The sequence below is a fragment of the Onychostruthus taczanowskii genome, unplaced genomic scaffold, assembly GCF_017590055.1.
Source record: "Onychostruthus taczanowskii isolate IOZ18803 unplaced genomic scaffold, ASM1759005v1 scaffold9, whole genome shotgun sequence".
Taxonomy (NCBI): Eukaryota; Metazoa; Chordata; class Aves; order Passeriformes; family Passeridae; genus Onychostruthus; species Onychostruthus taczanowskii.
Window position 1 is genome coordinate 9,808,496 of NW_024506993.1, and position 285,157 is coordinate 10,093,652.

A 285,157-nucleotide genomic window follows, 5' to 3' on the forward strand; every position below is an offset into this window, starting at 1 on the left:
GAAATGTTAAAATATGGTTTTCTAAAGCTGTGCAAGCTCAGGTTCATCAACTGGTTCAAGGTTATATGTCTCCATGGTGCAGGTGAGAAAAAACCCAAGTTGGAGCATAGAGCCTCTCTTCTGCTGCCTCTGAGCCATAATGCACTGATGAACAGCCCCATCTTTCTCCCTGTCTCTTTCCCAGCAGGGCTCAGTGAAAAATACCATCTTCTCTTTCCTGGCCTTGTCTTTCTCACATCTGTGAACACCACAAATGATACCTTTGGAAATACAAGCTAGTTCTATTCCAGAAACATGTCCTTTTCCTGTCCTTTTCCTGATGACAGTTCACTTGGGGCTGTCAGTGATGTCCTGCTGTGTAGTTTGTGCAGGTGGGAGGCTTGGCCAAGTCACACACACAGAACACACCCTTGCCTGAGAAGGGAAGGCACTTGACAGTGTTTATAAGAGTACCTGATTTTGGCCCTGAGTACCAAACACCCAGGACCTGAATTTGAATGGACTAACCCCAGAGAAAGCTCAGTATTAAACTCAGCTGTGCTCCCCATAAATCACTGACCTCAGGTCCTCCAGCAGGTCAGACCAGGTGTCCATATAATGGTAACAGGTGGTTCCAAGATGAATTACCTTTCTCTTTAAATACACATCTTCCAGTAAGAAGCTACACCACATTACAAAACACTAGAACATAATTAACATCCCAGCAGTTGGTTCTGAATGTGGAACTTACACAGGGAGGAACTTACAGGGAGGTTAAAAACCTGTCACAAACACCAGGCAAATTCCCATGCTTCCATTGTCCTGCAGATCACTTTGCTTCCAGCCTTAATTCCTTCCTCTTATTCCCATCCACCCACTCAGGAGTCTCAAAGGCTGTGTGACAGGGGCACAGAACTGCAGAAACAGCCTTTTACTACCATAAAATATCTTTTTCTCATCTGAGTAATTTAACATATCTTCCACCTAAAGCAATTTCAGGATGCTACACAAGTGGACATGTACAAGATAATAAAGGTATTTTTTATTAAACCTGCAAGCACAGCATTTACCAGGTGGGACATGAACAATCATCAGACAACACCAAAAACCTTTATTTGTTTTCTAGAGAAGGACCTTCTAAGTGCCAGAAGCAGGGCAGGTAGTTATCCAAGTTTGCCAGGTCAGTTTTTAGCATGAGCTGCTCCCATTTTTCTTCTTCTCCCCTGTTCAGTGTGTCTGCCCCTCCTGGCAAGCAGCAGCCTTGAGAGGAAAGTTACTGTGCCCAGAAAGGGCTTGGCACTGCACTAATGTACTTTGACAGTGTGTTTTCTTCCCTGGCACCCAGCCACACACAAATCCCCTCTCTGAGTCACTCCCAGTGAGAAAACCAACACCGGCATTCTGCTCTGTTGAAATGGTAAGGCTGAGAGAGCAAATATAAAAGGAGCTGCCCATCAGAAGGGGCTGGGGATGAGCTGGTGTCTGAAAGCATCAGAGGCAAGGGGAGGGAATTCCTATAAGTGCAGCATAATGCTGATAAGGGGGGAAGAAAAAGAGTAGTGAAGGAAGCTGAAAAACTACCATTTGGCAGAGCAGATGATGCACACTCCCATCAGTGACTTAAGGCAAAGTCAGGCCTCCCAGGCTGGACTCTCACTTTCTGCTTTTCTTCTTATTTTAATTGCCATAACATTTCTTGCAGTTATCCAGGCCAATTTTGTCCTGCTCTGTACAAATATGGCAGATGCCATCTTGGCAAGTACCAGGGTTGAAACAGGGACCAGCAAAGCAATAAAAGCAGGATTCTCTGCAGCTTGAGGTGGGAAGCCAGGCCAGCAGCTGGGAGTTATAACAGACCAATATCCTCTGCAGATTGGGCACAGATGTGGACATGTAACCACAGGCCAGGGTGTTACACAAACACATCATGTGGACAAACTGTGCCTCAAATGCTTACAGCCTAAACTGGTAACAGGCAGAGGAAGAACAAGACAAGCAGAAGACTGCAGTGAGGGTGAGAAATGAGTGTCTAATTTTCTTGAGAGTGAGATCAGAGCATGGAAGTTAATCTGGATATTACTAGAGAAGAGTCAGTCACCAACCTGCACACCTTCAAACAGATTCTTTGTGTTTGCATCTGCAGAATCCAGAAATGGAGAGGAACTTTAGAGGGCATTTTCTCAGTAATTTAGCTCCCCTCAGGCTCTTTGCCAGAGTTACTGAAGTGGTCAGTTACTTTACACAGGAATGAACCAGGTGGAGAATAAGCCAGAGGCTTGCTTGGCTGAAGGTAACATGTCTTCTGCCTTGGAAAAAAAAGCAGAACAAATGTCAGCAGGGCTCCATTCAAGCACTCCAGTGACTAAGTCCTCTTGGAAACATTTAGACACAGCTTCTTATACTTGTCTCTGAAGGTAAAAATACTGCAGGGCATACAAGTCATAGGTCACTGTGTGAAGACATCTAATTTTGAGCCAGGTACTCATAACAGGAGCATCCTAGGCGTGCTTGGGACCATTTACAGAACCAGCAGCTGGCTGTTCCCTCCTAGCCTTTCCTCACAGCATAGGCATAAAAAGCAGATATAGAACCATGTAACTGATTACAGTCCTGCATATTTTAAAGTGATCCTCTGCTCCAGGCTGCTAAAAGCTAATTTGAAGAGCAGATTTTTTGTGTTTAAAGCCCTCCCTGACCAGGCAGTAGTTAAAGAACAGAGTTATTGCATGAGACATTGCCACAATATTACAGCCTTGCAAAGAGAAAAGGCAGATGAACTAATCTATTTCCATAATTGCACAGCATTTGTTCTGTAGACCAAACAATACACAATCCATACATCAACCTTATGCAATCTCCTACACAATAAACCAGGATGCCCACAGGATCAAGTATAACTTGGCGGGTTTAGGCAGATACTCCAGTCCACACAACTCTGAGAAGCAGCAATCAATGGAATAAATAAAAATATGAGCAGGCATCAAATTACTTCAAATACAAAGGAATAGCACAGGAGACTAAACCTTTATTATGTGGCAGCCACCGTGAAATGGGATGTATAAATAAAACCAAGTGAAAGTGGAAATTACATGCAAGGCAGAAACCCTATAGAGCTCAGCATCTCCCAGGATCTCATACTGAGCATTGGTGATACAACCACCATATCTCTGGAGGCTGTTTCCAGCCTCATCGTGCCTCCTGTCAGTGTTTCATGACAAGAGCATCTCCCCCTGTGCACACTCATGCTTGTGCTGAAAGGCACCAATGTGCAGCACCCACTCACACAGGCCCTCACAACCAGTTTGTTAACACTTGCACCCACAGAGTATTTTAGAAGGGGAATGAAGCAGAGAAAGCCAACACTCACCCAATCAGGATCAACCAAAGCTCCTCGGCCTATAGAAACAGTGTGAGAGGAAAGCATACTTCTGATGCATAGTATGAGGCTTCACAGCACTTCAGGTTATAGTAAGAGCCTTCTACACTCAAGCTACATAAGAGTCATCAGTTGCTCCTAGAGGCAGTCAGGGTGCAGAAAGATGGAACTGTATCCAAATCTTATGGCTGAGGACCCTCATGAGTATGGATGTTTCCTTGGCTTCCCCCACTTCTCCCAGAATACACAGACCAGCTTTCACCACTCTCTATGATTGCTCTGGGATAAAACTTGTACTTTTTCCAAAATATGGCTTCATAGCTGTACATATACACGTACAGGTAGAGCTGCCCACGAGTGCCTAAACCTGTGTGCACAGAAACACCACCTGAGTCATGACAGTGCTTCTCCAAGCACAAACCATAGGCTAAGATGCATGTGTAGCTGAGAAGAATCAGCACAGACATGATTTTATTTTCACCACCTGAGGATCTCATGCTAAATGCCTCTTTGAGCTCACTTAAAAGAAGCTGAAGAGACAAGTTACACCTCCCAGGGAAAAGCACATGCTTGTTTAAAGATGGAGCAAGCTCCTCCTCATTCTAACAGCAGAACCAGATGCTGTACTGACATCACTACCCTTGAACTTACCCTTGTCTGAGTCATCTATGAGATGCCTGAAGCTGACAGGTTGTTAAAAATCATTGCCCATGGATTATATTCAGAGAGAGCTTTAAAATATTTTCTAATTATTTTTGCTTCCACTCCACCAAACACTGTTAATCAAGAACTATTTCCAAAACACACTGTATTGTAGCAGTGCTACACTCCACAGGAGAGGCACCAGTTGGGTTGGAGATCTTCCAGCTCCAACTGTCAGATGACCAAGGTGTTCTCATTCTTAGAATAAGGTGCTCTTTATGGGCAGGGAATTTACTTTTTTTTTTCTCCTTTATTTGTTCAAAATGCAGAGGAGAATGCTTGGCTGTGGGGAAATCAAACTTCCTGGCTGGATTTTGCATTTTGATGACCATCCACTACCAGTGATATCAGTAATACTTTTCTTCACTTATTCCTTGCTTCATTTCCCAGGCTGTTATTTCTTCATGTTGCACATAAAGACCTGGCCTCTGCTCTCCCCATGTGGTTGTGACAACATGCAACATCCAACCCCTTCCTGTGGGTGCAGCAGGAGAAAACTGGAAGGAATTTTGCAGCTCCAAACCCCAGCTTTAAGTCTTGCACTTGTTTTTGGACTTGACTAGCTCTGTGTCATACATAGCAGTTTGTTTGCAGAGACTTCACACTACTCCTGATTTTCCTCTATTTTGCATTCCTATTTTCTTTACATCCAAAGCTCAGTATGGGAAAATGTGAATTCAACACAGAACAAATCTTAGTGCTTCAAACACTGTTACTTGAAAGTACCACAGCAAGAGCAAAAACCAGAACAGCTTCTAAAGAGGAATAAAAAAGAAAACCCTACAAAGAAAAAATTTCAGATTGGTCTAGCAAGTGACCCTTTTCACTGTGGAAGGCTTCACAGATTCAAAATACTTTTCACAATCCTCCTGATTTAGAATTGGTAAAACATGAAGTTACCCCTGTTTCAGTGGTTTGAAGTTTCATCCTGAAAAATGTTGGGGAAAGAAGCTTCACCGTACACTAGTAGCTTACATTAGAATTGCTATCAATGTGTAGACACAGTATGTAAATATATAGATAACAAGTACTCAAAGTAATTTCAGTAAAAATGGCACAAGATTAATTTATTCCAGGATGCTCTAAAAATTAGTCAGTTTTAAAATAGTTTATTTTCAAAGAGTGCAAACTGTTTTTACCAAAATAAAATCTTTAATTTAATCTTTCACCAGAAGATTTGAAAATTTATATTAAGAATTTGAAAACCCCACCCCAAACAAAAAGACCCACAGCAAGCAAACAAAAAAAACCCCAAATCAAATCTTGATCCTGAAGATCCTGAACTGTTCCTATCTGGAGTGTTTGTTCAATTTTACAAATACATTTATTTATTCAAAGAGTGTTTTCACACTGGCTCTCCTCCCAGGCATGTTTAAACAAGCAGCAGCACATGGTGCCAGGACACAACAGAAACGTGTTCTATAGACAAGTAAACACAATACCCAATGGCTTTAGCTGCCCACACCACGAAGGGATTTTGAGCAAGTCACTTCAAATTATGTTTCAGTCTCTGGACACAAAGCAGAGTTGGTTTAGAGCTCTTTGGCTATGTTTTGGGTTGTGGTTCTTTTATTGCTTTGGTTTTTAAGCCATTGGCTGGCCCACACTCCCCAAAGATGTGGGCTATTCACTCTGTTCCAGCTTAAAGACTCAAACTGGACTTGATTTCAGCAAGAAGTGCGTGGTCTGTAACGTGGTTATAACGTAGCCTGGAAACACAGTGAGCCATCTGTACCACACACGCCTTGTGTGCGCTGTGGCTGCAGGCAGGACTGGCCACCAGCCAGCCAGTCAGCACAGGCTGGTTTTGATGGGCCCTCGTGGAGCACACGTGGCCGGGCAGCCGCCTCACGGCGCACGAAGTGGGAACCGCAGCCCTCGGGATGTCGGTCGGTCCAGTCCCACTGCAGCCAGGTTAAAAAAAGAAAACTCAGAAAGGAAAATGGCATCTTTTCCTGAGAGCTGAAGTTAGTCCTCACCACCAGTCTGCTGGCAGTGGCTGGAGCGACAGCCCAGCTCCTCCAGTGCGGAGCTGGAGCCAGCCGCAGGAAGAGGCCGCCCCCGCGCAGGCCCGGGCCGCTGCTCCCACTGCCATGGCTCTCCATCCCCGGGACACTGCTGCAGTAATTTTCCTGTTGTGCAGGCAGGAGAGAGGAGAGCGACCCACACGTGGCTCCACAGAGATCACAGTCTCGTCAGCAAGAGCTTAAAATACCAGCGAGCTGGCACCGTTTCAGAGCTATGGCCTCCCGCCTTGCCCTTTCCTCCACAAACACCCTCCCTGAGTCACGGATTAGCAGTGGATCCATCCATAAACTGTTCCTGGAAGACCAGCACATCTTGACCTGGGACCAGATATTTCCCCCATCACTGACATTTCTCATTGCTTTTGTTAACATTAGAACAATCCTTTCAAAAATTCTTTTCTTAAAAAATGGATTCCAAGTCTTGAGATGATTCTGCCAGAGTCCACCAGCACCCCAGAGGAAACCAAGCAGAGCCGCTATAGTGAGTTACCTGCACGGAACACGACTGTGGCTCTCTCAGCAGAACCCTGGAGACTGCATCAACCCACCAGCCCAGCTGGTGAACTGGCCCTGCCTTACCACAGCTGTGATTCTGGACTGCCCAAGGCTGGAAGCCTCAGCAGCTGCTGCTGAATTCCCTCTAGAACAGCCATTTCAATCTCAGCTCCATGTGGAGCACGCTGGCAAGGAAGGAAGTGAAGGTGTAACAACCTGGAACTAGCCCTCAGCACAGCAACCTGGTGTGGCAGCACCACAGCAGGACACCTCCCTACTGCTTCTGTCAAAAATTTTTGCTACCAGGCAGTGCCTGTATTCCAAATAGGAAACAAATAAAAATACTAATAAATAATATAAACTAAAAAAGCCAAACAAAAATAAATAAATGCCAAATTTAAAAAAGCCTTCTCCAAACCTGGAGAACCTTCACTCCCCCGCCTTTCATTCTTTTCTCTGTGCTCATGTCTGCCTCTCACTGGAATATTTACTGTTTTGACGTCAACTTGCACCAAGAGCCAGGAGGCATCTGACAGCATTTTGTCAGTGACAGACAGCACAGCCTTTTTCTCTGGTCCCCATTTAGTGAAAAACAATTCTTTACGTGAGGCAAACCACCACAAGCTCAGCATTTAGAGCCTAAGTGTCACATTAGTTGGGAACATTAGGATCTTCTGCTGTGTAAGATTTTGGCACCTCCTCACTTTTATGGTTCAGAACTGTTGACATGATAAAATAAAACCCCAAACTGAGGTTCAAGATGTTTATTATGGTGAGGAAGAGAATTGTATGGTGTGGGAAATTTCCAACACAAATAATTATGACCATTATTTTGAGGCATGACCACACTGTTCCATATTTGCAGTCTGGGCGTGGGTAGATTTTGTTTCAGGGCAGCACATCCATCACACCCCACTGCTCTGTGCACAGCGTGACTCTGAGGGGACTCACGTTAAGTGTACTGGATTTGGAGCCCTGTGGCAGGTCACAAGTGTCACTGGAAATAACATGATAGAGGAAGAAGTAATAGAGCACCACAACAGAGCTTTTAAAGAGCTGGGCAATCACTGAAGGAGGACAGAGATGACTGGAAAATAAGAAGCCACTGAAGGACAGTGTTTCAGTGGGCTTTCCCTGCACCCCCTCAAGCACCAAAACATACTATGATTATTTCAAAAGGTACACTACCACTAATAGTCATGCTATGGACAAAACCAGCAATATATTTGCCTCCTTCCTAAGGTGTTTGCATTTCATTAGATGACACTTTTTTGATGAACTGGCTTTTTATCATGGATCTAGAACTACTCTAGAGTGTTTTGTTAACTAATATTTGCTGCACAGAGAGGTTTATTACTGAAGGGTTGTTCATAAGTGCCTAATCTTAAAATGAAAAGGAAGTGGATTATATTTTTTATGAGAGTTAAAAATATTATTAGAGCTTGGAAGTTCAAAACAAGTTGTATTAAGAGTGGTTTGCATAGGAGCTTCAGGTATTTACTTTAGGGCCCACAGTTTTTCAGTGTGGCACTTTTATTCCAGCCAATAAATAGGAAAACAAGGTATCTGAGGCCTAACTAACCTTCTACATGTCTCTAAAGGCAAGTAATGAACTGACATGAAATGCCAGATTTGATGTCTCTTGTAAATAGTCCCATTTAAGCTCCTCTCCCAAGTCTAGAAAATCTTGCCCCCATCTGCCTAAAAGTACAAAACTCGATCAGGTTTAATGGTGCCCCTCACAGTAGCAGAATTGCACAGTATTCAAGTTTGCAAAACCTTTTACTGAAGTGTTTCAATTCCACCTGACAATGACCACAGCTGGGCAAAGAGCCAAGTCTTCAGTCCAGCACAAAACTGAGAAATCAAGGAAATGCCATTTTCCATTGACTCCAAACATGTTATTAAAAAGTATAAATTGTTTAATGTCTTTTTGAAGTGAAAAATTTCTCCAACACCTCCAAAAGTTCTCTCTTCAGGTTATTTAACCATATCAAAATCTTGCTGGATTTTTTTTCTTAGGGGTAATTTTGGTGGAAATGGGAATGAATAGCAGAAAGGAGATGCTGTTTGTTATTAATTCTAAATTTAGACCAAGTCATCACTGAATTTCAAAAATGTCAAGCTGTTTCAGCATTTCTGTAATATTATATTCTGAAAACACTGAAGCAGAACATTTACACTTTTTAAAGTAATGGCTCCTTTCAGCAAAAACAATTTGTAAACAACAGCCTGAAAATTTCGGACACAAGGAATGGAAGAGTTGAACAGAAACCTTCCTGTTCCTTGGAAGACTGCCTGTACCCTTGCACCCCCAAAACTCCCACAAACCAATCAACCAACCAATCCCCACCAGAAAAAACCCAAACATCATAATTTAAGCATATGACTACACATATATGTACAAAATAGCACATAACTGCTACAAATTTGAAGCCTAAGGACTTCTAAAATAAAGCTATATGTGAATCCAATTGATTAGGATTAAAATCCAAGCATGTCATCTCAGTACAGGCATTCCCAGAGAATTATTGCATCCATGGCATCATTTGGGAAAATAAATATCATCCCAATGAAGGACAAAGCAGTGTAGTCTCTTCCCATGAGTTTCATGCAAATAAAAACAGGAAACAAATCTTTCACACATTGCCCATTTGAAAGCCTCTATTTGCATTATGAAAACAATCACGTTCTGCATGCAAAAATACTCCCAAGTTTTTGTCATCCATCATCTTTCTTCTTCTACAATTACAACGACCAAACCAACAACTTCCCAACCCTCAGCTTTGCAGTTCTTTGCAATAGAAACACCTGGATCAAAGGTTGAAACAGATCATAAACATCATTTACTCCATCCAGTTATCAGAACATTTTAAATTTCATTAGTGGTCCATATTGCCTCTTCCCACCTACTCACAAGTCCTGGAAGCTCCCTGTGCAGGTGAGGTGTGTAGCTGCACTAAGTCTGCATTGTACTGCTCTCTGCAGGAGAAGGAATGCTTCCAAGCTAAGGACATGGTGGAAATGGATGAGTTATGGAGCCTGTGGGGAGTCTCCCCCTTTCACCACCACATACCTTGAACAAACCAACCTGGGCATTTAAATGGTTGTGAAGCAAACCTCTGCTTTGCACCTCTAACTGGGGGCCACCACTCCACTGCCCCCCAAAATAAAAGCAAGTGGTCCCACCTGTGTCTGGACACCTAAGCTTCATACTGACTTTGCTCCAGGTATTTTACCTATTTCACTCCCAAGAAAGCACGTGCAGAGACATCAACCAAGCCACCTGCCTACACCTCATGGTCCAGCAAACGTGACACTCCCAGGGCAGCAACAGAGGAGCCTGAGCACTCCTTTCTACAGAAATAACAACAGCAAAGGAAGCAACTCTAACCTTCTGCCACGCCATCCTGCCAGCAAATCTCAAATTTAACCTTCAAGGTTTCCCCCATCCCTGTCCACACTGCTGAGGCTGCCAAACAGGGTGCAGTTAGTGTCACTTGGGATGGCAGGATCTGCACGGCTGACATATGACCCTTTGGAAACTGGACTGTACCCAACATTTCTATTTCCCCAGGCCATTAAACAGCTGACAGAGTGCTGACCTATAATTCCTCCTGTCCCATCCCATGCAAATTCTGAGCTGGTGACAGAACATGGAAGGCTCTAGGTACTCGCAGTCATCCAGGCATCTAGAACAAGGAGCTGTCTAATCCACAGGCTGCCTGTGCAATGGTCAAAAGGATTTTGCAGCCAAAGATAAACACACCTCTCCAGTTTCCAGCCAGCTATAGCTTCTGAGGCAGGCAATTTTCTCTTCTGCTTTATACAAGGAAGGAACTGGTTGTTCTTCAGGAGAGGTGTCAGGCCCACCTGCCACCACCTACCAAAAACAGATCGGTCACCTTCAGCTCTGGCAGGAATCTCTTCTTCTATCAACAGTGTGTTAAATGGCTTTCAATCCCTTGCATATGAGCCTGGCATGGGAAATTCTTTCAGGCTGGGTGGTAGCATCATTTTAATGTTGATATTTGCAAATATAAAGAACACTAAATCTGCATTTACTTAGCAGTGATAAAATGTCTTTCAGATCCCAGGTTTCAGCAGCAATTTTTTCCCCAGAAAAAATAATGTAGAAATGGAGAACTGAAAATGCAACATCTTAAGTAAGAGATTCTCTTAATCTCCTTTTTTTTAATTAACTTTTTCATATTCAGTCCTTCTCCCTCTTTTCATTACTGTGTATTTTCATCTTCCCCCTTCCTTCCATATCCACCCTTTATTATATATACATATGATATGTTTGTGTTAAGGAAGACTATGATACTTTATCTGCATGTTGGATGGCAAGGCCCACTCTCAGAGTGCACATTAAGAGTGAAACTTGTTAAAAAAGGTTTTAAAATTGCCTCATAACCTCTCCCTTCAAACCACTTCTAATTCTGCCCTATTCCCTTTACTTTTCCTCTCTTGTCTGCTGTACACAACAGGTCTTCCCCATGTGGGTGGATACAGCAATAGCTAAGACAGATGGGAGATGAAAGCCTGTTACCTGTTTTTTATTTATGTCCTGTGAAACCCCTGTAAAAGACCATGTGGTGTTACACAAGAGATCCTGTAAACACGGTGAGGGCCAGTTGCTTTTTACAGCACAGAAAATTCCCATTTCTTGGAACAGACAGATCAGCTTGGAAGGAAGTCAACCCTCACCTCAAGGTCTTTCTCCCTCTTTAGGGCTCATCAGAAACACCAGCTAAGCCAGAAGGCGCTGCCCAGGAGTCAGGAGAGCCAAACAAACAGATCAGGGTAAGGCACAGCCTCAGCTGCAGTCATGTTTCCATTTCTCGCCTGGCCAGGCACCCGGAGGTGGGGTCGTGTTGTCAGACCAGTATTTCCCCAGCTGCCAGGCTCGGCAGTCTGGAGATTTCTGCTAGAGAGGCACAGCTGGGACTGGCAAGCAGCACTTGTCCCAGGGTTAATATATGTCTGTGTGCCTTCCCTGACAGACTTGGGAAGCCAAGGAGAGAAAACCTGAGAACTGTTCCAGAATTAGATCAGATGGCCCTGAGCCATCTTCCCAGCCCTGGGCACCAAGAGAACTGGGGGAGAGACTCAGATATAAATTTCACACTGGTGGGCAGGTCCAGCACCAGCAAGCGTGAAGAGAAAAATTCATTTGCACCTCTGCTCCCCTTCCCAGCTCACCTCTCACACCATCTGAATATATTTTTTCTGCTTTGTTTTCCCTCCTGTACTCAGCAGTGCTCTGACTTTCCTCCCCCCAGCTCCCCATATGCAGTTCAGCTCCAAGCTGTCACTCAAAAGGTTGACATTTCTGAAAGATGTCCAGATACTTCAGCTATTTCTATTCTGCCTGACATAAGGTGAAAATCTGAGTCAGCTGGCTGTGCTCTGTCAGGTTTTTTGCAGCCAGCGTCCTGCCTCTCAAAAACACCCACCTAATTTTGGAAACGCCAGTCTTAACTTTGGTGCTCCTGATGAGAAGCAGAAAAACACACTCAGCTTAATCCCAGCTGCAGAAAAGGATCCAGAGAAAGAAAGATGCCTGAATATATATATATATATATAAACCACCAAAACTTGCTCCTGTTCACTTACAAACAGTTTATGTAGGTTTTTATGGGAGGAAGACATAAGCCTCTTGCCAAAAATATTGTCTGGGCATAATTATTCCTCTCTCCTCCTCCCTCTGCCAAGCCAACCTCCCTCTGAATCAGGCCATAAGGAAGGAATAGAGCCAGACAGGACTTCTACACATTTTGGCTCAACATACTGCAAGTGTAAGCTGTCAGGCAGCACTGTAAGTAACAGAAATGTGTTACTGAGTAGTATGGGAATATTAATAAGCAAAAGATGGACTTTAACTTCTGTCACTAAGCACCCTTCAGAACCACTAAAAGAATAGAAAGGGAAGAAGAGAAGAAAACAAACTAATCTGCTGTTCAGGGCAGTACTCAGTCATTCTAGAGGGAGCAAATTTAGCCCAGGCCAAAAGTTTCAGCATGACAGTGGCCATTTGAAGTGACTAGTAAGTCTGAGACTTGCAAAATTGGTTTAACTCTGCTCCCAGCATCATCAAAAGCAAACTACAGACAGGTTTCAATGAAAAGTGAAATAAATAAAAGAAAGCATTTTTGAAAAGCTAAATTTTATGTTCTAACTCCAAAAGCAATACAAAAACTACCCCAATCCCAAACCTCAGCTCATCCTATTTCCATGCCACAGGATTAGCTCTACCTTTGTCATGCCTTGTCAGCATTTCTCCAATTGGCATTACAATTTTGCAGTTCTGAAGGCTCTGTACACTCCTAAACCATCTGTCCCAGGACTTCACTGCCTTAAAATCCTATCAAAACCTGCTTCTTCAGCAGCATAAATCCACTCCTTCTTTACAGTTTGTCGCAAAACACAGTTTGGTCCCTTTCTTTTGGCAGGGTTTTCAATAGAAAAGCTTTTTTAATATCTGAAAGCTGACAAGGCTGGGGTCACTTAGCACTAAAACAATGTGCACCAATGCTATGATATCACATTCATATCACCTAGAAAACAGCAATGAATTCAAACTTGAAGAGTGAACCACAACACCTCTGATACTTATGGGTAAAACTGCTGTAAGGTGCAGTAGCCAGAAACAACTTTTGGAGGCCTCACTATGACCACCCCCCCCACGCCCCCAGATTCTTGGCAATTAGTCTTTTGTACTTACTATTAACAAAGAGTCAGCTACCAACCATGAGATAACTTTAACTATTAAAAAGCCATAGTAAATTCTCAGTATCACTCACCCTTCCCAACACAGCCACCTCTCCTCATTTAGCGGTGTGTCTGATGTCAATCCAAGCCTCCAAATGAAAAACTCTCAGCCTTGAGAGGGGAAATAGAGGCAGGGCCTCTGGAAGCTGCGCCTCATACGGGTAACGAGGCTGCCAAGGCACCTCTCTGCTGGGCTGGGCAGGTGTGCTCTGGGCTTTCCTCACAAATCCTGTGATGGATGTGAGGACTCTTCATCCCCAGCTGCGGGGCTTTGTGGTTTACAACTACAGTTGAAACCAGAAGAAGCCTGTGTACTATTTCCAGCTTGGTTGAGGAATTTCTGGTGAAAAAGTGAAAAATATATCTTCTCTTGGAAACCCTTGAGTTTAAACCTGAAGCAGTTGTGAACTACAATTCAGAATTATGTTGTGGTTGTCTTTTTCTAATTAGTACTATCACCTGCCTGTTATTGGCATATCAAACAGATGTTGCCTGTCATCAAAAGTGCCTTCTGCCTTGTTTCATTAAGGCAGGCAAGACAGCCTACCAGGTATTAGCTAGGGAAAAATCAGGAAGAAACTCAGGCCTATGGTCTAAGCACAGTGTTGGGGATGAAGCTCTGCTATGCTCTTTACTGAACTGCTGTGCTCTTCATTTGGATACCACTGAGAAAATCAGTTAGTGTCTCTGGACCTTGTGCTCTGGAATATCATCTCCATTTTGACCATAAAGCAATTGTCCCCAGTGATCCATCCCTGCAGGGGGGACCATGTTTGCACAGTGCTTTTTAAACCTATGTTTTCAAGAATTATCTGCTGGCACCCGAGTCAGAAGCTGTAAGTCATTCTACACCCTCCAACTAAGAAATTGGATTCTACTGACATGCCTGGGAATGTTCTCTCTGGCTTGAAACTGTTCTTATTTAGGTATTGTAAGTGTGTCCTGTAGCCAGTATTGTTTTGTGGCCAACACTATTGCTATAGCTCTATAAATCTGCAGACACTCTGCAGCAGGAGTGTAGTGCCAAAAAACTGCAGAGTTCTCTGCTCTGCTTCCAGTTTGGGAACGCCTGCTGGAGCAATACAGCTAGGCAGATGTGGCATCCTGAACACCTGATAAAACCTGGTAACTGGAGAGGGATTTCTGCATGTCTCTCAACTGAAATGGCTGTCTTCTGCTCAAATGTTACAGCACATTAATGAAAAATGAACAGGAGATGTTGCATATTAGTACTTCTAGGACCTATACCCAAAGAGGTATAGTTGGCAGTCACTGGAGGTGTCTGTGTCTTCTCAGTCTTCCTTTCCTCCCCTGCCAAATCAGCTCCCAGGCTTACTTCCTTTGTAGCATGGAGGGGGTAGCAGCCTGCTGGGGGACTGCTTACTGCAGGAAAACCAGCCCCTTCACAGAGCAGAACAAAGAGAACATCAGTCCAAGCTGATGGGGCCGTAGGGGCTTCGCAGTGCTGCAAAACCCACCTTCCCATCTGTGCAGCAACTGCAGGAGAGAGCTGGGAACCCCGGGGATGCTCTCCCTTGGCACCCTCCCAGGTTCTCAGCTGGCTGCTCTGCTCTGCTTGGTGAATGAGGGAAACTCTGGCTTCAGATGCTATTCTGCCTCTTTCCAAAACCCCGCAGTCTGGCAGGAAGGGAGGTGCTTTAGCTGGGGGAACTCAAATTTATTCAGTACAGTTCAGCCTGCTGCAGAGGACAGCTCTTGTAGAGCAGGTGGCAGCATTACAGTGACAGCACTACCTGCAATAGCACTGCAGCAATAATTAGCATTATGCTAAAGGCATAACATGGCCTCTCCTAGGCCTGTCTGCTCCACTAACCACTGCTCCCACCCACAGCAGCTGCATCTCCATCCCACCACCTGCTGCAGGCCAGGTGAGTGAGTTTGTGCCAGTCTAACCCCCAACCATTCCATCCCCAGCAGAGCCTCTGCCAGGCAGGACAGCATTCCTCCCAGGTCAGGTACTAAAGGATAGTGCCAGTCCTGTCCATGGAGCTCCTACCTGCCTCAGAAGATGGAAGGGGAAGAGGGTGGAGAGTTGCCAGATCTGTACTGACACCAACTCTGTGTGTCATGTGCTGTGGCCATGGGATTTTGCCCTTGGGCTGGCTCTTAAATTACTGCTCAGTGGGAGTGGGCTACTGTCTGGCCTTGCAGCTCACAGCACAGGAGGGGAGCTGAAGAGAGCGGCTGTTCCACTGCTGAGATGGGGACAGTGGGTTGTTATTAGTTATGTTGTGGTGCTGCCTAATATGTTCTGGGTGCATTCCAAAGGCAGAGAGAAACAGGGGCCCTGCCCTGGAGAGCCATGTATAATTGAAAGAGCAGTCAATGCATTATCCAAGCTGCGGGCTCTCCAAACAAACCATCCCTCCCATTCAGAGGATTGTTTGAGGCTGAAGGGAGTGCTGGGGATCATGCAGACCACCCCAACTACTGTCATGGACTGGGATTTATTTCATCTTCCCAGAGCAATGGCTGGAAGCTTAGAAGAGATTCCACAGTGTCCCCTGAGAGTTTGCTCCAATTGCTGTAACTCTTCTTGGAATGATGAGGTTTTTTCCTAATATTTATACTAAACGTTCCCTGCTGCAGCCTCAAGCCATAACAGCATTTTCTGTCATTTTACTAATGAGAGTGTTTGATGTGTGCTCTTCCTCAGAACATCCCTTAATATATCTGAGCACAGCCAGCCTGTCTCCTCCATGGTACGAGCTATTTCCTCAGAGGCCACAGCACTTTCGTGGGTCAGTGCACCGCTCCAGCCAGCTTGCCCGTCTTCATCTCAGCTGGTACAAATGAACGCTAAACACAGAATCTTCCTCTGACTTTCTTAATAAATTCCACATGGCCAATGCTCTCCCTGCCTCCAGCATTCAGGCCCTCTGAGCTCTTTGCACCCCATCATTTAGGAACCTTCACAGTGAGGGACTCTCGAGTAATTGGGGTCTTTTGTTACTGAGGCAGAGAGATAACTGGAGGTCCCCAAGGTGCTCTAGAAAAGCAGTGTGAAACTCAGACTGCACCCAGGAGTTCTGTGGGGGACCTTGAAGCCCCACTCCCTCCATTCTGCTGCACACATTTCTCTGCAGAAGGATGAAGAAACGGACTGTGATGTCCTGTTCACATAAACCTGGATAGCCAAACTCTTAAATAAACTCAGAAGCAGATGAGTGAGATTATTCATGAACTGGGGAAATGTATTTTCTCTCCATTTCTCCTTGTCTCTCATAGATAAAAGGTAAAAGCATTCATGTTGTGGTCTCAGCAGTGAAAAGCAAATTAATTATGTATTGCAAGTCTTCCTGGGGAAAGCCATTCAGAATAATTTTCTAATCTCTGGTGCCCCAGTTTAGCCCCTGGAAAGGACCTCAATTTCTGGGATCATGATGCAGCTATGCAAGAACTTTCCTTGGTGTCATTGCACCCAGAATCCTGATCCCCTCTGAAAATGTTGGTCATCATTAGCAAAGAACTGGTTAAAGGGTGCAGCAGCTGCCTGGTTCTTCTGCTCTGGATACAGCTACCTATCTGGGGTTTCACCAGGAGTAATGAACAGCTAAGACTAGATGGATGAAACCAAGGCTGCACTTGCTGGTGATTTTATCTTGATAGATATAAATCAATAAGAAAAGGGGAGAAAAAAAAAGGAGAAACAATAGAATCCAAGACAAAATATCTGTAAAGAAAGATGTTTTGCAGAGTTTTTCATGAGGTTTCAGGCAGCCTTCCTTAATCCTGACCCAGAGAATTCATTAATTCTAGAAGGACAGACTTATGTTGCATAATGTTATTTTCTCTGAATTTTCGCATGGACTTCATTGATGGCCTTGCCACAGCATTTAGTATTCATACTAAAAAGCATTTGCTTCTGTTAGTTTTACCTGGCCTTTCTTGGGGTCCTGAATCACACCCTAGACAAGCTTATAGTCGATCAGGAATAATCAGTGACTTTAAATGACCATTAGGCTTAAGCACTTAGGAAGAGCAGTCAGTTAATAATCAAGATCTAGAGGACATTCCTCGGTTTATTTCCAGGGCCTGCTTTGAAATTCCCCATGCATTAAGGGCTTGCAGAGTAGCGTAATGATTAGAGAAGCATAATTCAAACCTAATGATTAGAGAAGCATATCATCACAAAGCCTGGTATTTCTTCCCAGCTTAGAATGTGCCCATGTAAACATTGTGTGTTGCACTCGCCTGAGCACCTGAGCTGAATCCTGTTCTTGCTGTGCTGTCCTCCAGGCACAGGAGCAGGTTCATACATCACAGGGCTGCTGGCAGCTTTTGCCAGCTGCTGTGCACATCACCATTTGTGAGCTAAAAACTAAGTGTTTACATCATGCAAGGTTTCACGAAGAAAACCAGACCTCAGCTCATCATCCCAAACCACTGGCTTCTCCTGCAGGAGACTGGAAGCCTCTAAGGGGGGACAGCAAACTATTTTGTGACCAACAACAATGGTAACCATGGCCATCATGATGACACTGATCAAGAGACAAGTGGAAGAGGTAGCTGTGGGCACTGACAGAATATCCACTCTGAGGACAGGGAGATGAGGAGCTGCACTGCCCGTGGAGCCTTGCAGGGACCATATGTGCTGTGCCATGGCAGGATTCCCGAAATACCAAGGCAAATCAGACAGGCTGTGCAGTCAGCACAGCCAGCAGAGCCAACACAAGCCTTCCACTTTGGAAGAGGAAAGGATGCTGGAGTTTGGGTAGCCCCAGGGCCAAGAGGTTGCAGCTGCCTCACTGATTTTGCTCTGGGTTAAGGCTGACAACTGCAAAAACATTCCCTGACCTTGCTGTTCTTTGCAGGCTTTGTCATTCAAAGCCAGCATTTGGCTGGACTCAGAGGAAATCACAGACTCACTCTTTCAAACGTGGGGAGAAAAATGAAAAGCCACAACTAAAACAGCTGCTTCCTTCAGCCTCCCTGACCCCTCGGGTGGAGACCAAAGCAAGCTGCTTCCCCTGTTCTCCTCACTGGCTCAGAGGACAGTCCTCCTACATGCTATGCACTCTTAGAAAGGGAGGAGCTCCTGAGGGACCTCAGGTGAAGTTGGTGGAAATCCAAAAAAATATCTTAAAATCTTAAAAGCGAGATTTTAGCAAAATCTTAAAAGTGACATTTCAGTGAGATTTCAATTTTATGCTGTACTAGAATGAAATGAGGTGTGTAAATCTTCCCTGAAAAATGAATTTATCCTTTGCTGAGACCCCATCCCAGGTGAGTGTCTTCACAGCTGGGCAGAGCCCCACGGCGCCGGAGCCCTTCCAAATCAGGCTGCAGTGCTATTCTTTCAGTTCCTGCAAGGAAGATGTCCCAGGGTTTCAAAGCAGGGAGTGCCACCCCTCTGTGGTGTGCAATGCTGGGGGCTCTCCTCTCCTTGCCTCCTCTCCTCTCCTTGCAAAAGAGAAACTTTCCCAACAGCGTGTTAGCTGAAACTCCCCTGGGAGAGCTGGTGGAGAACATTGACAAACACTTAATTTGTGACTGGGCACAGATGGAAAATGAGCACTGAGATGTTCTGATGGGAGCATGTTTAGAAAGAGCTTAGGGTATCTCAGGTATCTTCAGATCAAACGAGAAAGGGAGGTTTAACTGCTTCCTTAGGTGACCCCTCACTGAGGGCAGTGGGTTCAGAAGTAAGCCTTCAGTTCACTGAAATTCTTATTCAACTGCTTAGATCCTGACTGGGTTATTTGAGAGCATGCAAACAAGTTGAAATAGGACAGGAATGAAACCCAAATTCCCTGTGTCCCAGGGTTCTGTTTACCAGACTGTCACTCCTCGCAGACACAGCGCATGTGACTCATCTGCAGCGTCAGGAGAGAACCAACACACCCCCGTAAATGAAGGAATGTTTCCAGACCTACTGTGACCTAAAGTTCCTCAGGATTTCAGCCTCCCTAGGAGGGGAAGGCAAGGCAAGGACAGACAATATGGACAACTGTGCAGGAACATTCCTCATTTATCACAGAGAATCCTTCCGTAAAATTATCAAATGTGCCAGAGACAGATGATTCACTCCTGAACAGTCACTCCAGGACTGGCCTTTTCTGTCAGAAGCCTGAAAACTTCTCTAATTCCTGGGCTAAACAGATATTTTCAGTAGGATATAACAATACCACTGATCAGTTCATGCCCTTCCATTTCTGTGCTGAAGTTGATCTTCAACTTAAATAGGTTTTAACACCCTGGTTCTGTGTGCCCTGTATCCCATCTTAACCTCATATTCTTAGGCAACTGACAACTTCCCTTCAATCTTTTTAAACATTATTATCTCTCACCTTCCCTCTTGCCTGCTCTCTTTCAATTTTTTTTCACTTTTGTCATAATCTCAAATTTCTTAAGCTCTGTTAAAAATTCCCCATCATGACCTTATACCTTTATTATTTCACTGAAGTTTAGACAGATGTGATCCATCACATCTCCTTTGTCCAGATCTTATCAAAGAAAACCGTTAAGTTAGTCAGACATGGTTTATCCTTTATCAACACTTGTTGTTTATCTCATGTTTCCATTTCTTCCTTGTGTTTAATTATTGTTTCTTTCAATAATTGTTCTGATAGATCTGTATGCTACAGCAGTTACAGTGATCAGTTTGTAATTTTCCAGATGGCTTCCTCCCTCCATCTTAAGTATGTTTTCTTTTCTCTAACCATACAGCACTACCTTTAACTTGATGAATTAGTAAAATATCTTTTAAGAAACTCACAGTTTCATCTGCCAGGTCTCCCAGATTTAGAGGGTGAAGATGTTTTAGTTCCCTGCACAAATCAGTCAAACAGCTCGTGTTTTCTTTCCCATTGGCCACCCTGCAATTTTTCCACATTCAGTATCATTAAAAGGTATCTATTACAAGTTTGGGTCATCCCTGGACTCCTTAAAGAAAAAAAATTGGGGTACCCCCACCATTTTCTGCATCAGATCATTGTTACTGTGTCTGCAAATCTGACTTGTCTCCCCTTCTCCTCCCTTGTATTTTCTCCTCTCTGCTTTTAAAATAAAAAGTAGGAAAAAACTCTCTGTATCTCCAATAAACTTCCTTTGCTGTCTGTTTGTTCATATGTGCTTTGGTCACCTGACAGCATTTGTGTCGAGAGTGGAGTAACTCCCAGAGCAAGCAGGAAAAACTGATTCTGATTATCCATTCCAACAGGAAAGAAATGTTCTGGCTGCTGACAATGCCTCCCTGGAACACTTCTGGACTGTCCCTAGAGAGTTCATTTTTAGCTCTATAAGTTGAAACCAGTGTTATATTAGATAACTATTTCATTTCAGCTCTATGTGTAACAACGTGCAGAAAGGGTCCTGAAGTGAGACATGCAGATCATACAGATACAATCTGCACAAGGTCAATTTCCATGTTTTAATTCCAGCTCCAGGATCTTTGAGAACACCCTGTCCCTTTCCCTACTAAGAGGCCTTACTACTGAGTGGCCTTCACTCATTTCAGATGGGTTTGTTGCCAGATGTCTCCACAGGCAAGACTGCTTTCTAACCTCATTCTCATAATAAATATGAACAACACTTTCACAATACCTTTCAGCATGGGAATTCAAAGTGTTTTAAATATGTTGAGCATTTTAACAGCAATGAAGAACAAATTTTGTAAATTATGGTTTAACCTTGTAAGAGCAGATGAAAATTAACACTGGGAAGAGTACAAATATAAGGGGATAGCTTTGGGTTTCTGATGGATGAAAACCTACATCAGATCTTTGAACAAACCTTACCTTCAACAGCCTTTTCCAAGCTCATGGTGCTGATACAGAGATCCCGTCAGTCAGAAAAGATGTTTCCTGGAGAGCAGTTTATTAAAAAAGGGGCTCTCTGCAGCTGCTGAACAGCTCATCTCCTCCAAAACAAGGGAATGTATCCCCTTTGGGTTCTGCTAGAGGAGTTTCATTGCTTTCCTGCTACACTTTGCTTACTGTACAGTGAACCCATTAGGCTGAAGTTTGCTCCCAAGCTACACCCCAGATTTTCAGGGAAGACAGAGTCTAGGAGTTCATCTGGCATAAGAGTGTTCTTGCTCTCTGCCAGGCTTTTCCCAGGTAACAATTCTGTCAGAACTGCTGCCCTGCTACCAGAGGGATCTGGCTCTGCGTTCACCTGCCCTCAACATCCTTCACTAGTGAAGGCCTGGCTTCTTCAAATCTTCCTCATCCCAAAGATGTGATGTGTTCCTAGAACATCCTGCAGAGGAAAGACTTCATTCCCAGCAAGGTGTGATGGCTCAAATTGACCAGATAATTTCTCTCTATTGGAGGACAATGTGTGAATGAGGAGTAACCCAACACCCATTATTCAAGAAGCTTTTCACTCTGATCCAAAACTTTGGAAACCCTGCAAGTTATTTTTTGGTCACCACAGCATTTGGCGTCAATGAACTGCCTCTCCTGCAGAAGGGAAGAAGTTTGGAGCCCTAACCAAAGCTGTAAGCTGCAGGACACCCAAATCTGCTTGGGCTCTCCGATGTGCAGGTGGACCAGGGAAGCTCTGGGAGCCCCAGCTCAGCACAGCAGAGCTGCAGACCCTCAGGATCTGCTGGCTTTCTGCCAGTCATAGTAGTGACAGGTCCAGTGGAATTTCCCCTGTATTTCAGAGGGAATTTATTCATTTAGACGAAGCAGAGGTTGTTTGTTTTCAGTTAATCATTGCTTTCCAACAAAGAAAATGTCTTGTCAGAGAATTCCCAGCAAATTCACTTTCTAAATTTCAGCAGAGAAGCTCAAAACCAGCTCGGATGCCCTCTCCCACCTCTGCTCACAAAGCTCTTGGCAACCTTTGCCCCTTGAAGGTCCCCTTGGGGCACACAGGCCTTGCTGCAGTCCAGCAGCACTGGAGAACACAGAACCCATGGAGAGGAGACAGTCTTTGAAACTGGGTTGTGGTTTAGCTTCTCTAGCTCATTCCCTTATCCTTTTTTTTTTCTTTTTTTTTTTTTTTCTTTTTCCTGCAGCATTTATCTCTGCCTTAAAATATCATTTTCTCTTCTATCTCCCTCCAGAAGCACAGTGGCATGGCTGGTCTACTCTTTTCTGAGATAGTGAATTGGCTGGGGACCTCAAAAGTCAGAGAGTGTTGGCAGCTGCCGCAATTTTTTCACAAGTTTCTAAAATCTGGTTTTCATACAGCTCCAGCAACCAGACCAATGTGATAAATACAAATTTTCACTTTCTTTTGCTTTCGATCCTACATGATAGCAGAAAAAAGATGTGATGATTGAATGGCAAAAATGGAAAAAATAAAAAAGAGAGAACTCCAGGTCCTGAGGCTGCTAAGAAGTCTAAAGAAGTGGGGTTTGCAAATGTCTCAAATGCAAGAATTTCATACAGTTTTTGCAAATAAACAGATGCTGAGTGGTAGGGACACTTAGTTCTCTCTAAGGGGAAGCTGTGGGAGGGTTCAAACCATATTAGACACAGGTGAAAATCCACCAGACTCCATTAGTTCTTGTGCTTTTGGAAACACTTCTTTTCCATGTCAGTATTTTGAACTCAGTTTTCCCATAGCAAGGAAGGCAGATTTTCAATGTTTTAAACAGTCAGCAATAGAGATGGTGAGAGTTTGCTTTTTTCCCTCAATAGCAGATTGAAGTATTCTTTAATAAGAAAAGATTTTTGTTGAGCTCAACAAAGACACTTAAAAAATGGAGATATTATTGCAGTTAGGAAATATAAACTGAATATAAGTCAATTCGTCTCCTGAGGGTCATGGTTTTCTCTTTTTTTTGTGAAATATAAGGTAAGCAGAGCATAAATCATGAGTATATACTTTAAAGTTTCTAAAAAATATATAAAAAACTCACTGTGGCTTGACTCCATAAAGAAGAAAAGGTTAAAAAGTGTTCAGAGTTTTTTCCTTTAACACCACCCTATGGAAAATCACACCAGCTCTGTAGCACTTGTCAGAGCAGACGCCTTGCTTTAAGCCAGGCAAAGACTTGGTGCTGTGTATTTTGCCCTTTGAGTGTGGGAAAACACCACAGGGGGAAAAAGTGTTAGTGCTTTCCATTTCTTGCATTAATACTCTCAGCCTGCAGAGTTATCATTATCATTCAAAAAAAATTATAACAACCCCAGCCATCTGCTTAAAAAGTCCAGGCTGGTCATAAATCCACTGGATCCCATAGATTTAAAAAAGAGGGAAATGCTTTGAAACAATTGCAAATTATGCAATGCCAGCCCCCTCCCTGGGAGTGCTGAAACCTTTAATCACCTAAGGAGGGGGAGATGCACCGAGGCCTGGGAGCCCTGTGTCAATATTATTGCTCTTACATAACATCCTGCTTTATTTGCTGATTGAATGGGCTTCTTTTTTTTTTTCCTCTTTTTTTTTGGTTTTAACTGAAGTTGTCTCTCAGATGCCAAAAAAGCTTATTGGTGAACTGCAACCTCTTCAGAAAAAAAGCAAACCTCACCCACAAGCAAAACCAAAACAGCATGACAGATTGAGATTTGCTATCTAAAACCAAACAATCATTAACAACAAATAATCCAGCAAAGAAGGTACAGTAAGCACTGGGCACCTTCCAGACACAGAAAATTAGGGCCAGCCTAGCAGGACAGAGAGACAGAGCTCCCCCTCTCCCCAAACTTGAATTACCCACTACATATTTTCTTTACCCTCCTGCAGGGAAAATGTTTTATTGATAAGGCCTCTCCTAGGTTTGTGATTACCCCCAGGGCTGAGTGAGATCTGAAGCTGGTTGGTTTGACATCATGTCTAGACAGTCCCTTTCCTTGGCAAACACTCAGCGTACCTGAGAACAGACCAGTGAGTCCAAAAATGTGCAAAACTGGGCAGGAGGAACCTTTAGGGACACGCTGGACGCACTGAGGAGGCTGCACAGAGCCGCTGGGAGGTGTGTGTAGCACGAGGAGTCCTCCTGCACGGGGGCACTGGCACCTCTGCCCTCTCCTCTCTGGGTGCACAGCTGTGCCCAGCTGGCATCATCCGGGCAGTGTCCATGGTTCCTGCAAGCAGCACAGCCATGCACACAGCAGCAGAGCTGCCCCTGGTGCCCACACACCAGGAGTCCCCGTGGGCACCACCCGTGTCCCCACAGAGGTGACTTGGCAGGGTGCCTCACACGTGATGTGCCATACCTGGCACCTCCAGCTCTCTGTCCTGGGCCTGCTGCAGGGCTGCCTGAGCTGCTGGGGAAATCCCTCTGGAGGTTACAGCCTGGTGCTTTAAGGAAAACAAGCTCAGAACCAGTTTTCCTTAAAACACAGCAGCTCTGGATCACCTTCCCAAAGCTGGGAGGAGAAGGAACTATATCTGCCTCTCAGTGAAGGCTCCAGTCCCTCTTCCAGCCCCCTGGGTTTTGTGATACACACATGTGGGGGCTCTCTCACAGTGAGTGAGAGAGCAAACACCACATTTGTACATGAAAACAGATCTGTGCCTTGCCCTGACTTCTTCCAGGGTTACTGCATGCACAGGGATGAGTGCTTCCTCCATCACGCTGGCACACAGATCTCTCTTCAATCTCTGTTCCCCTGTATGAAAGGAGAAGGTGGAGACCTCGAGTTTCCTCCAGGACAGCCAGGCACCATGATTGCCCTTGCCATCTTTTAGGCTCACATGATAAAGCTGCTGCCTGCAGACCTAGCCCATGCCAACTGAATTGTTGTCTGGGCCAACCAACACCCACGGGGACCAATCCCTTTTGTGCTCTCCCTCTTTGAACTGAGTAGAAATCATCTCTGTGAAAACCCCTGGTATTTTTAGGCCAGAGCTGAGCTGCCTGAATGGCTGGTGGCTGGTTGCCTGCCTGCCCCTTGGGAGCGGGGCGTGCAGAAGGCAGGGAGGAAAAGGCACGGCCATGCCGTGGTGTTTTGAAGCTGTCCTCAGCTGCCTGGGTGCCACAGAGAGCCTATAGGCAACTTATTCCACCAGTAACATAGACCTGAAGAATCTCTATGGAAGGGAGGAATTCAAAGGTTGCTAAGAGCCACCTTTGCTTAAAAGTGGGGATGGAAGACCTGCGAAGAACCTCCCTCTGGTCCTGGTTAGCAGCTGGCTGCCTCAGCTGAGCATCGCAGGAAAACGTGATAATTGTCCTGCTCTGTGCTTCCCAAACCTGCCAAGTGTGGCTGATGCCCACTGTGAGCAAATCCCACCCTCATTATGTGCTCCCCATCCTGGTCGGTGCCCGGCTCTGGCTCTGGAGCGCGCAGCGCAGCCCCTGCCGTGCCCTCGCCCCTGGGCCGGTTTGTCATCGCCAGCATTTGTTTGGGAATGTTTGTTGGGAAGCACATGGTGGCAGGGTCAGTGGATGTTGTTGAGGTTTTTTTCCGCTTGCGCCTGGGGGCCAGAGAGCTTTGTGTGTTTCTCAGTATGTTAAACTCAATTAAAAAAAAAAAATAAAAAAACCCAACATCGGGATAACTTAAAGCAGATGTGAACACAAGCCTGAGACCCTTCTGAGCACAAACACAGCCATTTCATTGCAATTCCAAACGGCTCTTCTGGCAAGCCTCCCCCCCATGTCCTACATTCTTTCATTCCAAGGAAGACAAACAATTCAGACTGGAGCAGCAAGGCACGTTTTTCAAATAAACAGGTTCCCTCAAACAGTTTTTGCCTTTGTGTCACCCCAATACCACATTCCTTGCTTAAATGACCTTCTGGGATGATCTAAATGACAATTTGTGTCACACCTTCTATTTAAATGGTTCGAAGCACCGCACCCAGCCCACGTGAGCCTCTCACATGGAGGTGTTGTCCCCTTCATATGCCAACACAGTATCTTCATGACCTGAAGTTGCAGAATCTGTGGCATTTTTGGATGCTAAAACTAGAAATCCTGTGGAACCTCTGGAAGAGGAACATCCCTGGAATGCGAAGGGCACTACTTGCTGGTGACTGGGGATCCTTTGAAAAGAAGGTTGCCTGGTCATTTCTGCTCAAAACCACCAAGTCTGTGGCTTTAAACAAATAAACCATATTTTACCTTACAGGTCTTTCAATGGCTCAGTCAGAGGGAGATTTTTGGACAGAAGCAGTCTAGAGCACGTTACCTGATTCCCTTGTTACCTTAATTCCATCTCTCATTTCTCCCTGTGTCCCTCAGACCAGCAGCTGCCTTGTCCAGAGTCACTCATCCCCTCCTTCTGGTTTCTAGGTTTCATGCTTACTTCACCAGCTGCTTTTGAGTCTGGCCACGACCTCTGTGACTAATTCCTGGACTCTGCTCCAGCTCTGCTCATGAGTTCTCTTCAGCTCCACGTTGCTCCACCGGTCTTTTGGTAAGTAAAAGCAAGGCCAAGTCTGGGAGAATTTTAGTATTCCAAAGTTTTGGTTCATTATATGTTTTCCATATTCTCCTCTGTGAGAAAGAGCAGAGGCTGTCTCTGGAGAACCTCAGGAGAGGCAGTTCCAAAATGTGCACCTGGGATCCTGTTTCTCCTGGACCTTCCCCATACAAAGAAACAAAACTGAGGCAGACTCATCTATAGCCTTCTACCCACAGAAAGCAGACAGCCAGTACTGCCAATTTCCATTTCAAATCAAGATGGTTTGGAGATATCCTGGGCTGCTGTGTGTGGTCAGTTTGAAGAATTTTTTAAACCCTTGAGTCAAATGGCTTGTATACTAATTAAAACTGATTGTAAATATTACATAATAGATGTAATAACATAATAGCAGGTAGAAAATAATGAATAAAAGATAATAAAATTGATTATTTCTCACAGAATAAATAGAGAGGGATTTAAAAAAAAAGGAATGCCTTTTGCAATGTGAGGATAGCCCAATGGCTTGAGAACCAACAACACTTTCTCTCCAGCTACAACAGCTTCATCCCAAGTCTCAAAGCTGGATTCCTTAATAAGACACAGACACTGATGTGATGATCAGTGCAATGGCAGCAAAGTGACTCCAGTGGTAGAGGTGAAGCAAGAGAAGTGAGATGGCCTTCACAGCCCAGCCCTAACAGGAGGTACAGCTGAGAACAGAAATATCTACTCCAGCCTCCTAATAGGATTTTCATATTCCTCATGAGCTTAACATGGGAAAATATGTACAAAAATAAATCGATCATTACAAATCAGGATGATGAAAAATCTTTAAATCTCCCAAATCCTTCTAAATCCCTTTACTGGCTTCTGTATTTCTCACAGTAAGTTCCTTCAGTTAATTCTGCCACTGAGTTAAGGTACCCAGAGGAGAAATAAAAAAGCTGCGCTTGAAAAAAGTTTTTCTTTGACTGCTGGACTTTGCAGGACCTGACAAACCAAGGGACAAGCACTCCATATCAAGGACAGCTGCATAAACTTCCTGAGCACAAGAAATTAATCATAATAAAAGGCTTTTAAATTTTTTTTAATACAGTTAGGTACCAAAGATAAAAGGGTTATTTCCCAGAATCGTTCCTGTTTGGCACGGATCCTGATTGCTTAGATGAAGAAATTTTATTATTGAGCTTTTCATAACCTCTAACCTCAAAATCTGGGGAATGCCTTACATGGAAAATACAGAACACAGTAAAATTGCAAGCGTTTCTGGCTTTTGTGTTCCCTCACACCAATATTCCTTCCTGCTCTTCAGCAGCTCACCCCAGGGCCATGCAGGCAGCAGAGTCTGAAGGCTGCTCCCAAGCCAACTCTTGGCTAATAGAAATAACTCTGAAAGTTGGGTGGGACTGAACCAAGCAAAGTAAAACACTCTTTAAGCCTACCCAGATTTGCCTCTACTTGTATAAGATTGTGAATTGAGTGCTTAAGGATTTCAGGCTTCTCCTGTATTGATTGATGTTTCAGATATTCCTGCTTCCAGTGCTCCAAAGCTGCCTTGCTGCCAATATTGATTAAGTGTTCTCTGTGTGGTTCTGCAACACAAACCCCTTCTGCTGCATGGATGGATGAGAGCTCAGTGCCTCTTGTCTGGAGCCAGCTCCACCCTGGGACCTGGGAAGGGCAGCCTGACCCCGGGTAGGGCAGTGTCCACTCACCCACCAGGCTCCCACTGAGGCTGGTGCAGGAGGCAGGAGAAGGAGGAGAAATTCTCTCCTGCTGCCAAAATGCAGCATGAGCACAAACACTGCAGTCACTTTACACCTTTGTTCACCCTGGAATTTCAAGCAGCAGGGAAATGGAACTGAGATTGAGGCAGGAGGGGTCCTGCCCTGTGCTGGCTGGGGCAGCACAGCTGGAATGTCATCAGCTGACGTGGGAGGGCTCGTGGCAGCAGCTGCTCCTGAGGCAGGAAGGTCAGGAAGCTCCTCCGTCCCCATCTGCCAGAGCTGTGTCCAGTCCCAAGCTGTCACTGCATTAGAATTATTTCATGACATACCAGCACTGCCTCTGCCTCCACACTCATCCCATTGCCTATACAGGCAGAAAATAAATTTTAGGGACACACTTGTTCTGTGATGGCCTTTAGCATCAAAAACAAAGATAAAGCTATTAAGTGCAAGAGGGGAAGCTGATATTTGGGGATGGAGGAAGACTTGAAACTCAGTTCTACAGGGCATTCCCTCAGAGGAACAGCCCCTTTGAAATTATCATGCAAATCTGGAGGCTTTTCAGCAATTTCAGCTAAATCCTTCAGGCTTGTGTGCACAGAGAAGTTAATTTGGTTTCAAGCAGTATGGATTAAAAGCAGAACAGTTATTCCTGATTAATTCCCTCTGTGATCACTTCTATTTTGGAACAAAAATGCCTGACTCTGAACCAACCCAACTCATCCCCAGCCTGGTTTAGGTACATTAGGAGTCAGGCAGTCTTTTCCAGACAATTGGTTGGGAACAGTCAGGAACTGCTTCACAGACAGAAAAACCTTTACTAGGTCAGGAAAAACAACTTAAAATATGGAATATTTCCTAGATGAGACTCGGATATCATTTACATCATTAACAAGTTCAGGATAATTATTTTCTCTTCCGTGAGCCAACTTCTGATCTAACCCACACTAAGAACTTCACCCAGTGGTCAAAACTTTAGAGGAAGTTTTTCCAAGAATTGGAGGAAAATAATGTTATCAGACCTCCAGCAATGCTTCCAGGGGAGTCTGTCAAGGGTGACAGAACTGACCCTTTATTTCCATGCAACTAGTTGAAAAATTGTCAGTTGGAAAGAAAGTTTTATCGGAGGGAAAGCATTGAAGGTCTTGAGCTGCTTGTAATTTACTTTTTTAGCTAGAATTTTGTTTAATCTGTTACAACAAGCAGCGAAATGAAAACAGTGAGAAATCCAAACATTTCCCCAGTCAGGAAACTAAAAGTGCAGAGGGACCTTGACCACTGAAGAGTGGCTGGAAGGAACATTAGAGCACAGCAGAGAAGAACTAAAACTAGAGGTAAGGAATTAACAAATGACCTGTGGGGTCAGGGGATGCTCTGGGGCCTTCCACTGACAATATCTAGATACAGAACCCTGAGCTGCAGTGAAAGCATTGCCCCCACTCCTGCCTTCTGCTCAGGAGCGATGCCTGCACTGGCTATGTTCAAATTTGTGTTTCTATAAATCATCAATTCTGCCCTGCAGAATTCAGACACCTCCAAAAGGGAGCATGGCAGCTCTGTGGGTGCTTCTGGCAACACTGCAGGGCAGGCTGAGAGACAAAGTCAAGGACAATTATCTGAGATGGAATATCTGGTCCTGTTGCAACTCATTCAGACAAACTCCAGCAAAACATCTCCCTCCTCCTACCCTGCAGGCAGAACTTTCACCTACCAAATTCACATCCCACTCTCACCACAGACTCTTTCCCAAAACCATGTCTTGCCCAAGCTGATCTCAGAGAGGCTAGTCCTGAAAACTACCTTTATAAATCTCAGTGTAGTGGATGAAGAAATGAGGAATTAATTACTTGACTAAATTAAGCGAGCAATAATAAGGGAATCTTAAAAAGCTGGAAGTGTTAGTCCAAAGCACCTTTCAAGTTTCTGCTGTCACTCTCAGCCTGGCTTGCTGCTGTGTCCTACAAGACTCAGGGATTGTTAATAATCTACATCAATTTACAGTCTCTCAGGTCAGGAAAATTAGAATAAGAGGTGGATCAAGTAATATGAAAAATAAAATTAGGATATTTGGGCAGTAGAATAATATCCTATTTTTCTATCCTATTCTCTGACCATATTAACATTATTCCCATTGGTCACTGTTATTTACTGCTTGTGAAGCTCAGCAGAGAACACAGAACAGGGCAGGAGGGGGCTGGTCACCAGGCCAGCAAGTGGACAGAGCTGCCAAGCTATAAATATGCTGATGTATTTTTACACTTGTTGTTGCAAAGTCAGGATGGTCGTTGTGATGCTGGAACATTGCTGGGGCTGTTTTCTAATTATAATTAGATTCTGTTACTTTTCCAGTGTCATTATCAGAGACACAGTCATGTGTGCTTGCTTTTAAATGCTGTTGGCCCTGCTAATTATTCTGGGCACAAGGGAACTCTCCAGGCAGAAGGGAAATAATTCCAGTCCCAGGAGCGCCTCCTTCAGATGGTGAGTACCACCCTGACACCATCAGCCCACAGCAGGGACACACTGCAGGATGCTGTGCTGATTTTTGGATGCCAATTTCAGTGAGCACCTCCCCAACAGCACACCTCAGGGGGTGCTGGCAGCCTCTCTGCAGGTGCTCTTTCCTTGCCCTCACCTGCTGGTGCCCTCATGTCTGCAGGCTCTTTTGCACCTGTGAATTCAAAGGCAGGATTTGAAAGCTAATGTACTGAAACATTTCCAGAATCCAAAAATAATTGACACCTGTCAGTATAAAATGACTTGCTGAAGCAGCCACGCTTACACATCTGTGCCTTACCCGAGCATCTGATGCTGAAAGGATTTTTCATTTTTTCTTGGAGCACCACTGGTCTGCATCTCACAAGTTCTGCCACGGGGACCTTCCCAAAGAAACTGTGAGGAGCTGTGCCCAGGAAAAACAGAACCCTGGACTTTGTGGGTGTAGCTGATGTGCAGAAAGATTCCAGCTGAAAGCATTAGAGGACTTACTGGAGCAGCTCCTCATCTACAAATCCACTGGAAAGTGGAATTAAATGATGGGACTTAACAGCTTGGGAGAACCACACTGTCTCTGCTTAATCTTCCTATTAGGATAACACAGCCAGGACAAGGGCAGGAAACAGCCTACCACACTGATACAACACTTCAGGAGTATTTTTTTTCTGGAATTCTATGCTACCAATGATATTCCTGATGTTAAGCAAATAGTTGGAAGAAATTTGAGATGGTTCTGTGCAAATGTTTGAATGCTCCCAGAAGCTTTGGCCATTCAGCCCCAGGCACTGCTCTGCCTGTTCAGGTTTATTGATGCTCAGTGTGCACTTCAGCTCCCTGATACCGAGCATGGAGATTCCAGATTCTGCATCTTACACCATTCCAGGGTGTGTCCCATGCTGTGGAGTGGCCTTTGACATAAAAATCCTGGTCCATCAGACCCTGCAAACTTCCCTGTATTCCTTGGCATGTATTTTTAGGCCATATGCACTCCCTTAGGTTTGTGTCTGAATGAACTGCTGGAGCTTCTGAGGGGAAAAGCTTTCAAGATCATCAATGGTACTGCTTTTATCAGCTGTAGATGCTTCTTGACACGTTCTTTCTGTGTCAGAGGAAAAACTGATTGACCTGACTCTTGCACTCAAAATTCCACAGTAACTATTTATGGTTTTCCCTAATTACACTGCCCTTATGCCCAGAAAACAAGATGTTAGTGCCCAGTGTATGTCTTCCTTTGCTCAGCATCAAGCCCTAAGTTCTACTTTCCTTTTTATCAATAGCTCTTCCCCTTCCTGATAATGATTATTTTCAAACATTTGTAGATTGTTTTAAGTCACCCTTTAATCACCTTGTGCAGCCAGGGCACATATACTTAGCTCCATTAATCTTACTTTATTTAGCTGCCATACTGCAGGGCAAGATGCTCCCATTAAATAACCCTTCACCTTCCTGGCTCTGCAGGAATATTAATTACTCTCACTCCCAGGGGGACTGTCACCTCTGCAGCCCAGGGTGCTCCAGAGGCATGTGCAGGGGAGGATGATGGAGGAGAGCATTTCACCCCACTTTACAGCTTGAAAATGTAGGGAGACCATACAAAAGAATCCTTTTTTGCTTTTAGAAATACTATATACATCCTTTAAAGCAGGAAAGTTAATTAGCCTGGCTGCTCTGAAAGTTTTCTCCTGGGAAAAAAAAAAAACTTCCACTCCTTCAGTGATCAGAACTTTTTAATCCTGGTGCCAGACACATTTCTCTGAATTAATATTGGTGGAATGAAAATGCTTTCTTCTCTGCTTCAGCCTTCTCTCCCAGGATAAATCTTTTTGGAATTTGCTTTACATATTGTGCTTTTGAATGTTCTTTTAAATGTTAAAAAATGACTGTGTGAGAATGTCGCCTTCTCATTAACAAAATTTACTACATATTTTCCTCCATTGTTACCAGTACAGCTCCAGCAGTGTTAACAATGGGAACCCTAGAGCAAATGGTCTGGCACCAGCACTTGTCATCCAACTATGGCTGGTCAAAAATGTGTTTGAAAAGTGGCCTTGTGTTTTTTTCTAAGCGTGCTTGTTTTCAGTAAGCACTTCCAAATGATTTTTAAAAATAAATAAATAAATAAATTTCAATGTTTAGTCATAATTTAATCAGATAGATATTGAAGGGTTTCTGGCTTTTTTGAGGAAACCCATGGTTGTGAATAAAGGAAATTATTGTGTCCCACTACCTGCCTTTTTCTTGGCTGGGGGGAGGAAGTTAGTGAAAAGAAAACAACAGGATGATGAATAAACAGAAGCAGGTTTTTTAAAATTCAAAATCACTAACAAAATGGGAAAAAATCATAAACCTTCTGATGCTTTAAAAATTCATTCTAGTGTATATTCCTTCTCTTTTTATCACAGAGGAGTGTCAGTGTAATATGGCCCATCATGACAACAGTGAGTGACCAAGTTTTCAAGTTTGCAAGAAGCTTTCAACACTAAGGTAAGGAGACCTCAGCTAAATTCAGCAAAGGCACAAAATATTTTAAGGTATTTCTAGCACTGGTGGAAGAAGTGTAGCAGCAAAGCTCTCTGGTGAAAGCTCTGCAGGCAGCCAGAATGGTCCCCTCTGATATTAAAACTTAGCAATCTACAAAAGCTGTTTCCATTCATTGGAAACTACTGATACTTTTTTTTCCTTTTGCAAATACTTAATTTCCTTTGTTACCAGAAATCTCTGCTGTAACTAAAACACAGCAAAGCACATGCTCTGAAATCCCTCAGCTGTGCTTTCCTATAGCCATGGAAACAGAATTTTGCATGTCCATGGCAGGGCAAGGTGGATTTGTCAGGGTTTTTCCTTTTCCTTGCCACCTTTCACAAAGTCTATTTGCTTGTTGTGGATATGCAAATCAAGATCCTGGACTGAGATATTTTGTATTTCAACCCAGACCAAGGTCACACCTGGGCATGACTGACACCTGCCTGGCCTTCCTCAGTGAATTGGTTTTTATACTCTTCTCATAATGAATTTAAGTCACCAGCTGTTAATACTTCTGCAAACCTACTGCTTCCTCCTGGTGTTAGGTGAGGATTCAGAGGACCCAGTTAATACTCACAGCTCGATCCAATTTAAGAGCAGGATTTTGAGCTCAGTTAGGTTCCTTACTGGCTGCTTCTGAACCCGAGCTGGGACTAAACTGTGTGAGAACCTTCCATTGGGTCAGACAGAAATAAACCAAGATATGTCACTACACCTGAACAAAAGCTCTGCTCCACTGCTAATTTAGTGCTCTGCCTTCCCAGTGGTCCTGTGGAGATGCCTGCAGTTGTATAAGAACATACTCATTCACAATACAGCCCCTTTTTCTTTTTTCCTTTTTTTTTTTTTTTTTTTTTTTTTTTTTATGCACTCGCAAAGTGATGTTATTAATAGTTTGTGATCTACAGTGCTTTTCATCTGAGGATCTCTCACAAAGCATTTTAGGAGACTGAATCAATTTTCAAAACACTCCTATGTAATACTATCCCAATTTTACTGGAAGCAGTACTAAGGCAGTGGGAGGCAATTTTCCCAAGGGTTCATTGGTAGTGTCAGAAATAGAGCCCTGGAGTTGGACTCCAAATATAGCTGACATTCTCATCCCATGGCTGAAAACTGGATGCAGGAGTCCCCACTTTACCACTGAACATTCCTTCTGCCTTATGCTTCCCAAAGGCTGCCTGTTGCCATGGCAACTGCAGTTCGGATCTCTGGACCAGATTTGCCTCTGTTACATCAATGCAAATCATGAGCAAATTCATTGAAAGTGATGGAGCTACCCCAGATTTCCATGGTCAAGGGAGGATACAGAGCAGATTTAGTCCCTCTGAATTTGATATAAGAAGGTGGTGATCTCTTGAGAGGGGGAAAAAGATTCTTTGATCATTGCAGGGCGAGAAAGGATGAAGAATAGCTTACAGCAAAGGTATAAAAAGAAAATCTGAGAACTTTACTTTGGGGTGACCTGACATTCTCAGATCTACTTCTGACCATTACCAAAGGAAGGCTTTATTGTTCCCAAAGGAATGTTCTGCTTCCCCCTTGCACTGTGCAAAGGCCATATTCATGCTTTTACTGTGAGAATAAGGGATGGTGGAGAATGGAGTCAAAGAATCTACAGAAGGGTTGTGGACAAGACCAGCTTGTGTTGCTGTTTGCAGGACAGGATGAGGAAGCTGACAACAAGTCCTCAGGTTGCCTCCCTGTGGCCTCTTCCTGGAGGGGAAGGGAATCCTGATGGAATGGGAACCCAAATAAACAATTCCTTCAGTGTCTGCCACAGCACGGTGAGGACCTGACCTGCTGCTCACCGGGGAAATAGAAGAAATGTGGGATGCAAGACATGAAACAGGGAAAGCTCTTCTAGGAATAGTAACGAGTATCTCAGAGCTGCCTCGTTTCCTGCAGCACCTCAGCTCTCTAGAGCAGAGGGCAAAACTGAGGCTGGCACTGCCAGTGTCCCCTCCAGTCACACACAGCCTTTGTGCAGTGAGAACTCGAGGCTGGCACAGGGAGGAAGAGTATGGTAAAGTACAGAAATGGGGCATCTCACAGGCTTGGAAGTTGGTTGGTCACCCTGCACTTGGGCTAATGCACAAATTCTAATTTGAGATAAACTTCTCCTATGATCCTAGAAAGCAAACCGTCCTATCCTGTGTCCAAAGCTGTGTCCAAAGCTGAGCAGGCAGCTGCTGCTTTATACAGTTCACAAAGACACTGGAAATACCCTCCCATGAAGCTCAGTCTGTCACACGAGCAGGGGCTATGCTGTTACTCTTGCTGCATTTCAAACACTTCAATCTACAGTTATTTAACTTCATGAATTAATATTCAGCCTTTCCAAGCTGCCAGTCACGAACATTACACTGTCCCTGACTGCTCAAGATAAACCCTTTGGATCAGGTAGCTTCAGTACTCAAAGGAGGTGTTACCACCATGGCAAAACTGATGCACATTTTTTAAGTGGAACTCCTGAAAATCAAAACAGGAGCTGGGAAGTCTGTGTGCAGCAAGGTCTGGCACCATCTGCTGTTCCTTATGGCAAAAATCCTGCCGAGTTTTAAGAGCTGTTTCTGCATTTGTGCTGCAAAAAGACTTGTCCTGCTCTGGGGACGAGGGGCACGTGGCAGTGACACTGAACGGGAGTGGGACTCAGCACCCAGTCTGGAGAACCACAGACACGTTCCAGAGGTCACTGCAGATTGATCCCTGCACATATCCAAGAGCAAAGACTGGCTTTGGAAAGCAGAGCTTTGGACATCCCAGAGCTGCACCAGGGACGTGCTTGGTCAGCCAGGCCATGCTTTGGGTGCGTTTCATAACACTCAGGGTCTCTTGCCAAACAAATGTTATTTGTTTTTGCCCACCTCAAAAGAAGAGGTCAATGCTCTGATGCAGTACCTCATCACATGGTGACATTTGTATTTGTCCTATAATTTTACCAAAAGCCTGACCTGATCTCAAGCTTTTTAAGGAATCCCATGAACATGAGGTTCAGGCTAAGGGACCAAGGTGAGCACTTTCCACATCTGCTACTGGAAAGAGCAACCAAGGAAAAAATGACTGGAGATAATGCAGAAATTAAGTTTCTAAATTGTGAACATTTCCAGTTTCTTGGGAATACATGAATCCACTTTTTTTTTTTTTTTTTTTTTTTTTTTTTTTTTTTGTTTTGTTTTGTTTTTAGCAATTTTCTAGTTCAACCCAAATGATCGGGTAAAAAGCTTGAAAATACAACATAAAATTGAGCTGTCATAAGAGTAATAAAAATTTTTGCTCTTAAAAACAAATTTATGATTTTTATGTTCACTTCATTAGTTTTTTGAAGGCACAACATATAAGATTTAAGTATTTGATGTTAGTTAACAGTACAGTGCCATTACTGTGAGACAGCAATATCTATCCTTGTATTTAAGGGCGAAAACTGACTTCTCCCTTTAAGTTAAACCACTCTAATCTCCCACACAATTCCCTTGAAGATTTATACTCACACAATGGAGACTCTCCACTGACTCAGGAAGTCTTGCAACTATACAGGTTTGCCATAATTTGAAAGGACAACATGTTTACAAGGAAAGGCAAAAAATATCAAGATTTGAATTTGCTGATCATTGTTAAAAGCTCAGAAATTAGACAGTCATATTTTACACTTACACTTTGTAAGTAAATGCTTGAAAAAGGACTTTGCTCCTAAAAATGGGATTATTTCTAGGTCTGATGGAAACATCAAAAAATTGTATTTCCACTTCCAGGTGATCCAAACAAGCCCATCTTCTCAGAGATCTTGGAAGAGGAATATTTGAGGATTATTGTCACAAAAGTTTACAGAATGAGCTTCTGCTCCACACACAGATTTTCACAGACATAGCTCTGCTGTGCTCCCTAGGCAGTAGCTCAGACATGGTGTTTGTTCTGTGTCTAAGAATGGCAGCAAACATTCTTCAGATCTATGTTTTACCAGCACTTTTTGCACCTAAATTACAGAATTTCCTTATTTTTTCCTCTCAGGCATCTCTGAGCTCAGCCCTACACCAGGACACCTCACTGGGCATCGTGTCCCATTCCTCATGGCTGCCTGTGGAAGCTGGGAAACACTGCAGCCACATCAATTCTTTGGACTGAAGTTGTAAAAAACAGCTTTTCAAGGTCAGAAAATATCAGAAGACTGAGTGATGATCCCTCTGTGAGAAGGCCTGATACTAGTGACTTTGCCAACACTGCTTGTTTTTGCTGACTTTGCCCTGATTTTTTCAGGCACTGCTCAATGCCTTTTTACTGACTATCTAGCTCTGTTCCGAGGGGCACAAGTCAGTTATGGTAACATTCAGAACACAAAAGGATGGAAGCTGAACACTCTGTGTCAGCTAAATATATATATATATATATATACTGACTCAATGCCTTTACTGACACACGTATATATACAGTTGGGTTTGCATAAATGAGCTTTAACCGTAAAAGTCAAGAGTGCACCCCTCATTGGGGTAAGTCCCTGATTGCCTCTCCTCAGTAATGAGACAGATCAACAAAACAAAAACATCCACAGACAAACCAGGGGCTGATTACATGGTTGTGCCAAAACTGGAGAGCCATACAAAGGGAGTAGCAGCAGTAACAGCAAATTATCTCAGCTGCTACATGAAAATAGAAAAAAAAGTGTTTGGCTTTCATGTTCTCTAGCATGGCTTTCACTTGCTTGAGTTGGTAATTTGCCCATTTTGCACGGGTTTTTGTCCTTGTGTACTCAAACTTCATTTTTCCCCATGGTCAAAACCCATCCTGTCCTCATTCTATGGTTCCCCAAATACAAATTTCACCATGTGAAATGGGGACCAAGGTGCAAACTGCAGCTTCGTGCAGCACAGCTCTGCCCTGCCCCTCCACCATGCGATGGGGAACCATGCAGAGACCTCTGAGCTGGCTGAGACTGGGCAGGGCAAGGGTAGAGCCAAGGCAGACATTATCCCAACATGCCACTAACCTCCTCAAAGAGAGTCTATTGTAGTGAAAAATCAGATTTCGGTGAATTAAAGTCAGTCTAACATGGGTGCTTAAAGGGAGGAGGAGGAGGCTGCTGAATTCCTGGTGAATTTCCAGTGAGACCAAAGTTTTCTCACATAAGAAACCAGGGTATAAACCTTTCCTCAGAGAGGGCCAGGTGGGTAAGCTGTTTTACACTCCCAGTAGAGACCAGTTGCTAAAAGCTGTAAAACCAGTAAGAAATTCACAACCCCATTCCACAAGCATTTAGTCTTCTTAAGTAAATTAAATAAATAAAATTCATAATAAATTAAAATAATAAAACAGCTAAATAAATGGCCAAAAAATGGGGAGGTAAAATCTCAGTGATCAAAATTATATCAAAACATGAAGCTGCTAAAGAAGGAGCAGCACTCACTGCTGGTCACAGCTGAGTCCTCCCCACGCTCTTCCCCTGGTGCAGAGCCTGACCTACTTGATGCATGTTCCTGCACTAAGGCCCCAGCACTAAGTATCTTACACCCCTCAAATCGCATTCCAGACTTATAATTGCAGAGCAGCTGTCAGCCTGAGCCCTGCCACAGCACCTCCCCATCTGTTCAGCCCATCTAGCATTACAGCAGGGGACAGCACGGAGCCTGAAACGTTATCGGATGTGGAGCCGGGACCGCTGCACTCGCCGCCCTCGGCTGCAGGGGATCACTTGCACTTTTCCACCCTCTTGGAGTGCTTCAGGCTTCACCAGAGTAGTGGGCAGAGGCTGATCAGAAGAGGGGAGAAGGGACGCTGCAAAAGGATCAAATTCTGCAATGTGACTCTGGCAGCTGAGTCAAAAAGACAGACATCCTTGGCTTCGCCGGGAGGAGATGTTTGACTTCTGGCAGGGCTGAGAATCATTTGAGAGCCCCTTAGAGGAAAACCTGATACCTTGCCTTTCCCCAAAGCCTCCCCCTCCACATCTCTCAGTATTAACTCATTCTGTAGTAGCTGATTTTACATAATCTTAAATCATCTGTCCTGAAATGTAAACCTGGAGGTACACATTTCCAAACTTGTGTGCCATTGCTTAGTGTGCTGATGGGGGAGTACCTGTCTCTGAATCAAACTACATAGCTCTTGTCCTATAGCCTTTTCCAACAGTCCCAGCAAAACTCCAGTTGAAAACTGATCACTTTTCATTCTCAAGAAAACTATGGAAATACAGAGGAAGGACTCAGATATTTGACTCTGGCTTTGCACTAATTCAGTTTCAGGGAAATATGCTGTATTTTGTACAGGAACTGCAAGTGCTTTGGCTTGCTGTGTTGCTAACACAGACCTTGATGTGTACACAATCCACATCTCCTGGCTTTCAGGAGTTTTAGATCCTCCCTAACCCCAAGTCCTAAGGCACTGCAAGTGGCCAGCAGGTGTTAAGATGCAAGGAACAAAGCATGGTGCCATTTCCCTCCCTCTGAAAGTGAAGAAACTCTTGCCCTCTCAGTGCCAGCCATGCTGAGTAAGGGTGCAGGCAGCTCTGTGCTGAGTTCCAGTGGACCTTGTGCTGACAGATGTCTGTGCTCAGGGCTGCTGGGGTCACTTCCCCTGTCCTGCCTTCCCAGCTGGGAAGCCTCCTTTAACCCTGCTGCTTAGGCCTCCAAGTGGTCCAAGATCCCCAGTTGCTCTTAGGCAAAGAAAAACGTTCCCTGATGATCTGCCCAAGGAATTTCTGCAGGCTGGGACCTATCCAGGAGAGACCCAAACCCATAACACAAGCAGCCTCTCACTGACTGGAGCTCCCCATCCCACTCAGCAGAGCCAGGTCCTGCTGTGGCACCAGTGCCCCCTGTGCTTGCCCTGGTCCCTGTGGGGTCACAGTTGCCCCAGCAGCTGTGCCCTGGTACTTGTGCCCTCTGTGTGCACATGTGTGTGTGTGTGCTGGTGGCTGTGAGTGCCAGGCTCCCACATGGCAGCAGACTGGAGGCAGAAGCCAGCGTCTCACAAACGCATTTCCTGGCAGAGCACGCATGGGGGAAGGGACAAGAGCTCTTTGTCAGCCCACACGGTTTCACCCAGTCCCAGCCTGGAGAAGCCAAACCCCTTAAAGGCACAAGACTGTGTGTGCTGCCGGCAGCAGCTCTGCCCTACGTGCCCTGGAGCAGCTGGCACGAAGGCAGCTGTGAGCTCAGCAGCTGGGCAGAAGGGATGGTGACGCACAGCGCTTTATCTGGAGATCTGCTTTATCATTTGCTGCTTTGACCTCTGAGCCTTTGGGTTCTGAGGGGCAGAACCTGGGCTCTGGGCATGCCCTCCCTGCACAGTCCTATCGATGCTGGCATAGTCACTGTGATGGTTCACACCAAGACTGTGCACCAGGTGCAAACAAGCCACGAGCTGACCAAGTGCACTATCCCTCAAATTCCTGCTATGGATCAGTTTGGAGCCACATGGCGAGAGATATCAGCCAGGATTTTCCATCTGGGGCAAAGCAAACCTTTTCTACAATTTCCCTGCAGCACTATGCCAAAGGTGCAGCTTGGTATGCTCATCATTCTGGTATGTGTTTCCTCCCTATTCACACATGGGCATATTCAAAGCTTTTGCAACCTATCCAGAAAAAAATAACCACCACAGTAAGAGGATATTGCCTCCTGAAACCCCTAAGTTAAGAAAGGCCAACACTTCCTGACTTCTGACTCAAGAGATCTCTAATCTCAGACTGCTGGAAGGCTGGAGGCCATACCAGCCAAAGGATCACTCTGTGCTTCATCTCATCTTCTGTCTTCACCAGCGGCTGCTCTGTATCCTAAAGACAGGATACACAGCAACAGGGTTTCTAGCCTGGCCCAGAAAGTCTCTTCTTATAACGAATAAAAGGATATATTTTACTGCCTGAACAGCTGCTGGATCCACACATGCCTCCCTAGTTCAAAGTGGCAATAAGGAGTGGAGCTGGAAGGGCAACATGTCCTTTACTCCAGATCTCCAGCCAAGTCCACAGGCACAGGTTCCGCTCACAGACAAGCAGGAATGCTCATGTGGACACTCAGGATTTCAAAGCATTTGGGCACTCACACAAGTAGCAACGTGTGTGAAATCTGCAGCATGAGATGGGGTTTGCTGGCACGTGGGAACTGATGTCCCCAGAACATGCTTAGTCTGATGTCCCCATGCTTAGCTCAAGGACTGGCACTTCCAACACAAAGGTTCTGAAAAAATTCCCTGATACCAGGTGCTGGAGAAGGAGAGAGGAAAGCACAATCTGCATTACAAATCACAAGCAGGACGGTCACATTTGGTGATATCCAGAGGACCACATCAGTCCACCATAAATAATTCAGCTCCTTTTCTGATAACTCCTCAGGGACCAGCCTTTGTTCTGAACATCTCAGTCTAACACAGATCCTATGCGTATTTTCTTATTGTGCATTCACTCCACTCCATAAAGGCACATGTAGTCCTCTCACATGAAAAATATTACTGGGGAGAAGGCAGTTTGGAATTCTCACGTATCAACAAGTCATGACACAGCCCAGTCTCCAACCGCCTGTACTTGGCTGGCTAACACACAAATAAGAAAAATCTTTCTGTCTTCTACAATGGGTTTTTAGCTCATCTTAACCATCTGTTTGATTTCTTTTTCCCATAGTAACAAGTCCTTTTTGGAAAATTCCAAGGGTGTCTATCTAACCACTCCTTATAAGGCATTACCACCTTAATATCAGAAATGGCATCTTTCCTATGGACTAGAATAGTAGTTTTCACTGATATAAAACACAATTTTTAACTGCTCCCTTGACAGAAAAGCTTAAACTGCAGTTTTATAATGAATTCTGGAAGCTGAAATTAGATCACTCGTTTAATAAACATCAAGAGGAACCAACCTATGCCAGAGCAAGATTTCACTATGTTTTATTTTTAATATAATAAATATATATTTTCTTTCTAACACCCAGAAAAGAAAGGCTAGAAAAAGAAGTCTGGAACTGACCTACTTTCATTGCCAAATCAGCCTGTTATTGAGCCAAAAGTATTCTATCAAACTTCTTATTGTTCTTAGCAAAGACATGCCATTTCTATGAATTCAGAATGATTTGGGAAAAGCAGCCTCTCATTTTGTGACCTGAAAAATTTTATACAAGTCTTTCAAACAGTTCCAGAGCACACAAACTTAGGAAACTGCCCCTGTGAGACAATTTCTATAATCTCCTTGATCTTTCCCACTTCTGAAAGTGATAGTGGTTACAGCTGCAGAATAGAAGCTTGCCAAATGTCAGGCTTTTATCTACGCCTCCTTAATATTTGATAGTTTTTCTAATCCCCAGCTTCTAAATTCATGTGATAAACCCAGAAATTCTGCTTTGGTAAAATAGCAAGAAAATATTTTACCTCTCCTTATCACAAAGTGCAGCTTTAAGTTATGAACTCTGGAGGGTAGAACACCAGACAACAAATAAAAATAAGTAAAAACTCTTTATTATTTTCAAAATGTAAATGCAAACCTCACAATAGTCTGGAGCCCCATGCGTGATGCCGTGAGTGCTGGGAGTTGAATGAATTAAGCTCATTCCCAAACATCTCATTGAGAAACAGGTTGGTTTTGCACAGTTTGAATTACTTTGTTTCTCAATTCAAGAGTTCACAGGCAGGAGCTGCTTTTCCGGCGAGGTGATGGGGTTTGGAGGAGCAGTTTTTGGGCAGGAGTGTCCTTCTTGCTGCTGCCTGAGAATGCACACGCTGTGCCCAAAGCCCTCCCTGTCACCTACCCCTTGCCTTTCATGCCAAGTTTGATCCTCAGCCTGGGATTATGTATTTCCATTTACTGATGTCAACTGCTAAGTGAGTCATGGGAGGATCTGAATAGCAACCACATGAGAGATCTTCTCAAGAAAGGAGGGAGCACTCAGGACAGTCCCCTCATGGCTGGGAGGAGGAGGAGGCTGCCCCCAGGCATCATGACACCCAGACAAAGATGGGGTGAAGGGAATGGAATGGGAGGGGATTGTTAGTGAAGGTTTCCATCTCCCCAGAAAACAGAGCCTCTGCAAAACCTGGCCTTGACTCTGACCTGAAAGAGAGGCACATCCACAACTCGATGTGATATCTCACAAAGATCAGAAGCTCTGAAAATTTGTAACAATTTTAAAAGAGCAGACATAATAATTTTTGCAAAGCCATCACAACCTGCAGTGTTTCTTGACTGTCTTGCATACAATTTCTCTTTTTTAGGGGAAAATTTTCACTTCCCCTCCCCATGTCTAAGAAGACAGCAAACATTTGATTGTTTCACTGCACAGATCCCCTTTCAGGATCCTCTTCCATCTTGATTAAATCCTAAATGTTTTGCTGGAACAAAGAATGTGCCTAGCAACCTTTGCCTGTCTCTTCAGAAGTTTGTTTTGCAGACAATCTCCTTTCACACTTGCACAGATAACAGAAAAAAGCTTAAATGTACCTGGACTTTACTGCAAGAGAAGCAGAAGGAAAGAAGAGTGTTGTCAGATGACGAATGTACAAATGCATGCAGCTTCAGGACACTGTCTTTACAAGAACTTTTTTTTTTTTAATTGCCATTTAAGTCAGCCTACACAGAGCACAGACCCTTTTAAAATCCCAGCAGGAACTTAAAAAAGAAAATTAAACTGTGTTTGTTGAGACCAGGTCCCAGCTTCACAGACTGCTGAAGCAAAGTTGTGCTCTTTGTAGGCTGTCAGATGCAGAAGACAACAAATCCAGATGTTTAGGATTTACCACAAGCATGGGTCAAAACAGTAGAAATCAGAACTGTTCCAATTTATTAGGATACCTACCAATTCTAACATAACATATTCAGACCAAGAGTGCAGCATAAAATGCATTTCTGATAGCCAGATCTTTTCTCAAGTGCTTTAGCAATGAGAAGAAAACACTCCTCTCCCCTCACAATTTAGGCTACAGATGGAATACAGAAATTTCTGCAGATCTGCTTCTGTGGGCAGCAGACACAGCTGGACATTTTGTTTCAGCTCACTATTCCTATTTCTGTGCCAGAGCATGTCTAAAGCACCATTTTGCATTAAATTTTTCAGGTTACAGTATTTCCACAAATGAGTGCACGGCTCAGAGGGAGCCCTGAAGAACTGTTAAGAACAAACTCTTGTTAATGCCAAAAGCCTGCACCAGGGACCTGAAGAAATATGGAGATTCTGAAGCTGCACAGAGCTACAACAAAAGCCCCTTTTTCAGGCATGTGTGTGCAAATGCTCCTTTTGCCTTTTGAAGGGCACACGAGCCCAGGTGTCCCAGCCCAGCCAGGGCAGCTGAGCCCACCCCAGCTCAGCCTGCCACACACCCACACTCACTGGAAAACAAGTCACAGCCCCAGGCTCCCACCAGCACCTTCCAGTGGGTGTCTCATGGCAAAGAATAACATTCTGTTTCTCCAGGCTAATTGCACACTTGTGCTCCCCAAAAAGAGCAGCCGGGGGACAGCTCCATCATGTTGACTGCTTTACACTTCTTTTTTTTCCCTCCTTTTTTTCTCTAAATACATCATTTACTCTGTTTGAGGGAGCCTACTGAGTGGGTATCTGTAATAAGCTCCTTCTGGGAGTGGCTGGACTGGTACAGGCTCAATGCAAAGGCAGCCCCTGCTCCCCTCAGCCTGGCTTTGGCTGTGCTGGTGGCACCCACCCGTCCTTCCTCCTCCTCCCTGCACTGCCTGAACGTTCTCTGAACATTCTGTGCTGCTGCTGCCCAGGATGTCACCATGAATAAGTACAACTGTCAGATTAAATCACTGCCTGGGTGGGATCTGCTGAGCCTACAACACACATTCCGGGCACCTAAGTCACGCCAGGGAACCTGTCCAAGAGAGAGACCTAACTGGAGCTGCTGCACATGGCAGATCAGCTTTGGAGCCACAGGATGGAATATGTTCTGCCCTGTGTCAAGAGGGCTACAGGGGGTGGAAGGGGAGGAACACAGACTCCTTTTGCTGTGAATGCATTTGCAGAATAACTGTATTGAAGTCCCTGGAGGTTCAGAGCAGGAGATGAAGTGATAGCTGCTGCTGATGAAGCAGAACTTCTGTGTGCTGGGAGCTCAGTTGAGCCTGTGGGCCCTAAGCAGAGGTGGTCAGAGGGATGGCAAAGGTTTATCGCTGCCACCCAACATCCAGAAAGGGCCAGGCTTTATCTAGGAGCCTCTCCTGATGGCAGTCCCCACAGCAAGTCCCAGCTGCTCAGGATAAAGGCCTGAATTACTTCACCCCACCAAAGTCCTCCCAGATGCTGGCACTGTGGTGCTGCATCCATGCATTGTCCACCCTCGCCTGGGCTCAGGGCATATCCTTCCAAGCTCTCCTTCCATGGGTTACTGGTGGCACACTGCACAGAAAGCACTCACTGGCACAATCCTCTCAGCAAGCAGAGGTATCAATCTCCTTTCCTAATAGCTTCTGGAAGGTCTGGCCCAACTTGTCTGCGCACCTCTGTCTCCCCCATGACTCCATTTCACCAGTGGTTCACCAGAACTCTACTCCACATGGCTCATCCAGACCTTGGGGGAAAAACATGGAGTGGTAAACAAATGTAGTTGTCAGGAAGATAAAGGAAGAGAAATAATGTATGGACAATCTCCCTCTCACTTGCAGGTTTCTTTCATGTGGAAATATGAGCAAACTTATTCTGTGCCTGTAGTGTCAGCCACAACTCTGTCACCACCAATTCTACGTGTGCTAATGCCTTTAACATTTTGTGTTGATCACTTTTCCTCCCACTTTAAATATTTTTCCTGTCACCAAGGATTTTTGAAAACCATGCTGTTTGGAAACTGGCTTTCTTACATACATTTGCCACCTGCCTGTGAGTGGAATGCTAATTTTTGATGAATATTTACTGCTGTGCTGTAGTTCAGCATGGGGAAAGAGGAGCCCTGCTTGCCCTTGCTTTGACCTTTGGTGACTGTGGCACCAGGACAAAGATCTATCTCTGAGTGGCTTCATTCATGGCTGATTGTTTAATTAGGAAAAGTGGCACAGTTTAAACAAACTTCCCTTGAACGTGCTCACTGAATGAATAGTATTGACAATAACACTTTATTATAATATTGTGTCTTTCACCCAATGCCTTGACAATGTTTCACAAGGAGGGGAAATTTTATTTATACTTATGTGTGGGAAAAGTGAAGTATAAAAAGGTGAAACTTCTGCAGAAGACATTGGTAGGGACAAGGGAGCAGAACCCATTGGGAAACTCTGACAGTGTTTGGCTCTGACTACTACAGCTGACAAACACTAAATGGGTGCCCCTAGACCTAACCTCACAGTGTGCTGCTTTCTTAAAAGAATCTCAACACCACCACTGTTCTCTTCCTGTCACTGAAATAAAGAGTACAAACAGTACTGTGGCTCTGTCTGTAGCCTAATCAAAACTGTGAGGTCCTTAATTAGGCCAACTGAAAGGCTGACAGACCTTTGTCTGATCACAGGAATGACCTTCCCACCATGAAGCTGCTTTATGGTCCCCAAAAGCCACCCAAGAACCTGTGTGCTTCCAGGACTGAGCTGCTGATCCCCATGGCAGTTAGTGCCTCTTGGAGGTGAGGAGCGATGTGTACCCCCACATTTTAGCCACGCTTCCCTGCTTTCTCTGGGTCTGGCTCAGCAGCAATAGAGACTTGCCTTGGACGTGTTGAACAGGCACATGGTGGGGCTCTGTGGGCTGAGCCAAGCCAAGCACTGTGGTGCTTCTGAGTGAAGGAAGGAAGGGAAGAAGCTGATCAGGAATATGCAGAGAAGAGGGCAACAAGAAAATAAAGCTCTAAACAACGTAGGAAGATAAAACTGAGATTAAAAGGAAGGAGAACTACAGGCACAAAGAGAAACTGGACACAGATGGCCACATCGGCACTAGGCACATCCCTGGGCTTTGCCAAGGCATCAGAATGAAGATCCAATTAAAATGAAAGGCAGAAGACTGGTGCCTTCAGCAGAGCACCGCTCCCTCCCTGTGAGATCACTCAACACACGCCTGATGCTGTCACTGACCCGGCATTGTCCCGGCAAAGCCGTTCTCCGGGACACCCTGCGGAGGAGCAGTGATTTGTAACACGCTGGGGGGTGAAAGGAAAATGATGGGGCAGGGAAATATTGGGCCTCACAGTGGGAGGCATGAGTAACAACCAGACAACCCAAAGCATCCGACCTCAAAGAGCTGCGCACAGGGGACACTGGGTCTGCAATTTTTGCTAGGCTTACAGAAAGGAATGTAAGCTTAATTTGTGGCAGTGGGAAGCCACTGGGGATTCAGGGAAATTAGTAAAAAGAGGTGTTGCTGCGCTACTTTATAGGAACTTGACATGATGTTCAAATGCTGTCTGTTGGGAGCCTGGATTACTTTATTATTATTTTTAATAACTCCAGAGGGCTTTCTTTTGCAAAGGAACTCAAGCTGAGATGGTGGGTTTGTATGTTCACTATTCATTTGGAGGGAGAATTGTTTGATGGATGCTGGAGTTTATGTTTCTTTTGCAATGAGAATTGTTGGAATGTTTTGTGGCCCAGATCTGTGTTCTCATTTTCACCACGCAGTTATGTAAGAGTCCGAAATAATAAAATAATTCTGGCTTTTTAAAGGAAAGAAATGGCTGCATGTGCTCCCAGTGTGATGGCCTGTGTGTGGCATCCAGTGAACAGCACAAGTCTGATCTGTAGGGTCCATTGTGATGGGTCCCTGACATCCATCAAGATTCTTTGTTCTACCGCTGGGAAATGAGAAGGAATCTGTGTTTCAGAAGCACAAAAGATACCGGATTTGTCTATGTGCTATAGAATGCACAGATGTGAGTTGGGATCAAAGTGTGTATCTCTGATGCTCTTATGTGTGCACTGTGGGGGAAAGAGAAATGGGACATTTCAGCACCGAGAAGATCTGGTAATTTCTGCTGTTCACCTGATTTCCTGTGTGTGCAACCATTGGGGTTTTCAATCCAAGGATAATTCCTTTTACAGAGGAATGGACATAATGTCATTTAAATTGAACAGAAATGTTAGCTTGTCATCTAGTCCAAAGTACTTCATCAAGCACAACACAACTGATTTCTCTGTCTCCCACTACTCCTGAGATGCAGCTCTCTGGTCAAGTTCTGATGTCCTGATAGGCTGATTCCATAGTGCTCCTTGGCAGTATGATACACAGCTAAAGTACACTACATAAAATTCTACCTTTTGCTTAAATTACCTTGCTACAGCCCAAGCTGATTTACTTCTGCTCCCTCTTCTCTGGCTAACAAGAATATCTGATGCTTCGTTTCCTTCTCTCAGCTGTAATAGAAGGTTGCATAAACTGTTTCCCAATATACTGTGTTGTAACATGATGGGCTGGGTATTAAAATCAAGAGCAATAAACAATTTAAGATAAGTGATTAAATTAGTGCACTGCAAAGACTGGGAAACCAAGCAAGAGAGACTCAGGAATTCCAAAGGAACTATATTATGGTTCTGCCCTTCTTTGAATGCGAATTCAGAGTGACTCCATTAATTACAAGGAAATCTCTGGTGAAGATTTGCCAGGCTGAGAAACGGAATTGCAGTCTACACTGTTGTTAAAAATACAGATTTTTTTAAAATTTTTTTTAATGAAGCTGTGTTTCTTCAACAAGTTTCTACCCACTGCAGTTGGTCTGCTACTCAGTTAAGCTGAATGAGTGTAAGTACATCCATGTAACAGAGATCTACCCATCTACAGCAGGGATTTGGGAAATAATTTTATTAAGTCTCTAGAGTTTCTCTGTGTAGAATGACCCTTTGTGTAAATGAAGCTCAGTGGCTCATAGTACATGAGAGGAAAGTCTCCCAGGGTTTTCACACGCAGTATCCACCAAATGCATCCCTAAGGAGAGCAGATTTGCTGCTGCTTTTCCATACAGAAGAAGCAAAAATCAGCTCAAAGCTGATCAAAGCTAGAATAAGCTGTGGCTGCTCCAAGATTTTGGGAAGATTCATCCAAAACCAAGACATCTACAATAGTAAGGGGTTCTGCTTTCATGTTGCTTCCAACCATGCTGTGACCATCCTCAAGATCCTTTGCCAGCATGGCTGTGAGGAAATGCAAAAGATAAGATTTCCTTTGCCCTTCTAAGAGAAAGTTTGAAAGCCCAGGGAGCTCTGCTGGAAGATAATGTGACACAGGCTGTCCCTGTTCTCCAAAGGATTAAGATTAATAATAGGCAGATGATTAATTCAAACAACGATAAAAAATTCCACTGGATTGTTACAAGATTTTATAAATTGCCTTTTCCTCCTTTACAATCTAGAAAATCTGAACAGATCCATTCTCAGAAGCAATTAAGATCACAATCTGGTCCCTATCTTCAGGTTTCATCAGTTTGATTTCCAAATCTATTTGAACACAAATACTAGGAAACCTGAAAGAGAAGCTGTTATATTGTAAATCAATCAGCTACCCTGTAAGACAGGAACTGAAGCCTCTGCTTTTATTAGTAGAAAGGACTGAGTCATTTGCCATGACTACGTGCTTCTGGATATGATTTACTGCTTCTGCAGTTCATTACAGAAAAAAGAACCACAAACCAGTGCCCAGAGCCTTCCTTAAATTTCCTATCAGCATATCCTGGGAACTAGAGATGGACACAAACTGATTTTTGTATCTGAATATCCCTCTGATGTTAATCCCCTCCTTATATTTGCTGCACACATCTGCCTGAGCCACAAGAGAAAGGCAGGAGACAGGTTGTGACACAGACCTGAAGAGAGGGGCAAATTGGCTCAGAAGTGTTGATTTCTTCCTTTCAAACAGCTCTTTCTGGACCCTCTCACAGCAACTCCTTATCTTTGCTGTGGACATTTAGAAGAAGGAACATCACATTTGCCCAGAATATGGCTAATTGTTTTCAGAAATTCATGACACATGGGAAGTAGTTGAGGTCTCTCTCTGGAATGACAGGGGAAAGAACTGGAGAAAAAATTAATTGCCATGAAGAAGATTGCATCAATCAGAGAGACCAACCATGGTTTGGTGAATACAGTGGGACCACACAGAGCTGTAATTTCAGAAAAGGTTCTACTTTGTCTAGCAAGCCAGTAATGCTTTAGATCATTGTTCTATTAGTAACTATTTTCTTCATATTAGCACAACAATTACTACATTTTCCAGCAGCTTCTTACAGTTGTATCATGGAAACTATTGCTTATAAATTATATAAGTATGGCTTATCATATTCTCAAAACATATAACTGAATCAGGCAATCATTCACACCTCCTCTTCCCACCTATCTGTGGCATTTGTTGGATGCTGGTGACCCTGGCAATTAAAAGCTGTTTCTATATACATAACACATAGGAAACACAGAAGCATGTTCGAGTTGTGTCATCATAACCTCATCTGCTGAAGATATTACTTAATGCTATATTCCGAGAATTTGTGCTTACGGGACTCAAGGTGAATCATTTGCCTGGAAAATGTCCTTCTTTTCTTAAAATGGGAATCTTGTTTTGGTACACTCTTACGCTGAGATAGTTTGGCTGGAACTGTGAAATTTAGATTTGAATGCAAACCCCAACTACATTATAAGCTGTTGAAATCCCAAGGTTAATAGACAGACAGGATGGCTTGAGCTCAAATTTCCCTAAACTGTGATTATGTTTGGACACAGGGAGAGTTAACAGACTTGTGTAATAAGAGCAGGAGTTGTTGAAACAAATCTGGATTGAGCATGCCCCGCTGGGCCTGCTACAGCTGTACCTGTACAAGAGAGCAAGAGAAAACAGTTTCCTGACATGGTGCTAGCTCCTGTGCCCCTGTATGGGACTGTTTCAGGCTGAGCTTTGCAGAGCAAAACAGATCAGTCACTGCCCAAGAGCTCAGGTGAGAATCCTTGGGAGTGGTGCTTGCGCTCCTCACCACGGTGGCAGAGCTTGGGAGTGGGCAGCCAGGGGAGAAAAAGCAAAAGGCAGTGTGCAGTGCTGTCCTGCTCCTCAGCCATCCCAGAGGCCCAGTGAGATCACCAAGAACTAAAAAACTGCTCACTTCCTTTGGGAGCTGAAGCTGAGCCTCCATTTCTTAAGGAACAGGAAAGGCTGGGTATCTTTGCTGCCTCAAATGGAAGCTCACTGATGCTGATGATCTGTTCTGTGGCTATTGTTTGAGCCTTCAACAAATAATTTTCTCATCATAATCTAATGACCTTATTCGACCTCACAGAGTGGTACTGAAATTCATTTCCCATAGAATCTCACACCCAAACAGTATTGTTACAGGCCTCTGTGGACTTGCACTGAAATTACTTTTCCATGTAAAGGGACATTGTTCCTTCTCCCTGCAGACTTGAAACAATTTTCTTGTTACATCTCACATATCATAGTGCTGTGGATGTCCATAGGCCACCTATCTTCAGAATAGCTTTCCACAGAATTTCACATTTAAAATGCTATAATCAATAACCTTAGTCTAGCACAATGTAGTTCCCCTCTAAAATTACACATTCAAACAGCATCACTTCTGTTCCCTCCAGACTTGAATTTACAATCCATTTCCCACCCTAACAACATTGCAAAGGAGATGTTTTAGTTGGTGTTACATTAATGTTGCAGGCAATTTACACTCCTGTGACAAGAAATTGACATTCAGAAGCTTGTGCCCTATACAAGTGCCTGTCCAAATGGGCAAAACATTCCCATTAGAGAGCAACATTCCAAATGATATGGCACGTAGCTTACACAATAGAGCTGCAACAACCTCACTGATAATGTAGTAATGTCAGGCTGTTAACTCCAAATGATCTCATTTTTATCATGCTAGAATTTGCCTTCTTTTTTTGTGTTGTTATTCTTTCAGCTTTCTCAAATCCTTTCCCGCACTATGAAGCCTTTGGTCCCTCATTCTTCTCCCTCCTGTGCTGTTTACAACTTTTGCTTTCTCAGACTACGGTTTTCCATTTCTCTGCTGGAATGTAATTTTAAAGACACTTGCTGATGGCCTTCTCATTTGCCTCTCTGGCCTCTTGCCTTTCAAAAGGAAGGCTCAAAGTCACAGCCTATCCTATAGTACAATCAATTCTCACCTGTCAAAACTTATCACATGGGTTAGAAATCAGGAACTCTCAGATTTGTTTGCACACTTTGTGTTTGTTTCTTCCTCCTTTTCAATCTGCTGTTACCTGAGCCATTGAGGAGATTCAATTTCTACACTTTTCTCTGCAAACTAGGGCCTAGAAACTTTATTTTTATGGCAGTCAAATGACAGAAATCACATGAGTTGGGGGCTGTGGCTTTAAAAGCGTTCAATATCTTGAGAAGTGCAGCCTGAATATGTCATGAGAAGTGGCTATGCAGAGACCATAACAGGCATGGTTAGGAAGTTTCCATCTGTTTCAAACCCAAAGAGCACATCAAGCATTGGGCTGGCTCCAGAATTGCTACCTCTTATCTACAATTCCGTGAATCCCTGGACGTAATAATCCTGTACTAGGAAAAAAGCCTCTGATTCCTGGAGAGCAGAAAGCAGCAGAACGGCTGAAGACCTGAAATATATGTCAGAGAGGTGAAAAGTCTGATAAAACCTGCTCTTCTTCCCTAAAATCAACAGATTTGTCTTGAAGTGAACGAGAGAACAATTTCCCTTGGCTGCACTATCTGACATGGATTTCAGTATGTTAACCCTGCCCTCAAGGCTGATATTCTCTGGAGTTCATTTGGGCAGAAAAGCTTCCCCTTGACTCAGCTGTGCAGTGACCACTGCAGGGGTTCCTGTGTGGAGCACACGTCCTGTGAGCGCTGGGAGCTGCACAGCAATTCCACAAGGGCTGTGCCAGCTCCTGCGGGGGTGTTTGGTGCCCTCTCAAACCCTTCCTGAGGTGCCATCACATCCATGGCACTGAAGGGACAGGGGGACATCAAGGCCCTGGCTGATGGCAGGGGCTGTTTGCTGGCCAGTGGCTCCAGAGGGCAATGACACATTTTGCCAGTGAGTTTCATTGCCGACCAGAGGTCCTGCTCAGGGTCAGGGTCTCAGTGTAGCTGGCACTCTACAAAGTGAGTAGAGCAAAGCCATTGCCTCCAAGAGCCTACTCTGTAAAAAAACAAGCTGTAAAAGCCAGGGCTAGGGGCCAAGAGAAGGAAAAAAAGCAATGAGCAGAGAGCTCCACCTGCTCAGTGTTCTGTGTGCTCACAAGGACAGGGAAAACACAAACTCAGGCCTTGTTTTCTGCCTGAGTCAGACCTTGGACTCGTCCCTGGGTCATCCAACTTAAATATTCCAACTGTTATTTTTTCTCATCAATTTCTGACCCAGTCTTTCTATTTGAGAATTTCTACTTTGTATAACTAAATTAAAGCAAATTGAGCCAAAACTATGACAGCATGTGTGTACATGTGAGAGCACCTATTGACAGCCTGGCAGAAAAAAGCTGAAGTCTTTCATAGTGATTTGATTTGAATTCTACTTCAGTCCTCTTGCAGGTGACTTCTGCAGCACTTTTGCTACCAGCAAAGTCCTGACTCCCACACATGATCCAGCTGATTCTTGATAAACTAGAATTTTAGGAAGAAAAGTGTTTGTCAGAAAGCTCCTGAGGCACCCCTTGATGGTAAGCCTGCAGGAGCAGACAGTTTAGCTACTGTCCACCTTAATGGCTCAGAGTCATCTCATCTTATCTCCAAATGCTGCTCAGCTCAGCATCATTAGTTGGTTGATTTCTCTTAGCAAGAGTTCAGCTCAGGCTTGGATTTTGATAAAACAAGGCAGGTCTTATTTTTAAAAGCAAGATAATCAGTGTAATACATCTGGTGGGAGAAAAACTTTTGCATTCGGAGACAAGAGTTAAAGTTTTCCAAATCCAATAGATGTGCTTTAGTAACCTTTTGTTACAGCCTGACCTATGCATTGAATGCAGCAGCTGGACCCTTTGATTTGCCCTTTCTTCCTTCAGGCATTCAATTTTTCTCTTGGCACAAAGTGCACCTTAGGCAATTCTAAAATATCACAGCACTGCAGTGAGCTCTTCAAGATGTACACATGAATGCCTGGTCCCTTCACTGAGATCCCAGCTCATATAATGACCTTCCCAAAAACTCATGCTGATCACACACATAGGAGGGAGAAGTCCTAAATATAATGTTATGCAGATGAACATATTAGCTAAGAGTATCTGAAATTATTCTATGAGAAGCCCTAGGGAGCATAAATTAACAGGAGAAGCAGAGCATGTGAAAATACCCCTCTCAATGCCATTTTGTGCTGAGTATTCAGAAACCACACACAAACTGCATATAAACTTGGTAAGTGCTTCAAGGGGCACAATCACCATAAATCTGGGCCAACACTCCAGTCTATTCAAAATGATTTTTTAAAGTACTCTTCTGTTGATGATGTCTTTGTTTTATTTCATCCGGCCATTCTGGACTGGCTTTGTTTTCCTTTTGTTTACAGAGAGCCTCTCAAAGCCATAAGTCTCTGAAAGTCATCAGAATCATTATTTCTGTGGAGACACAGCTCAGATGTGGACAGGCTGAGTACACAAGTGTATACAAGCTGCAAGTGATGCTCGTGTAGCCCTCAGCAGCTGCAGGACTCAGTCCTTGCCCTTGCACTCCTGGAAAACTTCCCAGGTTTAGACCCTGGTCCTCACTGATTAAAATGGGTTCTAGGTTGGCTATATTGCTGCCTTCCCTTTCCACCTAGAAAGGTGTATAATTTATTTGTTCTTGAAATGAGACAAACAAACTCCTCAAAGCCAATCCAAAGCAGATTGAAATCAACAAAACCAAAACTTGTATTTTAAGTAGCTAAATACTACTTTCAAACCTTCCCAGCAGTGTGTTTCCAGGTGACATTGTACTGTGGCTACAGTTTAGGATTAAATCAGACATAGAGAGAACATGACATAATACAGCACAGTGTCAAGGGTCCAGCCCCAAATTCTGCTGCTGATGGCTTTGGAGAGGATATTAGAAAGCATGAGAGTGACAAGCCATATATAGGGAATGAATCACGATTTCAAGGTTGTTTATGGCCATGAAGAAAATGAAACATTAAAAGTGTCCCATGGACTGCACTCAAAAATCAGTTTTGAGGAAGAAAATATAGCATTTGTCTATTTTAAAAATAAGAGTATGTATATCTTGGGCTGCCCCTATATGTACTTAACTCTAGCATCTGCAAGGTCTGCCACTCAAGAGATGAGTCTCTCTGTCACAGAGGAAGAACTTTGGCTCTTTCTTTTCCTCCTTATTAAGGAGGATCCTTCTGGTATTTTTAATAAAAAGAAAAAAGATCATTACTTTATGGAAAATGTAGAAATGAATGAGGAAAGTTACGTATTTCAGTTGTGTAAGTCCTTCCCACTGGTGGATGAATGGTTGAATTTAAATATGAAATACTTTTTCTGATATCAAACATACAAAATTTGGACTGCAAAGAGGTCGTACCCACCAGCAGCTTGCTGGCAGCTCAAATGTTGAGTCTTATGCCCCATCAAATGGAGCAGCCTAGGAGACATAACATATATTTAAGAACATGTGGATGCTTCAGAACAGGGACAAGTGAAGAAGATAAGAGGGCAGAGTCTCTTACAAATAGATGAATATGGTCCAGAACATATCCAGTAAAACCATGTGCTGTCTCTCCCACCCAAAGAGAACAAACATTGGTGCAGAGCTGCAATAAAATCACAAGTATTTTAGAGGATCTGGCACTGTCCCTGCAATACCCTGTGTACTGAGGCAACAGAAGAAACTGTGAGGAAAATGAGGGCTGTATCTGGAGGCATCAGAGAGCAATTTGAACAGATACTTGTGGAAGCAAATGATTCCCAGGACTGATTGCCCCTCGTTGGGATTGCTCCCATTGTACTCTGGGAGAATAGAATTGGCCCTGAATGCTTTGCACCACTGAAAAGGAGATGTAATCTCCTCTAGCACGAAATGCAGCCTTCGGGCTTTCTTACTGACCAACTGTGACCCAGCACAGTCAAATGGAAAAGGGACTGAAGAAGGGTCAGGAACCCTCCATTTCACCCACCTGTGAGTGAAAAGTCATTCCAGGTATGATCTGTGTGAGGGAAATCTTTTGAACAGGAACATTTTTAGAGGGACATTCTTGATTCTTATTTAACCTATGAAGTCCTGAAAACTGCACTGATTTTTTTTTTAATCACTAATTCCCTAGATTGAAATAATCATCATTGCTGTGTGGTGAAAAGAAGCTGGATAAACCCTTTGAGGCAATACACTTAAAATACAGGAGTCATGAACCAAATGTCTGGGGAGTACAACTCAGGGACAAAGATAGTGTTTGAAGTCAATATTTTGTTAAGAACACACGAAATTGGCAGGTAGAGACAAAAAAGGCACCATTTGTAGAGTTTAAATCAGTTTAAAGCAATGTTTACATGGAATCTTCCTGCCAACTGCTGGCAAACAGTGTTGAAAACAGACATTTATTTTGGAGAATACTCCTGTTACTCCCTGAAATCATTCTCCAGTGCAAAGCCCCTGTTGTTCACTGCTACTATCTAAAAATATTAAAAAAAAAAAAAAAAAGAAGGAAAAAGAAAATTGGCTGCTCACAGGGAAAACCAGGAGGTATTCTATTCCATATTGGCTTGTCCTTATTATTGAACTCTTACAGCAATCATAAATTGAACTGTGAAGAAGGCTTTGTGCTGTCTAAGGATTAATCTGAGCCACGAAATAAATTCCTATACTCATTTCCACAAATTTTGAGCTTGTCAGAGAAAAGTTTGTTTGATTTCAAATATGCACTGAAATAGTCCTAAATTTCAGATCTGAGTTTGAAAAGAAGTGTGAATTTTCTTTAAATCTGAAGAAAAGTTTGACTTGGACCTATATTTATGTCCAGAAATCAGTTGAGGGGGAAGGTCCCTTTCTGACAAACCCCTTTGCAAGACGAAGCTACATTTTAATCAAACAGAGCTCCTGCCTCTAATTCATGTTTCCTTGCAGTTGTTCTGGGAATTATATCTGAAAATCCAATCTCAGAACTCATCATCACCTACACAAACACACCCTCAAAATTAAGATAGGCTCAGCTTTCAATAACCCTTACCCACATTGCCACTGCTGATATCCTCAGCACCACATTAGTGCTATTTAAGACTGGAGAGTGATATTTTCTGTTTCTGTAGAAAACACTGCACAGGTAAGAGCAGCGCCAGTTACCTCACTCCCCTAATATCTCTACTGATTTTGATCTCGATTGGATTGCTCTAATTGACGAATATATTCCTATTATCCTGGGAAAATGCGTTACTATGCCATTTATTCCATGAGTTTTACTACAGACACTGTTGCCAACAATACAATACACACAAACAGTGCCTTTGCAGGTGCATTCAAAGTTCAGACTAGTAATGAATTACACCTATGAATGAGAATTAAGTAGAACATTCCTTTCTAAGTACTTAGAGGTTGGCAATCCAGGCTTCTTTAGTAACGAAGATATTAAGCCTGAAGGATTTGGCACTAAAATGGAATTTCTTTCTGGGACAGAGATGATTTTACTGAAACATTTGATAATTGTAGTTACTATAAGCAAGGGTAGAATCAATTATTACAAAGGTTGCTTGACACTTCCCATTCATTATAAAATCCTCTTTTCAATTGCTGCAAACATTGCCAGCCTTTAGCTAGGCAGTCTGAAATTTTCCATGCTGAGTCTCTTAGGCCGATTTATTTATCTAAAGGAAAATTTTAGCCACAACAGTCAGTCTTTATCAAGAACTAAACTGGATAAGAATACATCATTTTGGCCATATTTAAAAAAAGAAAATGATCTGGAAATCCATATTCTTCAGAAAAGATCCTGAAGGAGAAGAGAGTTTTTGTCATTGTGTCTTGTGCCGTTCTTGTCAAACTCAGAAATTGTGTTGCATGGACTTCAATCAATATTTCTTGAAGTTGAAAATATCTTCAGTTCTATTGTGAAAACCCAATATCTGTTTCCACTGACAGAGGAACAAATCTCTTTGTTCCTATGCAGCACCTACATGGGACGTATATGCCAGCATACTTAAACCCCTAAACTGAGCCTGCAGAATTCAGGACTGTGTTGGTGACCCTGATTTTCTTTTCCCTGCACACTCATTCCCATCCCGTCCTGGCATCAAAAGGCAGGGGAAGATCCTCAGCTGCCCTGTGTTTCCAGTGACCGCCTCACTGTTGAGCCTGTAGCCCTGGTGGGGAAATGTCCTGACACAGGAGGTAAAAAGCCCAAGACAAGTAGAAAGGGAAAGAAAGTGGCTGAAACTCTTTAAAGACGCAAGAAGTGGAAGGTAATCAAAAACTGAGTACAGGGCTGTTGAGGATGAGTGTGGATGGAGGGAGGGGAAAGAAGGCAAAACAGCTTCTGGGACTGGGAGCCTGGAAATGCACTGTGTGGGATTTAAGGGCAACTGGCAGATGTGGAAGTCATTTACATTGGGACTGGGAGCCTGGAAATACAGAGTGGGATTTAAGGGCAACTGGCAGATGTGGAAGTCATTTACACGGAGTGAGTTCAGCCCAGGGAGGATGGTGTCCTTCAGGTGCCTCTCAGGCTGATGGGGAAAGCACTTGTGCCACCAGGCTGCTGGTCATGGTGACCAAATTAAGCTCCCAGTTTGAATTGCCTTCTGGAGAAGCATTTCTCACAGGGAAAGGAACCTTCAGAGGGAAAGTTGGATTGTAAATGAGAAGCTTTTTGTAAATGAAAGGGATGAGAAGATTCACTGCCAGGTTTCAGCTAGAGAGAGCGGTTTGGGAATTCATTTGGGAGTAGAGAAATTCAGTTTCTCCTCCTTATCAGTCAAGCTGTCTCCTACAGATGTGTGAGTGCAGCTCCTGCAGGACTGGATTTCACCTAGCCCTCCACCACAGTGTTTTTGTGTGTTGCTAAGCAAATGCATTAATCCACATTTCCACAGCTTGTCAGTTGTCCTCTTAGGGATCCAACAGGAGACCCTAGAGTCTGATCTGCAAAACTGTTGAATATTCACAGCTAGAACTGAAATTGGTAGGAACTATTCTTTAAATATATAAAATATTCTGTGATGCCATGAAGTCAGAGAAAAAAGTACTCAAATCCCAGACAATCAAAAACCTTGGACAATGTTTTCTCTTCATCTTCATATCTCTATTTTCCATCTGTCCAAATAGAGGTTCAGTATCCCCTCGTTTCATTGAGGCATTGTAAAAATAGATTATTTCATGTCTGTAAAGCACACAGATACAATAACAATGACTGCTGAAGAAAAACTCCCAAGGAAATTAAGAATTCTGTATTCAGAACAGGCTTTGAATGGTGTGCAGTAAATAAGCCATGGGGTACACACTGAACAATGAAGATAAAAGAAAATATTATATAGCTGCTCATTAAGTGAGCAATATCCATCCTGCACTTTAAAGAGAGCAGAGATTTAATAGTATGTGAGCCTGTGATTAAAGACAATGCCCTAATGCATATGACACAAAGGCTCTAGTGAATTTGTAGCAACAGCTTAAGTTCTTGCATTCCCCTAGTTTTGAGTGTTTGTCTTGACCACTTTCTGAGAATGCCAAATACTCTTAATTTAGCTCCCCACAAAAAAGGGATGTAGATCAATAAATATTAGAATGGGGGGTGGGTTCCAGAACTGGCTCAACACAAAGTCCAAGGGTGTCTGGATTCAGTTCATATTAGAGGAGAAAGCTGACCACAGCTTTTTATCTGGATCCAGATGTCCTCAAATTTCAAGACTGAACAAGACTTGATTCTGCTTTGGCATCCTCTGTTCTGATTTGTCCTCCCTGAGATGGGAGAGTTCCTCTTCGTCACCTTGGCCTCCAGAAATGCTGCAGTACTGATCCTGACATTAAATTTAACTTATTCTCAGTAGATATAGAGAGGGTCTTGTTTAGCAACATCATTACAAGAGTGTAAGGTTTTTTAGCTCTTCCTGAGCAGCTTGGGTAATGCAGGACGAAACGTGCATGGTTCACTGTGAGGCTACAAAGGACAGGACAGAGGAGCTACCACATCAGGGGCACAGGGCATCCCAGCAGGGTCAGGATGGAGCAGGAGTGGATGCAGCCTTGCTGGAACTGGAAATCTCGGAAGCCTTGTAGGCATTCCCATGCCACACCTCCTGGAGCTCTCCAGCCACATTGAAAAGGAGGAAACCCAGAAAAAAAAGGAGTAAGAGTGTCTGTGCCACCTGGAAAGGGACAGGAGAACCTTAAAAATGTATTCTGGGCTTTGGCTTCAGAAGCTAAGTGCCATAAGCCGCCATCCAACTGCCCACAGGGAATATTGGAAAAGCACAGGCTCAGAGAAATCAGAGCATGCACATAGAAGGTCTCATTTCCAAGGCAGACAAATCCTCCAGCTGCACCTGCTGCTACAACCTGCAGCACCACCTTAAAATTTGCTTCAGCTCTACCACATGAAGCTGAGACAAACAAGACACCATGTGCCATTTCACATGACAAAGCATTTATATTTGTCCTGTCCTCCAGGCTGCTGCCTTCTGAACTTACAGGTACACAAAGAGCAGAACCCACACTCAGGTCATTGTGCACCTGCAGTTACAGAGAGGTCAGAAAGTTCTCATTTCAGACACAGAGTCACACCATCCTACTCATACATGCTCCTGAAAGACTGCTTTTGGAGTCTTTACTCTTAAAAACTTAAACAAAATGTAAAGCAGCTGTAAAATTCTCTTTTGTACAATAATTTATCCCAAACATCTTGAAAAGAATCTGTCAACAGGAATGGTCAGTTGCAACACTATAATAAAGAACTTTAGTTTGTGGTGGCTGAAAGCACTTGCTTTTATCCAGTATGGACTTGTCAACAGTCAGGAAATTATATGGATGTTTGCTCTTAAGTCCTGAGAGAGAGGTTAAAAGTTCCTGATCCACTCCTCTTGTTTTATTCACTATTACATAAAACTTTCACTGTCTGTCCAAAAATGATAGAAACAGCACATCAGAGGACAAAAATATTGACATAACTGTAAAAAAAAAAAAAAAACAAAAAAACAAAAAAACAAAAAAAAACCAAAAATCAATTTTAATCTATTATTCTTGCCACTGGATTGGCAGCCAGAATGTTCAGTATTCCAATCCTGGCTACTGAATCCCATTTCCCAAACGAGAACATGGGCAGTACTGCTTTCTAATCCCTGGGGTGCCACATCTGCTTAAAAGCTAATTCCTGTTCCCAGGAAGAAAATTTCTATGTTTTCAAAACTACAGACAGCTCCCGCTGCTCTCTGGAGCCCGAGGGAGCAATAATGACATTCCAGATGTGCACAGGGGTGCCAGGGGTCACAGAGCCCTGCACCCTGACTGCTGCAGGTACACAGCAAAGGTGGCACTCCAGCCTCATCACAGAGGCATTCCCAGGGGGATGTGGGATCTGAATCCCGTCTGCAATCCCACATCAACCAGCCAACACTCCTGCAGCATTTCTCAGCGTCTTTTCCCTCTCAGTTTTGGCTGTGCGGTGACAGAGCAAACCCAGCCGGGCACCTGTTCAGGGTCCTGTTCTGGCTCCGCGTCCGGCGCTGCTCCCAAGGCTTTTCCCGGCTCTCCTGGTACAACACCGGCATCTAGTGGAGACCAGCCCGGAGCAGCCGGCCAGGGACCCGCACATGAGCGGTGGGAAGTAGTCAGCCACCTCTGGCTGAGCATCAACTTGCTTCTTCTCACTTTTAAACTGCTGCTACTGTCCAGCAGGAATCCTGTGCTGTTCATTCTTTCTCGTTCTCGTCCTCCCCAGGAAAGCCATTCTGAAAAAGGTGCTAGAAAGAAACATGTTTACTGCTGCCTTACTGGGAGGTTCTTCAAAGCAAGTGCTAGAGGTCTGTGACTCAACATGTTGGAGCACAAACACTTTCCAGTGCTGGAATTTGGTACATTATGAGCAGGCAGTTAGCAGGCTTTGCTGGGCAGAGCAGTCCTGTTCAGACAAACTCTGCGGAAATAAAACCTGATTTTGTGTGAAGATCATAAAATGGCCTGGGTTGGAGGTGACCTTAAAGATCATCCAGTCCTACCCCTGCCACGGGCAGGGACACCTTTCACTGTCCCAGGTTGCTCCAAGCCCTGTCCAGCCTGGCCTTGGGCACTTCCAGGGATCCAGGGGCAGCCACAGCTTCCCTGGGCACCCTGTGCCAGCATCTCACCACCCTCACAGAGAATAATTTCTTTCAAGATCTAATCTAAACCTACTCTCTGTTGGTTTGGAGCTATTCTCCCTTGCTGGGGACCCCAGAGCAGGATGTAGCACTGCAGGGGGGTCTCACCAGAGCAGTGGGGCAGAATCACCTCCCTCAGTCAATGTGAGACCAGTGGAACATTTTGAAAGCCTTAAGCAGATCTGCCTTCTCCCCAGATGGCAAAAAGGAATATTAGCACCCACTCAGAGGTGGTGAAATGCTGCTGCTTGGATCCCACCCCAGCTTCTTTAGATTTGCTGTTTAATAACACATTCAAGTTTGTTTCTTCAGCTTTCTGTTTTGAGTAGCCCACTTGAAAAAATTTCATTACCCACCTTCAGATTGCTCATTTTCCCCAACCCAGCTGAACATAATAAAGAATTTGGTGCTTTCTACATTTGAGGGATTTGTGTGCTGGACTTCATGGGGGCAAACCTGAAATACAGAAGCAATGCATGTCAGCACCCAGCAGTGACTCATCAATTTGCTAAAAATGTGGCACTATTAACAGAATGGGTCTGACTCCTTCCTTCTGTGTAGCTATAGTGAACAGAGCTATAGCTAGGTTACAGACCTCAGTATACAAACATTGTGACTTGGTAAAATTAACCATCCAGGTTTGTCTCAAGTGAAGAGAAAACCTCATATCATATCCCTTGTTTCAGTTACAAAGTTTCTTTCTCTCTAAATACAAAATCTATTTTTTCAAATGCCAGTTTTATTGCACTGATTCTTCAAGTCAGTTTAGAGCAGAGGATATTTCAGAAGTAACATCACAAAAATACAACTTGCTCTCAGAATTTAGGTTTCTCCTGTAGGCTTTACATAGCTTTTTTGAACAATGGAAGCTCAAGAGGATTTTGTGTTCTTCCCTTCCCTGCTTTTACCCCAGGGAAGGCAGCATTGCTAATAAAACCCACAAAGATCAGCCCTAAAAATAAATATCTTCTGTTGGTCTAGACAGCTCTGGCTCTTGAAAGAATTTGATCTGGGTGGTAATTACACTTCACTTTCGATCCATATATGAATTCAGTACGGGCAAGATATGTCAAACTTTTATCTTTCTATCCTCCCCTGATCCATCCATCAGCATTTACAAAACATTTGTCATAGCAGAAACAGTGCTGGAGATTGAAGCCCTTTGTTCATTCACACAGCAAACAGCACAGACAACAAAAGTGGAAGCTTCTTCTTTACATCACCCTGCCATCATTCTTGCACCATGACCAGACAGAACAGGTTTAAGGGTGAGAAAAGCATCCCTTTTATTCATCAGCTTATGTTACAAATTTGCGTGTCCTTAAGGTCTCTCAGGGAAGGCAGAATGTACATACAAATATCTAATGAAAGAGCTCATCTCCCTCTCAGTGCTGAGCTTCCATTCCATGCCCAGACCACTGGCTATTGCATTACTGATGAGTAGTGGGCTGGGAGGTATCAATTTTACAAGAGAATGCTTGTCTGATGATAACAACACCAAAATCTGGTGAGCACTCTGTTTAGACACAAGAAAGAGAAAGCAAACCCTTTTACCATCCATCTCCATGCTGTTCCAGACACTGTCTCTGTGTTTACCTTCTGGCCTCAAAGAATTAGCAGAGCAGCTCACTTGGTGGTGAACAGATTTCTGTTCTTTCACTTCTGTTCTTTCAGCTGATGGCCTTTAGAAAGTTCTGTCCTCAGGCTCCCAGATCTTGGTGCAAAAATAGGTGAACAATGACTAATCAAGCATCAGGGACTGGAAAGGTATTTTTGTGATGAGTGGATTTCCCATCTGGAGCACAATCGTTCTCCTAAGTCCACTTCACTAGCTTCTAACTTGCCAGTTGCCAGATGATAAGGGGTTTTTTGATACTTAAATAATTCTTTTCATTTTCTCATTGTTTCTGTAGCTATTTCCACCACCTCTGTTTTAAAAACAATTGAAAATGGGAAAAACCAATCTAAGTCTAAATGCCTGCCTTTGCCTCTCTACAAAACCAGATTCTTCTCTTTCATGGTAAAGATCTTCATTAATTTCACTTCAAGGAAAGAATTTAAAGGGAGGAATAGTATTACTCATTTGCCTGCTGTGCTTGGCAGGCAGTGACATGTACAAAGCAAAGCCACAGGTCCTGTTATTGCCTTCAAGTTAAAGGAAAAGAGAGACAGAAACAAAGGCATTGCTGTTTCACAGAAAGAGAAATGAGTAATGGATATTTTGTGGGTCACACTAACCTGTATGGACACTTCTGAGTAATTCCTTGAATCCTGAGGTCTTCAGGAGGTCACTTGCTTCATAAACATCCATTTACAGTAAACTTAGAAAACATATAGCTCTGGATAAAGTGGTTCTCAATTCTCCTTCTACATTCTGTTGAAAATTTTTTGCAATCATGTCAGGATCACTTGTCTAGTTTCAGGTTCAGTGGTGGGGCTTTATACCAATATCAGGCATTACAGATTAAAAAAACATGTCTGAAGTTGTTTGATAAAGTGAAGAGAATGTCTCCAGTCTTCAAGAAAACATATCTTTGTGCAAAAGCTGAACTTGAGAATGCCCACTGTTTTCAGTGAAGCTGTGACAATTCCTACCAGCAACCCCTTACATTTAATTTCCAGCTCTGTTTTGATGCTCCTTGCTGAACTCAAGACAGACTGAAGACAGAAACCTGGTGAGTGTCTTAGCAGAGCACCTAACACAATGGAATCCCAATCTCAGTTTGGGCTTTCAAGCACTACCAAAATATGCACAAGAACAATTAACAAAAAGTAATCATGTTTAGAGGCCTTCTGACTAAACCTGAATACCACAGCTGTCTAGATGAGAGTGACAGCCCACAGACCATATCTGACCTATGGGATGAACCTGTCCCAGTCCCAGATGATTTTGCACCATACATTTGCCAATATATTCATCTGGAAACTGTGATAGTGCAAGAAAAGAAAAGGGCAAGGAGATGCAGCCAAGCCTGCCTGTGACTGTAAACCTGATCCTTGATGCAGGGTTTAGAAGCCTTCCAGAAGTGGCCAGAAGCTAAACATTGTGTACTCAGGTAATCCTAATTCTGGTTCACAATTTCTTCACTTGTACCTTAAATAAATCATTTAACAGCCAGACTTCAACTTTGCACATCAAAACTGCTTATTGACAAAGCATTAAGGAGAGAGCTGGAAGGGAGATGTGAAGGTCACTCAGCATTCATTTGCTGCTGAGGCTGAGCAATCTCCAAGCGATCCATGACTGCAGTGAATGAATCTCCAGTCCCTCTGAAGGTTTGGGGTTGGTTCAGGGGGGCAGAATGCTGTGTGCAGAATTGATGGCAGCTACAAACCAGCCCTTCTCGAGAATTCAGCCCTAGACATGCTGAGACAGGGGTGAGGGAGTTTAGGAAGGGCTGTGTGGCAATGAACACAATACAAGGAGGATACTAATGCTATGAGCCACAGCATTAGAGTCTGAAATCAAAAGTTTCCAAGAACCTGTAACATGTGAGAATGTAAGAACAATCACACTGAGCCAGCTGACAGCTCCCTTTAGCCCAGGGCATTGTTTTCAACATAAGGTAAAGAATATAAGAAACAAGGTGTGTGTAGAGCAATTCTTCCCCAGGGACAGCCTCCTACTCTCTAGCAATCAACAGTTTATCACAGAGAGATCACACCAGAACTATTGAATTTAACAGTCACAAACACACCAACCCTCCATAGATTATCCTAATCCCATTTTTAACCTTCATTGACTTCTGAGCTGCATAACATCTCATGGCAGCAAATTTCTAAATGTACCTAGGAGTTGCACAAAAATGTGCTTCTGCGTTATCAGCTGTAAACACAAAACTGGTTGGTGCCATGCAGCTACTGGCCAGAGCAATGCTCATTTCAGCACAAAGTACTAGACTTCATTAACGTCCTGGGTAATTATGACACTTTAGAGTGCTTTTAAATAACAATGTTTTAATGCAGCCTTGGAAGGAGAAAAAAAAAAAAAGGTATTTTCAGGAGCAGGCAATGTTGGGTATCATCCAAAGTTCCTCCTCTAGCAATGCTCCCTACCCACTGTCTAGACCAAGAATATTCAGATAAGAATCTGAATCCTGATCACTACACTGGAATCTTAGGCATGTAGACCATCATATATCCCTAGCCAGAACACTTCTCTCTGTGCTACATGCCACTGCTCTGAGAGCAACAGCACAGTCTGCTGCAAAAAGTTATATTAAAATCCTGTAACAGATGGAGGGGGAAAAGCCTCCTTTGCCTTCTGCACACAACTGCCTCAATCCCTCCCCACCAGAACTGTTATGTCTCAAAGACAAAAGCCAAAAATGGCTGCACAAGCTGTGTTCACTTCTGTGGCTGCCTGCAGCAACCCAGAGGATAAACAGCAGCCATTTCAGCTGAAGAATTAGGAAAACCATCTAAATGCATTTCTCATTGGTGGCATTTCCAGGGGAGTGCAGAGCAGCGCAGGATGAAACAAAGAAAAGCAAAACCTTCTGCAAACAGAGATTTCAGCATCTGCATAGCTTGCAGGAATATTTCACATTCAGCATCTATCTTTGAAGGTGAAACTTTCTATACTGGTCACTGAGGGAACAATTACATGGAAATAAATTGACACCGTTAACTCAACAGGGTCTGAAGCATATGGGAACAAGTCAGTGGACTTTTTTCTTCCAGAAATAAGCTACTTCTATCATGGAAATAATCTTAATGTTTGCTGACACTGTAATTGAGAATTAAAGCTGCAGGAAAATGTGAGGTTTGCTAAAACACAATAGATATATTTTCCCCATACAATATATGGCACCAAAATATGCAGTATTCTGGGGAGGATAATTAATCAGTGTTCTCTTGCTAAAGTTCTTTCAATGGTCTATGATTGTCTGTGTTGGGGGAGACTATTGAGTTTTAACAGGGAACAAGATCAGGCACCATGGGGAATACTTACATGAATAAAGATTGCATGATCAAGATTTTTGATCTGGGAATTGCTATTCTGTAATCATCTGTAAAGCACCAGGAGTGCCCCTGGCACTGCATATATAATAATAAACTATTAACAATAAATCATGTAATTAAATCGTCACTTCCAACATTCTTTTCATAATTCTTGCCTCAGATTGAAGTTCCCACATCAGACATGTTAGGTCCTCATAATATTATTAAAGCTCCTACACTTCAGCTTTTAAAATTCCCCTAGGGATCTATTGTTTCTTTGTTTAATGTGTTTATGAGCCAAAGGCCCCATTAAATACAATAGGGAAACTCCCAGACCTTTAAAAACTTTGCCACCAGAGACATTTCTTAGGAAACAGGACCATTTTTGTCATTCCATCGTGTAACTATTGGAAAGTCTATTGATCAGAGAAGTTCTAGGAGAAAAACAAAAAAATATTCCACTTTCATGGATCATCAGGTCATTAAGGCCACAAAGCTATACAAGGCAGAACTGTTATATGCAGACATTTCCCCTCCTCCATAGCATCTGATCATTCACACAATCCCATATGAAGAATATTTTCAGTTATGATTGCTCTTTGTGCCTCATTGCCTTTGTAGATGCTGTCTGTAAAGATAAGAGCAAGCCCACTTGTATTTCCTTGGTCTGGAAGGTGAGGAGATGGGCACACACTTATGTTCCTCTAAACCCACACTGTACATTGTCCTCTACAGATTTAAACAGAACATTTGGTCTGAGACAGGATATGCTGCCAAAACCAGTGGAAATTTTGATGATCAAACACCGACTTTTAAAACTGAATGCCCGTCTACCTTCAACAGGACTTAAATATGGAAAGAGGTCTGTAGACAACAGGAGAGAAGGATGAAGCTACTATCAATGTGCTGAAAAAGCTGGAGTTTACTAGAAATATACTTCATGGGCTGAACCCTTGTTGAAAATTATTTGACACTGTAATCCAGTGTGTGTTATGGTTTATTTTAGAGGGGTTATTTTATGCAGCTGTGAGATTCTCCTCAATTGCTTGCCACATTTCTCTAAAAGGTAAAACTCACTCAGAATTTATTTAAGTCTCTGAAGAGAAGCCACAGAGGATAAACTGGGGTGCTCTGATTTATCAATCCCAATTCAAAGAAGGCACAAACCTAAGCGGGGAGTTCACACTTGTGTAAAAATACACCCAAGGGATATGCAGAGTTCCTGTGTAACAACCTAAGTCTAAAGTGAAAAATGCCTGGCAACACCATGCCAGTGAAGATGGCTCATCTGTAGTTGAGTTGACAGTTTCTCAACATAAAAGAGCTTAGAATGAGTTTAGTGTGAGCCATGGCTGAAATGGAAATTCCTTTCGCCTTGACTAATGCATTTTAAGTGACTCCCACTTAGGGTCAGAAAATTACAAGTTCTGTTTTGTTAAACAGTTAAAAAAACCAAACATTATCTGCATTAGGCTGGAAAGTTCTACATTCCAGTGAACACGAGAGGGATGGTGAACATAGCCTGTGGCCAAACACAGCCCACGCAGAGCTTCACACTGTTGAAGCTTTCATCTTCAGCACCCCAAGGTACAGCCCACAGAGGCTGCAGGATCCCAACAGGCAGTGCTCCATCCTGCTCCATTCCACATGCCAGGACCTGCATCTCCCATGAGTACACTGTCACAGCACAACTGAAGAGGCTTGCAGCTCGCTGTGCAAGCCTTCAGGAGGTGGGGGGCTTCACTTGGACTTCAAGAGGGTGAGACCAAGGTGCAAGTTCTGTGACCAGCCTAGCTCCCACAGGGCTGCTTCTTATTTAGAGTTACTAATGAATAGTGAACGTACTCACCCATGGGTTTGGTGATTCCTGATAAACTGCATTCTCATGTAATCTATGTCCTGTTGCAGTAAGGCAGAAAAATTATAAAGATAGGCCTCATAAAATCAAGCCTGGTCTCCTGGAATCAATGGCTGGCCTTGTCAGGCTAGCCCTTTGCAAGTTCCCAGGTGAAAGCAATCCTGGTGTGAGCAGTTCGTTAGCATAACAAGCTATTCCTGGGTGAAAAACAACCAGCACCTGTATAAACCGTTTTTACACCATTAGAGAAATGAAAACTGCCCTTCACAAACAACTTTTCCTGCATGTACACACCAGGGGTTTGAGTGACCAATCAATACAGGGCAACAACTTGTTACTGACCAATAAATTAATTGGCAAGAAAGCTACTAACCAATTGGAGTCACACAGGAAGTCTGTAAAACTGTATAAAAATGAGTTATGAATAAAGAGGCGGCTTTTTTCCACCATGAAGAAAATGGAGCCCAGTGTGATTTATTCCCATGTCTCCCATGCTAATATTTACAAGTCACTAAACAAGGCAAACCAAGTGTGTTTTGGAGCATGTCCCTCCTACGTCTCCAAATTCGTATGGAAATTGAGTATCTGCTTGTTTGTGAAGATATCTGAAGGAATATGATTGTGCAAAAATTCACATAATCAAGAGAATTTTCATGGCAGATAATTTATATCTCACAACTCGGTGTTAAATAAGGAGGAGTGCTAGAAAAATGAAGCTTGGATAAATGAAGCTGCAGCTCTATCTCTGTAATACCTTTACAGGACTTCATGGTATAACTGTAATGAAGAGATCTGGTATCATAATCTACTTTCCCAGATTACCAGTGGAAAGTTATAACTGTGATTAATACACATATGGTATCTTACCAATAAGAAGTGTTGCAGACAAGTTCTCCATACACCTGTGAAATGGCTACAAAGGAGGTTTGCATGCCAAGAGTTCCAGTCGAGTCAGATGAGTGCCTAGAGTAGCTCCAAAGCTACTGGTACAAAAACCCTTCTAGAGGTAACAGTTGTGTTCATGACATCTGAGTTATTTAGCTGTGGTAACAGAATAAGAAAGGATAAGAAGAAAGAATAAGAAATTTGTGATTTCTCATTCCCAAATCTTGGACCAAATCTGAGGATCACACCTTGTTTGTTAGCCTAGTATTCTATTCTGTCCTTTGAGTTACCTTTTGTTGAGTTGAACTTGAGTTGGTCTGATCAACCATCAGCTCTCTCTTTAGAGAAAGAGATTAGAGATGGAGTTATTCAGGATTGATCCTTTTTTTTTGTGGGTTTTGTTGGTTATTTTAAGTCTCACACTCAAAAATGTATTTTCATCTTTTTAGTATTAAACCCACATGTAAACTGATACTCTACTATCATTAATCTCTTTTGTTTGCTTTATGTATAGAAGAAAACTATATTTTGTCCTGTAGATTCAGTTAAATTCCTCCTTCAATGCCTTCAGTATTGGAGGTTCCAGCTTTCTCCATTTTAGCAGTGGAAACAATGATCCCTGTACTCGTGGCCAGGCAGCATTCCTGGGTTTGAGAGACCCTTTACAGAGGACAGGGGTGTACCCTGTTTGCACTTCTGCCATGGGCTCAGCATGCAACCTTGGAAAATATGTTTAACTGTAATATCCTGCTTTCTTTTCTTCAGATGAAAGAAATTAGACAATAATTTATAGCCTCCTTTTAAAATGCTCTCAGATTTATGAATGAAGCAATCCTCCTTCCCTTGCTGCTGCATTCCTGCAACGGCTTTCTGTTGGAAACAAAGGATGTCGTGATAGAAGGGTGACTAATAAGCAGCCTAACACCAGAACGAATCTAGTACCAGGACAGCATGACCTGCAGTAATTCTGCTCCTCTTAGACACACACCCAGGATTAGCAGTCACCCTACACAAGTCCCTCAACATCAGAGCAGTAAAAAAAAAGGAAAAAAAAAAAAGATAAGATAAAACCTCTTGTCCCAAGCTTACAGCTCAAAGGACACAAAATACTAAGTTCATTCCTAACTTATAGAGCATTTATTTGGAGGAAACTCTGGGAAGGAATTCTATGGAAATTAACCCTTGCTTCTCTGGATGCTATTACTACATACAGAGCTTCCATAATTTTCAAAAAATTTCCTAGTCCTTAGAAGTAGAACCTGCCCTGATTAGTTTTTCACATAACCATCCAACCCATAAATGCTGGAGCCAGGCTGGAGGGAACAGTTATGCAACAGAGCCCATGAAAGAGAAAAAACTGCTTGAGGCCAATTGGCTGCTTACATCATATATTTTCATGCTCTGTTTACAACCTCTCTGTGTAGGCATCTCACAATTCTGCTGTATAAATTGTGGGTGAATATCTCTTGATAAAGTAAGAAAAAAACAAACAAACAGCTTATTGAATGTTCACATCAAATTTCAGCTCAACAGTCTTTTAAGTGTCACATGTTGAATGAAGGGTTTGCTTCACTCATAGGCTGAGCATGATGAGTGGGGATAGGTTCCATATAACTCCTGGGAATTATTTTTTGATACCACAAATCACACCACATTCAGTTCTTCTTAGCTTTTTGTATGTATTCCTGCTTGGTCAAGAACCAGCAGATTTGTGTAGGAAGTGTGATGATGGGACTGTTTCTCTGTGCAGCTGAGCCAGGTGAAGAACATTTTTCCTTGTTTTTCAGAGCTGTGTATCAAGGCTGGCAGCAGAGTCAGATGGAGAAATGTCCATTGGGGAAGCTTCACCCCAGCTATGTCAGAACCCTTGACAAGAATGAAACCTTTTACCCTGTTTGTAGGACAACAGTACTAAAAAAAAATACAGAGGAAAACAAAAGTAATGGAAATTTAAAGTGAACTTCATGTTCAGTACCTGAAACATGACATGTAAAGTATTTCTCCTTAACTCATGAGACTGCACACGAGAGAGGGGAAAAAAAATCATTGTATGGACATCACAGTGCCTCAAGAAAGCAAAAATAGCACCAGCAGCTGGATTTAGGATTGAGTACAGAGGGCAGAAATCTTGTGTTACCCACAGGATATTGCAAACCTGGAAGCTGCAAGCAAACAGCACTGCTGGGTTTAGGCTGGTTTTCAGGGAATGAATGCAGGGCAAGTAAGATATAAAGGCTTAACATTTAAGCATTAAAATAGTCTCCATTACATTAGAAAATCTCCACTGAGATTAGAGCCTGTGCTTTATAGATAGGACCACATAAATTCAGAAACAGTTCTGAATATTTGAATTACACCCACAGGCAGCAATAACAATCTGAAGGTTTGGTATAAGAAAGTTGCTGAGAATTGTGTTCAATTTAACTACAGTGTATCCTCCTGGGCTGCAGTGGAGCTTTGGATCTCTTGCCTTTTATAAGCAGCACGTCAGTCAACAAGAATTTAGCTTGGAGGAATGCATAACAAATGTAGAACAAATCAAATTAGCTCTCAGATGTTATCTGTTGATATCTCATTTCTTCCTCAGACTTCTAACCACTGGAACACATCTGGGCAGTTGGGGGAGGCAACTGTTTTACTAAAAAGTACTAAAAATAGGTGCTAAAGAACAAATTACAACATGCTGCATTGCCATACCACCTCCAGCACAGGATGAACCAGGAACAGTTACCTGCTGGAAAAAGAGAATTCAGTCTAGTTAACATGTCACCTTTACAGCATAAAAAGGCAACTTAATAATTGCAATTATGTGCTAAGGATGAGTGACAAAGTCATCTGTTGAAGCAGCTATTTAAAGAAATCAAGATTTGGAGCACCATTTCCTCGTTTCAAAATTTCCCTGCCACTGAAATTTGAAGGCTCCTGAAGAATTAAATAATGCATTCCATGAAGAAAACTAAAAGCTTTATCCTTAATATCCTACATACTTTAACATAAATTTAGAGCAGAATTCTTTCCTTTTTTTTAAATGGAAATAGTTTGCTTACCTGAAAGTTCTTGTGATGGCCAAAGAATAGACTGGGAAAGGAATTATATGAATTGCTGGGTCAAAGTTTTACACAGCATTTCACCCTGATCAGCATTCAGTGACGAGCTGCAGTGACACACACACCTGATGCCATGATGTGCATTACACTGGAGGTTTTACTGCCCAACAATTTAGTGGATTCAAGAAGAGCAAATGAAAATTTACTGTAGGAGAAGTGCCACAACTGTGAATTCTGTTAGGTAGCAATTAGAATACGAATCGCATAACAAACTGTGCTATTGATAGCAAAGGCTTTTGCAGCTTCCCTTACCCACAGAGATGGTAACTTTTCTGTGCCATAGCTGAGTGCTGTGAGAAAGGAACAGGAGTAAGTCACCTGCAGCACTAAGGCTTCTTTTAGAGGCTAAAATTGATCCACTATTGCAGAAGAGTTTAGGAAATTCAGGCTTTGACTTGTCAGTTTAAAGCTCCTGGTGAAAGTTCCTTGCTCAAATCACCCACAAACAGGCTAGAGGACTACAACATCTACTGCAGGCACTGACATGGGGTTTGGGTGACATGAACCAACAGACTGAGACCCAAGACCACCATATTTAGCCAGCCCAGGTGTGTAAAACATAAGCCCTTATTAGAAAATTAATAACTGGTTCTAAAAGCAATTTTCATGACTAAAACCAACGAGAATGTCGCAAAATATGCCTACATTTGAATATCCTGATGCCTTCCATGTGCACTTTGAGGAAGCAAATATCCATGTTTACCATGTGCCACCCAGAGGAAAACTTTGCTAAAACCCCTCTTTGTGGTCAGTCATTACCCAGCTCTTCCTAAGGTTTGTGCAGTGCATTCTGCAACTGCCTGTCCACCCAGCCAGACAGCGAGCACGCCTGCCTCGTCCCCTGCTGGTGCAGGCAATCACATCATGCACTGATCAAATGCCATTGTACAACTCAATAGGCTTTTTGGATTAAGTTTCCAAAATTTGGGAGTGGGCCTTTCTTCCATTCAAACTAATTTGGGCAACAATGAAAAAATTCACTCATGAACAAGGTTTCTGACTACATCTTTTTCCGTCAGTGGTTCATGTTTTCCGCTCCAACCCACATCATCTATTCTCTTCCTTCCACCCATTCTTCCCCCCAAAAAAGGCTGGCTTGGACACTGTGCTTCAATTTTCTGCAGAACTTTCTATTTTTCTTTCCCATTCTTTTTGTTTAGCATATGAAAGGAGCTTCCTGTTTAGAAACATGGGAGTCCTACACCCTCAGTAATGATGTATTCAGCCCATCAGTGATCTTGGCATGAATGCCTTAAAACCTTAATAAGTCTGAAGGGATTTTCTGTACATGCCATCATCATCATCAGTTCAAAAAACAATGCACAGCATTTGTCATCTTGCACTGAATCAGCTCCCTTCCCAGTCTGTTGGTTCTAGTAAGGAAAATCTACTAAGAAAGCTTACTAGTTTCCTTAAGTATTTCAGATGATAGATTTCCAATGAAATCTACAGAACAGAAACAGAAGCACCAAGAGGAGAAAGTGCTGTTGCAGAATTCCCAACATGATCAATACTGTCCTGCTTTTCCAGCCCTGAATCTCTGTAGCAGCCTGCCAATGCTCACACTGCTCAAGGCTTATTATAACTGTATTGTCCAAATCCTGGGCTTGTCCTGTGTGAGGGAATAGGAACGAAACATGTAATGTAATCCCTGTTCAGCTTAAAAAGAACCAAACAAAACACATCTCCCCACACCCTACCTGGCCTAGAAGAAAATTATATCTTGTTCAAATATGTAGGATGGATTCAAAATATGAGTCAAAAAAAGGCAGCAGCAGCAATGACTTGAAATAAACTGAAATATTTGTCTCTTCAGGAGTTCAGTGTACAGAAGCACCTAAGTGCAGGCTGCTCCCCTCTGCTGAATTGGAACAGCAGTGGAGTTCTCCAGTGAAGGCAGGGGACAGCACGTGAATCAGTGGGTGCAGCAGCAGCAGCCTTGTGAACCAACACAAGGGCAGCTCTTCCCCAAGCAGGGCTCAGCAGCACAGTGGTCAACCTCAGTTTATTCTACATGGTGCAGTTCTTTAGCTAATTCTTCCCTGAGAGAAGCTGCCAGCCTGGCGCTCGTGCATCTTAACCTCTGACAAAGCAAGGCACATACACTGCTTCACTTTAACTCTTGTGGGGACTTGCTCTGTGCCTACATAAACATCAAAACATATTTTGATTTTTACTTCTGGGTGAGCAGCAGAGTTAATTTAAAACTGTCGGCAAGTGTCATCCTAATTAAAAACAAATGACTAATTGTACAAGTACAGGGCCTGTTGACACAGGCTACAAATATCAAAGCCAACAAATCTTGAATTTGAGGAAAAGCAGCACCATCTAGTGCCCTACAGTAGTCAGATCCAAAAATCAATTTCACAAGCCCACAGAGAAATTTCAAGATAGCAAACACTCACAAAAACAGTAGGACACCAGAGGTTTAACTCTACCAGCACTTCTGATAAAGGGAATGGTGTAGTAATAGTCTTGTTAAAAAAGAGCTCCCAAGAGTGAGATGTTTTCAGGAAGAATAGAAATTCTTTAAAGACAAACTAAGAAATTATTCTGCCATCTATAAAAAAGATGCAGTCCAAAGGCTAAAACTTACCAGAAGGCTACTAGTGTCGATAAAATGTTGGTAGAAAGAAAAAGCCAAACTTCAAGAAGTACAATAACAAAAAGTTCTAGCAGACTGAAAACATAAGACAATGTGAAAAGGCCTGAGATTTGAGAAGCCTTGAGAAAATATTAAAGGAAAATGAACAAATTCTTTTTCAAACTCTTCAGAAATAGCTATCTTGAGAAATGGTAAATAAAGCAAACATATGATCAAAAAGGAGGAAGAACAAGATGAAAGAGACCAGACTGCAAGAAACTTGTCAAATGTTTTGGGCTTTGGTGTGTTTAGGATTTTTAAAATTTTTTTTGGGGGATTTATTGTTTGGGGTTTTTTTTTTTTTTTGGGGAGTTCGCTTCAAGAAGTACAATAACATTAAAAGTTCTAGCAGAATGAAAACATAAGACAATGTGAAAAGGCCTTGAGATTTGAGAAGGCCTTGAGAAAATATTAAAGGAAAATTAACAAATTCTTTTTCAAACTCTTCAGAAATAGCTATCTTGAGAAATGGTAAATAAAGCAAACATATGATCAAAAAGGAGGAAGAACAAGATGAAAGAGACCAGACTGCAAGAAACTTGTCAAATGTTTTGGGCTTTGGTGTGTTTAGGATTTTTAAAATTTTATTTGGGGGATTTATTGTTTGGGGTTTTTTTTTTTTTTGGGGAGTTCATTTGGGGGGTTTATTGTTTGGGTTTTTTTTTTTTTTTGGGGAGTTCATTTAGGGTGATGTACTTTTGTTGTTGTTTTCTTGTTTTGTTGGGGGCTTGTTTGTTTGGGAGGGGATGCTTGTTTTTTTGTATTTTTTTTTAATCCACATTCATCATGGAGAGGCTCAGATTGGCTCCTGCTTCAGACAGCTCATGTCAAATCAGAGGATCAAGGATGCTACTGGCCACTTCAGTGACACAAAACAATAACAGTTCTTTACAAGCAAACAGTAAATACCCAAGAAATCAATTAGACAATAATTGATTGCCAACCACCATGATCTCTCACTTATAAAAAAGCAGGTAACAAATGAGACAATTTTTAATGAGATTTCCAGGGATTTATGAAGGTGATCTGACTTTTCCAATTGTGCTGATACCCCTGAGATATAGAAATATTGTACATACAGATAACTGTGTTATGCTGGCAAATACAGCTCAAGTAAAGGGTACGTGGGACTCACATCCATTGTCATTCTCAGATTCTGTAAGTGTTATTAACAGATATGAATTTAAAATTTATCAAGGTAAAAATTCCTGATTTGCCAGCATTTTGAGCATGTCAGTCCTCCAATACAAAAATCCAAGTACAAAAACGAATGGAGAAAAAAAATCATTGGCAGACCTTGCATTCCCTCACCACTGTCTCTAGTTATAATCTTCAAGTTATGAAGATTTTTAACGGTAGCAGAAAGTGCCAGAGCAAGCTGCTTTTGCTAACCCTACAGAGAACCTAAATAAATAAGTTTAAATCAAAAGTCAAGTTTCATAGGAAGTACAGACCTACATCTCTCATATGATTCTAAAACATAATTATAGCAGAAGTGTCCTTTTTTCACTCATGAAGGCAAGTAAACTGCAAACAAAGTGGGCAGGAGAAAGTATGTATTAAAAAAGAGCTTTGTTCAGGCCTTCGCTAAAGATAATTTATGAGCATCCTTAGGCATCCAGCAGAATTTCATGTATTCAAGAATTGAAACATGGTACAAACAGTGGGAAATGAATGCAGCAGGCAACTCAACAGCACGTGAGCAACAACCTCAGTCCCTACTTATGGCCTTGCAAGCTGCAACTGTTAACAAAGCCACAATGAAAATACCTGAAAACATTGCACTGAAGCCCATCTTCTTTATCTTAGGTGGAAGATTCATATAAACACCACTTCCCTACAATGATGATATGCATCACAAATTTGAACACAGAGCCATAAATTTCAGCACCATTGATTGATGTAGTGCTGTCCCCAAAACCAGTAATCTGCAAGACTTGGGTATCAGTAAGGACAGAAGTCAGAACAACACACTAAAGACACTGCTTGTTCTGACAGCAAGGCTGATACTATAACCTAATAAAGCACTAGCTCTAAGGAAGAACATAGACCTCCCACCAACACAAAAAACATGACAAGTCAAATCTCAAAGATAAACCGAAATTTATTTAAAACAACAAAAGCAAGACAGTGCTACTGCCAAGATAGAAAAAAATTAAGGATTCTTTTACTGAATGTGGCAAGGCAGGCAATTTACAGCAGTTTACATTAATTCTGAGATCAGGTGGGGTTTTACACTGCTTCAATTGACTACATGTACTTTCTGCAAGACAAACTGGCTCCCCTTCCCCTCCCCTTTTCAAAAGAACTGACAAAAATATCCTATAAAAAACATATACAGAATTTTGAGACATGATTGAAACATGAACCACTGTCCAAATGTCTGGAACTTTCCAAGAAGGTTAAGTCCTTTTTTGCTTCAACCAACCCTCAACGGGGGAGCTACAAGCACAACGCCATCCCCTCTGACAAAGAGCATCGGAATATTCCTCTTGGTAGACTGTGAAGGAGGAAAGAAAAGTTTACATTTACAAAACATTCATTTCAATCATAAAAACACACCTGAAACAACTCAAACAAACACTCTATGTTCTGGCAAGCTGAAAGAGATCAAAACAATTAACACCAAGTCTCTAGATATCTTGTGTACTTTCATAACAGTTCATAACATTCATGTCCAAATCCTGTTAGAGCTTGGTTCAAAAAACAGTCAGCAATAAACTACTTTAACAATATAACACAGTGTAGTTTTAAATAAAAAAAAACCTGTGAGGATAAATTAACTCCTTTTTTAGTCCTTACTTTATAAATCTCTTCATAGGTTTCTTCATCAATCTCTATTGTAGTCACAGTTTCTTCCACATCACCCAAAATCATATTTAAGTGCTGATCATAAGCCTGTAGAAATTAAGTTTAGTTTACTATGTTTTCCAAAATTCAAACATGAGTTTACTAAAATGAGAATTTTAGCAAGACTTTGAGACATAAATAGTTTAGTCTGATTTTTACCAAAACATAGTACTATCAGTTCCAGTTCCAGCTCAACACAAACATAAACAAATGAGAACTCTGCAGCAGGAAAAAGAATGCACGACATTTACATTTACTGAAACTTGCAGGAAATGGCTCTGAAGCATTCTGTGAGAGCACTTACCAGACCTCAGAGACAGACAGACTTTGTTAACACTAAACCAGCTACACACTGCTGCCAGTCCAGCCTCCTGGAATGGATTGCCTGGGGAACCTTACAGGGTATGAAAGCTGCTTCTCACACAGCGCTACTAAACCTTGAACACATGTTCCAAAATCCTTACAAAAGCATGTTGCAAACTAGACATGTCCTCATGGATCTCTCATTATCTCTGTGCTTCCAAAGGAGGTGAGGCCCAGTTAACTCATGGGGCACCTGGCTCTCTTCCCCAGCAGAGCAGAGCACTCAGGGAGGCTGCCTGACTTAATAGAAAGCAAAAAATCTGAGAAGCCAGCTGAGCACCTGTCCCATCACAGCTCCCAGGGTGTGCCTTAAGGGATTCTTGTTTGAAAGTGATGACCTCAGTCTAGAAGAGGCCTCAGGGTACATCATACGAAGAGGCCTGCAGCATTATTGCTTATTTCACAGACAGAGAACTGGAAGCCAAAAAGCAGTGAAATCAGTTGCTTGGTATCATTCAGGAGATAAGAAAAACAAAATATATCTCTTGATTTTCTAGGGAAGCAGTTAACTGACAAAGTAGTACTGATAAGTGAGATTTTTCCACCAATCACATTACAGTTATGGCAACTAAGATAGTTCTTAACCTACCTTCTCCAACCATTTCTGTACTTTCAACCATAAAATGCAATTACTCATGTTTTAAAACTAGTTTTTTCAACAACCACTGGAATATTACAGGTAAACTTGTTTAACAGACCGTTGTACATAAAGACTGTTGTACATAAAGCACTGCCCAGTGCTTAGCTGAACGAGCACAATAATATTGTGAAAGCTTTACTTACATGTAATCTGCCTCTAAGCTCTCTGTCATTCCTCATTTTGACATAGATTCGCTCATCTAGACTGAGTCTAATGAGATCAAGTGGCTCCTCTACAGTATTAGTTGTTTGTTGCTAAAAAAAAAGAAAAGCATTATTTGTATAGAAGAAGCCTGTGAACTTTTCCATTCCTCAATGTTTGTGAGACACAGAAAACAAAGGAGTGAAAACACAGGTGTAAATTACTTGAAATCATTCCATCACATCCTGGTGAACCCCAGTGCTGCTGATTTACCGCTCCACTGCCACTCACCAGCCCTGAGCAACGTGAGTCAAAATATTTCAGTTTAGTCTGCAGCTCATCATTCTTCACACACAGGTGGATTGGAACGAGATGGTCTTTAGGGCCCCTTCTAACACCAACCTTTCTGTAACTCTGTGAACTCTTTTTCCTACCAGCAGCCACAGTTTACACTGCGGGAACCAGCAGCACAGCTGTGCCATGGCACGGAGCAGCTGAACCAGCCGAACCCGTGATGACAGCGGTGCCGGCACAGGGATGTACCCGGGCACACGCTCGGGGGCTCTCGGGCACCCGGGCACACCGTGCCCCGCACACTCACCGCTCCCGAGCCCTTGCTGGGCCGCACAGCAGCCAGGCCGGGCCCCGAGGCTGGCGTGAAACCTCAACACACAGCGGCCTGAGACCCCTTGCCGTGAGAAAGGCGCACTTCGAGGATCACAACTACAAAAGGGTGAAGACCTCCTCCACATCTTCCCTATGTCATGTATATCCCGTATTTCCGCTCTAGCTACCTCCTTCCTTCAGAGCCCAGCGCATTGCCCTCGGCAGCTTCCCCCTTTCCCTCCTCCGGCAGTGCCGGGGGTCAGCGGGCCCGCAGGAGCCCGGCCCGCGCCCCGAGAGCGGCACCAGCTCCGCGGCCAGCGCGGATTTCAGCTCGCACGGGAAGCGCTCCCGGGGGGCCCGGGCGCACCCGGCCCAGCCGTGCAGCCCGGGCTGCCTCCCCTGCAGCCGCCGAGAGAGCCCGGAGCCGCTCACCTGGTCCACCTCATCCGCCATCTTTCAAACCGCCTCCCGCGCCCGCCCGCGAGACTTTATGGCCCGGCCCCTTCCCCTTCCCTCCCCTCCCTTCCCTTCCCCAGCTAGGGGCCGGGCCGGACCTGCCCGCGCCGGCAGCGCCATGGGCAGAAAGCGCAGGGTATCGACCCGGCCCGCGGCCGCCAAAAAGAGGCGCTCCGGGGGGCTGCCAAAGGAGGAGGAGGAGCAGCAGGAAGAGGAAGAAGAAGAAGAGGGTGAGTGCAGCAGGGAGGCCGTGGCGGGCCGGAGCTGCGCCACCGCCGCTGCTCCGGCCGCGGGGTCGGGGGGCAGCGATGGCAGCGCACCTCGGGAAGAACGGCAGCGCCGGGCTGGAGGGCGCTGGTTATCGGCTGTGTTGTGTTGTCGGCTCTGTTACCGGCTGTGTTATCAGCAGGGTTATCGGCACTGGGATCAGTGCCCCAGATCCCGCGCGTTAAACCCGCGTGTGACGCTGACGAAGGCCGAGCAGCCCCTGAAGGGTGGTTTCATCTCGGCCGCGCTCTCCCGAGCAGCGTCACACCGTAATAAGTTGTTGTGAGTGGCAAGCACGACGCTTGGTTTTCCGCCGATTCCATCGGTACGACTATCGGAATTTTTAGGTACTTCTTGTGAGTTACATAAGTATTTCCGTCCAAATAGTCTCGCTGTCCCAATCTTGCCTATTTGTAAACAAACAATGACATGCTCAGCATTGTGAGTGCTCATGTTCTTCTGAAGCTGCCTCTAGTGAAGTCCGTGGAGATATTGCTTCAGATTGCCATGGGGATGAAACTCCATCCTTTAATCTTCATTTCTTTTCTCACGTGCAGATGATTTTGAAGATAAAAAGCCCAGTATAAAAAAGACCTCAAAAGTTCCAGCTAGGAAAAAGGGAGAAGATTGTGATACTGAAGTTTCCAAATCAGCAAAAACTTCCAAACCTTCAAAACGAGAAGCAAAATCACAAATAAAAGAAACTAAAAAGAATGCTAAAAGTAAAGAGAATTGTATCAAAGAGGAAACATGCGGGTAAATTTATTTATCATTCAAGTCTATAGGACCTTTTGCTTCATCTTATTTCTTTCTGTGGTTTGATTGTCAAATACTCAATCTGTTGTTAGTGATGCAGAGGTCATGCTTGATTTATTTCCCTATTTTTAGTCTTTGATAAACAAGCACCTCTGTTTCCTGATGCTGTCACTGTTTTGATGATTTTAACAGTGATCCACTGAAGCATCCTCAGAAGGAGATGAAGATAAAGACAGAATCTCCTGGTAAAAAAGAGGTGGATGAAGACAATACTGACAACAATGATGATGATGATGAAAGTGAAGATGAGTGGGAGGATGTGGAAGGTAACAACTGCTTTTTTTTTCATGTTAAGCACTTTTTAAGAGCTTGTGTATCACAATGATTCTTCAACAGCAGGTGACCAGCATCCCACAGTTTTTCAAACAACTTAGCACACACAGCAGTGTTATGGAAGATCCAAGAGCTTGTAGTTGCTGGATGTGTTCTGTTTAAAGTTGTTTGAACATTTGAGAAGGAAAACGTAGGTTTTATCCAATCATCAGTCTTCTCTGGTAATCTATTCCATGTTTACTTATAATGTAGTATTTTATTTTTACAGAACTTCAGGAACCTGCTACAGATAAGTTAGAAGAAGCTGCTGTTCTTCCGTCAGTGGGGCTGCCAAGCAATCCTGTTGAGATAGAGATTGAAACCCCAGAGCAGGTGAAGAAAAGAGAGAGGAGGTAAGAACAAGGAGGTGGTGGAGGGCTGCTAAAGGCTGAAGTTAAAAATACCCTAAGTCTTGGCTGTCACTGACTTGGTGTGTTCAGGATGAAAATCTCCACTTGGTGCAGACTGTTGAGTAGGAATGATGCAGGGTTGTGGAATGAAGAACGGTTTACACACTGACAGCTCTACCAAAAATCTTCAGTGGAAGTTGGCAGGAATGGAAGAGGCTTTTCAGCTTCCTTGAAAATCAAGTGTGTAACTTCATTGTGTTTTACTGTCTCCATTTCCCTGAAAGGACAGTAGGAGGTCTCTGCAAGGAGAGCTGTGGGTGAATGACACTGTGTTACTACAAAACCTTAAGAGCCTGTTCACATAGCCAGTCACTAAACCTTTCCTTAAGTGTACACAGGAGGTTCTCTGGGATGGACTCTCTCTGTGAACTGACCCTGTTCAGGAACCAAGAAAGGCAGGTTCGCAGAAATCCCACAACATCCCTTTCTTTGTAATCTCCTGCAGAGAAAAAAGAAAAGCTGAGTTTGAGATGTACCTTCGGAGAATGATGAAACGTTTCAGCAAGGAAGTTCGTGAGGACACACATAAGGTATTTGTCACAGAGAACCGTGGCAGAGAAGAAATGGAGCATAAAGGTGTCTGAACTGATTTGTAATCAAAATAAATTAATTTTTATAAAATAGTTAGGATGGCTACAAGTGAAAAAATAAAAAAAACCTGTAGTCCTGACAGATGCTCGTTAAGGTTCCTCCTGAACTGTGAATTGGAAACACCAGTGCCTGTGTTAGTAAAATTCTAACTCAAAGCATGTGAGTAGGATGTATATTTCTCCATAGAGGGATATATTCTCATTCTGTCAGAATTAAACTGCCAGTCATGTAGAGCAGGAGACACTTGCAAAGACTTCGGTGCTTTGCTGTCTTCTGAAGACAGCATTGTGAGTGCTTGGGAGGCTTTATTGTCACCTCTCTGTTAAAAGGAGCAGTGAAGTATTCCTTGTCTTTACCATGGGCAGTAGTTCCAGTAAGGAAAATCTCTCATGAACTCACTTTTAAACTCCTCTCTCTCAGGTTCACTTGCTGTGTTTATTAGCAAATGGTTTCTACAGGAACAGGATCTGCAGCCAGCCAGATCTCCTTGCCATCGGTCTGTCCATCGTCCCCACGCGCTTCACCCAAGTGCCTGCAGGCCAAGTGGGCCTTGTCTACCTTTCCAACCTGGTGAAATGGTAAAACTCCCTTCTGATGGTGCTGTCACATAGAATGGGCAGCAAGAGTTCAGGGAGAGGGGTAACTGTAACTAGCAATTATCTGTGGATTTTTTAAATTTTGTGTACAAGGGTGAGAGGGGCTGTCCTTTTTAGAGAAGGAGAGGGTGAACTCAGAAGTTTAGGAATACAGTCACAAACAGTGGACAATTAGCAGGTGTCTTGTATTTCAGGTTTGTTGGGACCTTCACTGTCAATGATGAGCTTTCCACTGAAAAAGGGGAGCCCCTTCAGTCAACACTGGAGAGGAGGTTTGCCATCTACGCTGCACAGGATGATGAGGAGCTTGTTCATGTAAGAGTCTGGGAAGTGCAGGGTTGGTTGGTGAGTTTGGATGCTGTGTGTCAGGTCATACACAAAGTGGTGGGAGGGGTGGATTCAAAGAAAGCAGATTGGTGACTTAAGTGATTCGGTAGCTTTTTATTCTCTTGTATTTTTGTCTCAAGACCTCCTGTGATTAAATTACTCAATTTAAACTGTTTTGCAGATATTTTTAATTATTCTGCGAGCATTACAGCTGCTGTGTCGCCTTGTGCTGTCTTTTCAGCCTATTCCTCTCAAGGAGACAAGACCAAAGGTAGTTTTCGTTGTTTGTGTGGAATAAGGAGTAGGTCACTGATTTAGTAGGATTAAAAAAACTTTCTGGCTATTATAGCTTGCAGTGAATCGCTTACTGCATGAACCAGGGTTCTGTCTACATTGCAGAAAATGCACACGCTTAATTTTTAATTTTCTTCTTTAAAAAAGCCACTCATTTCTGTGTTTCAGCAAAGATTTCTTAACGTTTCAGTGGATTTACATTTCTTTAAAACTTAGATGGCAACTCTTGCCACATGAGTACACCTCTCTTCAGCCAGTTGCCTGAAATTTTCAAGTGAATTGACTGTGCCTGCTGACCTTTGGTCTGCATGAACCTTGGGCTGATTTCAGTCTTTTTTTTTTAACAATATTCTTAGCTGTGGTGATAAAAATGACCTGGCCTGTTTCTCTGCAGGGAAAGAGCTCATCCAAGAGGCTGTCTCACAGCAGCACCTCTGAGGGACAGGAGAGTTCTGCCACGACACCCAAAGCTGTGGCAAAAACATGCCCCTGCAAAAAAGCCAAGCAGGATGAGAAATCCTCAGAGAGCAAAGAAAACAACAAGGAGCCAAAGAAACCCAAAACTGCCCAGACCAAAAGGACACCCAAGTCAAAGCTGACTGAAGGTAGCCAGGAACAGAAGGAATCAAATAATGAGACCAGTTCAGCAGAAAAAGATGTGCCAGTCAGGCCCAAGAACGACCGCCGGAGACGAGTGGCCTCCAAAGTGTGTTACAAGGAAGAGAGTGGAAGTGATGAGGGCAGTGCTTCGGACTTTGAGCTTTCAGAGGAGGAGAGTGATGTTTCTGATGAGGATTTTGAAAGTGTCCCTAAGAGGCGGAGAAGCTCACAGGCCTCCCACAATTCAAAGCTGACAACTAAGAAAAGGTCAAAAGCTGAGACTTCAGAAACAAGGCAGTCAAAAAATTTGTGTGAAGCTGAGCCTAAGCCAGCAAAAAGTGCAACTCCAGGCTTACCTCAAGCACAGAGGAAGAGAAACAAAATAATTTCTAGTGATGAGGATGAAGGACACCAGGAGATGAGGAAAGCTGTGGGCACAGACCAGTGGCTGGAAGTTTTCCTTGAGCCTGAGGACAAGTGGGTTTGTGTAGACTGTGTTCATGGCAATGTGGGCCAGCCCCAGCTGTGCTTTGCACATGCCACAAAGCCGCTTTTCTACGTTGTGGGATTTGACAACGATGGGAGTGTCAGGGATGTGACACAAAGGTATGATCCGGTGTGGATGACCTCAACAAGGAAGAGCCGTGTGGACCCCGAGTGGTGGGAAGAGACACTGCAGCCCTATGAAAGTCCCCATGTGGAGAGGAACAAGAAGGAGGAAAATGAGGTAAATCACAGTAGGTTGTTCAGGACATGTAGTGCCAGGAGTCCAGTCCTTGGATTCCCATTCAGGCAAAAAGCATTAGAAGTCTCTTTCCATGAAGAAGAAGGTTTGTATTTGAACTTGAAATGTTGAGATTGAACATAAACAGAATATGCAGTGGTAGATTGAAATAATAGGAAATGATGGAGGCTGTTCAGACAGTTTGTATAGCAGAAGTACTGCACAGTTTGTGCTGGAAACTTAGTAGTGAGGTTTGTGTAGTGTTTAGCATTACTCTTCTCAGAGTTTTTAAAGTACATAGGTCAGGGTACACATCTAAGTACTTATTTGCAGCAAGAGTGTTTTGGTCTGTTGGCTCATCTGCTAAGTTTCTGGTGATTTTTTCCTTTAGTTTATATTATAGTCATTCTTATTTTCTTACAAAGGGTGGTGAAAAAGTTGTGAAATTACTCTTTTCTGTATAATTCTTACAGTTTCAAGTGAAGCTTCAAGATCAACCTCTACCAACAGCAATTGGAGAGTACAAAAACCACCCTCTCTATGCACTGAAGAGGCATCTCTTGAAATACCAGGCCATCTATCCTGAGACAGCTGCTATCTTGGGGTACTGCAGGGGAGAGGCTGTCTACTCCAGGTGAGTTGTGCACCTATTATCACCTGCATCTGTGATCTTTGTAAGAAACTGGAGAGCTAATTTGCATGATGGTATCAGCAGTAGTGTCAGGCCACATGCATAAACAGGTGAGGCATTTAGCTGCTCTGACAGCATTTGTGTATCACTAAGATACAGATTTTTTATTATTCCTAATATAAGTTTATTGTGGATCTGTTGGGGATTATTTGAAAACTCTTACATCTTCTTCTTTCTGCCCTTTTCAGAGACTGCATACACACTCTGCACTCCAGGGACACTTGGCTGAAGCAAGCTCGAGTGGTGAGGATTGGAGAAGTGCCTTACAAGGTAAGAGTTTGACTTTCTCCTGTGCAATCCATCTGCCCTCTAAAGCTCAAGCTCAGTTCTGTTTTGGTTTTTGTCTTCTGTCTTGTCAGCAGGTGCAGATTTCACACGTATTTGCATGGTTTGTGGTAGCTGTACTGTCCGCCTGCTGTGCCTATAGTTCCTGCATCCTGCCCAAAAACCAGCTTTGTTTTTTTCCCCACCCCAAAGGTATCTGGCAGAACTGCTCCCTTTTCACCTTCTCCAGAGGCATCTCAGTGTTTCATATGCACTGCTGGATCTCTGCCTGTTGCATACAGGTGCCATGGCTTGTCATTTACACGCAATGGATATTGAAGCTAGGAAATAGCATTTCTGCTCTCCCAGAACCTTCTCCTTCGGTGTCCTAGGAAAACCTGAAACCACTGAAATCAGCTTCTTGTGATGTTACAGGCCTGGTTGTTGTATTTGCAGATGGTAAGAGGATTTTCCAACCGGGCAAGGAAGGCGCGCCTGGCAGAGCCGGCGAACCGGGACCTGGAGGACCTGGCACTGTTTGGCCGCTGGCAGACAGAGGAGTATCAGCCTCCCATAGCAGTGGATGGAAAGGTAGCTGGGAAAGCAGAGGGCTGGTGCTAAAGGAAGTGGTTTGTGTGGAGCTCTGGGCTCTGTTTTTCCTGAAGTTGTATGTTTCAGATGTGAGATCAGTCTGTAATACCTGGATTCAGGATTAAGAGTTCAGAGGTAATTGTTCACAGGAGGAAATAGTCAAAACTTTAGTGAGGCCTTTCTTTCACAAGTACTCACTCAAATGGCAGTGAGTGCAGACTGCTAAAGTCAACATTTTATTGATCTGACCTTCCTAGCCTATGTTTTGCCTTGCTAATTCTCTGCATTACAGTCTGAATAACAAAGCTTGGGCAGGGGACATAGCTAGGAGACAACCATGCATCTAAAATCTAGGCTTGTACCTTGTCATGTGAATATTAATTGAATACTGGAGTGGAATATAGCAGGTCAGGAGGGGAGAGTCCCTGAGTTGCAGCAGGTATTTTCACCTCTCTTCAGAAAGCAGGCTTATCACCATTTCTCTTTAATCTTACCGTAACAGGTTCCTCGGAATGAGTATGGAAATGTGTATCTCTTCTTACCATCCATGTTACCTGTGGGCTGTGTGCAGCTGAAACTGCCAAACCTGAACAGAGTGGCACGGAAGTTGAACATTGACTGTGCTCAAGCCATCACTGGATTTGATTTTCACGGTGGCTACTCACACCCAGTGTATGTAAAAGCTGCTTTGTTGCACCTGTCAGGTGTTGATGTCCCGGAGAATTTGCATATCTTGTGTTAAGGGGAGCATGTGACCAGTTGTACACTTTGATCCTTTGAGACAGACAGAAGCTTTTGGGCTGGGTCAGCAGGCATTTGTTCCCTTTTGCCTTCTTGTAGCTGACAGAGGATTGTCTTCTCCTTCCTAGTACTGATGGGTATGTAGTGTGTGAGGAGTATAAAGAGGTCCTTGTTGCTGCCTGGGAGAATGAACAAGCAGAAATAGAAAAGAAGGAGAAGGAGGTGAGAACTACTTTTGCAGCTTCCTTATTGTTATATTTACAAAGTAAATTTCATTGAAACTGGGCAGTCAAACAGGGCGGGCTGTGTAAGTAACAAGCACAAAGCTTTTTGATGACAGTTTAAAAATCTTAAAACTTTCCTTCCCCATGTGCATAAATCCATTGAAACTCACAGCAGTAATTTTTTGTCTTTCTCATAACAATCCCCCACAGAAGCGTGAGAAAAGAGCTCTAGGGAATTGGAAGCTGCTGACAAAAGGACTTCTCATCAGAGAGAAACTGAAGCAACGCTACTCCATCAAGGTATCCTGCATTTCTGTTAGCCATTTCTTTTTCTAGAGGTTATTTTAACTGTAGAATAAAATTGCTTGACTGCAGTTTCTCAAAAGTCTTCAGCTAGTCAAAAAAGCTAGGCCAGAAGTTCAATGTAGTTATGTTCATCAAAGATTTGTTACTGTTTAACAAGGAATGAATGCTTTTAATTTTATTACTATTTTCTGTTTTGTCATACCCCTTCCTAGATTTATTCCTCTAAGCCAAGCATGTAGCTAACAAATGGGAGAGTAGGGGACCATTTCTTTTTAGTTAGATATTTTAGTTCTTAATTTTTTCTGCAAGGAGAAAGATGAAAAGCCTGACCTTTTTTAAACAGGTTGTCAAAAATGCTTATGTTGCAAGAATGTTTGGTGTTGAGAAATAGAAGCAATTTGGGTGGGAAGCCAAACCAGAGCAACCAACTTCTGTAAGGCCACTCATTGTCACTGTGACCAAAGACAAGCCCTTTTAGAAAGGGGCAGTTACAAGTGATTCTTAGACTGACTTTCTGATTTTCACACCTGTTTTTTCCAGGCTGAGCCATCAGCACCTGAGACAGAGAAAGGAGGGGGATTCTCTTCTGATGAAGAAGGAGCTCCAAGCTCAGAGAGCACAGTGGGGAACACAGCCATGTATTGGCCCCAGAATCGCCAGCTAGAGAAACAAGAAGAGATAACAACCAAAAAGAGCAAGCGAGAAAAGAGAGGGGAAGCAGCTCAGCTGTTCCCTTTTGAGAAATTGTGATTACAAGCTTTTTACACACTTTGGTATTCTCAGATGCAGGAAACATAGTCATGATATCCTTTACCAGTTAGGGCCTTAGGCTCTTCCTCTGCACTTGTGTTTCTGAGCAGGCAGGGACCAGCCTAACTCAGTATCCAGTTTCCTTTGAGATCACAGGTATCACTTAGCTATCACACTCTTCCTTTTGTCCTTGGACTCAGGAGAAGAGCTGCACCTTCCAAGATCACTTTGCATTGTTGGGGTTTTGCTCTTTTGTACCACTCAGCACTAATAGTTCAGTTTCCTGAGGCACTCCGGCCATCAACGGTCTCTTTTCCCATTTTTCTCATTTTCATTTTTCCCTGCTTGCTCAGAACTAAAGCATCCAGCTGCTTTTTATCTGTCTGCAGAGAAGTGGCCAAAGGAATGCTGATGCCTGCTTTGATCCATAGCTTACCCAAATCAGTGGTGAGGTAGAGTTCTGGCCTTTCTGTCTCAAGGGGGAAATACTTCCTTTAAGGTCTAAAAAAAGCCCCCAAAATCAGAATATGGAAGAATTAGTATTTTCTAAAGAATACTTACATTTTGTAATGTAAGTTTGGCTTTTGAGCCTGCCATCTTTATTTACTCTCAGAAATCTTGTGCTGTGGAAGGGAGAAGCCCTGTCCTTATTACCAACTTAGGGTTCAGTATGTCTTCTTAAGCAATTTGTACATATTTGCTTCTGCTGCTTATCAAGATCCTCTTCTGGATCAAAACACGTAAAACTGGCAAAATCTCACTGATGGAACAAAATTCACTAGAACCACAGAATTCTTATTATCCAGTACCATAGCATTAAAAATTTTTTGAGAGAGGAATATTAAATCTACATAAGCTTTTGTTGCACTTTTGTAGTAGAAATACTGATCTGTCTTTGGCAGTATGTATCTAAAGTCCACTGACACAGTCTCTTCAAAAATGGAGGGGAAAACAATTTAGTGATTGCTGGACATTGTCACAGAGTAGGAGATGTAAGAAAATGGCTTTCATGTAACTATGTTCAGAAGAAAATCTATTTTTGTACTGTATTTGTAGATCAAAATAAAGTTTGAAAAAAAGAGTATGTTGTCTGTTTTTAGAATGCACAAGTAATCTCCAGTCTCCTTAAAATACAAGGGGCTGTAGCATTCAGGTTGAACCATCATATTTTTCAAATGATCTTAGAGAAGCAAGGAAGTGACTGACTTCTTTGGTCAGCTATGGAGAGTAAACCCATGGCAGGCTGGCAACAGTACACCGACCAGAGAGCAGCTTCCCAAAACAGAAATATTTGCAGGACAAACAAAACCCAAAAATAGGAAACTAGTTCTTGTGGGAGCTACAAACCACCTGGACATTACATTATTCCTGGATATAAAACATGCAATACTTGAATTTAATAAAAAAGCCTACAGACCAACCTTTTGAAAATGGTATTTTATTAAATATACAAAAGCTCAGCACTTCTGTAGAAAATTGTCACTTCATTTCCAATAAGTAATGCTGGTTAGTGTTCTGCATGATGGGCAAAACAGGAGCAGTTCAAAACCAGTTTCTCTCTCCAGTGGAGCCAAATTCCTGGCTGCTGGAGCATGAGCAGGTGTTGCTGAGCAGCAGGAAGGCTGTGCAGCACCACTGCCATGTACCAGTGCATGCACAAGGCCAGCTCCTGTACCTGCCCTTTCATTCCCTGCTCCTGCTGTCACCAGGACAGAGCTGTGAGACCAAACTGACTATTCAAATACCAAAAAAATGAAAGTAATTAGGACTAATAAAGTCATTACAAATTCTCAAAATATTTATGATTTCTAACTCAGATTTCTATTTGAGTATCATTTCTAGCAAATGTTTGCTTCTATGAATGTTCAAGTCAAGCTCCTTTGGTACAGAGAACACTCCTCTGATAGTCATAAACAGGTTTCATAATAGAAGACATTATTTCTGTACTGACCTGTGTATACTTAGAAAAACCCCAAAGCAGTAGTGTAGGGGGGCCCCATGTGGAAGCCAGACTCTAGCTTGGTGGAGAGACTTAAGGGTGTCTCTAACCTCAAGTACTGGTTACAGCAGATAAACATGAGCCATCACAACACTACAAGGCATTCCTCTAACAAGATACAAAACTACCAATTTAGGCTACTAAAATCTATGAAAACTAATCAGGCAAAAATGTTTCCATTACTTAATTTCACAGAGTATGTTCATTGTCCTTACTAAGTGAAATTAAAGAAAGGAACAGTATACACAGCAAAAAAACCTCAACTATTTTAGACTACACTTTCAGTTATAAAAGTCAATGGTGTTTTTTTTATTTACAGGTGAATGACCTGTGAGAATCCCTTTAAGTGCAATTTGAAGTGAAATTTTTGAAACCGTTCTGATATAGTCCAGGCTATCATTTTGGATGCTTAACCAAGAACAAGTTCAGACACTTTTAAAACCTGAGGGAAATAAATGTGTCCTGATAAATCTGCCCAACCTCAGAGCACTGCTAACCAGGCCACTCATTGCATCAATGACTTTGAAAATCCTCAATCCAAAAACAGAAGTTTTACATGAGTATTCTGTGCAATTCACCTAAGTTATGTTTTCCCTTTGAACACAAGCACTGCCCAACACATCAGCCAAAGGAGTGTTCCTGACTGTGCAAACAAGAAAAGGCAGCAGAGGGAGGGTTTTTCAGAGGCAGGCAGGCACACGCATTTCCTAAGGACATCTAACTGGGGTCCACGGGATGCAGTTTCTCCAAAACGCACAAGGTGCCCCACCCAGGAAGGCTTGCCAGTTCTCAAATCAGGGGGAATTACTAAGCAGTAACAGATACAAATCTGCTTGACCTAGAATGCTTTTATCCCCAAAGCTGGTGTCACTGATTTCCCACAAACAGCATCCTATAGTCCTGTGGATAAAGTGTACCAATAATCACATTCAAGCCCCCTCCCCAGCTTCAGTGCTCGCTGCTGAGCTGTGATTTGCTGTAAGCTTGCTGCAGGAGCCGGGCAGAAATGCACTTGGGAAGGTTCTAACCAGGACTCAGCCCAAGACCCGCCCACCTCCTCGTCACTGCTGCTTCTTGGGCAGAACACGAGATCTGGCCAGCAGGATGGGGACAGCGGAGAGCAGCACGAGCAGCAGGGCCCAGAGCGGGCGGTAGAAGAGCCAGCCCACGGCGATGGTCAGCAGGGACAGCGAGCTGGCCACGCACACGGCAAACGCCTTCAGGCCAACGTTAACCAGGTCCCTCACAACAGGAAACCAGTCCACTGCAGAGAGAATTAAACATGGCATGAAGCAGTTGGCAAGATGACAGTTTAAAAAGAAGTCTGATTCATGCCTAGGTCTGCACCCTAACAGCTGCAATCACAAGACAGACTCAAACTACTTATCAAGAGCACTGGATTAGGCATTTCAGCGGAGCATCATCAAGACATTTGATCATTAAGCAACAGCTAAACATATAAGGCAATGCTATCCTCATCTCTTCACACAGGAAATAATCCAAAATGAAGTCTGAAGATTTGTCCAAGGCTTGAGAGGCAGAGGAGACTGACAACCCTGCAGCTGTGGAACAAGTCTAGGGCAACTGATACGAGCTGCTAGCACAATTCTTTTCTGGCAACAATGAATCTTGGAGCAGCATGTATATGGATAAATAAACTAAAAAGAAAAAAGTTCACAGCTGCAAAGTGAATGTATCTTTGATGTCTGAAGTTTATGCAAGTTTGAGGCACTGTCCTACTTTTTTGGTTTTACTCCAGCATTTTCTATATTAAAAGAATAAACAAAAACTTTTTTTGCTGTTTGTTTACAATAGTGTGGACTAACCAGACACAAAAACGTATTTCAATACAACTGCTGATTAGGACCTGTTGGGGGAAACAGTTTTGTGTGGGTGAAGAAAGTTTTTGTACTGCAGCACCTTGAGTTAGATTTTAAAGAACCAGCCCAACACATGCCTCAGCTTTTTATTTTGTGAAGCTCTGGGCTGGGATCTTCCGAGACTGGTAAAATACATTTGTGTGGGGTTTTTTTAATGTTCACAAAGCAACCAGTTAGTTTTGGGGTCCTGTTTACATGAAGTTGCCTACTGATTTTTTCACTACAGTAACTTTTCAGAGCAAATAAAATCAGAGTTCAAATCAGATTTCTCCTGATCTCCAAATGAATTCACTCTCTAGAGGTTACAATCTTGTTCCTAGATCATTTTAACCTTTCTGTGAAAAGCTTACCTAATGTGTAAAAGATCCTGGTCATCAGGCTGATGCCCACAAACATTGAGAGCCAGCCAGCTGCACGGAGGGCCCAGGTCTTCATGGTGTTACTCTCCTGCTCCTTCTGAAACACCTCCTGAAAGCAAACACCATCACATGCAGCCTACTTCTTGTTCTTTTCCAAGACCCTCTTAATTCCAATACATTATAAGCCAATCAGAGCCAAGATCATTTTAGAAGCACAATTTCTCTTGCAGAAAATACATTGCAGTTCATTCTGTAGGGTCTGTGCAGCATGGCAGTACACTGCAATATACTGAACAGTAAAGCATGGGGGAAACTGGCACTTTTCATAACTAAAACAACCTAAAAAGCACCACTCAACACTACCCACATGCAGAAAGCAAAAAGGTTTTGCTGAAATTGGACACATTCAACATTAATGTGGAAAATAAGACACTAATAAGTAACTGTCATAAAGAGGAAGAGTCTGACTTCACTCTGAAGGAAGAGAGAATAGGCAATATCCAACTGAAAGGTGTGTGAAAGAGAGCAAGCTGGATGCAGGGGAGAAAAGCTAAAAGGTATGTGTGTGCATTTCATCAGGCAAAGGAAAGCATGGCTTTGCAAAAATCCTGATTAAGAGTTTTTTCAAAATTGGTTGTGTGACCCTCTGGCTCAACAAAACGTTCACATGAAGATGGCTGGGACATTAGAAAGCACTAATGGTAAGAGATGTGGAACACTGATTGATTATTTGCACATACAAGTACTCAAAGCATTATTTATTTGTAACCAGTTCACTTTCAATGAAACAAAATTCTGTCTAAGGAAGATTCAGAGCTTACAGCAGATGGTTGATTCTACTGCTACTCTTTCAAGTCAGAACAAAGCCTTTCTAACTGCTTTTGGGGAGCACCTGTAAACTCTTGACATCTGCTTTTCTTTGCAGCAGGGCATGAAACAATCATTAACGGAAACAAACCTACTAAAATAAGTAAATGAATCACCAAATTGCTGGAGCATGCAGGATTTACTGAAGCATAATGCTCTGCCTGAAGGTTCTTTCTCAGCCAGAATAGTAATAAACATTTCAAACAAGCCTAAACTCCCGTTATTAGGAGCTGAAGAGAGAATAACTCTAACGGTTTATTTAATTAAACCCTGATTTTTACTATTTTTACATGTGACCTGTTCAAAAACGTGCTTGCATGTGTAAGTGGGAAACAACCAAGGAGCAAATAAAAACAAATTGAGAGGGCACAGAAACAATCTTTAAAGAAAACAGAATGTGCAGAAACCTGGAAGCAAACACAGGCTACAATGTGTTGTCCAAGAAAGAGAGAGAAAAGCCAATGTTTATATGAGTATCTCCTCCCCTGGAGCAGGTCTGAAGGAGAGTAAGAGCCTCATCTTCTGCTGCTTCTGCACTACCACCTCACGTTTTAACCCCTCACTAGAAGAGGGCGGTATCTCACCTCCACAGAGAGGTCCCCAGGGTACAGAATCTCCAGAACATCTCCAGACTTGGTATGATATGGAACCAGCTGATCACCTCGCTGCCGAGCAATCACAGTCACCTGGGAAGAGAGGGAAAAATATTTACTGCTTACTGAGTTGGGAAGAGAGCTTGCAAAATAAAGAAACAGCTGAAGACTCACCCTATCAGCAGAGCCCAAATGGGGATCATCTCCACTCAGACCTGCATAGAAGAAAGAGACGCGAAGATCTCCCACCTACAAACAAGAGAAGACTGGAAGTCAAGAAAGATTGCTTTACAAAGGGGAATCATAGGAAAGACAACTCAGAACAGGAATATCCTTTATTTATCAACACTTTTTCTGAACATTTATATCAAGCAAGAGATAGCCAGAATGATTTCCAAGCTGTCCTTTTTCCAGGGCTAGCTGGCCACTGAAACATGGGAGCTCAAATGCTGTTTTGTAATATCCCCTCTGATTACACTGCAGGAGCACATGATAGGCTTTGTTCATCCCTCATCATTCCATCTTTTGGCAAAACAGGGCAGGCAGCACCATGTGACAACAAGCTGTTTGTACTGCTCAATACAGCAAGGCAGAGGTGGAAACCACCTTGCAGCACCATCCCTTTCCATTTAAAAGCACAGCAGACTTGGGAAGACAGAGAACAAAGAACGGACTGGAAGCTTTCTGCAAGAGAAGCACTCATTCTCTAGGGCTGCATTAAGGGAATCATCCTATGTGATGGTCTATGCATTTTCTATACATTTAAACAGAAATGAGACATGCCCCAATTCCTTTTCACACACAAGTAATCACTGCTTTCATTTATCTTTCCCATCTTACTTCTGGACGCCTGGGGTTGTCACTGTGATAAAAATAATCTTCTCTTCGGGTAACATCAGCATGGGGATCCTCCAGGTGTGACAAGCTCAACTGCTTGAAATCATCAATTTTATCCACGAGACCTAAGCAGAATAAAGCATCAAGCTGAGGCCCAGTGTCTAACCTGGAATGGCCAGTTTGCTGGCTGGCTTCCTGATTATCACTTGACATGACAGCTATTGTGGAAAGAACCAAAGTCCACTGCTGATGCAACAGCAGACACAAAGCCAGTACAAAACAACCCTTACCCTTGGAAAGAACAAAGCTGCCAACCTGGACGTTAGGAGAAACAGCAGTGAAAGACTCCACAGCCATGGCACTGAGGAACAGAGAGTCCCTGATTAGTCCCAGAATTATGATCAAACTCTTGATTTGAAATATATAGAACAGAAAAGGTACTGTAGCAAACATCAGGAGAAACTCAAAAAGCTAAATGACTGTCATGATGTGAAAACAAATCCATCAAGAGACTGTCTAGACTGCATATTGCTGGAGCCATTAAAATAAGTTAAGGCACCACTCTCGGAGCTGCTCTAGTTTCTTTATGCCTTCGTTCTCCCAACTACCAAAAGAACAGCAGTTTGCACCTTTTGCACTCTGTTATGAAATCAGTCATTTAGGTTTCATATTTGATCAGCTCCAGTGACAGAATTCAGAGGGACTGTGCCAGATGGTACCTCACCTCGGGTTTTTGTGTCCAATTTCTCGATCAAAGTTTCTGCTGTTCACAACTTCTGATTTCCACTCTGTATCTAAACAGAATGATAAGAAGGTTGAGTAAAGGACATTCAGATCTCAGTTACTGAAGACACCTCTCAATCATTTAGTTCTAGGCTACACTTCTAGTAATACTGTCTGCATCAATGTCTGTCATAGTCTGCACTGATACACAGATCCCTCCTCCTAGCATATTAACAGGGAATGGTAAGATTTAGGGTGAAAAAAGGCACTTTTGGAATAAAGTTGTAACTAACTCAGCTTTGCTCAGCTTTTTTGTTGGCATCTTGCATGATCAGGCTTTGATTCTTGGCTCCACTCTTTGGGAATAAGCTGGTTTTGTGATAACAAGGAGCAGGGGGCAAAGCGAAAGGAGCCTGGAGTGAACTTGAGCCCAGGAAAGGTTGAGCCCAAATATTGTGTTTTGTCAATACCCAAGTCAGTAATTAAATATTTATTTTAATGGACAATAAACTTTCCCTAAGGAGAGTCTGTTTTGCCCATGATGGTAATTGGAAAGCCATCTCCCTTTCTTTCAACCTGTCCTTCAGTCCTGTCACAGACAATAAACTTTCCCTAAGGAGAATCTGTTTTGCCCATGATGGTAATTGGAAAGCCATCTCCCTATCTTTCTTTCAACCTGTCCTTCAGTCCTGTCATTCCCAATTTCTTGCCCAGTCCTGCTGAGGGCAAAGTAATCAAGCAGCTGTGTGGGTCCATGGCTGGCATACATAGACAGTTATGGGACAGAAACAATCAATCTTGAGAGGACAGCTGGTTTTTTGTTCTGTTGTTCTTTTTTTGTTCTTTTTCTTTTTGTTCCCTATCACTGTGAGCCTGTTTTTCACAGCTCACAATCACCAGCTTTGCCCCTTATGTACCTCCATGACACAGGCATCAATCTTGAGAGGACAGCTGTTTTTTTAGATAGCATTTCTTTTTGTTCCCTATCACTGTGAGCCTGTTTTTCACAGCTCACAATCACCAGCTTTGCCCCTTATGTACCTCCATGACACAGGGTCCCCATGCTTCACTCAGCTCAGTATTTTTATATGATCACACCCAGAAACTGCTGCACACCCACGTTACACATCCATGTGCTTTGATCAGAGATAAACGAAGCACAGAGACCAATCTCCAAACACACAATGACTCAGAGTGCTTTTCTGCCACTGGGTAGATCAGAATAACACACTCAGTTAAGCATTTGGCAAAAGCCACAGGGCACATCAGAAGGCGCTGGTGGTTTTCACTGGCTGGCATCAACATCTAAACAGGTTCTGAACAGGCTCCCTCAGAGGCTGGAGCTAACCTGCTTTTCCCTGTCTATTCTCTCCTGCTCACAGCTGACATATTCCCAATTACCCCATGTCTGAAGTGTCATCTCAAGTGTAGCTTCGAAAATACTCCCATCTCTGCCCATCTCTGGTCACTGAGGACCTTATGGGCCCTATTTCTGAAGCATCCTATCCCTGGATGTTCCTCTGAACTTTTAGGGGTTTCAAAACAAGACTCAGATTTTCTGTTGCCCTTGCTTGCCAACAGCACATCTCCTTTCACCTCAGTTACCTCAGGAAAGGAAGGTTCTGTCATTTGTTTGGGAAAGAGAATTTTTGCTTATTTCTTCATATTCCTTTCTTTCCCAAGAAGAAAATAAAGGTTTTACAACAAAAATCAAAACACTCACACACATAAAAGTCCGAAGTTACATGCGTTAAAGGGACTTTCTGTTGATCAACTTACTGTATGAATACTTTGTCTCTTTCTTAATTTCACCATCCTCCTCAGATTCCCTGCAGAGAAAAAGGGCTGGGATGAGAGCCAACACAGTGCACACACACCCCTGCTCAGGGCAGAATACACTTTACCAATGAAATGCACAGACAGATCTCTGGCAATGCAGACTTATCTTTATACATAACCTAACTCTTCTCTGGACTACCTGAAGACAGAGATTTTCTGTACCAGGAAAGAACTGTACACAAATGCTTAACAGCCACAACCTTTTTATTCCTACCTTTTGAGCAAGGAAGTGTCAACTAGATTGATGAGGAACAACCAGAATTAAACACAGTGAGATAAGCTGGCCCAAATCAAGTCTCTAACAGATGCTGCACCATAAGCATGCTAAAACTGAGAAATTATTTTTCACACCTTCACTACCTCTGACCTTTTTTTATACGACAGGAAAGACATTTGGAGCATAAATTCTGTGCAGTCACATCTACATAATACATACTACCATCAGTGGAATCATTAGCAATAGCAGAAATGCTTTCCCTATTTGGGTTGCAACTACTAGCAGAGCAGTTAACATCTCTCAAGGAAATTAAAGTGATTCTCTAAAGGAAAAAAAAAATCCAAGAGCTCTAGAATTCTCTCACTATGAAGGGGATTTTTTAATTTGGTTTTTATTTTTCCCTTTGGTATAAAGATAGGATCCTGGTAACACAACAGCCTCATAAACCACTTTTAAAGATTACTTTCACTTACTTGGAATCTTCATATTCAACCCACTGGTACATTTCCACGTTACGCTTAAGTTTGACAGCTTGGATGGAGAGCCCATAGCTGGGGTCAAACAAAGGCTGTACGAAAATTAAAGAAAATACAATTTAATTTAGACTGACGTCTAAATGCTGTACCTCACAACCTCAAACACTGTACTTTTACTACTAAACCCATTTACATACTTCACTGTACAACTAGCACTATCTGACACACAGGTGAACACAGTATAAATCTTATGAAAGACAAAAAGGAATGTCTCTGGCAAATCTGACCTGAAGAATCATCATCAAAAGTTACTGCCATAGACTGCTGACTACGGGTTTACAGGTTTCAGTGATTAAATCAGGAGATTCTGTTTTGCTGGAAGGTGCTGTGTTACATTCTGCAATGTGGGTGGACCATGGAAAATGAATGTCACCACTACTGAAAAGTAAAAACTTGCAGAGCTCCTGTGCTGCAGGAGCCTGAAGACTTAACAACATCATGAACACACAATAGGTTCCCTACACAAATGGCAACTGAAATTATCCATGAAAGGCAGCTTGAGGGTAAACACAGCTAGAGCTGGCATTGGGTTGAAGATGGGAGTGCAAGGCCATTCAGCATCTCCCTGATTCCAGGCCAAGAACCAGAGCTTGAGTGGTAGCTGCCAATGCATAGAGGAGGGGAAAAGCCATGTGTCTTTTACTGGATATCAAACAAAACTTTAATTGGCAAAGACTTTTCCTTCCCTCGAAGCTTGAAATACTCATATCTTCATTTTATTTACCTTAGATGTACTCAGAGCTCCAGCCAAGTGCACCAGTCTCCCCTCATTCTGCTGAGAGATGCTGTGGATGCTGTCAAGAGGGACCACAAGGGAAAGCCCCTCATCAAGAGACTTGGCTGTCCTTAAAGCTCGTCCCTGCAATGAAGAAAACAGAAATCAACTTGTGGAGAATCAACTTCACAGCAGCATTCTATGAACAAGGCTAGCAGAGAAGTAAACTGATGACCACAAGGAACGTTTGTATATTCACCCCAAGGTATATTTTGGAAACACACTTGTACTTCTCCATTCTCTGTCTGAGCCAGTTTGGGGCAGCACTTCTCACCCAGGCAGCAGGACCATTAACATCAACTATGCTTCTCAAACAGACTCAAATTCTTCCTACATGGGTCCAAACTTACTGCTCTGCACCTCTTACCTTGTTCATCATTCTTGAATAACTGCAAAAATGATACAAATTACAGTTAATTTTCCACACACCTATGTTGACCTGAAGTTTTCCCTGCCTCACCATCATATCCTGATGTGCTTTTTTTTCTGCAAAGTCATCAAAATTTGAAGTAGTTATTTTTCTTCTTGTAGAGGTATGAAAAGAAGTCTCTAAGTGAAAATCCACAGAATTCTGCTCTCTGCTCCAAAATTGCCAAAACAAGTACATTTTCAATGGTAGGATGTTAAGATTCCTGGCTGACTTTTTATTTTTTTTAATCTAAAATCAAGAAATAATACTGAGAAAAACTAAATAAATAACTCCTCCAATTTTGCAACACAGAGAATTTCTTTGAAGTAATTATAACACCACTAGAAATGAGGACCTTTCATTATCTCAAGAAAAAAGAGGGTTGGGTCATGCAACCCTCTTACCACAGGCTGTTTCATTACCAGTTTACAAGCTTTGGATGTTATCTCTCACCACACACTGCTACTGTCTCTACTATACCTAGTTCCAGAGAAATACTACCTGTGGCCTGTGATTTCACTTTTCTGTTATATCCTGAGCATAAGTACCAGGTCCCCAGACAAAACCTTCTCTTTTCATGGGTCACGTAATAATGCTGTGTACAAACACTGACAGTATTGCACTTACTTCATTGGTAAAAAGAACGTAGAAAGCCAGAAGAAACGTCACAAGTCCAATCAACATGCCCCCAGAAGTCTCACTGAGCCGCTCCAGGAACCCTGGTTTGGGCTCACTCGTGATTTTAACATGCTCTTTTCTGCTGCCTGTGTCAGAGAACTGTTGAAAATAAACCAAAAGTGCAGTGTTGGTGTGAAAGGGGAAAGCATTCAGTTTCAAAACAAGTCTTCAGCTTTGTCAGCAATGCAAAGCCTCTTGCCTTGGACCAAAACGTTCCCACACATTTTCTTCAGTCTGTCTCCAGGTTCTGTATTTGGAGTCCACACCCTGTATTCAGGCCATGGCAAATTGAGTAATAGCCCTGAATTCCTGACCAGCTAAAACACTGCTATAAATAACAAATTATGATTCACCTCACCAGTAAAAAGAGTGCCTGCACACTCTAAAATAATTATATCCAGGGTAACAATAACTCAAAACAAGGCAGAGGGCTAACATGAGAGCCCGGGGGTTTAGCTGTGCTTACGCAGCTTTGGGGAGTTACCAAACCCAACTTGAGCGCACGCACACAGCCAAGGCAGGGCACGGCACTTCTCTGTGGACGGAAAATCACGCCAGAGTCCATAAGGGAGACAGAGAAGTCCTGCAACTTTATTCGAATAACGGGAGAGAGTCCACTGGGGCACACACCCGCGGGGTTTTCTCTCTCTCGGTTTCGGAGGGCACAGCCCCCTTTCATCCCGAACTCCCGGCCGCACGTTGCCCTTTTCCCTTCCCCATCGGCTACTCGGAAGGTAGACAGAGCCTTCCCGAACCGCCTTCCACACATCCCGCCCTTAAACCTACTGTTTTACCCCAAAGATCAGAAGTTCAGGCTTGTGGAGACCCACTTTGTTTCTTGAGTTAGGCTGTCTGGGCTTTGCAACAGAGCTGCTGCCCAGAGTTCAGAAACTCAGGCTTGTGCAGAGCCACTTTCTGTGTCAGGAGCCAAGCTGCCTCAGCTCGGCAACCAACCTGCTGCACAAAGTCAGTAGAGACATTAAGACCCATTCCAAAGGCATTAACACCCATACTTTCACCCATGGAATTATTAGTGAAGCCATTAGCACACATCGTCCCTCTCATGTAGCTCATCTGGAGATGCCTGGCGGGCTGCGATCGGCACAGGGCCGTGGCCGCAGCCCTGGCACCTCGGGGGCGAGCGGGCCAAGCCGGGCGGACGCCACACGGAGCGCGGGGCCGGAGCGAGCAGCACTTACATTCCTCGACATCCTGAGCCTCTCACTCCCCTCGGGAACCACAACTCAGAGACCGCCAGAACCGCGCACCAGCCTCGCCCTCATCCGCCTTAGGGCTCCCCCGCCCCCGAGCCGCTCCCCACCCGCAGCGGCGCACGCCGGGACGCGTAGTTCCCGCCGCGGCGGGGAAACCCTTCCTTCCTCCTTCCCTTCCCGCCTCCTTCTCTCTCCGCCCTGCGGCCAGGAGCGGGGCAGGCGGGAGCTGTAGTGCGGCGGGGCCGGGCCTGGCGGAGCCCCGCGGCCGGCAGGAGGTGCGTCAGCGGCCGCCTCCGGGCCGGGAAGGCGCTTCCGGAGGCGGGAGGTCGCGGCGTGGAGCAGCGGCGCGGCGCTGCCCGAGCGGTGCTGGCGGGACGGCAGGAGCGGAGCGGCGGGGCCCGTGTGCGGCGCGCTGCGGAGGAAGGCACCGGCCGGCTCCGCCATGTCCTACTGCAGGCAGGAAGGTGCGTCCCAGTGTCCTCCCAATGTCACCCCGCCGGGCAGACTCGCCGTGGGGCGGCCGGGGGTGGGTGCGCCGCGGCGTGACCGCCCGCTCCCCGCAGCCCATGAGGGGAAGGCGCAGCCGGAGTAGAGAGCAGCGCGGCGGTCGCCCGCGGTCCGTGTGTGGCGGTGGCGGCAGCGCTGCCTCGCTTCACTCCGCTGACCTTTCTCCTCACGGAGGGCGGGAAGGGCGGCGGGGCCGTGAGGCGGCAGCGCGGTCCCGGGCGGTGCGGCCGGTGAGGCCCCGCGGCGGGCCGGGAGCGGCCGGAGGTGCCCGCAGGGACCGTGTGGCCGCGGGGCAGCTGAGGCGTGCGGGCAGGGCAGCTCCCGGCCGCGCAGCGCCTTCTGCCCGCAGGCGTTACATTTATCCCAGCCTAGAGGTGTGGGGTTTTGCCTTTTTAAGGTCGATGGACAGGGTGGGTAGAGTGCGAGCTTTTCTGGATCTGTATCACGTTGTATAGGTGGTGGTATTAATGAGCCTTGACCACCTCTTAAAGTGGGAGATGAGTAGGTAAATATCTAGATGCATATCTACTATATGTCTACTTATATATAAATAAATATGCTTTCCCTCTTAAGAAATGCGAAGTGGCTGAATGTAAAGTTTCAGACTGGGAAAAAACCGCCAGTAGTTCTAAATGCCACTTATAAGTTATAAACTAGGACACAGACTGTAAACGGTATTGAGGTGGTCATAATGTAGGGACCTCTTTTATGATTTGTGCTGTGCTTTGTTTAATTTTGCAATATAAGTTGCCTTATGCAGCCCTACAAAATTGCAGTGACGGGGTTAGAGTTCATGTGTTTCACTCCTTTCATATAAGAAATGACTGAACATTCCACATTGTACAGTTTGCTGGAGTGCAGTGCAGAGTTGTCACAAAACTCTTTCCGTTTTTTAAGTCTTAGATTTATCTGTTTTTCAGACGTGTTTAAATGCATGGTTACTGAGCAAGGTTAAGTTACTGAACATCTGCCGGCTGAGGTCACACTGAGGGGCCAGGAGATTCTAATTTCTAATATGCCAAGTTACTGTAGTGGCCTTTATGAATTTGGAAAATTCTTGGGGAATTTACCATTTTTTCTACATTCAGAGTGTGTGTTAGAGCTTTGCAGGGTTGTTAGAAAACTGAAACTACTGAAGTTTCCAGCCAAGCCTCCCCCGACCTCGCTATGGAATGTTTTAGTTAAATTAAGAGCAGGAAATTTGCTCCATTGGATTTCCATCCTTTGTAATGTTCACAGCACCTTTCAGTGTAGTTAGTTCAATATGGTGATGGCTGTCTTCTGTTTTTAATTCAGGTGATTAGTGTAAAATATTACACTAGTCTTTAGCAAAAGCACTGTTATTGATAAGTTCCTGTTGAACACTTTAGCTGCTATTTATTATAGTTTCTCTTTCACTTTTTTTTTTTTTTTTTAATTCTAAACTGGTCACCTGTGTTAGTCCTGGTGTTGGAGTAATTTAAGTTTGTTTTGAAACAGCTTTTTAACTTAGCAGTTTAGTAAACTGTATTGTTTATTACAGAACTTTGCTGTGAAAATTGGAGCTTTAGAATAACAGAATTTCAGTGTGTGTGTGTTCCTCTGAACTAGTTAGTAACTGTTCTCATTGAAGGTGATTGTTAAGTACAACAGTTCATTCTCAATATTAGTGAATCACATTGAATATCTCATTACCTTGTAGTGTTTTGCAGTTTTGTAAATCACTCTTTTCTGTCTCACATTTCTCTGAACTTTTGCTTCCTGTCTGCTCCATGGTAGGAAAAGACAGAATAATATTTGCAACCAAGGAGGACCATGAGACACCGAGCAGTGCTGAGCTGGTTGCAGATGATCCAGATGACCCTTATGAAGAGCAAGGTCAGTAGTGAGCAGAAGAACTCTGAGAGTAGGAAGTGTTACATCATACATAAATCCAACAGAAAACAAACCCTGCATGAATTACAAGAACTTAATGATATTTAAAGACTGAGGGTAGCTGCTTATGCAGTAAATACCCAAACTCTTGGCAGTTTTAACTGCCAGCTTAGGACATCACTAATGACACACTTTCTTCCAGTATTTATTTTTCTACACTTGGAATGATTTTTCTTAGTGGCCTATTCAAATATTCAGTTGATGGCTTTTAGTTTGGTTAATGGCCACAGATATGCAGGGATACCTTTTCCTTTTATTAATAAAATTAGAGCTTAATCAGGTGAAAATTATGATAATTTTTCCTCTGTTTTAAGTTACAGCATGCAATTTTCAGAGAAACTGGAGTGAGTTACATATCACTGTCATTGATGTGAGTTGCTCACCTGCCTGTGAGCAGCTGAAATTGCCTCATAAGGCAATCTCTCAATATCTGATTTAATATAAAATAATATCTGGCTAATCTGTACTATACTGGTAGCAATATAATCAATATCTTTTGGTGGCTCATGATGGGTAAGTTAAAATTATTGAGTTTTCAACTGTAATCATGCCTTGAAAAGATAAAAGTTTTCATGAAGATTACAATTCTTGTAGAAAGTATATCCAACCTGCAAATAGAGATTTAGCAGAGCAGAATACTTCTGAGATGAAGACTTACAATGTTCTGGTTGCAGATTTTAAATAATGGGTAAATGAAGTATACTTCCAATAAAGATGATTTAATAAATTTTGCCCTGAGTTAATATTTATCATGAAAATGTGAGTTTAGGATAATTTTTTTCTAATTGCCTCTGTGTTTACAGAGCTTTTGGTCTCTTCACTTTGTGTGAAGGGATTTCATCGGTTTCAGCTCAACTGAAGCTGAAGTAAATTCTTCAGACTCTTTGAAACTTAGCTAGAAAGTGAAAGTTATGCTTTCTAAAATGTCTCAGAGACCTTTAGAGGGCAGCATTTAAGCAGTTTAGCAGCTGGAGCTCACAGGGTCTCTTTGTTAGCTGATATGGTGTGTACTGTAATTTGAAACACACCTTCCTATGTAATTAAAATTAACTTTTTTCATACATAGATTTGTGTTGAAATGTTACTGCATTTATCTGCCTATTTTGGCTTCATGTAGTCAGAAGAAGCTTTTGGCTGTATGTAGTCAGTTATATATTCAAAAGCTTTTCTCACTTGCACTGCTAAGTCTGTTGATGACCTGCTGTGACATACATTTGGGTAATAAACTAGTGAAAATTAAAAAAAACCCACTTTATTTTTGTTTAAACGCCGTATCAGTTGATTGCTGTTATGTGTGTTTTGCTGGACATGGAAAGGCTGTGGTGAGAAGGAGAGCTGATGGGATTTGTTTCCTAGCAGTCCTGCATTTACAGAATATTAGGTCACTTTCTTCCTCAACAGTAGATCAGAGAAGAAAGGGGGAAAGCCAGAAGCTTCTTATGTCACCTTACAGTGTGTGTCTGTGGGATTCAAAATGAGAAATTACAAACTACTGTCAGTAGGTTTAGGTGGGGATTTCTTGTTGTGTGATTTTCTTAGCATGTGGTAAATTACTGCCACGTTTTAAAGTCTGAAAAAGTACTTGAATGACCCAGGGCTACAGTGCATTAGATCAGAAGAGAGAAATATCACTGAATATGACAGACTGTGGTGGTAGGGAGTGAAGCTTATGGGCAGGACAGACATGGATAAAATGGTTTGGAATATGTTGAAATGCTGAAGCTGTGGCTTGCATGGCTTTTATTCAAAAGAAAATTGGGAAGGGTTTTGCTGTACGTAATATAACATATGCAGGGTTTTCTAATTTAGCTTCTACTTGGAATAGAAGACTTTCCAGTGTTGTATAATCAACTGTAAGGACTCTTCATCTTTTCTGCTCTGCCAAAGAGACCAGTCAGATCTGGGAAAGAATAGATGAATTATATAGACCTGCCATTATCTGCATTGTTTTCCAATACACCTGAGACTTGTTTTTGAGGTTTTGTTTTTTTTTGTAGGGGCCTTTTTCGTACTTGATATAAACGTTTAGTTTGGTATTTGGTAGTTTTTGATAGTTGTTATTTTGTCCCAGACATTATCAGACATTAGTCTTTGAGCAGTTTACTTGAACCAGTAGATTGGTCACGAAAACTTGTGTTCTCTTTCCCTTAGGATAAAAACCAGCTGTATACTGCTCTTATTTCTGTCAATATTTTGTTGTTGTTGTTGTATCAGCTGGGCGATTTTGGTAGGCAAAATGTTAATGGCTCACTTTAAGCTAAAAACACTGAAAGAAAAAAAAGCCATGGGAAATGGAAGGGCAGACAAACTGGAGTAAGTTCAGGTTAGGATTTCATACTGCAGTGAAGATCACAGTTCACTGTCTGTGCCTTTTGACAGCTGTGGCTGATGGAAACAAATTAAGAATTCATTTGCAGCGGTTTTGAAATAGTATTGTTACTGTAAAGCATCTTTCTGGTCCTATGTGTTGCAGATGGTGGAATTTAAACATGAAAGATTCCTGGTTTTCACTGACATCTTGGCTGCCTTCAGTTCGAATAATTTTTTTATTTTATTAAGCTTATATGAAGAAGGCAATGATGAGTTTTATGCATGCAAAGTGGTTTTTATTAGTGTTACAGCTGTGATGGGAAAGTTGGATAAAAGTGCTTATGGAATTGGACCTCAAACACAGATTGTTGCTGGTCTTTCCCTTCTGTTTTTCCAGACTTGTTCCTGTCATCTTATTTTATAAACAGTTTTAAAGTGGTTTCTAGAGGGGACTGATGAAGCAAAACTCCACGTTCTTTTAAGAGACATCTTGGTGAATGATCAGATATACAGGACTGTTTCTATGACTAATGATGTCCCTTTCAATCCTGCTTCCTGTCATCTTACACTGTGCATCCTTGGCAGACAAACTTGTTATTGGAGTGTTTGTCGTGTTGCAGGGAAGAAACTCTTCTCAGAACAGCAGTGGGGCTTCATACCAGCCTGTCCAAAGACAAGGGTTGACACAGATGCAGGTGGGCCTGCCTTTGGCCATGACATGAGCAGCTTCCATGAACCATGACACGTTAGGTTGTGTGGTGTCACCAATCAATTGATCACATAAGTCTTGATCTGCAGTGATGTAAACAGGGTTATTTTTTTCTTCCACAAGTGCAGGTTCAAGTAGATTGTGACTCACTGAATCAGTGAGGTTCAGGCTGCATTTGAAAGAAGTTTGAATTAAATTTTAATTAAAAATGGTAATCCTTTCTATTGCAGGCTTGCAACTCAGGAAGAGCAATGGATGCAATCTGTTTCCAATTTTATTGTGTTCTGAGCTTGCTGATGGACTTACTCATTGATGTGTGAATTCTGCTGTGATTATGAATGAGGAAATGCTTGCTTTATTCATCTGTATTTTTGTTTGTTTTTCTAAAGCATGGTTTCTGTACACAGAACTTCTGAAACTATTGCTATTTCAGTGGTAAAACAGGTGTAGGTCAGTGATCTTGTGGTACCATAGAATGTGGTGTTTATGGGATAAATCCCAGTAAGATTTGCATGTTTACAAGGCAGGTCTGGTTCTAAAAGGAGCAATCTATTTTAAGATAATTATTTTACAAGTAATTCTGTTGCTCTAGTGTCTTCAGGAACATTTCAAATGGTGTTTTTTTTCTTCTTAAAGTGCTAGAAAAATGACCTTAAATGACTAGTTGGTGTTAGTGAGGAGGAATATAGGACTGCAAAATCTAGTTTACAAAGCAAATTGTATTTCTTCTACACCATATGAATAACATCTTTCTGCTTTATGTCATCCTTGGCAATGAGGAATCTGACACCAGCCACTGATTATCTTGTCTCAGAAGTCCTGTTTCTCCTCCAGGCAGCTGAAGATGCTGTGATGCATTGGATTAGGTGTATATTATCAGTACAGTGAATATTACTGATGAACTGCAAATCACAGTAAAATATTCCTTTTAATATAGCAATTGGGCTGCTTTTGCTGTACGAGTCAAGATTCATGACATTGCAGCCTGGTGTCCAAGGAATTGTACCTGGGAGTGAAATACATGTCTGGAACTTTCTTAATCCACAGGACAAAGACAAGAAATAAGTTTCTTGAATTCTGTGACAGTATTTTAAGTAATGTCACGTTGTAGCAGGTCTTAAATATAATTTCATGTTTGAATCAGAATTAATTCAACTTTTTTGTCTGCTAGTGGTATTTTCATACCACCTTTCTAAAGGCAAGGTGCTTAAATTTAAGGTTTGTGAACATGATGGGAGCTTCCGCAGAAACTCAGCCTGGAGATGAAGTTAGAAAAGTCTGCCAAAGAGGAGGAGGAGGAGGAGAGCACATGTTTAAGTGTAGAAGAAACCAGCTTGGATCATAGCATAGTAGTTCTCTTGTTCATCATAGATGAACATACTTGTGTATGTTCATACCAGGTGGAGAAAGGACATGGAGATGTATTTATTGCATTAGAGACTCTAGAAGCCCACAGGACCAAGTCTGTTATATTCAATTTCTAAAATCAGAGGAAAGGAGTTCTTCAACTTGCTGTTTGACCTTCATATAAATCAGTTCCCATCTAGAAGAACATAGGCCCTTAAATCTTCTCCTTGCCAGTCCATCAGTGAAGTTCTTCTGTCAGGACTTTGACTGTTCCAGAGCAGAGGTTTACAGCTGTTCCAGTTTAGAGTCTGAAGTGACACTTCTTTCAGTTGTGTTCTAAAGTACAATTTGGTTTCTGGCAATCAGACAGGCAGGCTTGCTCTGAGGCTTGCTGTTCCTTGTGTTCTGTGTTCTGTTAATCTTTACAAATACACTGATTTTTGTTTTTACAATTCTGGTCTTCCAATTGAAATTTGAAGAGGGAAAGTTATTATTTCAGAGCTTATTTCAAACAAGAAGAAAAATGCATCCATTTGGTTTGATTTGAGTTCTAGTCTTAATACTGGATTTAAAGCCTTACTATTTGTATGGAATGATTTTAATGCTTGCTTGTTCCCCTGACAGTCTGGCAAATCGATTGACTTGTCTTCCATCTGTTTTGCAGTTCCCTTAGAATATTCTCGGTGGTCTGTAGTCCAGGGAGAAGGACTTAATTCAGAGATGGATAGAGAGCTAATCTCACTTGTGCCCATTAAAGGATTATACAGATCAGAGCGTGAAACAGACTGGCTGGGAAGTGAAAGTTGTTTACCAGCCTTGAAGCTGCAGAACTAAGGTGGCATTATAAGTGCTTGAGTTCACACCTGTAGCCCAGCAGCTGTCACTGAGTGAAATCAATGTTTGGAAGGTGCATTAACTTTTCTTCTCTCTTGTTTGTTCAGGATTGATATTGCCCAATGGAGATATCAATTGGAATTGCCCATGTCTGGGTGGAATGGCTAGTGGTCCCTGTGGGGAGCAGTTCAAGTCAGCCTTTTCTTGTTTCCACTATAGCACAGAAGAAATAAAGGGATCAGACTGTGTGGACCAGTTCCGTGCCATGCAGGAATGCATGCAAAAATACCCAGATCTTTACCCTCAAGAGGATGAAAATGATGAGAAGTCCAGCAAAGATTTGGAAGCTGCCTCTATGGAGGCCTCTGCTGCCAAAGAGGAGGAGGGATCCAGCTAATGAAGATGCAAGGAGGCTGTTGTCTCCATTCCTCATTTTCAGAGACATGGACTTCTGCAGTGTGTCTGTCTTCTGAGTAGTGAGGGAATGTTTCACCATATTCTGTGCACTGTATCATAATGAATAATTTATTCCTGAAGGAGAAATCTCAGAGCTTCAGCCTTGCAAATAAATACCGCAGAAAGAGGAGTGAGTGTGTGTAATGTACTGTGTAACCTGGTTTTGGACACAGTTAAAACTTTAACAGCTGTTCTTTACCCTCAAGTTTTCCTTGAGTTTTGACTTGAATAATGTCTTGAAGTACATAGCTTTCAACTAAAATTCCACTGGCACACCAGGTCTGTCTTCATTTCAGTATGTTCTGATCAGTAGCTGCTTTTTATTTAATGTATTCTGTTCTGTCAATAGAAATTACATTAAATGATTGTTTTTCCTTTAAGATTTTTTTTCCAAAGTGATGCAAGACATTGAAAATGGTCTAGATAGAATTTCTAAAATAATTTCAAATGGTCTTACTAGATTATGGTTGCATTTTACTGCTGGCATCAGATCAGGACTGCCAGGAAAATGATGAAATGCACATCTTCTTTGATTTCACTTACTTACTGTGATGCCTTTTGCATTTTTAAAAATGGTGTGTTGTGCAACTGATGATTAAGGTGAATGCAAAGAATGTTGGTCACTGGCTTTAGTTTTGCTCTGAAAATACTTTTGGGTCCCTTTGGTTATTACCTTCTCCTTCAGTGTATAGATGGGCACTTGTAAAATACTTTGAGATAAAATAAATTGTTACCTGGTGTAATGATCTCATGACAGATACTGTGACTTAAGTGCATATTAAAAAGCAAATACTTTTTACCCTCACTGGAAGCTGCTGTGTCTTTGTGGTGTGGTGTTTTGTTTTGTTGTTTTTTTGTTAACACTGATTGGATTTGAGAACTGTTCTGTGCTGTAAGCTGACCTCAAATGAATTTGTGGCTTGTGAAGATCAGTTGCTCCATCTTGTCAGATTTTTATTCTTGTCTTATTCTTTTCTCCGCAGCCCAGGCAGAAAGGCATAAAAAACCTAAGCTTTTTCAGTAGCTGTAGTAGACTGGATCATGAACCAGCAAATAAACATGAACAGCTATTAAAATATTTGAAAATTACATAAGAGGTACAAATAATTTAATAGTTCATTATTATTCAATATAAGCTATACTGCATTGTTTCTCTTTCTGAGCAAAAGATAGGCTGTGCGATTTCTATTTCAAAAGAGATTGTGGCTGTGGTTGTTTGGTTTTTTTCTCCTTCTGTTGGCTACCTCACCCAAAGCATAAAAAGGTTGTAGTGTCAGTAATGCAGTTCACAAAGTCCAGCAATGTTTAAACACTTGCCTTTCTCTGTGGGCAGCACTCTGGAGTGCCCAGCAGCATTAATTCTGTATTGCACTTTACAGTGTGTTTGAGGTGTTTGTATTTCAGTGCAGCTGTTGGATCCTCAGAAGAAAATTTGTAGGCAGTTAAGTGGCTGACAACAACTTTGTTCTGAGGGCAGTGATAGCAGGGACTCTAGGCATCGCTGCTTTCCAAAGAAACAAAGGGACGCACAACTTCTCAGTGTGGCTCTTTCAGGCACGAGAAGCCAAGTGCCAAGTTAACCTGAGTAAACTGGCACAAAAGCAGCAGCGATAATCTTTGGCACTGAGGCAGTTGGGCCATGCAAATGGCAATAGATGAGTACTGGGCACCAAATTAGAAAAAAATCACATGCACCCAGGCTTCTGATTGTTCAAATGGAAATCTAGTGCACTCTGTGAGGAAGCAAGAGCTGTTTGTCAAGAGGTGCCCTGTTCTAACAAGCTGCCTCTTCTTTCTTTTTTGCTGTGCTTTTCTTTCCCATATTGCCTTTGTGCTCTGTGTTTGGATCTATCCTTTATAACTATTTGTGTCATCTGTGTACAAAACATAAAATGCAAGAATCTTGGCGTACAGTGGGTAGGGATGTGCACCTAATGCTGACAGAGGGAACTTGGGGCATAATCTGATGCTTTGGAAGGTGTGTTCAGGATGGATTTGCTTCTTTCTGACTCTTGTGGCTTGGTAACCTGTTGTGCTGCATCCAGTACAAATATGAAATGTGTGTAAGGATCTTACACCAGAAACTGTGAAAAGCACTGTGTGATGTGTTTGAAGTGTTTTGAGAAAGGAAGTCGTAGCTTTAATCCTAAATAGTTCTTTGTGGAATTTTTTTTTCTATGTAAACTCATGCAGTTGTGAATACACAGATAATGTAACTCCTTGTTTCTGTTTCCTAGCACTGCTTCATTTGTCTGGTTTTCCTCATATATTTACATGCCCAAATCAGTGGTTATTTTAATATATAATAAAGATGATAAAATGATCCTTGGCAATATGTGACAAGCTTGTGAAATAAGCAGATGGTAAGTTGCATCTTTATTGTATGAATACAAAACTTAAGCTTTGCATATTTCTTGTTGTGATGTGTTTCTTATTTTATAAATAATATCTTGGTTTTCTGTCTGTCATCACTGAGCTGCTGGTTCTTGGAGAGAGAGAGTAGTAGATTCAAATGTGTTTGTGCAATTGTGTTTATAGAGTAATTTCATACTGGTTTTATGTTATCAGGTGCTTTTGTCAAGTCATAGGCACTGCTATGTCAAGTCACAAGTAGTTCTTGGGGCATAAAGAAATCTTTCATTATGAAAGAATTGCTCTTTAATTCTGTGCCCTTAGTTGATCTTTGGCCTACAAAAGCTTATGTGCTGAGTGTGATTAAATGTTTATAAAAAGTATAACTAAAGAAACTGTTAACAATACATGAAGCACTTCTGGATGTATTAGAATATCTTTCCAATCCAAGTTACTTAGCTCAAACAGTTACATATAGATAGAATTCCAATTGAATTTGCTCTTTTTAGTTTTAAGAATAAAAAGACATGGTTTTAATTGTATTCACCATTGCTCCCAAAATACTCCCTTGTACCATATTGCTGTGTAATACTTCAGCTTTTCAGTTTTAACCATTCTTCAGTTTTTGCATACCCTTGTTCTGGTGCACTGGACTGGGTGGACTGTTATCAGCTGGCTGCAGTTCCTGCATGGTGCAGGCCACAAATTCATATGTAACTTGTGGTAACTTGATTGTTAGGATGGGATTGTTCCTGCAATCCACTTAAACTTGAATCAGTGGTGCATGTATTACACACTTTGATATGGATAAAGATTGCCTCTAAAACTTTAGATGATCCATTAACGAAACATATATTCTAAAATGTAAAATATAATGAAAATAGTTAAAATTAGACAAAATTGCATTTTTAGAATTAAAAGTTACTCAGTAGTTTTTTCTGCTGTTCTCTGCAGTACAACCTGAGGATATTGCAGAGACCTGACTTCAACTTGTGTATATTAACTTTCTTAGAGGTATGGCCTTGCTTCAGGTGCAAAAATTTTTTTTTTTCTTTCTGCCTGCAAAAGGAATGATGAACAAAATGGTGGCTGGAAGGAGACGTTTATCTTGCAGGCCATTGTAGGGATCACTAGATCTGGGGATCTGGCAGGGCTGTTTTGGAAACAAGATCTATATCCTGTGCAGTTCTGACTGAGTATGCTTGTTAACCTGACAGCAGTGTCTCCTGTTTATCTGAGGCACTGATCTGATCACACCTCAATGAACCTACTTATTCCTAGGGAGGCAAAAAAAAGGAATTAGTGTGCTTCTAGACTCTTGTTTTACCTCATTAAAATTCTATCAGTGTTAGTGTGGGACAGTGTAGAGAAGCTACCAGCAGTTTGTCATTTATTCCTAGTCAGCTCTCTTCACTGGACATGATTTCATTTTGTTGAACAGGAGCCTGCCTGCAGTTGTTTTTCAAGTGCTTTTAACCCCTTTGGAGCTGATGTTGTTTTGATGATGGTGGAGCTTAGAGAAGACACACCCAACAGAGGAAGAGTAGAGGAGTGCAGCATTGATTATAGCACCAATGTTCATTTTTGAAATGGCTTATTGTAAATCAGTACTGATGATCTGTGAGCAGACAGCTCAGGAGGGCCAAAACAAGGAGCACAGGATGATTTGTGGTGACTCCACAGTGCAGATTAACCCAGATGACACAGCAACGATGTGAAGGGTAGGTGAACATAGGATGTGTTGTACCCTGAGTGACAGGTCCAGTTATTTGTTCTGAATGTTCCAAGTTCCTTCAGCTCCTAGAAAGTTAAACCATCCCCTCACAGTGCACTCATTCCCTTCATAGGATGCTGTATGGAAAATGGGTGTTTGATTTCTAAATCTGTGGTTCCAAGCTGTATTTCTACTAGCAGTAGCTATTAATGCTAGTAAATGAAGGTGTCAAAAAATAACTTTTATTCACAGAAGAGGCCTATGCAGATGTTCACCCTCCCCACAAAACCACCAGTCTGGCACAAAAAGTGGAACAGAGGTGTTTGCTTTAATATGGTGCTGACTATAAACCAACATGGAATATCCTCATTGTCATTAAATAAGATCCCCTACAGGTAAAATGGCCTCTGTTGAAAAGCACATTCCTTAGTTTAACTCTAAACCTACACTTGAATTTCATTTCTTGTGAGAGGCCCTCTGAGATTAGACTGTAAATTCATGTACAGGTCTTTATTGATATTTGAAAGAGAACTAGTTAATCTTTTTGTTGTGAGACAATTTCTGGAGACAGTAAAGAAAGCAGTTGCTGGGCTCCTAATTTCATAAGGCTGACATTTCAAATTCTGCCAAATGCCTTGGTTAAAAAGTGTTTTATTGCATTAATTAAATAGCTTGTTGGAGATGCCACATTGTTGGATACCAGTTTAGGTAACAACAAATAAATTATGAAATTAAATGGGGGAAAGCAGTGGAGGAAGGGAAATTTCCTGAAAAGGAGAGAGGAAGAAACACTAGAAACACTGTTTATGTCCTGTTAGGAAACAAATTGGAGCTTTTTTCCCCCTAAAGATCTGCCTGTCATCCATTTCCAAATGAGCTGAGGATATTTCTGCTTTTCAGTCAATGTGAAAGTCAAAGTAAAATAGCAGTAAATAGAATGGAAGAGGCTGAATTTTTACATTCTCATTGGTAAAGAGAACAAAATTATGGCCTAAGTTGTAGGCTGGACTTGCATTGTTCTGCATTAGTATTAGGGTTTCTGAGTGTCCCACTTACCAGTCAGACAGTGCTAAATGAAAACATCTCTTCTTCCCTAGGCGCATTAAAAATTAGACATGGAATTGAAACATGCAAAAGTAGCATGTGTGCTTCTCTTTCTCTGTAACTCCCTGAAAGAATATAGATTGATTAATTGTAGTTTTTTCTTAGTTGAAGAGAGAGTGCTCCAACCAACTTCATTTGGTTGTGAGTCCTTAAACAGGGGACACACATCTCAAACTTCAATTTCCTCAAAATTCTGTGTTAGGGAAGAATTTAAGTAGCTACCTCTTGATTGCTGTAGGGTAAAATTGATTTAGAAATAACGCTTTTGCAGAGCAGAACTAATTTTACCTGGAGTGCAGATGTTACCACTCCTGTACTTTTGCAGAGGGAGAAATAATCCTCAGGCACTACGGGAAGGAAGCAGAGCTTCAGCATCTTACCCTGAAGTGTGACCAGGAGAAATAAAGCACAATGAAAGCACTAAGTGCAATTGAGGGCCAGTGGTCTTGAGCACAGTTGGAACAGCCAGGTTGCTCTCCCAGAACTACAGCTTACCTCATTTGATACATGCTCCAGCCAATCCATTTACCTCCTGTTTCTGCTTTGTGGCTTTTGTAGTGTCACCATTTCAAATTAGAGCAGCTGCTAGTTCCTCACACTTTGGCTTTTTCCTATAATTAAGGCTTATTTGTAGTTATTGCTGTGAAACCTTTGTGGTGTTGCAGACTAAGTACTACAGCACAGAGCTGGATTTGGAATGGAGTTTGAGCCAAGGTGGTTTCTGCAGCAGAGCTCAGCACTAAGCATTGATGATAGCAGTGCACATCTCTAAAGGACAGTGTCCCAAGATAAGCCACATGTTTGTTTCTGGTAGGCAGCGGGATAATATTGTCTTCTAGAAAGCAGCCTATTATATTGGCATAATTACAGGCTGATGGTAAATCAGTTTGAGCTCTCTTGTATGCTTATTTAGTATTATGCCACTTGTAAAGCTGAAAGAAATTGCTGCCTTTTAGTGGTCACTTATTAAGAAAATTACAGTCCAGTAGTGAATGTATTATGAAAGCAGTTTATGCATATTAATATCAGACTCTGACCTGAAGTATGGAAACACTAGTCCGTATCTTTAGTTTTGCCTTGTAAAATGATTCTGGCTAGAATCAGGCTCAAGTGAAGAACTGACTTGTGATCTATATATGATGCACTAGGTAATTTTGTATGATACGGCTGTGCATTTTTTTTAAAAAAAGTAGTCATGTCCCGAGTTTCCTGTCTAAGCACATGAAAGGAGGGATGGCAAGTCTGCTTTCCTCGTTTCAGCTAGGAGCATGTTGAATGGGAATGTTTGAACTAACTACACCTTTCACTGCAGTGTTACTAAAAGGCAAAGTCCAGCACTGTAATTTCTGAAGCAGAAATTATTTGCATCCAGTTCGAAGAATATCTGATACTTGTTTTCCCAAATATGCCTTCCAGGGTTTCACCAGGCTGTTCATGTTCACGAGGAGTTTGCCAGTCCTAGAGTCCTCCTGGCCTGCTATGAGATAGTCAGTACCTAGTTGAAAAAAAAAAAAAAAAGAAAAAGGGAAAACCCTTAGTTAGCAAATAGAATAAGAAAGAACCAAACCAGAATTTCTTTATTTCATACGGATCTGGCATACAGCACCTTTGCCAATTTCATCCAGTTTATGCATGTGCCATCTTATGTGTATAAAATCTCTGTGCATACTGTCACTGCTGGCTCCTGGGCACACAGATTCACTGGTGTCAGGGATGTGCTCAGGGGTTACAGCTACAAATTGATTGATGAAATTTATTTAATTCCACTGAGGTTCAGCACACAGATCTGCTGGGATGTGGCAGCTGCTGCTCATGCCTTTGCCCCCCTCCTGGCCTTTACCACCCTCCTTGAGCACTGTGAGCTGGAAAGCAAACATGCTTTAGTGGGGATGAATCAAAGGATGCTGCCCCAGAAAGGCTGATCACAGCTGATATTCCCAAGCACTGTTAAAAGGGGAAGCAAAACCCCCAGTGAGTATTTTGTCCTTACCAGGATTGAGAATGGGACATGTACAGCCTCTGTTGGTCCAGGATTCTGGGTAAATGCTTCTGTTGCTCCGAGCAATTTTCACTTTGCCTGATTTCAGGACCTTCTTTACTTTCACAACAACTTCTGCATGGGTCCCTTTGTCATGAGCAGACAGGATTCTTGCTTTTATTACTGCCAGAAAACATGTCCGAATATAGACCAACAATTAATTTCTAAATGAATTTTGGTTAATGTTGCCAAAAGGTAGAATTTTAACAGCTTGAAAGAAGACATGAAAAATCCCCCAAAGTGCAATTGTACAGAAAGTACAGTGCTTGTCCACTTCACTGATGGATCTTTAAAATAAAACCTGCAAATTTTCTTTTTAAGTAGAATAAAAACTGGGTTTTTCTTTTTAGTAGTTACCTAATCCTTTTGCCATGTTATTTAGCAACTAGTTTTTAATGGGCTGATGTCAAACACTTGGAAATTCTAGGAAAGCACTTGTATGTCTATCAAAGGAAGGGTGTAAAACCCCAACCTGCAGCTACCAGCCTGATTTCAAGCACTGATTTTACACTTTATATTTCCAGTTAGAAAACGTTATTGCTTTGCTTTAACACTTGTCTCTTGAAAATTCTGTCCTGGGAAAAGGGACTGTCTACTGGAAGGAAGTAAAGAAGTTTCCTATTAGGCATGTCACATGACTAAAACTCCATGATTGCACAACAAACCAGAACTATTTTTGGTTTTGTGGTCCAACACCTGGTTGCCATGATTAATTTCTGTTCCTTTTAATTTAGTAGGATCCCATAACTTTTTAGCATGACAGGCTCATGTAGATCAGCCCCTCAAGCAGGCTTTGTTGTCTCCTGCCACAAGCACATCAAACCTCTGAATCCCAGAGCTTGCCTTTCTTGGTTCATGTGATGGCATGAAGCAGGTGTTCATAAACAACAGTTTTAAATACAGTCTAGGTAAATGAGCTATTGGGACCTTCATAATGACTGCAAAAGCAAGGGCATTTCAGATGTGAGGTTTTTTATAATTTTTTCTTGATGTAGAGGCCAATCATTCCACTGAGTATTATTCTAGCAACCATCGTGCTGTAAAGAGGGAAATGAACTGGGTGGAAAGGAGACACTACAGAGCTTTGCATGAAAAACACTTTTAAGTTCTGATCAGAAGTTGGACATGTCACTAGACAAAAAAGGCAAAAGAAATCCTACCTCTCAGGACTTTACCAATCCTGTCATTTTTCATAGCTATCAGCTAACAATATGCATACAGGAACATTGTGAAATGATCATAGCTTGGGGGCATGTTTCCCACTTACCATAGGCATATTTCATTTGGCAGAAGTCACTGACACTTCCGAGCACCTTCTCCTTGCACACACACTTTTCTAGCAGGGAAACCCCAGAACACAAAAGGTTGGAGAAGAGCCAGGGCATGAGAGAAAAAAGAGCAAGCGATCATCAATTATGAAGTTAAATATCTGTATATAAGAACCTTGTGAATAAGTTGGAGAGTGAGCTCAGTTATTTGCAAATGTGTTTCTTGTTATATGATAAAATAATTACTCTGAAATCTTATCAGCACTGTCAAGTAAAATGCAGCCCACATGAGGTCTATTGTACAGTTAATAAACTGGTCCTAATGAAGAGATTTGGAAGAATCAGATCCAGCTGTAAATCATGTAAGTAATGAGACCTTTGTTTGATCCCATAACCTAAAAAATGCTGATCCTTCCTGGTGTTAATGCAATATCCACCTCAGAAAACTCAAGTTGTGCAGTAAGTGGCACTGTTAACTCTGCCAAGCCACCGGTGATGGCAAGTGCTGATCTTTACAGGGCCGGCAAAACTCAGAACTATTTAAATACTACAGACAACCTGGAGATAAGTGGAGCAGATCCAGACAGGGTGGAGGGTTGAAAGAGCTGGCAACTGAATGTTCCCAACCTCTGGGCTGTACCTGGGTGCCTCAGTGCAGAAAATCCCTGCTCATGGTCATTCCATTTCCACTCCTCTTCGCTCTCGTTGCTTGGCACTTGGACGAGGTCAGGGATTCGTCCCCCGATGGGGACATTAAAGAAGGGCTCACTGTCATAGCTGGGGGACACACAAACCACAGCATTGTGTTAGGGCACCACAGGAGAGGGAAACAAACAAACAAACAGCTGCCTTTGGCTGTGCCCAGACTGATGAGCTTGCTTTCTTCAGGCTGGGAGTGCAGATATGAGCGAGACTTCATGCCACATAGAGAGATCACAAGGTCTAGGCTTTTATTTAGGCCTCCCACTGCTGACTTAGCATTTTTTAACGCACCTATAAATTGGGCCTTTTTTGCTTACGTTTGTTTGTTTTTAGGGAATTATGTAACTTAGTGACCACTTGTTGATGTTGCTGGGACCTGTAGAACTGCAATTGCTCCGCAAATCATTTTTCCCTCGAGGCAGACTCTTCTGACTCTTCCATCTATTTCCAAAGCAAAGACTTGTTTAAAGACCCTGACATATTTCCATGGGGTTGTGGAAATGACTTATTACTGCAAAGATTAACCTGTGCAAGACTGCCTTGAATAATGCAGTGGACTTAAAGGTGTAAATATAACCTACAGAACCTTTTATGATTTACAGCCACCTTTTCAAATGATTGTGCACCCTCGAATTTTTCTTATTGCTCCAGAATTTGTTTCATTTCAGAGTCCCATCTCAGAGTGCACCCAGAGCAGAGCTTCCTTACCCATTGAAACACGTCCCAGTGCGCTGGTCACAGTCTCCGGCGCAGTCACAGGGGCGACAGCCGCTTTCTCCAAAGCCCCAGTAGCCCACGAGGCACCTGTCACAGCTGGGACCTGCCACCCCTGGCTTGCAGTAGCAGAATCCTGTCCGGGGGTGGCATCTCCAGCTGCTGCTGAACGTGGTGTTGGCTGAACCCATGGGCTGGCAGGCACAGGCTGTGGACACACAGCAAGAGACAATTCAAATGATGTGCCATGGGGTCAGCTGCTTAAGTGACATTTTTGCAAGGCTGATGTACTTCATGCCCCGTAGTTTTAAGTCAGAACTAGTAAACATTGCATTTCAGCCTACATTCACTTTTTTTTTTCTTTTTAGTTCATTAGACAAAGCAAAACAAGTACAACTATGAGCATTTGTGTATAAAAGTCAGCCCTTTTCTACTACACAAATTGTGACCACACAGGGTTTTCAAGTGATACCAGAAAGCCTCCTCTGTGTGTTCATTTTTAAAGGGGCTTGAAGGTGCCCCGTTAAAAGTGTTTTGCAGAAACATTCACTAGCAAGGGCAAGGGAAATATTTACAGCTATTGCCTACATTGCCTTTCCTCTAAACACAGAGATCACAAAACTGCTGTTTTCTCTGGGGTAGATGCAGATTATATAGGTGGTTCAGATGACCTGAAGCATTTTCAATTTTTGCCTCCAAAGAGCGCACAAATTTCCTTAAATTCCTTTCTAAAGTGCTAAACATTACACCATGCAGTACTGTATGTGCTTAAAGAAACTGATAATTTATTTTTTTTACAAATGCATGAGCAGATTTTTTCAAGGAAGGCTAGCAGAATGAGAGAAGACCTCTAAACTTACTAGATGTATTTTACATGTAGCTGAAAATGAGCAAATAGGAGGAAAAATCTCAAAATCTTTCAAATACTGTTGCCAGTTTCACACCAGCCTAGCAAGTCAAGGCAATTTGGCAGGAAAACAGATAGTTACAGCTCCTTTGGGCATCTCTTCCTGCACAGACAATAAATTGCCATAATCCCACAGCACTGGTACATTCCTGATGTGACAGCATCAGGGAGGGATGTACAGAGAGGTGCAAGCCAGCACAGTTGACTCCTCTCCATCAGGGCAGAGCCTGGCTGGGATGCCAGCAGCTCTGCAGAAGTAAAATACAAGCAGTAAACAAACCCACTCATCTCTGATGTTCAGACAAGTTTGATCAAAATGAGAACTGAACTCCAGGCCTTAGTATTTCAGCTCTCTTTTCTATTAAGAATGCAGTATGCCCTGACTTTCACTCATAGTGCACTGAAAAGATAATGCCTCACTACTTCATCCATCTGGAAGAGGAAAGAAATAAAAACTGTGTGGGTAAGGCCTGCTTTTACAGAGATTTTCAGTTAAATGTTGGACACCCAAGGTGTTTAGATAGCTTGGATCAGAGGCCAGCCTTTTTGGATGATTATTTGAACCAAACATGATCTCCAAAGCTTTTGAAGTTTGCCCATCATTGTTTCTGATCAAACTACTTTTCTTCATGAGCTCCCAGATAAGAGACTAAATGAACACTCTGATCCCACACATCACTTTTGAAGAGGAAAGGGGCAAATATATGACTAAATAAAATTTTAAGTATAGCAGGGACAGATTCACTTTCATCTGCAACCTCATATTTGAAACTCAGGAAAAGAAAATACCTTTTGAAAATAGTACAAGAAGAAGGGCAAGCAATTTTCTTTAAAGGGCATTTCTCTTATGATCTGTTTGCCATATAGTTATTTTTTCCCCCCAGTGCCCTGTGTTCTTTTTGCCAATAATTTCAATAATATTATTATACTGCTGTGGATGGATCTGGGCCTGTTGTGCTCAGGGGACTCTAGCACAACAGCCTAGGGACAGAAAAGCCACGTGCTGCCATGGGCAATGTGCTGGGCACAATGGGCAGGCTGGTGCAGGGCAGCAGCCTCCCTGCTTGCCACAGGGCAGCCTCGACTTTGGGAGCAGACCCAGGGCTTGTGCTGTCAGTTCTGGAGAGCAGGTGGAACACTGAAGTGCTCATTAGCCCTGACAGGTTCAAAGGAAGGTCTGGTTTTTTGCTGCTAAACTTGATTTCACCCCCACCCCATTTTTGCAGGGCTGACTACATCACCCTAAAAAAAGAGACTCTTTGTCAGTCACTGAAAACAATGGATGTCATAGGTATGGAGATAAGGACGGGAAACACCCTTCCTTCACTGCAGACAGGTTTGAGACACAAGGAGTAAGACTTTGCCAACATCACGGTTACTTGGATCCAGGATGGTTTTCACTGTAATATTGTAATATATAGGATCTGCCTGTGGAGTTTTCACTTAAAATGCCTTAGATTTCTGCAACCTCTGGATCTGTCTTTATCCCTCTTATTTCTAGTTTTTGGGTTTCATCAGTGAGAGTCACTTAACAGATGGGCAGCTCACATTATTAGCCTATCCTATCCCCAGCTGGGACTGGAACCTGATTCAGGAAGATGAAACTTCTCCTACCCTATTCCAAAGGGAAAACGTTACAGCACAGCGACTGAAAGCACTGGTGAAAGCTGATGAGGAAGCAGAAAACAAAAGTGCCTTTTCCTTTTAATTTTGAGGCTACAGTTCAATAAAAATAGTGTTCCCAGATGAACTGTGGGACATATTCTCAAGTTCGAAACTGGAACAGCTTCTGGTGCATCAGAAAGCAAGCTGAATCAATACATGTACAACACTTTCAGATGAGTTATACAAGTGGCTTACAAACTCTTTACTCAGTCTGTGTTTATTTAGCATTTCAGCTTGGGTGGGTGCATTGTCTGGCTTCCAGAGTATTACAGCCAAAATCCCAGTTGTGCATCTAAGGTAACTCCTAAAATAAGAGCCCACATGTCACATGCTGAAGGGGCAGCTGTGGCTGACTGGGTTTTTATCTGTTTAACACTACCATGGATTTGCAAATAAACCTCACTATGAAAGAAACATAAAAGCAAGTTTCCAAAACCGTACCCTTTAACATTTTCCAATATTTGACAACCTTTTCCCCGCTGGTTTTTGCTTCTTTTCTCTTGGCAAACCCTCATTTTCTCTCCATCCACCTCCCTGTCTAACAAAACAGCAGCCAGTGTGACAATGGCCTTGTTTGTCAAAGGCATCATCAATTATGTTAGGGACGGTGTGCAGACAATCCTGGCTCAGAGCTGGGCAGTTTATTTTGGTTCTCCCCTTGACAGTAGCATAGTGAAAAACAATTTTACTTTAGAGTTGCCTATTGGTCACAGAGTGTCACAAAGCATCCTCTTACCTTTTAGTCTCACTCCCATACTAAGTTTTTGTCAGACACTACTGTAAAAGGGAGGAGACAAGAAATAATGAAAAATGAATAATTCATACTGCAATCCCCACTCAAGTCCCTAATAAATCTGTCTGCCCTCAGCACAGCTGTTTTCCCATGTAATTAGACACAGATGTAAAATATAATATTGGTTGTAACAATATGGTCCCAGCTTACAGGAAAATACCAGGTGCTCCAAGTAAGTCAGTGGCCTATGAGGTATCTTAAACTTTTGTCTAATAATGCTGCATAAGATATAGCTGTGAGCAGACTTGCTATTTGATTTTTAAAAAAACTGGCAAAATAAAAAAATCAAACAGTCTTTTGAGTCTGAAATATATACATGTGCATCTTGGGAGTATATGATCAAACCAGTGTGATTTTTAAAGCATGTCAGGTGTGGGAATGGACTCTGCCAATGATGTTTCTTAAATGAAGGAAATAAGATAGCTCTGTGTGTGGTCAGGGCTGATTAAGACAGACTTTGAACCAAGATGTGATGGGGCCTTTGTGATATTAGAATTAAAAGTTCACTCCCTCTGCTCAGAAGTAAAAGGATGAGAAGCAGAGCCTTTCATACCATGTGTGTGTGCATGTGCATCTAGGCACATTTTAATTTTCTAGCCTTGTTCATTTGAGTAAAAAAGCTTGTTTTCCTGGAGACCCTTTTTAATGGGTCTACATGCCTGCATTACTTTTAAGCTAAGCAAAGGGTGAGTACAAAAGATGGTGCCATTTCAGAAGGATCCCTTAAGCCTTGGAATAAGCCACAGGAAAGAGCCAAGGATACAGCAGCTTTTCTAACCATTGGTTAGGAAACAATTAGGCTTTTGAGTCAAAGCTCCCATACAAACTACTTAATCCTGTGTTGTCACCCCCAATAACAGGCAGGTGTGTGCCTTGCTCAGGGACTCTTTTCAGCCTTTTTTTCTTTTTAATATAGATCTAAGCAGTGTCCAAACAAGGCTCTGCCCATGACCCTGCTCTCTCATTCATCCCAGCTGGTAGGAACAGGAGAAGCAAAGGGATCAGAGGCAGGCTACCTCTGCAGACAAAAAGGAATAGCAGATTCACACTTCCATATCAAATTTCAGCAGATTTTTTTTCTTCTGAGAGAATGTCTTTGCAGTCTCATACTGGAGGGTCAGCTAAGGGTGGTTTAGATAGTGCCAGGAGATCCAATTGTTATACAACTTTTTTTTTTTTTTTTTTCAGAGCAGATGAAGAGAGAATGCTATTCATTATTATGACTAATGCTTAAAGACTGTTTCTGGGCCTGGGCAGTGTCCTGTTAACTTTCTGGGAGCCTGAGGGGGATGTCACAGCTGAACCTAGACTTTGCTCTGGATGGCAGAGCACTCTTCAAGCGTGCTTTCTCAAAGGATTAGCACAGCATTTCATTCAGCTTTTTCATCAGACTTCCTTTCCCAGCTCAGTATCTACTGTACACAAGGGTCAAGTTTTTTTTCCTCTGAGCTCAAAATGGGAAGATGGGCACTAGGTTGCACTCACCAAAACCACTCATTCAGTCTGCTGTTTGCAGTTTATTGCTGCTTTTCAACACTTGCTTATTCCGTGGGTTTTTAATTTAGTGTTGTTAGTCTGACACTCTTTGCATGAATTTCTCAAAGTGAGACGATGCCTTGGAATTGGTACACTTAAATCCTAAAAAACATGTTAATCCAGAAGTGGCAGCTCTTCAATTTATAATCAGCAGGCTGAGGTATGACAAAAATCTATCTGGTGTTCTCATATATTGTCTAATATATTAGCAGTGCTCAAAATAGAAACTCTTTCTACTGAGAAACCAGAGTTTGTTTTAGAGTCACACAACCTGAACAACCTGGACCACCCCCAGTGAGGTTTACTGGCAATGCAAGTTTTCAACCGAAAGTATAGAGAAGAGGGCCTCTATCCTGCACATTCTGCAGGAGGCTTTGCAGTTCAATGTTAGCTGATGATGGTCCTGGAAGAAAAACCTTCCCTCTACCAAACTGTCTGTTCTAACCAAAGCCTGTCTCCACTGGTGTTTCTGGTTTTGCTGTCTCTGATATTAACCAAAGTAGTGAAGAGTTCCCTGAAAACCTCTGCGGAGGTGCACTGTTACACAAAGTGCACACTTGCACGCTGCCTGCAATCCTCATGGGGAAGTGTTTGGGGATCAGGCCTTCCATCATACAAAGTGCTATCTATCATGGGAATTTGTCAAATCTTATTGTGGGAATTCTTATTTGCCTTAAATAAAAGGGAAAAGGCACAGATTAACCACCTCATTCCCAGTTTTCTCTGAAGTCTGTAGTTATATCCAGAGTTCCTCCTATTCCAACAGAGGTACAAGCATTGTGTACACAGGTGCTGCAAAAGCCAAGTGAGCTGCAATGCCTTTTCCTTATATCTTGATATGGCAAGCATTCATGAATGCCTTTAAACCCCTGGGAAAGGTCCCCTTGACTTGAATCATTCACAGATAGGGTCCTGCTTACTTTGCTGCTGAATCAAACCCATTAAATTCATCTCAGCTAAGAGAAACTCTAGTGCAGGCTAGTGATCCAGAGTACCTCTTAAGGAAATAGATATGCTTTAGAGGGTAATTCAGTCCATCTCTTTCAGGCATCTACCTTAGGCTGCAATAAATAATTCCCCAGAGGTCCCTCTGTTTCTCCACTGATAGAACAAGGAGCCTAGAAAAGACATATAACTTTCAGTGACTAAAGCAGGATGGCAGCTCTCTAGGCCTGAGCATGCAACTCACAGTGGAGACAATTGCATTTGGGGGCCTTCTGCTGGCAGCAGCACCTTCCCCGGTGAAAAGAACATTGTTGTGCTTCACTGGCACAGCAGGAATAAAGCTCTTTCAACAAGGTAAATTTCTGAACAGTTTTTCTCTTGCTATGCAGAGTATTGGCAGGGGTTACTGAGAGACCTGTAAGCAGACCAGACAAGAGAGGCAGACGTAGAGTCAAGGTCTGATTTCATCTAGGCAAAGAGTTCTAGGGTTTCCAGACAGATAGGCTGTATTTTCAAACAATGTTTTTTCCTCTTTGCTGCTCTCCAGTGCTCCTTGACTTTAGCAGTTATCTAGCATTACACATGATGCTGGTTACTGCACCATCTCCCTGCTGCTCAGTACAAGAGTTCATACACAGATTCTTCCAGGTGCTATGAGATTGAAAGCTAATCTTCTGGCAAAACAATTTGTTCTCATTACAATATTCTCCTGTAGCAAATCTGCTCGGAGTAGAAACAGAACTAGAAAGGGGCCACTATTGAACACTACAGGATACAGGGTGAGCCAGATAAGCTCACCCTCTGCCCTGTCTGCTGATCCATGTTCTGTGATGAACATTGTGAAAATCAGAAGAAAAAGTTGTGTGGAAGCAGTCTGCTGTCACCAAGTTCCAGTGGGAAGAAGGCAAAAGAGCAGAAACACTGGATATGTTGGGCACAGAAAGGACTCACAGGATATATCACAGAATATCACAGGACTCACAATCCTAAGGAGAGGAGTAACCTAAATGTTTAAGAGGAATCATGTTGAAGAACATGAAAAGGGTCAGAAAAGCTTCAAAAGCTCATTATGTCAGTGGGCAAGAAGTCAGACAGAGAATGAAGTTCTCTATGCAGGCAACTGATGTCTGAGCTATGGGGAAGGAAAATTATCCAAAGGGAAAAAAAAATTAAGTATATTGCTGGAAATAGCAACCTCTCAAACAGATGTGAGATAGAATCAGACATGTGAAGCCTGGCAGGATACTCAGGAAATGTTTGCTCTAAATGAGGGAGATTTGGGCTCTTTGCCAGACTGGCTGGGTGCAAACTGTCTTGATCCAGAGGTTGTACATTCTCTGTGTGCAGCCATTAGTGCCTCTGTGCCCAAGACACACCCTAACACATTCAGCTGAAGTGTTAATGATGCAATTAATTTGGGCAGAGCACCCTATAACAGCTGTAGAGTCTGGAAATAAGTCTGAGTTCTGATGTATTTGTTTCCAAGTGAATATGCAGAGTTCCAGGCTTCCTGGATCTTCTGCATCCATTCTATGTATTTATGTGCACAGATATTGCACAATCAAATGGAATTTAACAATATCTTGCACATAGGCTCACAGAGTCTTGACATGTACAGAAAAAAACCCCAGGTAAATAAAATGTGCCTCAAGAGAAAAGGAACGATATTAATTTAAAATCAAACACAAGAAGAATGTACCTTTCCCCAGGAGGTAATGCATTTGGGGAATTGAATCAATTATCACAAAAAAACATGTCATAACGTGGGGACAAATAGACACAAAAATTCAGGATGATCACCTTTGATCAAAACCCCCTGTAGTTTAGGAAAAGAATACAAAGAAAAGATAATGATGCTCATGAATTACCTCTATAGGAATTACTGATTCTATGGAAATTATTTTGTTCTTGTAATGATTCTTTCACCATTCATTTTTTACCTCGTGTAGGATGGTCACTTACGTTTGCAGACCTCTGGAGAAGACATGGGCTTCCCTCTGTCCCTGTAAAAGCCAGGCTTGCACCTCTGGCAGCGATGTCCCTCCGTGTTGTGCTTGCAGTTGTCACAGACTCCCCCAGTGCGCTTCCCTGAGGCCAGCCACACGCTCAGGTCGAAGTGGCAGCTCTCGGCGTGGCTGTGGCAGCGACACTCTGGTGACAACAGGGGAAAGAGCTTCAGGCTTTTGTAACTGACACACTAATCATGGTAGCATTTTCCAAACCAGTCTGGCAGTATTTTAAACCCTTCCAGAACCTGGTATGTGGGGGGTGTAGCTACCTGAAAACCAGATTTCTGGCTTGTAAATTCCACTCCCCAGTTGCCCCAGTGCAGAAAAACACCTGCACACTGAAGTTCTCCATCAATGACCAGCAATTTACCCCCGGTTTCTGTAATGGCACCGTTACTGTAAATCACAGAAGTCTTTGTGGGGCAGCTTTGCCTGTTGTTATGGTGAGTGCTCACCCCGAGAGCCTGGGTCAGTAAACTCCTTTCCACTTACTTCTGCATTCATTGGGTGCCCCCGTTTTCCCATCTCCTGGCTTCCAAGGCTGGTCGTTGTAGAGCGGAGCACATTTCTCACAGTGGTCCCCTGCCGTGTTGTGTCTGCACACACACTTCCCATGGACCTGCCAGGGAAAAGAGAGCAGTCAGATGGCTGCAGGAACAGGTGGAGACCCCAGCAGCCTCATGAGAAGCTTCTGCACAATTCCCACACAGCTGCATGGCTCTCCTACGAAACCCACAGAGCCTGGAGCTAAAACATGTAGCTCTCTCTTTTCACAGTTATTAGTGATGTAGAATTTTTCCTACCTTACAAAATGGAGAAACAATTTAACTCTCAGTTGGCTATTTAACTACTGCATTGATGAACAATCTGTAGACTCTAAATTTGGTGAGCTAACAGGTGTTATTTTGATTTACAAGTTCAGGGCAAGAGCATGCAAAGAGTATCAAATACACTCTGGGCTAGCAGAGCCAAGTGACAGGAGAGCACAGGCTAACAGAGGATGCTGGGCTCTGTCTTATTTGACATTAACACTGATCTGGAAATTATAGTATGGAGTCTAAACATAGGGAAGTGAAATCACAATGAATTATGAAATTTGAAATTGTTAGATGAATGAGGAAATAGTCATGGACATCCTAGCACAGTTAAAAATGTAGCAAAAAATATTAAAAATGGAAAAACACAAACCAGTACTCCCACAGAAAAGTGGGAGAGCTTTAAGCCATTCTGTGAGAAAGGCACTGATATTTTAACTTAGGTACAATAGGCACCATCCTACCAACTTACATATGACTATATATAATTAGATTAGTAGAAAAGACCCAGTAAAATTTTGGGCTATGGAACTAAGAGCACTATAACTCCAAGAGGACAAAAAATTGTACCTGCAATGCTGTGCTCAGTCTTGAACATCTTATTACCAGATAAATTAGGAATTAGAAGATGTTCAACAAAAATGAGCAAAAGCGGCCTGAAGAATGGGGTTGAAGTACATAAACCCATCTAAGCTAGAAAACAATACATAGTATTTGATGGGCAAATAAAGTGCAAAATGTCTTGACTAAGACTGGCTGAATAGTTCTCTCCGTGACTATTTGCTTGAAAAGTTACTTGAAGAAGGAACTTGCTTCCTTTGTACTTACTTACCTTCATTGGAACACAGTGATTTTTAGTCATGGAAATATTCAAATTCATATCAGATTTGGAAGCAGGTATTCACACCAGAAACCAGATCTTGCAAACTGAGCTAGTCCAGCCTTCAAAGTTACCATTGAAACTACTTCTGCTCTCAAGTAATTTTTCACACCAGCAATAAAGCAGCCACTTCCACAATAAACTGTGATTTGGTGCATAAGATTCTGTAATATTAACCATATCTAAGAACAGCCTTACAGAAGGGCTTTTATGTTGTTGCTAGGGTTTTTTGTTTTTTTTTTTTGTTTTATAAATAAGTAAATATTAGTCCAATATTTGTTTGCAATGCCTCAGGGAAAGGACTTCACAGATAAAATTTTTGGAGGAAATACCAAGCACAGGGTGTGAGAGAAAGGGAAGGGTGGTACCATAAGTCATGTTCTACATTTATCACACGAGCAGCTTCTGTAATGCCAGGAGACACAGGTACTAGAGCAGAGATGCCCAGGGGTTAGACCCCTGTCCCTCCGCGGGCTGGTGAGGATCCTGAGCTCAGCACAGCTCTGCTGCACATCAAAAAGCCAGGCTGAAACAGCATTTTGACTGGGGTGCGAATTGACTTTAACCCTTTCACCTCACCATTAACAGGAGTCCCGTTTCTCCTCCGAAAGCCAGGCTCTCCCCGCAGCCCCGCTCCCCATCTGGCAGCGCAGGCAGCCCGGGATCAGCAGAGCCGCCTCTCCCAAGAGCGGCGGCTGGATGCGCTCCCCTGCCCCCAAACTCATGTTCCCGCAGCAATTTGCTCTCCGCTGCCCTGGTTTCTAATCCTCCCCCAGCAGAAGTGATGCAGGGAGCAGAGGGATCGGCCGCAGCTGATGCCGTGGCCGCTCCACGGGCGGCTGGCACGGCCGCCGCCTCCTCCCGGCTCCGTCCGACCTCCTCCCACCCTCGCACGGGAAACTCATCCGCGTTCAAGGCATGAACAGCGTGACAAATGGCCGAGAAAAAGGCAAAAATACTGACACAACAGCGTTGTGCTTTTCCCAGCGTTCCCTTTTTCATATTTTTCCCTAGTTTGACACTTCAGGCTTTAAGTTCCCCCCTGTGGTCACAGGAGCTGCTCTTAAGGGGGCAGAGAACAGAAGAAAGGTAAAATGAACCTGACCCAGAACTATAGATTTGCATATCTCCAAACTTCAGACTCCGCCTGAACTTCACAGCTCATCCTGAAATGGATCAGAACAAAATCCTAGATCTCTTCAATTAGGAAATACTTCTTGAAATGTATTTCTATGTAAAATCTGCAAGTTAGCCCATTTTATATTTTAGGAATACATGTAAAAGCTCTGTGTTCACTATAGTAAAAAAAATTATATGAAAAATGCTGAGACCGTGCAATGGGCAATGGTAGAATTAAACCATGCAATCTCATTCTAGCCTTGAATGACATGATCAAATATTCATTATTCCACAGGACCCTGTGCTTACAGTGTGCAGCACAGATGGTGTGAACACTCATGAACAATTATTCAGAAAAATAAACAGGAAAATTCAGTGGGAGAGGAAAGGAAAGGTCGAGTTATTCTTTGGAAAGTAGATGTGTTAGTTTGCTCATTGTCCACTGCTTTGTTTGAACTGTAGTTTGTGGCATGTTGTGATCAGGACACATGCAGAGAAGAGGCTTCCTACCTGTGATCCCTGCTATGGAACAGCTCCCAAATCCACGTGGAAGGATGACTGGCTCTCCTGCTGGCTGTCTGCTTGGCTTTTCAGCCCTTTTGTCTAAGCCATTGAACAGGCACAGGGAAACAGGGAAGCTGGCATGGAGCTTCTTTTAGAAAGTGTTTGGGTACTATCATTTTTGTCATAGGTTTAAGAAGAAGGCAAAGAGAATTGACTGGTATTGGTGCAAAGGTAAAGCAAGATGAAAGACACAGTAGTCTGCCATATGTTGTCTGTGCATGGGTATCAAGGAATATTTTTTCCATGGAGAGTAATCTCAGATAGCATTCATAGGTGAAACAGCTACAGAAGAGAGTGCAAGATGAAGTGACAATAAATTACAGAAAGGATTTGGATAGGGGAAGAGAACAAAGATGAACAGCTCACATTGAACACAAAAGAAAAATGATTAATGGATGTAAGTGGCCATCACAGAAAGACAGGTTAATGCAGGAAAAGCTGAGCTGTGGAAAACACCTGTTACATTTAAGTGTAAGATGAAATAAGGCTAGCTGAAGTGGCTGTGAGTAATGAGACAATTTGTTCTGTTAGAGAGGAAGAGATAGGAGAGGCAGCCAGAGACTAAAGTCCACGAAGGAGCAAGAATGAAATACAGGAAACTGTGAGATAAAATAGGAAATGGGATATCTGCTTAAAGACAGAATATGAGAGTCACACTCAACAGCAGCACAAGGAGAACAGGTGTTTCCCTGAGTTGTTATTCACTGCTAAAATAAGTCTGCACTTCTCTCACCAAAGTGTACCAAAAAGCTGGAAAACTGCAATCTCTACCAAATGCAAGATCTCAGGATTTACTGGATCACAAATATCACACCAGGAAAGAGAAGACAATCAGACAAGTACAGATCCAGGGAAACTAGGCTGACACTTTTCTGTGCCCTGGAAAGCAGGGTCAGATTTACATGGAGATAGCAATGATTAATAAGATGAGGAGTGTCAGGAAGCAACAAGGGCCAGTTGCTCTTTAAGGGCCAAAGAGCTACAAGCTGAGGCTTTCAACAGCAAAGGCTGTGCCCTTACTGAGGGGGCACCATCCCAAGCACTGTGGGCAGAGCAGGGGGCTGGCACCACAGAAACAAAAAGGAAAGGGGCTGGGACAATTCAGGAGCAGCAAGAGACAGGCCAAGAAAGACACAACATGGATGCAAAGTCCATTTAGAGGGCAGAATGAGAGACAAGATACAGCACAGGCCAGGGAAAGGTGCAGGGGGAATGTGCAGACCTCAAGCAGAGCCCCAACACTCACCAGGAGACTGGGCCAGAGGCAGGGATGCAAACAAACAGCAAGAGCCCTGGCAGAGCTTAAATAGCACCCCAAAGCCAATGGACAGAGAGCACGGGTGAGAGTCCCAGGTGGGGCTGGTCAGGCTGTTAAAGTTCTATTAGTACCTTCAGGACACTAATAATAACACTGTGGTTTTCACTGGATTAATGTCATTGGAATCTTTAGCATATCTGCTTACAAAGAAGCACCTGAGGTAGGAGATACTTCAGCCTTCTTCATCTGGAGCTGCCAATCCAGGTGGAGGAAGCTTGAAAGCAAGGTGTGAGCAACAGAGGCAAAATTCATGCCTCTAGTTAGGAAAAAAGCCAATTTTTAGCTAGAGCCTGAGTAGTTTATGACGCTGATTTATATGAATGCATATAAATGTATTGGTATAGCAGATGAAAAATTGAGATCCACGGGATTTCTGTATCACCTCTATATTTCAGTTTGTTCTTTTGTTCCATAGGTAGCACTGCATCACTTGACATATCCTGATCTTAGGTACAAAAGTGTTTAGACCTCTATGGACTTCTCCACTATGCTCACTGCTGCAATATTTGAGTACTTTGGAAAGGTTATGAAATCTGTTTTTGACACCTCTCCTCATCTGCTTATCCTCATTACTCTGATAACTGCATTGTCTCTGAGGCTCTTTCCTATTCATTGTATTGAGAGTCCAGTTACTTTCACAACTTTTTTTGAAACTGGATGATGTCTTCCAAAGTTATTGTGGGGAATGGATCTGAGAAAAAGATGCAGACAGACAGAGTGTGTGATTGTATAAACCTCCCCATTTCATAATACCAGTCTGAAGTCCCATGTGCATCCCCTGGAATAGTTTGTGTTCTTGCACTCCTGCTCTCCAAGTGCATTCAGCTTGCTCCTGTCACTAATGCAGGCTGTCAGCTTTGAAAATTAAAAGTGTTGCTTTGAATGTTGATATTCTGGCTTCTTCATACTTCAAGTTTTCTAATCAGTTTTGCAAAGGGTAGACATAAACTGACATACCTGAATTTAGAGGATATAATTAGTCCAGGAAAGGAAGACAAATGTTTTGCTAAACTCAATCACCATCGCATTGGCTTTAATAGCCATGTGAAAGTGAGTTCTAGTTTTGTGTTTTGGTATAGCAGCTGTGTTCTCAGACTGTGGCTTCATGATGTAAACTTTTTTTGGACAATCTCAATTTGAGACATTTCCTTACTATTTCTTTCTATGCTATCACTTACATCATGCCCTGAGTTATGTATAAATTGGGCTGCAAAACAAAACCATGTTTGGAAAAAAGCTAAACCGAGGGGTTTTTTTCCCTTGGCACTAGTATTTTTAATCTGGATTAATTCCCTCATCTGTCTCACAGTACAGTCATGCTGTTACAAGTCTGGTGTTGCTGCCAAAGGCTTTGATTTGTACATCAACCACCTGAGCAGCTTTGGATCAGGACATAGAGGAGGTTATAGCTTTGTGCATTTTAATGCCAGGATGATCAGTTTGAACCATTTAGCTTGACCTGCTGTACTCAGCCATGAGTTTCATCCAGTAGTTCTTCCACTGAGCTCTATAACTTCTGGTGGATTTATAGCACATAATGTAGAACTTTATCCTGTTTTCATACAACAGTCCCAAGAAATTACATGATACTTGGTCATCTTTGCACAAATCTTCTTCACCTGAATTCTGATTCACAGTTGAGAAAGTGAGAGAAAATGTTCCACAGTTTTAATTCTTTTTTAAACTCTGTTCAGCTTTGTATAATACCTGACGCCTTTTGCTTTTTCTCTGCCCATTTAGTTTCTTTACCTATTGTCCTTTCATTAAACATTGTGGTTGTTGCTCTTTCTCCTCGGCTACTCTCAGTCTGTCTGGGGGCTTTTTTCCTAATGAATGAAGGTTAAATTTGGAAGCCTTCCAGGTCAGAGCAACTGTTGCTGATTCAGAAAAAATGTTTGCCTTTGGACTCTGCATTCACTCTGTAATGTCACTGGGAAATTTGGGATCCTGCAGTTTGCAATGACATCAGATACTATCCCTTACCTGCTTGTAGTAAATTGACTCTTCCTGGGTCATTTTGCATGGCTAAATGAAACAGTGTGTGCTGTTCTGCTTTGTTTCTCTTACAGCTCAAATTGGCTCTGTGGTCTCTCCAAATGAAAAGACATATCCATGCAGGTTTATAAAAAATCCTTGAATATCAGGTCCTAACAAGAGCACATACAACTTATAAGAGGCCAAACTAAAAATTTCCTTCAACTTTTCCAAAGTTGCAAAGAGAATGGGTGACCTGGAAGTCCCAGATTACAGTGCCTGCTGTGGGCAGATGGGCAGTTCAAATTCCTATTCTAATCAGGAATGAGAAAAGCCATTATTTTCCTCTGTCTCTTGCTGTTTTCTGGGAGAAGGGCTAATACATGTGTGTGTCAGAAAACTACTACACATATGGGTATTTTCTGAGGGAACTCCGTTTCTGGCTCATACTTGGTGGCTTTGGTAAATAAAGTTTGCAGGAACTTGACAGGGATAAGTAGAGCTGGGACACATGTGGCAGGGCCATCTGAGCCCATGTAGGTTTTGATCTCCACAGCAGTGAGTGAGTGAGCTGCTGCTGGTCCCAAATTCACTGAATTGGTAATGGTGGAGAAAAACCAGTGATAGTGTCCAGCTGAGTATTCAGACTGACATCCCTAAGAACTTTTTGAACAGTAACAAGATAATGTTACTCAGCCTGTAACAGTTTCAAAACACAGCTCTATCTTCTGCCTGAATTCACCTCCCTCAGTTCATATTTCATTCTGCTTGCTCATTGTCTTCTTTCTGAATTCTACCTTGATTATTATTGATTTTGGGGACAAGCTGTCCTCTTGGTTTTGCCTGCAGTGCCAGTAATTCCATTATCAATCTGTAACAAACTGCAGACAATGAACAGCTGTCAGGCTGAAATGCAGCGTCTGAGTTACAGTAGGTCACCAGCTCTTGGTGAGTGTCTCAAGAATGGAGGAAGTACAAAGGGGAATGAGACCCAGTATTGAGTGCCTGAACCACAGAGTAGTGAGTAAATACCACTGTTCAAATGTCCTGAAAGTGAGTGGTACCTCTTGCATTTCTGAGTTCTGGGCTGGAATCAGATAATGTGAAAACTTAGCTGGGGATTATGAATAGAACTGCGCACGATATCTGAAGAGGAGGTAGATAATATTTACAAGGCTTACAACAGCCTGGTCACCTAGAAAACTGATGTAAAAAAGCAAGTTTTACCTTATACAACCCCCATTATGCCAAACAAGGAATCCTACTTAGAACCAGATCCTGCTCCCTTTGAAGTAAGTGGAAAACTTTCCATTTGCTTCGTTGTGGAGGATCAGGCCCACAGGGAGTCTAGTTTGTCTCTGTAAACAGGATAAAGAAGCAGAAGAAACATCCGAGGTCACTTGTAAGAATTTCCTGGCACTGTAGGTACCAATAATTAAGAAGTAAAAAGAAAAAACCCTAATGCTTTATACAAAAACATTTTCATCCACATTCGATTTCCTCTTTCCAAACTTACTTCCCATGAGCTAGAAAGAGAATTGTGAAATGTTTGGCAAACAAAAAGGACTTTGGTCTAAATTCTGTGTTCTGTCCATATGCACTTTCTTCTTTGTAAACTTTGTTCTGGAAGCACCTCTGGACTCACCTAAAATGGGCCACCAAAGCAGATCCTAAACCTGGCAGCTCTGTAGAGACACACATAGCTTTGTACATCCTGCAGTGTCAATACCTTGGACAGGATTGTGTTCTGCTGCATCCAACCATAGAACAAGACTAGATGCATTCAGCTGGCTGGGTCCTGGCAGTTGTTTCACTTGTAATAGCATGTTAACAACCCCCAGTAACAAAAATTAAAAAAAAAAAAACAAAAAAAAAACCCAAAAACCAAAAAACCAACCGGGAAACAACTTGTAAGGGTTTGAAAAATGCAGGCTGTGATATTCAGGAAGGAGAATTTTGCCATTAGCTACCATACAAAGCTATTGAAGCTGGGTGAGGAATGACATCTCTGTGTGTCCTTTTATTTTTCCAGTCTGAGGAAAGCTAAACAGAAACCAAGAAAACATTACTGTCAATAGCAACGGACCTCAAATTCAAGACATGTTTGTTCTGAAGTTTCTTGTCTATTTACAGCTCCCATCTTGATATCTCAAAGTTTTCCTCCTGTCAAACATGATATTCTCAGTAGTTTGTACAGGAAATGTCATCTAGATAAATTGTGTTGAGGGGGGTGCATGGCTTGTTAAAAAAAAAAAAAGAAAAAGCTCCACAGAAAGAGTAAATATTATTGTTTTGCTCCAAAATAAGAAGTCAGAGAATATTTTCATGGGATCCTAAGCGCCTATTTTGGATCTCACTGTATTTTCACAAACTCATGACGAGAAATATGCAAAAAACTCTGTAGGATTTCAAAATATGAGGAATGATGCACCATTTGGATGTTGGGTTTACAATCTGCAGTTTTCTTGTATCCATTTGTTACTATGACACTGTGGCATCTGTGACATTGCCTCTCACGGAGCTGCTTTTCTTATTGGCAGCCTCAGTGGAGAAGCCAGAACCTGAATGGGTTGCCATGACTGAAGTAACAAATTCACAGATAAACTGATCACTGATAGATTGTCCAAAAGCCGCAGCTCATCCAGTCCCTCCAAAATGGTGTTGAAAAATACTGGTTCAAAAGTATCAAGAAATTTGCTTTAATTTTCTCCATTATTTAGCCTCCATGTAGTATCAGTTTAGCAGCATTAGGAGTATTACAAATGGAAGAGATTTCTGTCGGAGTAGGAAGAGTAGACTTGCAGCTTAACACAATAATGCATTTTCTGAGACCCAAGTGCAGAATGATCCCAGATTTTTGTCCTATCCCATATCAAACAATTACAGTTGTATTCTACATGAAATTGTTTTTGTTCTTGTTAACTACAGAAGATAAATACGTCATAGGAGGACTATGAACAATTAAGAGGCTGAAACTCATATTACTTAAGACTTTCTTTAGAGGTCTTTATTTTTTGCAACATTTTACTTAATCACCTACCAGCAGCCCAGGAAACAAAGCTGCTCTGCCTTCAATCTGTAAAAGATATGATATCATCCACACCAGCCACATTAAAAACTGTGTGTCCTGGGATTTGTTATGCCCATGTGTACCTTAAATATTAGATGTGGCCTGTGGATTGAATCAGATTATCTCTGGATGTCCAGTGTTTGTAACATCTTTTCCACACCCTGTTTTATGTGGGTCACTATTACCATGTGACTGAAAGCAGAGCACCTTTCCTCTGCCAAGAAATTGCAAAATGGCAAAGATTTTTTTGCAGTGCAGGCTGGCTGATGGGAACTGTGTTGTTGGTGTTGAACCCTCAACAACAAAGGCTTTTTCCTCCTGCTTGTAGGCAAGGAGATTGCTGTAATTCAAGCCAAAAAGTATACACTTACATAAACTCCCTCATGCCGGCTGTGTAAACCAAACATTGAGATCTGGACCAATGTGAACTCTCCCCTCACCACTACAATATCATTATTGGTAAATATTAGATAAAATGCAAAAGGATCCAGGGACCTGGATCTTGCAGGAGTGAGTTTTCTTTTGTGTTTGGGAAAGACTAATTTGTAATGTCTGAAGTACAGAAAAGATGAATACAGTAGCATGATCATCTTTACTCCAGGCTTGTGTGATCTGGGAGTAGAATTTTAATTTTTTACCACCTAAGGTTTCACACTTCTCTGGTTAGTACAAAAATAGAACCTAAGGAAGGACATGGAGCGAACCTTCCAATCATATCTGCAGAAGGAGGATCAACTGCTCACTTTGGTTACTGGGGAAGAGGAGAAAGGAGAAATCACCTAAATTTGCAGCAGAGATTATTTAGGCATGCACTAAAGAAGAGCTTTCAAAATGTTAGAACTGGAACAACTACTGAAGGTTTGAAGGTTCTTTGTCAGGAGAATCTCACTCAACAAGCATTCACTAGTGGATGTTCAGGTGTGCTTGATCACACCTTTCTGCGAGGACACAAACCAGCCCACTTCTGGTCTTTTCCAGGCCTCTTCTAGGGTTCTAGAGACAGTTAAAACTACAGAAGGCTTTTCTTATTTTTTGCACAGCTGTGTTTGAGTTCTTGCTTAGACAAAGACTTGATAATATCTGTGAGAATCATGTGCTGCATCCACCCTCTGTCTCCTGGGACATGAGTCACTCGTGAAGTGCATTTCATCAAAACTATTTCACCTTCTGCCCTGTGAAGTCATTGATGGCACAAAAAGATTCTATTCCCTTGTGACCAGTGGGAAAAATATCCAGTTATAGTTTACAGTGGTCATGCCAGTAACACACACAATATTGTGTTTTCCTTTTCTGATGGGCAGAATGTTTATTTTTCTACCAGCTGCATTCACTTAGTGTGTTATTCATCTATTTGATTTCACTATGTGTCTATTTAACAGTTTGCAGTAAGGATGATCCACTCTCTAAACAGCTTTTCTCCACATAGTTATGATTTAAGTGGGTCTATATTATTTGAATCTGATAGTATCACATAGTATAGCTGAATCTTGAATTTATACCACAGATGGAACAGATTCAGAAATGATTTGAAAGTCATACAGTCCTAATTATCTTACAATATCTACCTCTGAACCTGGGAAATTGAAAGGAAGACAATGAATACACATTCCAAAATAACGTAAGCCAAAATGTCAAGTATACCATGTATCTAAAGGGACAGAAATTAGCTTATGATGTTTTTCTTGAGTCTTTTATGTCAGAGTGCACTGGGGGCTAGAGTTTTAAGGGTTATTTGGGTTTTCAAAGCCTAATAGAGAGACAGAGACTTCTGGATCCAGGGAAGATATTGACTAGTTTAAAGTGTCTTGAATTCCGTCTCTGATGTATATGTGTAAAGGTACATGGATATTTGATTAGATTAAATCTCTCCACGATTGTTTTTACAGTTCTCTACAGAATGCTTGCAGCTAAATCAAAAAGGTGCCATCAGTCATTTTCTCTGAATTTCAATGTCTGAGTGTGCATTCAAACACAACTGCTCTTGTGCACATCAAGAGTCAAATGCAGATAAAAGACTGAACAGGGAAGGGACACTCCAAGTACTACAGAATAATTTTACTAAAAGGTTTGGCTTTAAAAAAAAAATTTCTAACTTATTTTAAGATGCATGGATAAAAGAGTGGGAGAGCAGAATTTATTTTCACATCCTGAACGTTGCTGTCCATGTTGTGAAAGTAACAGAAGATTGAAACCCTAAGTAGCACAGAACTGCTCATGTCACACAAACTCAGAAAATCTGAGATCTGATGCTGAAATTCTGCCCAGGACAGACTTTGTATCAAAGATATTAGTTCAGTTCTGTGCAGGCATATAAGTAGGAGATTTCACTCACTATATTTGGGGTTGGATCTCTGTTTCAATTACAAAGACCCCTTTCAATTTATAGGTATCTTGAGGCGCATGGGTTTTAGTAATTTATTTGAGTTTAAGAGTTCTAGAGTTTTTAGCAGTTATTATCCATGAAACTGTAGAAAGGAGCATAGGAAATATTTTCCCAGAGTGGTGTAGGTTTCACTAATGTGGATTGACTGTGCTGCCCTTTTTTTGGATAGGCTTAGGGAGGCTAGGACAGGATCACACATAAAATATACATTTAGGCTGAGGCAGCAGAAGCAAGTAGCAAGTCTAGTAAGCTGATAAATGTCTGGAACTCACCATGTTCTCCATGACTCCTGTCCTGTTGGCAAGCTCACACTCCTCTGCATGCCCATTGCAAAAGCAGCTTCCCCGGATGATCAGGTCATAAATAGCATAGTGGGCAAATCTTTGGGGTTTCTCTACCAATCCTGAGCCATGGCAGGGACATTCCTGTCTTTTTAACAAAAGCAGGCGGAGGTTGGTGAGCTTCAGGAGATCCTGAGCCTCAGGACTGTAAGGGTCTTCGATCTTGTTAGCCGGACTTAAGGCACGATAAATCACCTGAAAGAGAGAAAGTTCACATCCTAGAGCTGATAACAGTGCTCTGCACACACAGCAAATATCCCAAGATGATCTTCAGGAAAAAGCAGAAAGCCCTCCCTTCTTGCAGTTCAGCCAATATGTTAAGGTACAAGAAAACTCTACTTCCTTGTGTTTCTGAGCCCACTGACAATAGTGTCATTCAGAGAAATCCAAGGTTTATCGGCACAAATGCAGTGCTAATGCCATCCCAGTTTCTGGAAGCATTTTAGGAGCGTGACTTTGTTTAGAGTTCTAGAGTCAAGTAAACAAAGGCACTAAAGGAATCTGTGAAAGAAGTGGAAACTGTGATCAGACTTTTTTCCCAGGTCACTTGAACTATGGTGGAAACCCAGCTTAGCTTGGGGCAAGTGAGCGCTGAGGGAGCCCTGTCTGTGCACAAAGCCAGGTGGTTTATTACTTAGAAGCAGCTGCAGAGCAGTGAGTTCACAGGATCCGAGGTGCTTGGTGCCTGCTGGCTGTGTGCAGGTTGTTACTCTTCTGTCACAGCATTTTTGCTGTTTGATAGTTCTCCAGAGCAGTAACAGTTAGGCTTTGAGCATCACAGTTCTAATTTGGTGTTCAACAGTGATTGTTGTATTTTAGCTCACCAGCACTCTACCCTTCTCTATCTCTTGGGGTGTGCTTGTTTCTGTTGCTTTTGGGAGAGGTAGATAATGGAGGGCTGCACCACAGTCCTTGTCATTGAAATAGAGAACTGTAAGCACTGTTTCCAGGCTTAGATGTGTTAACTCCAACTGGACAGTAGTTTTCTCCTCTGCTTGAGTTTTTCCACCATGGCAGAGGTATTTGCCCTTGGGATTCTTTGGCCCTGCTTTATAAGTGGTCACAGTCTCTGTCTGACTCACTCTGTTAGTATTAGCAGAGTGAAATCTTTGTTTCCGTAGGGATTCCCTTTTTCTCTCTCTCAGTTTTTTGTTCTTCCTAATGAACTGACCAGTTAAAATGTTTGTAGCATGTAAAATACTTTTGCTCCTTTTAGCTTGCAGAAGCCATAAAAGAGCTTGTGGTTTATGCCTAGGAGATAGTTCAGCTGCATGTTGATGGCACATGGGGAGACAAGTACCCTTAATTAACAGAATCAGCTGCCAGGCTTTGCACAGAACCCAGCAAAGGCACTGGTACCTCTCCCACCTGTCCACAGTGTTTTCTATTTGGTTAACTCTGTTCTTTTTTTTTTTTTTTTTTTTTTTCTTCCTTTTAATTCTCTTCTCTTATACTGTCAGCTACTTGCAAAGCTGCAAACAGCCTTGCTTGGTGAGATCAGAGATGCCCACAGCTCCTTGTTTGACCGAGCTGTGGGCAGATTGCCGAGGCTGTGCAATGCAGGTGCCCACATTCCCCTGACCAATGAAGCCATGACAAAATAGCCCAAGCGCTTCCACCCTGATGTCTGCATTCCCCTGGTCAATGGAACCATAAGCAAATGGCTCATTCTGTTTTGTCCAGGTGCCCAGCATTCCCCTTGCTGGTGGATTCACAGGACAAAGACCAAATCTGCATATCTGTCCAGTTCCCCTAATCCAGGATGGTCTGATCTTTTTGGTGGAAAGCATTATATGAACCCTGTCTCTTTCCCTGTCCCCTGTGGATCACACAGAGGTGGATTGGCTTCTCCTGAGTCCTGAGAAACTGCTTGTGTACAGGCACACACATCTTCTTCCCATGTGGTCAGCTAAACTAAGACCAAGGCAGGGAACTGGGTGGAATAGTTCTGAAGAGCCTGCTGAGCTCAGAGATCTTGAAGAATGGTTAAAAGTCCCTGTGAAACTGTTTAAATTGGCATAAACCAGAGGAATCAAGGACAGAGCAGTCTATTTAGTCACTAGCTTTTATAAGCTCACACTTGAAGTGTTCTCACACTTAGCATTCTTGTCTATGGTTTCTCTAATATACATGCTTAGTTAAAATGGTATCTGCTTTCAGATGTACCTCCAGAGGATACCCACCAGATAAGTGGCTTGAGAACACAAATGCTAGAGGTACTGCACTCCATAAAATAGACATCTGAGAAGTGATTGATAAAGCATTGGTTTCTGCAAGACCTGCTCCTGCCAGTGACCTTCTTACACTGTTGCATACAGGAAAAGCCTTATAAAATAAGGGCCTTGTTACCCTTGCACATTCATGGCTCAGGCCTGCTACTTAGGCTAAGCAGAAGGGAACTGTGGGAGAGTGACTCAGCTGGAGCAGGGGTAGAGAGATGTGAGAGCCGCGAGAGCCGCGCTGCGTGACTGCCGCGTGGCCACGTCGTGGTGTGTGGTGTGTGGTGCTTGGGCTTTTTGTGCCTTTAACTGTGTAAACTGATAACTGGATAACTGCTTAAAAAGGCCTGGTTTTTGCAATAAAGCCCCTCTCGTTTGCACTGCCTGGGCACTCTGTGCTGCTTTGCTTTGTACATTATACAAGGCTGGGCAAGAGGCCTCGTGTCTGTGCCAGAGATCCCAGCTGTGAACAGCTATGGGTGTCCTCACAGGAGATAGAGAGGAGGGGTGAATGAGGGGAAGAAAAAGAGTTTTTACTGGGTCTGTCTGAAAAAAAAATCAGCAGATAATGGTCAAAATATTTCTTTTTTCTCTCTGGCACTATACATCTTCTTGATTGCAATACTCTTGCACTGTACTATGGTGAGTGTGAAGAAAATCCTGTGCACTACTAGAAACCTATTTTATACATGGTATGACAAGTTAAGCAGATGGGTTCATGTTTTGGGGTCTCCAGTCAATTATCCATCCTCCCCATGTCATAATTGGCATTCTGAGAGCAGTGAGGTCTTTAGGCTAAGAGCAGCTGTCAGGGGCTCTTCTCTCACCAAAGGGCCACTTGCTTTCACCAGGCTGTTCTGTTTCTTGTTTCTTTGCTTGACAGCTTAGAAAAAGGTTTGGTTTCCTGTGGCTTTATTGTTTTGCAAATATTTTCATTTCTGGCCTTGCCTCTTGAGAGGGGTTGCTTTGGCATTTTCCATATCCCATTAGAACACTGAACATCATTTGTGAGTAGAGACATTAATAGCTTGGAAGTCCCATAGGGATTGTGGCATCCTTTTAAGAAAAAACAGTATTCCATTCCAGCTGAGGTACAAGAGTTTGTTTGTATGATTAATTCATGATACATTTCTGTCTGGGATAAGCTCACTGGTGAGGCTGGATTTGCTTGTCCTTATTTCTCCCAAGGCAAGTCTTGTTAAGTGTTAAAGATCTGATTTGAGTGACATAACACTGCTGAGGTCTTCTGGGAGCTGCTTAAATGTTCTTCTAGGATTCAACCTCCAGTAAGGAATTAACCTTCCTTTGTAAAAATCAAAGACATTTTGATCAGCAGATATATTGTGCCAATAGAAGTAGGTTTAGGTGAGGTACATTTTGCAGAGGTAGCAGTTTTATTTAACAATTAAATCAGTTTAGCTTTTATTTCACATCTGCGTAAAACTAGAAAATGGAATTTCTTTCTCTTCTGGATGTCCCATTCTCCTTGAAACATTGGTGGTTAAAATCCTTGGGCACAGGCAATTGCATAAGGCAATCATCATCTCTTGCCTCATTTTTAATATTTGATTGAATGTTCTGTCTCACGTGAAAGTGCCAGTCAGATAGTGGTTCTTTAACATATAGATTGCTGTACTGTCAAGAAAAAGATGTTAATACCTGTAATTTCTCCTTATTAGTCTACTATATATATTGATTGAAATAATTCTAGATTGGGATAAATTTTTTTAAAAGAACTGGTCTCACCTTACATGCCAGGAATTATTTTTCCAAAAATGCACAGTTTAGCTAGAAATAACTAAATAAATAACCAAACAAAACCAACTCTCTAAACTTTTTTCTGTGTTACGAATGTATGAATATTTTTTTAAATGAATGTGTTTGGGTTTATAGTTCCCTAAGGAAAAATGGATCCTAAATTAAGAGAGATTGGTGGCGGCTATATATATGGGTTAACAATTTTATATGATTTAGGGAAGAATTTTATTTATTTAAAAAAGGAGAAGGTATTGCTTTGATAAAAATACAGAGTGGGGAATGCAACCATTTGGTCATAGCCCCAGCACAATTGCTCACTATAATGCTCAGGACCTCATGCTGTTCTGGATTGATTTCAGTAGGAACTCAGTTTCATGTACTGTTTTCTTGCCATAAAAATGGGATATTGGTATTCAAGTACTTTGTGCAATGGAAGGAATATTAATAAATTCGTATCTGGAAAATTCCCTGAGAATTCCTGGAGATGGATATCCATACATGCAATTTTAATAATTGCAGGCAAGAGATAAGAGTTTGGCCATCTCAATCATTGATGCATGAATGTATTAAAGATTAGATTCTAAATGGATCTAAGTACTAGCTGTTGGAGGAGACATTCCACCTTTTCAATGTGTTATTTGTTCCTTTTATTTCAGTTCACAAGTTTGGTAGTTCTAAAGCCTATGAAGCAAGTTCCTTCTATGCAGATAGATATTTGACCTCTGCCTTTTGCAGAAAGGCAGAAATATTATTATTTTTTCATTTCCCAGAGATACTGTGTGAATTTTTCCATTATATTCATTAAAAAGATGTGAAGATATAATGAAAAAGTGTTTTCTTTTAATTAAGATGCAAGTTTTGAAAAGAGCTTCCCATGATTTTCACTGTAAAGCTATTTTTCATCTAATGGAATCTCTATCTGGTAGAAAGCTCTGTTCTTTTTTTTTTTTTTTTTCTGTAATGGACTGTTCTGAAACCTCCCAGTTGTTTCCCTAAATATCAGTGTGCAGCTGTCATGAAAGTAGCATAGGCACAGCTGCAGAAGAAAATTTGATGGTGATTGAGTCTGCTTAGGGACACCCTAGAAATCTTTCCATTTTTAATGGACTGTTCTGAAATCTCCCAGTTGTTTCCCTAAATATCAGCATGCAGCTGTCATGAAAGTAGCATAGGCACAGCTGCAGAAGAAAATTTGATGGTGATTGAGTCTGCTTAGGGACACCCTAGAAATCTTTCCATTGGACTGGGTGAAAGTAGAAGGTGTGCAGCACCTCTGTAATTTAACCCTTGGTGGAAATCCGTCCTAGGTTATGAGTTTCTCTTATAACCAGGAGCTGGCACTGGAGCTGAGTGCTGAGTAGGATGTTCATGCTTATCTGCATATCTGCTATCGAGCGCATATTTGTCATTCTCATTCTCAAAAGTCAGTCAGCTGCGCCTCAAAAAGATGGTCCCTGTCCTCTCCTGACCTTCCTCTGAGCAAGGAAGTCTGGAAAATGCTGTAAGTGTACAAAGCCAAAGGGCAGCCACTGTTAGGTGACTGGTTTTACTGTATATAAGTTGGCTCTGCCTCACATTGTTTTATCAACAATCAAGAGATCATCTTCATTTCGGAGACAGTGTCTCAGATTTTTGATTTCTTGCCATAGGTTTTGCTTCTCCATTCCTGATGCATCTAATTCTGTTTTGTTAACCTGATCTTCCAGCCAGTATTAGTCAGAAGAGATGTGGACACAACAAATGTTCCCCCTTGCAAAGTCATAGCCTAAGGTCAAGGAATATGAATCATAAATGGAGGGCAGTGCCAATGCATGGCCTCCTGTAAAAGAAGATCCTTATGCAGAGCAAGAATTTGATATTACAGATCAACCTTAAGCTGTGTTCATCATGTTGCACACACTCAGGTTAATGAGGTGAGAAATGTCTGTGTGCTTATATTGGGTCCATCAGAAGGAAGCTGCAATAAAAAGTCTCATCACTCCTAAATCCTCTTCATTAAGAGATTTTCATGTGAGTTGATTTTATTCTTAAAGGAACAGTAAGCAATTGTCTCAGAATTTTTCCTACCCAGTGACATATATCCTCTGTTTTATTTGATGGACTCCTATCTTGTGATACAGTAGTCTTTTTTCTGATTTACTGTTTGGAGTACTGAGGAAATTTAACTCTTCTTCCAGCCATTAGAAGGTCTATTTTGACAACTCATAGAATGGTGTTTTTTAGTCAAGATCTGGTGCTTTTCTGTCCTTCCAGAGAACAAAGCTTAGAAACCAGTATGGAATATGGTAGCTTGTTAAAGAAAAAATTGTACTTTTGATTTTTTAAATTTTTTTGATCTGGCTAAACTCAGCTACCACCAAGACAGTGGCATCCTAAATTCATTCTGTATTCTCCAAATCAGAAAGGATTGATGTGCCTTCAGTTTGCATTTGCTTTGAGGTTATTCCAGTAATCCAGCTGGTGTGGCATTTTAATATTAATATTTAGGCATAGCTGCTAATATGATTATGGCATAATTGAAGTCAGGCAAATCTAAAAGCCATGCAGACTTTTTCTATTCCTCAAACAAATTGTGTTCTGTAGGTTCAGGTTATTTGCAGATGTACATCCATGTAGAAAGGCAAGGGTTGTAGGGAGAAGCAGTACCCTCTGAGGCAGGTAATGTAGTTGGAACACAAAATCTAGATTATTTGACAGAAAACCCTTCAGCTTTCAGTCTGTATATAGGGAATGGGCAAAACTCCTTCCTTTCTATGAAGCAGCACCTTGTGTGGGGATGTGAGGACATTTCCATTCTCCCACGAAATGCAGTGTCCTTTTTCATTACAAGGGATGGTGCTTGCTCTGAAATGGCAAAGGGTGGTACAAGGAGTTCTGTGATCAACAACCTGACTGGGAACTGGGCTGAGAACAGGAGACTCATTTCACTGTCTGCTGGATTGTCAGGAAAAGGTAAAACACCTCATCACCATCAGTGTCAACTCATGTCAACCAAGCTGTGTTCTCACGGGAGAGCATCCATTTCTTGTAAGTGGAGCCATTTGTATCTCTTAGTCTTGGCTGAAATCTTACACATGAACAGAATAAGCTAAATGTATAATCTCACCATGTCTGTGATGTGTGGGCAACTCTAGAGCAAATATTTAAATGTTCTTTTGCCTGGAGTTTGAAAATTACAACAATAAATTACTACATTTCATAGCATTTTAGGCAACATTTTTCTTCACACCTGAAACCTGGATTAAAAAAAGCAATGGCTGGAACTCCACTAAGGTTTTATAAAAAATGGTGAGAAGAAAAAATAGGATGGTATCTGCTGCCTTGCATGTTCAGAAAATGCAGAAGCAATGCTAATAAACCCCACTGCTGTGTCTTTCTGGCTGATTTATAATGTTGCAAACATTTCTGAAATGGTTCATTACAAACCAGGTCAGAGTAGGACACTTGGTGCCCTCCTCAAGTTCACTTGCCAGGGATGGGATTGCTGGGCTAGTCTCAGTCAGTTCAAATTCCCTTCAGAGACAAATCCTTGAGCCCCTTAATTCTTCCTCCAGGGAAGCAGGGCCTGGCAGTGCTGTCAGCTTGTTTACCCTGCTGCTGTTAACTGCTTCCTCCCAACCTGCCTCTGCATTCTGTCTGCTCTGCAACTCAAGTTAAACAAAATGCTGAACAGACAGACCCAGTCATACCAATCAGGCACTTACCTACGCTAGTGACTAATCCCTCCTGGAAACTTTCCAGATGGAAGCTGGAATAACCCTGCTGGAAATTGGAATAACCTGAGCGTCATGCAACTTTCAGAGGCCAGTGCTGGTGACTGTTGGATAATTCACTGAAGTGCAAGACTTTGAATCAATTCAAACACAAGTCTTTGAATCTTAGCTATTGGGAATTCAACCTTGTGATGTGCTGAGCAGGTTTCTTTCCAGTGACCCCACTGCCATATGAGATCAGAACTCTAAGAAGCCACCAAAGCCTCAGTGGTGACCTCTTGAATTATTGATGTTGCCATTTAATGAGGGGTGTGGGTGTGTGTGTGTGTGCACAGGGAATACTTTGTTTATCAAAAGGTTTGGCATGAATGCAGTAAAAGGGAAGCTTGAGAAACAAGAGTGGGAAATGTAGGTCCTTGGAACAGGATCCATACATCCCACAGAGAGCCTTGTTCCTGGCCTTGGTGCTTGGGTGCAGTTGGTCCCCCTGTGCCACAGCCATTGCTCAGGAGGTCCCCGTGGATGGAGAAGGGCAGCAGAGCTTCAGTGCCAGTGCAGAAGAAAAGACCTTCCACAGGGCTGACTCTGACTCCTCTCTGAACATCCTGGTGGCTCTTGAAGCAGACAGAACTGCACCCATCACAACCTGTCCTGGTCTGGCATTCACCAAGAGGAGTGTGTTTAGAAGAGTGATTAACTGTCTTTTAGCTACAGAGGGTCCACTCATCTTTGACAAAAGGCGCTGCTGGGGACTTCTGTCCCTAAAGAGGTCACCACAGGATACAAAATGGAGAATGAACAGGTCTTCTGTGCAAGGCACACTTAACATGTTGCCATAGAAACCAGTTACTTAATTCAGGCATACACAATTCTTCCAGCCCCCAGTGAATTCCAGTAATGGGTTTATTATATCACACTTCATTGGTGTCATCTGTCACACAGACACTCACATAAATGAACCAGCCTTTGCTTCAGAACTCCCTTCCACTAGCTCGACCCAGTAGGGGAAGGGTCTCCTTCTGGGCCTGGTGGTTATGAGCAGGTCAGTGTTCCACCCCACTTTGCATGCTAATGTCTTCCTTTCATGCAAACCTCACATTCAATGGAGGAGAACATTTGTTTCATTTCCTGATATTCCAGTTTATTAAAAATGTGCTCTTAATCTCTCAGATCCTCGAGTGCACGTGCTGTCAGTATGCAGGTTCAAACATTTCAGCCCCTTTTTCCCCCCACATGATGTTTGAACTGCAACTCACATTGATGCCTGATGCAATGCTGTGTTAATTTCTCCTTTTGTTTAGGCCAAAGTTTTAATGTATGCTAGCTGACCTGAAGGCTCATTTTAGGCTTCATGACTATACAGTAGAGTGTTTTCAAGTTAGAAGGACAGATGGATGGACAAATGGGTAAAAAGTCTCAAGTGATTCATAAGACTCCATGCCAGTATTCCCTGTAAATGGACTTACAGATGATGAACAGACCTTGAAGATGTGGTGTTGTTTTTAGTTCATGAACTAATGATGAGGATCCTAGGATTTCAGATAGATTCTGTCTACTAAAGTACTCTGGATTGAACAGGAGTAAGGGATTTAACAAATGCTTGAGTAAAAGAAAATGGAAAAGATGTATTAGAGAGTAATCTTCTTGCATGTCTATATGAGGTGCTCCCCAATGCCTTCTGTCCCAGATGTATCTTATCTGAGATGGAATGGAGATATGTGACCTGTCAGAGGTGAAAAATAAGGGACAATCTACCAGAGACAAGGGATATGCCTTAACTTATGTTCTGCTGTGACATTGTCATGTCACTCATCCCAATGTCTTCTGCTCTATCCTAGTCTCCTAAAATTTTCTCTTCTGACAAATTTTTTGCCTTGTTTTTAGGAAGAATCTCTTTCAGTGGTCTTGGTGGCCAGAATGTGCTGAATTAGATGCATCTCAGTTTAAAAATGTGTGTAGGTTACTGCAGCTCCAGCATCTTCTCCTTTCACACCTACATTCTCAGTTCTGGCAGCCGGTTGACCTGAAATCTTGTTTCATGATGTGTCCCAGCATGGGTTTAATTTTTTTAAAATTCCTTTTATGCCCTGTTAAAAAAGGAATTTGTGTCTGTTCTCAGAATGAATAGGACCCAAGAATAACCTGAGTCTCATGTGGTGAAAATTACTTCAAACCCCTCAGTAAAGAAAACTGACATTTATGTCAGAGCATTAATTAGCACTTAAGTTGGAACAGTTTTGATCATTTCAGAGGTGCTGTCAGCTTGTGATGTGAGCCCCTCAGCAATCCAGGCTTAGCCAGAATCAGTAACTGGGTAGGTCAGAGTGGAGGTGAAAAAGAAGCAAAGAACACTGAAGAAAATCCTGGTGGGGATTCAGTCAGCTGCCTTCAAAGTCACTTGAGTCAGTGCTTAGGGGATGTCCTGGTGACATTTGTGACATCTTCAAAACAAGGTGTAAAATTGCAGTTCTGAGGCGTGTGGGCAAAGCTCCCCTGAGACCTGCAGTGACAGTGGCAGTGTCACTGTAAATGGCTACACTCTGCCTTCCTTTATTTCAGTTCACAAAAGAATCTGCTATGTCATACTGCTGACCTGAAAACTTGGTGCTTCTGCACCCTAGCCATAGGGAGGACATTTCTTGGATTGATTAAGAGGTAAGGTCTGTCCAGAGCTTGACAACCCTTTTGTGTTAATGTGCTGTGAAACAGCATTTGTCTTGTCCTCTGTTAAGTTGCCACACAGATTCCTGTGTGCTGTTTAAAGCTTCAGCACTTCTCCCATGGAGGAAGTGACCTCTGCACCGATTCAATTCATGTTCATGAAAGTATTTGGGATCTGCAAGGCTAACCTGTAAATTTAGGACTGTTCTTATTATTACTGTTGTTTTCTGACATCTCCTACCATGCCACAGATTGATTAAGTATGCACATACTCATTTCAGTGTAGCTGCTGCCCAAATTGACAGAATCACTTTGACACTTGTAATCACAAAGGCTTGCGTTGGATGAATGTTTTATTATTTGATTTTTTGCCATCCACTTCTCAGATTTGTTGTAGCAGCAGCACATGGTCTTGATATTCTCCAAGGTTAAGTAAGCACAGAAGCCAACATAGTGCAGGGGATACTGTGCTAGAGAGGGAAGGGTTATCTTGTATTTGAGGCTGAGGCATTTCCCTCAGACCCTGTATTCTGTCCCTCACTCAAACAGAATTGTCCTGTCTTACAAAACACTTCACCTTCCTGTGCTGCTCTTTTCTCATCTGTGAAATGGCAGCAGAACCCTTGTGTGTGTGCTGAAGATCATTAGCTGGGTTTTGCAAAGTACTTCCAGATTTTTGATTGGAAGGCACACAAGAATGGAAAAATATATTACTTGCTGAGATTCTTGACGTGGCAAATTGCAACCTCCCTACAGAAGACATTTGGATGCATTTGACTTGCATTTGACTTTGACATGAAATGAATAATGATAACTGACCAGCAGAATGACTACTCCAGAAATAAGACAGTTTTAAATGATCTGTTTCAGGTTTCTAATATGCAGAGATGTTTCTTAACCTGTTACATGCAGATTAATTCAATCTCTCCCTACTGCTGTGCCCCTACCTCAGGTATAGTTCTTCTCATGTGAATTTTGAAGTGCACTGCTGAAACACTGGGTTTTCTGAAGCTTATCTGGACCATTCACCTCACACCTAAGTTTAATTTGCAGGTAAGTGTTACTGCTGAATCTGCTGACCACTTCCAGACATTGAAACCAAAGGATTGTGACTTCTCTGAGGAAGAGAGAAGGAAGTGAAAGGACATGAAAAGATTCAAACCTCTATTGTAATTATAGGAATATCTTGTAATCTTGCTTTGTGACTTTGTCTTGTCTGTAAAATTATAGCAATTATGTTTATGGTCTTTCCCATCTGAACTGTTTCAAGATTGGTGAATGAAAAGACTCTAATCAGTAGTTAATGTTCTTGTCAGAGGAACTTATCAGAACAACTGTACATTTATTTAAAAAAAAACTCCTTTGCATATGCTTAAAAACAAATCAGAGTATTCATACCAAGGGAGGGCTTTTCTCACCACTGAATAGAGAATCCTGGCTGCTCACTCCCACCTCTGCTTCCAAGCAGTTTCATTTCTGTAGCCTTTGGCTTGGTACAATCAGACATAGTCACCACCAGCAAGAAAAGGGAAAGCAAGAAAACATTGAAGTTGGACGAATAATGTATTTAAAAGTCAGCCAATCATCTAAAACTTTTATATGGAGAAGAAAAAGAAGGATTATACAGTTCATGCCATCCTAAATGGAAAATGGTTTGGATAAATCAGACTCTACAGATGTGAGTTTTCCTACATCTACTTTGCTAGAATTCTAGTTAAGTTTTGGATATTTGCAGTGTACAATCAGGAAATGGTCATATTATCCTGTGAGCTCTTATAAAAGAAATTTGCTAAAGCATTTCTATAATTGATGTGTATATAATTTCTCCTCTTCTTCCCTGTTATTTGCTTAACACAAAGCCTTTAGGGATGGGATACCTCTCTTAATTTATATGCACAGTATCTCTTTGAGATACCCTCTCTGGTTTTCTGGCAGTCCTGAACTGTTTGTCATTAAACTTATTGCTTACCTCCCCTCTGGTGCAGGGCACTGCATCTGAGTACCTGGAAGTGCACATGGAGCCTTCCTCAACGAGATCATCCTGGAGCCCAAAAGTAGCTGTACAGTTGACAGAGAAATACTTGTAGGGCCTCCAAGTCTGCCCATAATCCTGGGATCTTTCCAACACCATCGCAGCTGGGCGAGGGGACTTGAACACAGCAATGACGTGGGTCAGGTAGAATTCTGTTTCAAAGTCCAGTCTGATTTCTTCTCTGTGTACCCCTTGGGCAGACTGCCACCAGGAGATGGGGTTTGCAAAGAAATCATCTGTCATGTCAGCAGGGAGGTGGGAGTTGTTGGGCTGGTTGCTGTTGCATTTGGTGCAGCGGGGCTGCCCACAGCCGGGGGAGAGGCGATGGAGGAGGTTCTGGTCGGGGTAGGAGCAGTAGAGCTCTGTGCTGTTCTGGCCACACGTGGTGGTGGTCACTGGTGTCCTTCCTGTGGCGAGGTTTCCCACGGGAGGGTTGCAGGCGCGGCCGCTGCAGCGGAAGGCTCGTGGCCTCGTGGGGTCTGAAGGACAGGGAAAAGAAACACAAGCAGAAATTCTCAGGTAGTTCTCACGGTGCAACCCAGGTGACAACAGAAATGTTTGGAGTCCTCATCTGGGTCTCAAATTTAAAAGCACACCTTTGAAGGAGAGCTGCTTCATCTTTTCACACAAAGTTTTGGGATAGTGTCTCAATAAATCTAGTCCTTGTGTTTGGTGCCTAACTCAGAAAATGATCTTCAGAAAAACTCTTGTTTGTTTTTGATTTCTGTTGAAAATATGATTGTGCCAGTCTATTGAATTTTATGGTTGACCAGAGAAATCTTGTGGTTTTTCCTTTCACTAGTAAAACTCCATATTGAAGGAGTGAATCTATTCAATGCCTTTGTTTTCATGGTAATCAGAGAGCAAAGTCAAACTGGACCAGACACTGTTGATACATTAGGAAAAGAGATGATCCCTGCCTAACAGGTTACAGACACTAATTACACATATGAACACATAAAGAAAACCTGTATTACTATAGCTGAGTGTTGAGTTTCTACTGCTTCTAATAAGTTATTAATTTGTAGCAAAGCTGAAAATCAAGTGTCTCTTTTGTTTAAATACCTTGACGTGAAGGTAGGTGATTGCATTCTATTTGCCAAGTTTGCAAATACTGAAAAATTTTTGGTATCTTCAATGTATATATTTACTTATTTCTAAATTAAGAAAAGGTAGGGGTAAGTACAAAGTCTTAATGTTGTTTGAAAGTCAGTTGTGTCTTGTGAACTGGAATTAGAGGTCATTCCAAAATCTTATTACTGCACTGGAGAAAACTGCATTTCTAATGACATACAGTGTTCTCTTTGCAACTTAACACTCTAGAAGTAGTTAAAGACTGACCTTGCAAGGTCATAAATCTAATCCAAGAGGTCACAAGTCAGATGATTGGGTTTAGGTCCTGCAGGAAATGACCCTTCCAATGAAACGTAGGATGGCTGTAAACCCAGGGTAATCGTGGAGCAGTTCAAAGGTCAGCTATAAGTTCAACATTCTAGGTCAAATTTTAAAATCCCTACTCCATTTATATTCAGATTCTCCTTAGGTAAAATTAGTTTAATTATCAAGTTAGGTCAAAGAAAGGCGGGCGTCTCTAAGTCAACCTTATGAAAGTACTTAGATTGTAAATGTTGTTGGATGAGATGGACATTCCTCTTTCCAGAAGGAAAGTTTAAAGTAAAAAAATGTATTCAGCTTGCAACAGTTTTGCTTCTGAGTTGATTCTGTCCTTAGTTCATCAATGACATCTCTGCACGAGCCAGGAAAGAAAGGTCAGACATGAACACAGTTTTAGAAAACACCTCATGGATTTTGCATTCCATGGTTAGAACGCAAAATAGTTATTGCATGTCCACTGAATGCCTTTGACCAATTTTAGCTCACATACAGTGTGAGGTAGCCTAAAACTTCAGAGAGCAAGGAAGGCCCTCATCCACAAATGCTCTTGTCTGCTCCTAGAAACGGATGGGAGCCACCTTCCAGGTAATTTGAAGTGTGTTGGCTGGCAATGATTTTCTTTTAGTACTGCAGTGATGTCAGTCCCAGCAGCCTGGCAGAGCTCAGAGGGCAGCAGTGCCTGAATTACAGGAGCACCCAACAGTGCTCAGACCAAAGGAATGGAAGTGCCCCTCCCCAGTCCCACCACAACTTCTTGTGCCAGCACAGACATGAGGAGCTGCAGACCCATCTGGAGAGGAATGGAGATGGGTATTTTTGGCTCTGTTGGTTCTCTTTTGTGCTCCCCACCTTCAAGTGAGCCGGTGATTCTCAGCACCACCAGAAGTAAGTGAAGATATAATGAACTACAAGTGCACACCTCAAGCATGTCTTTGCAGGTGGCATTTAAGTTCCTGCTTGGTAAAAACTGCTGGAAATAAGGAAGGCAATTTCTGTGTTTAAAGTAGATTCAGTATTAACTGATTTTGCTCAGTGCTGCACAAAGGTATCATCTTTGCCTCCAGAGAATTTTAGTGGGACTGGTCTCACAACTGAGCTTTGAACAAGCATTAGCTCTGACTTAGAGTCAGGTTACTTAGTTTTGATTAAGAATGGATCTGTGTTACAAATGTTATTGGATTATGGATGATTATGTATAAATATACCATGTAATTAAAAGAAAGTCCATCTCTATTGATTGATGATGCCACTAAAGCTTTCATAGAAGAAATGGGATGCTGGAGTTCTAAATTAAGGGGGAGCTTTGCAGACAAGAATGGGAGAAAGCAGAAAAGGAAATATTTTCCAAAGGGAATGGCTGCTTTTTGTATTTCCCATAAATGGGCTATTAGCTTTGTATTGAATTTTTAGCTGTTTTTTCTGAGCCTTGAAAATAAAGAAATGTGTATTTTCTCCTGAACAGCAGTCAAAGAAGGTTTATCTTCTTTGCCTGCTAATGCAGCAACATCAATAAACAGTTCCTGTCTGAACTGCTGTGTCATTAGGAAAATGGGAGGAGAACAAAGTACAAATTAGCAGAAGAGAGTTTGAGAGAAGGAGAGAGATTGGAAAACAAAATCTGCAGTCGATTAAAAGCTTTGTATTTAAAGAAATCAATTGGCAGAACATTGTTTGGCCGCAAGGATAGTGCAGCCCGTCCATCACTCACTGTGGAAACAACATGAAATGTAGAGTCTGGACAGCAAGGGGAGACTGCTGCAGGAGAGAAAGAGCAGCCAGGCAAACACACAACTTACCCCGACTGCCAGGAGGACTCACTGAATAATTCATGAGGAATTAAACAGTTTGATTACGCATGGGCACTGCATGTTATTATGAGGTTGATTAGCTTTTACTCCATGGAGGGTGGCTTGGTTCCATGAATGGTATGATTAATTTATTTGTTTGTTTTCTGGTCCCTCAGAGCTGTGCCACAAAGTGGCAGGTCAGAGGCACATGCCCAGCACGTGTTGTAACAATGGTGTTATCTGATGATTAGGGAATCATACAGTTCAGGGGAGGTCATACTATTGATATTCCTGGGACACCATTTCAAGCAGAGACTTCTTACTTCACAGCCTTGTAATGCACTAAAGCATTGTAGACATTAACTAAAAACAGGTTCAATTTTTTTTTCTTCATTTTTTTTCACCCTCCATTGGATACTCAACAGAAGAAAGGTCATACGGCAACTCATCCAAAGCCTGCTGATATGACTGGAAAGATGCCTAATATTTTCTGAGTGATTTGAATTAGAATTTTATTTCTTTTCCATTTGCAAATTTATGATTTTTTGTGTTCAAATCTCCTGCAGTGAGTCAGGACAGTAAATTTTACATATCTCAGAAAGAGCAAAATCTTTGGGCATCTTCTGCTCTGTGTTTAATGGAGCAATTTCAGCACATATGTCCAACCTGGATTTCATTTGTTATATATCTGTTCAAATTTTTTTCTTAATAACGAAGACCTTATAAATGTTATTCTAAATCTAACCACCCTGGGGACTTAAGTTGCTCAAGTTTTTCTTAGTCAGACCTAGAATTTTGCCCTTTAACACTGGTTTCAACAGCTGTACAACTCTTTGGTTTGTGTGGGGCCAACATGCACTAAGTTTGGCAGATCTTCATCCCCTTAGGAGAAGCCTGGTGTATTTCTGCACTAAAATAGTTCTGATAACTGGAGCTAAATGAGCCTGCTGTCAAAATACCTCAGAGGTGAAATTCAGAATGTGCTGTGAAACCGAGCTGCCTCCATGACTTGAGGCATAGAGAGAAGAACAAGATCCCAGGCTGGGGCCAGGGCAGTCTGCCTGTCCCCATCCTTCCTGGAGCAGCAGTGGGCTCCAGCACTGCAGCTCCACTGGCAGATCAGCTGATAACCTCAGACAGAGGAAACCAAGCCCTGCTAATAAGCTTGATGGTAGAAGTGGCCATTTTTAGCCACATCACACCTTCTTTTCCAGGAGTCCCTCTGGGACGGGGGCTGGCCCAGGTGCTGCTCGCATGGGGAGCTCTGGGGCTGAAGCAAGAGGCCAGGCTGTTGTCAGCTCCACTAAGTGTCCCTTATGCAGGAGTTTCAGATCACTGCAGGGTTGCTTTGAGGGGAATGATGCCTCCACCTACATCAGACAAGGGGAAGGATTATCCAGTGTCACATTTTATGGTATAAACCCAAGCTGACTGCTCCAGCCTAATAAGCCAGGTGTTTGGTTCTTTATTTGGGTGTTTCCTCCCCAATATGTTGAAAGGTCTAAGGAGTCAATCTTGACAACCCAGACTCTTTTCTGCACAGAGGCAGCAGAAGGCAAATATTGGATTCCCCACAAATGTTATGCGCCTTGTACTCCCCATAGGATAATGAAATATTCCAAAAACATACTTCTCTGTACATGTCTCAGCTCTAAATAAAGAATTAAAAATTAACAGGCAACCCTTGTGCTTTCACAGGCTGATAGTTTGTGCAACCTTTTATTCAAACACCAAATACTTATTTAATGGGACATTGAATCCTTAGCAGCATCACCTTCAATATCCAATTATTTTGCTGCTATCCACTATGTCCTACACTATTATTTTGAGTGAGTTTATCTCCAAACAGAACACACTCCCTCCCTGCAAATTCACTTTCTAAGCAGCCAGCTGGGAGCTGTGTTTCCTTGAAGACTCATTTTCTCTTAAGTGAATTGGATGCAGAACAGATTTAGGCTAGTTTGTAACAGGCTGCCTTCTGCAATGGTGTCAGCAGCTTCACCAGAGATCTCTGCAGCCTTTCTGTGCTGCATGTCACCATATGTATCCTGGAGGGAGCCTACATCCTAGCCTGGGGAGCCAGGGAATGCCCAGAATAAGGCACCAAGGGAATTAAGGCTCATGTACTCCCTGCCCTCATTCCCTGTCACGCTGTGACAGCCTCTTCCCCAAATGAGTTGCTGGGTAATACGACAGGATGGTAAATTCATGAGCTGGTCAGTTTTTAAAAAAAAATAACTCTTGTGGTTATGGAAATCTGCTCTCTGTTATCAGAGGGGTTCTAGCTAGGGAATCATCTGAGCTGCAGCCACTGGAGCTGGCAGGACAGCTGAGCCTTCAGCTGCTTTCCAATCACTGCCTGAGGAGTGCTGCTCCTCTCCTCATACTCTGAGCACACAGGTGAAATTTAAACCACTGGAGTGCTTTCCTGTACAGGAGGAGAGATTCCAAGACAGTATCTCAGTGGAAAAGTCACAAAGGATGAACTGTTTTTTCATCAATAATTGTTTTTATTTTTTTCTGACCTGATTCTTGTAATTAATCCTTTTTGAACTTAAAAATATATTAAACAACAACAGAAGGTACAAAAATCCAATGCTTTGCTTCCTTTCCTTTAAGGAGTTTTTCTTCCTCATAATCCAGGTATTTTTAGAACCCCATGTAAATACCATTACAGCTGTACCATTCCTATATATGTTGTGCACCCACATGTATACACACAACTAATCAGCTTCTCTTTCTGTTTTAATCCATTTTTCTCTAATGCAAATTAAATCCTGTCCTCTGCATGTTAACTATTCAGTTAAGATTTCCTAAACAGTGTCTCTGATTTTTAATTATGCAATATTAAGTTAACAGAGAATTATTCAGATTCCTACACTGATGCTTTCCAAGGATGTTGTCATTTCATTCTTGTCCTGCCTAGAAAGGCAGTATTTCATCCTCAAAACAAACATCCAGCATATCTCACTCCATCTATCTCTTTCTTTCTTTCTTACTTTTCTTTTGTTTTCAATAATGACACACTCCTTCTTTTAAGGGTGTATGAACCTGTACATAAGTCTTTGGAAGGACACTGAACTGTAAAGCTGGGTATTGCAGGGAATAAGAGGCATTTGTATATATTGACTAACACAGATTCCTTGTAAAAATAAATCTAAAATAAAGATGTTGACACAATATATTTTTCACAAACAGACCTGATTTCTATCCCCTATCCCCTTGCTAAATTTAGGATAAATTGTTTCAGAACGGCAATATAGATTTATTTTGCTTACCTGCTTCTCCATGTCCAGAAATAAAATATTCCAAGAACACAAGCAGAATGATGCCTTTATGCTGCATGGCTGTCAGTAAAATATTTGTCCTCAGTGAAGCAAAAAAGACCTGCAGTAATCTACAGGTTTGCTGCTTGCATGGCTTTTCTGTGTTTTCTTTCTTGCTGCTCACCTTCCCCTCGGTGTAGGGGTCAAGGCTGCTGTCTCATTCTTCTCGTTCTCGTTTGGGTCCTGAGGTGGTCTGGTTTTTTGTCAGGGCTCAGATGCCTTCTGGGTGTCACCCATACATTGCTTCCAATAAATAAATAAATAAATAGCGAGGTGTTTCCGTGCCTTTACCCCCCTCCATGCAGCGGGCAGGGGCCGCTCACATCTCTGACGCAGCCCCTCGGACGCACCATCGGGGGCTGATGCGAGGCGGGGAGCTCTGCTCGGCGCGGTCCTTGGCGCTCCTTCGGATGCTATTTCGAAACTTTCATTCCTGCTCCTCGCTTTTGGTGGAGCTGCGGCTCGGCCGTGCCCGGCTTGGCCCTGGCAGCCCTGCCCGGCCCCCGGCAGCTCCCGCAGCCCGCTGCTCCCCGGGGCGGCGAGGGGCTGCGGGCAGCCCGGACCCCAACCCGGCTTTGTTAGGAGGTGCCCCCCGCTGCCTTCTCCGCCTTTGCTCCCTGCAGCGTGGGGTCATAAGAAGAAGAGTTGGCTTTGGTCCCTGAGAGATGATGAGAAGCAAGTGCTTTCTTGGCTCTTCTCCCTTTTTTATTTTGGTTTGTTTTATTTGATTTTATTTCCCTCCTCCCTCCGCTGTCACGGAAGCCGCTTCTCCCCCACCTCCGAGGGATTTGCTTCACACAGCGAGCGCCAGGGGAGTGGAAAACAAACGCAGCGCCAGCTCTGCGGGGCCGGTGCCCGGGCGCTCCCGGTCCGCGCTGCCGGCAGGGACCGGCCGGGATGGAGCGCGCTGCCCAGCGCCAGAGCAGAGCGGGGAAAGGGACAGGGGCTGGGGAATCCCTCCTGCCCCTGCCTCAGCAGGGCCGGGCTCAGGGCGGGGGTCCTGCCCTTCCGAGGGCGGGTTAGTTATCTGCAAGTTCTCGGCTCCCTTCAGCCTCTATCTAGCACATCTCTCCGTCCTAACCGGGCACTTCTGCTCAGTTCTCCTCCTCTCCGGTCCTGTCTGGATGCAAAGGGGATTATTAAAACATGTGGTCTTTTTCCTGGGCTTTATATGTGCGGGGTTTTTGTTGTTGTTGGTGGTGGTGGGGGTTTTTTTTGTTTGTTTGTTTGTTTTTTCCAACCTTAATTTAATTTTTTTAAGGTCTGTTCCGCACCTCCTCTCGGCTGGGCCGGTCCTGGCTGGGCTCGGCTGCGGGCGTTGTTTTCCAGCCGCCTCCTGTCCTCCCGCAGCACTGCGTGCGTGTTTCCCGGAGCGTGTCCGTGTGTGCGCGCAGGCGGGGGCGCGTCCGCGTCCGTCTGTCCCTGCAGCACCCTCTGCCAGCCCGGCCGGCACATGACACTGCCCCGGCGCCCCGGCACCGCCGCTCGCTGCCGTGGCACTCCGCTCCGGGCTGGGACGAGCCGGGCAGAGAGGGGACTGGCGGCTGCCCGGAGCTGGAGCAGAATCCCAGTTGTTTAGGAAGACCTAAAATGTATGCAAAGAAAACTCTAAAATGTACCTTGATTGGAATATTCCTAGAATCATAGAATAGGCTGGACTGGAAGGGACCCTCAAGGGTCATTGTGTGCAACTCTTAGTCCTGCACAGGACATCCCCAAGAGTCACACCCTGTGCCTGAGAGCATTGGCCAAACACTTCTTGAACTGTGCCAGGCTTGGTGCTGTGACCACCTCCCAGCCGGGGTCGGTGACAAACCCAGGGCACAAACCCAGGGACACAGAGACACCCCAGTGTGTGGCAATCAGGGGGTGAAAGTGTCCAGCCCGAGAAAACTTCCTGTTTCAGGGTGGGAGTTCCCCACATTTTTGTTCTCTCCTTCTTCAGGTTTGTCACCAGTATAACGCCATTAACTTGTGTTGGTGCCATGGGGGAAGCAGGTCTGATGGGAATGCAAACGCAGACAGGGTTATTCTTGTGCCCCTGTGTGTGCAGGATCAGACCTTAAAGGGATTTGAAGAATGTAGGTCGAACAAAGAAGAATAAGGAAAGATTTATTTCCCTTTGGGATGGGAATGTTTATGTAAGGCAGGGTTATCTGGCTAGATTTTGGGGTAGAATTTTCTGACTTCACCCTTCTTTTTTTTTTTTAATTATGAAAACTCAGTAGACATCTTTAAAATATAGAGGCTTTTCTGTCTCCTTTTTGTCTTTGTCTTTTGTTTGAAAGCAGCTAAAATACTGTATAATTACAAAACAAAATTCTCCTGCTGTAAAATGACATTATCCTTCAGAGGGTCTGAGTCTGCTGTGTGCTCAGCTCCCCTGGGATGCTCTGAGTTCTTTCAACTTGAGCATCTTCACTGGGAGCTGGGGATGTGCAGGATGTCCTAGAGCTAAAGCGGATCTGACATTAATGAGAGGCTGTCATTTAATAATTGTGCTTTGTTATCACTGCTTGTTGATTGCTGCCTTTGTGGGGAAATACTGTATTTTTTCATTTGCAGGTTTTAGGCTCAATTCTAACTGAATTGCTTTGCCCATTTACTTTCACCTGGCTTAAAATGTGGCACTTGTGGTTCAACGAATGTAATAAAGGTCAAGAAGCTTCTGTATAATTTAAACAACAAGCCAGAATGGAGAGCAAAGTTCACATTGCACTGTTAAGTGGAAAATCAAAGTTAAATACATTCATTTACCTGCGATGCCTGGATGGCAGTACAAGACTTTCTAGTTGTTGTTGACTGTAGGGTATAAAAGTGACATAGGACTGAAAGCCTTCATTATTCCTCCCAATTATTGCCTGTCTTGAGAAATCCACTTCCAGTGCTAATGAGTACATTTCCAGTTGAATGCTATGAAAATCCATTCGTGCCTGTGAGCTAAGAGAAGCTAACACCTAAGATGGAAATTTTGCTGTTATAATGACCACTGCTGTCGTCTAGAAGATGAATTGGTGAGATCAGAGGAAGTGCCCACACCAAGGAGTGTTAAACAGAGAATGTCCATCTTAACTGAACAGTGTGTATGAACAGTGATGTGAATAATCCTTAACTTTCATTAGTTCCTAAGCTATAGCAACATAAATGATCAATTCTTGATGTCTCAGTCAATATTCCTGCTCCAGACCACGACTCCCACGTGAACATTGAGGGGATCAGGTTATTTGGAAGGTGACTGAATTTGCTCTGGTGCCTTAGCACGGCACCAGTTGACAAAGCACCCAGAGAATAATCAAACTGTGAATCATTCATTTTGGGGGAGGAGGGAAGAGCCAATGGCATGGCACAGAGCAGGGAGGTGTGTCACCTGTACCACTGCCCTCTCAGCCTGACAGCCCTGGTGCCAAAGCCAGAGGACAGTCTGTCCTCTTGGAGATCCCCTGGAGTGGTGGCACATTTGAATCGTGCAGCATCTTGATTTCCTGCAACCTTTCTTGTACCTCCTGTCCTCATACCTCTCCAGTTTGCCTTGCCTTTCCTCCTGCTATTTCCTCAGCAGCTATGACCAGCCTGAAGGAAATCTGTCGTGGCCTTCCTCTAAACCCCCTGCCTGAAAACAAAGGTCGGAGAAAAGGAATACCCCACGCACCCGTGAGAACACCTAATCTCACTGCTCAGGAGAAGAAGGTAACGTGGGCTTTCACAGGCCCTCATTTCTCTTCCTTTCAGATAAAGGCATCTTGGGGCAGCAAACCTGATTGCCTCAAATGCTTTTCTGAACGGGAAGCTAACTTTGTGTGAAATGTATTTCCTTGGTGTTATACTTCACTCTGTAACGGGACAAAGGGCTGGAAGCTCTTCTCTTCGCTGCCTTTCTTCCTCCTCCAGAATAACTGGGTTGGTATGAGGGAGATTTTCTGCACAGCACCTTCCATGATTTTAAATGGCTGAACAAGAAGCATTAGACTTCAATACTGTCAATCCAGCATTGTTTCTCAGAGGTGGAATTCAGAATGCTGTTGCCAAACCTTTGCATATGTATGTGAGTGAAAGCTAACCCCTCCAGTACAATAAACATCAAAGGTGATGAATCAGCATCAGCATCAGCTACACATCTGTATATTTGCACAAAACCCCAAAGATTACTTATTTTATACAGAAGTCTGGGCATGAATTTCAGGTGAGTTTGTAGGGAGTTAATTATTTGTCTTTAGTTGCGTAATTATTTTCCTGTCTCTTTTTGTTTAAATAGTCTTCATACACACCAAAGTAATGGTTGCATTATTTCATGTTCAAGACTAAAAAAATCAGCAGCAGAAAATAATGACCAATGGGTGGAGATGCTTAGGAATTTGTGTGGGAGAGGACAAGGTGGGTTCCTTAGCTTGGAAGTCTGTGCTTCATCACACATAACATCACTTACACTGAGACATTCTGGTCAGAGCACAGAAGTTCCTTCCCCAATAACAACTTGCACACAACTTCCTTGCCTTCGTGGGAGTTCCCCACTGGCATCAGCAGTCAAATTCTTTCAAAGTCACTTCCACAAACAGAGGAGAGTCTAGTCAAAGAGTAGAAAGAGGAACAGCTGTGAGATATCCAAAGAGGATTTACTTCAATGTCAGGAGCATTCATGGCTGAGGCATCCTGTCTGTGCCTGGGACAGTTCAGACCCATGGAAATGTGTTTAATAAGTGTGCAGAAGGGCTGTGGTGATGGCTGTGAAGATAAAAGAGTGGGGAGTGAGTTTCAAGGCATGTCAGAACATTGCCAATCATCTCTGTTTTATTCCTTGCCTTTCCTAAATCCCTTTTCCCCAGAAGCGTGATATAGCAGAAAGGAGTCCCAATTTCAGGAGATGGTGTCTCTCAAGAGGATGCCAAACCTTTCTCTCTAACCTGTGGAGGAGAAGGCAATGACAAGGTCTTCCCTCCCTATATAGAAACTGGAATAGTTTCCTGCCTCCTTTAAGGTTTGGAGCAGTGGACTGATTTTCTGCCCCCACCTGTGTAACATCCATCTCTCATCTCTCCATTTTACCTACTGCATGTGATAAAAGGTCATGCTAGTTCGGTATTTCATTAGACTATTAGAGGTTTTAAGGCTTTATGGTTAGTCCTCCACCTTAAACTCTTAAGAGAATTAGAGGCTCAGCTGGTATTTTTTCCGTATCTGAGAAGTCAAATCTCTTTTTTAAAGAAATGCTCCATGCTTAGAAAAGCATGTAGATGGAAGATTGTCTGTCTGTCAGGTTTTTTTAAGTCATCTTGAAACAGGCTTCCAGATGTGGCTGACAGTGTGTAATGCTGAACAAATTATAAGACTTGTCTTTATATATGGCTTCGTGTTCACTTTCTAATGGAAATATTCAGGGGAAGTTTTGACAGAAGTGAAGTTAATAATGCTCTGCTGATTTCCTGTGGATTTCTCTCTCTTTTCATATGCCTTCATTCCAGTTTTAGTTCTTGTTACAATAATAAACCTTATCACTGCCAATGTTTTATTTTCTTGGGCCTCCTTTTGTGGTTATAACAGAAATCCTGTAAGTGAGATTTATAAAGAACTGTGTGTTTTGGGACTTGCTGAAGAAGTATCTAATTCTTCCTATCATACCAGCTTTAATCTTCTTGGATAAATTGAGCCATATCTCAGAACTGATTCTGATTATATGTTTCCTGAATTCTCTTCCTTCAGCATTCTTTGCCTGAGGCCTGAAACAGCCACATCCTCTCTCTTTCCCTCCCTCCTCAGCTCAGGAAACCCTAGCTTTCTGTTTCTCAGCATCTGTATCTTAATGTAAATATGCCTCAAAGAAACTACCCTTAAAATCTAGGTGTGGTGTGTGCTTTGCAGAACAAGGATGTTGCATGCTTTGTACTCACTGACATTCCAATAAAGCTGGGGCAACTTGGAAAGAATGGGCACTTCATGTTGCTCAGGATCAGGAAAAATGGTATGGCTTTATCCAAACAGGAATTCCCTTATGGATCTTATAGCCAAGCCATTTACAGTCCCCCTGCTACCTAGCAGGACCCTCTCTCCCCTGATGGCAGTGTCTTGTGTTTCTGGGGTGGTGCTGAGGTCAGTAATGGCCCTTGATGACCCTGAGGAGCCTCTCCTGAGGTCTCCTCCCATGCCCTCTGCCCATGGGCTCAGGGGCTCCATTTAAGCTGAGGCCTGGGGGTCAAGTTCAGCTATGCTGGAGCTGTCTTTGGATGTGTTCAGGGTGTCCCTGCACTCAGCCATGGCCCTCCTGGGTCTGCTCTCCCTCCTGTGGGCTGACATCCCACTCTGAACCCGCCTGGGCATCTCTGTGCTCCATCTCTCCATGGTAACATCACCAGACCTGGACCTGCAGGTCAGCCTGGTCTTGCCTGGTGACCAGGACTGCTGTTGGAACCTGGCTGCCATCCCTGGGCTGCTCTGCTCTCCTCCCTCAGCTAGCACAAGGTGGGTGAGTGCCTGCCCTGGCTGTGCTGGCTCTGCTTGGCTCGCTCTGCCTTGGGGAGCAGCTGGGACCTCCTGCTTGGGCACGTCTCAAGGTGAGGAGCTGAAAACCAGAGCCTGAAAACTCGTTCAGCACCTGAAGGTGCTCTTCAGCCTTCTGGTGAGGAAATGACCAGAATGTTTGACCTCTATGATTTCTTTGCACATCCAGAAATGAGGCTACTTCAACAAGTTCATGTGTGGTTTGGGAAGGATGATGTACTAGCTCCTGTTTTGGGTGATAAAGAACTTGGTCAAACTTTCACAGCCATTTATGGCAATGACCAGTAAGAAATCTCCATGTTTACTTCCCAGATGAGCTGATTGAAACAGGGACCTGTCAGGCATAAAAGTAATAAAGGAGCAATCTTACTTGCTGCTCAGAGAATAGTACCACCAAGGATCCTGGGTCAATAATCAGGCAGAAGATTACAGGTGGGAGGAAGAACCATCACCCCTGGAAAAGGGGCAGAACTGGAATGAAATTGTAGAGTTAAACCAGTCACTTCCTCTCCTTGTGCTTCCCTTTCCCTCAGTAAACAGGAACTGCAGCCCTTAATGCTTGAGTGTCTCAAGGGTCTTCAATTGGAAGTCCTGATGAACCATTTCAGAAAATGGAAATGAATGACATTCCCTCTGAAGAGGCTTCCTTTTGGCTCTTCAACAAACACCAATTAACAAACAGGCTGGTTTACTTGATTTCTCAAGAGAATACCCCAGCAAAGAAATTTACAGCTGATTGATTGGATTACATGTGCTGTCTTGATTATATTTTAGCATAGAGAGGTCTAAATCTTGATTAAATAGCAGTAGAATCCTGTTATAATTTAAAAATTCTAGGGAGTATATAAAAAAAAGACAACTTAATAGTGATTAGAGCTTAAACACAAGAACCAAATGTTAGATCCAGCTGGCAGATTTAAGAGGAAGACTTTTCATTTGCTTACATTGCACAGAGTTGAATTAAATCAGTAACTCAGCAAATTCAGAACAGATAATTTTTAAAACAGCCTATGGAACTCAGGAGTATAACTGCAAATAATATTTTTGACACCAGTGAACTCTGGACCTGCTTTTTCAGAGGAACTGAGCGTGTACAGCTTAAGCTTCTGTCAATGGAAGTTATGAAAAGGAAGAACACCTAAATATCAAATGCAAAAAAATATTCTGAGTGCAATGTGTCAGAGGTAAATAAATCCTTCTAAAAGGCTAGGATGATGGTTTTTTATGGTGCTTTAATGAAATATATTGTCTTCCTACAAAAGCATAATGATCAGCCTATTTCAATTTCCTCCTTGAGTGTCTTTCTCAGATTATTCAGTTTATTTCTCAATAATGAATATGTAAATTTTTCCCAATGCACATGGCCACTGCCCTTTCATAAAACAGTCAGGTTTCATCTAAGCAGTTTTGAACACCCTGGCTCTTTTACTGAGAGATTGTTTCACAATATCTTACATTTTAATTCTTCTAATTTCAAAGCTACATTTTTTACAGGTAATTCACAACTATTTATTCCTTTCCAGCATTTCCCTGAAGCTTCTTCTTGCTTTGTCATTCATCCTGCAGTGAGACAGCAATCAAATATCACCTTTGTTCTATTCAGCTAAACAAGCCATAGTCTTAATCCTCTTTTATAAGACCTCTATTGTCTGTGCAAGGTGCCTTTCCCACATTTCATCTAACATTCAGGTTCATGTTTCATTGATGTTTGCATCATTAAAATTCAGGCTTCTCATAATGTGTAACATTAATAGGATAGAGGCTCAGTCTAAGTGAATTTATTTGAAAATCAAACCAGATTTTTCTTGCTTGGATTAAATGGTGAAGAAAAATATTTGCCCATCAGTTTCATTTTAATGCAAATAATATATTGATCAGTGACTGTGGGTGATCCTTGCCACAATGGAAGCCTTATAGTTCTCTGTCGTTCTCAAAGGCAGCCAAAATACCAGTGTTTACCTGTGGGTTTTAGGGGTGCAGGTGATTTTAATTTGCTTTAGAAATGTCTCATATCTAGAACCCCCTGTGATGGCTGCTCACCTCTGAGACTGACTTTGGAAATCCCTGTGTATTTTGTCATTGTGTGAATATAGGTGGGATTTTTGTGTTTATTAATAGCATGCCCTTGGAAATTACTGCTTATCTAACTAGAGAAGAATGAAGTGGTATTAGAAGATGGAATTTGCATTTTCTCATCTGGTAAATAGATTTCCCCGCCTCACCATTCTCTGTGTGGAATAGCAATTCTAATTTGTAGGATTTTACTGGTCTGATCCTCAGGTGGTGTAAATCAGCAGAGCCTCACTGGTCTTGAAGCTGTATGCCTGCTCAGGAGCAGGTGTGCCAACAAAAACCTCTCTCAGGACGAGACATTTTAGTTTTATTGTTCCTTTTGCTCCAAGGGATGCGGGAGCAGAGTGCTCAGAGGAAGGGGCTGAAGCTCCAACCATCATAGCCAGACCAAGGACAGGGTGAATAAGGAGTTTTGTTGCTGAGCTGAGGGTTTTGTGGAGCTTTCTAGCATTGCTTACCAGGGTGGCTGGGGATGATAATTACACTGGGTATTTCTAGATGCCTTTGCTCAGGGTATCTGCACTACAGCCCCCACTTCACCACTCCAGGAGGCACTTGCTTCCACAACTGAACTTAGGAGTCACAAAATCTCTACTCAGCCCTCTCAAAAACTGAGCTGCTACCAGATTCGGAAGGAAACTTGATCCCTTTCTATCTTTTCCACAGCCATTAAAAAATCAGCCAAAGGAAGATATGAAATTCCATATGATTTGTGAATCTTTTCATCTAAAAGTCCTTTGGATGGTGTTGTCATTTGCCAGGGAACTTATAAGATCTTTGCATGAAACTGGCTATTTAAAGATGACAAAAATCTTTGTTCTCATTATGGTTTTAATCAAATGAAACACAGAATACAGAGACATGCCTTAACAGGCTGTTACTAAAGATAGTGATTTATTTATGGGTTCTTTCATCCAAAAGGACATATTGTACTTTGCAAACCATGGCTAATGTCTTTGAAGGCAATAGGGAGTGTGAGCCACATAGTATCATCTGCAGGATTTAGCAGAGTGCCTAGTAATCACTTTGGCTAATTTGGAAGTGATACATGTAACATCAATAAAATAATGTAACCCAACACCCTCTGCAATACATTAGGATGCTAAATGGAGTGAATCTGCAGTAAAACTTAGCCCACAAACATCTTCATCTGGGAATATGTCACATAACTCTGGACTAAGGTCTTGTTTTGAATAGGAAGTACAGTAGGATCTTCAGTGTCTTGGAGTTAGGGACTTAGTTTTAAGGATTTCTAAACAATGTCTCCTTGATAGTTCAGTGCCCTTGGCGCTGTGAGAGAGAATTCATCCCTGTCTGATATTGATAAGATTGAGGACTACTTCCCAAACCCCCAAGGGCTCTCCAAGCAGATTTGGGGAGGTAGGTGGGATGGGGATGGTTAGATGTTTACCCCAATTGAACCCACAAGATGCAGGTAGACACACTGCAGTAGGGAAGCAGGAATGAAGCTCCCTGGTGTGAGCTTAGCCTTTTGAATTGCATTGTCCTTGCAACAGCTTAGGCAGGCTTCCAGCTGAGCCTGGTCAAAGTTCAGGGCCACCCACTTACCTCCATTTCTCTTGTACCTCGTTTTTTCTCCCCTGTTTATTTTTGTGTGTGTGTTTTTTGGCAGCTGGCTCTGTGCAATGCCTTGCGTTATTTCCCACCTGAAATCCAAAAGAAGCTGGCGCTGGAATTTGCTGAAGAGCTCAGGCTGTATGGCCACATCTATATGTACAGATTCTGCCCAGATATTGAGATGAGGTGAGGACTGGATGGCTCATGTTGTATTAGCTGCCATTTTCTTGCCAGCTTTCACCTGTGGAACTGACCTTTAAAGAGTGGCCTTGGTGCATCCTAATTTGCCTCTTGTAGAAGTTTTCACAACATAGTAATGAAGCTCATCTCCTGATAATTTGGATTTTCTGTGTGCTGCAGTGATTTCATTTCCAGGGAGGGTTACTGTGTGTTTTGGGATGCTCCATGGGACTGGGAGGGAAGCAGAGTGTTCCCTCTGGATAGGCTGTGGTGGGCCTGGCAGTCTCACTGCTGGGGAGCTCAGTCAGCACAGGTGAGGGACTGAGCCTGGCTGTGTGTGTGGCTCAAACCCAGCTTTGCCCCACACAGGGATCCCAAATTCTCTGCCCCGTGGCAGGGCTTGGTTTCCAGGGGCCAGAGACCTCCAATGACCATCCTGACAGGAAACCTGCAGTAGTTCTGAGCTGGGCAAGTCAAGTCCCAGGTGAACCAAGGAGTAAGACCAGGTGAGTGGCTGGTTGGTTGGGCATGCTCTCAGAGCAGAGGAAGCTCTCTGGGCTTGAAAAGTAAGGCAGTACATTTTTTCCATTGGAACCTTTTGGTGACCCTGGTGTGTAATAAGCTGTGCCTGTTGGTCTTGGACCATCACTTCATTCTAGGGCTGCTGGGTCTAATGTTTGTGAAGCAGAACAGATTTAGTGAGGGCTGCCAGGGGCTAGCTGCTTTTTTTAGACTGATTGATTCCTTTTTGCATCAGCAGGGGCCTGGTTAATGTCCATAGAGAAATCTGAATAAAGCAATAGAAAGCACTCTGATTTCCACAGACAACCATGTTTCTATGCTGTTCATATTAGCCTGGAGTCAGCTCTTGCAGAATTCAGCTAAGGAGTGGAGAAATAGAAGATTATTGGAAGGTTTTGCAGAGCTGGACTTCAGAGGACCCTGTACTAAACTACAAATGGTGACACCTTCCAAGTCAGCTTGGATGAAACAGTCCAGCAGCTTGTTTCCATCACTGGCATCAGGGATTCTTTGATAACTTCAAGTATTTTTTATTTTCTGATCATTTCACTGATCATTTTCTAATAGATTGTTGCAGTCTCACAATGAGAAAATGCCTTTTGATCTCTGTAGTCTGAGAGTATTTGATTTTTGTTTTCTATGTCCCAGGGACCATGGCTCCGTTTAAGTTCCTGTGCCAGAGCACTCAACTGATGTTGGGTTTCTTATGTTCTGAGCAATATTATGTGTAAATATCTCCTCTTGATGAATTGGTATCATTCCACAGAAATGCTCTTTTATCAAGTTTAGAATAGCAAAAATCCCTAATAAAAAAAGCATAGTGGAAAAACTCAAAGGCTTTCCCTCCTGGTTTGGCAATAACTACAAGGCATTTTGTTTAGTATCCTGGTGTAAAAAGCCAGGATAAAGTGCATGGGATCACGGCAGGAGCCCATTTGCTGAATCTGTGGAATATGCATTCTAGATCTTGGCTCATGAGCTGGGCAGTGGACATCCAATTTTTTTTTTTTGTTGTTGGCACACTTCAGCCTGACCTTTTCAGTGTAACTTTCCCTGCACAAAGCAAGTGTCCAGCCATTGGATATCTAAGGTCCAATAAAAGGAAGGTCATTTAGAAACCATGTCAAAAGATCCTGTCCCTCTTTTGGAATTTTCAGCCTTGGTGTTGCTTACAAAAAAGGAAGGACTAAAACTCCTGATCAGTGGTTCTATTTCTTTCAGGTGTCGTACCTTAGAGGCCTCAGCACATTTGTACTAAAACCTGTGCAGACACACCCAAGGAGCTGTCCCTGCCCTAAACAGCTACAGTATAAATCCAAGGGTAGAAGTTTTAGAGCAATTTGTTACACAAACAGATGGTGGAGGAGAAGATAACAGTGAGATGATCACAGCAGGTGCATTAAGGGCATCAGTGCCAGGCCACCTGGGCTGGGATAACTTTGGGACTGTTTCCCACGCCTTGCCTCTCAGCTTGTGGATGAAGTGCATTGTAGTGGAAAGGCCCATATTCCTCCTAAGTTGTTCAGTTTTTGAGAGTTTCTTGGAGTCTGAAACTCAAGCTGTTTTTTTCTTAGATACAATCGTAAATAGCAGGGGTGGATGAGCCTGGAGGCAGCTTCCAGTGATGCTGTTTCCTTGGCACTGCAGGACTTGGATGCTTGGCCTGGCAACTGCTGCAGAGGCCACTTCCACCACCCCTGAAAAAAATGCAGTTAAAAAGCCATGAGCATTCTTGGCCACCACATTTAGCAATTGTGATTAAAGAATTCAGCAAATGATAAGCTAAATGCAATTTCTTGGTTTTGCTTAGTTCTGATAATGGCTATAACGTGCTCTGCCTGTTAAGGTCCATATGTAACTTCAGAGCTGTGCTTTCTTTTCTTTACTCTTTCCCCCTGAATAAAAGCCTGCAACCCAGACAAGTTTGAGTATCCTTGGCGTGCAGAGATATTTGTGAGGGGTGTGTTGTTCTGGTTGCTCTTGTGAGCTGGAGTGTTTCTTCTAAATTTTTGTGCCTACCCTTTCAGAGCATACCCCATAGGAGAATACCCTTGCAAGATCAAGTCAGCTGCTGCCATCATGCTGATGATCATGAATAATCTGGATCCCTCCGTGGCTCAGGTAAGGTAGAGCAAAAGGAATCTGGATTCATAGGCAGCAGCAAATTGGCAAAATACTTCCTGTATGTGTTCTCACATAAATACTGAAAAATTTAGACATACAGGCACTGTATAAAAGAGCTTGGTCACTGCCTGAAACACAGAGCTCAGCTCTTGGTACATTGCTTCTACAATTTACGTTGAAAAATTAGTGTTGATGCTTCCTGTGTCTTTGGAAGCTCATCCCAGCAACAGTGTTAGAGTAACAAACACTTATTTTTAAAAAATGATATAAATGTTTTGTTCTTAACTTACTGCTTTTACAAGGTTACTTCCTGATTTCAAGAACATAGAGAGTTTTGATGCAATAACCTCTGGAAAAGATTTATTACTGAGATGGCAAAAGTAACTCAGAGATACAGTAAAAGGTTTGGGAAAAGTGCTTGCCTTAATGTTGAATTGCCTTTTTTAGTTTCCCCAGGAGCTCGTCACTTATGGAGGAAATGGGCAGGTCTTCAGCAACTGGGCACAGGTAGGACATTGCTGGGTTTGCAATTTGCTTCACAGAGCCAGTCTCACCCTCCCCCACACACATTCTGCTTAGGCACTTTGGGATAATTCTTGGCAGTTATTGCCTTAAAATACTCCAAAACATCCTGTTTGGACAGGGAAATGCTCAGTTCTGAACTGCGTAGATGGAGAGAGCTTTATTTAGTAAGGAGAGCACAGACAGCCCAGCAGAAATCCAAACATGACACCATAAACACACCAGGCTGTGCAGGATGATAAAAGGCCAGTTCTTTGTCTTTCTTTGATGCATAGGGATGGGCCTGAGTATTCAGCACAGATAATTTTAGAGTCTAAATCTAGGGAACAAAAAAAGTGTATCCTCTATTTGTTTGTGGTACTTTTGCAACATTGTTCACAAGCAGTGGAATAAAAAAAAGGCTTTGATTGAAGAAAGTGCAATTCTGAGTCATTTTTCCAAGTAAATCAGCTTAGTTGTTAATATTTGTGCTAGCTGGCCAGTTCATGCTGCACTGAACTATGGACATTAGCCTTTATCTTCTAAGAATAATGGCAGGTGGTTAAAAGCCTCTCTAAAATCAGAGAATGTTTTAAATTGTGTTTGAATAATCTCTGTTCTCGTATATTAAAAAAGGTCAATAAATATGCTCACTTTATTCTAAGTGTTGCAAAATGCATGTGGGAAACGTTTTCAGGAGATCTTTGGAATCAGCAACATATTCAGAATTCTGTTTGCAGTGCAGGTCAGGAGCAGCACAGGTAGGAAGCAACATCCCCCTGGAGAGCAGCATCTCTCCTGAAGGCTGGGAAGACCTTGAATTCTGACTGGAACTGGCAAAAGCTGACCCAAGGAGCCAGCTTCTGTCATAAAGAATCTCATATGCACCTTGCTGTGCCTTTATCTGAATCTGCCTCTTGATTATTAAAGAGCCCAAGCAAAACTAATGTGTGAATGAAGTTCCTAGCTGGCGGAGAGGAATGGAATCCTCACTGCAGCACAGGACTGAGTGACCTGGGATTTCTCCCCAGTCTGGGATTTCTCATTTGTGATTAAAGGAAAATTCATGTTTCACTTTCCTAATCTGGTAAATTTAATCTGGAAGTTAAATGGAATCCTCATGTAGATTTTGAGAAAAAGTGTTCTGCATTTTTTTTTTTCAAAGAGAGGTACCATGGCAATGCTCACCATTTCTTTATTCTGTGCATTAATTAATAAATGCCAGTTAACTATTGCCTGTTACCTATGAGTGTTACAGCATTTCTGAGGTGCTGCAGTGCCAGCAGTTTATATATTGGCCTTTATTGGCCTGGCAATCCTTAGGCAGATGCTGGGCTGCAAGGTGAGGTAGAAGTGCTGCCAAAGTCAGAAATACTCTTTTCTCTTGCTCTCATCCAAGCCAGTTCTATGACTTGCAGTTGTTTCACAGCAGAGCAAACAAATACTTTTTATTTTTGTTTACTTAGAGTAGCAATCACATGAATGATTCAGTTACCATGGAACATTTTATTCTGTTTGTAGCTTGAAAACAGCATTAAAAAATAAAAAAATTCTAGCATTGCAAAACTCACAGTAAAAAGGTTCAGTTTGGTTTATATCATCCATGTAGACCTGTGCTTTCTTCTGGATAATTTCAAATGAAAGAACTATGTCCAGAGTTAACTTTACAGGTCTTCCTCTTTGCTAGTTATGCCTTTCAATGCCAAAAGACCCATTTATCTTACAGCTTCTAGTTTCATTAGGATGTTTTTCCCACACTGCTAGGGAGTTGAGAGCTCAGCACCTGTTCTGTCCTATGACATGAATTCAATTATTCAACATTTTTCATAACCCAAACCATAAAAAGCAAGACAGAAACTTGACTAACTCTTTTCTCTTCAACTGAACCTGCAGCTTGGGGAATTGGCTGTGTTAGAAGGGACTGGCTTCAGATCTGTACCATTTTTGATTCAGAACTTGAGTGCCTATGTTTATTTGTCACTGATACTGCTGCCTCTTTGATCAGCAATTCTGGGGCATGTTTTCCCCCCAAAATTTTGTGTCCCTACAGAAACTATAGTTTCAAGCAATTGTTGAACCCCAATATTGCATGGGGAAGTTTCTCACAGGCCTAGTTAACATACTCTAGAAGTCCTTGTGGAGTTTAATGGGCTTTGTCATAGACAATGATGGATTAAAGTTAAAGTCAAATTAGAAAGTCAAAGTGTACATTTTGGCATTAATCAAGAGTAACAATTGAATTATGCAGACAAAGCTGAAATATATTTGTGTACTCCAGGATGCTCCTGGATTTTCTTCTGTGTCCACAATGAAAGCTGTTTTTTTTCCCTTAAGAAGAAAAGCTAGTTCATTTTGAAGTGCACATTATAAAAACCATTTATTGCACTAGAAAATGCTGCATTTCAGATTAGGATCAACAATAAGCATGAGTATTTAATCACTTCTATAAGGAAAATTCTGCAGTTTGGCTTTGGAAGGATTGCCAGAAAAGTGCCAAATACAAGTGGTTAATCTCAGGATAAAATTAGAATGGCTTTAAAAGTGAAGGATATCTGGGGTTTGTACTGGAGAAATTATTCTGGAACTTATTCAGACTTTTGTTAGTTGATGATTTGTGTTTCCTGGTGACTGATATCCCTTAAAGGACTTTATTGAAAGCAAGAATGTGTTGAGAGCTCTGTTATTCCATATGTGAATGCACCTCGTTATCTCTATTGCTGCCTTCGCTCTCCAAGATGAGCAGCTTCACAAAAACCGGAAATGTAAGATGCAAAATCCCTCTTTTCCTTGCTTTTCATTTCAGTTCTGGTTGGTAATGCAGTATTTGTCAGAGATGACAGAAGAGCAGACACTGGTGATGTACAGTGGGCATCCCCTGGGGCTCTTCCCCAGCCACCAGCGTGCTCCTCGTTTAGTCATTACCAATGGCATGGTAGGTATTAGCATCTTGCTCCCTCTTATTCTGTTTCATTCTCAAGTGTTGGCTGAGTTAAAATATGATTTATACTGTCTGAATTTACTGCAACACACAGGGGAATCTGAGGTCAAAATTCTGCAGCATTTTTTCCAGCACAGCTGCTGTCACCTCATGTGTGCTGATCTGCAGTGGTGGAGGGAACAACCTTCTCCTCATTAGGAAACCTCAGTTCTGACTGAGTCTGAGACACTTCCTTGCCCCAGTCAGTTCACCTGGGCTCACTCTGGAAGATTTCAAAGCCCTCAGCAAGCAAACATGATTATTAATCAGAGGCTCAGATATGTGGACTGCTTTGCAGGAAAGGCAAGGTGGCTAAGTGGAAATAGTGATTCCTTGCCAGTCTTTTGAGCCATTCAATATCCATTCCCCTGCAGGTTAGTTTTGTGGCTGGGGAACTGCTCTCCTTAAAACTTGTGTGGCAGTCACACTGCCAGGAATACTGGACATCTTTTGTTCTAATACTAGAATACATGAAATAAAACACCTGGATTACTCCTCCTGTTTCTACTGTTTTTCTGTGTATGTGATGGTTATAGAAATAGTTAAAGAAATTCAGGCTGTTTAAAAGACCCGCTTAAATCTCTAATTTGCTTATGTGGATTTTATTTTGGTTGTTTTCTCAGGTTATTCCCAACTATTCCTCCAGAGATGAATATGAGAAGATGTTTGCTTTGGGTGTAACAATGTAAGAAGATAGCTCACTATTAAAATATCAAATTTTTATTTATTTATTTATATAATTTATCAAATACTTGACTAAAATATAATTCAGACATCAAGCAGTGACTGGTTAAAATTTCTAATGCAGATGCATTTCAACTGTGCTGCATGAAGTACTGATGCTGCAAAGCATTAATGCACACTTAAATGGAATTACTTCAGAGTTTGAGTTATGCTCAGCCACATATATAAGGATGTAATTGAGGTCTGTTAGGAATTAATATTAGATTTATGTGTGAGACTTGGCAGAACAATGGCCTAAAGCCTTAATCACAACCCACTCAAAGCACTTGCTAGTTCTCATTTTCAGTGGTTGTTTTGCAGTCTATGGAAAACACAAGTTGTAAAACATTCTTTCATGCTAAAAGAAACTTTGATGTAGAAAGTGATAATTTTTTAATGATTTTTACATAGTCTTCTACTGTTGATGAGCACAAGATTATCATTATTTTGTGTACCAAGGAGAGAATAAATCAAACAGCCAAAGAGCTGTCCCACTTCTCTGGGAATTTAGTATGAATGAGGTCAACCATTCTGGGCTACAAGCTTCCACAGTGTCCATGTGTCAGACAGGTAGGAGTGCACTGAAACCCAATGACACAGATCCCAGTGAGGTGAAGGAGAGTGTCCTTTGGTCCCAGTCACTGCGCTGAACACCAAGAAAAGTTTACACTCAGGTTTTGATCCATGTATTTTTGAACTCAATTTAATGAGTTAAACACCCCTCCAAAATGTGTTGGTGCATTGCTAATGTTAAAACTCTAAGTTGAGAATTTGGTAACAGCAGATCTTTAGCAATGAAGTGAAGCACAGAGGGGTTTTGTTGTAGCTCAAACACAAGTGGACAAGTGCAAGTGCCACTGCAGCCTGAGCAATGTGTGGTGTCACTGTGCTCTTTGCTGTCCCCAGGTATGGTCAGATGACTGCAGGGAGCTACTGCTACATTGGGCCTCAGGGAATAGTCCATGGCACCGTGGTAAGGACCTGGGGAAAGCTCTCTCAGCGCCTCTTGGAGGAGGATTTCTCCCATGGGGGCTGGCTGTGGGAGTGGGTTGGATTGCTGTGAGAGGAACTGCTTCTACTAAAGAAATTCTTATTGCCTGCTCCATAAAAAAATTAATGTTTTTTTCACTTAGATATGTCTTATCCAGAGCACAGACTTGAAGGGATTTCCAATCATGGTCTCAATCTGAGCTCATATTCAGCTACAATATGTGAAGTATGAATTGATGTGTTATAGAAAAACATTTTCTTGGCTGTTTTCCTTAGCTGTCCTTTGCAGCCACCCTTAAGTCTCTCTATCTCAAGAGCAGCGTGTTGGGAACCACTGACTTTTTAATTTCATGGTGAGAGAAATAAGCATAATGAGGACAGACGATTTCACAACATCATTTTGAAACATATTTCCCCCTTCAAGGATTAAAGTGTTTAGTGATGCTGACGACCCCAAAGTTTCAAAGTCTGTTTGCTAAAGGGACAGAAGATGTTTAAATTTCAGGACTGCAGTGAAAATGGCTGCTGGTGATGGCTGTGTTTGTTGTGTGCAGCTCACAGTGCTGAACGCAGGCCGGCGGTACCTGAGGGCAGAGGACCTGTCTGGGAAGGTGTTTGTCACCTCCGGCCTCGGGGGCATGAGCGGGGCCCAGGCCAAGGCTGCAGTCATTGCTGGCTGCGTGGGCATCATTGCAGAGGTGAGAGCAGTGCGGCTGGCATTCTGTCATTCCTGTGTCAGAACCCCCATTCTTCTGCTCTGACAGCTTCCTGAAGTAACCCTGGCAAGCCAAACTCAGAAAATGTACTGTTTTCTAAGATATGTCTCTTTTTTCCATTACTGAACATTTTTCACTGCTTTTCCACTCTCTGTTCATTCGCTCATTGGATCAGACTGCAAGGATATGGACTTATGATTGCCTCACAAATAATGCTGTCAGATGAGCCATTCCCAGTGTTTGAACAACCCTCATTTCATGTGTGAAAAAGTGTTATCTCCACAGGCAATTCCCACGAGAACTGCATCCTCTTATGCCAAAAATAGTTTATGTTAAGAATGTGTTAGTTACGTTATTTAACTTTGATTAACCTTTCCAGCCTCCAGCACCCTTATCAGATGCAATAGGAAGTACCCATTAAAAATGTTGGCATTGTTCACTCATCAAGATTGGTACTAATGAAGGTGCTTGTTGTGATTGCTTGAAGTCAGTGGGACTTTTTAAGTTGGCTTGTGAGGTTAAGAAAAAGCACTTATGAGAATCACAGTTTTTAGGCCATGAAGGTGAGTTCAGCTGGGAGAAAATGCTGATGTGGGAGAAGTTCTCTAGTACCATTTTCCCTGTTCCCAAAGCTCTCCCACACTATATCTTTGTAGAGAGTCTGACCTCCTGTGGGAAATTTCTCTGTTCCTAACATTCTAAAATATCCCAGTTATTTCTTCCCATAAGCAAAGAGAATCTAATAATAATTTGTGATTGGAAGACTGCTAATGCCCATGCAATTAGCATAGGGGATGATAGGATCCAAGGCTGACCAAAATGCATTGGGTTTTTCTGCACATCTGCTGGTGATGGGCTCCTGCTGCTCCTCAGAAGGGATTTTTGGGAACTAAGCCCCAGTCAGAGCTCACTGGAGGGGGAGCTTGGCCTTCTCAGCTAAAGTAATTTACAGACAGTCAGCTGGGAAACCTCTGCTGTGGGCATGTCACACTGCAGTGGAAAGAATATCACAATCTGACCTATTTTAGTTACAATTAAACTTCAAAACATGGTGGGTCAGACTGCCCACGTCATGTGCAGCAACGCTGGCTGCCTCAGGCCTTTCATGGAAGGCTTGGGATTCATCAGCTTTACAGTAACGGTGCAAAGGTGATTTTGAGATGTCTTTGAGATCTCATCAGGTACTCCCTGCAGATAAAATAAATTTATTCAATTTGCTATTGAATAAATGATTAATGAATAAATTATCTTTATTCAGACTTCTGTCATCATGGTCTTTCAAATGCTGGAATACAAAAGCAAGATTTCAGTGAATGCCATTCACAGCCATCCTTTGTCCTTTTCATCTCTATGGCTGCAGATGATTTTGTTCAGGGGACTGAATTTCGCCTGGTTTTTATCTCCTGTGAGATGATCCTTGTCGGAAATGAGTCTCAGGAGCACATGTGGATAGCTATATATATGTGCATATTATTTATTTAAGGAACTATTTATGCAAATGACACTGAATTGTGTAAGAGATCATTTTGTCAGCCAGGGCTTCCGAAGCTCCGACAGAAGGGATTAGTGCTGCAAGTATTTTACCTCTCCTGTTTGACAGGAAGCTGATTGTAATTTTATGAAATAATTGTGTGGAGGGCCAGATATCTCCTCTGAGCTGCACTGGGCTCTCTGGGATTACACTGGAGGCAACATTAGCTCATCCTCTTTATGCAATTTTTTAAATTACTGAGACACTGATCCAAAAATGAGCATATTTTTGAAAGTGTGGTTCAAAGGAAGCCAGTTTTCTTGATCCAGCAAGTCTGTGAAAGACTAGGAATGTCAGAGGGAGCTAAAGTAAAATATGTAGGATGTGGTAACATTTAAATAGATCTGATCTGTGTTATGTGGGGATTTAAATTAACCCAATTCCTGTAATTCATACAGACCACTTAATATTGTTCCTCCTGTGCTGATTTCAATATCTCAGAAGAAGCTGTCCCCCATGGCATCTGACTTTATTGAATAATTCCACTGGCAGTGATACTGTTATTATCATAATCTGGGGTTTGGGAAGGATAGTCTTCATTACTGATGTGAAAAATGATGGATGGTGTCCCATGCTAAGAATAATTGGAGAAGAAAAGGTTTCCTGGTGTTCAAGCAATTCCTGAATACAGAATTTATTTAATTTACATATAAATACCTTCTTAATGAGAAAGAATTAAAATGATGGGGCAAGATTATAGAGAAGTAAAAAAATGCCTTAATGAAATACTAGAAGATGGCCAGGTTATGTGTTCTCATGCATACACATCACTGTGGGGGGTTTAAATCTGTTGCTACCACAGAATATGGGTTTAAATTAATTTTGCCTCTTGCCTTATGCCACTGATAGCTCATTATAAATGTATTAATGATGTGCAAGCTTGTACATTGGACCATTGATATGGAATTTGTGCCAAAGCCTCCATCATTTGTCCATCCATTTATATTTTTATCCAGCTGTCTCTTAGGCACACACAGAAGCTGAGCCCAGAAGAGAGTGCAGATTTGGGATTCAGCTTGTTTGGAGCTTCAAAGTTCAAGCAAGAGGGGATAAAAGACATAGTTTTGTTTTGCTCTGTGCTATTTTTCAGTGGCATTAGGCAGCTGGGACAGGAAAGTACTTTCCTCTTTTCTTTCCATATTTGGTTGAGGTTTTCAACCAGCAGTCCAAGAACACAAGTGAGGGTTAATTTTGTTCAGCAAACCATAGCTTCATCTTGGGCAGCCTGGCAGAAACGTCTCTCTGGGCTGATCAATGAAAATAGTTTCTTAATTACTAATTTATTTTTTTTTTTCACAAAAAGTAGCCAGATTTCAAAAATAAATTTGAAGCATTTTTGCCTTTTAACATAATCACGAAAAGAAACAATAGGAATACTTAATACTTATATTACCTCTTATACAATTTCAATGATAAATTTTGATTCAGAAAATATTTTGGGAAGCGATGTATCAAAAAATTCTATTTCTTGCTTTGAGCCTGGAGTGAAAGATAAGAGAGAGCTTAAAAAAATCGGGTGAAAAATAAGCATTTAAGCAATAGTTCTATATAAATCTGTATTTTACTATATATATGTATAACTGTAGGTAATAGTAGGGCTATTACCTTTACTTTTTTTTATTGTTTCCTGCAGGTTAATTGAAAAACTAAAGGTAAAAATGACTGCACAGGGGAAACAGGAGTTTTAAGACCTCTGCTATTTCTCTTAGGTTGATGAAGCAGCACTTCTGAAACGCCACAAGCAGGGGTGGCTGATGGAAATCTCTAACAACCTGGACCACTGCATTGCTCGCCTTAGGTATGAATTGTAACCTGACTCTGTGAGTTTAACTCTGCTTCCTAACCCTGCACTCACATCTTTCTGTGCTGTGCCATTGTGGTCTGCACATAGGAGGGGCTGAGGGACACCTCTTCTCATTCCAGGTCTGCTTTGGCATGTGAATCCAGCTTCTCAAGCTGAAGAAATCTTTATTAGTGACTTCTAATGCTTCACATAATTTGTACATGTTAAACATGTCTTCATTTAGTTTCATGAATATGCATGGAGCAATTACAACTAATGTTACTCTTGCAGCATCACTCAAGCTTCACGGAATCCGTGATTAATAATTATGTAAATGTTGAAAGATCTGTTTCCTAGATAAGTGTTGAAAGCAACATACAGGCTTTTTTTTTTTATTTTTCTGGGTTTGATTCTCTGTGTGATTTGTACATTTCACTATAGAACTAGGTGCACTTTCTTCAACCAATCCTTTTATTATTTTCTAGAGAAGCAAGAAAGAATAAAATTGCCCTCAGTTTGGGTTACCATGGGAATGTGGTAGATCTGTGGTAAGTAGTATGAGTGGATAATGAGTACATTAATGCTCTGGCTTTTTGGTTAATGTGGAATTAGTTCCCAAACTTGAAAGAGACATTAAATATAGTGCTGAGTACATTACTCTAGATGCTGATGAAAATGTGCTGTCTGAAGGTAGATCCTCACCCTTGTGTTCATTTGCTGTCCTCCCTAGGGAGAGGTTGGTGCATGAGCTGGACACAACAGGAGAGCTGCTGGTTGACCTGGGCTCTGACCAGACCTCCTGCCACAACCCCTTCAATGGGGGGTACTACCCAGTGCAGCTGGGCTTTGAGGAGGGAAAGCAGCTGCTCTCCTCCAACCCAGGGAAGTTCCGGACACTGGTACAGGAGAGGTGAAGGTTTTGATCTTTCGTTTTCCTAACCTTTGGGTTTAGGTGCCCTTCAAGCCATGGAGTGAGGGGGTGCAGTTCCACTACGGGAAAGAAAGGGTAAATTGGGTGGTTTGGGACAAGTTAGAGGCCAGAACAGTGGTGTTCTGTTTTTCAGTTTTTTCTCTGCTTGCTTTGTGAACTACTTAAACTGTTCTGCAGTTCTGTGCAAGCTGGTTTTTGTTATCAGCCTCCATCTCCAGAGCTGGCTGTGTTGCTTGGCTGAAAGGTGTGAGTGACACCTCTTTGCTATTTAGTGAAGTTTCCTCAATGACTGTAAATCACTTCAGGCTTTGGGGATAACAGGTGCTATAGAGACAAAAAGCATCTCAATTTATGTCTCGTGGGTTTATGTCTGAGTGTGTCTGGGGTCTTTCCATTCCCTCTGTCTCCTCCTACTCCCATGCCTTTCGTTAGTTAATGATAATATCCTTTTTCATATTTCATCAAGAATAATTGTTTCCTTCTTTATTTCAGTCTGAAGAGGCATGTGGCTGCTATTAACAAACTAGCTGATAAGGGCATGTTTTTCTGGGATTATGGCAATGCTTTTCTCTTGGAAGCTCAGAGAGCTGGTGAGTAGATCCTGGAGTTGTAGGTGGAATTGAGGACAGTCCTGCATGCATCTTCCCAGCTGTGCATGCTAACTAGGATAGGATTGGCCACTGTAATTCTAATCTTTAGTCCTTCTTTCTCTCTTGTCCTTTGAGATCCGTGGCCCTCCCTGGCTGAGATACAACTTTCATGGGATCTTGTGTGCAGTCTGACTTTGCATTTTATAGTTTTCCTCCATCAAGTGACTGACTATTAAAATTCTTTTATAGGTGCTGATGTTGCAAAAAAAGGAGGAAATAAGACAGAATTTCGATATCCTTCCTATGTTCAGCACATCATGGGGTATGTTGGGCAGAGTTGGGAATATGCTGTCAAGTACCTTGTGATTCCCTCTGTTCAGAGGGAGAGTACTACAGAGTTAGTAGTACAGATTAGTACTACTAACTGATTAGTGCAGACTGACAGTGATCTGCTATGATTAATGATCAGTAGGAAAACTGCTCTCACAAGTGTTATGCTAGAGTTAGTGCAGGGTAGCCATTGTAAAATCATCACTCTTCACTCCTTTACATGAGTAACTGCATTTTGTCCTTGAATGATTTTTCCTTAAGCAGTTCTGCTCAAGAAGAGCCAGGTCACAGCCTCAGACTGTGACTAGAGGCAATTTCACTTCTAGGTGCTAAAAGCTGAGGGCTTGTCTCTTCAGAGCAGCAGAGATCAATTCCAAATCATCCAAGCCTTGTATGTGCCCTGAAGTTAAAAGTATGATGGGAGCAGGACGCTCTTCTGCCTGTCACCAGCTGTGCCTCTTGCCCATACTGTACATGCTGCTTGCAGAAACAGCTGAGCTCAGGAGATCTGTTGAGGGGCTGGATTTATAACTCATTTTCCTCTGACTCATGCTTAGCTTGCCCATGCCATGTGAACAAGAGCCTGGACACAGAGTAAGGCCCCAACCAGATTAAATCTCTTCTTCCGGCCCTCAAGTGAAGCGTGTCCCACTATTGTATGTAAACAATGTGGACAGCAAATGAGTCTGGACTCAGGCACTCGGTCAGAACCTGCCCTTGTCTGACAGTGCAGATGCACCCCGGGTTAGCCTGGGTTAAGGACACAAAGACCAGGCAGCAGGGAGAGTGTATTTGATGAAACAGAAGAAAAACTGTAATTCATGTGATAATGCACTTGATTGAACTGTCCAGCATGACTATCAGAATTCTGGCCTGACTATACTTTTATATACCAATGGATGGCTGCATGAAACAGCACTGTTTAATTTCTTAGTTAATGGTCCTTGATGCTTCTGTTTAGATTAGTGCACTGAAAATGTTTCAAATTCTTCTGTCCCCAGCTAATGAAAGAAAAAGCACTGCTAGCAGCCAGGATAAATAAGGAAAGAATTTCAACTATCTCTTAATGAAACATGTTCTCTTCCCAGGGACATTTTTTCCCTGGGATTTGGGCCATTCCGCTGGGTTTGTACCTCAGGTGACCCACGGGACCTTGCTACAACTGACTCCATTGCCATGTCAGTGCTGGAGGACTCCATCCGCCAGGGAGGTGAGCATCATCCCACACCCCCTCCCGGGGGTTTGGAGAGAAAAAGAAACCCAGAGTTGAAATGTGTGTTATCTTTTGGCTGAAAACATGGAAAGCAGGGTCTTCCAGGTTCCTTCTACACAGGAAGTCTTGCTGTTGTCCAAACTCCTATTAGGAGTGTAGCCTGTAGGTAAAATATAAAACCAGCAGGGATGTTGATCCCAAAGAAATTCGGGCTAAGAGCTTTTCTATTTGTTACAAGTGTTTTTAAACTTTTTTACCTTGAAACTTTCAGGCAATCAGTTTCTGTCACCATCAGGTCTCCAAGAGTAATTTAAGGAGTCAAATTGCTTTACCCCTGTCTCACAGGCAAATGAAGCATGGAAATCTAGGGAGGCTTTCGAGAGGTTAGCAAGGAAATCAGTGACCGGAAACCCAGGTTTCCTGGGTGTGGTGCTCCATCCAGTGTCATTTTTTTGTGACTACAATTTTGAGATCTTTTTTATCATTTGTTAATAGATTGACAGCTATTTCTACTGACTGGTGGAACCAGTGTGGAACACCTGCATGGCTCTGTATGCTTCTCTAGGACCTAGGAATTGCACTCTTCCACATCCCTGAAACTGAGCTAATTACTGATCTCCCCTGCTTATGAACAGGAAGTGAGACAAAGCTAATTTTGTGTCTGCAAACATTAATCCTGGTGTCCCAGGATGGAGAGGAAGGCCCTACCCCTTTCCCTTTCTTTGTCTACCTTTGCAGTTACCAGACAGCAGGCTCAAAGCCTTGTCACTGTCCCCAAGCACTGAAGTCCTCAGCTTGTCTGTTCTGAGCACCAAGTTTGTGCTTTCCAGAATCAACAAAGTAACCCTTGATTTCTGAGGAATTCTTCCAGATCAAAAGGAAATGGACCAGAAACCCACATTTTGAGAACAAAAGCATAGTATTTTTTTCCCTGGTAATATTGAAATATTTGTTGCTTTCTTCATCAAAGACATTGAAATACAAATAGAAATGCAAAAATTTTGAATGCTGTCCTGTTGTTCAGGAACAATCAGCACTGGGAGAACCCTGGGTGGTATTTTTGTAAAGGATACACCATGTTCATTTGGAATAAAACTACTCTTGTCTTCCTATGATGTCAGGCTGGTGTCCAGCCTCCTTTTCCTCCCAAGAGGTGAATTATTTTTACAGTGGGTCTGACCTTGCAAGGTCCTTGGTTCTGTCTATTTTCCTGATCTTTCCTTAGGAGTCATTTTAAAGAAATAGCACCAGAGCATGAGTTGTGTTTCATGAAGAAGCAGCACATTGCAATAACACAGAAGTGCCTGCTCTGTTCTGTGGGTATTGAAACTTCCATGTTTTTAAGCCTGGTTCCCTTGGCTTTGTTGAAGAGAGGATGAAATCCATTGCTGTACTGCTGGATCTGTCCAGAAATCTGCAGTAATTTTTCTGCCATGTACTGCAGATTCCACAAATCTTCTCTCAACACTGAACCATTGTGTGACCTTTGGATGGTTTGCATTGCAAGACTGGGAAATGAATCAGCTACTCTGTGTACAGGAGTATGTGGGTGTTTATATAGATGTAATGTAAAGCTGGGGAGAGAAGTCTCTTGCACAAACAAAAATCATTGAACTATTATTTGTATATTCTTAATTTAAATGAAAAAAAAATTACATATAAAAAATCCCAACAGGTGAAAACAGGTTTAAAGGCAAGGCTATTATTCAAGGCTATAGTTGTTAAATTTGGCTGTAGTTGTTAAATTTGACAGGAAAATGGGAATTTGATTCATAGAGAAAGAAAAACAGAATTTGATCAGAAAATAAGCAGCCATTCCTGCATATATATTTTTGAATAATCCACTTGCAGTTGACTTTATATGAGGCCTGGATTTGGACCATATTTTAGGGTCTGGATAGCTTCACACATACACATATCTGAAATCTGAGCCTACCTTTGAAATTTATGAAATAATCTGTTCTAAAATCTGAGTGAAAACTGCACAAAGCTGAACTCTGTTGCATTCCAAGTCAAAACTTTTAACTTGGCCTTAAGTCCACTGTTAACCATTCTTCTTCTTTTGTGGAGATGAATTTCTTTCAGAGTTTGTGAAACTTGTCATTTTATTATCTGCTTCTACTTCTAAGCTACCTGAACTTTTAGGAGGGCATTGCATGAGAGATGCAGCAGTGATGATTGGGGTGTAACTTGGATTTAGGACCTCTGTGGTAGTTTGAAGGCTGAGCTGATGCATAAGAATGTAAATCTCTCTAAGGGGGCCAGTCTCTGTGTTCCTTGGGACAATTTCTCTGGTACACAATGCTTTTCAATATATTTTAAACCCTAGGTGTGTACAAGGGCCTGTAAAATACCAGAAGCAATACAGTTGCTTGCCTGACTTCAAAACACATTCCTGTTGGGATGGGAAAGTGGAGGCAGCAGTTTAGCAAATGAGATAGATGGAGTTATTATAAAGTTTTTCTAAAAAAAAAATTGGTGAGATTTTTTTTCCAATTGCAGGAAATTAAATAAAAGGGAGTATTTCTCACTTCCCCAGGGATAACTGATGAAATCCAACTGTTCATTGGAGCTGGCTGGAAGAGACAGATGTGCTGTGTTGAGATAGGTCCTTGTAGCCAGTATTCTTGTCTGGCTTCTCTTCTGTAGATCTTTTCCTCTGTAAGATCTTTTCTGTGAGTCTGTGCACTGTGAAGTATAAAATATGCTGTGTTTTCTGATAGGGCTTATAAAAGTGATAGACAGGAACCCATTCTCTGTTGTTTCAGTTTTGTTTTGTTGGGTTTTTTTTAGATATTCCAATGAACTGCCATTACATATCTACAGTAACCTAAGTGAACAGTGCCCATTACCTTCCAGAGGCTGCTTCCTTAAAGCTGCTGAGTGGCAGCACAATCCTATTAGGACAGCACTAGCAGCTGTTTCATCTTTCACTCCCTGCAAAGTGAAGTGCTGACACGTTAATCCGTGCTGCACAGTTTAGAAGCTATCACTTGAAGCCAGCCCCTCGAGCACTGACAGGTCTCTTTAGGATCATTAAAGCTCTTGGTATGGAAGGCCTGCCTCTGCAGGAATGAGCATATTTTTCATTTCCCTTAAACAATGTGTTTAACACAGGGTCAATGTGAGCTTCTTACAGTTTCCTCTTTCCTTTTTCTAGTTTTACCCTGCATAACTGCTGCCATACTGCCTAGAGCAGCAGCAGTATTCCAAGGGCTCTTCTCAGGGACAATTTCAAGTTAGCAGTGTGCAGTTTCTCCAGCTTGACTTTGAAACAAAAGTTTTCTGTACGTTATAATTTGCCATGAAAAGGGGTGAGAGCTGGAAAGTAACAGAGAACATCCTGCCTTGGCACCTGCAGGGATGATTCCTTGAAGCTGCAGTGCATGAGCAGGTCACTGCTGTCACAGGCCAGCTGGGCTCTGGCAGCTGAGTGTGACTCTCAGGGCAAGGTAATGTGACACAGCTCAGCCCACAGAGAAAGAGCTTACAGACAATAACTTCTTCACGTACTGCAACCCTGTCTGAGCTGTAAAACCTCCTAAATGAGGACAGAAAACACCTCTGTCCCATTACTTACCCCTTATCCCTTTTGTGACTCACTACAGATGGTGCTGTGCCTTTGGAGGCAGCAGATTGTGCTGAGGTCACCATGTGACTGATATGTGCCATATTTCACTGTCCTTCACTTGAAATATATTCTTGTTCCTTTTTAGTTGGCTGATTGAAATGGAATGAGACAGATATAAATGAAAGAGAAGCTGGAGAATGCTAACATTATATTTAATTGTCTTCTTAAGTAACATATACATCTAAACGAGGAGTAGGGTGATTTATGTATAAAGTAACCACTGCATTATAAATTTTCCTGTGCAGTTTTTGTTCCATAGAAATGTGAGGCAACAACCCTCTTCGTTGGATAAAAGACCTCAGTTTTATCTTAGTACAAAAACATCCAAGGACCACATTGTACAGAATAACTGGTGTGCTGTATATCTGCATCCCATCTATGGTGTCCATTGGTGTACCTTATCCTCAAGTGTGTGTTGTGAGCTGCTTTTGAGAATTTCTGCTGGCTGCCTCAAAGGAGTTATTCACTATGTGGTACAAGACTGGATTACAGTACCCAATGTCATGGAGTTTGATGAAATTACTAATTTAGCAAAGATTAATAATAGGTTGGCAGTAAAACAGGTGACCAAAAATGGACAGTACATGTAAACCATATTTCGTTTTAATTTAGTTTGCTGAAGATCCAAATGGGAATTACCATTCCAGCTGTCCCCTGAGTGGCATTTTGTACCTTTCTCTAAATACATGATGCAGTTGCTGCATCAGCTGCACAGAGAACTTTATACAGCATTTCCTATATGCATGCTTGTATCTGAGAGTAGAATGTGACTTCCCAGTGCTGCCAGATGAATTAAAGTAAGTTTAGAACATATTGCATTAATTTTCAAGCTGTATTTTTTCTTGTTTTCCCTCACAAGTGAGCACATCTGTGAAGCAGCAGTACCATGACAACATCCGCTGGATTCGGGAAGCTGGCAGGCACAGCTTGGTAAGTGCACAACCTCCTGCAGCAGATGTGGCTGCTCCTGGTCCTGAATGCAGTTCTTGAATGCTGGGGTGAAAAGCAGGAATGGACAGGAATGGAAACACAGTCTGTAGCTCTTGGGGCTGACAATTGAAACCCTTCTCTTCACAGCAGAATTTTAGGTCGAGCTGAAGCAGCTCTTCCCCTTCACTTCCTCATCAGAAATGTTAAAATAATCCAGCAATATTTACTCTTGTATGTGGAGTGAAACATATCTGTGATTCACTCTCCACCTCAGTTGTAACCACCTTTCTTTCACAGTGCTATTCAAAATATTCCTCTTGGCATTACTGTGGACCCAGCTCCTCACAGGTGCTGTTCCCAGAACCCTTTCCAGAGCAGGAGATAGGGCTGAGGAGCTGCCATCCTTCTGCCCTGTGGGAAGCAGGACACCAGTGGATCATCCTTTGTTTCCCTTTTCAGGCTGGCTCTCCCTGTGAAGCCAGCCAGGGATGCTGTAGAGCTCATCTGTGCTCTCCTAATCTGGAAGCACAGCAGAGCTGTGCAGGACAGATGTTCTTTGCTACATTTCTCTTCTTTTCCAGCCCACCGTCACCAGTTCCAAACCTCTGCTTCTCAGCTGTTGGTAAGGGATTTGTTGATAGGGGGATTAGAGCCTAGCAATCAGGTTAAGTTAAAAAGTGGAATTTACTGGACAGTAGCAGCTGAATACAGAAATGCATCTCATGGATTGTGTGAGTGAAGATAAAACTAAGTTCAAAGAAGGATTTAATTTTTTTTTTTTTTTCTGGAAGCTGGATGTTGGTGAAGAAATAATCTGCACTTTCTTCTGTGGAAGGAAAGGGGTCACTCCTGTGACTCCATTCATCTGGGACCTGAAGATAAGCCAGTGGCAGAGAACCTTATCCCTCTGTCATTTTTCTTTTCCAGGTCGTTGGCTCTCAAGCCCGAATCTTATACTCTGATCAGAAGGGTCGTGTGTCTATAGCTGTGGCTATTAATCGAGCCATTTCTGAAGGAAAGATTAAGGTTTGCCTCTTTTGTCTTGATATGCTCTGCTAATTGTGTTTAATATCTGAGACTGGGGAGGCAGGTGGGAAAGGAGAAAGCTTCAAGCAGTGAGAGCAGAAGTGCCTGTCATTTACATGGGGCCAGTTTGTGTTAGAGCTCAGACCCCTCTGCCTGCCACCAGGATTGTGCTCTGTCACAGGAGAGAGGTGGCTTTAGAAACTCTCTGAAAGTTTGTTTTATGATGAGACTGTCCCATTTTCTATTTGGGCACCTACAATCACAACACATCATTCTGTGATCTGCAGAGAGCACAAAGCAGGGATTGTAACTCCTTAGTAGGGCCTCAAATGTTAAGACTTAAGACAGAAGTGAATTGAGCAGACAATGGTCCTCAGTAGCAGCGTCAGTCTGAAGGATTCCCCTGTCTTGTCCTTGGCTTTTTCCAGGCTCCAGTGGTCCTCAGCAGAGATCACCACGATGTGAGTGGGACTGACAGCCCTTTCAGGGAAACATCCAACATTTATGATGGATCAGCCTTTTGTGCAGGTCAGTGGAACAGCTGAGGCTTCTCTGCCTGGGCCAGCAAGGAAATGGCTTTAAAACAGAAAGAACTTTTTTTATGCAACATTTTTTAAATGTTTGTGTTTAAAAAACACCCTTTAATCCCAATTAATCAGATTTCCTGAGAAGCTTTGTGGGGTTTAAAAATACACACATGAATGTGGAGCTGGTTACATAGGAGAGGTCCTGAACACTGCTGGAAATTCCATGAAAATGCATCAGCTGTATCTGAATGCAAATGGAGAGGAGTCTCAGAGGACTGCATCTTCTGTTTGATTTTAATTTGGAATCTCGCTGTTTCAAACAGGTGGTCTGATTACAGCCATATTTCCTTGGAATCCACAAGATCAAATCAGGTCTATAACAATATTTTGCTTAAAGCGAAGATGTTCACAGCTGTTTTCATTCCACAGCCCGAGGACTCAAGAAAACAGTCTGGAGTTTCTGAAAGGAACTTTTCTGGTCATGAGGAAATATTGATAGTAAAGGCAAAAGAATAAAAGCCAGGCCTTGCTGCTCACTTAAAGTGTGACTGTGGGCAAGTAATGTTGATTTGCTCTACAAAAGGAGCCTTTAAATCTGCACAAATGACCTGAGCTAACCAGACTCTACTTTTTGGTTTGTGAAGCCATCTTTTAGAGAAATAAAGCCAAGAAATATCTGGTTGGAGACCTGAAAAAATGGATAAAGCATTAAGCACTTTTTAACCCTAAATTTTCCTCAATTTTCCATCTGTAAAGTGGAAATTAGGGTAATAGCTTTAGCCCCGTGGTGTTTCTCTGTCTGATAATCACAAAGAGGTGTGAGATTGGAAGATCTGCTGCTGTAGAAGGAGAAATTATGATAGAAGAAGCTGAGCATATTGAATTACTTCCATTATGGGAATTCATAATAGAACCAAATTATGGCTCAATTTCAAGGAGAAAAGTTCCCTGTTAACTGGATTTCCTGGTGAAATGAGGCTTTTAACTGTGTCCATCAGTGCCACTTCAACACTTTTTGAGCATGTTGCCTAGTTCTAATAGAGCAAATAGACAGATGTCTTGAATAATGTTTGTTTCTGACAAGCTGAGAGAAAATGGTGCAGCTGCACATGGAACAGAAATTCAAAGTAATGTCTCCATCCTAGCAACACAAGTAATCATCAGGCAATGCCCTCAGAAGAAACAAGGCTTGCTAAGCCCCATTGCTTATCATGCTTTGTGGTTTTCTTTGCATTTTGTGATTTATGTGATCCATTTGCCTTCTTCAAGGGCTTATCTAAAGCCTGTTGGCCACTGATATCACTGCCTTTAGAACCAGGCCTAAAATCTGTTTTACCAGATGAGCCTCTGGAGGCAATAAAAGAACATCTTAGTCTTCTCTCTCCTGCCTATCCTCTTGTTCTAACACAACTTTTGAGCTGGTTCCAGTGAAATTCGCTCCTCTTTAACACACAGGATATTTCCAGAATGTTTGTTTGTCTCATTTTGTTTTAAAGTGCCTCACCTGATGGGTCATTGCTGCTCTGGAAGTGTATTTCAGCACAGACATTTGCAGCCAATGACCTTCATCAAAGCCAAGGAGCAGCAAGTTATTGCATTGTTAGTTCGCTCCTTGTCCAAGCTCCACTCTTATCAGGCCAGTGGCTGAGGAGAAAATCTGTACATTATAGAAGATGGTGATTCAGATCTCTCCTATTCAGTCTCTACAGCACTGTAATTATGATAATTGCATTCTTAAAGTGACATAATGTCAGATAAAAGGTGCCATAATGGAGCTTTTGAAAGGGTTTAACATAGATTAGCACTCAAGTCAACTCATTTTTCCATCAGACACATAACTCTGGGTCTGCAGGTGTGGCTGGTGGGCATATAATTGTTTTTCTCTTATTTTTCCTGTTAAAGATATGGCAAATTATGTACCAAAATTTTCCTGAATTAAATCTGGATGTTTTCAGTAAATTTTACTCTTATCCCCTGTCTGCACCTCTTTCCACATCTCTGGGTATACACTTTAGCACAAACTGCAGTGAGTATACAAAATTCTAGTGAACAATTCAGTGGAAACCATGCATTAATCAAATTATATTTGCTAAACTATAATTCTTTGCGGTTTTTTCTAGACAAACCTTCTTAGTGCTTTCAGCAGTTTCTGTTCAGGGTAAAAGTCCCACATGTTCAGAGAATTGGGGTGGATATAATTTTCATCCCAACTTTGTCCCCACAATGCAACTCCTTAGCTTTAAGATGGTTTTCTGCACAGGGCTAAAGTAACTCTGCACTCTGATCTGAAAATATTTCAAACTTCAGAGAACTGCAAGGTGTGTAGTGTTCTGGTGTCCTGCCCATTTCGAATCCACACACATGGATGTGTCCAGCCAGTTCTTCCATGACTGAGGTACCCCAGAGGAGTGCATTGTATTTCTCTCCACCCTGAAGAAGTATCTCAGAGCTGAAGAGTGGCAGGTCCTTCAGCTCCTGTGTTGGAGCACAAATGCAGGAATCACCAGCAGCCTCAGAACCCTCAGTGTAAAACAGGCATTTGTTTCCTCCAAAGTTAGGGTAGAGTGGGAGACAAATCTCTCTTGCCTGTTCCTCCCAGGACTGAGATGTTCAGTGTGTGTCACATTCACATTTTGTGAAACATCCCTTCACCCAGGATTTTTCTCTTGGGAAGCTGAGAAGCCTCAGAGAAAAAGGAAAACAATTATCTAATTTGCTTCTCCTGTGTTTTGCTCCTCTGGAATGTGGTTAGAGATTGTTTTCGCACAGGTGATTGTTTCATTGGATTCTGCTGTGAATTATTTTGACTCAATGACCAACCAGTGCCAAGCTGTGTCGGGACTCTGGAGAGAGTAATGAGTTTTCATTATTATCTTTTTAGCATTCTGTAATTATCCTTTCTGTATTCTTTAGCATAGTTTAGTTTAGTATTCTTTAATATAATACAGTATCATAAAATAATAAATTAGCCTTCTGAGAACATGGAGTCAGATTCGTCATTCCTTCCTGCCATGAGGGTCCCTGCAAATACCAGAAGTGTGTGTCTGTGGGAGAAGCTGTGACTGAAACCTGCCTCCAACTCTGCCTTCCCACAGCCCAGTGAAGGTGTTGGTGGAAGGAGGGAGCAGCACAACACAAAAATGAGTGTGCTCCATGAGTAGTAACACCTGTGCTCTCCTCCCAGACATGGCAGTGCAGAACTTCGTGGGAGACTCGTTCAGAGGAGCCACCTGGGTCGCGCTGCACAACGGGGGCGGAGTTGGCTGGTGAGAGCTTGTTTGTGTTCCTAAAGCTGGGCTCTGAATCCTGCTCCTACTGCTGTGTGTGTGCAGGGAGGAGAGACAGAACTGCTGAAAAGATGTGCAGTACCAGAGGAGAACTGTGTTGTGATGGTGGGAAGGATGGGTTTGGAATCAAGGACTGAAAGGACAAATTATAAAGCAAAGTATGCAGATGTGTGACTCTTTTTCTAATTAATGCTTATATGTCCAGAAGAAGTGTTTTGAACACTGGCCACAGCACAGTTTGAAGAACTTAATTTGATGAACAAGGATAGTCTGCTGCTCTTTTTGAACAGAACCTGCTTCCAGCATTGTCTTCACACATGGACAGCCAGAGTGTCAGTGGATGGATTATGTTCAGGTCTCCTCTCAAGCTGTATTTAAACCTGTGACCTTAGGACCCCAATAGAAATGCTCCTGTGCTGCAGTGCATGAGGGGTTGTTGAGACAAACCAGCTCAGGTACCAGAAAATCCCCCAAACTTTCTCTCCCAGCTCATGCCTGGATAGCATTAAAGACCACAGCCAAGTAAGGACTGAACTAAACACCTCCTTCACTTGACATGCAGTACTAAGAGAATTGCCTAGACTGAAAAGCAGAGTGAAAGAAATAAGCTATATGGAGATGGAAACTAATCTCCATCTGCCACTGAAAGGCTGCCTGGATTGGCAGAGCTGCAGGAAGTGGGAAAGCCTGGCCACACTGCAGTCTTCAGTTCTGGCTTGTACTTTCCAGCATATTCCAGCCAAGCCTCTCCCATTTTACAGTCATGTCTTCATTTGGTGGTATCAGCAACCCTCTGTTAAATACTGTGGTGAACCCTCAAACTTCCCTGTTCCAAACAGTGCTGGAATATGCCAAAAACAGCAAGCCAAAGAACTTGTAGCAGATGTTATCCTCAGAGACATTTTATAATTAATTGTTATTCATCTGGATGAGCTGAATCTAGAAAATATCCCTTCAGGTCAGCTGAAGAACTCCCTTGCTGTACTCTTAATTCCTTAGATTTCTGTGACATAACTTCTGCATAGAAGGGTGCAGGAGAACAAAACTGAACCACGGGAAAAGAAAACTTTCTGAGGACTTAAGCACATGGAGTGAAGATTTGCCTCTGCTGATTTCAGTGATAAGGACCCACAGCCAGGATTTCATTCACAATTTCCATAATTATGAATGGCAAACACCTACCAGAATGTCTCCCTACTCTGGTCATCTCAGTCTGAGGCTCCAGAGGTAGCAACAGACAAGTTCCATCTTAATTTCCTCAGCTGAGTTTAACCTTTTAAAATATCTGCTTATGAAATACAAGCAAAGAAAATCACTTTTCCCAACATGTTGTGCAAAGTATTTGGGATATTTTTGTGATAATTATAATTACTAGAATTGCTAAAATAATTGCTTATGCCACAAATGTTCTGTGCCTTGAAAATGCTTAATTCAAAGGATACAAATGATCCTATTCCTTTCTGGTCTCTCTAAGGCTGATCCTTCCAGGACACTTTTAGCCCTCTCTGCCATTCAAAGACAGCTTGGCTCAATGGTGAGACTGCCCTTAGCTCTAGAAAACTGGCCCTGACCACACTGCAATGTCAGTTTACTGCTTCAGTTACTGTTTTAGCTGTTTTGTAACTGGAGTTACATCATTAAAAAAAAACTTTGCCACAAGGCAGAGCAGATTCATGCTGTAATTTATGTAATGCATCAGAAAATTAGAGTGTGGCTATTCACTGAAATCAAAATATTTCTGGAAAAACAGGGTTTGGTTCTCCTTTTTTGTCATTTCCTACGGCTGCTTGGGGGCTTGTGATGGCAGAACAGTATCTGCTTGCCTTGTTCTTGGAGCAGCATAGCCCTCTGTGATTAAATTACTGTGCCTCAGTGAAGAATGCAGGGCCTGAAAATTAGATGTGTGTCTGCAGAGCCTCCAGCAGCCCCCATGCTGAGGCTCAGCTGTGGTGACCTTGTCGTGTCTCTAAGTGCCCTGGCCCGGAGAGCCCCAAAGCCAGGCCAGGCAGGTGGCTCTGCTTGGCTTAACCGAGGTGGCACCACCCTGGCAGGGGAAAGGCTGCACCCCTTTGCCTTCTGAGGAGACAGAGGAGTAATTTAAAGGTGGCAAAAGAAGAAAAACAATCCCCAGCCAGTAAAAATTGCTTTCTTTGTCTGGAAAAGATAGATGCTTTTAAGTTTTTGACCCTGTTTTGCTTTTTTTCTGGAGCACTAAAAATCCACCTGACTTTGCCATAAAAAAAATCTCTACATCTTTGATAAACTCTTTTTGTCATCAGCTGATTTGGAGATGTGAAAGTGAAAGTTATATATATTTACAAACAAGAATACATGTGATTAGAGTGAAATCCTTGTCTTTGGCAAGGTTCTGCCCTGGGAATTCAGAAATGGATAATTGCACTGTGTTTAGCTGCCAGTTCTTCCTGCAGAGGCTGGGCTTGCCTGGAACTGCTGGCAGATCTGCTGTGTCTTCCTGTTGAGACTGCACAAGTGCCTTCTACATGCTTTATTTTCTGTTACAGCCTTGTGGGACAAACAAGAAAGGCAGGATTAATATTTATTTAGCTGGAATCTGCATCACATGTACTCTGGGAGAGACTTAAGATTAACATAGTCTTGACTATGATTACAGCAAATGATTGTTATTCATTTCTGCTGCCCGTTTGTCTGCAGCAGAATGTATATTAGCACAGAGCCTGGATAACCTGTAGTAACAAAAAGGCAGAAGCAATTTAAGAATCCATCTGCACTGTCGACAGTGTGACATCTTGATTGTGAGAGAGGCCTTGTTTCCTTTGATCATCTTAGGAGGAGACATCTGGAAATTATAGGAGGTAGCTTAGGTCAAAATGCCACATGTTTCTTTAATTACCTGAAAATGTGACCCAATGCTAATGAAGGCAGAGAGAAGTTTTTCTAGAAAATCCATCATTACAAACATTGGCATTTAATGTAGGAGTAGTTTTAGGCAGTAGAACAGACCCTGGTGAGTGATTCTGATTTGCACTGGAGTAACTCCATGGAAATCAATGGAAAGGCTTTAAATTTACCAAGTGTAAGTAGATCAGATGCTCCTTGTTCATGCTTAAGATTCGAAGGATGCTTTTTGGCATACTGTGGACAGGGAATTTTTGCCACTGAAGAAACTTCATCTTCCTATATGGAATGTCTTTATAAAACACTGGCCCAGAGGTCTGGGCTTCTGTGGCTTTGGATTCTGACAGTAAAGTACGCGACCTGTGCCAGGTCCACCATGTTCTGCTGCTCCTGTGTACAGAGGCCAAAGAACAGGGCACTACTCTCTGTTCTTTGGAACAGGAGCAGCAGAACATGGTGGACTAACTGGACCTGGCACAATTACATTTGTTGCCACCCAGTCTGGTCCCCTCTTTTGGAGAGGACAGTAACAACATGAGCTATTCAAAAAGTAGAATTTGCAAGAAATACAGATGTTTGGCTGTTTGCATTCATCCCCAGATGAGACTAAGAGCAGAACTGGTGAAAGACTTCACACAGTAAAAACATCCTGGGAATTAAATTTCAGGCTGAAAAGAGTTGACAATCTCAAACAAAGAGAATAATTTTATTTTGAAGAGTCACATCTTACAATATTCAAACATCTCAGTTGAAAATATGACTTTGTTTCAAATTTTCCAGTTAAAAAGCCTAATTCATTCAGTGATGTTCTGCTGTGAGAACTGTCACTTTCATGACAACTCTGCCTTTCACAGAAAATGCATTCACAATAGTGACATATCTGATAATGGAAAAGTGGAGGGAATTCAGAGAGTGAATTTGATGTGATGATGGTGAGATCTGGAGCCATGAGTTCCTTGCTGAGCCCTGTCATAGGGTCCTACTTAACACACAGGTACTGTATGTGAGTAGTAGTAGAAAGGCAATTAACATCACATGAGTAACAATGTTCCATTGAAGCTGAGAAAACGTGAGCTCTAGTTTCAGGAAGTAGATCTCAGGTTTCTGAGGCTCTAGTTTAGCCTCAATTCCCTATTTCCTCAGAAGCTCAAATTACTGCTAGAAAATACACATTAAGAAAAAAATCCTTCCTGGACTGGAAGACTCTCAACTTCTATCTGATTAATGAACATGTCTGATGTTGTTCTATGTAAATTTTGTAAACTTATATTAACTATAAAACTCAGAGGACAAAATCCTGCCTCCAGGGATTTCCATTAGTGTCTCATACTGTGGACTGTTGTGTGATATGCCCTGTCCCTCAGGTATGGCTGATGCTGAGCTCTAATGCCAGAACTCTCACAGATTTACAGCAAGATTAATCTCCCAGCTGCATTCACCACTATTCACCATAGGCCATGGAATGGGAGCTGGAGCAGGCCAGATTCTCAAGTCAGACAAGATGTTTTGCTCTACGTGTTTTCCCTGTCCTTTAAAACCAGACTGTTGTTTCTCCCAAGAATAATCTGTTCGTTTTAACATATTTCTGTTCTTCTTCTGCCAATAAGTCTGCTTCCTGAAAAGTTGGCACTGATGTCTTTAAACATCTTTGTATCTCATACAAAATGAATGAGGGTTTTGGAAATGATTGAGGCAGATGTGCATTAAGTGGTGGTTAACACTTTTTTAATAAAATGCTTATGCTCTGTCATTTGTCCCAAGAGAATATAAATAGATCCATCTGCCTGCTGCTGTAAGCACACTGTCACCCTCACAATCCTGCCTAGATGGCAGCTGTACTGCAGCACACATGACAGCTGAATCTTTAAAAACACCCTGAGACAGGTAAATCTCTGGCCCATCAGATCTGCTAACCTTTGTCCACCTGTTTTTAGAGCCAGTACACAGTGCAGGACTCAGGAGATACAAAGCAAGCTTAACTTTTGATATCTCTGCTGGGAGCAGGTCCTGACTCCCAGCTGGGCATTACAAGAAAGGTGGACTAGGTTTGCTGCAGGTTAGGAAATTAGGCCTTTGACTGCTAAACACTCTTTTTCTTTTATCCTAAGTGCAAAATGTCACTGATAGTCTCTTATTCAGAATAAATTCTGTATTGTCATCCCTCTTCTTGCAGTACAACTGAACAAATTCTGTAAATTTTGTGATATTGGTTTGAATTATTTTTATTTGATTCTCTTACATATTTTTTAGGGGTGAAGTGATCAATGGGGGATTTGGCCTGGTTTTGGATGGGTCCAAGGAAGCTGAAGAACGAGCTAAGATGATGCTCAGCTGGGATGTTTCCAATGGAGTAAGCAAAACTTGTATATGTGTACTTTAATATTAATTTTTTTTATTATTATTTGGGGAATCTTGGTTGTACACAGATCAAAACACAGAGTTTTGCTGATGGAAAAGCAATTTATGATTTCTCTAGCTGTCGGTAGAATTTCATCCTTACATGCTGGCAGGAAATTTGGCTCTTTGATTTTATAGTTGAAAATGAATTGAAGTGACATTTTCCTTTTAAACTATTTATCCCACTACAAAAGCATTGACTCCTTAAATGATACTGTTATCCAAAGCTAGTGCTAGTTTTACAGGGCTGGGATGGAGTGCACAATTATTTTTGGTGAGGGAATTTTGTAAGTTTACACAGTACCTGGCTCTACCAGTGTTTATCTCTCCAATGTTATGCACGGAAAAGTACCACATCTACCCAAATACTCCTCATAAAAATGAATTATTACAAAAATTACTTGCAAAATCAGAAGGGAAACTAAAAACTGGCGGAGGGTTGAAAGATTGCCACGAGTTGCGCGCCAGTTTTTGCGCAAATATGGTGCAAGGTGGGTGCGGCAAGAGAAATGTCTGATTTTTCACCCCTCCATTCTGTTGTCTGACAGGTCGCCAGGCGCTGCTGGTCGGGCAATGCCTTTGCTTATGAAACCATCTGCCAAGCAATGAAGGAAAATGGCACACTGAGGGTGACTCTGCCTCACAAGGTGGTGGATGAGAACATCTTGGAGCAAGCCGTAAAACATTAGTGGTACTCCAAGTGCAAAGCTGCTCCTGCAGATATATTTGAAGTTGCTTCCTTGATATCCTGTTTTGCTCTCTGGCCAAATGATAAAAGCCTTGCAAATGTCTGTTCCATGTGAGTTGTTTTTTTCCCTCTCTAACTTATTAATGGGGCAAATCTGTTTGTGTTTGTGACAGGTCCACCAGGAACAGTCTTTTCACCAACTTATTTGGAACAATGTTTGCAATAATGAACTGTTCATGATGGGAAAGGAATGGGAATTTTTCCCCTGAAAATTAAATGGAAAAAAATCCCCCAACAACCAAACAGTCACAAAATATAAACTAATGTGTGTACAAAAGTAATTCTTAGCTGTCCTGTCTCATGCTAAGCATGGTCCTTGCACAGCACACGGGCTTCCTTCTGACATGGACACAGCAGCAGCAGTCCCTTCCCCCAGTGGACTTGCTCTGGAATGTCACTCAACCTCCTGGCACTGTGTCCATCACCTCTTGGAATGGAAAGGGGTGTAACACACATAAACCTGCCCGTGCTGCTGCAGAGAGGATGTGATGAGCTGCAGTCTCAGGACTGTGAAAGTCTACCCCTGCTAGAGCCCACGGTACCCACAGGTCAGCACTCTGCAGTTCTGCACTGCCTCTGCTGCTAAGAAAAGGGGAAGTGTTTATTCGGAATCATGAGTTCTTTACTCTGTTCACATACTGTGTCTCTCTCCAGATGAACAGTGAGAGTCTGGCATCTGCTTGAAACTGAGCCTTCTGTGAAGTGCAATCTGCAGTTGATAGGAATTGCTTTACATTATGGAAAAACCCGCCCACATTGCCAATTCATATGATTGAGATGGGAGCAGTTGTCAGGCAGATTTGACAGCCTTTGCTTTGACATATGTTACGCATTACCTTATTAATAATCACAGTGGACTAGGTCCAAAGTTAGGGTATTGGTATTGTGTGAAACCACTCTAATCTTCATAGCCCAAAAACACTGGTGGTTCTTGCTTTGTCAAGACAAACAACCAGAAAATACACTGGCTTTTCGTGTACTAAGGAATATAGAGCTTTTCCATAGACTTATCTTAATTCTGAGTTGAAAATGTCCCATAGACAAGATGTTGAAGAAATATTTATCACAAAATCTTCACCTTTGTATTATTCAGTACTGGGGTACCTGCCAGCATGTTCACCTTTACATTCCAGGCACAAAAGGAACCTTATTTTTGTAATAAGATGGAGGCAAGAGCTTGCTGACATCCTTCAGCCAGGGATGCACCTTTGTGTTAAGCAATAAACTCGGGTGCAGACCCATCTTTCCCTAGGAACATGAAGGAAGGTAGTGCAAAGACCTCCACAGGGAGATCGGGATGGCTGGGGCCACCAAGGACAGGGAAGACCTACAGGCAGTGGAGCTCTGGGTGTACCCACAGCTCCAGCCCCCCTGGAGCTGAGTGAGCCTGGCCGAGTTCACACTGCTGCAGGAGGTTTGATGCTCAGAAAGGAGGAATGATCTGAGCAGGAGAAGGATCACAGCACCATCTGCTGGGACTGCTGGACAGTCCCACGGCAGCAGGGAACTGGTAAATTTCCATGGCAAATACAGGATCATTTTACCTCTTCCTTAAGTGTTGGAGAGCCATAAGGTGGCTGAACATTCTCCCAGAGAAAGCTTTGCCCAATAATAAATTTAAAAAAAAATGCATTAGCCAAATTTGTAGGTTGGTTTTTTTTTTGGTTTTTTTTTTTGGTGCTGGTCCATCTTGGGTGATGCTATGCCATGGTCATGCTTGAACTAGCTGAGTTTGCATTGTCCATAGTGCTGTTTCCGTGTTTCCACCCGCGGCGTGCAGGGTGTTTTGCTAAAGGATTTTCCTCTCTGAGCGTGGCTGTATCCTCAGCACTGCTCCTGCACAGCACAGCCAGGGACACGATGCTCCTCCTGACCTGCGAGGCCACATCCATCACGCTGAGTCCTCTTCTGGGCTCCTCAGTGCGAGAAAGACACGGAGCTAGTGCACAGGGTTCAGTGAAGGCCACAAAGATGATCTGGGGCCTGAACATCTCCAGCTGAGGAGAGACTGGGAGAGTGGGGCTTGCTAATTCTAGAGAAAAGAGAGGGGATCTCATGAATCCATATAAATAGCTCAAGGTTAGGTGCCAAGAGGATAGTGCCAGAGTCTTTTCAGTGGTGCCCAGCAACACGATGAGGAGCAATGGCCGTAAACTAGAACACGAGATGTTTCACCTCCACATGAGGAAGAACTTATTTACACTTAATTGTGAGACTCTTCCTGGCCATCAGCACAATCGCCAGGCCCTGAGCCGACTCCAGCGGTGCCAGCCGATGTCACACGAGCCCTGCCCGCTGTGCCAGCCCCGCCGGGCCGGGCCTGCCCCGGGGCAGCCGCACTCCGTCCCGTCCGCGCTCCGCTCTCCGGGTTTCCCCGACGCCGCCCGCTCCGCGGCTCCGCGCTCCGCGTTTCCGCTGCGGCCCGCGCCGGCCCCGCCCCGCGGCTCCGGTTTCAGGCGCTGCTACAGGGACCCCCAAGATGGAAACGCAGGGGCTGCCGGCCGCGGAGGCGGCCCGGGCCCGGCCCGCCGCGCAACATGGCGGCCCCGCCGCGCGCCGCGCCCGCGCTCGCCGCCGGCCTTCGCCTGCCCGGAGCCGCGCTGCGGAGAGGCCTTTCCCCGCAAGCAGCAGCTGCGGCTGCACCGGCTCTCGGCGCACGGCGGCGGCGAGGACGGGCGGGGCGGCGCGGCGCGGCCCTTCGGCTGCCCCGTGCCGGGCTGCGCCTGGTCCTTCGCCACGGCCTACAAGCTGCGGCGGCACCTGCACTCGCACGACAAACTGCGGCCGTTCGCCTGCGCCGCGCCGGGCTGCACCAAGCGCTTCACCACCGTGTACAACCTGCGGGCGCACAGCCGCGCCCACGAGCAGGAGGCGGCGCACAAGTGCGAGGCGTGCGGGCAGCGCTTCCCCAGCGCCGCCCGCCTCGCCGCCCACCGCCGCCGCAGCCACCTGGAGCCCGAGCGGCCCTTCCGCTGCGACTTCCCCGGTAAGCCGCCTCTGGGGCTGGGCTCCTTTCCCTCCCCTTCCGGAAATTGGGATCCCTGCCCTGAGGCCGTGCGGCGCTCGGCGCACTTCTTCTGCACCCGCTTTCCCCTTCGTGGTACCTAGAATGTCAAGGAAGGTCCTCCAAACCACCTCAGTGACCAAGAGAAAAACTTTAGTAGCTGGAGGATGCTGTGCCTTTCCTCCTGCGGCTTTGTACTGATGCAGTGAAACACCGCAAGACACGGCTCCAGCGTTCATTGTGCCTTTAACCCAGGCTGTACCTGATTGCCCACCTTGGCAAAACAATTGTAATTCCTGGGAATAATGTGTAGAAATTCATTGTTTGGGTTATTTTTCCCTTTTCCCCGATGTAATATCCTGAAAGTACCTCGCTAAAAGCTGGGAGGGAGAAAAGAGTGCAGTTTGGTGACTGAGTTTTGCCAAGCAGGTGTGCTATTTCCCTTTTCTCCCCAGGCTGTGAGCGAACGTTTATCACAGTGAGTGCATTATTCTCCCACAATCGAGCCCACTTCAGAGAGCAAGAGCAGTTCTCCTGCTCATTCCCTGGCTGTAACAAGCAGTATGACAAGGCCTGCCGACTGAAAATCCACATGAGGAGTCACACAGGTATTCACAGGGATGATTTGTACACGGTGAAGTACATGGAGCATAGTATGTGGAAAGTGGACTGCAGTGCGCTGGGAAAACTGAAAGTCAGGAAGGGTGACATTAGTTATTTGGAGTCAGTGAAAGCATTTGATTCTTGGCCTTCTAGTGGTAGGAGTCCACTGAATCAAGTTGTCATATGCAAAGTAGTTAAGCACATATGCAAAGCTGTGGCTTTTGTCATTGTGCATTCTGTCCAGAAAAAAACTATCCTGGCTCTATTCCCAAGTTCATGGATGTTCAAAACATTGCATAAATTTTACTCTTGATGCAAACAGATGAAAACCTCTCAGAACATGTGGAATGTATGTACCAAGGTTTGGAACAGCAAGAAGATAAATTTCAGCTCTGGCAAGCATGCCTGACGTGCAAGGACCACTGCAAGGCTGAAATACAGCCTTGTCATGTTACTGGTGTGTCCTCTACTATCCTCTCTTTTCTGGTTTTGTGGTTTTACAGTTTTGAGGTTTTTTTAAGTGTCACTTGAAGTTCATAGGTGTGCTGGAAACCAATGTCACATACTTCACAGTCTTGTAATCAAGACACAGTGGCAGATCATGAAAACAGGAAAAACTGTTCAGTTGTGTTTCTGTTTTGAGTGATGCTGTTACTGACTATTGAAGCACCTTCAGGATGTGAGGTGGATTGATAAATACTTGTGCTCTCTGATGCAATAGCATGGAGTTAAAGAAAGCCCAGATTGTAGGAGGGGGAAGGGACACAATAGGGACTCTGCAGTGCATTGCAGGAGAGGCTGATTGAGTTGGCTTGTCTTAAATTAATTCAACTTAAGCAGGTTTTAGTATTTATACTCTGCAGTGCATTGCAGGAGGGGCTGATTGAGTTGTCTTGTCTTAAATTAATTCAACTTAAGCAGGTTTTAGTATTTTCTAGTAGAAGCATGTGTTTTGGATTAGGTTATTAATGTAACATTTTTTATTCAAGGTGAAAGACCTTTTATCTGTGACTTCGAAGGCTGTGGCTGGTCTTTTACCAGTATGTCCAAACTTCTGAGGCATAAAAGGTAAAGGAAGCTTTTTCTGATTATACTGTCCTAAGCCACTGGCTGTTTGCTTGTCTCTGTTTCTCTTCCAGTAGCTAAGCAGTAGTGGATTTAATCATGCCAATGACAATTTCCTTCCCTTGCAGGAAACATGAAGATGACAGGAGATTCATGTGCCCAGTAGAAGGCTGTGGGAAGTCCTTCACAAGAGCAGAACACTTGAAAGGCCACAGTATAACTCACCTTGGTACAAAACCATTTGAGTGTCCAGTAGAAGGTATTGCTCCACTCTCATATGTGTTTCCTGGAAATTGGTGTGTATTTTTGTCTAAAGGTTATGTGGCCTTGGTACAGGACTGGAACCATTTGGAGTGAGTCTTCTAACAGGGTTTGAAGAGCTAAAACTGAACAGAAGTCTTGAACAAGTGATCATTCCCAGAGTTAGGAATGACAGGGCAAACTCTGTTTCCTACTGTAGATAGGCCACCCTCACCACTTCAGTGGGACTCCAGAAGCAAAGATTTTTGGGTGTGATCTGGAGTATTCAGCTCTTTAAAGTAAAGCAGCTCTACTTGATTGTTTTTCCTTTTTATGGTGTTTCCAGCAGTTGTCATGAAGAATTTCAGATGCCATACTGTGAAAAGGTTGTGCTTTACACTGAATGACTTAAGAGTTTCATGTTATCAGAAGCAGGTTGTTAAACTGTCCTACCCTTTGACAGGTTTACTTTCTTGTGGTTCCTCTGAATGTATGCACAGGTGCTGCAAAAGAGCAAGTGGAGGATATTCTGATTTGTCAAGACATTAAATATGAATATTAAATAGAAACTTCATTAAATTTGAAACTTCAAAGCCTTGTATATCTTCTTGCAGGCTGTTGTGCAAAATTTTCAGCACGAAGTAGTCTGTATATTCACTCCAAAAAACATCTTCAGGATGTGGACTCGTTAAAGAGCCGGTGCCCTGTTTCCAGCTGTAACAAACTGTTCACTTCCAAACACAGTATGAAAACGCACATGGTCAAGCAGCATAACTTCAGCCCAGGTAAAGTGTTTGTCTCTGGCTATCAGAGGGTGCAGTGGAAAAGTTAAGTGGTTTGTTAAGGAAAATGTGTAATTACTGATGTTGAAATCTGAGTTCTATTGATATGAATGACAGAATCTTCTCCGAGACTGAAGTTGGTTTCACCCTCCTCTAAAATTTTCATTGGGATCTCTGAGTATCAGAAAGTGATACTTGAGCTTGACCTCTGAAATTGTGAGAAATTGCAGCATTTTTCAATTAACCAAAGCCTGTCCTTTTCCATGCCCTTTGTAAAATATGAATAAAGACTGAAAGGATTTCTCTTTTCACCCCTTTCAGTCTTCTACCACCTGTACTTAGCCTGCACTGCCTTAGTGTTATTTTTTGGCAAGTGCTTTTATAAGCACACTTCTCAGTAAAAGAATGAATTTATTTCAGCAGGCTGCTTTTCCCTAAATCTGCTTTCAGGGAAGGTGGGCAGTGTTTTAGTAGGCTAAGAATGTAGAATTTTATAGAATTTTACGTTTCCTTTTCTTCCTGTTGTCTGTAGAAGCTCTCTTATAACCAAACCCTTCTCTTCCAGATCTCCTAACTCAGCTGGAAGCAACCTGCTCTCTCACCCCCAGCAGTGAACTCACTAGTCCAGGGCAGAGTGATCTCAGCAACATAGACCTCGTATCCCTGTTTTCTAACGTGTCCAGTAACAATTCTGGAATTGCAGCGGACATGGCGCTGGTGAACTCTGGAATCGTCACGATCGACGTGGCTTCGGTGGGCTCAACGCTGGGGGGGAGCCTGCCTGTCAATAACAGTTCCCTGAGCCAGGCAGTTGATCCCTTGATCCTGGTGGCGAGCAGTGACATGCCCCAGAGCCTGGACAGTTCTCTCCTGCTGGGAACCAATGCAACGGTTCTACAGCAAAGCACTTTAAATTTGGATGATGTACAGACCGTCAATGCCGAAGCCTTGGGTTCGCTGGCATCTCTGTCAGTGAGGAATCCCAGTCAGGACGTGCACGGGTTGACATGCAGCAATAATTTAACAATAGACACAGCCACTTTGACTCCTTCCAGCAGCCTCGGCAGCACCAATGTGCCTGAGTTACTGACACCAAGTAAAGCTGAACGGAATTTGCTTCCCGGCTCAGATGTGGTTGGTCAGCAGGAGGGCAGCAAAGTCGTGACACAGTTTGTGTTCTCCAACCCTCCGGGCAGTTACAGTGCACAGAAGGAAATGGATCTTGGTGCAGTGACTGGCAGCTCGTTTTTGGTATGGAGTATTCACTTCACCCCTAGATGAGACAGCCTGACTTTGGAGATATCCCTGTCTGCTCACACCTTACTGGGAGACCTTTCAGATTTTGCAGATCGTGCGTTTTGTCTCTTTTGATGAAAGATGTAGAACGATGCGTTGAGTAGTGTGTTTTCACAGGTAGATTCAGTGTGGTGACAAGTTCTAAGAAATACGGAAATTCTGGTGGGGACAGTTCAGGAAGAACCTTTCAAAATTAGCAGCTGCCCATCTGGAATGGAATTTGCAAGAACGTCCAAGAATAAGTGTTACACGTGTTAGTTGTTCATTTCATTCCAGGGAAAGATTTGGGCTGTAACAGTAACTGCAGCATTTTCATTCCAGTCTTCATTCCTCTTTTAAGTACTTTTCCCTTTCTGTTTCACTGTATTATTGCAGACTTAACTTTTTGTTTACGTTACAAAGTACATGTTTACACTCTTAAAATCTGAGCACTTACAAATGTGGAGCTAACTCCTTCTTATGTTGAGCTCCATCTATTGAGTAGATACAGGGAATTTATTGAAACTCTAATAAGATTGGGGGAAACTAGAATTCAGTGTTTGCAGCATAGAAGATAACTGCATCTGACAACTCATTAGTGTGTGTTTTCATTATCTTGTTCTGTTCTTAATTCCAAAAACCTTGCATCTGTGGGCTTTTTTTTTTCCTTTAACTAGGAGAGCAGTGGGTCTGCAAGAACAGACTATAGAGCCATTCAGCTGGCCAAGAAAAAGAAACAAAAAGGGAATGGCAGCAGCACAGGTGAGAAGCTATTAGTTGTATTGCATTTACTGAATAAAAATATTTAGTAATTTTGGCAGTGCAGTGGAAGCAGGTTTCTGAGTAACATTCTTAAATGTCCTATCCTGTTTATTGATAGTTAAAATAATTATGCATGTGGTGTACCATCTGTTACTCAGGATAATCACATTCTGTGGAATATCAGATTCACGGGAAGTTTACAAAGAAAGCTGTGCCCTGTGTTTCATGATTATTAACAACACTAGCTGTCCATCTCTTCATCTGCTTCTTATTAAAACTAAAATTATGTTACTGTGCTTTCTGTTGTTCATGCTTATGGTCTTATCAAGGGGGTTCTTTTACTCAGTACAGGCAATAGAAATTTCAGCTAGATTTTGTTTTTGTGTTTCACTTAGTGTGAAGGAATTAATTTTTTTATTATCTAGATATACTCACGCCTCTCTTACACTTTAGCCTCGCAGAGTGTTCTGTGCAGGGTGAGTTTAGGTCATGATTCCAGATGTGTCCTCTTAGTTTGACTCAGAGCCATTTGATGTGAATAATAACTATTCCTTTGTCAGATCAAATGTGGTCATGGTTCCCTGGACTTGCACAAGCTCAGGTGTTTGAGATGTGTCTACCTTTGGGGCTGAGGTGGAATATTGTAGATTTATGATACGTCAATATCATATATATAGAGTGAGTTTAGTGCTGCCTTGCTGTCTCTTAGACCTTCCTCCTCTGAAAATCAAGGCAAAAGTTTTTGAGGCAAGTTAAGAGACTAGTTCTGATTTGAGAACCGTTTTGTTTGTGTATTTGTAAAATGCATATGTGCATACATTCTGTCTGGTTCAGCAAATCATCACATGGAAGGAAAGTGCTTTATGAAACTAGTTCTAAGGGGCCTTTTATTATCAAACACGTGCATGTATTGTCAAACATGTCTTTTGGACATTAGTTTAAAAAACATGATTGCACTTTGCATGACTCCTAAGATGACCTCAGAAAATTTCTGTTCCTGTTCAGGACTCCCCGTAGTCCACTTTGACCAGCTGTTGTCTTAGTGCTATGCTGTGCCTCTCAAAGTGGTCTAGAGAGTCTCATATTTCTGATTGGTTTAACTAGATTGAATGAATACTGTAGAGAGAAGTTCAGGGTTTAAATATAGGTTATCCAAGCCCTTCATTTATTACAGCTTTTTTTTTTTTTCAAAATCCAAACAAAAACCTGAACTGACAGGACTGTATTCTTTTGTTTTGATTAGGGTTTTGGTTTTCAGCTTATGATACAGCAGCTGGTTCATCCTGCTTTAAACTGAAGAGAAGCTTAAGGTTGTGATAGTTGTACTTGTGTAGCCTTCTACTTAGTAGTCCTTGAAATCTTCCTGTAAATAATTATCTTCACTATGTTTTTTTTACAGTTTAGAAAAATCATGTGCATAACTTCTCAGGAAATGACTTGCAGAATGAAAAATAGAAAATGCAATCCTACTTTCTAATTCTTTTCTATAACACCACAAATAAACTGATATTGCTGTGCTACCGCTGTGGAGGGCCCTAAGCTTATCAGTTTGTGATTTTTCAATGATGTTGATGTAAAAAGGTGTTCAGTCAGCAGCTGGAGTTCACCAGCTGAGTGCTCTCTGCCTTTTAGCAGTTGTCAGATGGTGCTTAATTATATTGCACTGCTGTGGGCATTTGCTGCGTGCTGTAGACAGCTGCAAAAAGTTGAAAAATACTAGCAGAAAACACTAGCAAATTCATCTAAATATTAAAATTGCTTTCTTTTAGGGGCATCTGGTTCTGGTCAGAGGAAAAACAAGGGTGGTAAAGTAAGCCCAACCAACTTTTCTTCCTCTACTCCTGGCAGTCGACTGGGTGGTAACATAGTTCTGCCAAATGGAGGGCTGACAATAAGGGACCCTGCCACTGGAGCCCAGTATGTGCAAATTCAGCTTCTTCAGGTAAGAGCTGAGGAGAAAAAAACATGCTCAGCTTGTCTGTTATCCACATTTGCTTTTATGGAAGACTTTGAGTGTTTGTGAACTCAGGTAATACTGTCCCTGGATAGAGTCTTGAGCTCTGCAGTATTCTTACATTATTCCACCTCTTATTTATAAAGTAAATGAGATGGACATGAAAATGTTCCTGCAAAAAGAATTTTCAGCCTAAACTGTTATTTCTCTTATCTGTTGAAGTAAAGCTTAAAATTTAAAAAAGACAAAAGCTGTTAATTGGTGGGGCTCATTAGTGGTGCATGGCAGGTAATAGGTTTTTTGCCTGGTGTGTCTGTGTAGTATTCAGAGGAAAGATAAGTTCCTTCTTCATTGCTGCTCTGTTGTGGAGAGACCTATGGGCTGAGTTCTCTGTTGATCTGTGTTTTGATGGGTGTGCACATTTGTAACTTTCATGTTAGCTATCAGCTTCATGAAAACATGATGAAACTTGTTGCATGTTTCTGTGTTAGATTTGTTGAAAGGGGAACCCTTCCTTCCTCTTCAGATCTTGCCAGTGTTCCAGGTTGATGAGGATGGGATAATAGGTTGTACACTGAGCTAGGTTCAGATTTAAGTTGTTTTTAGCTTTCCACATCTTTCTGGAGCTGGGCCTTACTAGTACAGTGCAGTGGCTTTATCAGATATTTTAAGATTGTGGGACTGAGTGAAATTTGCCATATTGTGCTGAGATAGCTGGGTGTGGTGTAACTTGATCGTGTTTCTGCATTCACAGGATGATTCCCCAGGAGAGGGAGATCTTCCCTTTCAGCTGAGCTCTCAGTCTTCCTCATCACATTCTCAGCTTACAGTGGATTTACCTGTTTACATACTTCAGGTACAGCATGTCAAGCCACTGGGTTTTATTGCCTTGCTTGAACTTAAAGATAGTTCACTGTGAGCACTCTCATGTTCTGCCTGATGGAAATACCTTGTTTTCCATTGGGAGTTGAATTCCATTCACAAGGAATAGCAAGCAGAGGGCTGCACTGCACAATGTATCTTGTGTCACCAACCTTTGACACATCAGAAGTCGTTGTTCTTTTCCTCTGTTACTGAGTAATGAATAACTAAATGTTACTTCTTTTTTTTTTCTGAAATGCCCCACCCTTGCTTTCTGATCCCATCCTGCAGATAGTAGGTGGGTCAGGAAAGAGGATCAGAATTGGAATGTTGCAGGCTACAGAAGAGGGGGTGTGGGAAGTGGGAAATAGAATCTTGAACCTAGATTTTGGAGTGGTGCCCTTATGGAAGTGTCAGTTAAGTTTAGAAGCCTGCTTAGGGACCTCATTTTTGATAAACTCTGCAATGTACCTATTCCTGCCAAGTGGGTTTCTCCTGGATAGAAAATAAATCTTTTTTGTTGAGGAGGGGCACTTTCCTCAAAACTTATAAGTACAAGAGAAGTGGGACTGTTGGCCATGGTAGAGAGGTAATGGAGGAAAAAGTGATTTTAAATCTGTTTCCATTAGTAATGCTCATCTGAAGTATTCCATAGAAAAACTGTGGCAACACTGTTTTGGAAGGGCTTTGGGTTTCCTCTGAGCCATTCCAAGTATTTCTCTGGTGTTAATCTTGAATAAATGTCAAGATAATCTTGCTGATAAGCACTGAAGCCATCTAGAAGTGAAAGTAGTTCATGCTGTCTGTTTGCTTTAACAGGAACCACACAATTCCACTGAAGATGATGCAGGTTCTGATAACTCTCAGTTCACTGGAAGCACAATAAATTTACAGGATCTGGAATGACGATTATTAAGAGCAGTTACTTGAAAACAAACAGCAATCATGACAGAGTGAGATTACTGTGTGGATCTTTTTCCAAGGAAAATACAAAAAGTAGGAGAACTGAAGTATGGTTGCACTCTTTGTGATTTGCTTAAGACAGTTGCAGCTGAAAGATTTTCTTTAAAAATGTAAATCCCACTTGATGTGCCTGTGTAAGATACCCTGTCTGCCTGGTGGTTGGGAGGCTGAGGCAGACTGCTGTACAGTGTTGTTTCAGGGAGAAGTATACTTTATTACACTTCAAACTGAGGTAATATTTACTGTTTTCACAGGAAAGCAAGTATTCTACAGCTAACAAATGCAAATTTATAATCCTGCCTGCGACAGTTAAAACTTTCCTTCCATTGGCCTCCTCCTGAAGCCAGTGGCATCAAGGAATTAAGAGCTAAATTTTGCAAGTGTTTTCCATACAAAGAAAAGGATTTGTTTTGGCCCCAGTGTTTGGCAGAAAACCAGAATAAAGTGTCACATGTAACAAAATTAATATTTTATGCCATGAAAATGAGATGCTCTAAAATCTTTGTTTTAGAAAGCTAGATTCTAAATGTTAACTTAGCTGTGAATCAGTTTGTAGCTCATGTTGAGTTCTCCTTTTCCTTGCTCCTGCATCCCAAATACTTTGCTGAATTCTTCCAGCAAAACTTGAAAAAGAAAACTGCAATAGAACTGCACTCACTGTAAGTGATTTGCTAAGAGTCCAACAGCATCTGAGAGAGGTTTGTTTTATCTTTGTGTTCCCTTTTTTGGGAGGAATGTTGACCGTCATGTAAATTTAAGCACCTTGATTTTTATCTCATCTATAAACGCGCTGCCAAGTTACCTGTGAACTGGTCACTACCTTTTTATTTAGGATTGTTTGATGTTTTTGTTTTGTTAATTGAACACTGTTAACACCTGTTCTTTATTGCTATCCCAGAGTGTCAGATGCACCTGGAGGTTTTGGCTGGTTTACAAAATATGCAGTTGTCAGAGTATTTTATGAGAGGAAGAGTTGTTGCCCAGGAAGATTTGCCCCTGAAAAACTGCAGTTTCTCTTGGGGGTGGGGGGAGAGGTTGTATGTACTCTACTTACCTGGATTGCAGACACCTAAATAAGTATAGGGTTGTATAGGGGAAAAAAAACACCTTTGGTTACGTTTTAAGGTAGTAATTTAATTGTTTCCTATGGTGATGTTCTGAATGCCTGTAAAAGTATGTATAGGAGTTTGATAAAAGACTGTTTGTACCTTTTTTTTATTCTCAGTGAGGTGTGTGTATGCACGTATGTGTATTTTCTTTTTTTTTTTTTACAAAATAAGATATGTCACAGAGGAGAACGTTGTGATCTTTTTAATCTTGCACATATTTATTTATTTTACAGTTATACTGATGTTAAATTCACATGAGGTCGTTCAGAAATGCTTTTACTTCCTGTGCCTTTTGAACTATGTATGTGTCCATATAAATGCTTTTTTGATTGCAGACTTGGAGAGGAAAAAAGCATACAGTGAACTTCAGCTCCTGATTTGTAGGCAGTGTTATATCTCTGGTTGAACCAGCTTTATTTTTCTATCTTTAGCCTAACTGAGCATTGAGGTCTCTCTGTTCCTCTCACTCTGAGTTTACAGCTTACATCCAGGGAAGGTCTGAACCCTCTCAGGCTGGCTTTTCAAACCAGTTGGTAGCTGAGATCTGCCTGGTGGCTGTGGCTGCAGCACTCCTGGGAGGTGGAAGGATTGAGGAGGAATTGTGCTGAAGGGTCACCGTGCTCTCCCTGGAAGCTGAGACACCTCGAGCTCCCAATGCCTGCATTATTCTGTTCTCAAGGACCATACCAGTTTGTAATCCATTAAAATGGCCAAGGAACACTCCATCTTTTTATGGGACTTGCAACCAAATCTTTCTACTTCTGAAAATGTACCTCACTCAGCTTTGTAAGTGAATGTAAAGTGCTAACCTCTTGAGGGCAGAAACTTGGATCACTTGGCTAGGGCTCCATTGCTGGCAATGGATACCTGAAGAACTGCTGGTGCAAAAGGGTTAATAAAGCTTTTTTTTTATGGTTAGTTTGTCACTGGGCATTGTTTTTCGCATGGATGCATCTGAAACAAAGCTAGTACTGGCAGTTTGATTTCTGCAGAGAGCTTGTTGTTTTCCTTCAGTTGTGTCTTCACTGTAGTGGGGTAGAGTCTGTAGTGGCTTTGGATTGGAGCATAGCCCTTGGTTTTTATAGTCCTTCAGAAGACCTGTGATTATCGTAATGATTATCATAAATGTCTGTGAGGTACCTGCCTTAGCTGTGCCTTAAAGACTGTCACCTAGACTGTCTCCTAGAGTAGATCTCACTGCTCAGGTTTTTACAGATAGTGCTATTGGAATCAAAAACTGAATGAGAAAAGCACTGGTGCTTAGCAGGAGCTTGAGAAGCAAAATGAGAGAATTTTTATTTATTTTCTTAGGCAAAATACCAAAGGAGAGGAAAAGGGGTTGCAAACTTTCCCTGGAATCTTAGGGTAGAAGAAGGAAATTTCATGGGACAGCAAAGTTCAGCTGAGCAAAGACTGACAGAACAGTACATCTAGGAAAGACTTCTAGAACAGCATCAGCCCTATGAGCTGTGATAAGGCTGTGCCATCAGGAGAAATAATGCAATTGTTTTCCTTCTTATCTATTTCCTTGGCTGTTCTTCCTGGCATGTGGGTTGGAAGGCAAGGCCATTGTCTTGTAGCTCTGCAGAGGAGGAAGAGGCACTGCATCAGTGCTTGGCAGGGTGTCTGACCAGGCAGCTAAAACTGCTCTGTGCTGCTGGGCTGGGAGGGGCTGTGGCCCTTGCCCTGTGCTCTAGGCAGGCTGAGGGTGTCTGCTGAGTGTGCTTTCTGTGTTGGAAAGTGAATGTGAAGCACCTGAAGGCTGTGTGTGTGCTCCTGCTTCAGCTTCTACAACTCACTGTTGTACCTACAACTGCTTTCTGACTAAAGCCTCGTTAGTCCTTGCCAGGAAGAGGAAGGAAACTTGGAAATCCAAAGTATCAGAGGGAAGCTACAGAACCCTCTATTTTCTCTTGGCTAAAGGGGCAGGGACTCATGGAAACTTGGAAATCCAAAGAAATATCAGAGGGAAGCTACAGAACCCTCTATTTTCTCTTGGCTAAAGGGGCAGGGACTCATGGCCCCTGCTCTCAAGTCACCTGTGCTGTCACTGTGACAGAACCGGGGTCTCCTCATGGCCATGTTGATGTGGGGAAGGTGCAGCAGCCATGGCAGAAGCTCTGCACTGTGCCTCTCAAGGGGCCAGAGCTGAGTTCAGGAGGATGTGGAACATGTCAGAAAAGGTGTGGTTTGATGTGGCTGAGCTGATCTAGGGCCTTGCTGCTGTTATCAGGAGTATCCTGCTGCTGCCCAGTTCCTCATTTGCCAACTTTTGTGCTTGGTTTAATACAACCAAGGTAATGAGTTGAAATGAGCTTACTGAGAACTGGCAAGTAGTGGAGGGGGGCCATGTGGTTGAGAGAAGGATGATGGAAGGACGCTGAGCTGGAATCATGTGCACTGTGACTGACTTCCCAGCAGTGGCTCAAGTTACATCACTTCTGTAAACTGGGATACACCTGGCTCTAGGTGCCACCCCCACACAGCTGTGGAGGCCCCTTAGGAATATTTTCCCTTGAACACCTGAGATTCAGGTACCCCAGCTCCTCCAAAGTGAGCTGTTGAGGTGAGGTGTTTCCACAGACCACTGCACTTACCTTTTTTTCTTCAGGTACCTGTGATCTTTCCATGTCCCTTTTCAGTCCCTCATCCTGCTGCTGCTTCGCTTGTTTCTGCTTTTCCTCTCTGAGCCTTTTGAAGAGAGGAAATAAAGGTTGAGTTAAATGCAGCTATACCAGCTGTGCTTTTGACACACAGCATCAACATCTAACATAACATCTTACACCACACCTTCCATCTAACCAGTGGAGCACAGGGGTTGGGGTGCACCTGCTGCTGGAGTTGGTTGCTGTGAAGGGTGAGAAGGAAGCACTGCAGGTGCTCCTACTCTGCCTGCAGGTGGTCCTACTCTTTCTGGAGTAATGGATGGGTGGAAAAAGCATCTCTTTGACACAGAGATGCTGGGCAGTTCTGTTACAGACATGCTCTGCACCCCCTTCAGCAGGTGACTTAAGCCCTGCAGCTGAACAGCATGCTCCCCAGCCGTGGGGAGGGTGGTGCTTGTTCTCTGCCCAGTTCTCACCAGTGTAACCATGTCTGTGACTCACAGGTGTGAGCTGTTACACCCACTGCTACACTTGGCCCAGAGGGGCACACTGGGGGTCAATTCTGTTGCTCCAGTTCCCTATGAAAATGAAGTGCTGGAACAGAAATGGGCTCAAGCTATGGAACACTGGTGCAGAGAAAATGCAGCGTTAACCATGTAAACATGAGGAAAATGTTTATGCTTTTTGTAGGGTTTGTTGTGTTTTGGTTTTGTTGGTGTTGTTTTGGTGGTTTTTTGGGGTGTTTTTGTGTTTGTTTGGGCTCTTTTGGGGTTTTTTAAAAAAAAATTATTTTTATTTGGGGGTAGGGTTTGTAGTATCTTTCCTGAATTATTCTCCTCCATTCCCAGCATAGAATAAATGTTTGTCTTATTTATTTTGCAATTTAAGAGTGAAAACCTATTCATAGAACATCAGGAAGAAGCACCATAGCTTTTCTACTACACAGCTGAGTAACGATGCAGAGAAAGAGAATAAGCAGAACCAAAACGTCACTGTCTGGCTTTAAATCCTCATGTTAATCTGTCTGATCCACTTGAGGATGGCCAGATACAGTCATCAGTTCAGTTATCTTTGTTATTTGTGAGGTGAAATTTTGTGTAACTGGGCTTACAGGAACGTGTCTCATCTTGGGACTTACACTGACTGTGTTAATTGCTACTATTTAATCTAATAATACAAATTAAACTTAAAAGTTTTGTTGAAGAAATATTTCAAAGCTGGAGTTGTTGACAAATGCCCTTATGTATATATTAAAGTCTGACAAAATATCAGGGCAAGGCAGACTGTGTTAAATTGAGGTTTAATTTTCTATTTATTCAGTTTAAATTTTGCTACTGTAAATTGTTTTCTTAAAATGATGATTCTCAGAATCTGGGTTTTTTTGTGGGTTTAGTGTTTTCTGTTTTCTTCTTCTAGATTTTTCTACTGTAGTTTGCAGATCTTTTCTAATGAAGCTGTGGGCTGCAGCTCACTGAGGAGGAGATGCAAGTACTGTGAATGTAGAACTCTTACAGAAGTAAAATTGGATGGATTGCTTACGTGGGATTTCAGATTTCTGCTACAGTTTTTGGGTTGATTTGGCTCTTTCAGCTGTCAACATTTAAAACAGAGATGTTTTCCAGGAGCGGGTCTTGCCTTACCTTGCCCTCTGTTCCTTTCTTATGTCTTTCACAGCCTTTTCTATCTTTGCTGGTGGGATTCTCTCCACGCTGTCCAGTAAATCATTGAGCTGTTTTTCTATTACCTTTAACATCTCTACTGTTGGCAGGTTTGTCTCATTGTCTCCAGTGCACTGGAAATAGACTTCCTGCACCTTCTTGTTCAGACTTGTGAGCATTTTGTCCTAGAGGTGACAGGAGATATGGTGAGTGACACAGCTGGGTTCTGCCAAGTGGAACCATAATATCCCTCCAAAACCAAAGGAAATCTCTGAAGGAAACACTTTAATCCCCTCAATAAGACTCAATTGCTTGTTTCCTGGTTGGCTAACAGCAATGGCAGGAACAGATGGCTGAATTGAGCCATTCTCCTGTTGCTCATCTTCCCAGCTTGGCTGTGACCTGGGTCAGGTGGCTGCTGCCCAGCTGTCTCTGGGAGCCCTGCTCCCACCTGGCAGCAGCTGCATGGAACAGACAGCTTTGCCCCAGTTTGCTGCCTCAGCAGTGCCCCAAACCAGCCTTGCTGTAGCTCCATTGCTGGGACAGCACTGATCCCTCCTCAGTGCACCCCTGTGTGCTCCATTCCCAGGATGGATGTGGATGGGGGAGAGGAACCACTTGTGTACATGTGAACCCCCTTTGCTTGGATCCCAGCTGTACCTGGTCATCACCTTCGTCTTCCCCAGAAGAAAAGAGCTGAACTTTGAGCTTTAGATCAGCTACTTTCTCTTCTTCCTTGGCCACGGAGGCTCGGAGGGTGTTCACCTGCTCTTTCAGCGCTGCCAGCTCCTTTTCCCTAGAGGGGAGAGAGAGAGGAGGTGTTTGGGAAGGGCACCTCTGGAACACACGCTCTGCTCTCCGCAGCCTGGGCTGGTCCCTCCTGCTGCCGGCAGATGGAGGTAACACTTCAGCCTTTCCTGGAACTTGCACCCACGGCCCTGAAAACACTGGGAACTTCGGGGTTTCTTTATGGAAAAGCAGCTGCTGTGCTGGTGTGGGGGAGGGAGAAGCAGCATTGCTAAACATTCAAGGTTTTTTGGTAAGTCAGTGGGGGATCCAGATTATGTTTAAAACTTCACCAAGGAGCTAAGCTACATTTTAAACAGGAATATATGTCTACCTGCCATTGACACTGTAGATTACAATGACACTTGGGACACTTGGGTTCCCTGCTGTTTTCCTCTAGGAAAGTCTTGCACTGAGTCAGCATTGGTGCTGCTCTGGATCACTCCAGGAATTGTCTTATTTCCTTCTTTGCTCTTCCTTCATGAGAATTACACTATACTTACATTGACTCCAGGATGCTTAATGCATCATTCCCTAGCCTGTGCCTTGACGACTAAGGAATTAGTCTGAAGCTCAAGTCTTATCTCCTAAATTAAGCATGTATGGGACACTTTCCTAGTAGCTCAAAGAAAGACCCTGCTGTGTGAACAGCATTACATGCTCTGCAGTGTGTGCATGATGGTGAGGTGTGTGGGGGCAGAGGGGTCACTTATGTCTGAAAGCTGGACCAGAGGGACCCCTTCCATCACCTCAGGGTCACACTTACGTGCTTTCACGTGTGGTGATGAAAGTCTGTTGGACCTTGTTCCAATTCTCCGCAATATCCTGGGAGTTCAGGACAAAGGATAAGTTCTCATCCAGCATCTCCATGAAAGTAGTAAGCAATTGTTCAGGATCAGTAAAGTAGAGCTGAGGCTCCTAGAGTGGAAAACACATGTGATGAGCCTTTCCCCTCCTCTAGATTCTGTTCCACTGAACTACAAGGAGGTTGGTCTGCACCAGCTCTGGCTATTCAAATGTTCTTCCATCTAGAGAGGTCCATGTTTGTCCATGTGCAAACATACACGGACATCCTTCCTACAATGTGTGTGGCCTTGCTGTGCCTCAACAGCTCACCCCCAAAACAAATTGCATTTTGGGGGTAACAAGTGTTGCAACCATCTGTGAGTGGGAAAACTTCAGACATAAGCCAGTAATTACACTAATTTAAAAATCTTTCATTTTATGATGTCATTTCTCACTGGAGGATGGCAAGCTTAGAGTTGATGGTAGGACTTTGGAAACTGAAGGAGGAAAATTAAACTAAGGTATTTATAATATGTATCACCAAATGTGAACATTCAGGAATAAACATACATTTATAATTTGTAACTACAGTAACTCCTCCAAACTGTAACTAATGGTTAGAAGGTGAGGGAAATTAGTAACATTGATAAGTGACACAGGACAAACAGAAAATGCAAATATTTCAACTTAAGACTTCTGACCTCATCTTCATCCGAGCTGATTTCACTCTCTGCATCCTCCAGTGAACTTCTGAAAAAGCATTTTGTGTGTTAGGCCCTTAGAGCAATGACAGCTCAGAGGGGGTTCATTAGTGACATAAGAACATTGTTATTGTTCACTGTCACTGTTTACTCCTCTGCACATTCCCACCTTTGCCTCTCTGTGCCTGTGGGATATTTAAGGGTCAGTAGGGTCTAGGGGTCACACAAACAAGCAGCACAGGAGCTACTTCTGTCCATGAGCAAGCTGCCTTTTGTGCTGCTCTGGGCTGTGCTGGCCAGTGGGGCTGGAATGACACATGAACTGTGGGTGTTGATCCAAGTGCCTTTAAACTCACTGGGAGTGAGTTTAATTCACTCATTTGTTTAACGCTTCCTCCTCTACACAAGTGCTGGAAGAGAGGGAAGCGGTGCTTTGCTGCTGTTGGCAGCTCAGTCTGCTCATCACTTTCACTTGTACCTGTCACCCTGTGCCATGAAGGGTTAAAAACCTCTGTTTGCATTGTCTCAGTGACAGCCCCACTTGGGACAGGCTCTCAGCAGAGGATCTGAGGAGGGAGCTCACTTGGAGCAGGCAGACAGGTACTGACTTGCACACCTGACAGCTTTCTGTGGTATCTGAGTTTGTTCCAATAAGCCCCAGATCTTGGAATGCCCAGCCAGAATGAGCAGCAGGATTCCCCTCTACTGATTCCCAGTCAGCTGAGTGCTCTTTTCAGTCCTTAAGTGTGTTGTTTGCATCATCTGGTACTTACAGATCTCTGGATAAAAGAGGCTTCAGGAAGTGTTTAAGCTGTGGCCGGACATCCCGTGACCTGAAATCCAAACTTTCTGAGAACAGCAGGGAACTTGGTATATCCGTAAAAGTGACACTGTGGGCAGTGTCTGTGGGACCCTGGTCTGGAGACAAGAGCAGGTGTCCACTTAGAGCCAGGGTCTGTCCCAGGGAGCAGCAGCAGCACTTTGCTGGCACTCACCCTGCTCTGTGGTGGAGAGATGTGAAGCACTTCCTTCATTCCTGGATTTTGTTTCCTTATCCTTTTCTTTTTTGTGCCTTTTTCTGTGTTCCTCCTGCCACTCTTTTGGAGATAGCTGGTAGAGGATGTCCCTGTACATCTTGTACTCCTGCAGTGTGTCCTCAAATCTGGAGATGTCACTGGGTTGAGAGAAGTGGACAAAGTTTGTTAGCAGGGAGGGAAGCTTCTGTTTGAACAGGTTCTTTCTCACTCTTGATACTCAGTTTCATCCAGAGAAAGGGAGAGGGGGCACATTTTTTCACGGATATGCAAAGGCAAAAGGGAACCTGCTCTCTGTGGTTTCTCGTGTGGAAACTGAGAATCAGTCATATTCCCTCGTCATATCTCTTGCTATGGTACTGAGCTTGCTAATTTTTGAATTTTTACTTGAAAAGCAGTGAGAATTTTTTCCAGCTCAACTCATAATTGTAATTATACTTTTTTTTTGTCTTTCCCTAGGTCCCCACTAAAATGCATTGCTTAGTTTTGTTTGGATTTTAATCTGATATTTGGCATTTAATTTTGGGGTTGTAATATCTTTACTTTTTAAAAAATGTAATTGGAAAACTAGATGAGTTGTTTTAGAAACAAAGCCAGCATCTTGAAAAACAAAAGCCAAAACATTTTGACTCTTTAAATTGCACATTTTTAGAAATCTATCCCCTGCAAGGACTGTGAGGCTGTAGCACTGTAGGGGCTGTTGAAGGTAAGACAGGAGTAATGAGCAACCTTACCTTTGGATTTTCTTTATTTCAGTTGTGAGTCCCTGGATCTCTGTTATTTTCTTTGTCTTTGCTGAGGTTTCTCTTTTGGCTCTAGGAAAGGATGTACGAACAAGCCATTAAACAATTTAGTACTGAGTAGTGAATTGAGGTGCCTATGAAACAGTGAAAAAAATGTGATATGAGCCCTAGAAATCTGTGTTGTAGATGTATCCCAGGACATGCTTGGTTCCTGCCTGAAGACCCTCTTGTTCTTGGCAAAGTATGGCATCCCAGTGTCCAGGCCTCCCTAATCTGGCTGCTGCTGAGCATCAGTTGCAGCTGTGCCCTTGTGATACTTGCAGTGGGCCAAAGTGCTCAATTTGCCTCACTGAGGGGGCTGTGAGGGGTTGGGCAGAGGCATCTCCCTCCAGTAAAGAGTGTTGTGAGAAGAATGGAAGTGGTGGAGCCACCAGCAGGGTCCTTGCTGCCACCAGATCAAGGGCTTTTGAAATGAGGGTATTCCCTGGATGTTGTTCTCCTTCCTCTCTTTTATTGAATGTGTGGGAAGAAAGTGCCACCAGAACTGTAACTTTGGGAAACTCAGAGTGTTCAGCCAAAACCCTGCAGGGAGGTCAAGCAGCAAATCTCCTGTGCCCAGAATGGAAAAGAACAGTGGTGGTTCCTTCAATGCTCCTTACATTCTCAGTGCTTCAACAGAGTTATTGTGGTTCTCCTTCAGGAACTCATCAAACATGGCAGTGTCCTTCTCCATCCTTCTCTCAGCCTTTTGCAGCTTTTTTTCCTCATCCTTTGCTATGTTCTCCATCTTTTCAATCTCCCCTCGCTTCACTGCAATGGTATGCTGAAATGAGCCCCAAAGGCAACACAGTCACATCAGCTGGTTGGTTTTAAAGGCACACTGGTTTACCTGGTTACCAAATTCCCTGATAGTTGTGGGCAGAGAGGGAAAGGATTTCAGACTCAGGTGTGTGACTTAGTGCAAGCCAGGTACACGGAGGCCAGGAGTTATTTCAGAAGAAACATAGTAAATAAGCAGTGAATCTAAAGACAGAATTCAGAAGTCCCAGCCCTGCGTTAACTCCTGGCTGACAAAGATTGATTCAGTTGTGTTACAGCTCAATAATAGAGATGACTAATGGGAATGTTTGGGCACAGTTACTCCATTCCCTCATGTTGAGTTCAGAATGGCTCCCAGCCACAGTTTATGTACAGGACAGCAGGAGCCAAATATCAGTGTAACTGTGCATCTCACAAATGGGATAGTTTCATGGTGGCTACTGAGTGATGGGAATGACTTACATTCCTTTATTTCTTGGCTGGGAATTACTGGGCTACAGATTTTGAGTGACTGTAAGGCAGGACTTGGACAGTCAGTTCATGAGCTCTGATGTGTGCCACCTTGGAAAGATCTCTAGGCATTGATCTCAGGAGAATGAACATCACAACAAAGCAACACAGGGAAGAGTAATTAAATGAACAGAAAGTAACATGCTGACATGTTACATGAAAGTAACATGTATAAAACCATATACCTCAAGAAAAAAGATCTGTTTTCTGTCCTGTAGGTAGCCATGGAAGGTCTCCCTGTCGAATGCATAATCTGAAATTAGAATATAAAGTTGCTTAGACTAGAGAGGGGGAAATATGGCCAAGGCAAAGCACAATGAATATGTAGGCTGCCATGAGCATGGATCTGGCTGGCGCTGGAGTCAGCAATACTGATTATTGTATTATAGTTATAACCTTGTTTAGGATCAGTTTCATATGGATTTTCATGGAGTAAAACTAGGGAGAAAGGAGTGGACAATCTGGTCCTTGTCCTCTAGACATTAATGGCAAATCTACTCCTTACGTCAGAGGCAGAAAATCCTGCCTGTATCCATTAAAATCCAACTTTAGGTTGGCTTAGCAGAAAGTTTTCCACCACACAAGATCCTGCAACCTGCAACAACAGGATCCTGGCAACCTGCAACAGCTGGCTGCCAGCTCATTGCTGCAAGGCTGGTGGAACCCAGGCTACTGTGAGGGGATGGCCCAGGCTCTGAATGTAAATGCCTGAGATGGAGATGGCTCAGCCATGCAGGGGCTGGCAAAACACAGCACAGAACTGTGCATGAGGTCTGCATGACCTCACTGAAGTCAGCCAGAGCCAGCTGCTCTGCCCATCCCCTCTTTGGCCTTTGCTCCAGGCTGTTCCCCAGCTGAGCAGCACCACTGCAAAGACAGAGCTTGTTCTCCACCTTTTTTCATGGCTAGCTTCCGTGAAAGCATCTCCTGAAGACATTTCAGTCTCTCTTCACATGTCGCCTCTTTTCTGCTCTCCTCTTCTTCCTCCCTTTTCAAAGCTTTCCTCAATCCACTTTTTGCCTTCATTTTAATGGAGTAAGTAGTTTTCTCATGGACTTTCATAGTCTTCCTCTTTTCACGTTCCTGTGAGAAGTCAGATATGTGTACAGTTTGATCCTGTGCTTTGTTTGCTGTGGTTTTTAAAGACATGAGTAAGTTATTGACAGCCTGGAAATTTGCAGTGGTGATACTCTGCTGGTGCATATTTGCCTAGTTTATCTGACTAATCACAATAATATTCTCTCCTGAGGCAACTGAAACACTAAATTTCTTAGCACTTGTCATTTTTTGTTGATTTTTTTGTAATTTTTTTGTTGTCAATTTTGTTGATTTGTATTCTGCATCCATCCAACAGCTGTGCCAGTTTGTATCCACTCAGTGCCCTCAATTTTCCTTCTTGGGTTATTGCTGTGAGGAAATGGAAATTTTCTGAGATTCATCCTTGGAGTCCCCTGGTTAAAAGAGGACAGCTCACACTTAAGCAACTAAGTCCAACCTCTACAAGGACATTTAAACCATTAAGTTCAGATTGAAAAGATCTATTCAAACCCACTCCAGAACCTTCTGGAAGGTAAAAGGTGTTCCTGCTCAGTGTTTCACGTGGACTGAAGTGTAATTCAGTGCTGTCTGCACAGTCTGGTCCTGGTTTATGGTGAGGACATCACTCAGCAGACATCCTTAGTGCACTGCTTCCTAAGCTCTTCCCCATAATTGTCTAGTGCCCTTCAACCCAAACAAAAACCAGACTGTGTCAGTCACCAGTGTGAGGTGAGGAGGCCTTGCTTTAGAGCTCTTGCTTCCTTTCACACTATGCCAGGCTGTGCAACCCTGTGCAACAATCAGACCTCCCAGAGATCACAGAATCCCAGAGAGGTTTGGGTTGGGACCTTAGGGATCATTGAGCTCCAAAGCCCTGCCACGAACAGGAGCACCCCACTAGACCAGGTTGCTCAAATCCTCATCCAACCTGGCCTTGAACACTTCCAGGGATGGGGCATCCCTAACATCCTTGAGTGACCTGTGCCAGCGTCACCACCCTCACAGTAAAGAATTTCTTCCTGACATCTAATCTAAAGCTTTCCTCTTCTAGTTTAAATCCTCTCCACCTTGTTCTATCACAATCTACTTGTGGGAAAAGTCACTCTTTTTATAAGCACCTTTTAATTATTGAAAGGTCACAATCAGGTCTCCCTAGAGCATTCTCTTCTCCAGGCTGAACATCCCCAGCTTTCCCATGAAGAGGTCTTTGATCTCTCATGTACTAAATTTCGGTATTGGTTGGGTGGATGCCTGTCTTAGTAATTGCTTGTTATATAGTTTAGCCTAAAGCATGTGTACATACCTTCTGTGCCTTCTTAATTTCCTTGTCCCTCATTGAGAAAAGTTCAGTATCTGATGGGACTTTAAATGGATTTTTCATTGGGTTTTTTTCATCCTCTTCTGTGCTTTCTGGGAAAAAAAAAAAAAAAAAAGAAAACAAAAAACCATAAAAAAGCCAGCCCCAAACCAAACAGAAAAAAACCCCAGGATGAAGATGTAGAAGATGTGAAGCTGAATGTCTGGACCCAGTGCAAAGGGAGTGGGATGTGCTGTGTCACACCTGGAGTGTGGGCAGATGTCTAACAATGCTGGATCAAGAGCAGGGAGCTGGATAGGGCTTCTGGGAAGCCAGTGACAAAACTGAGACCTCTGTGTGGTTTGTCACTTGGCCATATCTGATGACCAACATTTCAGCCAGGGATTTTTCTGTTTGTAGCTCTTTTACCCATTTCATCTGTTTTGGAGCAGAAGAACCTGACTTCAGGCCTCTCCTCTGAGCTGACAAGGAAATGTTGCTGGAGCATTGTGTCCCTACCTGGCAGCACAAGGTGGGTTTCCATTTCAAGTTTGGAAGAGAGACTTTTAGATGTTGATGCTGTATGTCAGGATGGTGTCTTTGACCCTGGCCCAAAGGAAATAAATCAGTCAGCTGGGATCTGCCAGTAATTGATGTGATAAGTTTTACAGCTGTGACAGGCCTAGGGGCTTTTGTATCTTAACCACTGAGCCCTTAGTGTCTGTAGCAATTAAAAAAAAGCTCCATTAAACTGGAAAACACATATGTTCTGACCTCCAGAAGGAGATGTTCATCCCTGCCTTAGGTGAAAGCTGTGTAAAATGTAAACTGATAGGAAAGCAACGACAAAACAAATTTGGAGACAGCAAGCAACCCAAGTCCCTTGTCTGTTTTTCCACCCAGTCACCAGTTCTGATCCACACCCATGCTTTTTCATCCTCCTGTCAGTAGTTCACAAGCTACATTTTTACTCACTAAAATTCTTCCCAGTAATTGCTTCAGCATTGTGGATTTCTTGCAATAAGCATGAATGATTGTTGGACAGGACAGACACAATTTACAGAACTCTGTTGCCTTTCATTTTAGGTTGGCAAACTGTTGAAGGTTATTTTTTTTGTTTCTCTGACTCCGGTCTTTTTGTAGTTTTTGCTATGGATCCTAAGGGACAAGCCATAGTTGGAATGATCTCATTTACAAAGAACAGATAGAGCATTGTTAAAGCTATCCTTTAATCACCAAAGGCAGCAAGCTGGGCTTAGTGAGGTATTAGTTCAGTTGATGCAATTCTGCTGCTGGCACCATTCCTGACCTGCACTGCTATAAGACGCTGTAGAAAATATCCTCTTCTGTTTGCACTAGTTTTAGAGCTATTTTAGAGCATCAGTTTTTGCTCTGAAGAGCCTCCAGTTTTTATGTATTTTGAGCTAAACTCATCTGGCCTAATTTCCATGCCCGTCCTTGGTGCTTTGTTTTTTCTGCAGCTGCCCAATTAATAACTTATTCTTTGGAGGTGTCAAACTTTCACTGTTGATGAGACACAGAGGCTGAGGTAGAATTTAGGCTTTTGAATATATCCCAAATGTTTTCTCTCTCCTTTTCAGTTCTTGAAGTACATTTTACCAAGAACCTCCTTGACTGTTACTTGGAGTTCAAACCTCTCTGATCTTTGCTTAATGTAAGGGGATATTTTTCTCTAGGGTCTCTCATCTACGTTCTGGAACAACATCACCTCTGCTGCTGATATGAGTTTTGGAGAAAGCCCCATGAGAGCAGCGGTGGGCAGGCAGTCAAATCCCTAAATACAGTTTGTGAACCTCACAGAGCAGTTCACCTGGAGCTTCAGCCCTCAGTGCACGCCTTGATTTCTGTAATCTAAAACCTTTATCACAAGAATTTTCTTCTTCCTGTGGTTGATTTAAATTCCTCCTACAGGCAATGGGTCTGAAAAGCAGGACTAGACAGTGGCAAATGGAAAATAATTGTCAGTGGAACCCTCAGACATAAAAAGTGCTTTATAAGAGAATTTTAGCTAAGTATAGGAAACTGTATCTATGATTAACTGATAAATATTCATTTTATTAAGATATTTTTTGTTTGAGGTTGCTAGTTTTTTTATAGGTTGTTTGCACAGCACTTTGGAAATAATGCCAGAAGCTACAGAAGCTCTAGCTCTACTAATTTATAATTATTAAGCTCAATAATGCAAATTAAAAAAGCTTCATTGCCAGAATCATGTGGCATATATTTCACTGCCTCTGACATTATATTCCAGTAGCTGTGTACCACTAGTACATGAATCAGTAGATAAGGCATTCATGGTTTTCATTCACTGAAACCTTTATTCAGTGCTTTTCCCTAGCATCAGGCTGCCGAGCAAAAAAACCCAAAAACCAAAAAAAACCCATAAAAAAACCAAACAACAAACCAACAAAACCAAACCCCCACAAAACAAAACAAAAAGCAAAAGTAAATACACAGATCTAAAAACGAGTGCAATACATTTTCCCACCATGTTCCCAGAGCACAGGATGTCACTCATCTGTCCCTAGCACAGTTCTCTGCACACCCTCCTCACCCGCTCTTCTGCGCTGTCTCCCCCAGCGGTGTCACCCAGGGGTGTCACCCAGGAATGTCCCTCTCACCTTGGGGTGTCCCTCTCACCTTGGGGTGCTCCTCTCACCCAGGAGTGTCCCTCTCACCCAGAGGTGTCTCACCCAGCAGTGTCACTCAGGAGTGTCCCTCCCACCCAGAGGTGTCTCACCCAGCGGTGTCACTCAGGAGTGTCCCTCTCACCCAGAGGTATCCCTCTCACCCAGGGGTGTTGCACACAGAGATGTCACCCAGTGGTGTCACCCCGGGGTGTCTCACTCAGGGCGTCCCTCTCACCCAGGAGTGTCACCCAGGGATGTCCCTCTCACCCAGCAGTGTCCCACTCACCCAGCGGAGTTTCTGTCACCCAGGAGTATCTCTCCCACCCAGGGATGTCCCTCTCACCCTGGGGTGTCACCCAGCTATATCTCTCTCACCCAGGGGTGTCCCTCTCACCCTGGGGTGTCCCTCTCACCCAGGGTGTCCCTCTCACCCTGGGGGTCTCTCTCCCATCCAGGGTGTCCCTCTCACCCAGGGTGTCCCTCTCACCCTGGGGGTCTCTCTCCCATCCAGGGTGTCCCTCTCACCCAGGGTGTCCCCTCTCACCCAGGGTGTCCCTCTCACCCTGGGGGTCTCTCTCCCATCCAGGGTGTCCCTCTCACCCAGGGTGTCCCTCTCACCCTGGGGGTCTCTCTCCCACCCAGGGTGTCCCTCTCACCCAGGGTGTCCCCTGCGGGCTGCTCCGGCCGGGCTGTGGCTCTCGGGCCCGGGGCGGCGCGGCCGGCTCTGTTTGCGCTGCCATGGAAACGCGCGCTCCCGTTGCTCGGTGCGCGGGCACGGCAGCGCGCACGGAACCGTGGCTCTCGGCTCGGCTCGGCTCGGTCCCCGCAGAGAGCCGGGCCCAGGGCCAGCCCCCAGCAGCCTGGGCTCCCCAGACCCCGTCCAGCCCCCCGGGCTGCGGGCAGGGGTCCCGAGCGGCCTCGCTGAGGCTCCCATGTGGGCCTGGGGCTCCCTCTGGAAGGAGAAAACTGCTCCGCTCGGAGAGGTCTCCCTGCCTTGCTGCGTTCATTACTTCACTCCCCCTTATTTCAGGCCTGGGAATTGGGTGTTTAACCCAAGCGGAGCAGAGGGTTGGGGAAATGGGAGCTGGGGCCCCTGTTCGTGGAATGAGCGTAATTTATCGTTTCCTGATCTCTGCCTTGGTCTGTGTTTTTGCAAAGTGTGGACAGCCACGGTTTGGAGAGTACGGATGGGCAAACAAACTGCCATTTACTGAAAGCTGCCCAAGTCAAAAATGCTATAGAACCCCCAGCATCACCTTCTGAAATACCATATAATTTTGTAGAGGGTTTGATAAAATATTAGTTAGTAAAAAGCAATATGTTTTCATAGATGAAAAGATCCTTCAATCCCCTTATTTAACCTTTCCTGTTTCTGAGAAGACCAAATTGGTTCCAAATGGATCGTGTTCCTCTTTAGACCCTTTGGAATCTCTATTAATACAATTTCAGTTTTCAGAAATAGCAGTTGCTTTCATTTATTGATAGATTTCCAAACAGCTTTCTCTGTCTGAATAACTCATGCAATATATAGCATGAATTTCTGTAAGTGCAAACTCCCATTTGATTGTTAGAATTGTTTTCTGTAATTGCTGATTATCGAGAGACTGGATTCAGACAACAGAAGAAAAATGCTTGTACAGAAAGAAATTTTCTTTATTCTGCACATGAATACTTTGATTTCTAGCAGTGATGCAGAAAACCATAGTGCTATCTTTAGTATATTTTGGGATATTTACCAAATGCATTGAGGAGTATGTATAAAAAATGACATTGCAGAATGATTTCTATTAAAAATCATGAGTAAATTGTACTAAAGATGCATATTTTCTAAAGGCTTAATATGAAATGGTCTTTGTTCAGAAACACCAGTTTATTACAGAATTGTGAACTTGTCACAGTGGAAACATCACAGAAATAGATAAGAGAAACTAAAGACATTTGAACAGCTCTGGCTCTGTCTGGCATAATCTCTCCATCAATGAATTAAACATTTGTACAACCATTGCTCTGTTCTGAACTATCCTTGCTAACCAGTTATTTCCCAAAAGCAGAACAGAGGTTGTTTAAAAGCAGAGATGTATTTTGTGAATTCTTGGAAACGTGCAAGCTCTTCACATCTTGGTTCATTATTGGTTCACATGCCATGAGCTACTTAGGCTTTGCATTTCCTTGAGGGCACAGAAGTTTTTAAGGCCAGAAGGACATCTGGGCTCTATTCTTAGCCACCATTAACTTGGTTAATGAATGGAATAAATAGCATGTGCAACATCATGGGAAAATCTGCCTGCGAGGAGCAGGCTGTGCAGCTGACCATGCATCTCCTTAGGGGTAAGGGTGCTTCTGGGCACCCCAGGTTTTGGGATTATGAAATGTTTGGTGCCCAGCTGAGAAAGCCAGGCAGTTGGCATGGTAAGAGTGGCAGGTGGCTGCTTATCTTTCCAGGAGAATGTCTGAGATTTGGGGATTTGTGATTTTGTTAGGATACAGGATTGGGATTTCAGGATATTGTGATTTTTTTGCTCCCTTTATTTTTTCATGAAGGGGCTGCTTGTCTTCTCCATTCAGTCCCCATGCTGGTACACAGGGATGCTGATCCCCTCCACAGAGGTACTGCAGGGGTTAATTAGTGTTGGCAAAACATTTTGAAATGGATGATTGAGAAATGGATGATTGAGAGATGAAAGCTGAATCAGTCCCTGCATAATGAAATCTTTCTCTCTATGGGAAACTCCCTGTGTACCCAAGGGTGCTGCACAGGCCACTGGGCAGTCATGTCCCCATTGCCTGGAGTCTGCTCCAGAGTCTCATTTATTGCAGAATTCCACTTCAGTCTGTGTGATGTGAGCCCCAATACGTGCCACAGAGAGAACAGCCTGGCAGCAGCCAGTGAGCACTGTGGAAATACCAAATGAGCTGGAGCTTTTTCTTTCCCTGGAGCTCTTTTTCTGCTCTTTTCCAGCGAGTTGTGCAGCTGCAGAACCCAGAGGATCTCAGGAGGAAGAAGGGGAAGGTGGAGCCTGCTCCCATGGTTAGAGACAAGGAAGAAGAAGGTATCCCTGAGTGAGTGCCCACAAGACACGACCTACAAGAGCTCTGAGGAAGGTGGTGCAGGCAGCTCTCTGCTTTAGTAGGGTCTCCAGTGAGCTGCCAGCAGAAGTTTTCTGCTGGTGGGTTTCTTTGAGACACTGTTCTCCTGCCTTTGTCCTGCCAGTGGGCAAAGCAGATGGTTGTGGAGATCCCACGGGGATTATAGGGCTGCTCTCACACTTCCTTCAACTACTGTGCACACTCCTGAGCTTGGCAGAGAGGCTGAAAGGGGGCGAAAGAGGGACCAGGTAGTTCTCCATTTGTCCTTTATTCACAGAATAAACCCCTGCATCAGCAGCACAGCTCAGTGAAAGATGCTGAAAGAAACAGCACTGGAGAGCATGTCCATGCCATCTGATCCCAGCCTGTCTCTGTTCCACCTCTGTGGAGCATCTCCCTTCCCAGCACCAGGCTCTTGTGAAGGCCACATGTGCTCCACAGCAGATCTGGGGCCTCTCACCAGCAGCAGGGACCTCTCCTCTCTCCTCAGCTCACAGGGCACAGGGAGGTGCAGGCCTGATGGGAAAAGGATGACCATGGCTTGGGGTGGAGCCATCCAAAGCAGAGCAGCAGCTCCAGCAGGATGTAAAGCAGGAGGCCTCCCAGGAACATCAGCAAAGCTCTGGTACCAGAGAGCTGCGGCCCCGTGGGCTACAACCACCGGCACTGTTGCTTGCTCCCTGCTCCTTCCACTCCTTCCAGCTGAAGCTTACTCGCAGGAAGGATCTTATCTCAAAGTCTTCCAGATGGAAAAATGTCGCCGGTCACTTTGCTTGGCCAGAGCCAGCCACGAGATGGCGGCAGCTTTGTGTGGCCGCGCTGGGATTTGGCTCCTTCCTGTTTCCCACTCCGTGCCCCTTTCACATTATAGACGAGGTCTCCAGGTCTGACGGGCACCAAGAAACCTTCTTCCTCCTCTGGACTGAAGGAGAAGTGACGCCGAGGAAGGCTCTGAAAGAAGATCTGTGATCTGAGCTCCCATCTTTGCAAACAAGCTGATGGAGCAGAACCACCTTGTCTCCTGATCCCCAGCCCCCAGGGTGTTCATGGGATGTCTCATCCAAAGTGAATGTGCACAATTCTTTCAAGAGCTCAGGTTTCAACCTAGTGGATCAAAATTGCTGAAGTTTCAGAAGGGCCATATGTAAATTAAGTCCCTGTCATTCTTCCTTTCACTGCAGCTACTCAGGGGTATGATGACTTGGACAACGAGCAGCAGGTGCTCAGTGATTTGTATTTCACACTTGTTCTTGCTGAGGATGCAGGCTCCTTCCTGCTGAAGAGAAAATGTTCTGCAGTCTTCAGCCTGGGATCCTGGCCAGAGCTGGGACAGTTTCTTTTGCAATGCAAAGCTAATTCTGGTGTGTGCTGAGACATCTGCACACAGATAAGGTGTGTGCTTTGCTCTGGCTCCCAGCTAACATAGCCAAGGCCATGGAGAATTGGTTGGCTTTTGCTCCCTGACGTGTGGCTCAGGCAGTGTGGGACTGCTTGGTGGTGCTGTAGCAGAGCCTCGTGCAGATGCAGAGGAAGATGTCAGAATCTCAGGGTAATGCTGTTGGAGAGGGACCTCTGGAGGTCTCTTGTCCAGCCTCCTGCTCAAAACAGGGATAACTTCCAAGTCAAACCAGCCTGCTCAAGGCTTTGCCCAGCTCTTTTGAAAATCTCTGAGGGTGGACATTTTGTGAAGTTCTGGACAATGGAGGCTGAGATTAGGGAGGCTGAGACTGGGTTCAGTGGGGTGATCCCCCTGGTTTGCTCTGGTAAGGATATAAATAAACAATATGGTTGCATTTTCAAGGCCAGTTCTGAAAAACCACGTAGACCTGGTTCCCAGATGAAAACTGTAACTAGTTCCAGACTTCCCTCTGAGCTCAGTTCTTTTGGGAACTAGAGATTGCATTTGGCCCATTGTGCAAAAGAGAGCCACAAAGCTGCAGCCAAGGAGACTTTCTTAAACTGGACTATAAATCCACATTATTTGCACGGACAAATGACCCAGGAACCTGAGACTGAAACTTCATGATTTTGCATTAAGCTCTTGAGGCACAGTTCCAGCCTTTTTCCTGGCTCTTGCTTTGTGGCAAAACTTCAGCTGCTGTCACTGCATGGGAACTGATCCAGCTGAAAAATACCCTGCCTGAGGAAAAGATCCTTTTTTATCTTGGTCACTGTGATGGCTTGAGGAAGAGGAACACATGGGCTGGGGAATTGCCCCTTTCAGTGACAGCCTGTGCTTTGATCATTTAGGAAGATAGTGAAACTGCAGCTGGTGAAAAGGGCTGATCCTGCAAGTCCTACACACAAATTTTCTTCAACAGGAGCTTATGGAACACAGCAAAAGGGATTAATAAACCAAAGGTATGGGCTGAGCTGCAAAAGGAAGCACATGCTTCACGACTCCAAGCTCTTTCTGCTCATGTGGAATGGATTAAAGACAAAAACATCCCTGTCATGCACTTTTCTCCTGAGCTGTTTCGATCCTATCTTCTTCTCCAGAGAAGCTTGTACAGGAACTATTACCTGTAATCCAAAACTGTGGCTCATATTCCCTGGGTAGCTCATGGGATCCACTTCTTGCCAGAGAATGAGGCATCACTGGGTACCAGCTGCAGTGGTTCAGGAATGTTTAGTGCCAGCCTGGTTGTTTTCTTGCGGGATCTGCCTGTTTGCATCTGTATTTTGAGTCTGGAATACTGGGCCACACAGAAACACAGTAACTGTGCTGGTGCTGGGCAGGGGATCTCCTGTGGGACAAGCACCAAATCCACGTTTGATGTCTGTTTAGCTGGAGTCATGGACAGCACAAACACACTCCTCACGCAACAACAGCTTTATTACTCAGAAATGCTTTGAAATTCCAGATCCCGTTCCTATTCTTTTTGCCTGCACCGGTGTGAATGACCGCTGTTCTCCTCCCCACTGAGATGTCAGCAGATCCTGTAGGTTGTTTTCCACTGAAATGTCTCTTCTTAGGTAAATATTACATCTGGGGTTGCTTTGCCAGTGGCTTTCCTACCTGGAGTTTGTACAACAGGTCAATGCCCTGCCAGGAGATAAGAGGAATACTTGCTGCCAGTGCTGTTTGCTGCTGTGAAATGCCACCCTGCTCTTCCCTCATCAGCTGCTCCTCCAAAGTTTTTTGAATGTTGCCTAAGTCCTGGAGGTTTTTGCAAATTGAGTGAAATTTAAGACAAGATGTCGAATGTTTGGACAGAGCAGAAGGACTTGTTTATTGCAACAGCCATGACTTGTAAATTATTCATCTGTGTGTAATTGAAACGCTCAGATCCTCAAAGGTCATGTTACAAAGAGTGAGGTGAAGGATCAGTGAGCTTCCAGCAAAACAGGAAGGTTGGCAGGTCCTGGGGAAGCCTTCTCCATCCACCTGCATCTGCATCATGGCAGTGCCTTTTTGCAGATGAAAACTGAGTTTTCAAGAAGTGAAGCAATGTACAAACACATGTCTGGGAAGGGGAGAGGCTGTGTGTAAAGTACCTTCCTCTGTCAGTTTTTCCTCCAGTGGGAAGCACAGGATTGAAGCCTGTTGTAGTGAAACATTTATACAGTCTAAGGGAACAGCCCAAGTATCAGCACACAAACAATGGGCCCTAGGCTCTGTGAAATGGAGAAGTTGTTCCAAGGACCAAGAGGGACCAGAATAGCTGTGTAAGCAGAAAATAATCCAGTGCAGTTCCACTCAGCAGTCCTGTCTCCAGACAACACCAAACTTCAACTAATTAAAAAGAGCAGATGCTAGCTGGAACGTTAATTGGAACAGCTATCAACTTTTCCCTGTGCTTAAATATGTATTCTACCTCTCTCATACCAGGTTCAGAGAGAGAAAGTTAACCCTTCAGGTTGTTTATTTCTTTTGTAGGCACAGCATGTCCTTAGAAGAGAGCATAATGAAAGTTCTATGAATAGGTTTAGATCCAGGGTTTTTTTTCAGTTGAAAACAATTCTCTGTCTAATAATGCAGAACCATCATCACAAACAGCACTCTCAACCCTTCCCTTTCACTGTGCTGTCAGTAAAGTGATCTTGCTCAGCTTTCAGAGGCCTTGTAGCAGTGCTGGGCACAGAGCCAGCTGCTCTTCTTCCCAGTATGTATTGTATTAGACGGACGCCTCTTCGTTAACCTGGGCTCATTTGTTCCCCTCAGCCTGTATTCCTTCTCATTAGACTTGATGTATGATCAAGAGAAGAAAGTGCAAAGAGCTCAGCTGACATCTGATACACTTATAAATAGCCTTTCTGCCCTGCTACAGTTCTGTGGCCATCCCAGCGGGAGCAAGCACTTGGTGTATCACACTCTTCCTGGAACTGGGATGCTATCGAAGATTTTCCCCTAAAGCAGCCAAATTTGGACTCTGTTGGAAACAGGGTGCTTGAATGCAGGCACCACTGGTCTACTCCAGATTGGCAGCTCCTTAGTCTTGTCCTAATCTCCAATTCTTAATAGATCAGGCAAAGGCATTTTTCAAACAGTGAGGCTCTTCCACTGCTCCAAGCCCTCCCTGTAGCAGGCAGAGGCTCCCTCAGCACAATGGCAAGCCCTGGACTTTTTCTACAACTCTGCTCACATTCCACCCCAAGCTCCTGTTACTCCCCTCATTCCCAAACCCTGTTTCCTCCCTCTCCCTCAGGGCTGGATCCTATCTCCTCCCTGGGCTCACTGTGTCTATCACAGGGCTGGCAATCCTTGTTGAGATGTGTCCTGTGTGCTGTCACGAGCACCAGTGTTCCCAACTAAACACAATCTGCTCTGGCTTCCAGTGGATGATGAGAGTATCCCTTAACCCCTTTACTTCTGCTGACCCCCTTGGGTGATAACTATTGTCATTCCCACACCTTACTGGCACTGAATGAACCTCAAATTCAGCTCCCAAAGACATTGCCAGGGAGTGATGAATTTAGGCAGGAGAGCTATGGAGGATTACAGGGTTGATTGAGATATTACAGATTATTTCTGAATCATATTCTTGTAGGTCTGATGAAAGAAATGAGTCAGATCCTTCCAACACAGCTTGACCTGGCAGATGCAGCCAGCTCAGAGGCTCTGTGAGGAGCTCACAATGTTTTGCAAATGGAATAAAGTTCATTTAACACAGCAGGCCTGTATTTGCTGTTACCTCGAAGGCCTCTCACCTGAAAACAACCTGCAGATCACTTACCCCATCACTGCTTGCAGGAGGAATTAGCTCTGAGAGCTGCTGGTGGTGAAGGGGGTGGGTATTTCTGAGAGATGACTCCCTTCCCCAAGGCAGGGTAAAGATCTTTTTCCTGTGATGCTGAGTTCATCATTGAAATACAGTCCCTGTTCCCTTTTTTTGGATAGCCAGGACTCTGCCCCAAAAACATTCTCCCGCCTCTGGGCTGTCTCTCTCAGCAATGCTTCCAATTTTGGTCTTAATGTAATTTTGCTGTTTTTTGGCTGCTTTCTCTTCCTAGGTGGGAATGCTGTCACTACCAAATGACACCTGTTTCCCATGGGTCTCTTCAGCCTGTAGAAAAATGTTCCTTCCCCCTAGCTCAGCTGCAGGCAGGCATCTCCTGGGGCCAGTGGATCAGATAAGGAGCTCCTTCTGACTCAGTTCTCCTGCTGAGCTCTCAGTGCTGTCTGCCTTCTGGATGTGCCTTGTTGACTACTGACAGCCACAGGTGAATGGCTCACACCTGACCAATAGTGGATTTTGAGACATTTAGAGGTTAGGAGGTGAAATGGGAACTTGTTTCCTATTGTTTGCCTCCTATGTTCTGTCAGCATCTCCCCGTCAGCACCCACCCCAAAGTCACTGCCTGCCAAGTCTCTGCTGTGCTCTGTTTTCCCTCTTGGGCAGCTTCAGGTTTAGACTCTCCCAGCCTGTTTTCTTCCAGCAGGAGACAAACTCACGTGCATCCTGCACAGCCCGTGTCCCTGGAGCCCATCCCACTGCTGCAGGGCACTGCCCAGTGCTGGGTACATTCCCTTGGGGTGCCCAGAGCCTGTTGGCAGCTGAGCTGTCTGGAGAGAGCATTAGCATTGCTGCATCGGGACAGAGGGCAGGCTTGTGATTGCTCCCTGAGCTGTTCTTTGTGGCTGCTCACTCTGCCTTCATGCTCCAGAGATGTGAGGTGTGTCCTGAGGCCAGACTTTCCCTGTGGAAAATGGGGCAATGGTTCTCAGAGCCTGCAATGGGAATTTCTCTGGGGCATGGCAATGATTTCACCTGGCTGAATGCAGACTTGTGCCAGGTTAAACCATCAGCCTTGAATGCCTCCTCTGTTCTTGTTCCAAAGCAGCTTCTAAATTAGAAATCCTACCACCTGCATTTGATATGGGCAGGGATTTTGCAATACTGGGAAGCTGAGTCAGGCACAGAGGCGAGAGCCATTCCTGCTGCTGAAAGGTTCTGTTGCATTTAGTACCCACTGCAATAGTTTCCCTCCTCACCCCATCTCCCCAGGGGTTGAGCAAGACTGGCAAACCTGGTCAGCTCAGCACCAGAGGAGCAGCCCTGGGGGCCCTGGGCACTGGCTGACTCAGCAGGGACTCTGCTCCCTGCCTGCTCATGGCTTTTCCCCTGTCAGCAGCAGCATGGCCAAGGTAAATTGCCTGGTTTTGGAACAGCTTTGGTTCCTGCTGAGATTGGCAGCCTCTGTCTTACTGTGAACCTTTCTGATATAGCAGCAGAACACCATCCAGGTATGGAAAACAGGCTGACCCTCTCCAGTGGTCTGCCACGTGTGTGTTACATTTACTGATCCAAATTTCCCTAGACTGTACCCTGAAGGGGAATAATCTGATTCCTGTCCTTCAGATCCAGGCCCCTTTGCCAGTTCCCACTTCTAAAGCTTCCCTGATAAAATCTACTGGAGCTCATTCAGGGGTGGCTCATTCAGCTGTGGGAAAGGGTCTTGTAAAAAAAGAGTGTTTAGACTTCTGTTATCCTCCTTCTGTTATCCTAAGTTTCAATGCTTTCTGAGCCTGGTCTGTGGCTAAACCATGCTCAAGGGATTAGTTAAAAGACTCTTATTTATTTTATTGGTACTTCTTCTAGCATCTTGTTAGTAATTTTCTGCTTTTGACACTGATACTTGGGGAATCAAGGAGTTCTATCAGTACAATACATCTGTGTTTTGTTACAGCAGAAAATCCTAACTGAAGGTCTTTTAAGTTGTTCTGAGTTTCTGTGTTTGAATACACAGCATTGCTTTGGGCCAAGCCCAGTGAAACCTCCTGCAGTTTGCCTGATTTACCTTCCACTCTCCATACACTGTGCTAGACCTGGGATTTCATGCTCTGCTCATCCTGGGTCACAGCTTGATCTCTTTTCAGGTGGTAAATCCTGCAGCTCCATTAAGGTATGGCTGCTCAAGACAGCCCCTTGAAGCAGCCCACATGGCTCCTCAGCAGGTCTGCAGGCTTAGAGGCAGCCAAAGAAGGCTCCTGGCACATTTTCCTCTTGAAAGTGGGTGTGAGGAAGGAGGAGGCAGCAGTTATTGAGCTGACAAAATTTCTTGTCTCCTGCCTGAGTCTCAATGGGCTTCAAAAGAGGGTTGAGAAATGCCAAGTCCTGGGGCTGGCCCTGTCCCACGCCGGGGCTGCCTTCCAGCGTGGCCCAGGAGCCTCTGCTCAAGGTGACTTTTTTTTCAGCTTTTACACCTCTTGTTTGGGTGACTGACATTTTTCTGCTGGCTTGTATTTTTATGAGGATTCTTCTCACCCATTGGGCTCTGATGACTGGGCCACCTTCCCGTTGCTGGTGTCCAGCAAAGCCATGGCACAGCTGAGCTCAGCCGGGGTGCCTGCGCCTGCTCCGGCGCTGTCCCGGCCGCCTGGAGCTCCCCCTGGAGCTCCCCCAGCAGCTCTGCTCAGCCTGTTATGGCAAAAGCAGAACTCTCAATCCTTTTCTGAAAAACCTCCAACCCTCTTGATTCTTTGGCCCAACTTTGAGCCCAGTGATTCCTCTGTCTGGACAGAAATGTTGGCCCTCAGCATCCTCCTTGGAGGTGACATCCCACACCTGAGTCCAGCACTGAACCATTTGCCCCAAGCATCCTGGGCTTTCTGTGTTCCTGCCCGTGTCCAGTTCCTTTGGCTGCATTGGAGCTCTTCTGTGTGCTCTGATTTTTTCCCTCCCACCAACTCCAAAACCATCACCATCCTCTGGCTTCCCGTGAATTTCTTTTGATTCTCTTTCCTGGACAAGGCCTAAACATCTCCACCCACTTGTGCCAACCGATGGGATCCTGGGATATTTGTAGCCTTTATTTCTCTATACCAAACCCATTTGTATTAGGCAGTGTCCCCAAAAGAAAAAAACAAATAAGAATCTCCTCTCCTTTACCCCATGCAAACAGCCCCGCTTGTGAGGGCAAACTAGTCTTTTGTCCATCATTTTCCTGCTCCATGATGATATCCCCTCTTATTTTAAAATGTTTTTGCCCGGTGGCAAGTTATTAAACAGCTTTTTGAGCCGACTCGCACCAATTTCTTTGCCAAACTCTTGCCATTCCTACCCACTTCGGGCTGATCCTGGTGGTGCTGAGCTGCTGGAGGCAGGGATGTGCCTGATCCCTCAGTAAAGCCTGTCCTGGCATTGCACAACGTGCCCATGCTTGGGGGGGCCATGCGCAATCCCTGCCTGGGACAGATGTCTGAGCTGGATCCTGCTGGAATGACGTCAAAGGCTGCAATATTGTCCCTCTCCCCGGGGCTGGCAGGGCCTGGCCCTTTGGGGCTGCCACCCCCTCGCATGTGGCATTCATCTGCCACCAAATGCCAGCACAGGTGTCCCCTGCCCCTTGGCACAGTGGGGATCTGCTCACACTCCCAGTCTTCCTTGCAAGTTCCTGCTACTCTAGAAACCTCTGACTGAAAGCAAACAGGACTTGATTTTAAAGGGAGCATCCTCCATTGTTGACCTGTGAGCAGATAAAAGTTCAGCAGACTCGCAGCCTTTGCTGTGCTTGGGACACAGGCTGGCACAAACAAATGCCACTTGTCGTGGAGCTACGGCAGCCAGAACAGCAGAGGGGATCAGTAAATCCCTGGATGTGACTTGGCACCCGTCTCTGTGGCACTGACTGGGAGGACAGGAGTTATCTGTGTGCAGCTATTTTGGATGCCTGTGTGAAAGGCTGCTGAAGGCAGCAGCAGCCTCAGCTCGTACCAAAAAAGCTGTGGTGACATGGGGTGACACACTGCTGCACCTGACCCTTTGCCACAGGGAAGGTTTCCCAGCACTGCAGGGAAGGAGTAGACTGGCACATCCCTGGGGCAGGACTTCCCCGAGGCACCCAGCTCTGCTCTCCCCGGGGGCTGTGACAGGGCAGGGGTTGTGACAGGACGTGATTCACGGTGACCTCCTGGCACCACTGCCAGCATTGCCAGCCCTGCCCGCTGCTGAGGCACTGCTGGCATTCCCCTTCTGCCAGACCCAGCCTGGAGTGGGCTGCATCCAGCCTGAGCTTCAGGAAATTCTGTTCCTGATGTGTGCCATGGGCCATTTTGACAGCTCTGCACAAAGGTTAGGGGGAAGGAAGGAAAGAGTGTTTGACTCCTTTTTTCAATTTTTATATAAATGCCCAGACAATTCTTAGAATCTTCTTAAAATGCTGATGACAGATTAAGAACAGCTCCCAGCTTGGGGTTTTGGAAATACTGAGGTTTTCCAAGTTGCCAATCCAGCAGGAGGAGTTCCAGCGTGCCTGTGGCTGTGTGCAGCATCTTCTCCTTTAGCCAGCTCAGGGCTGCTGCTGGTAGCTGCTCTCAGGATGTGGCCACATGTAGGGTGTGACCTGGAGAAAGGGAAAAAGGGGTCTGTAACTTTAGCAAGAACATTTTTATTGGCTCATGAAATGAAATAACTATAAGATGTAGAAAGCTATTAAAAAATTGCTAGCCTTACAAAAATGGGGGAGATTGGTTTTTAACATATAGGTGCAGAGGTAAGGTATCTTTAAAAATCTGTAATTTTGAGCTGGAAATACGACTGAGACAAGTCTTGAGATTAGATATTTAATTACCAAATCAATTTTGCTAAAAAGATCCAGAGTTTGCAATTGATTTCATTATCCTCTGCTGAGCCACCAGTGACCCCTGGTTAGAACTGGTGCTGCTGTGTTGGTTTGCTGTGGGTCCCATCAGCAAATTATTGTGATTACAACAGATTTTGCATGCTAAAAGTGAAGAACTTGACATTCCAAAAGCAAAATCCTTTCTGTTTTCTCTGATAGAGATAACTAGTTTATTCCTAGGTGTAAAAACAAAAGTATTTTGTATTTTGTTGAGTGGTTGTGTTAACGAGGCAGGGAGGAGAAGGGCTGGTGTGCAATGCTTCACACTTTGCAGGGCAGAAATCGGCCAGTATTTACCTTAGGGGCTGTGATATTTAGACAGGAATTCCAAAGAGAACTACCATAGTGAACTTGTGCTTACTCTGTCAGGTTTGCAGGATCAATGCCTCACTGTAGTAAGAGAGATGCTGCTTGCCGATGGCCAGGAGCCCTAATGGTATCCAGGGAAACACGACTGCCTGCAGTAATTCACAGGATGGTCACTGTCACATGCAGGAGTGTGCAAAACCATCTACATGTGGCTTGATCTTTGGGGTAAATCGGTTTTAGGGCTGAGGGCACTTGCTGTGCCAGCCTCTGCAGAAGACAGATTCCAGGTCCACTTGAACAAAAACTGGATGATTTGCAGTGGTTTAGAGATCTCTTTTCCCTAGGGAAAAGAAAAACTAGCATGTCATTAAGTAGAGGTTGTGGAAGAATTAAACTACTCAATAAGATGTGATGTTCTCCCCAGCTCAGTGATTACAGGCTCTTCTCATAAAAGCTGCCATATTCCCTCTGCCTCTAGCACAATTCAGATATCCTGAAAAAAAGGCTTTCTCATAATCTTTTTTCTATATTTTTTTCACTGGGCTCTTGCAATTCATTTTATGAACATCAGTTTGTTCTGTATTGTACTTTGCCAAGATTATTATCCTTAAGGAACAGGAGGTGAAACCACAGAGCAAGGAGATGAGGTGAGTCACTTCTGGCCATATAGACATTTAAATAGTTGCAGAATTGGAAGGGACATGTTTTCCTCTCAAGCAGTGTTTGTGGGGGAAAAAATATATGTCAGTAATCTGAATTTAGCTCTCCATTATTGCTCCATACCACCAGGGGTAAATGTTTTGCTCACAAACACCTACAATTAAGAACATGGGCATCTTTAGGTTGCAGGATATGTAATTAATCTTCTCCTAAACTTTCAAACAATATAAGGTGGATGTGAATGAAAGCACTATGATCACATCTGTATTTTAAGAAAGAATAACCAGGTCTGAATCAGTGGTTTTTCATTGCTTACATTGCTACTAAGGACCCACTAGATGAGAAAATAGAAGATTGCATCACAATGGATATTTTTTGATATGAGTGATCCAGTTGCTTGGCGTTTTTTGTCTGTTTTTTATTATTAATTATTCTGCTGAGAATATCTGCCCTGGGACAAACAAAGCAGTCAGCTCTCAACGGCAGCAAAATAAATCTCAGTCCAGGGCAACACAAATTGGGAAGAAGCTCCAGAGAGTGGTGCTATTTGAAATAAATTGAGAAAATATTTTAAAAGCTTGCATAGAAGAGCAGGGTTTTGCCAGCTATTACAATTGGACTTCAGAGTAACTGCTGAGTGGGTAATTAGTCCCATGGGAACACAGGAGTCTGGACAAATGTAAAAAGGAACAAGAGGGAAAAAAGAGTATGAAGAATTAACTTTGGAAAACAAGCTAGAACATTAGTCACAGGAGAGATATAACTCAACTTCCATTTAACATTTATTTCTGTGATGAACAGAAACATTGTTTTTAACCCTGTATAGAAGCAGGAAATACAAACCTTGCTGTTTAAAGCAGCTGTAACTACTTTATTGAAGTTCATCTCTTTGATAAGAGGGTGAAGGGGAGGGTAAAGAGATGCTGAAAATACTGCAAAGCCAGCAAACAGGAATTATGTTCAGGTGGAGAAGGGAAAAAACAGTTGTGGAACTGGTCAAGATATTAGGTGGGGTCTGTTTTGCTCTCAGAGACTTCCCCATCATGAAGACAGAGCAGTTAGTCAAGGTTTAAAAGATCATGTCCCCACCAACCTTTGCTCACAGCCTGTCTACAATGCTGGGTTGAGAGCACCCAGCTGGAAGGAGGTGATTTACCTACCTGACATGCCAGAGGATAGCTCTTTGCATAACGCTTTGCTGGGTTTAGAAAGACTTGGTGGAACACAACCAGAAAGAAAGCTTGAAGCATGTGAGACACTTCTGAGGTTATCTAGTGCACATGTGGTTGGTTCTGCCATTCCAGAGCTCCTGATCCACAGTCCTGTGCTGTAACTACTGAACCAGAGACTTATTTATAGAGTTTGTGCACTTGGCTTTTGTGGTTCATTGCTCCCATTATTATCTCAACAGCAGTGATTTGCTAATCAGTCCTTTGTAGGACAGGACTAGTACTGCTTTGGCTGTTTGATGTTTAGAAAAAAGAAGAATGTAATTCCAGTGTCCCTGGAGGAGCAGGAGGCTTTGCAAAATCTCCTAATATATCTGGGTGTGAATCTATGTAAATGTAAATATTCACTGAACTGTGTGCCTGGAGCAGTAACAGTAACACCACAGCTGAAGGTTCAGGACCAGGCACCAGACCTGGATCTTCCTAATTTTGAGGACTTTTGTGCTTTCTCTGCTCTACAGCCTCCAAGGAGTTGACCTCCATGCTGGGCTCTCACGTTTCACTGGCCAAGTGATGGGGTCCCAGCTGCCAGTTCTGCCCTGGTACCCACAGGAGCTCTGTCTCTTGGTGCCATGGTGTTGCATTTCTGACCTGGTGGTGCTCCAGCTGTGACCTGAGCCAAGGTTACTGTGTTTGCATGTAGGCTTTGTGTTTGCTGTTTAAGGTGAGCGAGAGGCTCCGAATTCCCTCGGTTGGGTCACCCTCTCTGTTTCCCAATTCAGTGCAAACAGCCAGACAGGCAGGCAGCTCTTCCTTGAAGACATTACAATTCTCGAGAGGCGTGCCAGTGTCTGGCAGCCGTGGTGTTGGCAATGCACGGTGGACACAGCGTGGTCATAGCTGTTCAGTCTGTAAACACTGTCCTCAGAACCACCAACTCCTCTCAGCACCTCCCGGAGCCACTTGCCCGCAGCGCTCAGCACAAGGATCCTGCACGAACGCGCCCAGCCCTGGCGTATTCCTTCCAGGAGAGGGCAGGGGAATACAGTTTATCGCAGATCCACTCCTGAGCTGGAGCCAACCTCCATCCAACCCCACATCTTCCTCTACATCTTTTTATTTTGCTTTCCTAAACTTGGATGAGCAGAAGTGGGTTCTGAATCTCCTCCAGGTGAGTCAGTGGGTTTTGTCACCTTTACAGACCTGCCTGTCCCTGAGTCATCCTCGGGAGGGGCAGCTCGGGCTGGGCTGTGCCCCTTGCTCTCAAACCCCTTGCCATGAGCCTTGTGTGTTCCGCTGAAGGCATCGCCTGCTGGGCAGCTTCAGGACCGGGGTGTAAAGAGCCGAGCCCCAGCTCTTGTGCTTCAGCTCGCCATCAAGCCAGGGGAGGCAGTGCTGGGACAACTCGTGTCTCACACGCCCAGCACATCCCTGTCCCTGCAGCGGGGGTCTGATTCCCTCAACATCCACGGTGTCAGCAGGAACAGCTCTGCTCCGTGGGTGCTTTTGCCAGATTAAAGTGCAGGGGTTGGAAACCCGAGGTTGGACTGGACCTGGCTAAAGATGGCTTAGAGAAATGCAGCCAGAAGGTCAGCTAACATTTTCTCTCTCAGTATATTAATGAACAGAAAGTTTGGGAGAAAATCAGAAACTCCCCAGGTCCCCCCACTGTCTTTAACAGTCAAAAGCCTAATAGCATAAAAAATCCTAAAATTACTTTCTTCCAACTTCTCTCCCCCTGGACCTATGATGCTGACTTGAAAAGACAACATAATTTCCAAACCAGTGGAGGGAAGAAAAAAACCCTCAAATCAATAAACTGTTGGCCCTGGAGCACAGATGCCCTGGCAAGGCCAAAGAAATTAAGTCCTGAGATTGCTGTTGCTGTTTCCACCTTGTCCTGCAGAGACACAGCCAGGGATAAACATATTCTTTGTGTCAATATTTCTGTAGTACTGAGAGAACTTACAGTCCTTATCTGTGAGTGTCAAGGACTGCTAAGTTAATGTGATCATAACATTACTGGAGAGTCTGACAGGCTTTTTTGTTCCCTATGTAACTGTTCTGGTGCTGAAAGCCCACTAGTGAAGCCCACTAGAGCTCAGCTGGATGTGACCATGGGCTTTGTGGCACATGGAAGGGATCCATCTGCAGGAGACTAACTTAAAAAAAACCAAAAAAAATCCTCAAACAACACACAAAACCAAAAATAGAATTTGAAGTTCCTTTTATTTTTTTTTTCTACTCTGCTTGATTTTTTTTTTTAATTTTTTTTTTTTTTTGCTTCTTTCAACCTTGATTTGTAAATCAGATGGAAATGTGTGAATAATCAATTCAGGCTGACTAACCCTTGTTTTGCCAGGTGGCTGGCTGGCTCATCAGATTACTAATAGTTTGCTGCTGCAGTAAATGGGAAATGGCAGGGGCTGGGGCAGAAATACCACAGGTGACCTCTAAAGACAGCAAAGCACTCACCCAATGCAACACAATCCCCCTTTTTGTCCATCCATGAAGTTCACTTTTCTTTCAAGTCCCCTTAAAAACGAGGAGTAATTTGTAACTCAGAACTGTGCAAGCAACGTATAAAAGAGGAGAAAATACAAGGCAGGAAAAGTCAGCCTCTGGAGCATGAAAGGAAAGGCAAAGTATGAGCAAAGCCAGGCAATTCTAGATGTAAACTGCTGAGTGTGGTGTGGGGGAACCTTTTCTGCCTTTCCCACCTTGAAAGGCTCTGTGCTATGTGGCACAGAGCAACTCCTAAACAGCTCAGCCTATGGCTCCTTTTTAACTTCATAAAGCAGGGCAATTATTATCTTCAGGAAATTTTTTTAAAGCTGGAACGCTGAGGTTTATCTGCCTTTCCTGGCTAGATCTTTAGCACAGAGCCATCAGACAAAAGCCAGTTAAAAGGACCTTAACTCTGTGTTATCACCAGTGTTTGACTGGGCTGTGCCAATGCCAGAAAGGCTGTCAGAGCAGGGCAACCAGTTTGACTGAAGTTCTCTCCTGAAAGGTGGCAAAAGAGAGAATGGAAAAGGCCCAAGTAATATCAAGGGACAGAAGCAGGAATAGATTTTCAAAGGAGTTGTTGAAGGGGTGAAAAAAAGGAAGGAAATCTCTTCCTGATGCACAAAATGGATGGGTTGGGAAAATTCACATGTATTTCACAGCATGGAATGAGGACTCAGTTGTGCTGCAGTACCAAATGAAGGACGCTGATGTGAAACATCAGTCACAGATGCACAAAAATTCATTCCCAAAATCTTGTCCCAGCCATTGCTGGTTCTCATGAAAAGTTGGCAGAAAAAAGGGATCAAAAGTAATTATATTTGTCTAGATCTGTGCATTTCCCCTGCTGTTAATAAAGGCTTGTAGTGTTTCCAAAGCCTTGAGCAAAACTTAGATATGTGTCAGCTTGCTTTCACTGTCGTGGGGCTCAGAGGAATTAACCAGTTCACAGCTTGAGAAGTGCATGCAGAGATGACAGAGGGATGGAAAAGGAGCTGAGTCAGCTCAGGGGCTGGCACCTGCCACTGTAGCTTGCAATCCTCAGGTTTGGGGTTAAGCCCCAAAGTGGCCTGTAGACCTCAAAATCAGGTCTGCAGTTTGAGGCACTCCCAGCAGATTCATGGGTAAGAAAATATGGTCTAGCTGAGAAAGGAAGTTTCTCTGTTAAAATGTTTGCTCAGGAAAGATGCTGCAATGGATGAAGCTGCAGGGATGTTTCAGCAAGGACAGCCCCAGGCTGGCATTCTATGAAGCAGTGACTTTTGTGCATTTTCCCATTATTCTCTGTTGTGAGGTGACAGGATTGTGCTGTAGTGAGGCATCAGAATTTGTGCCGTTGTATGTCCTGTTTGTTTGGTTTTAACATGTCCTTTGTCTCTGTCTAGAATTGCTGTCTGAGCAGAAAAAGAATACTTTGAATATTTTTCTTGGGTGTATTGGTGTCTATCTGCCTGGTCAGGGCAGCAATTTCCACAAGAGCTCTGGACACCCAGGAATGCTGAAGGCAGTCACTGAGCCTACACACAAGGGCTGTGCTGAAGATTCCCATGGAGTCTGTGTGCACAGCAAAGGGGATCTGGACAGATGTAAAAGGTGCATCCAGAACTTGTCACTGTGTGTCAGTGAGCTTGGGTCAAGGTTCATTCTGTGCTCTGCACTCCCTTCCCAGGTGCTGTGCACTGCCTGCCTGCATTTCTAATACTTTTTTTTTGTTGTTGTTGTTTTTTTTCCCCCACAGGAAAATCTCAGGGAAAAATACAGATGCCTTAGTTACACTTTCCTCATATTTCCATTGCATTTCACCTCCCAGCAGTATAGAAAGGCTGAGATGATCAGTAGGGTTCTTCAGATGTGAAAAAGTATCAGATCCCTCCTCCATCATGACACGCAGCCACACAGGGGCAGGTGCTGCCACAAGGGATGGAGGCTGTGCATCCCCTCCCACAGCAGCACGTTTGGATCTGCTTGAGCCCACTGCAAATTCTCACCTTCCTATCTCCAGCCTCAGAAACAGCCAACAGCACAGCCCTGAAGCTGTACAGTGGGCAAAGGACCCAGCCTCCAGTGGTGCTTTTAGGGAACTGAAAAGGTTGTGGACCCAGTAAAACAGATGAAATTTGAAAAGCAGAACTGGGAAAACCCCGTTTTATTTCCACATGAGGTAAATATGGGACTTCACTGTACCTCTAGCAATTTAAAGAAAGTTCAGAACTACTGTGACTAAAATATGAAGACAGTGCCTTTTGCAAGTAGAAAAATGCAAGTTAGAGAAACATCTAACATGTCCCTGTGCCTAGGTAGATTATAATCATGATGAAATTAAGATCGCAACTTTTGGTTGTTTCCATATGATAAACATGACAAGGGAATTTTGTATTCAAATTCCATTAAAGCCCAGCCTTGTTGGCTTAGATTTTAGCTGTATATAAATTTCATGTCCTTTGCATTGCTAAATCACACTAAACTTCACCTACTCAGGAAACAAAGGGGTTTTAATTGAGAAAAAGCAGTAAAGTGAGGTTTGCCAAACATCTATTTTGGGTAAAAATATTTAAGGCCAACATTTTTACCAACGTAATCCTTTTGACGTCAGTGAAGTTACACTAATGCAGAATTTGGCCCTGATGTATTTGTACAAATATAGAATCTAGGATTTTGATGAGTACGTATTCATGCATTATTCATTGAGACAATGTGGAGAGGAAGAACGAGGTCTGTGCATGAGAGCAGAGCCCTGCGCTCCCCCAGCTCCTTTGATGGTCCCCAGCAGGATGAAGGAGCACCTGTAGGGTCACCCCTGTTCTGCTGCCTGGCCAGGACTTGTTGAGGCTGAATATCCTCTTGGGAAGAGACTGGTTTATGTTTGCCAGGCCGTGGGGTGTGTTACTGGCAATTCTGAAGAAATACAGATGGAGGATATTTTTGTGAGTTTAAATTGAGCTGGATTTGAAAAGGGATGAGACTGCACCTTGGTTCTGCCACAGACCTTTTGTTTGATCCTCTGTGCCTCTGTTTCCCCATAAAATGAGAGTAATACTTCATTTTCCCTGCAGGACAGCAAGGTCTACTGTGGGGAGAAGGAAGGGTGTGCTGTCCCATGTGCCCTCACAAAAGTATGCACAGACCTGTTGTCACAGGACTGCATTCTGATATCTCAGGCTGCACCTTCCCAAGAGAATTGAAAAAAAGCAAAAACTGCATTTGGAAAACCACTGATTGAGCAGAAAACCTGACTGCTGCTGCAGCTGGCCCCACTGTGAGCTTCCTCTGCAGGAACATAGATCCTGATCCATACCAAGTATTGCATAACTATAGTGTGTTTGTGTGTATATGCGTGTCTATACATACACATAAGTTATTATGTGTGTTCATATGAAGAACTGGTGATGTCTGCAGTAACAATGGGGTGTGTGTGTGTGTGGGACATATCTAGCATGCTGGAAATCCCCCCATCAAGCTTTGGCAGGCAGGAAAGGGGCAGGTGTGCAGGTGTGGGGCAGGAGAGAGGGCATGGGGCTCCTCACACCTCCCCAGGGATTCGCTTATCTCCAGGAGATGTCCAGAGGCTTGCACGCTTACAGACTCTCACAGTGGTTTGGGCTGGAAGGCACATCAACAGTCCAACTCCCTGCAAGGAGCAGTGACGTTTCCAACCCGATCAAATTGCTCGGAGCCCTGTCCAACCTGACCTGGAACGTTTCCAGGGATGGGGCATCAGCCGGCTCTCCGAGCAACCTGTTCCGGTGTTTCATCACCCTCGCTGTAAAACACTCTTCCTCACACCGAGGAAGACCCAGCTCAGACCCATTCCCCCCTCCCTGGCCGCCGGCCCCTCCTCCGGCTCCGCGCCCCGCGGGGCTCGCAGCCTGCCCGCGGCACCGCCCCGGGGCCGAGCGCGGCTCCCATTGAGGCCGGTGCCGGGCCGGCCCCCGCCGCGGCGGGGCCAATGGGGGCGGCGGACGCGGTCGAGCCTCTCCCCGGCCTCCCCCGCCGCGGCCGGGCTCCCGTCATGTGAGGGGGATATAGTACTACGGGAGCGGGGCCGCGCTCCGCACCGCGCACCCGCCTCCCGGGGGAGCTGCGCCCGCCTCCGCCGCTCCGCGCTGCCGGCCGCTCCTGCCTCTGCGGGCTGCTGCTTTGGGCTTGCTGGGGCTTAGTCCTGCGCTTTTATTGCGCGCCTGTGGCTTTTTAAATTTTTCTTTGATTTTTTTAATTACTATTTCTATAGTTATTTTTGCCCTTTTAAATTTTTTTAATTTTTTTTTCTTTTTTCTTTTTTTTTTTTTTTTTTTTTTTTTTTTTTTTTTTCGTGGCTTGGTTGTGTTGTTTGGGTTTATTCCCCCCCTCGTTTTCGCTGTTTTCGCGTTCTTCTGGTCGTTCGTGGCCTTTGCTGCCCCCCGGCTCGCAGAGGAGTTCAGGTAAGGGCGGGATGGGGGCGCGGGGGCTGCGCGGGGCCGCGTCCCTCCCGCGGTGCCTCCGCGCCCGCTGCCGCAGCCCCCCGGGCCGGGGCTGAGCCCCGCTGCCGCACGGCCGAGGCGGCAGATGGAATTCCATCCCGGCTGGGGGCTGTTTTCGGGCTGGAGCGGTGCCGTGCCGTGGAGTGACAGGCGGTGAGGGGGGGTTTGTTCCCGATCATCGCGACCACCCTGGTGGGGGGAGAGAGGGAGCTGGGACCCCCAAAGCCTCCTGAAAAGGGATGGGAGGAAAAAGCAATACATAAATAATAATTTTAAAAAAAACCTCTACAAACGGGACGAACAAACAAACAAACCACGATAAAAAAAAAACCCAAAAAACAAACGCCAAACGAACATGTTTTGCAGCCATGGAAGCCTGGCTGTGCTCGTGCCGAAGTGGGAATTCCGTGTGTGTGTCCCGGCACCCCTTTCCCTGCACAGCGGCTGGTGCCACGCGTTTTTTCGGGGCGCCCTTCGCTGCTGGGGGTGCAGAGGCAGCGGGGTGCGCTCCGCCGGGGCCGCTGCCTGTGCCCGCTGCAGGTGAAGTGCTTCCTCTTGTGCAAGCCAAAGTTTGGGGCTGGAGCGGGATAGTTTTCGGAGAAGAAAGCTTTGGGAATGTTTCTGCAGCTTCCCAGGAGCAACGGGTTTGGAAAAAAACAAACCTGAACACCCCACTGTGCCCGGGGAGCAGCACGGCCACCTTGCGGAAGAGATGAGAGCAAATGGGTTTACTCCTGGCTCGCGGCTTCTTTTTATTATTTTTCTCTCCCTTTGCATTTCTCTTTTAATTTCTTAGAAGCTCTGGGCCTGCTTCATTGCCTTGTTTATGGCTCTGTCTGTGAAGCAGAAGTCAGTCTGAACAGATTTAGAACAAGAGAAAACCCTGAAGAGATTAGTCTTAAAGTAGAAAAAGCTGTGGCAGTAAACGTAGGAAATGACTGTCAGAGTCTCATATATGCTGTGTGATCAGTTGTGCTGGGCTGACTGTCCAGAAATGACAGGCTGGGAAATACATTCCCGTGTTTCAGCAAGTTCCCAGCACTTCACATTTTCATGTTGCTCTGCGTCAAAATATGTCTTCTCTGATTTGCTTTTTGTCATTATCTTTTTTTTTTAGCTGGCGATTAGATGGTCAGGTTTTAAACAGAACAACATGTTTTTGGCAGAAAGGACATCATAACAACCCAGGGAACTCTTAAAAAAAAAAGTTGGAGCCGGTGGTGCTGCCGAACAGCTGCTGTATTTCACTCCAGAAGTGGCTGTTTCCAGTGGCTCAGGCACTGCGATCCCACTATAGGTGCTTACATTTCTAACGTGTTTTCAGCGTTCCTAGAGATGAAAGTGTGTTATGGAAACAGCATCATTAGTTTTCACAGCCTTCACAACCCCGGCTTTTTTTGGTTTTGTTTTCTAATCTTCTGTTTTTGGCTGTGTCTTCAGGCAAAGTAAGGATAAAACTATTTTGCTTGTTAGCCTGGCCTTTAGGAAAAAAATATAGCCAGAGCCCGATCCTGCATTCCAGGCATTCTCCAAAATCTTCTTGGCTGTTCTGCAAGCTTTGAGAGTGCACAGAAAGCAGAACTGGCCCGTAATGTGCCTGCATCTATTTGGCTCTGACAGTCCTCTCTTAAAAAACCTCTGGTTACATCGAGTGACATTGTTCCTTGTCAAAAGAGATGGGAAACAAGCCTGCTGGCTGTTTTCTGCTGAGGTACCGGCCCACAGAAATTGCAAGGGGTTCATTATTGTTTTTTCCCCCCTTGTTTAAGTCCTTATTCAAATTACAGTTAGTTCTATTCCCAGGGAAATATATGGATATTTTGATTTTTGGCTTCCCAACTCTTGCAAGCATTTAAAGAAGCCTTGAACATTTTTTTTTTTTTTTTAAGAGAAGATCACCAACTGCTTTTGGTGCACGCAGAGCATGCCAGCTTTTCTTAGAAAAGCACATGTTGGAGTCCAGATTTCCCTCACAGCCCCATTCTTCAGAAGTTTAAACTGGAATAATACAGACTTTGGAGGAAGAAACAGAAACCATCTGAGGGCAAGTCTTCCTTTCTGCCCTGTGTTTCTCAAGGCAATCACCAGTTTTTGGTGCAAGATAGAAACAATCAGCTTGGGTGAATTCTTACCAGATGCCAATACTAATTTGTCAGAAGCAGATGGTGCTTTCTGTTTCAAAACTGGAATAGCTCAGCTAAGGGACTTCTGCTGGGGGAACTTTATATCAACACAGGGATTTAAAAAAAAAAAAAGTGTGTTCATTTTTTCTGACTCTTCGCTTTTACTATAAGACATGATTATAGGCTAAGGTCACAAAACAGAGCCACTAACCTCTGTTTGAACTTCCTCGTGTTCAGCACAGTAGGTATTTCATTATTGGTTCAGAGGCACAGCTGACTGACAGAAGACACAGACCAGGAAAATATGCAATCTTAGTCTTTCTTTCAACCTGTCCCTGTTTCCTCCATGTGTCTATGAAGGAAGAAGCCATATCTTTAAGAAATATGGCTTCCCCCCCCCCTTCCTGGGAAATGTTAATAAGTGTTGCCAACAGGACAGAGCTCTTTAAGGGTGTTGTGTAAAATACCTCGCTCCGTGTTCTGCAGCACTGAGCATACACACGCCTTTGATTTTTCTCCAGAGAAGGAAAGATGGGGTAAATTTTGGAGATGAGGCAGCAAAGATGCTCTGCAACAGCAGTAACAACCATCCTGTCGCCTGCACAAAACTGGGAGCTATTGACTATTCATGGCAAAGCGTCCAGAGCGCAGCGGCAGAGCCTGTGGAAAATGACAGCGTGTAACAAGATTGACTGGCATTTCCTTCACGCCGGGTCACATGCCTCCTAATTCACACACACACACCAGCTCATAGGCTGATCGAATGACTTCTATCTCTGCAGTCCACATACCTTCCACAGAAAGAGTTGTTTTATTATGCACATGTACAGCTCCGTTTCCAATCAGTCACCTTGAGCAAATGACTGAGGGCCAGTGTTCGCTCCATCCCGAGCCCTCTGCCTTTGCTCTCTAAGGGGCATAATCTCCCTCCGTAAGCAATTTTTGGTTTTTTTTTCCCTCGGGGAGGTGGGGAACACGCAGATGTCCCTCCTGCCTGTCCCTCCCCAGTGGCCTTTCTAGGAAGTTTGCTTGTGTTAGCGGGTGAAGCGCAGGAGAGCCGCGGCTGGCAGCGGCGCTGGGTGGCCGCGCTGCCCGGGGTGGGGTTTGCTGTTGCGGGCTCCTGGCGGGATCCGGGCTCACAGGGATTTGCGGGATGCTGCCCCTCGGGGGCAGGTCGGGATGCCGGGGCCGTGCAGCTGGCTCGGGGCTCAGCTCAGCCCCTGGAGCGGAGGGGTGAAAGCGGCCACCAGCTGGCTGGCAGGGCATGGTAATTAGCTCAGTGCGGTGCCAGCCTTATTAAGGACAGTGCAGGTGATGATGACGTTGGCACACTGATTCATTACATCTGGAGGGGAAAATCCACCTAGTAAATGCTGAAGCACAGTAAATATTTTTGGCTCCTGCCAGATTGATCCTTTCATTATGCTGAACAGCCTATATTTGTAGAACTGAGGAAGTTAAAAATAAGGTTGGTGGAAAGCTACAAGATAGGGAAAGAATTTGCATTTTATGGTCGGCAGCAATAAACTTTTTTTATTTGTTTCTTTTTGGTGGTAAAAATTTCAACACTTTATTTTTTTTTTTCTCATTCCCTTCTTTGGCTCTGGATTTCACTGCTAGGTGAAAGCTTGTTATTTATTTTCTCTTGCTGGTAATATTCTATAAGGGAGCTGTAAATCTGGAGCTCCACACGGTTGGGAAATGATTTCTGACAGCATTCTTTTGCAAATATGTGGTGCAATCCTGCAAACGCTTCAGCCCTGACAGTCCTCGGGGGGTGGTGCAGACGTATCAAAGCTTGTAGCAGCCTGTGTACCCAGGGAGGCTGGATGCTCTGGACTTTCCTGTGGGCTAGAGGGCTTTACGAGTTTCAGTTCATGGAGATAAATGATTAAACCAACTTCTGACTGTTGCTGTTTTGTTTTTCCTGCACTTAGGCTCTCACCTGAACTTTGGCTGCCTGGTATATGCTGTTGGGATATCCATAGGAGATCATCCAGGAATGGTGGATCACTTGCTGCCTACTGATGAATCCTTTTCATCCACAAGATCTTCTCTTGGATACTTTGGGGACATGACAGCAGGCGTGAGGTCCTACCAAATGCTGCCCTCTCCCCTGTCAGAAGATGACAGTGACTCGTCCAGCTTTTGTTCTTGTTCCAGCCCTGACTCCCAGGTCCTCAGCTCCAGCTATGGAAGCACATCCAGTGCAGAAAGTCAGGACAGTATCTTAGACTATTTATTGTCCCAGGCATCTTTGGGGAACACCACTGCATCATGGTGGGACAAAAGGAGACTTCAGCCAATAGTGAAAGAGGAGTACTTTAGGTTGCCTGAATTTCCCGTGGATATGGAAGACTCAGGACCATTTCAGCCCACGCTTGAGGAAATTGAGGAATTTTTGGAGGAGAACATGGACTTGGAGCTCAAAGAAAGACCTAAAAGCGAGACCAAGGACTTGAGAGCTTGCAGCCAGGTTTCTGTTGCTTCGCTGCAGCAAAAAGACCATATGTTACCCAGTACTAGTTTAAAAGAGAGTAAAAATGAGCAGTTGACTAGCTCAACGGAAGGTGGCCAAGCTTCAAATGGAGGAATGACCCTGGAGAATGGAATACCGGTTATGCTCCAAATTCAGCCTGTGCAGATCAAACAGGAGTCCAGCACGAGCCCCACTTCCCAAGGACCAGCACAGGAGAACATTAAAATTGCACAGCTCCTAGTCAACATCCAAGGACAGACATTTGCCCTTGTGCCTCAGATAGTTCAGTCGTCCAATTTGAACTTGTCCTCTAAATTTGTCCGCATTGCTCCCGTCCCCATCGCCGCCAAGCCAATTGGGCCAGGAGGCATGATCCAGGGGCAGACGGGAATCATCATGGGTCAGAAATTTCAAAAGAACCCCGCAGCTGAACTCATTAAAATGCATAAATGTTCTTTTCCTGGCTGCACCAAGATGTACACAAAAAGCAGCCATTTGAAAGCCCACCTGAGGAGGCACACAGGAGAAAAGCCCTTTGCGTGCACGTGGCCGGGCTGTGGATGGAGGTCAGTATTGGGGTGCAGCTCTGTCCAGTCCCCCTTCCCTCTTTTGCTCACCTGACCTAACTTGCTGAGCAAGTAGGTTTGTACTGTGATTTATAAACTGTTTCTATTGCCAGAACTTGTTTGGTTGGTTTGACAATGAAGACCATTTTTTCTTCCTGTTAGGTAACCCAGGGGTTTTGATAAATTAAATAGCACAGCATCACCTGCTGGCACCTGTTTTAGTGTCTTAAAAAAAATAAAATAGTCTGTCATAATTTGTATTTCGTTCTAGAGGGTCAGATTAAGCTTGTTACCACAGGTAAGACCTGGTGTTTGCATTGGTGTGGTTGCAGCACACCAGCCCCAGCAGAGCCGTGGCTGGCACCAGCTGAGGCTGAGGGAACTGAAAGGTTTAGGGCAGAATTGCTGTGCACAGCCCTGTGTGGGACTAAACATGGCCAGTGAAGGGCTGTGATAAGCAAGTATGGTTAAAAGCAGTGTTCTGTGCACTTTCATAGAAAATGCACTCCATCCCACTCCTTCTTAAAATGCTGGCAGTGACACTCTGGCATACTCTGGGTTTTATTCTCTGTCTTGATTCAGAAAAATGCGTGGGTGCCACTCAAAGTTGCAAAAAAGCTGTCAGATGTAACAACATAACCAGAAGGCTGAGGTGGAGTTAAGCATTGCTTGAATGAAAGATTGCAGGTTTGATTGAGAAAATGTTTGGCAGAGGAATTTTAAAAATATTTTATTTTATTTTTAATATGAATTGAAAAATTTAGTCTTTTTAAAAAATATCAGCTTTTTATTTTAAAGAAGCTTTGACAGGTGCCTTCCTCCCTCTTTCCACTTAGCTGTATAACTGGCTTGCCTGCTGGCAAGTGCTAATGTACAGCACCACAAATGATGATGGGAGAAAATACTATCTTAACTACCTCGTGTTAAATTAAATTGAATTTCTTGCAAATAATATGCTGCAGAGCTTCAGTGAGCAATGTCTAATGAGAAAATGGGTTGTGATCATGGGCAACAGATGAGGTAAAAAGTAACAGGAGAATGTTGTGCAAAAATGCAAGTATGTGAGACACGCAGCAGTTAGAGATGGCTGGGTTGGTTTGAGGGAAAAGGTCACAGTGGAGCTGAACCCTCTCTTCTCCAGCTGGACCAGTCTGAAGTTTGTTTCTCAGAAGGGCTGAGGAGGTCAGATGATGGTGGCTCTACAAACTGGTGGTGATTTGTTTCCTTTTGCCTTGGCAGCACCTCTCATGGGCTCAGTTTGCTGCTCAGGGTATCCTCTCACCAAAGCTGCATTTTTCAGCTGATTGGTCCCAGAAACTGCAGGCTGGTTGCTCCCAACCTGCAGGACAGGCACCTGCTGCTTTTGATTTGGTTGGCAGAGTACGTGTGCACAGGCAGCAGATGTGCCTGTGGGTGTCATGCTGGCTTTCCTTGCATGTGAGCACAGCTCTCCTTTTTGTGACAAATGCATGTGGCACGTGAAGGTTTGTCTAATCCACACTGAGATGTGTACCAGCGCTCCCAGGGACTTTTGTGGCTCAGGATCAGGAGCCTGAAGCATTGCCTGTGGATGACCTTCTCCAGCTCTGTCTTATCACAGAGCTGGTGTTCCCCAAGATATAAAACCAAGGGGAACATTTAGGAAAAATATTAAGTGATAAAAGTTGATTAAATTCACAACAGGTGCTTCTCTTATTGAAATGTTGTGGTGAATGATTTGCTTCATTGGCTGCTGATCCCAGAGCCTGCAGCACCCTGAACTTTCAGCCACCACAACTTTTTAAAGATGAGCCCAACAGGAAGGAGAAATTAATCACCTTCATAATGAAGAACATGTGTCTTGTCCACAAACAGCTGCTGCAAAGGGCTTTTCAAACTCTTGTGCTGTTTGTCATGTTGAGTTTCGCAGCCTGGGCTGCAGTCTCAATCCCCAAAACCCCTAAACTTTGGAAGGGCTGTGCTACAAGAGGAGAAGTTTATAGCCAGCAGGAGAGGCTGTGTTTGGGGAGAGGCTTTTGTGCTCACAGCAATCCTCAGCACCAGCCTGAGATTGCTGCACATCCCCTGCATGCTGCTCCACATCAAAGGCCAGACCCAACTGAGCATTGAATTACTCAGTCCCCTTTCATCAATAAACCATGTTTACCTTTTCAGAAGTTCAGTGAGAGCTGTGACTTAAGTCTCACATGACTTAAGTCCACTGCATCTGGCCACTCTGTTTGCTTCCACTTCTACATAATCTCAAATGAATTTAAGTACTAAAACACTGCTGGACTCTGCTTTCCCCCTTTTTCCCTGCATTCTTGTGCTTGTGTATTTATTTTTTCACTGAAGACACTTAAGAGCTGATCTCACTGGAGATAGTAATTTCAAAACCAAAACAAAGTGTTGCCTAGCACAAAGTGCCTGAGCTCAGTGGGAGGGTTAAAGGTTCCTCAGCTCTCTGTACACAATGTTTTAAATTCATCAGGGTTGGAGTGTGCACCCAGCAAACCCTTTTGCTAACCCCTAGCATGGCTGGAGACCCCTAGCCCCTCCCTGATGGAGGCTGAACCCTGCTTGCTTGTGCCCTTCCTAGGCATGGGGCAAGGGCTGTTTTTGGCAGTCTGCAGAGTGGTGCTCATCTGGCAGTGGCCAGTGACCCGTTGTGCTCCCTGGACGGGTCAGGGCACTGATCTGAGTCGTGCCACCTTCTACCTTTGGCACCCCAGCCTCTGGTTAGCACTGCTCAGCTCTTTGGCCTGGGCAGGGCCCAGCAGCTGTGCTATGGCACAGAGCAGGAGAAGCTCCTGCTTCCCCTCCCTGGCACAGAACTGTGCAAAGCTGCAGCGGCTGCAAGGCTGGGGGATGAGGCAATCGCCTTTAAATGCCCCACTGCATCTTCTGGCTGGTGACAGCATGAACCATAAGCTCTGCCTGGTTTGGCAGGGAGGGTTTAAGGGCTTGTAACACGTGTGGCCATGGGCAGTATCACACATGGGGCAGGGCAGGCTTCTTGCTCTGGCTTTTCTTGCTGCTGCTGGGCAAGGGGATGACAGGTGCACAGGAGCTGTGCTGGTTCCTTGTAGGAAAGCTCTGGGGATGGGCAGGAGGGATATGTCTGGAGGCTTCCTCCACTGGAGGAGAGGTACAGTCTGAGTTGGCATCAATGGCTGGTGGCCATGGCAGGGACAGGAGTACCAGGCTAAAGCTATTGACCTTTCTGGCCCCATGAGGGACATAGGAATGTCCCCATATGTCTGGGAGACACAGAACATGTCCAACACATCAGGGAGCTCTCATCAAGGACTTTCTTCAAGGGAGATGTAGTTACAGTCCTTGGGGTCCTGCCAGATAGAAGGATGAAGAAGGCTCTTTTAGTTGCTGTGGGATTTCCCAGATCCCTTCACTTTTCTTTTGAAGGAGGAATCCTTCTGGAAATGGCAGTGACAGAATAGTGAGGTATTCCTTGGGGCTTCCTTTTTTTTTCTTTTTTTTTTTCTTTTGAATTTTGCATTCCACAGTGGATTATTTTCACTTTCTTTGGGTTGCTCTCAGTGCCAGAGTGTGTTGCAGATATTTCACTGCAGAGCCAGACCGCCAGATCCTCCCAGCTTCCTTGTCCTAACCTTTGCGTTGTTTTTTTGTAAACACACAGACAGCTTGAGGTTTATTTCTGTGGGCTCTGTAAGTTGATCTTTCCGTCACTGCTGGGGAACAGTGTTGCAACATTCCTGCCTCTTCAGCTAAGGACATGGTTATGAGGCAGAGTGTATTTTTATCGGATGAACTCATCCAAGCTCATTCCTGACATGTGCCTCTTTCTCCCCCACCATCCGTGTAATTCCCCTCAAAATGCACTTGTGAGGCTCTTGTGCAGGATTAGCCAAGTGCTACTGCACTCCTGGTGCAGATGGTGACCTTAGTGGCCAAGGACATAGGACAAGGCAACCCAGCCACATCTGTTTTTTTTTTTTCCTTTGAAGTCTGTATATAAGAGGATATCTCTTTGCAAAAGTGCTTTTCCTCTTTTCCCTGGATGTGGCACAGCCCTGTTCCTTGTCCAACACAGTCCTGTTGAGGCAGTCTGCACAGGGAGCATCCTACACTCTCCAGGCCCACTCACCATAGCTCTACAAGAGCATCCCTGCAGGGATCTGGCACTGGGACTAGCTCACTGCTAAGGACTTGGGAGAAATCCCTGACCCTGCTGCTCCTGGGTCCAGACTGTGTTTTTGGGAAGCTGTGGCTGAAAGGACCAGGGGTATTAGAGAAAGCAAAAATGCAGGTAGAAGGTATGAAGAGAAACTTCAGCCACAGCCTTTATGAAGAAGAGTCATCCCAGACAAGGAACAGGTGGACAGTTCCATAACAGCTGCCTGTTCATCATGGAGAATTTGACTCTTTAGCCATGAGGATACCAGAGCAACGAAAGGAAGAAAAGCAAGTGAATAGGTGAAAGAATCTCCCCTAGAAATGCACCTGGGACAGATTCCCACACCATACTTTACTTGTGGTGAGTGCCTGGATCAGCTTTCCAGGGGCTGAGTGCTCTCTGGGGAGCACGACCAGCCTGAAGAGCTGCAGCAACTGAGGAAACCATTACCAGCTTTCCCAGTGCCTGTGCCCTGGTCCTCAACTGTTGGCAGGAGATCAGAGCTAATTAAAACCTTTATGTGGAAACTTACTTTTCTTGCATGAGGGATTTATTCATAGGAACCCAGCAGTCCTGTTTTCTCCCTTTCATAAAAATAGTGTATTTGCTCTGTTGGTGATGAGATATTTTGCTCCAGAAGGGCACATTTTTCTACATGTTCTTTCCCTGATTTGTTCAGCTAGTGCCCATGACTTCACTTATTTATTGTAAATAAACAGCTGATACCATTTTTTGCAAGCTCTCTTTCTGTGCTGCTCTTTGTTACTGCTCTGGCAACAAAACACTTAATTGCCCTTTGTCAGGCAGCAAATTTTTTGTACCCATCTGGACAGGGCTGTTTTAGTGTGACATTGTTAATTAACCCTCTGTCTCCTAGTCATGTCCAAAGTGGAAATAGAGCCAGCCCTGCCCTTAAGGCCAAAGGATTAGCTCATTTGGGTTCAATAAAGCCTGTGGGATTCATGGTGGCTATTTGGGGATTTTTCTGTGGAGATGGAAGGTGGAAAATATCTAAAATTCAAAAGACTATGGAATACAGTTTTGGTAATTAAAGGCTCATTCTTGATTTAATTTACCAATGCTAACTATGCAAATAACTATGCAAATGACCGTTGGGACCCACCTGAATTTCAGCTGTTGGGATGCTGAGCATCTCTGGTACTGACTCTTTATTTAGCCTGCAGGAGCACACATGGAAGCCAATTTTTCATCTGGATCCAATAAGTCATGTTGTTTCTAGGTAGCTATGGCTGGATTTATCTGGAATCCCTCTCAAACTGGGTGCAGTTAGGGGTGTCTGTTGTGCTTGTGTCAGTAACAGTGGTTGTTGTCTGTGCTTGAGGAGCCTGTGCTTGGATCTGCAGGGGAGAGATGGTGGGGGTGGCTTTGGAGGGACTGCAGGAGGATCGAGGGCAGCGCTGCTTTTGTCAAGCTGTACCCGTGTCATGGGGTCCAGGATGAGGCTGGTACAAATGCTGCCTCCGTGCATTGCCCTGAGTCCAGGGCTGGCAGCTCTGTGTTCCCATCACTGCTGCCTCCTGTGAGCTGGGACCAGCCCAGCCCTGCTGTGTGTCCCTTTCACCTCCTGGAGTCTCCCAGTGGCCTGAGAGGATTTTTCAACTCGCTGTGACAGCCTTAGCACAATAAACCCCCATTTATCTGAAAAGGCTTCTCCTCTCTTGCAGGTTCTCCAGGTCGGATGAGCTGTCCCGGCACAGGCGCTCCCACTCGGGGGTGAAGCCCTACCAGTGTCCAGTGTGCGAGAAGAAGTTTGCTCGCAGTGACCACTTGTCCAAGCACGTCAAGGTGCACCGGTTCCCGCGCAGCAGCCGCTCCGTGCGCTCCGTGAACTGAGGGCTCCTGCCTCCCCTTCCCGCCGGCCGTCCCGCACCAGCCCACCGCAGCACTTTGCTCACTATGGTTCTAGTGATAATTTATTTGTCACTATGTTTCTAGTGATAATTTATTTGTCTCCACAGAACAGTCAATGCTGTTACTTGACACCACCATGTTTGAGTGCCCCATGTCCTTCAAAGATGATTTGGGAATGAAGCTCTTTTTGGGTCAGGGGAGCGGGGTGCTTCTTCCTTTTTTTTTTTTTTTTTTTTTTTTTTTTTTTAGGATTTTTTTTTCTTTTTCTTTTTTTTTTTCTAAGGATATTATTTTCCTTTCCTTCTATCTGTCTCTCCTTTGCTGCTGCTGCTTCTTTTGGAAATTACAGTGTTTTATTTTTAGCTATTTTCTGCTGCACAGGAAAATGTAAAAGTTGCTTGCTGCTAGTTAATTATAGCCCTGGCATTCCTGAGGGCTTTGCTCATGTACAGGCCACTCATTGTGAGTTTTTATTAAGCTGCTCTATTTGTCCAGTTTGGAAACAGCAAATTCCTTTTGAAATGAAAACAACTTCTTTGTTTTTGGGTTGCCTGAGCCAAGGATTTGTAGGGGCTGGCCATAGGAGGAGGAACAGTGGGAGTTGGGGATAGGGGGAGACAGGGCTTGGAGAGCACTGGAATGTGCCTCCATGCATCTCTGATTTTCCCAGCTCACATTTACCTTTCCCTTGGCGAGGGCTATATATAAATATTTATGTATACATATTAATTCATATATATATATATATATATATATATATATATATATATATATATATATGTGTGTATATATATATATATATATTTAAGCAAAGACACATCCCAAGCAAGCCCAGAAGCTCAGGCTGGATGGAATGGCTTGGAGTGAAGCCTCTGGAACTGTGTGTGTGCTTCTGTCCTGTGCTGCCAAGGGGTGAAAGGATGCCCGGGTTCCAAAGGACACTGCTTTCCTTTGAGGCTGGTCTGCAGCATCACTGTCTTTAGCAGAAGAGCTGTTGTCTGCCCACAAGGCAGCACAAAGGTGTTTGTGAGAGCCTCTGAGCTCTGTTCTGTCTCTGCTCCTGCCCTCTTGTGCCACCTGGGGCGAGAAAGCAGAGCCCCAGCCCTGGGGGAGCCTGGTGGGCGCTGGGCACCCCCACACCCCTGAGGGTCAAGGCTGCCTGGTGGAGCTCACTCTGTTTGCTGGCAGGGTCTGCAGGATGTGCCTGTGCCCAGGGAGGGTGGGAGGAACCACGACCTGGTGGGACAGCGCTGTGAGACCGAGGTCTGGGCGTGATCCTCAGTGCTGCTCCTCTCCCTCCCAACAGCCATGTCAGAGCTCCGTGCAGCTGGGGTGGGAGAATGGGTGAGAACAGCAGCCAAAAGAAACAAATTTGTGTGATAGCTGGCTAAGAAGGGAATTAAAGCAAATAATCAGATGGTAGCAGGCAAGTGATTTTATTTCTGTTTCTTCTTGTTTTGTTTTTCCTTTTGAACTCTGGCGATTGTAAGAAGCTTTAGAAGAAAATAGGATTCAGTAATTAGGAATGATTTTATAATGGATGTTGCATTTCCTTTCCATTTGCAGACGGCATCTGTTTGTCTTTTCTGTTGGCAAAATGGGAAGTAGGAAAGTGTGATCCTAGAGCTAGGCAGAGCAGGAGCCCATGCTGTGTGAGAACGGCAGGTCTGGCTAAAGTGAATGCATTCCTTTTGTCCTCTAGAAATTAATATAAATGAACTATCATCTATTGACTGGTTTATATCACATCCTATGAATGTATGTAAATAAAACTGTACATAGATGCATATCTATATAAAATATCTTTTAATAACGTATCAAATTTGTGTAAATTGGAAACAAAAATACCTATAAAGCCAGTGTACATAAGTTACAATTCTGTATATTTTCTTTTGTTCTTCATAAAAATATATTTACTTTGACAATAAAATGAAAATGGAAATTTTAAATCCCTCCTTGAAATTATTATTCATTAATTTCCTTTATAGCCAGCTCTTTAATCAGGACACTTGAAATTTTGATTCACCTGGATGTAACTTTTCAGGTGCTGTGTAACAGGGAGACGATGGATCAGTTCTGAAGTTATCTTCAGTTTTTCTCATCTCAGAAAGTTCTTGGGAGGCGCGAGATGTCTCAGCTGTCTCTCTTCACTGGAGCCCTCACGCCTTGCTTGGCAGCCACGCTGGGACACAAACGCCTTCCATGGCTCCTGACTGCTGTGGAACAGGTCTACAGATGCAGTAAAATGGTGGTTCATAAAGTAGAGCAAGCAGGTTTTGAAGGAATTCCAGCTTTAGTGGTTAGTGTGGAGGAGGAAGGGCTTCAAATTCTGCTTCAGACTGTGGCGGTGACTAACCCAAGACAAAGGACTCGATTGCCTTCTGCAGTTCCCTTTCTTGTAAAACGGGGATAATAACACATGGCAATGATACTGTGGGACTTAATTTGTGTTTGTGTGATCCTTGGATGGAAGGAGCAAGCAATGAGGCTGGTAGTCACAGGATTAGATTGTTAAAGACAGGCCCAGCATGATGGTCTTGGTGCCAGGGCGCCTCAGTTGGCTCTTCTGTAAATCCCACGCCTGAAAGAGCGATGTGGAGGAGCTGTGCTAGGAAGAATTGCCTCAGGCCTGAGGAGAAGACGCCCTGTTCTGCAAAAGCCATTGCTTCCATTTGTAACAACAGGGGCCTGAACACCGTGCTCTTGTGACCTGCAAGCTGGGACATGCCTTGCACTGCGCTTCTGCTTGCCTTGGCCTCCACTGGAAGAAGAAACCAGCACCACGACTGGTGTTAAAGTCACTTCTGAGTCTCCATGGGAGCAATGGTGCAGTGGGTCCAGATCTTCTCCCAGCAAGAATCATTCTGAGACTAACAGGCACTGAGGGATTAAAGTCTCTCCCTGAAGAACAGCCACCAAAAAGCGCCAGCTGACGAGCCAGGGCTCTCCAGACCCGTGATTATTTTTCCCAGAGAATCCCTTTGAGTCTGGCAAGAGGACTGAGGGATGAGGCAGACTAAGTTCTGTGCAATCCAGGTTGTTGTTACCTCCTGAGGTGTAGCTTGAAGACCAGAGTGCTCAGGACAGTGGTTTTAAGCTTTAATTAGCAAGCCTGCACCAAGAGGATCTGCAATTCCCTTCTGTTCTCACCCTATCCACTTCATCCATTAAACCAGCTGCTTTTTTTAACCAGCATCTCAGTCTCTTCCCTGTCTCACCTGGAGTTCTGATATTGCTGTAAAGTTGGGCAATTCACCCTGCAAGGCCTTTGGGGCAGAAGTTGCTATTTTTCTGCAAGAGGTAATACTTAAAGCTGAAGTGGAGTAATGCAAAATGCCGACTGTTGGAGCACAGCAGGGCAGAAATCTAAGTTTTGTTTTAGCCTATAGTATTTTCCATGAAATGTGTATTCTCTCTCTCTTTTCTTCTCCTTTCTCTCTTGTGTGTTTTAAGTATGGGTTTTGAGTGTGAGTTGTGTGGGTTTTTCTAGTTAATACCTAAGGAAATGTAAGTTTATATAAAAATTGCAATATTTTGCTGAAAAAAGTAGGGCCATGTTTGCTGTGAAAGCAGAGTTAGTTCTGCTTGAAATGATTGATATTTTCAGAGTTTTGACGTAAAATAGTAGAAATTGTCAAAACAGATTTTGATGTTTGTTTCATGTGGAATTACTGGCCTGGCTGGACTTTGCGGATTCATGAGGAAAAAGTGGCCGTGCCTTAAGCCTGACTTAATCCACCGGAAGATAAACATATATTTAAGTGTTTTGATGCCACAACTGGATAAGTTGTCCCAGCTTCAGCAACTCTACACGGCAAAGCACAGCACTGCATGATTATACATATGCCTAAGTCTCATTGACTTCAAACCTCTGTAATTTGGTTTCTGAGGTGTGAGTGGACAGGTGTGCAGAGGAGCAGCCTTCACAAAATGATCGTGATCTGGCTCCTAATGCTTGCCAGAGCTTTGTGTGTTTTTAAAAGGTTTGTGGTCCCTTTGTCAGAACTTTGTCAGAACTGTGGTGGAGGGGCAGTGTTAGGACAGGTAAGGAGCTGTCAGCTGGGGAGGTTGTACTCGAGGTAAGGGCTAAGCAGGAGGAGTAGGAGTTAAGTGATCTTTCTGTGGGGTGACCTGACTTCTGTGACCTGTGGCTAAACATAGTGCAGTGCAGTGATGTGTCCGAGACCGCAGAGCAGCACGGAGGGGAAATGGGAGCAGAACCAAGATGTCCTAAATCTCCTTTGCCCCAGACAGTGGCACAGACCACACACCAGTAACACACAGGAGGCAAACAGTAATAGCACACGTGAGATATCAGATAAGCAAAGAAGGATAAGGACAGGACATAGGTAAAGTCAGGTTGCACTGATAATGTGTGCTTTTGGAAAGGATGCCAAGGGGAGAGGAATGAGATCTTGCTTGCTGGTGTGCCACACGTGGGAGTCACCAAGGTAAAGCTTCCTAGCAAGAGTTCTGCCCCCCTGACCTGTGTTGTGTGGGGGCTTTTTACCCTGGTGGTTTTGAGGAGAGCTGCACCCCTGTGGAAAGCAAACCAGCCCATGGAGCAGGGTGTTGTGATGGAAGGCAGCAACTCTGGCTCCCTGGGGGAGTGCTTGAGTTTGGATCCTGTGATATTTGCAACAGTCTTCTGCTTCCCACCCTCCCTGGGGGTTGTTTTCACTGAAGTCCTTGTGCCAGGAGCCTTCTCCTTGTCTAAATGGCCACTATACATTTAATCCAAACAACCAGGTGACTCCAGCACAAAGGCAGTGGCAGTAATCCAGTGTTAATGATTACCCTGGGCCCCTTGGGTTATGTAAGCCTGGATGTGCTGTACTCGGCTCTCGGCTGGGACCTGCCCTCCCTGTCTGGGAGAAATACCAAGGACCTGCCAACACACATAGAAAGCTCTTTGGAGCCAGCTGGGATTTTCCTTTTGACAGCACCTATGAAACCCGTTATTCACTCAGTTCAGCGATTGCCATGCCATGCTTGCTTGTTATTCAGAGACGTTGCTCTTAAAGAATGAGTTGTGCTAAGCTCCCACTGGCTTCGGCACAAGCCAAAGACAGTGACTGCCATGGCTTATCCAGGGGAAAAATTTCCCAGCTAAGGCAGGAACTGCAAATCCCAACAGGTCTTTGGCTTCCCTTGCTCATTCCTGCTGGGACATTTGTGTTTTTGTCGCTTTTAATCTCTTGTTCCATGAGTCTTAGTTTTGGGGTTTGAAGGTGTGTGATGTGTGAAAAATAGGTATTGAAGAATATTCAAAGGGTTGAGACATAATGCCTCTTCTGGTTAAATCATCCAGATCATGAGGTTTGCAGCTCCTCAGTGCTCAGTGTTTCACAGGTCTAAGCTTTCATCTGCTCTGCCAGATCAGTGCAGGTCTTCCTCCAGCTGGAGCAGGAGCACATCCTTCATCTCTTGCCATGTTCCCTACTATGCTCTACTTTTCTGGTAGTTTTGTGGTTAGGCTGGCTCAAAGCACATGTAAGTACTTGATCTCCTACAGAGATAAGACTGGAGGAACCTCTTAGCTCTTGGAGAAGTCTATTGCAGAGAGCTCTCATCAGCTCACCCATACTGCCTGTGGAACATGTGTGCCTTGGCCAGCATCTCACTGAGCCCCAGACTGCTGTTCAAATCACCCTGAAGACTAGAGCAGCATCTGACAAGGGCTTGGCCATCACGAGAAGAAGGCAGCGTTTGCATCTCTGCCCAAGCACAGCAAGACAAGGTGGAGGGGGAATGAAATACAGGAGTGACAAGTGACTGTTGGGAAGACCAGCTCTCCTCTTGCTCACACTGGTGTGCATCTGGTAACCCTTGCCCTGCTCATGTTGGATTCAAAAGCATGCTGAAAGGGAGAGAAAATAGAGGTGAATGTGGCCTGTAGTTTTTTTGTAAAGGAGCTGAGGAAGGAAAACAGAAGCTGGAGCAAGTAATGGCGTAAGAGGCACTGTTCTGTCTTTTCCAGTAAAAAGAGAGCGATGGGCTGTTTTTGCAGAAAGGGCTCTGCTGGCAGCCAGTGTCAGAGCAGCTGCTGTGCACTGCTCTGGGGCAACAGCAGCTTTACATCAGGAGGTCTAGTGAATAATAACCAGAGGGTTGTGCCTTGCACTGCTGGCAGTCACAAAGAGAAGGGTTTGGGATTGCTCGCTCTCCATCCCTCAGGTCCCTTCCTTGTATGATACTGCTTTTCTCCTGAATCTCTAGCTGATTCTCAGAGTGGACTCTAGAGATTCTTGGCACTTTCCAAAGCAGAAATATTATTTATCCATATAAACCAGGAACGTCCATAAGCAGTCCAAGGCATTCAGTAGAAGGATCTACCCAGGAATTGTTTTGCATGTGACTGAGGGTGGAGTCCAGTAACCCACAAAAAGAGAAGTAAAAAGAATTACTGTTATGTATCTAAAAAAGATTCTGGCATCTGCTTTTCCCACTGAGTCCAGTGGGCCCCAGCATAAGCCCTGTTACTTATTCCAACATTTTGGTTGCAAACACAGGAATTGGGCTATTGGGCTGAAAAGCGTCCAGCCATTTAAAAACTCACCTTCCATAAGGGAGTGACGTGAATATTTTAGTTTGGCTGCTGGCTGCTGACTTTTTCTGAGAAGTCTATAAACAGCAGCCAGGTAGTCTCTCACTTTTTGTTTCTCTGGTGTGTGTTGTTTTTCCATGGACAACATGTTCTGGACCTCAGAGAGTTGGCTGGAGCCAGATTCATTCAGATCCTGTGTCCCTGGTGGCAGATAATGCATCAGGGAGGGCAAAGGGCTTGGAAATTTCGTTATGTCAGAACAGTGATCCTGCAGCCAGCAGGGCTGCAACAACACCCGGGCTGTGCTGACGGTGGCAGCGCTGGAGCAAGCGGCCCCAGGGACCCCTGCCCGTGCTGGACCTCAGCTCCCCTGCGTGGTGGCAGCCCCAGGGACCCCTGCCCGTGCCGCTGGCTCTCAGCTCTGACTGGGACTCTGTGTCCCAATGGAACTGGGAAGGGCACGTGGGCATCCAGGGACAGGGCTGATGTGGGAAGCCCCACGTTCTAATGAGACCTCTGCCTCGGCTGATGTAGGAATGGCCTCTGGTGTGGGCTCACCACTGCTGGAAGTGGCAGATGCTCCTGGGGCAGGTCCACTGTGGCTGCAAGGGGAGCTCAGGGTGATGAGCCATCTGTCCCCTCTCAGAAAACCAAGTTAGTCACAGCTGACAAGTTTGCTGGTAGACTCTCCCACTTGCTCCTTAGGAATTAATGGCACAACTGGAGGGTGTTCATTTACCTGGCACCCAGGACCTTTAGTCCCCTTGCAGGGTATTGGTATTCCAACAACTGATAAATAAACACACGTTAGTAAGGCATTGGGTGGATTTTGTTTGGTATTGAAGCTCCAATTCCCTTCTCCAGCACAGCCCTGCCTGGGCTCCTGAGGACTAACCCCCCACTTGGTGTCCCTGGCACTGCCTGGTAGATAAAACAGGCTTGAGATCAGTAATAGCCATGAAAGTTTAATGTGAATCAATCTCTGTCATGCGTAAAGGAGAAATTACTGAATTAGAATTGGTCCTGATGACTTCATGCAAGTTACCTGATACCCTGTGACTGATCTCTGGAGGGTGGAGGACCATGAATCCAGGGAGAGCTGAAGCTACCTTCCTAGCTTTGCTTCTGCATTTTCATGCCAATCTCATTGAATCAAATTTGCTGTTCTAAATGAATAATGGTATTTGGCAGCTCTCTAGAATCTTCCAGCTGAGTAGCTGAACACGCTTCCCAGTGGGAAATTAAGCCTTTCCTGCCCCTTGAAAAGCAGTTGTCACTTTCACTGTACAAAGTCAAAAAAAGAATTTAAATGATTTGACCAATAGTCCTTGGGGAGCTGTTGAGGAAGTCTAAATGTACCAGTTCCTCCTCAGACCCAGACATCAGCCACAGCTTAATGATTTGGGGTGATTTGGAGCCATCTACACACTGATGTATAGAGGCACACTCAGGGAGAAGTGGGGATGCTTTGTAGACCTCTGGATAGGCTTAAGACTTGCATTAGGTGAAATTCAAGAAATGAGAAACGTTTATTTTGCTGGTGTAGCAGGAGTGATGTTGGTGCAGGTGTGGCCCTTGCAGCTCCTGCAGGACCTGGGGAGCAGAAGGGGAGGAACTTGGCTGTATCTGCTTGTGACTTTTGAGTCATTGCAATGGCCTTGGTGACCTCTGCAAGACAGGGTCATGTTCTTCATCTTCTGTGGAAACTTGCTGGCTCCCACAGCAAGTAGCAATAAATTCAGCTCAGGTTTTTTCCTTGCCTTTATCACCCCTTGAAGCATTTCCATGCTGCTGAAGCTGTCACCCTTTTGGTGTGACCAAGGGGAGGCTGATCAGCACCCTCAGAGGTTTCCTTGCACTAAAATTCAACCTGCACTTTCTGCCATCTTCCTAAGCACCTACCTACAATCTTTCCTCCTTAACTTTGATACTTTCAGCTTACTGTTCTCAAACACATTTGTTCTAAAGAAAATTACCTGCTGATGCATGAGCTGTTATCTATTAACCCAAACATTTTAAATTGCATAAGATAGTACAGAAGAACTACTCCAATGTAATCTATGTTGTTTATCCTGCTCTTTTATTCAACTTCTGGAACTAGATAATTTGTGTGGGAATTAATAAACTATACTCCTTGTTGTGATAAGTTCTAATTATTGCTTTCCAGGCCGTTTGTTTGATCAACAAATAACCAGTCACTAGCTAGAGTGATATGCTGTTGGCAGAGAGAGGTTTCTACCTTGTAGTGACTAAGGAGGTGTTTGTAACCCACAGAGAAGCCTTGCAAATAGGGTCTCTGCAGTACATTTGCAAAGCTAATAGCCTGAGTCAGCTGGCAGTCTAACAAGATGCACAGGACTTATAAAGCACATTTGGGGCTGTTGAGAAAAGAAATAAATTATTTCTCATTTGAAAAAAAAAATTAAAGTGCTCACCAAAAGAGCAAGGGAGGCAAGAGAGCCAGCAGGACTGGTATGTGGTGGCAGGCAGTCACTGGGGATGCTGGCTGTTGGTCCCTCACTGTGGCAATGTGACACCCACGCCCGCCCATGTTGGGGGGTTTGAGGTGGTGCTCCTTCTTCCTCACTTTCTCTTTCCACTGAGGCTCCCCTTGTGAAATGTTGTGATTTTGTCAGAAGGGCTCTGTGACTGAGCTAATGTTAAAGACAAATAAAATTTCCAGTGTAAAACATGGCAGCCAGCTGGGGTTTTATTTAAGTGAAGCGCTGTTTGGGGACTTACTGAGGCCACACAACTGTGCAGACAACGAGGAGTGGAATCTTCTCTCTAAATTTGTCCTTGAAGACTCCTCATGAAGCCATAGCTAAGACTACATTAGCAAAGAGAAAAACTCTGGAGAGAGAAGATGTTTAAATATCCAAGGTGATATTCCCAGTCATTCCTAAGCTCAGTCATTCTCTGCCATGCTTTGCTGTGTTTGCTCAGCTGTATCAACGGGGCAATGCAGAGACAATTTTCTCCCCTAATTTTTTGGATGGGCACAAGGACAGAGGTGGGCCTCCTTGCTAAAGCTGGAACAGCAGCTTTTGATGTCCTGCCTCATGTTTAATGTGGGATCCTGACAAACAGCAGCACTTGGGTTTGGAGCCTCTCCTGTCCAGGCTTTGGGTGCAGAGAGCCACAAAAAAAGAACTCTGAGCCAGGTGAAGTCTCATCTCTGTCAGGGAAGGCAAAAGCCTCACTGAATTTGTCAGAGCCATGGCTTCATGCTATTTGCATGAGGCAGCCCTGCCTCCCCAGGGCTGAGGACTCAGCTGGGCTGCTCTGGGCTCCCCTGGCCTGGCTTTCATCAGAGGTCTCAGCTGAGGAGCTCAGGTGAGGGGTGGGATGGTGATGGGTGCTTGTGCCTGGCTAGGGAGGGAGTTTGGGTGTAGACACCTTCAGGGAGTGATCAAGGAGGGAGACTCCAACAAGGAGCAGCTGGCCTGTGTGCTGAGATGCTTTGAGGAACGAGCCTTCAGTAGATGATACTGCGTAGGGAAGGCTGCGATTGACGTGGTTGAACCTTTTGGGGTTTTTTGGGAAAATGGGATCCATTCAGGTGTGAAAGAGGCTGAGGCTGGTGGATAAAGCCTGTTTGCTGGTGTTTTAAGTCCAGCAGTGATGAATTGTGCTTGGCTGGCAGGAAGTTGTGGTGCTCAATCAGTGAGGTGTTTGAGCTTAGTGTCCTGTTTGTGCTTGGCTCTGCTCAAGGGTGTAGGATAGGGCCCTGGCTCAGCTCAGGTGGCTGAGCCTAGGCTGTGCCAAAAGTCATGACTCAGGGGATCGTGCTCCTTTCTGGACCTGTTCTCATTTTTCTTCTCCTGGCATAGAAGAGAGGGCTTCCTCCTTTTCCAGTGTATTTTCTTCTTCTCTGGATTAAAGAGGCTATGCTCTGAACCACAAAGACAAGCACACAGGCTGTTTTTTGGGAGGCAGGGAGGAGCAAACACAGTTTTGCCTCTGAGCTAGAGAGTTTCCTAGTACAGGGCACGGTCCAGATTTTTCCAAGTGTGGGCTTGAGCCCAGACATCACCCTGACAACATGTGGGAACATAAATACAAACAAAAATAATTTCCAGATGAGGGATGTATGCAATGTTTTCTTTTACTGGCATTTATGCTTGCTTATTTGGCTGGAGTTGACAAGCAACTCTGCTTGTTGCAACAGGGCAGCAGGAGGATGCTCAAAACAGTGAAAGTGCCTCTTCAGCTCTGCCTGCATCCCCAGAGGGATCCAAAACCCAGACACCTTGGGGAGGCTCTGTGCAATTTTCAGAGGAAGACAGGGTCCAGGAAACAGCAAGAATGGTCTTGTCAAAGCAAAAGATTTTGGGGGACCCCGATTGACCCATAACCATCCAGGAGCTCTTGCATCTCATCAGTGCTTCTTGTCTGGCTGTGCTGTGTTAGGCCCCCTCCTTGTGGTGTGTCCTCATGGATCTGGGTAGGACTCCATCCTCAGGAAGTGAAAGCAGTGGCCCAGGAAAGGGGGTTTTGCATTTTATCTTCTTTCACTTGTGAATAACGCAAGTGGGTTGTTCAAGGGGGTTTTTACTGCTGGGAGAATCCCTAAGCAGCTAGGTCTCAGTGGGATTAGGATTTGTTTGGGTTGAATGCCCAACATTTCTCAAGATGTCTTATGGAGGAAGAAGGGGAGAGATACCAAGGGCTGTAGCCCCTTGCTTTACATTGGCACCAACTTCTCCTTCCCTTCTGCTTTGTGTGGCTTTCTCATGGGCTGCCTGGTCTGCTTCTGATGCCCTCTGAAGCTGGGGATACAAAAGCCAAATCTCAATCTCCTTTTTATAGCAGAAGATGAAACCATGGCCTCTCACAATTGTCTCTGTATATTTCCATAGATAGTACTGAAAGTTGCTGTTCTAAGCAATGCAATCAGGATGCCCAGACATGATGCTCCACCGCAGCCCTTTGAGGGGGTCCTGGTATACCTAGACACTGAATTTCTTTCCAGCTTATCCCCAGGGCACTATTAGGAAAGACAATAATGACACCAACATTAAAATTGGTGAGTGGAAAGCAGGGCTGATTTGTGCTGCCTGCCATTATAGCTGCGTCTCCTTTTCTTTTCTTTTCTTTTCTTTTCTTTTCTTTTCTTTTCTTTTCTTTTCTCTCTCTGTAAAAATCAGTCTTGAATGTAGCTTCAATATATCACAATAGTCAGCCATTGATGTTGCTGCTTGCAGGATGTACAGCTACCAATTCTAAAAATAACTAAATAAATCACTCAAATGAGGCAGTAAGCAAATAGAGTTGCCCACCTGTTTATTAATAAACACATGCACATGAACCTATATTTCTATATTAGAACATGGCTCTGCATCTCCTCTGGGTATAAAAACACCTGGCAAAGAGCGAGGGCAGTAAGGCAAGTACAAAGTTTCCACAGTAAACATATTTGTGTTTGCTGAGCAAGTGTTGCCTTAGGAAGGCAGCGAGGGCAGCAGCTCCTGCTGGCTTGCAGAGCCTCGGATTGCCAAGCACAGGGAGAGGGATGACTCCCTGACAGCTGCAGATGTGCAGGCTGCAGTGGGATCACCCAGGGCAGCATTTCAGAGATGGGACAGGCAAGAAATCCTCTCCAGCCTCTCTCCATGCTGACTGTACCTGTGTAAAGTCCAAATGCATTTCTTCCCTGGAGTGTGCAGCTTGGAGAAAGCAGCAAGGAGATACCACCATCAAAGCTCACCTTTGCTGTAGCGCTTTGTTTTGTGGAGGAATTTTATATTATTATTTTATTTATTTGTTTTTGGGGCTTACTGTCTTGGGGGGCTGTACCTTGGGAAGGTCAGAGCATGCCTTACCCTTACAGAAATATTTCTGCTGACTTGTAGAGCACTCCTTTCACAGCATCAGTGTAAAGGTGATTCAAGCAAACCTCTCCTGGTTGGTTTCGTGGTCATTTCTGTCAAAGCTGAGTATAGGGATAAAGGATGAAGGAGACACAGGAGGAAGCTGGGGGAGGAGTGTGCCCAAGGCATGCCAGGCACTGGCAGAGGGTCTCTGGGAAGGGAGGATCAGGGTCTCATGATGACAAGTGTCATTCCTGTGCTGCGAGGTCAGGGTGGCTGAAAAAACTCCGAGTGGATGCATCCATCACCATGGCTCCTGCTCTTCCTTCCCATTCCTGTTTGCAAGCTGTGGTGTGCCACCCTGCCAGCCACACTGCTATTTCTGCTCCATCACAGGGTCAGCTGAAACATGCTGAACAAGGGGCAATTGGATAACAAAAAAAAAACTGAAGCAAGCTACTGTCTAACTGGGACACGTTGAGATGTGTGGGTGGGTGTCTCAGGTCTTTCTACACTGCTTTCTAGCTCTGCAAGAGACCCAACAGCTTAATTAAGGATGATGCCTCTTTAGAATTAAACAGATAGTCTTGCACTGGATTAAGAGCTAGCCTCCCACCTCACTGCCTCCAGCTGTCCTGGTGCAAAGGCAATGTCAGGTTCAAGCCTGAAAATGGTGTGAGCCCAGGACAGGCAGTTACACCTGGGCTGGCCTCCTTCAACATATTTATAAAGCTTTGGGTCCTCCCACTCCCTCATTAGTGGCAATAAAGATTGTGAAGCTGTTGGGTAACATAATCAGCTTCACAGCTTTACTTAAATGGTGATTTTGCTGACCATTAATGTGCAAAACCTGAATGTTGGATTTATTTGTGTGGTCTTCACTCTGGATTTGACACCTAGGGGAAGGAGGATCAGAATTATAAGACAGTGCTGTGGTTCAGTGATGTGTATGTCACTGCACTGGGTTGCATGACCTGCATTCTTCTGTCTGTGATCGGCTACTGTTTAATCAGAATCACACAATGATGTTCAATTAGGTCACAAATTGCAGTGAACTGTCATTTCTTCTGTGTATTAAAAGCCTTGAATAGCCTGGAGAAATCCCACGAGGCAGGCTTGCCATGCCCTATCTGTCCTGAGAAACTGCCTTTACCTTGGGACAGGGTACTTGAACATTACTGTCCAAATAATTTCTGGTTGTGTGTAAATTATTTGTGTCAGCAGCTGCTACCTGCAATGAGATCTCCCAAAAAGAAACTGTAGGCAGAGGAACACACCCAGGGCTGGCAGAACCCTTCTTTAACCCAGGACTGCTAGTAGGAAGTAGAGAGGCATTTTTTCCTCCCAGTCTTTTCTTTAAAAGTTTTGCTCAGTAGGGATGAGTGTTGTCAGAGACATGTGGGACCTGGTCTGGCCATGAGGTCACTGAAAGCAATGGTCTGCTGAGGTCCTTTGGTGTCTGTGAACTGAAGAAAATGTGTATGTTCCTGAAGTAGGAGCTGACCAAGTGAGGGCCATCTTTAACGTGTTCTTGCTCTGCTGGTGCACAAGCCTAAAGCAGCCCCAGTTTATAGGTCCCTCCTGGCTGTCCACAGATGCTATTTCATTGAAGAAAACCAGCAGCTAGCACTGAAAGCTGTGCAAAGAGTGGCCTGCCAGGCACTTGAAACATCAGTGAGGGAGGCTAGACATGTTTAAGCAATAGTAGGGGATGGGTCATGCAATTCTGCCGCAGAAATCTATTTCCATTTGGTTCTGCCTGCTGGGCCCAAGGCAAAGCATAACTCGCCCCTGGAACAGTTGTCCAAAGCACAGAATCTAGTGAAGCCAAAAAAGGATCATGCTCCTTTTCTTCAGCTCTTAAAACAAAATAATGTATAATGCCAATTAACTGTGGAAGTCATTTAAGTGACAGGTGACTGTCAGACACAAAAGATCAGAGGAAATAGGTCTCTACCTGAGTACGTTGTTGCATGATTTCTGATTGGAAGCAGCTTTCAGAGCCTGCCCCATTGAGGAACTGGACATTATTTTGGGACATTTTGAAAATCTTGGTCATCTCATGGTTCTACATTTATTTTTGAAGTAGGTCCATGAGGCAGCTGCTAATACAAGTGAGATGCATGTTTTTAAAGAAATAAGAGAATTTAGGTTAAATATTAACTTTTGGTCATTTCAACTCTGATAGCTGTGGCCTTCAGGCTGATCATTTAATGAGCTCCTTTCTGTTGCTACAGCAACTGCAGCCCTGGAAGACCTTGATGTTCAAGTCAGGAAAAAAAAAAAATTAAAGCTTGTTCTGAAATTTGCTTAGGCTTCTATTGATAAGTGTCTGTGCTCAGAGTCAATTGTTCAGACAAACAAGGCTTGGAAATGTACCACAGGGTTTAATGCAATCCTTGCGCAACCCCATTCCAAGCCATGGGCTCTTGTGCGCTGTTAAAAAAAAAAAAACAAACCAACAACACAACAAACCAACAAACCTTAAATTTTGTGCCCTCTTCTGACATGCACAAAGCCATTCAGTGATGTTGTTTTAAGAGAGCAAACAGGCTGGTTTGTTCTTCTTGCAGAGTTACCTTGGCCCGCTCTGCGTCGTGCCCTCGTGTGCCGTGTCTGAGGTGTGGCACAGGCTGACTCCTGCAAGGACACAGCTCCTTCCTCTGTGCCCCCTTTCAGCACTTGCTGAGCATGGCACACAGCTCCATGCCACATCTCAGCTGCTTCTTTTCAGTCCCTTTCACATGCAGCTTCTGGCTAGAAGGTCCTTTCTTCTTGGACCTCTCCCAGATCTAAAATATTCCAATTTCCCCTGAATGCTGGTTCTATTTTACAAACTCTTTTTGAGATGGCTTCTAAGCAGGTGTAAATCAATACCACCTTCTTGAATTCACAGCAATATAATGCCACTTAATACCAAATGAGGTTTTGGCCACTTCTTTTTGCAGTAATAGAAACTTCTTCAGTTCTGTTTACTTCTCTGAATGTTTGTCTTTACAGTGTTGTTTGAATTCTCTGATTTTCAAGGTAATTTTTTTCTTTGTCTGAGCAATTGCATCTCCATCCCTGATATATAGGCAGAGGTCTAGAATGAGACTGTGAGCACTACACACATTTTTCTTTCTAGGCAGAATGTTCCCACTCTTTCTTAGGTATAAATATTTTAATGAAATGTGGAGCTGCAAATGTACAGCTGAGTGCTCATTGAAGCTCGTGGCAGAGCTGCTGTTGTCTTTAGTGTGCAGCCCCGAGGGCATCTTGTTTGAGTCATGTTTCACAACTGGTTTCAAATGTAAAGCTTTATGGCCCAATTTAAAGTACAACTGGGAGGAAACACTTTTTCCTATCCTGAAGAACACTTGAAACCTTCAACAAATAGTCCTGCTCCATGCTGAGATGGACTGACAGCTCCCACACTGGAGAGGAGAAGCAGCCCATTATATCTAGTTAAAGCCCCAGTAATGTGGATTCTCTTGGAGGAGCTGAGAGGTGTTTAAATCCACGGTCTGAACCCGACTCAGCCTGCTGCCTCAGGGTGGATGGCCTGGCCAAGAGCACTTTGCTACTTCATGTTTTCTCTTCCAGCTCTGGTTCTGAAAAGTACATTGTGGACCTGAGATAACAACAGTGTTTTCACTGAGCTGTCACTGTGAAAGCTATTCCCAGGAACTGGTTCAATTTTAGCGAGTCTGCATTTTCTGTCAAAATAACATTTTGTCAAAAACCTCCAGACTGTTTCTCATCCAAAGCCTGCTCAAGTCAATGAAAAACATACTTCTTCAGGAGAATTTAATTACTATTAAGAGTACCAGAATGCAAGCATAACCACATTAAAAATTTGCTCTCTTGATGGAGGTTTATATTGGTGTTTTTTTGTTTTTCTGGACTACTGAAAATTAGGAATGGGGCTACTGGATAATGATCTGGACTTCCTCTTTGAAAAATGGACTATGAGAGCAGTCCATCCATGCCTGCTAGAAAACATGTGTTTCTTTGGTTGCTGCAGCAGTCTAGCAAGGGGCAGGCTGTCATAATGGACAGACATGACCACAAAGCAATACCCTGGTCAGATGTGTGTTAATAAAAATTCGCTCCTTTTTTTTTTTTTTTTTTTTTTTTTTAGCAAAGCAAAATAAACCCTCAAACAGGAGCACAGCCCTTTCCTCTTCCCTTGAATCTTTTGGCTGATAGAGCATCAAAGATTTTAAAGATGACTGAAAGAAATTCAAAAGGAAACAGTTTCAACACCATGGGTTTGTTTTTTTTTAAAGAGTGTCTAGTTAAGAATGCATGACAATAAAAGACAAATGAAATCACCTCTCCACCTAACTCCTTCCAGAGAATGCATGTGTGTGCTCACACAAATATCTTGGTGAGTTATTAGCCTGGAAGTCACTCAAGTCTTAGAACGATCCAATTCTCTTGAAAAGAAGAAGAAAGTAAAGCTGCCAACTTCATGCTTCAAGTGGAACAATAATCCTGAACTAAGAGAACAGCTTCCAAGTCTTCAGATGGCAAATTATTTATCTGCTGACACAGAACAATGCACACTTTGTAGTTGATGTATGAGGTTCTCTATGTGCACTGCATTAGAAAGGAAGGGGGTGTGGAGTTATACAATTATACTTTTTTATTAATGGGGAAACACCCGCTCCCTCAACAGCTTTAAAATCTATAATTAGTCACAAGGGAATCCAAATGCCTTTGGCAGTCCCTTTTGAGGTGTTTGACTGTTTTGTTACTCTGACCAAAGGATGCTGCTGGCAAAAGTTTTCAGAGTCAAAGCTCTGGGATTATCTGCCAGTCCCCAGGACAGCTCTGGCAGAGTGTCCCAAAGGACCCCAATCAGTGCACTCCAGTTGCTTTTTAATTTTTTCCATTTTTTTTCTATTTTGTGTTCTCTTATTTCTTTAGCTTTTTATTTTGACTGTAAGTCTTTAATGTGGGGAATCCTGTCTCCAAGACTGTCTGTGAAACACCTTTTTACCACAGTGCTGTTGGGAGGATGGCAGAAACATGGTTTGTTTCTCAGCAGGGAAGAGCCATTTTTGAAAGCCAGTCTTTGTTTTAGGATTGCCAAACCTTGGCCCTGAAGCTGAGGTAACAAGCCAAGGCTCTGCCTAAAGGCAATTGCTTTTGGGCTTTCATTGCCTGAAGGCCTCTCTGAGCTGAACTGGGCTCATTTCTCCCAGGAACTGTCTGAGCTATCATGACTTTGCAAAGTCACCATAAAATAAAATCTATATAATCAGCACTGGTTATCTACAGCCAAAAAGACTTTGTATCTCAGCACGAAATGTTTGATCCAGCTTTGAATTGCTTTAACCTTTGTTAAAGGTAAGGTTTTTCTATGGACTGCTTGCATCCTTGTCTATGGCCAGTGAGTGGGTACTGCTGTCTGCAGCATCCTCAGGGCAGGCAGGATGCTGCTGCACGAATTGCCAGAGGCCAGCCCTGACACCATCCTTCCACAAAAAGCCCCCACTGTACAGATTTCCTCCACGGTTTGCAGTGCCAGGTTATGAGCCATAAGAAGTCCTTTGGAGATGTTCAGCAGTGCTAAACAAAATTACCTCCTGATGGGAATGAGTTCAGCTACGCAATCAATAAATGTCCTCTGTCTGCTCATCAGAGTGGTGACATTACCTGGCCTCTGTGCTGGCTCTGGCCCTGGAGGGGCCCAGTGCTCAGCCAGAGTGGATAGCCCTGGGGTCAGGGCCAGGGCACGTTGTGCTGCTGCTGTCTGTTAGGGAGATCAATACGGGACTTCTGCACCTTTCATTGGAACAATCCTCACGTGCATTTACCATGTGAAAAAAATCCAAATTCCCATTCAGGGCAGCATGTGTGTCCTGCCAGGTGGCTTGCACGGAGTGGTTCCTGTCTGGATGCACTGCCTCTGCTCCTGGAAGTTATGGCTTCTGCTGCTTATCCCTCAAATTGGAAAAGCAGCATGGAAAAACACCCCACAGTGCATGGGGGAATGAAAGGAAGAGCGAGGGTGTAGACCCCATCTTATGTTGAAGTGTGAATTACCTTAATGTATCCATTTCCAGAGAGCAAAGTGAGGTGTCTTTTAACCAAAATCCCGTGGGCAGCAGGAAGCCACTGTCAGCTCTTGCAGTGTCATTCAGAGCAGGAGAAAGCTTCAGGGAGTGCAAGACAAATGTGGTTTGGTGTTGGTGGTTTGCTGGTTTTTTTCCCCTCCCTGATCTAATGTTAGACTGGTTCTCATGAACAGTCTGGGGTTTACTGGTGCTGAGTTGGCAAGACTTTCTTTCCTTAAACAAGACAGAAGACCAGTTCCAGTTATATTAACCAGGCCAAATGTCAGTGAAGCTGATTAAATCCATTCCCTCGAGCTCAGCTCCCTTGGCTGTTCTTTTGCAAAGTATTGATTATGATTATTGCTGATTACCTTTTTTTTGATAAAGGTATTAAAAATCAAAATTTTATCAAGAAGTATTAGCTCCAGCAAAAGGAAGAAACACACACATGAAATTTTACACTGTTTTCTGTATTTAGTCAACCAGCTTGATGCAGTAAAAGAGCTTAAATCAGTGTCTTTTCAGAGCCTTTGCTTCCTCGCTTTAGCACTGCAAACACCTGCAAAACCCTTGGCAAATATCTAATCAGGACCTTCAATGTGGCTGAATGGCAGGACCATTCCCAGACTTCACCACCTTCAGTGGCCCGGCCAGGGATTACCAAAGTTGCTCTTTGCCTTCACTTTCTTTGAGCTTACACAATCTTGCTGTTAAGCACATTGCAGAACAGCCTGGTGACTGATGAAATACCTTGCAGAGATGACAGGACACTGCATAGGTCTTCACACTGCACTCTCCCAGGAGAGGGGTGCACATTGCAAAGGGCCAGGGTTTGTCAGCAAACTGCAGAAGTTTTGACTGACATATTCATGCTACAAATGATGTTGTGATCTGACGTGTTAAACAAGGAAAACTCTGACCTTGAACTGAATTCAGCTTTGCATTCAGAATGGTTTTTCATTTAGACCCTAGAAATTTTTATCTTAAGAGCTTTACATCCTGTGCAACTGGGATCCCAGCACAGCAGAGGCATTTTGTGGTGCATGCTCAGAGTAGCAATCAGAGCACTAAGCCTAAGAGAGAAGTTTGGTTTGCTGGCACCATGGAAGGCCTCCTGGCTCTGTAGAGCTCTCTACAGATAGGTCTTGTTCTGTCAAAATAGAGGTTTTGGCACGCAGCTGTGCCTGTGCTGTGCTGGTAGGACCAGCTCTGCTGCAGGCTCTCAGCAGGAGCAGAGTGTGCAGGAGCTCAGCTCAACGCTGGCTCCGCGGCATTTTGGATTGTACTGCTTCTTACACCCTGCCTCACCTGGGCCCTTTTGAAGGTGCTAAGGTGAGGAAAGCAGCATTTTGCCTCCTTGGAGATACGTTTTTGGGGACTAAGAAGGGAAATTCCTCAGGAGCAGGAGGTTGTACAAAGGGCTGACGTGCTTTTCTGCTTGTGTGCCAACCTTGCCCAGCTGGTGACATTTCCACACACGGAAAGTGGGCACAGAAGGAGCTGAACCTGATATTGTGTTTGTTCTACCATTGCTGCAGGTCACTGTTTAATAAACACTCCAGCTCTATGAGAAGGGGTTTATTCTTCTCCCAGCTGCAGGTTACTGCATGTTGTAAGATGATCAAGCAGGAGCTTTGCCCTCAGTAAAAGAGGGACAGGGCTACCTAGTTTGGCCAGGCACTTCTTTCAGTAATTTTTAAAGAGATATTCTGTACTGCACTTATTTAAAATGTGGCTAAATTGTTGGCAATGAAACAGTTCAGTTCTTGCTGCAAGGTATCTCTGCATATGTAAAATAACACAGGGAATTCCATGATATGCACCTTAAACTGCCTTTTTTTTATATTCAAGTAGTATGAGCATGTAGGCACTCAACTCCTAAGAGGTCAGGCAGTCTGAAAGGGAAAGATTTTCTCTTAGCCTTGCATTCTTTCCTTCATTGCTTCCCTTTCCACTAATCTCAGTCACTCCCTGATGTCTTTGCTGCCAGCTTCATCTGTGCCAAAAAGTAGTGATGCAGAGGGAGCAATGCAGCCCTGTGGCCACCAAAGCAGTGACAGCACCTGTCAGCATGGCTCTGCTGAGCAGCATGTGGCTCTCAGCAGACCTGGGACCTCTTCCAGGAGCCATGTGGGTTGTGGTGTTGAGTGGAGCTGTTGCAGGTACTGTGGCAATGCCAGGCATTGACAGATCCAGAAAACCTGATTCTGAACTTGGAGGAGAGTGTGTGCCTTTCTGGGCTTGGATCTGGTAGGAATCTGATTCCCAATCAGCATGAAAGCATTTGTGTGTCCAGTGCCCTGAGTTTTGGAAATCTCAGCCTCTAACTCTCCTTGGTGTGTGTCAGTTGTCCCAAGTGAGGCAGTGCCCTGGGACAGCTGACAGGGTTCACTGAACTAGAAACTTGACCCTCAGTAACTCTTTTTGGACCCTGCAACTGCTTAGCAAGTCTTCCATTTTAACCAGTGCACTCATGTGGCACACTTTTAATCCTTCATTGCTTCTGAAGAACGGTCATTTAAATTGAAATCCTGCCCTCAGAGGAGCCAGTGGGAATTCTGAGCTGCCTTCAGCCAGCCCCAGCTCTGCTGTCCCCACAAGGGCACCGAGCGAGCAGAGGGGCGAGCGCAAAAGAGAGCAGGGGGTCAGCAGGAGGAAGTCAGGGCTCTGAACTGTGCATGAAGCTGCTGCTGCTGCTGCCAAGGGCCTCCTGCCAAGGAGGGGAACATGCCCTTTCCATGCCCCATGCACACAGTCTCTCCTTGCTCAGCGTCAAGGCCACAGCGTACCCAGCGCTGCTGTGAGAAAGCAAAATAGGCAAGTAAACAGCAGCTGCCTTTAGCTCCCAACACGTCTCGGTTGGTTGCTCCTGTTTTCTTGTCAGGGGAGTGGTTCAGCTAAGGGAAAGGTGATTGAACCATTACCAGAAGGGAAAAACACCTATTAAAATTGAAATAATTCAAAATACTGGAAGTGGTTCCTTTATGTGAGCATACCTGTTCGATTTGGCCACGAGCCTGTCCTTAGCAATCCTTTTTTTTCTCTGCTGCTGACAAACCCATGTTCAAGAGCTGCAGGGTCATTCCTGACCTGAAGGGAAGGAGAGCAGGAGAAGTGTCCTGGTCTGTACTGATGCACAGGTGAGTTGGGAGAAACGGTGACAGTGACAGGATGTTTGAGCCAGCTGCAGGGATCTGGAGGCTGTGAACACTGAAGGATATAAGAAAAGAAGGGAATGGGATGCTGAAACTGAGCAATGGAGACTGTAGATCTAAATGTCAGGGTATATTTCCTAATAGTGATTTCTGTCAAGTTGTTGGATAATCCCAAAGGGAAGTAGTGGAAATCTTGTACATGAAGATGTTTCTCAACTTGAGTTTTGATGAAGGCAGCAGAAAATACATACTTACATAAAAACTCAGTTGAACTAGATAATCTCAGAGTATTTTCCCATCTCTAAAGTGTGATTTATACTATAAACACTGCCAGACCCTGCAAACTAATCTGTTGTACTAAAAGTGACTCAAACACGACTGCTTATATTTTTATACCCCTCATGATGTTAAACATTTGGTTTGCCAGGATGAGTGGGAGTATCCAGGACACACTTTACTGTGAATGGATTTCATGAACTATAATTACTAGGCAATAAATCCATACAAATGGGAAATGTCTCAGGCCTTGTGCTGGATAGTAGGAAAGGACAGGACCTGATTGTTTTGGGGATCATGTTTTTGTGTGAACTTGGAAGGAATTAAAACACCAATGGTGCTTTTGAAGGGCCAGTTAGGGCAGGGGCCACAGATTTATTCTTTACATTAACAGTAAAAAATGTATTTGCACAGCTATTTCTTGGATGGGAGCTCTCACAGAGACAGCTGGTTTTAATTAGGCAAACAGATGCAATAGCTGTGCAATTACAACTTGATCATGAGCCCATGGAAGGCCAGGGGATCTTTAGCAGTCTGCACTTAAACTGCTTGTGTTGGACAGGATTAGACCTGCAGATGAGAAACCCTGCACTCACCACAGCAATCCTAGGAGGCTGCTGAGAGTAGGGTTTATTTCCCATGGCAGACTCCATTTGTGCACCAACATTCCCAGTTCTGATTTGGTGGTGGGCACTGGTGTTGGGGTACAACCAGTTCATTGGCTCTGCTGTCATTTCTTCCTGTTTTCAGTGTGATAAAGGATGAGAGAATGATTTGTTCCCTGAGCAATTCCCTGGCATCATTTTAGGGGAGAGTGCAGGTATTTCTTGTTGCCAGAGGAGTTTGCTACTCATCATTACAGAAATTATTACCAGTGGTAATTATTATAATACTCAAAAGGAGTTTTGTATTACTACAAATGGAATTTTAAAAATATTTTCTTGCCAAAACCAAACAAAAATACAATCTCAAATAAGGATCTATGAATCTGTGACTGTTTGAGGCAGAGATCCCCACAGAACCAAAGAACAACCTGGGCTCATCACCCCAATGAGGGCAAAAGTACTTCTGGTTTTAGTGGCAACACAAGGGCTAAGCTCCTACAATCTGTGACTCATTATTCAGTATTTAAGTATTATTTTCCTCTCCCTCTTTTTTACAGAGGATATGCAGGGTGTCAATAGGTGAACATACATATGTGCATATCTGTGTGCATGTACAAGTGTGAGAACATATACTTACAATTACTTTCCAAACAAGTAATTATAATCTCCCAACAGTCCAAACTCTGCATTATCTTATTGTCATCAGCCATTGGGCTGCAGGAGAACAACAGCCTAGCACTGCTGACAAGGACAAATTCAAACTCAGCAAAGGAAAGACAGGCACTTGTTAATTCAAGCAGTTGTGGACACCTCAGCTTTACCTGCCTGTCACAAAAAGACATTAAAAGCTTCTGCAGAGGGTTCCTGTCCCCCCCTGCCACATCCTTACGTGGAGAACGGTGCAGAGCCTGTTCACTCTGCCCAGCAGGACTGAGAGGAAAGTCTCCTAAGTCATAGTCCAGCCCTCAGGCTCTGGCTCTGACCCTGAAATAGCAGCTCTGGCCCATATGAGGCTGGGCCTTTTTGCCTCCTCACTCTGTTTAACATCACTGACAACTCTGTGGAGGAGGAGCTGCCTCTGGCATGTGCAAGAGTGCTCGTGAAGCTCTGCTCCGCTGATTAAAACATGTGCAAAACAAACTGTGTCAGGTTCTGCCCTTCTCTTCCTCGGGGAAGTCTGCCCAGCCAGGCCAGCCAGCTGAGACCCTCTGTGAGCCTGTCCTAGAGAGGAGAGAGGCTGTGAGCCACTGTCCCATGGCTTGGAAGGCCACTTTATGAAAGGTGGACCCAAACTGTTCCTCCACAAACGTGGGTATGACTGGGTGGCTGTCCCAAAGCTCTATAATCTGGCAGTGTCTGGCTCGGTTTCTCTGTGTCTTTGTGATGCTGCTGGAGGAAAACCTCCAAGCTTCTGCCCTCAGGCTGGGCAGGCAGCCTGCCATGTGTTTGAGGAAATTACAGCTGCATCCCAGGTTGGCCAGGTTCCCTCCTTCCCCCAGCTGGACCTGGCTCTGGGGGGCAATGCTGCTCACATCTGGCTTGCAAGTGTCTGTCTTTTCTCCTCCTTCTCCTAGCCCCTCTAGTTCAGATCCCCAAATCCCTCCCTGTGTGTTAGAGAAGGGAATGGGGGGGTGTCCCAGCCCTTTCCTCCAGAGACAGCTGGGTGCTGTTTTCACAGCCCTGCTCACTCTAGTCTTGTCTCCTTCTGCACCCCCAGCTCCACTTCTGCCATGACCAAGACACAGCAGTCTCC

The 285,157-nt window shown here is 43.5% G+C and overlaps 9 protein-coding genes and 2 long non-coding RNA genes across 14 annotated transcripts in view; 7 read left to right on the plus strand and 4 right to left on the minus strand.

Annotated features, from left to right (window-relative positions):
* The first annotated feature begins 30,717 nt into the window (after positions 1-30,717).
* LOC121347280 lies at positions 30,718-39,382 on the plus strand. 2 transcript variants are annotated; one of them, XR_005954218.1, is made up of 4 exons: positions 30,718-30,835; positions 33,253-33,334; positions 37,382-37,519; positions 38,895-39,382. It is a non-coding gene; the product is annotated as an uncharacterized LOC121347280 (long non-coding RNA). The 2 variants fall into 2 exon arrangements; XR_005954217.1 differs by lacking the exon at positions 38,895-39,382 and having other exon boundaries at positions 37,382-37,726.
* A 38,649-nt stretch (positions 39,383-78,031) lies between these two features.
* On the minus strand, positions 78,032-81,025 carry LSM3 (LSM3 homolog, U6 small nuclear RNA and mRNA degradation associated). Its single transcript, XM_041426085.1, has 4 exons — positions 80,978-81,025; positions 79,942-80,052; positions 78,748-78,843; positions 78,032-78,445 (listed from the first exon to the last, which is right to left on the minus strand). Exons 1-4 carry the CDS (start codon positions 80,996-80,998, stop codon positions 78,365-78,367), a joined length of 309 nt encoding a protein of 102 aa, XP_041282019.1. The 5' UTR covers positions 80,999-81,025; the 3' UTR covers positions 78,032-78,364.
* A 44-nt stretch (positions 81,026-81,069) lies between these two features.
* On the plus strand, positions 81,070-90,586 carry XPC (XPC complex subunit, DNA damage recognition and repair factor). Its single transcript, XM_041426084.1, has 16 exons — positions 81,070-81,231; positions 81,826-82,024; positions 82,217-82,350; positions 82,626-82,749; positions 83,252-83,336; positions 83,818-83,975; positions 84,188-84,308; positions 84,502-84,591; positions 85,009-85,941; positions 86,412-86,572; positions 86,818-86,899; positions 87,350-87,484; positions 87,987-88,156; positions 88,354-88,447; positions 88,660-88,749; positions 89,296-90,586. The coding sequence occupies exons 1-16, from the start codon at positions 81,120-81,122 to the stop codon at positions 89,503-89,505; spliced, it is 2,898 nt and encodes a 965-aa protein (XP_041282018.1). The 5' UTR covers positions 81,070-81,119; the 3' UTR covers positions 89,506-90,586.
* Positions 90,587-90,927: 341 nt separating this feature from the next.
* Positions 90,928-102,551, minus strand: TMEM43 (transmembrane protein 43). Its single transcript, XM_041426086.1, has 12 exons — positions 102,417-102,551; positions 101,167-101,316; positions 100,080-100,214; positions 99,293-99,387; positions 98,543-98,592; positions 96,765-96,834; positions 96,331-96,401; positions 96,044-96,165; positions 95,378-95,452; positions 95,195-95,296; positions 93,735-93,852; positions 90,928-92,768 (listed from the first exon to the last, which is right to left on the minus strand). The coding sequence occupies exons 1-12, from the start codon at positions 102,426-102,428 to the stop codon at positions 92,566-92,568; spliced, it is 1,203 nt and encodes a 400-aa protein (XP_041282020.1). The 5' UTR covers positions 102,429-102,551; the 3' UTR covers positions 90,928-92,565.
* Positions 102,552-102,657: 106 nt separating this feature from the next.
* On the plus strand, positions 102,658-111,313 carry CHCHD4 (coiled-coil-helix-coiled-coil-helix domain containing 4). The gene is made up of 3 exons (XM_041426087.1): positions 102,658-102,895; positions 104,697-104,795; positions 110,160-111,313. Exons 1-3 carry the CDS (start codon positions 102,874-102,876, stop codon positions 110,447-110,449), a joined length of 411 nt encoding a protein of 136 aa, XP_041282021.1. The 5' UTR covers positions 102,658-102,873; the 3' UTR covers positions 110,450-111,313.
* A 3,481-nt stretch (positions 111,314-114,794) lies between these two features.
* Positions 114,795-160,482, minus strand: LOC121347397 (netrin-4-like). The gene is made up of 10 exons (XM_041426043.1): positions 159,563-160,482; positions 153,040-153,581; positions 140,651-140,914; positions 128,748-128,874; positions 128,209-128,397; positions 120,395-120,608; positions 119,625-119,761; positions 118,984-119,052; positions 117,669-117,839; positions 114,795-117,173 (listed from the first exon to the last, which is right to left on the minus strand). The coding sequence occupies exons 1-10, from the start codon at positions 159,627-159,629 to the stop codon at positions 117,037-117,039; spliced, it is 1,917 nt and encodes a 638-aa protein (XP_041281977.1). The 5' UTR covers positions 159,630-160,482; the 3' UTR covers positions 114,795-117,036.
* A 2,689-nt stretch (positions 160,483-163,171) lies between these two features.
* On the plus strand, positions 163,172-200,420 carry UROC1 (urocanate hydratase 1). Its single transcript, XM_041425870.1, has 20 exons — positions 163,172-163,297; positions 169,806-169,936; positions 172,480-172,573; positions 173,024-173,083; positions 175,881-176,009; positions 176,678-176,739; positions 177,684-177,750; positions 178,322-178,465; positions 181,724-181,812; positions 182,283-182,345; positions 182,528-182,707; positions 183,221-183,318; positions 183,568-183,640; positions 184,737-184,858; positions 189,352-189,422; positions 190,350-190,448; positions 190,877-190,976; positions 194,160-194,241; positions 199,390-199,489; positions 200,085-200,420. Exons 1-20 carry the CDS (start codon positions 163,172-163,174, stop codon positions 200,223-200,225), a joined length of 2,031 nt encoding a protein of 676 aa, XP_041281804.1. The 3' UTR covers positions 200,226-200,420.
* Positions 200,421-201,975: 1,555 nt separating this feature from the next.
* On the plus strand, positions 201,976-213,814 carry ZXDC (ZXD family zinc finger C). The gene is made up of 10 exons (XM_041425958.1): positions 201,976-203,270; positions 203,744-203,896; positions 204,881-204,959; positions 205,085-205,215; positions 205,811-205,981; positions 206,544-207,229; positions 207,931-208,015; positions 209,785-209,957; positions 210,724-210,825; positions 211,650-213,814. Exons 1-10 carry the CDS (start codon positions 202,418-202,420, stop codon positions 211,734-211,736), a joined length of 2,520 nt encoding a protein of 839 aa, XP_041281892.1. The 5' UTR covers positions 201,976-202,417; the 3' UTR covers positions 211,737-213,814.
* A 604-nt stretch (positions 213,815-214,418) lies between these two features.
* Positions 214,419-225,442, minus strand: CFAP100 (cilia and flagella associated protein 100). Its single transcript, XM_041426061.1, has 14 exons — positions 225,400-225,442; positions 224,887-224,993; positions 223,439-223,628; positions 222,731-222,798; positions 221,876-222,039; positions 221,208-221,288; positions 220,435-220,613; positions 220,213-220,357; positions 219,440-219,488; positions 218,719-218,870; positions 217,827-217,962; positions 217,149-217,351; positions 215,500-215,593; positions 214,419-214,484 (listed from the first exon to the last, which is right to left on the minus strand). Exons 1-14 carry the CDS (start codon positions 225,422-225,424, stop codon positions 214,419-214,421), a joined length of 1,659 nt encoding a protein of 552 aa, XP_041281995.1. The 5' UTR covers positions 225,425-225,442.
* A 23,721-nt stretch (positions 225,443-249,163) lies between these two features.
* On the plus strand, positions 249,164-261,229 carry KLF15 (Kruppel like factor 15). 3 transcript variants are annotated; one of them, XM_041425553.1, is made up of 3 exons: positions 249,164-249,747; positions 253,847-254,954; positions 260,775-261,229. In XM_041425553.1, exons 2-3 carry the CDS (start codon positions 253,912-253,914, stop codon positions 260,941-260,943), a joined length of 1,212 nt encoding a protein of 403 aa, XP_041281487.1. In that variant the 5' UTR covers positions 249,164-249,747; positions 253,847-253,911; the 3' UTR covers positions 260,944-261,229. The 3 variants fall into 3 exon arrangements, with proteins under 3 accessions (XP_041281487.1, XP_041281488.1, XP_041281489.1); XM_041425554.1 differs by lacking the exon at positions 249,164-249,747 and adding an exon at positions 252,763-252,840; XM_041425555.1 differs by lacking the exon at positions 249,164-249,747 and adding an exon at positions 252,879-253,377.
* Positions 261,230-281,932: 20,703 nt separating this feature from the next.
* The window catches only part of LOC121347409, a 10,067-nt gene continuing 6,842 nt past the window's right edge, over positions 281,933-285,157 (plus strand). The window contains exon 1 of the long non-coding RNA XR_005954228.1: positions 281,933-282,508. This is a non-coding gene — a long non-coding RNA (uncharacterized LOC121347409). The remainder of the gene's footprint in view (positions 282,509-285,157) is intronic.

Coding starts and splice junctions, on each gene's coding strand:
- LSM3 (XM_041426085.1), bottom strand. CDS start 80,998: ATGGCGGATGAGGTGGACCAG. Junction 80,053..80,977: donor TGGCGGATGAGGTGGACCAG/GTGAGCGGCTCC, acceptor CTTTTTTTTTAG/CAACAAACAACTAATACTGT. Junction 78,446..78,747: donor CCTATGAAGAGATTTATAAA/GTAAGGACTAAA, acceptor CCTCCTTCACAG/TCTACCAAGAGGAATATTCC.
- XPC (XM_041426084.1), top strand. CDS start 81,120: ATGGGCAGAAAGCGCAGGGTATCGACCCGGCCCGCGGCCGCCAAAAAG. Junction 86,573..86,817: donor GGAGAGGCTGTCTACTCCAG/GTGAGTTGTGCA, acceptor TGCCCTTTTCAG/AGACTGCATACACACTCTGC. Junction 88,157..88,353: donor GGTGGCTACTCACACCCAGT/GTATGTAAAAGC, acceptor TCTCCTTCCTAG/TACTGATGGGTATGTAGTGT.
- TMEM43 (XM_041426086.1), bottom strand. Junction 99,388..100,079: donor GAGCTCTGAGTACATCTAAG/GTAAATAAAATG, acceptor ATTTTCGTACAG/CCTTTGTTTGACCCCAGCTA. Junction 98,593..99,292: donor GTTGAATATGAAGATTCCAA/GTAAGTGAAAGT, acceptor TTTTCTCTGCAG/GGAATCTGAGGAGGATGGTG.
- CHCHD4 (XM_041426087.1), top strand. CDS start 102,874: ATGTCCTACTGCAGGCAGGAAG. Junction 102,896..104,696: donor GTCCTACTGCAGGCAGGAAG/GTGCGTCCCAGT, acceptor GCTCCATGGTAG/GAAAAGACAGAATAATATTT. Junction 104,796..110,159: donor TGACCCTTATGAAGAGCAAG/GTCAGTAGTGAG, acceptor TTGTTTGTTCAG/GATTGATATTGCCCAATGGA.
- LOC121347397 (XM_041426043.1), bottom strand. CDS start 159,629: ATGCAGCATAAAGGCATCATTCTGCTTGTGTTCTTGGAATATTTTATT. Junction 128,875..140,650: donor CAGGAGTCATGGAGAACATG/GTGAGTTCCAGA, acceptor TTTCCCTGGCAG/GTCCATGGGAAGTGTGTGTG. Junction 120,609..128,208: donor TTCTCCAGAGGTCTGCAAAC/GTAAGTGACCAT, acceptor GTGTGTCCACAG/CCTGTGCCTGCCAGCCCATG.
- UROC1 (XM_041425870.1), top strand. CDS start 163,172: ATGACCAGCCTGAAGGAAATCTGTCGTGGCCTTCCTCTAAACCCCCTG. Junction 172,574..173,023: donor TGGATCCCTCCGTGGCTCAG/GTAAGGTAGAGC, acceptor TGCCTTTTTTAG/TTTCCCCAGGAGCTCGTCAC. Junction 182,346..182,527: donor GGGAATGTGGTAGATCTGTG/GTAAGTAGTATG, acceptor TGTCCTCCCTAG/GGAGAGGTTGGTGCATGAGC.
- ZXDC (XM_041425958.1), top strand. CDS start 202,418: ATGAGGAGCAATGGCCGTAAACTAGAACACGAGATGTTTCACCTCCAC. Junction 204,960..205,084: donor AAACTTCTGAGGCATAAAAG/GTAAAGGAAGCT, acceptor CTTCCCTTGCAG/GAAACATGAAGATGACAGGA. Junction 207,230..207,930: donor TGACTGGCAGCTCGTTTTTG/GTATGGAGTATT, acceptor TCCTTTAACTAG/GAGAGCAGTGGGTCTGCAAG.
- CFAP100 (XM_041426061.1), bottom strand. CDS start 225,424: ATGGAAACCCACCTTGTGCTGCCAG. Junction 220,614..221,207: donor GAAATAAAGAAAATCCAAAG/GTAAGGTTGCTC, acceptor CTCTCAACCCAG/TGACATCTCCAGATTTGAGG. Junction 217,963..218,718: donor ATCACCACACGTGAAAGCAC/GTAAGTGTGACC, acceptor TCTCCCCTCTAG/GGAAAAGGAGCTGGCAGCGC.
- KLF15 (XM_041425553.1), top strand. CDS start 253,912: ATGGTGGATCACTTGCTGCCTACTGATGAATCCTTTTCATCCACAAGA. Junction 254,955..260,774: donor TGGCCGGGCTGTGGATGGAG/GTCAGTATTGGG, acceptor CCTCTCTTGCAG/GTTCTCCAGGTCGGATGAGC.